At 46.7% G+C, this 262130-nt stretch overlaps 8 protein-coding genes and 2 non-coding genes across 20 annotated transcripts; 5 read left to right on the plus strand and 5 right to left on the minus strand.

The window, feature by feature from the left end:
• Window positions 1-21288: 21288 nt before the first annotated feature.
• TNFSF14 (TNF superfamily member 14) lies at window positions 21289-25553 on the minus strand. 4 transcript variants are annotated; one of them, XM_064479808.1, is made up of 4 exons: window positions 25181-25550; window positions 23848-23884; window positions 23554-23742; window positions 21289-22816 (listed from the first exon to the last, which is right to left on the minus strand). In XM_064479808.1, exons 1-4 carry the CDS (start codon window positions 25397-25399, stop codon window positions 22359-22361), a joined length of 903 nt encoding a protein of 300 aa, XP_064335878.1. In that variant the 5' UTR covers window positions 25400-25550; the 3' UTR covers window positions 21289-22358. The 4 variants fall into 4 exon arrangements, with proteins under 4 accessions (XP_064335878.1, XP_064335879.1, XP_010996576.2 ...); XM_064479809.1 differs by having other exon boundaries at window positions 23554-23595; window positions 25181-25547; XM_010998274.3 differs by having other exon boundaries at window positions 22382-22956; window positions 25181-25553.
• Window positions 25554-30464: 4911 nt separating this feature from the next.
• C3 (complement C3) lies at window positions 30465-60796 on the minus strand. The gene is made up of 41 exons (XM_031437068.2): window positions 60636-60796; window positions 59858-60050; window positions 59041-59200; window positions 58874-58944; window positions 57046-57140; window positions 56860-56942; window positions 56684-56774; window positions 56405-56507; window positions 56152-56290; window positions 55771-55886; window positions 55521-55667; window positions 54964-55173; window positions 54626-54832; window positions 53328-53486; window positions 52866-52995; window positions 52529-52600; window positions 52131-52328; window positions 48768-48876; window positions 48410-48495; window positions 45261-45403; window positions 44955-45167; window positions 42577-42643; window positions 42394-42480; window positions 41467-41670; window positions 40940-41015; window positions 40503-40662; window positions 39418-39516; window positions 38024-38180; window positions 37199-37362; window positions 36106-36264; window positions 35898-35957; window positions 35699-35789; window positions 35546-35597; window positions 33950-34037; window positions 33741-33830; window positions 31933-32038; window positions 31575-31664; window positions 31346-31429; window positions 30959-31042; window positions 30731-30866; window positions 30465-30649 (listed from the first exon to the last, which is right to left on the minus strand). Exons 1-41 carry the CDS (start codon window positions 60707-60709, stop codon window positions 30508-30510), a joined length of 4995 nt encoding a protein of 1664 aa, XP_031292928.2. The 5' UTR covers window positions 60710-60796; the 3' UTR covers window positions 30465-30507.
• A 5268-nt stretch (window positions 60797-66064) lies between these two features.
• GPR108 (G protein-coupled receptor 108) lies at window positions 66065-72637 on the minus strand. Its single transcript, XM_010998271.3, has 18 exons — window positions 72478-72637; window positions 71628-71747; window positions 70748-70798; window positions 70454-70536; window positions 69609-69733; window positions 69437-69498; window positions 69277-69345; window positions 69076-69180; window positions 68735-68868; window positions 68569-68644; window positions 67995-68068; window positions 67797-67914; window positions 67579-67709; window positions 67449-67492; window positions 67130-67179; window positions 66834-66917; window positions 66616-66740; window positions 66065-66401 (listed from the first exon to the last, which is right to left on the minus strand). Exons 1-18 carry the CDS (start codon window positions 72595-72597, stop codon window positions 66329-66331), a joined length of 1644 nt encoding a protein of 547 aa, XP_010996573.2. The 5' UTR covers window positions 72598-72637; the 3' UTR covers window positions 66065-66328.
• Window positions 72638-74747: 2110 nt separating this feature from the next.
• On the plus strand, window positions 74748-83334 carry TRIP10 (thyroid hormone receptor interactor 10). 2 transcript variants are annotated; one of them, XM_031437071.2, is made up of 15 exons: window positions 74748-74862; window positions 76035-76150; window positions 76235-76291; window positions 77153-77300; window positions 77376-77438; window positions 77657-77761; window positions 77848-77976; window positions 78540-78686; window positions 78799-78993; window positions 80043-80210; window positions 80473-80582; window positions 82116-82248; window positions 82471-82619; window positions 82703-82824; window positions 82925-83334. In XM_031437071.2, exons 1-15 carry the CDS (start codon window positions 74839-74841, stop codon window positions 83071-83073), a joined length of 1815 nt encoding a protein of 604 aa, XP_031292931.1. In that variant the 5' UTR covers window positions 74748-74838; the 3' UTR covers window positions 83074-83334. The 2 variants fall into 2 exon arrangements, with proteins under 2 accessions (XP_031292931.1, XP_010996572.1); XM_010998270.3 differs by lacking the exon at window positions 80043-80210.
• Window positions 83335-83727: 393 nt separating this feature from the next.
• On the minus strand, window positions 83728-94247 carry SH2D3A (SH2 domain containing 3A). 3 transcript variants are annotated; one of them, XM_031437069.2, is made up of 10 exons: window positions 94120-94239; window positions 90841-90916; window positions 89168-89517; window positions 88722-88795; window positions 86614-87101; window positions 86367-86482; window positions 86023-86197; window positions 85818-85929; window positions 85088-85273; window positions 83728-84226 (listed from the first exon to the last, which is right to left on the minus strand). In XM_031437069.2, exons 2-10 carry the CDS (start codon window positions 90907-90909, stop codon window positions 84066-84068), a joined length of 1731 nt encoding a protein of 576 aa, XP_031292929.2. In that variant the 5' UTR covers window positions 90910-90916; window positions 94120-94239; the 3' UTR covers window positions 83728-84065. The 3 variants fall into 3 exon arrangements, 2 of the variants coding, with proteins under 2 accessions (XP_031292929.2, XP_064335880.1); XR_004131870.2 differs by having other exon boundaries at window positions 84089-84226; window positions 85088-85319; window positions 94120-94246; XM_064479810.1 differs by lacking the exon at window positions 83728-84226 and having other exon boundaries at window positions 85195-85612; window positions 94120-94247.
• A 2589-nt stretch (window positions 94248-96836) lies between these two features.
• VAV1 (vav guanine nucleotide exchange factor 1) lies at window positions 96837-144550 on the plus strand. Its single transcript, XM_031437074.2, has 27 exons — window positions 96837-97103; window positions 120851-120967; window positions 121450-121508; window positions 121627-121695; window positions 121818-121926; window positions 122013-122108; window positions 123057-123125; window positions 123297-123400; window positions 123979-124078; window positions 124759-124854; window positions 125082-125150; window positions 125449-125535; window positions 125640-125725; window positions 126068-126200; window positions 126504-126613; window positions 127317-127418; window positions 127660-127757; window positions 127844-127866; window positions 128033-128078; window positions 130156-130292; window positions 130636-130701; window positions 133074-133105; window positions 137262-137378; window positions 139007-139094; window positions 141015-141129; window positions 142540-142691; window positions 144249-144550. Exons 1-27 carry the CDS (start codon window positions 96900-96902, stop codon window positions 144300-144302), a joined length of 2538 nt encoding a protein of 845 aa, XP_031292934.1. The 5' UTR covers window positions 96837-96899; the 3' UTR covers window positions 144303-144550.
• Window positions 144551-148054: 3504 nt separating this feature from the next.
• TRNAD-AUC (transfer RNA aspartic acid (anticodon AUC)) lies at window positions 148055-148127 on the plus strand. Its single transcript has one exon. It is a non-coding gene; the product is annotated as a tRNA-Asp (tRNA).
• A 9775-nt stretch (window positions 148128-157902) lies between these two features.
• On the plus strand, window positions 157903-194667 carry ADGRE1 (adhesion G protein-coupled receptor E1). 4 transcript variants are annotated; one of them, XM_010978228.3, is made up of 20 exons: window positions 157903-158055; window positions 159136-159198; window positions 164094-164240; window positions 166012-166167; window positions 166949-167095; window positions 171828-171968; window positions 172156-172302; window positions 173437-173525; window positions 174835-174918; window positions 178128-178305; window positions 179646-179765; window positions 181174-181373; window positions 181825-181995; window positions 184182-184376; window positions 185670-185905; window positions 186413-186479; window positions 188418-188509; window positions 191143-191311; window positions 191424-191528; window positions 194126-194667. In XM_010978228.3, exons 1-20 carry the CDS (start codon window positions 158007-158009, stop codon window positions 194129-194131), a joined length of 2562 nt encoding a protein of 853 aa, XP_010976530.2. In that variant the 5' UTR covers window positions 157903-158006; the 3' UTR covers window positions 194132-194667. The 4 variants fall into 4 exon arrangements, with proteins under 4 accessions (XP_010976530.2, XP_010976532.2, XP_010976533.2 ...); XM_010978230.3 differs by lacking the exon at window positions 171828-171968; XM_010978231.3 differs by lacking the exon at window positions 166949-167095 and having other exon boundaries at window positions 157904-158055.
• Window positions 194668-198741: 4074 nt separating this feature from the next.
• LOC105087554 (putative adhesion G protein-coupled receptor E4P) lies at window positions 198742-230789 on the plus strand. 2 transcript variants are annotated; one of them, XM_064479814.1, is made up of 17 exons: window positions 198742-201236; window positions 205525-205625; window positions 206481-206531; window positions 208278-208397; window positions 210514-210666; window positions 213373-213413; window positions 214050-214185; window positions 215397-215501; window positions 217149-217333; window positions 217946-218113; window positions 219982-220176; window positions 221948-222183; window positions 224055-224121; window positions 224698-224789; window positions 226002-226182; window positions 228208-228394; window positions 229885-230789. In XM_064479814.1, the coding sequence occupies exons 2-17, from the start codon at window positions 205571-205573 to the stop codon at window positions 229953-229955; spliced, it is 2043 nt and encodes a 680-aa protein (XP_064335884.1). In that variant the 5' UTR covers window positions 198742-201236; window positions 205525-205570; the 3' UTR covers window positions 229956-230789. The 2 variants fall into 2 exon arrangements, with proteins under 2 accessions (XP_064335884.1, XP_010976536.2); XM_010978234.3 differs by having other exon boundaries at window positions 198748-201236; window positions 228208-228303.
• Window positions 209734-209806, minus strand: TRNAA-AGC (transfer RNA alanine (anticodon AGC)). The gene has a single exon. It is a non-coding gene; the product is annotated as a tRNA-Ala (tRNA).
• Window positions 230790-262130: the final 31341 nt, after the last annotated feature.

The following is a 262130-nucleotide window of genomic DNA, read 5'->3' on the forward strand; positions in this document are numbered from 1 at the left end:
AAAGCACAAGCCAGTCGGTAGCATCCAAGCAGTCAGAATGCGCTGGGGAGAGCTGAGCTGCCGGGTGTCGAAGGAGCCCATTAACATGGCTCAAAACGAAAGTTACCATCAAGTTCTGAATTACGTAATGTGATATAAAAACAGGTCAAGAAGCAGCCAACACTGACCTCCCCCGTTCTAATTTCCCCAGTGACCGTAAGCTGGTTGAGAGTCATCTGGAATAGCACAGATGTGGGGGTCATCTCACAGCTGGGGAACCCTAAACAAAAGGTTTGTCCCTTTTATGGGCCCAGGATCTGGGGGAGGGAGAAGGGAAGGAACAGAAGTGGCGAAGTACAATTATTGAGCCAGAGCGGAGAAGTGTCTTCAAGATTTCCCCCACTCCCTGATACATGGATGACTCTCCATCCTTACCAGGAGTCATTGTCAAGCCTCGTTACAAGGAGGTCACCAATGAAGGTCCCTGGACTAGGAGTGCAGCCATGCATAAGAACATGGCGATCCAAGAGTCTCTTGACTGCAACGCCCTTCAAAGCCTGCGATGCATTGGCTGTGCACCAGAGTCACTTCTACCCCCATACTTTTGTTCAGCTACGTTTCTTTGAAATCTGCCCACACTGGTGTGGACAGTTCTGATTCCTCCTTCTGCGTGCTGTGTAGGTGTAGATCCCTTCACGTTCTTGTTGCTTTGGTTTCCTTCCAAGTTTCATGCGAACCAAGGATAACCGAATCACTGCATCTTGACTAGAGGCACGTGAACTCCCTGAATAGCTAGTCTGATAAAGAATCTTTGCATGCGAACAATCATTGGCTGCTTCCAAAACCAGTGTCCCAATGTAAGGAGGTGCCCAAAAGTATGTGAATTATATATCAATAAAACCATTAAGAAAGAGAGGGAGAAATCATTGCCAAATCCAATGCCAATATTTTCCTTTCTGTTTTCTTCTAAGAGTTTTGTAGTTTTAACTCTTAAGTTTAGGTCTGTGATCCTTTTTGAGTTAATTTTTGGATATGCTGTAAGTTAAGGGTCCAAATTCATTCTTTTGCACGTGGATACTCAGTTTCTTCAGTGCTGTTGGTTGAAATGGCTGTCCTTTCTCCATTGAATAGCACCTTTGTCTAAAATGATTGATCATGTATGTGGGAGTTCATTTCTTGGTCTATAGGTCTATTCTTCTGCCAGTACCGCACTGCTTTACTTCCTGTAGCTTTGTGGTAAGTTTGGAAATCAGAACTTGTGACTCCTCCAACTTTGTTCTTTTTCAAGATAGTTTTGGCAACTTGGGGTCCCTTGAGATTCCATATGAACTCCAAGTTTCTATGTCTGCAAAAATTGCCACTGGGATTGTGATAGGCATTGCATTGAATACACAGATCTTTGGGTAGTATTGTCACCTTATCAATTTAAAATCTTCCACCCATGAATATGGGATGTCTTTCCATTTATTTAGGTTGTCTTTAATTTCTTTCAGCAGTGTTCTGTAGTTTTCAGTTTTCTTCTCCTTGATTAGATTTATTCCTAAATATTTAATTCCTTTTTTTTATACTACTGTAAATGGAATTGATTTTTAAATTTCCTTTTTGGAGTGTACATTGCTAATGTGTAGAAATACAACCGATTTTTACATGTTGGCTTTGTATCCTGCAATTTTGCTGAATTGATATATTAGCTCTAACATTTTGGGGGGTGGATTTTTAAGGTGTTTCTAAATATAAAAACATGTGTCCTGTAAATGGAGATAGTTTTACTTCCTTTTCAATTTGGATGGCTTTTACTTCATTTTCTTGCTTTATGGCTGTTGAATAGAATTGGCAAAGTAGGCATCCTTGTCTTATTCCTGATCTTACAGGAAAAGCTTTCAGTCTTTCATTAAGTATGATATTAGCTGTGAGTTTTTCATATATAGCCTTTATTATGTTAAGAATGTTCTCTTGTATTCCTTGTTTATTGAGTATTTTTGTCATGAAAGGGTGTTGGATATCGTCAAAAGATTTTTCTGCATCAATTGGGATTATAATATGTTTATTTCCCTTTATTTTATTAATGTGGTGTGTTACACTGGTTGATATCTGTATGTTGCACCATCCTTCCATTCTGGAAATAAATCCCTCTTGGTCATAGCATATAATCCTTTTAATATACTGCTAAATTTGGTTTGCTTGTATTTTGTTTCAGATTTTTGCATCTCTATTCCATAATAGATATTGGTCTGTAGTTTTCTTTTCTTACGGTGCTGTTGTCTGCTTTTGGTGGCAAGGTAAGGCTGTCTTCAGAATGAGTTAGGAAGTGTTTCCTCTTATTCAATTCTTTTGTGGAAGAGTTTGGGAGAGATTGGTGTTAATTCTTCATTAGATGTTTGGTAGAATTCATCATTGAAACCATTTTGTCCTTGGCTTTTCTTTGTTGGGAAGATTTATTAGTGGTTAAATCACCTTACTCACTATAGGTCTATTCAGATTTCTATTTCATCTTGAGTCAGTTTTGGTAGATTATGTATTTCTAAGCATCTGTCCATTTCATCTAGGTTATCTAACTTGTTGGCATAAAACTCTTCATAGTATTCGCTCATAATCTTTTTTATTTTTGTAAAATCAATAGTAGTATCCCCAAATAGTTTCTTATTTTGGTAACTTGAGTTCTCTTCTTGCTATACTGAGTTTACCAATATATAATGCTCTTCTCTGTGTCTTGCAATTTTTTGATTTAAAGTCTATTTTGTTTGAAGATAATATAGCCCCCCTAGTTCTCCTTTGGTACTATTTGGATAAAGTATCTTTTTCATTCCTTTTACTTTCAACCTCTGTGTGTCTTTGTAGCTAAAGCGAGTCTCTTGTAGACAGAAGGTCCATGTTTTTTATCCAATATCCCAACCTCTGCCTTTTAGGATAGTTTGATCTATTTACTTTAAAAAAAAGTGGTTGTATAGTCAGTTTACAATGTTGTGTCAATTTCTGGTGGATAGCATAGTGTTTCAGTCATACACATACGTACATATATTCATTTTCATAATAGGTTACTACAAGATATTGACTATATAGAGAAGAAACTTGTTGCTTATCTATTTTATGCACTGTAGTAGTATCTGCAAATCCCAGACTTCCAATTTATCCCTTCCCACCCCCTTTCCCCCAGTAACTGTAAGTTTGTTTTCTTTGTCTGTGAGTCTGTTTCTGTTTTGTAAATAAGTTCATTTGTGACTTTTTAAAAAATCCATTTACTTTTAAAGCAATTATTGATACAGAAAAATTTCCTTCTGCAATTTGGCTATTTGTTTTCTGTAGGTTTATATGTTTTATTCCTTGAGTTCTTCATTACTGTCTATTTCATTGACTTTTTGTAGTGTATCATTTTGATTGCCCTTTTCCCTCTTTCTTTCTTTCCTTTTCTTAAAAAAAAAACTATCTTAGTTGTTATCCTGGGAATTAAAATTAATATCTAAACATAGAAACCTAGTTCTGATGATACTAACTTGTTTTCAATAGTATACAAATATGTTGCTCCTCTACATCTCTGTCATCCCCCTTTCTATTGTATTGTGACAAGCTGCATTTATACACATTGTATTCCGTCTACTGTAGATTTATGATTATTATTTTGTGTATTTGTCTTTTAAATAAAATAGCAAAAAGGAGGAGTTGCAAACCAAAATTATAACACTGGCTTTTACATTTACCTACGTAGTTGCCCTTACTGGTGATTACTTCTTCTTATGGCTTCCAGTTCCTGTCTAGTGTCCTTTCCTTCAGCCTGAAGAACTTCTTATAGCATTTCTCTTAGGGCAGGTCTTCTGGTAGTGAATTCTCTCAGCTGCTGTTTATCTGGAAATATCTTAATTTCTCCTTCCTCTCTGAAGGCTAGTTTTGCTGGGTAAAGAATTCTTAGTTGGAAGATTTTTTTTCTTTCAGCTGTTAATCTTTTTGAGGCTGCCTTGTACATGATAAATTGCTTCTCTCTTGCTGTTTTCAAAAGTCTGTCTTTGTTTTTAAGCAATTTGACTATAATGTGTCTCAGTGCAGCTCTCTTTGAATCTTTCTTGCTTGGAGTTTGTTGAACTTCTTGGTACTGTGTATTCATGTATTTAATCAGATTTGGGACATTTTTGGCCATTATTTCCCCCAATTGTTTTTAAAGCTCCTTTCTCTCTTCTTGTGGGACTATGTGCATGATGTGTATGTTGCTATGCTTTATGCTTAGACCTGCTAATTTCAGTTGCCTTGTCTTCGAGATTGCTGCTCCTTTCTTCCACCTGTCCAAATCTGTTGTTGAGCCCTTCTGCTAAAATGTTCATTTCAATTTGTACTTTTCAGTTTCAGTTTTTCTTGGTTCATTTTTATAATTTCTATCATTTTATTGATATTCTTATTTTGTTTATATATCATTTTCCTGATTTCCTTTAGTTCTCTGTTTTCCTTTAGCTCACTAAGGATGTCTGAGACAGTCAATTTCTTGTCTCTGACCAGTAACTCCAGTGTGTGGGCTTCCATACGGAGACTTCTATTAATATGTTTTCTTCCTGTGAATAAACCATAGTTTCCTTCTTCTTTGTTTAATTTGATTGCCTATAAAATTTGAAATTAAAAAATACATTACTTAATTACCCCCAAAATAAATCACAGTGGAAATCTGTCATTATTTTAACTGAATGATACTGGAATTGTAATATATCAGCAAATCTGTGTATAGATTCTTTTAGTTTTCTACATACACAATAATGTAATATGCAGATAATGACTTTTATTTCTTTCTTTTCAATCCTTTTGCTTTATTCTTTTGCCTTATTGTACTGGCTAGGACCTTCAGTGCAATATTGATAAGAATTAATGATAGCAATCCCAGAAGGGAGGGCATAGCTCACTGGTACAATGCATACTTACCATGCATGAGGCCCTGGCTTCAATCCCCAGTACCTCCACGAAAGTAAAATAAATAATAAACTTAATTTAATATATAAATTTATATAGCAAATTCTCTGGGTATAAAGTCAAAACACAAAAATCAAGAGTGCTTCTATGTATCAACAACAATTCTAGAAAAAGACATTTGCAAAGTATGCTGTTTGCAATAGCATCAAAAAACATCAACTATCTGTGATTAAATCTCATGAAAGCAATGCAAGAATTCTACATGGAATAAACATAAATACAAATAAATATAAAAAATTATTGAGAAGATTAAATAAAGTCTTAATAAATAGAAGGATATACTATGGTCATGGATCAGAAGACTTAAAATTGTGAAAACATTAATTCTTCTTCAACATCTATTGATCTACATCTATAGATTCAGTGTAATCCCAATCAATATCTTAGTAGGGTGTGCATGTGTGTGTGTGTGTGTGTTGGTGCATGTGTGTATGTTGGTGGGAATACAAAACGTTGCAGCTCCTGTGGAGAACAGCATAGAAGTTCTTCAAAAAGCTAAAATAGAACTACTTTATCATCCGGAATCCTACTTCTGAATATAAACTTAAAATAGTTGAAGTCAGGATCTCAAAGAGAGAGCCTGCATTTCTATGTTCATTGAAGCATTATTTACAATAGCAAAGATATGGAAAAAACTTAAGTGTCCATCGATGAGTGAATGAATAAAGGAAATGTGACATTTACCTACAAGGGAATATTGTTCAGCATGAAAGAAGAAGCAGATTCTTCCATTTGCTATAACATGGATGAACTTAGAGGTCACCATGCTACTTGAAATAAGCCAGACACAAAAGGGCATATATGATATGATTCCACTTATAGGAGGGGTTTAGTAGTCAAATTTATAGAGACAGGACATGGAAGGATGGGTGCCAGGAGCTGGAGGAGGGGGATGGGCAGCTATTGTTTAATAAATAGAGAGTTTCAGTTACACAAGATGAATAATTCCTAAGATATGCCATACAGAATAATGCATATAGTTAAAAATACTGTAATGTATACTTAAACAATTTTTCAGTGGGTAGAACTTATGTTAAATGTTCTTATCACAAGAAAATAAGAAGGAGGAAACTTTTAGAGGTGGTGGCTACGTTTATAACATTGTTTGGGGGATGGTTTTAAGGGTGTTCACTGATCTTCAAACTCACGCAGATGTATACATTAAATATATACAGCTTTTTGCATGTCAATCATATCTCAATTAAAAAATAAGTGTAGACTGTTTAGACAACTTTTGAAAAAGTGAATTTACAATCCTTTGTTACTGTTTGCTTCTTTGTAATACTTGAGTTGGCTTTTGTTCATTTTGATTAGTAAGTTTTATTTTTGAAACAGTATAAAAAGTAATTACTTTTTGGTTATACAGATGTCTTTATGTGAGATTATGCATGATTTTGCATTTTTTACACATTAAAAAATATTTTACCAAAAATCTCACTTTGCTGTGTGGAGAATGTCCTGTAGGGGGCGAGAGTGGATACAGCAGACCATCTCTGAGGCTCGTAGGGATGAAAAAGACTGAATAGCATGAGACTTTGATAGATTACATTTACAAATTAAAATGTCTAAGGAAATGTCCAAAAGAACAGGAATAGAATGTATAATTTCTGAGCTGAGTGGAAGAAAAACCACAATGAGAAAAATCCAAAACAAGGGAAGGAAGGAGAGAAAAAGAAATATAGAGAAGGAGGGATAATCAGAAAGCATGTAATAAATCCAAGTATATTATTAATTGAATTTAATTATTAACTGAAATTAATTATTAATTGAAATTAATGTAGTTGTTCTAAATCTACACTATTTGGCACAGTAGACACAAGACATATCTCACAACTGAGCACTTGAAATGTGGATGGTCTGAATTGACATGTGCTGTTCGTGTGAAATGCACCCCAGAACCTGGAGACTTAGAATAAAAAGAATGAAAAATATTTTGGGTGGAAGGTATAGCTCAGTGGTAGAGCTTAACATGCACAAGGTCCTGGGTTCAATTCCCAGTACCTCCATTAAAAATAAATAAACCTAATTACCTCTCCTCTAAACAAAATGAAACAAAACAAAAAGACTGAAAAATATCTTATTAATAATTTTATATTGATTCTGTTTTGAAATGATAGCATTTTGGATATATTTTTTGCCCTTTTTTTTAAAAAACATTTTTTGTTGAGTTATAGTCATTTTACAATGTTGTGTCAAATTCCAGTGTAGAGCACAATTTTTCAGTTATACACGAACATACATATATTCATTGTCACATTTTTTTTCACTGTGAGCTACCATGAGATCTTGTATATATTTCCCTGTGCTATGCAGTATAACATCCTTATATTTAACATTTTGAAATCCCAGTCTGTCCTTTCTCACCTGCCAACCCCCTTGTCAACCACAAGTTTATATTCTGTCTATGAATCTGTTTCTGTTTTGTATTTACGTTCTTTTTTTTTTAGATTCCACATATGAGCAATTTCATATGGTATTTTTCTTTCTCTTTCTGGCTTACTTCACTTAGAATGACAATCTCCAGGAAAATCCATGTTGCTGCAAATGGTGTTATGTTGTCAGTTTTTATGGCTGAATAATATTCCATTGTATAGATATACCACATCTTCTTTATCCAGTCATCTGTTGATGGACATTTAGGCTGTTTCCATGTTTTGGCTATTGTAAATAGTGCTGCTATGAACATTGGGGTGCAGGTGTCTTTTTTAAGTAGAGTTCCTTCTGGATATATGCCCAGGAGCTGGATTCCTGGGTCATATGGTAAATCTATTCCTAGTCTTTTGAGGAATCTCCATACTGTTTTCCACAGTGGCTGCACCAAACTGCATTCCCACCAGCAGTGTAGGAGAGCTCGCTTTTCTCCACAGCCTCTCCAGCATTTGTCATTTGTGGACTTTTGAATGATGGCCATTCTGACTGGTGTGAGGTGATACCTCATTGTAGTTTTGATTTGCATTTCTCTGATACTTAGTGATATTGAGCATTTTTTCATGTGCCTATTGATCATTTGTATGTCTTCCTTGGAGAATTGCTTGTTTAGGTCTTCTGCCCATTTTTGGATGGGTTTTTTTTTTTTTTTTTCTTATTAAGTCATATGAGTTGCTTATATATTCTGGAGAACAAGCCTCTGTCGGTTTCATTTGCAAACATTTTCTCCCATTCCGTAGGTTGTTGTTTTGTTTTACTTATGGTTTCCTTTCCTGTGCAGAAGCTTTTAAATGTCATTAGGTCCCATTTGTTTATTCTTGCTTTTATTTCTATTGCTTGGGTAGACTGCCCTTGGAGAGCATTTTTGAGATGTATGTCAGATAATGTTTTGCTTATATTTTCTTCTAGGAGGTTTACTGTATCTTATCTTATGTTTAAGTCTTTGATACATTTTGAGTTTATTTTTGTGTATGGTGTAAGGGAGTGTTCTAGCTTCATTGATTTACATGCTGCTGTCCAGTTTTCCCAACACCATTTGCTGAAGAGACTGTCTTTATTCCATTGTAAATTCTTGCCTCCTTTGTCAAAGATTAGTTGATCAAAAGTATGTGGGTTCATTTCTGGGCTCTCTATTCTGTTCCATTGGTCTATATGTCTGTTTTTGTACCAATACCATGCTGTTTTGATTACCGTGGCTCTATAGAATTGTCTGAAGTCTGGGAGAGTTATTCCTCCAGCCTCTTTCTTTTTCTTCAGTAATGTTTTGGCAACTCTAGGTCTTTTGTGGTTCCATATAAATTTTATTATGGTTTGTTCTAGTTCTGTGAAATATGTCCTGGGTAATTTGATAGGGATTGCGTTAAAATCTGTAGATTGCCTTGGGCAGTATGATCATTTTAACAATATTGATTCTTCCAATCCAGGAGCATGGGATATCTTTCCATTTTTTTAAGTCTTCTTTAATTTCCTTAATTAGTGTTTTATAGTTTTCCGTGTATAAGTCTTTCACCTTCTTGGTTAGATTTATTCCTAGGTACTTTATTACTTTGGGTGTTATTTAAAGGGGATTGTTTCTTTACTTTCTTTTTCTGTTGATTCATCATCAGTGTAAAGAAATGTAACTGATTTTTGAATGTTAATCTTGTAACCTGCTACCTTGCTGAATTGTTTGATATTTCTAGTAGTTTTTATGTGGATGGATATGTTTGTAAATGAAATATCTTATTAAAATAAATGTCACCATTTTGTTCATCTTTTGATCATGGCCATAAGTAAATTTTGAATTTCAGAAATAGCAGTGTTTACATTGCTATTGGACATGTTAGTTTAATACTCGAATTAGATTCAGCTTCAAGATAGTGGAATAGAAAGACATGGAGCTCACCCTGTCCCATGAATACATCAAAAATACATCTACATCTGGAACAATTTTTACAGAATACCCACTGAACTTTGGCAGAAGATCTTATACAATTGGAAACACAAGAAAAATCTTCATGAAAACAGATAAACAACAAGGTCCTACTGTATAACACAGGGAACTATATTTAAAATCTTGTAATAGCTTATAATGAAAAAGAATATGAAAAGAATATATATATATGCATATAATTATATATATGTGATATGAAATGGAATATAGATAAATATATATATACATGTAACTGAATCACTATGCTATATACTAGAAATTAACATAACATTGTAAACCTACTGTACTTCAATACAAATAATAAAAATAAAATAAAAAATAAAAAAAGCAAAGCGTATTTTAAAAAATAATACTTGAATTAGAAGACAAATATTGTCATGCTGGATAAGAAAAATTAAAATCCAGTAACACATTGTTTGCTTTTCAACTTAAAAGACACAACAAGTTGCCAGTTAAAAAATGTAATAGCCAGAAAGAAAGTTGATTTAACCCTGTTATTACTGGACAGCATAGACTTTAATGTAGGAAGCCTAACTAGAGATAGCTAAGTCCCTGTCATGAAAATATAACAATTCTAAATGTGTATGCGCTTAATAACACAGTCTCATAATAAATAAAGCAAGAATTGTCAGAACGACTCAAACATGTAGATGATATGAGTTGAGATCTGCTATTGATATAAGAAGCTCTGCAGATTTTGAAGACTTGAAATAGGGGATGGGGAAGGATCTAAAATATCTTATGCTGGATAAGTACACCACCAAAGTGGGAGATTATTAAGGCACCACTCTTAGCGGTTGATAGCTCATGCAGGCAATAAATAAGGATACAGATTTGAACCATACAATGAACAAGCTTGATGTCATTCATGCACAGAGTCACTGAAAAATACACACGAAATGTTTGGGGAGCTGGTTGAAATGTAATATGGTGCAGCCCCAATGGAAAACTGTATGGTGATTCCTCAAAAAATTGAAAAGACCAAGATTTAGTCCTTTGAAAAGAAGAAAAAAGATAAACTTTGGGTGACACTGATCAGGAAAAACAAAGAAAACATGCAGGTTAGAAATATTATCAGTGAGAAAGAGGATATAATTAAAGAGGCTGCAGAGGTGGAAGAGGCACTAAGAAGATGTGAAGAATGGTTTTATTCACCAATATGGTATCTCTTCACCCATCATTGTGAAAGTGTAGGTAAAATATCCACATTTCTAGAAAAATGTAACTGGAAAAACCCCAATCAAGAAGAAATACATGGCATATATCCAGAGAAAACTCTAATTTGAAAAGATACACGCACCTCAATGTTCATAGCAGCCCTATTTACAATAGTCAAGCTACGGAAGCAACATAAATGTTCATTGACAGATGACTGGATAAAGAAGATGTGGTATATATATATACAACAGAACACTACTCAGCCATAAAAGAGAATGAAATAATGCCATTCGCAGCAACATGGCTGGACCTAGAGATTATCATACTAAGTGACATGTCAGACAAAGACAAATGTTAAATGATATGACTTATATGTGGAATCTGAAAAAGTGACACAAATGAACTGATTTACAAAACAGAAACAGTCTCACAGACATAGAAAACAAACTAATGGTTACCAAAGGGGAAAGGGATAGGAGGGATAAATTAGGAATTTGGGACTAGCAGATACAAACTGCTATATACAAAGTAGACAACCAATAAGGTCCTACTGTATAGCATGGGGAACTATATTCAATATCTGGTAATAACCTGTAATAGGAAAGAATCTAAAAAGAATAGACTTATGTATATATGTATAACTGAACCATTTGGCTGTACACCTGAAACTAACATTGCATTGTAAATCAACTATACTTCAACAAAAAAGAAGTCCATAAAAAAGGAGAAATACAAAGTCTGATGAATTCAAAACTCATTAAAACAATTGAAAAATAACTTTAAAACTTTCCCATACACACACCTATACACAAATCTTTTCCACAAATAAGGCACCAGATCCAGAGCTTTTACACATGAGTTTGACTAAATATCTGTCTAGCTAATAATTGTAATCATATACAAGAATTTGGAAAAAAAATATATACAGTTTCTTTTTTAAAAAATTTAAGTATAGTTGATTTACAGTGTTGTGTTAGTTTCTGCTGTACAGCACAGTGATTCATTTATACATATATATGTTCATGTTCAGATTCTTTTCTTTATAGGCTCTTATAAGATATTGAATATAGTCCCCCAAGCTATACAATAGGACCTTGTTGATTATCTAGTTCCTATATAGTAGTTTGTATCTGCTAGTCCCAATTCCTAATTTATCCCTCCTACCTCTTTCCCCTTTGGTAACCATAAGTTTGTTTTCTATGTCTGTGAGTCTGTTTCTGTTTTGTAAATAAGTTCATTTATATCATTTTTTTTAGATTCCACATATAAGCAGTATAATATGACATCTGTCTATCTCTGACTCACTTCACTTAGCATGATAATCTCTAGGTACATCCATGTTGCTACAAATAGCATTAATTCATTCTTTTTTATGGCTGAGCAATATTCCACTGTATATGTATACTACATCTTCTTTATCCAGTCATCTGTTGATGAATATTTAGGTTTCTTCCATGTCTTGGTTATTGTAAATAGTGCTGCTATGAACATTGGGGTGCATGTATCTTTTTGAATTAGACTTTACTCCATTATATACCCAAGAGTAGAATTGTTGGATCTTATGATAACTCTTATTTTTAGTTTTTAAAGGAATCTCCGTACTGTTTTCCATAGTGGCTGCATCAGATTACACTCCTACCAACAGTGTAGGAGAGTTCCCTTTTCTCCACACTCTCTCCAGCATTTATTGTTTCTGGACTTTTCAATGATTGCTACTCTAACTGGTGTGAGGTGATACCTCATTGTAGTTTTTTTAAAGTTTTTTTTTAAGTTGAAACATAATCAATTTACAATGTTGTGTTAATTTCTGGTATACAGCATAGTAATTCATTTATACACACATATATATTCCTTTTCATATTCTTTTTCATTATAGGTCATTACAAGGTATTGAATATAGTTTCCTGTGCTGTACAGTAGGACCTTGTTGTTTATCTATTTTATATATAGTAGTTAGTATTTATAAATCCTGAACTCCTGATTTATCCCTCCCCACCCCCTTCCCCTCAGGTAACCACAAGTTTATTTTCTATGTTTGTGAGTCTGTCTCTGTTTTGTATATATGTTTCTTCTTCTCCTTCTTCTTCTTCCCATCCCCTTCCCCTTCTTCTCCTTCTCCTGATTCCACATATAAATGATACCATGTGGTATTTGTGTTTCTCTTTCTGGCTTACTTCACTTAGTATGACAATCTCCAGGTCCATCCATGTTGCTGCAAATGGCATGATTTCATTCTTTTTTATGGCTGAGTAGTATTCCATTATATATATACACCTCATCTTCTTTATCCATTCATCTGTTGATGGACATTTAGGTTGCTTCCCTGTCTTGGCTGTTGTAAATAGTGCTGCTATGAACGTTGGGGTGCATGTATCTTTGTCTTTTTTGTGTGTGTCATTTTATTTTATTTTTTCCTCTTTTTTATTCTTATTTTTTATTGAAGTGTAGTCAATTTACAATGCTAGTTTCAGGTGCACAGCAAAGTGGTTCATTTATGCACATACATACATGTATATATTTCCAGTTTCTTTCCTATTATGGCTCATTGTAAGAAACTGAATATAGTTCCCTGTGCTATACGGCAGGACTCTTTATTTATCTGTTTTATATACAGTATATGTAGTTTTGATTTGCATTTCTCACAGCCAATTTCTTTCATGAGGCCAGTTTTGCCTTCACACCAAACCGTGATAGGGTTAAGATGAGTCAGAAAAACCACAGACCATCTCTCTTTTGAAACAGATGCAAAAATCCTCCATAAAATATCAGTGCATTGAATCCAGTAATGCATTAGAAATATATCACCATCAAGCCAGATTTTTTCCAGGAATAAAAGGTTGGATTAACACTAGAATGTTGGTGAACATGATTCATCACATTGTCAGTCTGAAGGGGAAAAAGTCATATGATAATGTGAGAGATGCAGAGAAAATAGTTAATAAAATTCAACATTTATTCATGATTAAAACAAATCTCTTAGCAAATTAGGGCTAGAAGGGGACTTCCTTAATCTGATAAGGTAGCCACCTAAAAAACCCTGCAGCAGGCTCTTCGTTTCATTGATGGTGGAACATTAAAAGCGACCACTTGACGATCGGAAACAAGACGAGGATGTCCATTTTAGGGACTTTTTTCAATCTTCTTGTGATGACCACAAATATCTATTGCATTGTGTATACCAGCAACAGATGTTAGAAAATATAAAATTAAAAAAAAAAAAAAAGAGATGACATGTACTATGGCACCAACAAATGTAAAGCATTTAGAAATAAATCAGAAAATGACGCAAAGTATTAATGGAGAAAATCATGAAACATTATTCAGAAGTGTTAAAGAAGGCTTTTGATACAAGGAGAGTTTCTGCGTTCATTGACTGGATAACTCAATGTTATAAAGACATCTCCAATTTGATCTGCAGGTTCAATGCAGTTCTATTAAAAATCTCAGCTGGGTTTTTCACGGAACTTGACAAGCAGAGTAAAGGATCATATATAACCAAGATAATCCTGACGATGAAGAAGAAGAAGGACCCTGTCCTCCCTTCCAGACAGCAGGACTTACTATATTCATTATATTAATGAGGGCAGTGTGGTACTGGTCCAGGTCCAGGCGCATCTGCCAACAGCACAGAGTTCATCATCTGCCTGGCTTCCTCTTGGGAAATGAAAGATGCTCTCAGAGGACTTGCTTACCATCAGGATGACGGGCCCACGACAACTTGTTGCTTCCTCTAGGCTGCATGTAAATCTGGAATACATATTAGCCCTGTTTTGTTTTGCTTCTCAGTTGCACAGATTTTCATCCAAGATTGGGGTACATCCTACAATGGATGCCTACATGATATGAGTGTTTATTTATTTGATGCTGAAATAGGCTGTTACTAAGTTTAGAATTTGATTTGGAATATATGTGTGTATCCATCCATCCATTGTCCATTCTTTTTTTTTGTACATCCATCCATCCACTTGACCATCCACTTACCATCCATCCATCCATCCACCCACCCGTCCACACTGTCACTCATTTACCCACTCATTGATCCATCCCCCTGTCCATTTATCTGTCCGTCCAAATACCTCTCTATTTATTCACCTATTTGTCTCTCTGCCCTTCTGCCTATCTATCAGGATGGTTATAGAAAAGGGCTTGCAAGGTCTATTAGTTACCTACCGATGCATAACAAGGCACCCAAAACTTAGCGGCGTAAAGTAACGTGTTTTATCTGCTTGTGATTCTGTGAGTTGGCCCCACAGGGCTTGGTGGGCCTGGTTAGATCAGCTCTCCGGACAAGGGCAGTTCATCTGGGGTGATGGAACTGTAAAGGCTTTACTCTCACATCATTCGTTCTCCAGGGCCACTCCGTCCACCCGTCCTTCTCACTGGACAGCTGTACTTCCTCTCATGGCCACCGGGGTCTCCGAGAAGGCAAATGTGGAAACTGCTTGGCCTCCTGCGGCCCAGATTCTACACTTCCTCAGTGTCACTTCCATGTAAATTCTACTCATCAAAGTAAGTCACAATCAATTTATTCAGCCAGTATTGTTTGAGATCCTGTCGTGTGTAGGCACTGCTCCGGTAATAAGAGATGGACAAAAGAGACACATTCCCTGCCCACACGGAGCTTGCCTTCTGGTTCCTACGCTTTCTGTAGAGACTCCATATACACTCACACTGAAGCAGGTCGTAGGTCTCCATCCTTCGTGGGTGACTTTTCTCCCCACCCATAATCAGTAGCGTTTTTCTAGACCCCCTTGATCAGATCAGACTACTTTTCCAGGTTTCTGGTTCTGGGCAGGGACCCCAGTTCCCTTTCCTGGGCATCCCACAGACACATTGCTGTCCCTGGGGGCTACCAGACCCCCATTTCTTTGCACTCTAGAGTCTACTTTTGGGACCCCTCCCCTCCATTGCAGCAACAGCTCACCATTGTCACTCTAGTTTTAATCTCTCTCTTCCAAAAAAGCATCTAAGGATTTTTTTCTTTCTTCCTTTCAAGATCATCTACAGGTTATATTTTACTTTATTCAGCATGTCTCTGAGTTTTGAGTAGGAGCAGGGCCTGTCTCTGTCAGCTTTCTCTCTCGAAAGATTGGGTTTCCACGAAAACAGAATCTGCAAGGGAGATTTGCATGCTGGAGGTTAATTGCAAAATGCTGTCAGGTTCAGCACCTGTGAGGGGGTGAGGGCAGCGAGGCCAGGCAGAGGGAGGAGCTGGTTGCGATGCAGTCACACCAGGGGCTTCAGTGGGCGTCACAGGGAGATCTGAAGCTGGGACGGCTCTTCAGAATTATCGCTTCACAGCCCCCAAATGTTGGCCAAACTCTAAAGCTCTTCATTACTTCATGCTTTTGGAGATGGAGGCCAGGAGGAGACTCCTGGGTTATTCCTGCTTACCACCATCTCCCTAGCGAAGGATGGGAGGGATAAATAATAATAACATAGACAACAGTGGCCAAGATTGTTTTAATAGGAAAGACTCATTTTAAAAAAATTATCAAATACCTGATAAAAGCAACACGAAACAGAGGACATTATTTTGGTAAGACACAAGGTCTTTGCTCTCTAGGCAGATTGTTTTAAAGGTAAAGAAAACCTTTTACAGTCTCTTACCAGGAGCAGACCAGTAGTCCAATCAAACTTTGTCCTTTTAGCAGGTGAAAGAAAATACTCAGTTTTACGTAAGTACAGTATTGATAGTAAAGTTTGTTTTTAAAACTCTTATACAAATTAATTAAATCTGATCCAGCTTGATCATGTAAAGTTACATTTCATAAAGCCACACAGACCCGCGGAAGTGCCAGCTGAGGCGGAAGGGAGTTTAGAATGGATAGTGGGGGAGAGGGGTTGCTGAGCACCAGCTGAGGTGGCTAGATTTTTACTTCCATTTTTACTCCCATTTTCTGGTTGGAATAGAGATCAGCCAGACTCCTGCAGTAGCTCTTCCCAACTGCAGCGTGAGCCTCTTTATGAAGCACGCGGATGCGGGTGGGCTGAGAGGCAGACGGTCAGGGGTGCCGCGGGGCACCCCGCTGACCCCCGCTGGCTGACCTTGCTGGTGCTCCTTTAACTAATCACAGCTGACCCTTGAACAACATGGGTTTGAACTCCACAAGTCTGTGTATATGTGGATTTTTTTCAATAAATAGAGTACCTGTATTTTCATGTTACAAATCTTTACATTAACTAAGTAGAGGGGAAAGTTTGTGTTTGAGTAGAGATCACAACGCCTGGAATCAAGAGAACTAGGGTTTGAGTCCTGATTCTGTCCATCCCTGAGTGCATTTCAGCTTCCTGCCCTTGGGTGAGTCATTCGTCAATCCCTTTGTTTTTGAGGCAGAGGTAGGAGTACGTGGATTTTTGACTGGACAGGGGTCAGCTTCCCTAAGCTTTGCCTTGTTCAGGGGTCCACTGTATGGCCAACTTAAAGGCTTAAAACAAGACAAATCTATTATCTTACAGTCTTGGAGGTCAGAATCCAAAATCAGTTTTACTGGGCTAAATTCACGGTGTCAGCTGGGCTGCATTCTTTCTGGAAGTTCTAGGCACCAATCTGTTTCCTTGCCTTTTCCAACTTCTCGAGGTCACCAGCATGCCTTGGCTTGTGGCACCCTTTCCAGTAATCACATTACTCCCACCTCTGCTTCTATTGTGACATCTTCTTCTCTGCCTCTACCTCCTTCATTTGCAAGCCTCCCACCTCCAGTGCCTCTCGCCACCCTCCCAGCTGAGAATAAGGTTACCCAGGGCTGGTGAGAGGGGGAGAGCCGGTGTAAGAATCTGCCTGGGCTGCCTTGGCCAAGGACCACAGACAGGGTGACTTAAACAGAAATGTATTCCCTCACAGCGCTGGAGGCTACAAGTCCAAGATCAAAGTGTCGGCAGGGCTGGTTCCTCTGGGAGCCTCTCCCCTTGGCTTGCAGACAGCTGTCTCTCCCTGTGTCCTCACATGGTCTCCCCTCTGTGTGTGTTTGGGTCTGACCTCTTCTTCTAAGGCCGGCAGTCACATCGGGTTAGGGCCAACTCTAATCGCCTTAATCTTCCTCTGTAAAGGTGCTATCTCCCAATGTAGTCACATCCTGGGGCACTGAGGGTTAGCGCTTTATATTTTGATATAAATTTTGGGAGGGACACAATTCAGCACCCATATTCTTGTGCACTGCTTTTTTGGAAAAAAAGAACGCTGGAAACATGGAAACTTCCCCAGAAGCGATCTAGGGGGGCCGAACACTAGAAGAGCCTTGAGTCTTGTTCTTCATTGCAGAGAGACTGCAGGTCCCCCGAAAGGAAATGACTCAAAGATGTCTCTGGGCAGTTGAAGCCACAGACAACCTCAAAGAATTTCCTGTGCCCAAACCTGGCTAAAAATCGGCCTCATGAGCAAGGCTCGGGAATAGCAGAGAACGCACCACTCTTAGGTCACAAGCACAAAAGTGGCGGGCTGGTGGATCCGCAGTGGGCTGGGCGCACCTGTGGGTGAATTAACACGAAACAGATGGATCCTTTCCTCACCCTTAATGCCTTGGCATTTCCTAAGCTCCCTCGAATTTTGACGGTCTTGGGAAAGGAGCATGTGGGGAAGGATGTCTCCCAACGGGCTGATATCAAGGTCTCAGCATCCTGGTACAAAGGCATCTTTGCATCAGTGAAACTGCATTATGAGTTAAAAGGAAGGTGAGTTATTTTCATTCCTGGTAAGTGGAGATTCACGTTTGCTGCACACATGTCTCAGTTTGGGCTCCCTCAGAGGCAGAGCCTGAGAAAAGGATGTGGGGACAGACCCTTTCTCCAGAAGGAACACAGCCCTGCCAACACCTTGATTTTAGTCCTACAAGTCTCATTTCTGACTTCTGACTTCTAGAACCATAAGATGACACAACTAGTATTGTTTTAAGCAGCAATAGGAGACTAAAACAAATATGAATTCTTGTTCTTCTTGAAATTCATGGTCATCTCAGGCTGTCACATATTTTCTCACCTTTGATGGAGAAGTGGCAACCTCTCTATGCCTAATTTCTCCATTATAACAGTACCCCCTACAGGGTCACTGTGAGAATTAAATGAGTTACTGCGAATTAATGCACTTAGCACAGTGCCTGGCATGCAGTGAGGACCTTGGAAGTGTGACCTGTAATTAATGGTCATTGTTACTTTAAGAAAAACAACAATACAGACATGATGATGAAAGGCAACTGACACTGAGACCACGAGGGGTGGTGGACACTGGGGTGAGCTGGTGCGTGCACGCCCCACCCAAAGGAGGAAGCCCCTTCCCGATCTGGGTGGTTGCCACAGCCTCCAACTTTGCAAGAAAATCCACAAATATGGATTTGTCCACGTGCAAAGTTTTGTAATGTTTAAATATTGGCTACAAATTCCCATTTTAAAAACACACGCAGTGACTAGATGCGGTCTCTGGATGTAAGGCCACCTTGCTGTAACGACTGAAAGTGCACGTGATTACAACTACGCTCGCAGAAAGAACGCCCGCGGATTCATCTAAGGACTCAAGAGCTCACTGTGGGCCAAACTCTGGGAAAATGATCAAAGGCTCAAATCGTTTCATTTCACAAGAACCAGGGTAGGGTAGAAGCCACTGTTCATCCTGTTTTACACATAAGGAAACCCAGGGAAGCCAAGGACAGATCTCAAGATCCCCCGGCTGGGACACGGTGGCGGCGCAGGGGTTTGAACCCGGGTGCTGCGGCTCCAGTGCGAGCCCCGTTCTGCGAGCCCCGTTCTGCTTCTCGGCGCGGACGCGTCCCGGCGTTTGAACGCAGCCGTCTGCAGCGGGGAGGGCCACGGTGTCACCACAGGAAATTAAGAAACAATTTAATCACCATCATTTTTCCTTCTATTACCCCTGCATCTTGGCAAGAGAGGAAGAGAAGGGGGAGAGTTTCCTGCCCGGCGCTGGGGGGAGGGTGAGGAGAGCCGGCTCTGAGTCTCGAAAGAGTTGACCTGGGGGGAGGGGAGGGGGAAATCTGAAAAGACAGCTGAGCGCGGGAGGCGAAAGCGGAAATCAAGTAGATAGACTTCTAAGAAGTTGTAAACTAGGTCAGTGGCCGGGCTGGGGGCCTCCTGCTCCCACTTCGCCTGAAAGCAAGCTGGGGACCAGGGCCCTTGCCGCGCCAGCCTCCGCCTGCCGGGCTCTCTGCCGCCTTCCTCGTGTCCCTGCGCCGTCTTTCCCTCCCTCCCTCTCTTTCCGTCTCCCTCCGACCCTTCTGCATCTCTGCCCACCTCAAGGCTGGGAGGCCCCTCCTGGGAAGGGTCTTCCGACACTGAAACTTAGCGAGAGGTTCCATCCCCTGGCAGATATTAGTGGCTGCTGGTGGCTTTGATAAATTCTCCACACCTTGGTCTGCTCATCAAAGCCACGGAAACAGAAAGACCATGATGAGAATAGAGGAAACTCCAGCGTGGGCTGGGGCGGGCGTGGGGGGCTGTCTCTCCTCCCGCCAGCCCAGCCGAGGCAGAGAGGCATGAAACCGCGTGCCCTCAGTGGGGGCGGAGGGGAGGTGCCACCCCTGCCTCAGCCTCCACATCTGGAATATGGGGGCAACAACAGCTCCTGCCCCTGGATGGAGCTGAGGACGTGACTCACACGAGATGCCTGGCATAGGGAAAGTGCCTGGCAAGTGCTCTTCTTAACATTTCTAAATGGCTTAAGGCACTCACACACAGAAGGGGCTCTCACTGTATGCCAGCACCATATCAAATGGTGCCTCATCAGGTTTCCTCATCTGATTTAATCTTTACAATAAACCCAGGAGGTGAGGACTGTGGCCACCTCCCACTTATAGATGAGGAAACTGAGGCACTTGCTCCAGGGCACACAGCCAGGAAGTGGCAGAGTAGAATTGGAACCCAGGGCCATCTGATTGCCAAGCCATTTCCCTTCACCCCAGTACCAGGCAACAATGTCAACAATAACAATAATAATTTATCCACCTCTGGAGTCTGAGCCTTCATCCCAGGTTCCAGGGAAGTCTTACTTCGTGGGTTCATGCTCATTTGCATAAACCATCTGGTTTGTATGCTTATCATCAGCTGCCCCTCCCCACACTCCTTCATGCTCTGAGTTACTCCAAGCTGGGTAGCCTGCCGGTCTGTGCTGGATGACTGCTGCAAGTGTTCTTGAAAGTACGTGGCCTCTATTTCCTCAGAAATTGTGGATTTGAGGGGAAGGCAGACCTGCATGAGCTCTCTGGCTTCCCCCCTAAGCTTCCTGTATGGAGCTGGGCCAGCTGGCTTTGGTTTCTCATCTGTAAAGTGACCTCTGCTGGTCATTCCATCTATCCCTGTTGCCTCTATGAGCCACCCTTCCCCTGAGAACCCCGTGGCCAAGGGGCCCAGGGACACAGACCAAGTCTGGTCCTCACCCCAGGATGTGTTCATCTTGGCTGGGAGGAACTTCAGGCTGTGTGTATGTGTGTGTGTGTTTGTCATTGTGATGCTGTGTGTGTGTGTAATGGGACTGACCATGCTGTAGCAGGGGGAAGCCTGATTCTTTTCTTTTTTTTAAACTTTTTTAAAGAGTGGAGGTACTGGGGATGGAACCCAGGACCTCATGCATGCTAAGCATTCGCTGTACCACTGAGCTATGACTCTCCCCCACCCAAAGTCTGGTGTGACAAGCATTGCATCCATGTGTCACATGGTGTGGCTGTGTGGGCCGTGTGGGTGACTAAGGTTGTGATGATGATTTGTGTGTGGTTGTGTCATAATTGGTTGTAACGCGGTGTTTGTGCCAGAGGGTTTGCGACGCTGTCTGTGACTTGTGTGAGGTTGTGTGAGAATGTGATGCTTTGTGTGTATGTGTCTGTGGTTGTGAAGGAGTGACTGAGCTCATGGAGATGTGATTCTCCGTGATGCTGGAGCTGTGATGAAGGTTTCTTTCTTTTTTTTTTTTTTTTCCAAGCAATCATTGTTTTATCATAATAGCCAAAAACTGGACACAGATCTGAATGTCCTTCAGTGAGTGAATGTTTAAACAAACTGTGGTATGTGTGCACTAGGAAAGACTGTTCAGCAATTAATAGGAAATAAAGTATTTTAAAAAGACAGCTTTACTAAGATATAAATTCACATATGTGATGGAGGTGGTTTCTTTCTTTTTCTTTGTTTCTCTTTCTTTTCTCTCTCTCTTCCTTCCTCCCTCCCTCCTTTCTCTCTCTCTTTCTTTCTTTCTATATTTCTGTCTTTCTTTCTTTCCTCCCTCACCTTCCCTCCCTCCTTCCTTCCTTTTTTCTCTTTTTCTTTCTGCAGACATTTTCCAAGTGCCTGATGCCAGGATCTGGCTTGGGTGCCGAAATAGCCACGGTGTCCTGGAGGAATCTGAGCGCTTCGCAGTGCCAGCACACAGCCAGCCGGGTGACGATTTACACAGTAGCCAGAAACCAGCCTCCGTGGGACTGTTTGCCTCCTGGATACAGGCAAACACTACAGAACGTCTCCACTCTCGCAAGAGCCAGTCGCAGCACCCCATCAGCCAGCACATCGCGGTGACTGTGTCTCTGAGTGGACCTTTGTGGCCAGGTGGAGACGCGGCCACAGCGCGTGGCTGGGGCTGGGGTATGTGACTGTGACCGTGGGCGGGGCGGGGCGGGGCGGGGCTCCCCACGTGGGTGAGTGTTGATGATAAATCTCCCTCCCGGGCACCACCCCGCCCACACTGAGAGAGTGGGGAGGATGCTGTTTCCTGCCCACTGCCAAGTCCCTGGGCCCCCAAGTCCCGCTGTCCTCTGAGTCGGAAGTATAAATACCCACCCCTCACCCCTTCTTCCTGAATATCAGGCAGATGAGCTTCACCCCTGCCTGGGGGCCAGCAGTCCCCTAAGTCTCCGGGTCGGGGTCTGCAGTGCTGAGCATGGTGGGGTCTGCAGTTCCCTTTGGTTCTCCGGAAGTGCCGGCTGGGTCTTTAACTTCTTAGGTGGCCGGGTTCTTGCCCCCGGTGGTCCCCACTGAGCGCTGCACCTGCTGAGTTTGGGGTTCCCATGGGCACGCTGCAAAATCTCCGCTTGTTGGGTTGCCGGTCTCCCGAGGCACCCTCTGAGGTCTCCCCCGTTCCAGTCACCACCGCGCCTTCCTTCACACCATGAACGCCCCGAAATAGGAGCGCGTGCCGTCGCGGAGCCGGACCAGGCGCTCGTCCGGCAGGCGCACCACCACCTCCTCGCCGGCGTCCAGGTGGACCACTCCGCCCAGGAAGCTGCTGTCCCACCAGACCCGGGAGCTGCTGACCCGCCCGCAGGGGGACCGCCGGCTGACCAGCAGCTCCAGCTCCTCGGGGTAGCGCGCCGTGCGCTTGTAGAGGCCGTGGGTGATGGGCAGGCCGCCGGTCAGGCCCTGCGGGCAGCCCACGCCGCCCAGCTGCACCTTGGAGTAGATGTAATAGTAGCCCGTCTGGGCGATCACCAGGGCGCCGTCCCTGTAGGTGAGGCCCCTCAAGAAGGCCAGACCCAGCTCCGTCTCCCACAGCAGCGGGCCCCCGCTGCCCGTCAGGCTGGAGTTGGCCCCTGCGGAGGGGGACGAAGGCTTGCTGTGTGACCCTGAGCCCGCCGCCACGCCTCTCTGAGACCCATTCCCTCTGTGCTAGGCTGTGTGAGAGCTTTAGACGGACGACCTCACTGTAGCCTCACTTTACAGGTGGGGAGACTGGCAAAATAACTTGCTGATCATGCATCTTATTTTGTTTTTCCTCCCCTTCCAGCAGTCGGGGAAACTGAGGCATGGAGCAATTAAATGACTTGCCCAGAGCGTCAAAACAGGGGCAGAACTGAGGGGTTGAGGCAGAACACGTTCTGGTTTGGCAGCCTCATAACCTCTATGTGCCTCAGTCTCCCTTTCTGTAAAATGGAGAGAACAGTCCCCGCTAAGGATCTAATGAATTAATAACGTATAAAGCACATCACCGTGCGCGACAGGGCAGCGCAGTATAAGGGTCTATTCAATAAATAAAATTAGAAATTAATGGACCTAGGGGGTGCCTGTGTGCTGAGCAACTCTGCATAATCACTGAGTGAAAGAAGGGGTCCTCTGACATGGGGTGTCTGTCTCATGTCCCCAAAACATGCTGACCCCCGCCCCGTGGCAGGGCTCGGGACCCCCCTCACCTGTGAGGTGTGCTGCGGGGTTGGCTTGCTGGGTCCTCCGCTCTGGGGAGAGAGGGTCGGAGGTCAGAGGCGAAGGCAGTGGTGGGGGCAAGGGCCAGCACCCAGAGAGGTCAGCAAGTCCATCTCCCGGTGTCAGCCCTGCCCTTTCCGGAGCGCCCCAAACTTCTGCTTCTCCGCCATCTGTGGGGCCTGGGCCGGTTGTGCAAATCACATTGGGCAATGGGCTGAGGGTGTGGGGGCGGCAGTGTGGGAACCAGCCCGACCCCTTCCCCAGGCACCAGGACCCTGACCCACCTTGCACCAGCTGCTCCCAGGATCCCGCACGTCTGTCCTAAAAATGCAGAGCAGCCCCTGGTGAGGACCTGCGGGCCCCGTGCCCTGGCATCACTCAGACTGGTGGCCGAGAGACACACGCAGGCCGTGGGCACAGACACCACCCTCAGACGTATCCAAGGCCATGTGCACACTGCCCCCTCACCCTGGTTCCTGCCCCACAGCAGACTCATAACCACCCAGTGCCTCAGCTTTCCCCTCCATAAATGGACATGAATAGTGCCTGCTTAGGATTCAGCAAATCTACACGGGAAAAGCATATTACACTGCCTGGCGCGTAGCAAGCACTATGTAAGGGTTTACAAAATCAGTGATATCAGAGACACTCGAATACCCTAATGGCTGGATGCTTGGATGTAAATGCTAACACGTGGGTATGGACACATGACTCAGGGCACAGACCCAGATGCTTACGTGACACACTGACAAGACACACGTGGATGCAGACATGTGGATACACAGTTTGGGGATCCACGTGGGTCCATGCACACAGAGACCCAGACACAAGGACATGCCAACAGTTAACACACGGGCTGTAGCTGGGCAAGGAGGTGGACACGCAGGTACACATATGCAGACTGCAGCAGGGGTCCGCGTGGGCCTGTGGCCATCACATCCAGCCTGGAAGAGGAGGAGAACAGACCTGGAAACAAAAAAGGCCAAGACCACGTGGGCATGGTGTGGGCCAAACAGTCCCACAGGTGTGGCAGACAGACAGAGACGTCCGCAGCCAACAGGGAACTGACACAGATTCTCACAGTAGGTAATGGCGATCAGGGTGTGGCTGATAATAATCTGCAAAGTCAGAATGTGGGTTCTGGGGGTTCCAGACAGCACAACTGTATTAGAAACATTCAGCTTCCTAAGAGACTAGATTTTATTTGTTCCCATCACTCGAGGAAATAACGATGTGACACCAGAGAGGTGTTAGCTAACGCTACGCTGGCAACCCTACTGCAATATAAATGTATCAGATCAACACGTTGTACACCTTAAGCTCACACAACGTTCTATGTCAATTATATCTCAATAATTAAAAACAGAATGTTGGTCCCCACTGGTTGAACGCTTGCCGTGATCCAGCCGGGCACCACCTGGGCTACATCATATTTTGTTCCCTACAGGGTCACTCGTTATCACGCCCATTTCACAGATGAGGAACCTGAGGGTCAGAGAGGTGAATTAATTTGCCCTGGGCTGCTCTTAGTCTGTCATCCATTCTGCACATACACACACAGAGACGCACTGTGACACAGGAGACCCACGGGCTTTGAGCACCCCCAGAGCCACTTACCTGCAGAGGGATGATCACCGCCTCCAGGCGCCAGTGCAGCTGCAGGAGGAACCAGCCCTGCACCGCCAGGCCGGCCGCCAGCAGCAGCAGCAGGAGGCCCAGGCCCAGCCGGGCAGCACTGCAGGGCTGCTTTCGGCGGCTGCGCCCCAGCCTCGTGAACGGGATGTCTGTCTGTCCATCCACCACGAACACCGAGGGCCGCACGGCTGTCTCCTCCATGCCTGAGTGGACGAGGCCCCACGACGCCCCGGGCTGGGCTGGCACGCCTGGCTCCTGCGGGGCCCGGAGGAAACCACAATTGCCCCACCCTCCCAGGCTTTGCACGCTGCAGACAGGCGCCCCTGGGTCCCCGGGCTGCCTTTAGAGCTGGGGCTCAGCCCCTCCCCTTTCCCCACTCGCTCTCCTCTTCTTCCTGTCCGCCCACCCTCGGCCCGGCCCGGCCCATCTTACTCTCACTCATCTGATCTCTCACACTTTCCAGAGGCTTCTGAAGATGTGACTCACGTGGGGATGGGAGAGGGAAGGGCCCAGCTTTCCTTTTTGGCCTCGTCGTTCACCAGATTGCCAAATATTTATTGAGCACCACCTGTGTGCCAGGCACTGTTCTAGGTTTGGGGGTGCAGCCATGAGCAAGAGAGACAGAAGTCTCGATCTTGTGGCTCCCTGATTCTAGTGGGCTGAGAAAGACAATGAGCCTAATAAATGAGAAAACACTATACAGTGTTGGAGATGGTGATAAAAGCAGTGCAAAACACTAGAGTGGCTTGTGTGTGTGCTGTTTATATATATAGTGTGGGCATGCAGGTGTGCACAGGTGCCAGCATGCATGTATGTGTGCAGGTGCACACACAGTGTGGGCATGCAGGTGTCTGCACGTGTGTACATGTGCTTGCATGGCTGTATGCACATGTGTGTGCATGCATGCAAGTTTTCATCAGAACTCACAGTCGAACGGTGGAGCCACTGTCCACTCAGTTAACTAAACCCAAGGCCTGGGAATCATCCTGGACCCCTCCCTTCGTCCTGTCACTACATCTCACCCCCAGCAAGCCCTGTCGGTTCAACCTCCAAAACAGACCTGAATCCAGCCACCTGTTTCCATCCGCACACTGGTTAAGTCCTATGGACTGAACGATTGTGTCCTCTCTCCCCCTAAATTGGTATGTTGATGCCCTAACCCCCAGTGTGATGGGCTTTGGTGGTGGAGACTTTGGGAGGTGCTAGGGCAGAAGGGTGGGGCCCTCCTGAATTGCATTAGTGCCCTTATAAGATGAGACATGAGGGATATGCTCTCACTCCCTCTCTGCCGTGGGAGGACACAGAGAAGGAGGCCATGTACAAGCCAGGAAGAGGGCTCTCAGTGGAACCCAACCACACAGGCACCCTGATCTCAAATTTCTAGCCTCTAGACCTGCAAGAAATAAATGTCTGTTGTTCAAGCCACTCAGTCTAGGGTATCTAAGACACTGAGGCATCCATCATTTTTTGCCTGGACTGTTACAGTAGCTTCCCACCCGGACCTCCTGCTATACCACTTGTCATCTTATAATTCATTCTCTATCCTTGAATTAGGGTGACCTTGCTCATTTATTTCCGATTTTATTTTATTGGGGTAAATTCACATAACATAAAACAAACCATTTGGAAGAAGCAACTCAGTGTCATTTAGCACATTTACAATGTTGTGCAACTCTTATCTCGTTCCCAAGAATTTCAGTGCCTCAAAAGTTAACCTGATAACCATTAAGCAGTCATTTCCCATCCCCAATTCTCCCCCAAAACCTGGCAACCGCTAGTCTGCTTTCCTACTCTATGCATTTACCTGTTTCAGACACTCAAAAAAAAAAAAAAAAAAAAAAAGGAAATACACCGTATGTGGTCTTTTGTGTCTCGCTCCTTTCACCAGATATAATGCTTGCAAGGTCCATTTACATTGTAGCATGTGTCAGTGCTTCACTCCTTTTTAAGGCTGAGTAATACTCCAGTATATGGATGAACCACATTTTACTTATCCATTCAACCATTAATGGACATTTAAGTCATTTCTGCCTTTTGGCTCCTGTGAAAATCACTGCTATGAGGAAGTGTGTGCGTGTATTTGTCTGAGTACCAGGTCTCGATTCTTTTGGGAATACACGTAAGATTGGAATTGCTGACATCAGCTTTTTAAACACCTAAGTCAGTTCTCATCTCTTCCCTGTTTAAAATCTTCCAATGGCTTCCCATTGAGCTTACAGGGGTTAGCAAATTACAGCTTGTGGGTCAAATCCAGCCAAGCTCCTGTTCTGTCCAGGCATAGAAGCTGCTCTTGGGAGCTGGCACTTTAGTGTGCTCTGGAGTCCCAGATGGGGCATCCCCCCTGCCCCCTCTTCCCGAGTTTGCTCCCAATACCAGCCTCCCTGGCCAGCGGCCGAAGCTCGCTGCCACCCATGCCTTGTGCTGGTCTCATTGGCTTCCACTGGCATGTTGGAGTGTCCTCTGTTGACAACTGTTGGGCACTGAATGGATGCATCTCATTCTGGGGGTTTGTGACGCAGTCTGTTGCCTCACCTCTGGACAGCAAATCCAGATGAGACAGGTGGGCCTTGGGAAGGAGAGGTTGGCTGGGATCTGGGTATCACTGGAGCAGAGAGAAAAACTGGCCTCAGTGGTCACCCCTCACCTTCTCCACTTGCCTGGACCTCCAAGCAGTGGGTCCACCGCCCTTCATCTAGAGAGTATCTCCAGCAGCCAGGTACAAATCGTGGCCACCATCTTGGATGGCCCATCCCAAGCAAACAGGGCATATGGCAGGATGGAAACTTCCTCTTTTTCATAAGTACCTTCGTAATATCCTCTATTTTATCTCTTGGTCCTCAAAGGCTAAAATATTTAGTATATGGGCCTTTATAGGAAAAGGGCTACCTCTTGAGCTAAGAATAGACAGTAAGTGGTTTTCACCGTCTTGAAGTCCTCGCAGCCTGGTTACTCTGTCCAAGGCACCCGGGCCTTTTGCGTCGCTCTTCCCTGTGTGTGGAGCAGTCTTTTCCAGATCCTCGTGGCTGGCCCCACCTTGTCATTTATTTCTTGACTCTTCACAGAAGCCTTCCTTGACCACTTGTATTATGCAAGGTTTGTCAGAGAGACAGAACTGATGGTTTATCTCTGTCTCTAATCTCTGTCTCTAATTGCTATCTATCTATCTATTATCTATCCATCTACTATTTACCTATCTATTTTTAGAGAGAGAGAGAGAGAGGTTTAAGGAAATAATTCATGAGATTTTGCTGCTTGGCAAATCTGAAATCTGTAGGACAAGCCAGCAGGTTGGAGATTCAGTTAAGAGTTGATGTTGTGGTCTTGAGTCTGAAGATGAGAAACTCAGGTAGAATTTCTATGCCACCATCTGGAATTTTTTCCTCCTCAGGAAACCTATATTTTCTATTCAGCCCTTCAACTGATTGCATAAGGCCCACACACATTATCAAGGGTAATCTGCTTTTAAAGTCAACTGACTGTACGTGTGAATCACATCCTAAAAAATACCTTCATAGCAACATTTAGGCTGGTGTTTGACCAAGCAGCTGGTCACCACAGCCTAGCCAAAGTGACACGTGAAATGAACCATCCCTCAAGCTAAATGACCACTGGTGGCTTCCCCAGGTCACTCTGTTCTCGTTTCCTTTTTGGACGCCCCCACTGTATGAAATCAACTCTATGCTGTCTTTAGAATGTAAGTTTCATAAGACCCTGTCTGTGCTGTTCACAGCCTGGAACCACAGGTGCTCAAACAACACCACGCCGTGAGTTAAAGAAATGAAGAAAGTGAATTCCAGGGCAGAAGAAAGGGGACATGAACAAGAAAAGAAGTGAGAAATCAGTCACAAAGGAGGACGGGGCCCAGCAGATGTCAGCTGGGACACCACGTGGGTGATGAGGATCTCCGAGTCTCCCTTTGACAGGGGTCTCTGGCAGTAGGGGGCTGGAGGGAGGGGTGGGCTGTGAACCGATTTCCCTCATATTCCTGGAGTTGGGAGGTTGAGGATTCCAGGACCTCGGGTCTTAGGGGAAGGGGTCTATGCTGGGATGACTTCCAGGTCCAGGGTTTTTTCTGTAATAACCTGACCCAGAGGCCTAGCCTGGATCTCACCCTCAACGGTCCTCAAGAACCACACGAGGAGTTAGAATAGGCATTTGGGGGTCCCTTGGCAGCCAGGGGTCTCAGTTGCTTGTGGCTGGCACCCCACCATTTGTTTCTGGTGAGTCTGTGACCAGAACAGCCCCCGCACTCCTTCCTCAACTGCTGATTCGCCTCTTCTCCCGGCTTGGTGGCTCCCTCAGGGCTCCAGCCAGAGCTGTCGCCCTGCGTGCCCCTTACTGCCCCCTCCTGGCACAGCCGCCTCACACACTCCTACCGGTCTGTTCAGGCCCATCTAGAAACTGGTGACCGGGAGGGTAGGGTGAACAACATAGAGGACAGCAGATGGAATGCAGCGGAGACAGGAAATGGAGTGAGAGAGCTGTGAGTGAAGGCAAGTGGGGCGCAGATGAGAACAGGTGAGGATGGCAGGCAAGGATGCAGGTGAGCATGGAGGTGGGGAGGCAGAGGGAGACCGCAGGGCTATGATGCTGGCGGGGATGCAGGTCAAGACGCAGGGGGAGGTGCAGGTGGGAAGGCAGGCAGCTACGTAGGTAAGGATGCTGGTAAGAACATAGGAAGAGATCCAGAGAAGGATGTAGGTAAAGATGCAGGTCCTCACCCAGATGAGTATGCAGAGAAAATACAGGTGAGGACGCCAGCGGAAAGACAGGTGAGATTATAGGGAAGAACGCTGGTAAAGATACAGGTAAGTTTATAAAGATATAGGTAGGGGAAGAGGGTGAAGATGCAAAAAATGCAGGTGGATACAGCTGAGCGTGTAGGGGAGAGAGCAGGTAAAGACCCGGATGAGAATATTGGTAAGTGTTCAGGTGAGGACGCAATAGGAGGTAGGTAAGCAAGGGGGTGAGAGCTCAGGTGGAGGGGCAGTGAGCTGCTGGTGAGGATCAAGGTGAGAATTCAGGTGAGGATGGAGCTGAGGTGCGGTGAGATGCGGAGGAAGGTGCAGGCGCGCGTCCAGCTAGGTGCGGACGGCAGGCCCCGTGCTTTAGGTGAGGAAGCCCGGGAGCTCGCAGGTGGCCCGCAGGAGGGATGGGGTGGGACGCAGGCAAGGTCTCAGTAGGATGCAGCAGGGCTGCACATGCAGCCGCTGGGGGTCGCAGCTGCCCCTTTCCCCTCCCAAAGACGTCCAGGCTTTGGGAGATGTGAAATATAACTGAGCTTTATTGGGTGGACAATGGCGGTGGAGTCAGTTGGGGCAGCCGAAGACGACCATGTTCTCAGTGAAGTTGGCCAGGTCCTGGCACAGTTTCTGGTTCTCCTCATCCTGGCATTCGTCATCCTCAGGCCACAGCTCCACCCAGGTGTCCTTCCCAATGATGTAGCTGATGCTGGGGGAAGGGAGACAGGTCAGGAGGCGGAGGGGAGGGAGGGAGGCGGCGGCCACGTGGAGGTACAGGGCGAGCACTCACTTGGGTTTCTCTCCCCACAGGTCGGAGGAGACGCCCCACACGAGGTACTGCTTCCCCTCCTGCAGTCTGAGGGCTTCTCTGCACTTGATGTGGCTGATGAACTTGCGCCTCTGTTTCTCCTTCACCTCATCCGAGCCTGGAGGGGAGGGAGAGGGAAGCCGAGCTGGGGGGAGGGAGGGGCGGGGGGAGGGGGAGGCAGAGAGACAGGAGACAGGGCACAGGGCTGACCTGATTTGATGATCTGATCAATGACCATGGTGTACTCGTCAAAGTCATCGGACAGCTCCTTCTGGAGAAGCGTGGTCTTGTACACTGTCGGGGGGAAGGAGGACAGTGAGGGTGGTCTGTGGGGCACCCCCACCTGCAGGCGCCCCTGGGCATACGGCTCCTCCAAGCAGGTCCTCGCAGGGGTCACAGCCCGGCACGCTGCAGCCTCTGCCACGGCCCCCAGGAGCGGACACCGTCACAGACGGTCGCAGATCCCCCACCTCACCCAGAGTCACGCTCACAGCCAAGCACACGGTTACAGCCGCCCGCGACGACAGTCAGATGCCTGACACCTGCCGTCACGCGGCCTCACGCACACCGCCACAGCCCGCACCCCGCCCCACGCACCGTAGTCCACCCCCGGCTCGCAGGCCTTGTCCAGCCGCTCCTCCAGGGTGATCTCCTCCTCCACGTGGTGCATGAAGCAGTTCTCTGCGGGGTGGGGCGACATGGTCTAAGTCCTGCTCTCCTTGGTCGGGGCCCACCGCCCATGGGTGTGGCCAGCCCCGGGCACATCCCGCCATAAGAGTAGGCGGTCCAGTGGGCGTGGCCACCCTCCTGACTCCTAAGCACCCACCCTCTGCGCAGCGGCACATTTCTTTGTGGCAGAGTTTGCTCAGCATCCCATCCTCCTTCTCCGGGTGGTAGAACCGGGTGCAGGTCTCATCTGCGGGCAGAGGGGATGGGGCGGGATCAGAGGGCTGGGGCTTCCACCCCAGAGAGCACACCTGGGGCCTCAGAGTCCCAGCTCCAGTCCCATGCACCCATAGTGCCGATGTCAGGTCTCCAAACCTGGGGCCCCCAGACCCCTCACTCACAGACCCCTGGGGCCCCAGACCCCTCACTCACAGACCTCTGGGACCTTGGGACCCCCAGACTCCTAACTCCCAGGCCCCTGGGACCCTGAGACCCCAGGCTGTAGGATGGCGGCTCACCCAGGTTGTAGTAGGAGTACACCTTGACCGACCCAGGCTGTATAAGCCCCACGTTGAAGTACTGGTGAATTTTGAAGGATAGACAGTCCTCCTGGGTATGTGAGATCTGGGAAGAAGGAGGAGGTTGGTCAGGGGGTGACATGGAGGAAGTCCAGCACGGGGATCTGGGGGTGGAGCAGTGGTGGGGAAATTGAGGGATCAGGACGAATACTGGTGGGGAAGATAGAGAAGATGGGTGGGGGCAGGAATCTTTGCCAAAAGATGAACGAGTAATTCAACAAATCCATGTTTTTTTTCTTCAAGGCTCGCAGCTAGATCATTCTTCTCCGCCTCTTTGACTTCCACGTGGCTGAGTGATTGAGTTTTGGCCAATGATTGCTATCGATGGCCTTAAAAACATCCCACGGTTAACAGGATTGCACTGGATATTTGAAAGCTGCTGAAAGGGTAAATCTTAGAAGTTCTCACCACACACACACACACACACACACAAGTTATAACTATGTGAGGTGATGGATATGTTAACTGCCTTAGTGTGGTAATTACTTCTCAACATATACACATACCAAATCATTACATTGTACAGCTTGAACATGCACAATGTCGTATGTCAATTAAATCTCAATAAACCTGGAAAAAATAAAGAGAAAGGAAGGAAAGAAGAACGAAAGAAAGAAGAAAACAGATATGTGTGTGTGTGTGTCTATATATATATATAGACACACACACACACATATGTGACAGATGCATACATTTGGAGGAAAATACTAACAATTAGTCAATTTGGGTATATGGTATATGGAACTTCTTTATGCTGCTCTGAAATTTGTAAGGTTGAAATTACATAAAAATATAAAAGTACAAAAATTAAAATGTAAAAAGACATTAAAAAAAAAAAAACCCATCCCATGCACAATCATCTCTTCTAGAGAGAATGGATCCAGCAGAGGACTCCAAAATCCCAGGACTATAGAACCACAAGATGGAAGGTCCTTGAATCCCTGAGCAACCACACGGAGAAGGGTCCCTCCTTATCTCTCATGCCATCTGGACTTTAGCAGGGTGAAAAATACAAGTCTCTGGTGTTGAGACCCCCATATTCTTAGGGGTTTTATCACAGTAGCTGGTGTTCCTTATGCTGACTAATGTGGAGTGAGGGTCCCGGGGGGCACCGGGAGTTAGCAGGGAAGATATGAGGATAGCAGAATGGGAAGGAATAAGCAGGAAAGAGGAGGAAGCCCAAATCACATGAGAGATAATGAGAGCCGGATGGAGAGAAAATAAGAGAAGAGAGAAATGCTAGGGGGTGGGGAGCAAAAGAAGTCCTTTCTCTTCACTGAGCACTTTTTTCTTCTTTTCTTTAAACAAAGTGTTTTTTTTTCCCCAATGGTTGTTTAAGACCCTGATGAGAAGTAGTTGGAGGGAGCAAGTGAAAAATGAGGTTGGAACATCAGTGGTCAGAAGGCATAGAAGGTGGGTTGACCACCTTGTTGACCTGGGTTGACCACCCTGTTGACCTGGGTTGACCACCCTATTGACCTGGGTTTACCATCCTGTTGACCTGGGTTGACCACCTTGTTGACCTGGGTTGACTGCCCTATTGACCTGGGTTGACCACCTTGTTGACCTGGGTTGACCACCCTGTTGACCTGGGTTGACCATCTTGGTTTACACGTCCCTTCTTCCAACACCCAGCAGCACAGACCCTGTCTCCCCTAGCCTGGGGCTGGCCTGACCCAGAGACAAAGGCCAGTGGAGAAGGAAAGGCCAGAGCCAGGTAGGGGCCAAGATCCCAATGAAAGCCTTACCTTGTCCAGGTAGATGATGAGGGTGTTCTTATTGGAGAAGGCTTTGTCCATCTCATACTTAGAGATGTATCTGTCGACGCCAGAGCTCAGCTGGGGAAGGATGGGACTTGTGAAAACCCTTCCTGGGTCCCTTTACCCCCGCTCCAGCCTCTTCCAGACCCTGGGCTCCTTCTCACGGATCCTAGCCCCCAAGCCCAAGACCTTCGTACCAGGTTGAGGTCATCAGTATCAGGAGAGAAGCCAGTCATCATGGCTATGTCCAGAATTGACATGGTGGCGTCCTGGTCTCCCAGGTACCTGGACAGGGCAGGGGAAAAGATGCTGGGCCTCAGAGTGGGGTCAGTGCCTGGACGATGGTGTCATATCAGGGACTGAGGCTTCTAGTTCCCACGTAGCATCATAGAGGGATGCTAGATTTTAGGAAACATTCCCCCAAGGGCAATAAAGAAGGGGAAGCATCGTGGTCAAGAGGACTAATGGCTCAGGTTCTGGAGCACAACTGCCTGGCTTCAAATCCCAGCTCTCTGTAACATCTGATGAGTTTCTTGACCTCTCCATGCCTCAGTTCTCCCAGAAAATGAAGATAAGAATACAGGCAGGTCTCACTTTGTGTGATTCTGTTACCACAGCCTAGTACAGTGGTGCCAGTCCCACAGCACCATGGTTCAGACTTCAGTGCCGCGGTATATTAATCGTAACTGCCTAAGGTACCAGTCTGGTCACCAGCTCTTCACTCCACCAATCACTATGGAGACAACAGATTTGCATCACAGCCAATGACCAATCACATCACTCCTTTCAAAGCCTGTCAGTGCCGGCTGCCTGAGCCCCGGCTGTTCAGCTCACACGCAGACAGCGAAGTGTGTCCTTGTGCTGCTCCTTTACTTCGCAGTGGAAAAACCCACATGAAGTTTTACAAAAATGGGTAATTGACAGAGGAAATTGGCCAACAAAAATGAAAGCAAAGCCATGAAATGAAGAGTGATAACACTGGAGGCAAAATTTGAATAGGACACAAATGGCATTAGAGAAAAAACAGCAGAGCACGGGAATGCTGACCCTGCCGCCATTTGCAAGACTAGTGACATGGCCAGAGGAACTTAGTGAGGCAAACTCAGCGACGTAAATGAGGAAAGCGGCTGTGACCAAAAGAATGTAGGTGTCCCAGAGGAAGTGACACTGGCAAAGAGCGTCACACTAAAGGGACACTTGGCTATCTCATGTCGCTGAAAGCTCGAAGGATGAAATGTTGGAAGTTAGCCCAAACTTAGAGGGGAACATGACAACTCACTAGGGCATGGAAAGATGTTTGCTTTACATCATAAATTACACAAAGAGAATAAAGGAGACGCTGTCCCAACGACAGTGCTTTGGATAAAGGTTTTCCGAAGGGGAAAAAGAAAACCAATTGTTTTCTCAATATTCTAATGTTTTGAATTATGGTGTACTTAACAGATACCCATCTTATTATACTTTCATTTCTCTGTACTTTTATAACTGGCAGGATGATAGTTTGTGATGTTGTGATTAAAGATTTTGAAGGTCATGGAACAATAGGGATTTCACGCATGATTAAGATCAGTTTGCAGACTTGGCTCATGCGGTCACGGTCACTGCTAGTCTCACACTGCCATGCGAAGCGAGGACTGCCTGAGCTGTCCGCCTCCTTGTGGCTGCTTAGCACAGGCCCAGCCGGCAAGACACTCTCAGGAAGCACTAAGTACGACAGTTATTATTTGTAAGAAGTCTTGCTAAAGACAGAGGGATGGCCAAGATGAACCCCAGGGAATAACCCCGTCTCTTACCTGGCACAGATGCTAAGGACCATGGAGCTCTGGGCATCCTGAGGCTTCTTAACTACAAACACAGAAGACAAGGAGGATAGGAGGAGGGTCCCTGGGCTCTGATCCGGGAGTGGGAGGGGAGACAGTGACAGATAGGGTCTGAATTCCTTTTACCTGGTTCAGGGGCTGGTGTTAAGGAAACAGTGAGGTCAAATTTTTTGCAGCTGACTTTGCCTTTGACTTTGGCGTGGTACACAGTCACCACCTGGCAAGATGGGAGGGGAGACAAGGTTTCAACCCACTTGACCTGGGAAGCAGAGGGCGAGCCTAGAGAGGATGGTGGGTCAAGTAGGTGTGGGTCCCCGTTCCTTACCGACAAGGTGCCTTGTCCTTTCCCTTTGGCTGTTAATGTGAAATCCTCATTTTGCTTGGTCTGCAGGGAGCAGGGAGAGAGAAGAGAGGGTGCTGGGAATGCAGCCATCCGCTGGCTGCTGTGGTCATGCACCCTCCCTCCTGCCTTCCGCCAAACCCTGGCTGGCATGGAGGATGAAAGGCGTGAGGGTTTGGCCAGGTGGCTATACCTCTTCTGACCGCAGGAGGCTAGCAGATTCCCAGACGATGCGATGCTTGACCAGAGAGCTGCGGCTGGGCAGGTGGATGGACACGTCCAGATTCAGTTCTTTGTGATCAGGGACATCCTTCTGGTACTGGGCTAAGGCTTGGAACACCATGAAAGTGGCCTATTACCCAGGACAGAGAAAGGGGGTGAATCTGGGTGACAGAGAAAGCGGTTAGAACCCACTGAGGGATGAAGAGACTCAGATCAGAACCGGGGCGCCGAGGCTGTGACCTGGAGCCCGCCAGAGGGTGAGAATAACACTGGGGTTGTTGGATACTGAGGACATTATGTAGAGCTCTCTGAAGGAGAGAGGGTCAGAGCAGAGCTTGCAGACACTGAGAACATGCTTAGAATCCACCAGAAAGTGCAGGCGTAAGACAGAAAGTCTAGCCACACTGAGAATGTGGTGCAGCTCCATCCAGAGGAGCGAGTCTAACACAAGAGTTTGGTGGCACTGAGAATGTGTCTAGAACCCACTCATGGAAAAAGAATAAAGTTGGAGTCTGGGAACACTGAGCATCTGATTAAGAACCCAAAAGTGACACTGAGAATGTGGTTGAGAGCTCACCAGGAAGAAAGGAGATTAAACTGGAGCCTGTGGTTGCTGGAGTTTGCGGTTAGAGAACCCATGGTCTAGAGCCCATCAGAGAGAGACAGAGGCTCGGGTGATGCCCTAGAATAACTGAGAACCTGGTCTAGAACTCATAGTAAGGCATGGCAACAGTGGGAGCCTCATGGAACTGAGAACATGGTCCAGAACCACCGCCCCCGGGGGGAGAGAGAGGCTCACATCTAAACCTGAGCCTTGAGAACATGATCTAGACACCAGGACGGAAAGGGTGGCTCAGAGCACAGTTTGGAGCATCCAGAATGTAGTCTAGAATCCATAGATGGGTTTGCAACTTAAAAAAAAAGATTCCTCAGTTTTTCCCAATCATCCTGGCTCATGGGAGAGAACTGCCTCTCTTGGTCACAGTGTCTTCTCCAGAAGGCGAACGGGAAGCCAGAGGCAGTTGGGACGCAGGTGCCTGGGGTGGGGGTGGGGGGGCACTTGCCTGGGTGGAGCCGTAACCACCGCCGTAGTATCTCTGCTCGTTGAGCCAGCGCACCACAGGGGGCACAGTGTCAAAGTCTTTGAGCACAAGCAGAGCCAAGAGGGCATAGGATGTGGCTTCCACATTGTAGAGCTTCTGGCCAGGCTCCTCCCAGCGGGTCCTTTCTGCAAGGAGAACCCCCGCCCCCAAGGCTTACTGCTTTGTCCAGCCTGGAAATAGCTCAGAGAAAGCTCAGAAAAATGACTCACACTAGACCTCTTGGTGTTCAGGTGTCCTGGCCCACATTCAAGGCCCTCGATCTGCTGGCTTCTGCTTCATTCTCTTCCCTCATCAACTTTCCCTCCTCCATTTGAATTCTGAATTGCAGCCCCACTGATCTGCAGGAAATCCCCTAAGCTTGCCATGCTCATTCTTACCTCTGAGCCTTTGCATATTCTGTTCCCTCTACTCGGAGCACCTTTTCTCCATCTACTCCTGGTTAATTCTTACCCACCCTGCATAATCCAGCTTCAGTGGCACCCCAAAACTGAATGAGGCCCTTCTTCCTCCTGTCTCTCAAGGCATCCTGGGCTTTTCCCATGCCAGCACTATGATGCCTCACTGTCAAAGCAAGTACTTAATGCACAACGTGCAACCCTGTCAAATGAACTATGCACCAAACCTTCTTACGTGGCTTACAATGAAGACTTTTCACACGGTAGAGCCGTCCACCCCAGCTCAAGTTGGAGCTGCCCAGTGCCACTGAGGGCCACACATCCCAGCTCTAGAGGGACCCTCGAACCCCAAACATGCATCACTGTTTACCCCTTTGGGAGTGCTCCTCACCTGTGGCTGTGTTCAGGAATTTGTTGAGGAGGGCACCTTCCAGCTTGTCCAGCTGAGCCAGGGCATAGCCAGTGATGGCCACGGTATACGGTCTTCTCACGTCTAGGTAGTGGTCTGCGAGAAAGTCCCCTGCCTTGTTGATGCTGCGCCCCAGGCTCTGTGAGAGAGAGCATTGGGTCCTTGGGTCAGGTGGGCACTGATGCCACAGAGAACCAGTGAGGGTCACAGAAGCCAGGATGGGAACCAGGCTGGTTTCTGTCTCTGTCTCGGGCCAGCCCATTTTTGAGAGTTTCCTACTGTAGCCGCCTTGTTGCTGAGCGCCTGCTGTGGTCACTCGCATCTTCGCGCCTGATAAATTCTTGGATCCCTAAAATAAATGCCCCATCTATTTTTGCATCATCTAGGTCACATGTGTGACAACTAGGACAACTCAGAGAGTCCTAAAAAATACAACGATTATTATACCCATTTTACAGATGCATACACTGAAGCCAGCAAGGGGAAATGCCCGTGATCGGGATTTGAAGTCAGATCTATCTGACCCCACAGTCCTAGCGCTGTCTCTTTTCTACCATAATTTCTCTTAAATCTTCAAGACTGGAGCCAGGAAGGCCTGGGTACCTCCTGGGCGTAAAGGGTAACGGCCTCCTCCCCTCCATCTCTTTTCTGGGGCCCCGATGAGGGAGGAACAACTGGCTGAAGGTCAGACCCTGAGGTTCCCCAGCAGGGAAACTAAAAGTCAAAGGACCCACCCTCAACACCCAGGGCAAAGCAGGAGGAGCAATTACAGGCTCCCAGGGGCCCATCTTTCTAGGCTTCTCTGCTTCAGAACCAAAACCAGAAGAAAAGGGGACAGCGATGAGCCAAGATTTTTAATCCTTTCCCTTTTGGGGTCATGGACCCCTTTTAAAACCTCCCGAAAGATCCGCCAGACTAAGAAAATAGTCCTGAGGGATTTTTATCTCTGTGCCTTGAGTTGTCTTCAGTATATCTAGGATATAAACGTGTCAGTTGTGTAGGAGTGCTGTGGCAAGCAAGCTGGAGGGGCTTCTGCTGAAACTGGCTACAACGCTCTGAAAACGGTAAAGCAGGCAGAAAGGGTCCGATCTCTGATCTCTTTGTGTCTCAGTTTTCTCTTCTGTAAACTAGGAATAATAAGAGTAGGCTATCTCTTGGGCTGTTACAAGGATTACAGGCTGTAAAAATGGGATGTTCTTAGATGAGCATCTTAGTTAATGGCTCGATGAATGTTGAGTATTATTATGGCTGCTGTGGTGGTTGTATCGCACTGGGAAGACTGGAAATGACCCAAAAGCAGCACCTCACCTTCCAAAGTGGCTGTGTCCTGGAGAGGGGAGGGGAGAGGAGGGAGGGAGTGGGCAGGGGACACTTACATTGACCTGTCCCTCACAAATGTCTTTAGCCTCCTGCAGCGCAATGACAACAAAAGCCGTGAGGGACATATCTTTCTCCTCTGGATTCTTGAAGCCACCCTGGGGGAGAAGGAAGCAGGAAGCAAGAATAGCGTCACCAGTGTGTCCCCACATGCCAATCAACCCACTTGTATGACCAGTGGGTCAAGACAGGGCTGGGTCTCTCCCCAGTGTCTCCCCAGCAGGGCCATGCTCTTTAGTATTCATTCATTCATTTATTCATTTATTCATTCATTCATTCTGCAACTATTGCTGGGGTGAATGAAAACCAGACATGGGCCTCAGCCCTCATGGAGCTCCTTGTCTAGTTGGGGAGACAGACATGAACCAACCAACTCATCCATAGATACATAATTATAAACTGATGAGTGCTGTGCAGGAGAAGTGGATGTGGCAGTGAGACAGCGGGAGTGTGACTCAGTCAAGGAAGTCGGGAAAAGTGCGCCTGAGGGATAAGATGGAACCACAATATGAACAGTGAGTAGGAGTCAATGCTCACAGGAACAGTATGTGCAAAGGCCCTGTGGCTGGTTAGAGCAAGGCTCCTAGCAGTGCAGATGGAGCTTGGAGAGAAGGGGTTAGCTGTGAGGCTGGGAAGCCTGAAAGGTTCCAATTCCTAAGGCAGCAATTCTCCAACTTAAGCACATCTGGTGGTGGTGGTGGGGGGGGCCGGGGGGTTGTTAAAACTCCGATTCTTAGGTGTTGCCCCTAAAGTTTTGATTTAGTGCACCTGGAGTCCAGCCTGAGAACGTGTATTGCTAACAAGTGTGCAGATGGTGCTGATGCTGCTGGCCTGGGACCACACTTTGAGGACCACAGCTCCAGGGAGTTCTGTGTTTATTTTTAGAGACAGGAGGGAGTCAGGGGGCTTTCATTTTGCACCAGATCCTGCGGGTCTAGTGTTTTTGCAGCGGAAGGGTGACACTCTGAGCTCCCTTATATCTCTTTCCCAGCGTGCAGTGAATTGGGCGGTGGGTGGATGGTGGAGTCTTTTTCCAGTCCAGGTGCCCCTCTCCCCCAGCCTGCCCTGAATCCCTGCCTCTTACAATCATTTCTTGGTGTATCACAGGCCCATCCTCCTGGAAGACTCCATCAGGCTTCTGCTTCTCCAAGATCAGCCATTTGACAGCCCCGCAGAGGACCTGAGAGTCGATGGCGATGAGGTTGGCTGCCAGCGCAAAGACCTTGACCACAAAGGCTGTCAGCCTGGGGGTGGACACAGAGCATGAGCCAATTGGCTCTGGGATCCAGAGACTACCATCCCAGATAACCAATGAGCAGAGAGGGGCGGGCCTGTCCTCGTCAGCCTAGCTTCCCTTCCCAAAGCTCAGGACCCAGCGTTGCATAAGGGTCACTCAGCTGGCTGGTGCCTTGAATGCGAGTGAAGGGGTCCCGTCTCACAGGGCTGTGAGGGTGAAGCCCGCCTAGGGCGCTCCAGGCTGGGATCCAGGGAGGAGCAAGGCTGAGGTTGGGCAAGACTCACCAGGTGCTGGCTGGCCGGGCTATGAAGGCCGCATATGCCATGTTGGGTTTTTTGAAGGCCAGCTGCTGGGTGTACCCTGCAGGGAAGGGAGAAATGTCACCAGAGGCTGAGCGGACGGGGTGGCTGGTGTGCGTATGTGAGGAAGGGGCTTAGAAAGGGGATAAGGATGCTGTGAGGGGTGGGACAGGGGTCCACAGAGGCAAGGGGGGCTCTGGGCAGGATGGGGTGTCTGCAGGGGAGAGGAGCTTAAAGGCGGAAGGGACTCAGAGAAGGTGGGAGGAGCAGAGAGAGGAAGGGTAAGGAGTTCTCAGAGAAGAGGGGATTCAGAGACAGGAGGGTGCTCAAAGGGGGGTCTCAGGGGCAAGCAGCCCCCAGTGGGGGAGGGAGCTCAGAGAAGGGCCTCAGAGAGGAGAGAGGGGGCAGTCTCAGAAGGGGGCGGGGCCTCCAGAGGGGCGGGGCCCCAGAGGGGCGGGGTCTCAGGGAGGAGCGGGCTCCGAGGGGCGGGGATGGGGGCCTGGGGCACACACCCTTCTTGATGAGCTCTAAGGCCTCCTGCCGCTTCTCCAGGCCGAACTTCTCCCACTGCTCGGTGTGGTCCAGGTAGTGCACAGCGATGACCGTGGGCGTCATGCCGATCATGTTCTGCTCCCCACAGCCCGACGGGGTCACGATGAGGTGCTTCAGCCGCTCCCCGTCAATGGCGTCTTCTGCCATCTGGGCCACTGGGGTCCCTGCAGCCGGGCAGGAGGATGACACTCAAGTCCGGGGCCAGCCAGGGCCAAAGGGGTCAGGGACAGCTGGGGGCGCGTGAATGACGGAGGAGCTGCACGCCTGGGTGGCTGGAGGGGGCTCTGCGTTTTTAGGGGGTGAAGGTGGCCTTGCGCTTCATGGGGAAACACAGGACCCTGGGTCTTCTTGTTACACCAGTAGTAAACTAATTCCAGTAACAACAGCCATGAATACTGATGTCGGTGCTTAATGCTATTTGCCAGGCTTTGTTCTAAGAGAACACCACATAGTACCTCATTTAACCCTCCAACAACCCTCAGACATTGGCACTATTACTCGCCCCCATCACAGATGAGGAAACCAAGGGTCTCCTCCCCAAACCTTACACCTCTCAGGTTGCGAGCTGCCTTTTCAGCTCCTTCTTGCGTCCCTTCTTGCCCCAGTCATTCTCCTTCCGGGGCAATTAGTTCCAGAATTTCTGCTCTTAAACTATATTGTTTCTCATTTAAACACCTTTATCAGCAAAGGCTATTTGCTGTACTAAATACTGCCTGGAACCTTCTATAAGTCAGATCAAGGTGGGGGTTGTTTTGGCTGAAGAGGACGAGGGAGGCACAGTGGTTATATTTCCCCCAGAGTTAGATGGAACTGGGGTCCCTTCTCACGGATCATGCCCCTCCCGCCCCGTTCTGGGTCCCATGGGGCTGGGGCCAGGGGCATCTCACCTTGCAGGAGGATCCTGGTCTCCGATTCCGTGTCTGGGACTTGGTCACTGAGGTCTGCAGCTTTGATCTCCTCTCGCTGGACTCCATCTGCCAGGCAAATAGGAGACACCGATGGCACCAGCCCCCTCCCACCCACCCTGCGCCACCACCCAGGCCTCGCCCCCTCTCCTGCAGCTGACTCACTTTGGCCCTTTTCTTCTGGATTCAGTGTGCGGACAGCCACAGTTTTGTTCACTCTCCTTCCTTCTGGCTGGACAGCGTTGAGGGGCAGGGGGAGTCATGTGAATGAAAGGACAGAGAGCCGGTCAGCAGGGCACTGTTCTGGGAATCACTGTGGCATATGTGTGATGCCGTCCACCTGGTCTTAGCTGTGTGACTGGAAGTCAGTTACTCACCCTGTCTGTGCCTCAGCATCCTTCCTGATAGGGAGGTAATGTAAACATCTACCTTATAACCATTGTTGTGCAAATGAATAATAAAATTATAAGTTAATAATGAAATAACAAGACCTTCAGAAATTTTCTTATGTGCCTAGGACCTTTCTTTACTGGGGTTAGTTCATTTAATCTTCACAATAACCCAATGGGGTGGGTACTACGATTAACACTCCCATTTTAAAGATGGAGGAACTGGGGAACAGAGAAGTGAAGCAACTTGCCCGAGGTCACACAGCTAGTAGGACAGAACTAGGGTTTGAATCTGGTAGTCTGGCTCCAGAGTCTGTTTTTAACCCAGTGACCTTCAATGGATTAAATAAAAGAAAAATTAAAATTTTAAAATAAAACAAATGATTTAACTTAAAAGTAAAACAAAAGTATAAAAGAAGTAAATAAGAATAGGTAATAAAGAAAAACTAAATGAAAGAATGTGCGTAAGTACTCAACACTGCCTGGCACATAGTAAATGCTCAATTAAAATAGGGGTTATTTTAATTAGGATCAAAGCCCAACTCAAGTGGGGAGGGTATAGCTCAGTCGTAGAGTATGTGCTTAGTGTTCGCAAGATTCTGGGTTCCATCCCCAGTACCTCCATTAAAAATTAAATAAAATAAATAAATAAACCTAATTACTACCCCCAACCAAAACAATCAAACAAAACCAAAAAAAACAAAAAAAAAAACAAAAAAACCCCGAAAACACAAAAAACCCAACTCGAGCTCTCATGTGTTTACAAATAAACCTCCGTAGTGGACAGTGTCTGTGTTTGCCTTCTTAAAATCCAGTCGCCTTTCACCTGGTAGTAATTCCCAGATTTTCCTTTGCAGACTGAGTTTCCCCCAATGGTGCGTTGGCAAATGTGTAACATCCAGCTTTCAAGGAAGATAAGCTCCTGAGCTGCAGTGCTGTCAGTTGCCTTGGTGTAAATATCCCCGCCATGCTGGATTTCAAGCCAACAGCGGCAGCGAGGACGGAATTTGGAGGTGGCGGGCATGCGGGTTCCTGGGAGCTGGGCAATGCAGCCTCCAGCACACTGCTGGTTTTCTTCCCGCCAGTGCCCAAGCTCAGCCATACTGAAACCCAATGCAGGAGAAAAATGTGTGCCCCTAAATATATACTTTTTTGTAATTCTTTAATGGTTAATTTTTGTTCCAGAACATTAAGGTAGTTGAAAAACATATGAGTTTGCTTCCATTAAAGCCAGAAAGGAAAAATTATAATAAATTCCGGTTTGGGTATAAATGAAAGATTTCAATGTAAAATCACTGTCAGTTCTAATACATTTGGTTTTCAATATTTCCATGATTTTTCAACTACTGTAACATTTTGGGAGAAAATTAACTATTAAAAAATGCACACAGACCCATCTACAGGGCAACTCATTTTTCTTTTGCTTCAGGCTCCAGTGTGGCTTGGACTGACACTGGCAGGTCCTGTCTCTAAAATTTTGATATTTTGTTCATTGTGGTGGCTTTGGCATTAATTTTGATTTCTTAAAATACTGTCTTAAAATATTTTATCTTGTTTGCGATCTCACATTTTGCTTTAAAATATTAATAAAAGATGATGAAATAGTCTTGTTTTTATGGATGATTTTATCTCTGATTATATTGGAAAATGTTCAATAGAAACAGAACTGTTAATGTATATTTCGAGGGTAAGACTCGTAGGTAAAAACAGAAAAGTTTCCCATGTTCCTGCATTGTATATTATTGCTTTATAACATTTGTTCTGTGAAATGTTTTCCCAAGATCTTTAAAGTCAAAAGAAAACTCCTACTGAAATGTATTGCAAAATGTCATATTTGAGATAAAAAACAAGGTCCTACTATATAGCACAGGGAACTAAAAAAAGTCATACTTGACATTAAAATATATTTTAATGAAAAAGTATTATTGATCTTTGTTACTGAGCTTTTGGGTGCCTCCTAAAATTCCATGCCCAAGGAGAAAGCTTCACTTGTCTCACCCAAATCCCAGACCTGCTTCCAAATTTCTAGGACCCTCAAATTTCCTAAGGTGTGCGCTGTGTTCTCAGCCTGGGTCTCCAACCTGGGCTGATAGCACAGGGAGAACAGGGGCCTTCCCCGAAGGACAAGGGGCAGCAGGTACCCTGAGGACTCACCACGACCTTCAGAGTCTTCTTGACACCATCACTGATGAAGCGGTTGTACACGGCGGCCTTGACCTCCACCTCCTGGAGGCCGATCTTCAGGGGCACAATGACATAAGGCACGGCCACCGAGGATTTGGCTGGGATGACTAGAGTCTGCTGGTGGCGCTTCTTGGCGGTGGCCAGGCTGCAGAAGGCTGGATTGTAGAGCAATTCCACCCTCACCTGCCGGGCAGAGAGAGTATCAGGTGAGGGGAATGTGCCACGGCTCCTCCCCTGCAAGCCCCTCTTCATGCCTCTGTTGCACCAGGGACCCACCTTGAGATCTTCGGCCTCCCGGTAGTTGTAGAGGACTGCCCGGATCTCCACCTGCTCGTTGCGCACGACAGAGTAGGGCAGGCGCAGGTCGATGAAGAAATCCTGCATCACTGTAACCTCATAGGGCTCAGCCACGCAGATCCCTGCCCGGGTGGAAACAGAACACGGAGTATGAGGCGTAGAGCGTGGGCAGAGAGGACTGGATCCAAGTTCAGGTCCAGGTTCCTGTCCCTGCCAATGTCTCGGTGCTTATCCCTGACCACGGGAGGCATCCCAAGCCCAGCCTGTCTTTGCAGAAGCCTGTAGACGAAACATCATTAATGGTGATAACTTACAGATGGTGGTGGTGGCAGGATGCTGCCACGATTTAGTGATTCCTATTTTCTTTGTAATTTTACTCATAGATAGATGCACAGGAGGAAAGAAGGCGAGCATGACTGAAGGGTCTGTATCTGCGCCCTCCAAAATGGTAGCCCCAAGTGGTCACTGGGCACTTGAAATGTGGCTAGCTCGAGTGAGAACTGGATTCCTGCTTTTAGTTCATTTTATTAACTCAGATTGAAACTTTAAAAATTGTGAATATACTAAAAACCACTGAATTGTACACCTCAAAGGGTGGCTTGCATGATATGTGAATTATATCTCAATTTAAAAAAGGATGCTTGATTCAGTGATTAGGAAACTTCTTAAAGTACGTTTAGAACAACTTGGTGGGCCAGTCTACCTTCTCAACTGTAAATTTTATGAGTCCTAAAATACAGATCAAAAGTGAAAATCTAGCATCCTAGATGAACAACAGTGTCCTAGTGTAGCACAGAGAGCTATACTTAATTGAAGAAAAAAAAGCTAGCATCCTAATTGAGACGTGCTGTAAGTATAAAATATGTGGCAGATTTCGAAGGCTTAGTACAAATAAAAACAAAATATGTCATTCAAAATTTTGAGACACTGATAGGTTATCCTTAAATATGAATAGATTTATTATTGTAGCATTGTTATGTGGTAGTGGTTTTGCAAAATTTTATAAAATTGAAATAATATTTTGGATATATTTGGATTAAATGAAATGGGTTATTAAAATCGACGTCATCTACTCCTTTGTTATGGGGCTATCAGAAAATTTTAAATGACATACACAGATGGCATTATATTTCCAATCAACAGCACTGATCTACTTGTAAAAATTAATAAAAGAAAATCTCAAATAAAACTGGCTTAGGGAAGGCCTGTAGAGGGAGTGCTGATGCCCTACCACCTGTCAATTACCTGCGAACAGGAAGCTGTCAATTACAGATCTTAACAGGAAGAGGCATCAGTTACAGACCCCAACCAGAGGAGATGCACCTTGCACTCCCCATCAGGAAATGCAACTGATTTAGGAGGAAGGAAATTTTTCTTTCTGCCCAGCAACAAGCCCAGCCAATGGAAACACTGCAGCTCAACCAATGAGAAACTATCTCACCCGAACTGCTGCTTTCCTCCAATGAGGAGATTTTTCTCTTGCTGTTGACTTGTTTGTCCCACCTTTCTTTCTATAAAAACCTTCCATTTTTTACAGTTTCTCTTTCTGGCTTTTTTTTTTTTTTTTTTTAAGCAGCATTGGACTATCACATTCATAATAATGTTGCACTAAGAAATCTATTAAGATTTGATCATTTTTCTTTCTTATTCTTCAATGGCAAAAAAATAATCAGAGACTTGAACAAAATCCTTATTTCTCATCACCCTCGGGGTGTCTGCTGTGGTCACTGGTACTATCAAAAACAAGACAAGCAAAGAAGCAGATTTTGAGAATCTTGAAGCCAGGAAAGTAAAATTATAATAAAGTATAATTTATGATAAATTATAACTAAACAAAATTATAGTATATTAAATTCTGGGTTTGGTGTAAATAAAACACACTTAATGTGAGTTTTAATACACCTACCTTTTAATGTTTCAGTATTTTTTCAACTACCTTAATGCTCTGGGAAGAAAAATTAACCTTTGAAAACAGGCATGTGGGACACACATTTTTCCTCTTGCCTCAAATGCCAATATGGCTTGGCACGGCGCTGGTGTCTATTTAAAATTTGGTTATTTTAGCAGATACAAGCTATTATATACAGAAGAGATAAACAACAAAGTCCTACTATATAGTACAGGGAACTATATTCAATACCTTGTAAAAACCTGTAATGAAAAACAATAAATATATGTATAGCTGAATCACTATGCTGTACACCCAAAATGAACACATTGTAAATCAACTATACCTCAATAAAAAATAAATAAAATAAAACAAAATTTGGATATTTTGTACATCACAAATTTCTCTTGCATTCATTTTAATTTAAAAAACTAATGCATGAAAATATGAATTATCTTGATGACTGAGTCTTTTGGCACCTACTTAATTTTGCACTCAAAGTCAGTGCCTCGCTCTCTTTACTCACCCCCAGCCCTGCTGCAAACCATCCGTCTTTGGCTACGGCTCCTTCTCCTCAGGGTTTCACACCCAGCCCTTGGTGGGGGCAGTGGTGGTGGAGGGAGATGGGGGGGCAATGTGGGTAGGGACATACACACCTTTTTTGTCATGTTTCACAATCTAACCACCTATGTTTCAATCACTCCTTTCATCCCGCTTCCTCTTTTTTTTTCTTCATTGCTTTCCCCACTATCATGGCGACATCACCCCCTGAAAAGTTTTTGTTGTTGCCAATTTTTCTGTATGATGCTTCGACGATGGGTATATGTCATTATACATTTGTTCAGACCCACAACATGTACAACACCCAGGAGTGAAGCCTAAGGCCAGCTATGAACTTGCAGTGATAACAATGTATCCATGTAGGTTCATCGATTGTAACAAATGCACTCTGTGGGTGCAGGATGTTGATAGCGAGGGAGGCTGTGTGTGTGGTGGGGAAGGGGGTATATGGGAAATCTCTGCACCTTCCTCTCAATTCTGCTCTGAAATGAAAACTGCACTACAAATAAAATCTGTTTACAAAGAGCACCGTGTTAATCACATTCTAGACTCTAATGCCTCTCCAGGGGGAAGAGTGGGAGCCACCAAGAAATAGAGGGTCTGTTGGGATGGAATGAGTAAATGCCCAAGGGGTCTGGGGTCCCGGCCTCCTGAGGATGGGGTTGCCATCTTCTCTTACCTTTCTTGTCTGATAGGCTCACAGCCAGAATCTCCCAAGTGGTGATGGAGTCTTTTAAAAACACGTACATGAGCTTCGTGGAGATTCTGGATGGGGGAGGAGGGGGAGCGGGGCATTAGGAGAAGACATCTAGCAGGGTGGAGGGGGAGAGCTGTCATGGAGGGGTCCTAAAAGAAGGGTTGGAAGGGGCTGGGATGGGCACGTGTAGGTAGCCCAACTCTCGATTTACTGGGCTGGGTTGTGGGGTTCCACCGTGATTCCAGAAGAGGAGGGATGGAAGTGCATGCAAAGTAAAGGCCCATCCTGGGGTGATGACAGGAGCTGAGGGTGGGGTGGAGCAGGGGCATCCCAGCCTTACCCATTTTTCTCCTGTTCTTTAAGCTCCTCAATGGTCCACAGCCAGCTCTCGGGGAACTGGCTTCGGGAAATGATGTCCTCCTCTGGGATTATTTCATCTTCCAGGTCACCTGCAAGGGGGCGGGGGGACAGTCCCAGTTTAGAACAGACCCACGTTCCCCGCTGTTCCCTTTTAGAGGTTTATCTCTGCAATCCCCTGGAAGGATTCCTAGCAGCAGCACGCCCGTGGCCACAGCAGCGCTTTGGGGGATCCCAGGTCTGTTTGCCCCTGAGGTGTGTGTGTGTGGGGGGTTCTTTCCTCCATAAAAAATATTAACAATCTTATTTTACAGCTGTGTTGGTATAAAGGTGAAAATAATCCAGGCTGTATTATATTCATGTTTCCCTTCTCTGATTTTTCAAGGGAGTGAAAGCAATTTGCATGAGCCTCTGAAACATCGCGGTCTCCAAGCACTGCGCCCACTGAGCCTGATGGTTGAGTACACCCTGAAAGCAATGGGGTGAGTTCAGAGATGCCACAGACTTGATGGAAATTGCGAAGAGGTGGTGGCCTTTACAAGCCACCTTGACACTGTCAGCAAGTACGTGAAGTTGGGTTGGAGTAGGGTCCAACCCTGGCTGGACTTCCCTGAAAAAATGATGAACAGATTATAATTTGACTCTGGGTCTGCCTAACAACAAAGCAGATGGAATTCCACAGTTGCCCAAATCCACACATATTCTGGAATAATCCATCAAAGTGCCTTTGGGGTACTAACTTTTAATCAGCTCTCTGTCTCACTTCCTGTTGGCTAAAGAAATGACACAATGCTAAAAAAAAAAAAAAAAAACAACTATGTGTCAACTATTTCCCCAGTAAATCAGAAGTTTTGTCTAAATTTCCTCTTTGCAAAATAAAGTCTTGGGCGCCTGGAGCAGAGAGCAGCACGTGTAGTTATAATTTGCCAAAAGACTGAGGGTAGACTGTTTTGCTCACACGTGTTGGGAATCTTGAGTCTTTGGGCGGCTGGAGGGATTGCTAGCTTTCTAGCTAAAGGAATTTAGAAAGATTTGACCACATTGGCAATGGCTGCCTTTGAGATGTGGTTGTAAGCAAAGAAAAAAAAAAAGAAAGAAAAGAAAAGAAAAAAAAATACAGTTGTGTACAAAAATCATGTGTTACCATATAAAGAGTCCATACTTGTTTTCTTAAAGGTTAAGTGAATGTTGATTTTTGGGAAAATCTCTCTTGACTTAAATTTTGCTATGATTGGATAGTTACAAAGTTAAAGAAAAACAAAACTAGAAAGCAATAAAGAGGAAATTTACAATGGAGAAATCTGGCAGACACTGCCTTAATCAAGTGATCAGGGTTTTCACAACACCACTAATGGATCAAATCAGTACCACGTGGCTCCTGAGACAAAGGACAGAGAAGGACATGGTATCTCTTCAGTGATGGTCCTGCCAAAAGCTCAAAACTTGAATAGGATCATGAAGAAGCATCAGGCAGACCCAGAGAGTGGGACAATCTACAAAATATCTGGCCTGTGGACTTCAGAGACGTCGAGGGTGTGAAAGTCACAGAAAGAACAGCTGATAGGGGTCGGAAAGATCCAAAGGATGCTGAAGGGACCCAACCAGAAATGCAGCATGAGAGTCCGGACAGGGTCCCTTTTCCTATAAAGCGCCAGAAACAAAAAGAAAACCCAGCAAAACCAAGAAAAAACAAACAAACAAAAACCTGGTGAAGTTTGAATGGTGTTGGAGGACTTGGTGGTGATGAATCAGTGTTAGCGTCCTAATTCTGATGGCTGCACTGTGGTTTTGTGGGAGAATACAGGCGTGCTTCGGTTGAGCTTTGCAGATACTGCGATTTTTTTTTTTCAATCAAAGTTTTGTGTCAACCCTGCATTGTAAGATGATGGTTAACACTTTTTTTTTTTTAGCAATAAAGTATTTTAGAATAAGGTATGTACATTTTTAAGACATCACACAATTGCACACTTAACAGACTATAGCATAGTGTAAATATGACTTTTCTATGCAGTGGGAAACCAAAAAGTTCATATGACTCACAGTGTTGCCATGGTCTGAACAGAACCCACAATATCTCTGAGGTCTCCCTGTATCTTTGTTTCTAGAAAATCCCCACCAAACTATCTAGGGGTGTTGGGGCAAATGGTTCAGGAGGAAAAAAGTTTTTTAGATTTCATTTCCAGTTTTTCTGTAAAGTTTAAGACTATTTAAAGAAAAAAAAAATGAGGATTTTTTTTTGCTTTGCTCTGCCAGCCTGCCACTGAGGAAGTGTCCCCGTCTTCTGTGGCTTTTAAGCAAGAGTATTTTCATCACTTTTTATCTTGTAATTGATAATGTAATTTCCATCAGTTTCAAGTGTCAAGTCACTGACACTTGACTCTGCCCTTGGAACCCAATTTGATCCACGCAAGTCCCAATCCCCTGTGAAAATGACAGGACACACGAAAGAAACGTTCCAATGACTTATAGAACCATCCCCAGAGACATGACAGCTCACCATAAAAATCATTAAAAAGAGAAATTTGGATGGGTTAAAATGGACTGGGGTTTTGCCAAGGTGATCCTCGCAAAAGATACCGAGCTGCCTGGGGTGCAACATCCAAATGTTGTTTCAACAAAGCCCCTCCTGTGAGAAGTCTTTCCCTAATTAGGACGGATTAAAAGATGCTTCAGAAAAGGAGGGATCAGGCCATCCAGGGCTTCTCTGCCTTTCAGAAGATGACAGTGAGGGCCCTTGTCAGTTTTATAAGTGGAGGCGTAGTTATAAGTTGCAATCATATGGAGACAATTTTGGTTTTGCTTTAGTTGGGCTTCTGATAAGAGAAATTTCTCTTGGCTTTGCTTCAAACTTAACTTGGTCTGAGATGGAAAGTTTCAAGTGTGTGAATGTTTCTGGAACACAATGAATGAATGAATGAGTGAGTGAATCTTGTTGGTAGGCAGAAGTTGGACACCTCTCTTTGGAAGGCAACATGAATTTGTTTCTTTGGTAAAGGCATGCTTAGGAACACATGCCAGTCTTGCCACTGGCAACTTGTGCGGCCTGCCCCGTCATCTGGAATGTCACCCCCCTCAGACCACAGATGTCCTGGGCGCTGGCGTTGTCAAACTTCAGAGTGATGGGAATGGGCCAGGGTGATCCTCCCAGGCAGGCAAGGAATCTTCTTCCCCATTAGACTAATTCCTTCTCCTTCCCTCAGACCTGAACCACCTCGCTCTCTATCTGAGGGCTTTCTTACCCCTCCGACAGGGGCTTCATCCTCCCTGCTTCCCCCTCAGACAGGCCCTCCTTCCCCCTTGGGCAGGCACCTCGGCCAGGGGCCGCCTCCTCCCGGGTGAGACTTACTCCGGGCCAGCCCCAGGGGCTGGTCGCGCCTGAGCTTCTGCCGCAGCTGGGTGATGTACTCGCAGCAGTCCAGGAAGGCCTTCACGCAGGCGGCGCCTTGCAGGATGAACTGGGCCCGGCGCCGGCACGGGAACCTCATGGGGTTGTCCCGCATGCCGTCTACACAGCACTTGCGCAGCTCCCTGGGGTACTGACCCGCTGTGGGAGGACAGAGCCCCCCCCGCCGCCCCCCGCATGCCCTCAGTCCTGGCCTCGAAGCAGGAGGAACTCAGGACAGACCCCAGGGAGAGCTTCCCCACCGCCAGGATCTCCCCCCCCCCCCCGCCTTTGGCTGGGGTCCCATCTGGGCGGGTTCTGGGGTGTGGGGAGGTGGGCAAAGGCCCGCGGAGGGTGCCCACCTTTGTCCGCCCTCTTCTCCATGAGCTGCACGGAACGGCGGCGGCGGGTGGCCGGTTTCGGGCACTCAAGATCTGAGAAGGGGGACCAGGAACGAGATGGGTTAGGCACCTCCTCTGTGTCCTTGGTTTCCTCACTGCAGCCCGTGAGGTTGGAGTATTACTGCTCCCACTTGACAGATGGAGACACTGAGGCTCAGAAAGAAGTGATTTGCTAGATGGTGGTGGAGGCAGGACTTGAATATTCCCGATCCCAGACCCCTGCTCTTAACCTGCTATCAGCATCCAGGAGGTGGAGGCCCACCCCGCTCCCCGAACCTACCACTGGCTGCATCCTCACCTGCCCTTTCAGGGGTCTGGAGGCCTTTGTCGGTTTTGAGGGCCAGCCCTGCATCTGTGAAGACGCCAGCATAGTCCTTTCCACTGCCTGGCGTGCAGCCAATGTCTGCCTTCTCCACTGTGTCCCAGATCTGTGCGGAGGAACGGGGAGCCCGGTCTCAGGGTGGGGCGAGGCCAGGCCAGCAGTGCCTCCACCAGCGTGCCGACACATCCATCCAACCCCACCTCCATCGTCATCCTGGTCCCCAGGCCGTCCACGGTGGACCATCCGGAGGTGGACCCAGAGCTATGTCCATTCACATCACCATCCCCAACTTGGACCCTGGTCCACATTCTCATCGTCAACTCAACTTCAACCCATCCCAGTGTCTACATCCACTCCGACCTCTACGTTCAACTCTTGCTTAAACCCATTTGCTCTCCCCAGCCCCATTCCCACCTCAACCCAATGCCATCTCCGTACCTTCCTCTGGGTCAGTTTGTTCTTCTTATTCAGCACGAACACACCCTTGTCCACGGCCACCAGCCCCACTCGGGCCCCCCGGTTGCCCTCTATCTTGAGGGTCATCTGTTGTCCAGGTCGATGCTGCTTCTCCTCCTTATCACCACCTTTCACCACCAGCTGCGGGGAGGTCGGAAGGGTGGGAGGGAGAAGTCAGCCCCGCGAGGAGGCCCCGCCCTCGGGCAGCAGAGGACAGAGGAGGCCCCGGACTGGACAGGGAGGGGAGATGCAGGCAGAACCCGCATCAGGCAGAGAGTCAAGAAAAGAGAGAAAACCAGGAGCAAAAAAGATACTGCGTATAAAGATTCCAGTTACAAAATAAATGAGTCGCGGGGATGCGGTGCACAACGTGGGGAACACAGGCAACAGCTGCCCAGTACCTGCATGCATGGTGACACGTGGTGACACGTGATGACTGACTTACCCTGGTGAACACTTAGACGTGAGGGATTTTGTTTTGTTTTCTAACGTCTTTTTAGGGGGGAGTTAATTAGGTTTATTGATCTATCTTTAGAGGAGGCACTGGGGGTTGAACCCAGGACGTCACGCACGCTAGGCATGCGCTCTGCCACTTGAGCTACACCCTGCCCCTGGTGAACATTTTGAAACATATGGAAATACTGAGTCGCCATGTTGTGTATCAGAGGCTAACATAGTGCTGTGGGTCGATTATACTTCCAAACAGACTCATAGAAACAGAGATCAGATTTGTGGTTACCAGAGATTTGGAGGGGGGGAGGGGGACTGAAGGAAGGTGGTCCAAAGGCACAGACTTCCGGCTGTAAGGTACGTAAGCACCAGGGATGCGTGTACAACATAACAAGCATAGTTAACACTGCTGCGTGTTAGATATGAAAGTCCCTTGAGTAAATCCTCTGTTCTCACTGCAAAGAAAAATTTTTTTCTAATTCTTTAATTTTGTATCTCTTTAAGATTAGGGTTGTTCACTAGACTTGTGGTGATCATTTCATGATGTATGCAAGTCAAATCATTATGCTGTATACCTTAAAAGTACACACAGCACTGCATGTCCGTTACACCTCCATAAAACCGGAAGGGAAAAAAAGAGCCGCTGAGACTGAAAAGAGAGGGAAGAAAGAACAAGATGGAAAAGGAGGAGGAGGTGGGCACCCTGCAAACAGGGGAGAGGAATGGAGCCAGAAAGTTCTAGAGAGGCAGAGCCAGAGACGCAAGACGGGGAAAGCAATGGCCAGGCGGAGAGTCCCCACATGGGCACAGAGAGATGCAGGGGAGCTTACCGTGCCCACACACGTGTCCTTGACATCCACCCACACGGAATCGGCCACCACCTCCCTCTGGCCACTGGTGGTGATCAGCGTGTAATAGGCCACCAGGCGGAAGGAAGGGATGAAGTCCTCAGTGATGGTCAGGGGCATTACCACCAGGTCCTGGCCAGGCTCTCGCACTTGGCGCCCCACCTTCAACAACTTCCCCTTGTTCATTATCTGAAAGGACAGGTCGGCATAAGGGTCGGGAAGGTGAGAGGAAAGATGGAGGGGATCCAGGATGGGGGAAGGCTCCTGGAGGTGGCGCCAAAGTGAGGAAGAGGGACTAGGGGTTCCAGGAAGCCACAGACCAGGTAGGTGTAATAGCGGATTTTGGCTTGCTCTTTGGGGTCCGTTCGCAGGTGGAAGTTGACATTGAGTGTCTCTCCCGGCTTTAGCTCCACACGGGGCACAGAGAGGTGCAGGTAGTTGTTGGAGTTGCCCTGGGTGCTGTAGGGAAGGGCCTGCATGGTCCTGGTCGCCTGTCGCGCCTCTGGGATACCCTCCTTCTTAGTGCGTACCTGGGCAGGGAAAGATGGATGCATGCTGGCCCCCCACGTCCACATCCCTGGGAACTGGGAATATGGTGTTTAACGTGGCAAGAGGGACTTAGCAGATGGGGTTAGGTTAAGGATCCCGAGGGGATGCGGAGGAGACAGGATGACCCAGGTGAGTCCAGGGCCGTCACAAGGTCCTTAGAGGACATCTGAGTGGAGGGAGGGCCCGGCTGTGTGGAGGACAGCCCTTCGGTGCAAATGCACACATCCCTCTCTGGATGGCAAATCCCTTTATACAAATGAAAGGAGCCCTCTACAATATAAAGCCCCCCGTCCCCCGGCGTGGGGCCCCGAGGCTGGCCCAGACGCACGGTGATGGTCAGGGGCTGCCGGCTGTTCTGTGTGTTGATGCTCAGTTTGGCGACACCGTCATCCTGGGTCAAGGACTGCACGTTGGAGCCCTGGGTCACCACTGGGATGTGGCGGGCCGGGGAGCCGTCGGGGTTTGTCACGAACACCTGCGGGTGCAGGGGCAGGTGGAGGGGGTTCAGGTGGACCCAGAGGCGGGGTGGGGCTCAGGAGCGGCTCGGGGGAGGGGCGCAGCCCCGCCCTGGGTCTCACCATGAGGTCGAAGGGCATGGCGGGCTTGAAGAACTTGGGTGTCTTGGTGAAGTGGATCTGGTAGGGGGAGGTCACGATGGGGATCCCGGTGCGCTCCGCCTCCACCATGTCACTGCCTGAGGGGGGCCAGCCGTGAGGGCAGGCTCCTGGGCCACCACTCAGGACCAGGCTTCCCCGCTCAGATTGGACCGCGCCTGCACACTGGATCTCTCTCCTCAGACTGGGTCTCCCCCATAAGTCGGATCCCGCTTTCATTCTAAATGTCCTCCCTCAGATTGAGGCTCCCCCCTCAGACTGGGTTTTGTGCCCCAGACTGGACCTCCCCTGTCAGACTGGACCCCCTCTTCAAGCTGGGCCCCCTCCCTCAGTCCGGGGCCTCACCCGAGTGCAGGATGACCGTGACGGACACGTATATGGACTTCCCCACCAGGATGTTGGCAACGGCGTCGGCTCGGGGGGCCTGTACCCCGTCCAGCAAGACCTTTTGACTCAGTGTGGCCTCCCCAGTACCATCCTCGATCTGGGGGAGAAAACGAGGGCTCAGAGAGGAGGAGGGCTCAGATGGGGGTGCTCCATGGGGGAGAGGAAGGGTGTTCAGGGTGGAGGAGACTCAGTGGGGTCCTCTGGTAGGTACCAAAATACGGGTAAGGGACTTGGCCAATGAAATCCTCTGTTCACCATCCTGGATCCCAAAGATGACGAAAGCTGTTCCATCCACATTCTTCCCATACAAGAACCTGTGAGGTGGGGAGAGTCTCAGATTCTCCCCTGCTGAAAAGATGAGACTTTCCCCCAAACTTCCATCGGCAGTGGCTGAGCCCCGCACTTCCCCTGGTCCTCACCAACTTCTCACCTGGTCCCGCACCTGTCCCCATCACCTTGCCTCTCCCTTGGTCCTCCCCCAGCCCCTCACCTGGCAGTGATGGTGACCTCCAGGCCGTTTGGGTCATCGATGTAGTAGAATTTCTCTGCTGGTTCCACTTGGACTTCAAAACTGGGCAGGACTGGCGGGACAGATGGTGTCAGTGCAGGGTCAGTGTGGGGTTAGCGTTACGCTCCCCCCCCCCCAAGGCTCCTCCCTCCTCTTACCGTATTCCTTCACTTCAAACTCAGCTGAGAAGATCTGCTGCGGGGAATTTTCATAGTGGGCTTGGATCTTCCACTGTCCCATGCTGTGGGGAAGATGGACTAGTGATCTGGCCACACCCAGCAGCCCCTCACCTCTTCTCCTGGGGTAGGGGAAGCCTGAACCCCCGCCTGAGGGGCCTGACATACGTGACCAGCTCTGGGATGTTCCAGGACAAAGGCAAGATGCCAAACTGGTTCTGGGAAGACAGGGAGTCACGCTTGATGAGAACGCCATCGGGGGTCTGTGGGGAGACAGGAAGGAATATGGCTCTTCAGAGACTAGACTTCACCCTTCGGCTCTCCCCTCCCTCTCTGGGTCTGGACGCTCTCTATGAGTCATGCCCACCAGGGAAATGGTTAAGAATGTGCCCCTGAGCCAGTCAGGTAGGGTTCAGATCCCCACTGCGCCACTGACAAGCTGTGTGACCTTGGGCAAGTTACTCAACCTCTCTGTGTGCAATGTGCACATTTAGAAAAAGGAGATACATACTACTCCTCCGTCATTGGCTTGGGACACATCAATACGGGCAAGAACTCATGATCAGTGTCTCTCAGATTACTAATAATAACTAGCATTAATTGAGACTTTTTTGCAGGACCCTGTGCTGAGCATTGGATTTCTATATGCCACTGCCTGCCATCACCTTTCTGAACTACAAGCATAGCCACCTTGTGCGGCTCGACCTGATACACAGATGACTTCGTTCGTTGCCAGCAGTTCAACATCAGGAGACATCACACAGAAATCTGATTTTCTGGCTTCTCTTGGAAATTGAGGTAACTGTGGCTAACGTGCTGCTGTTGGCACAAGGTGACATCTGGTGGGAGCTGGGCAGCGCTGAGGAGGTGTGTGTTCTCTGTTCCGCACAGACCCCATCAGCCTGGTAAGCCAGCCTTCAGAACCTGGCCCCTCTTAGGTTTGTGTGATGTTACTAAATACAAAGATCGCATGAGGAGGACATGCCCTTTCTCTCTCTCCCTTCCTCCTACACTTGCTTTTCCCTCCCAATTGCGCCCTGGTTTTTTCTCCCCATTCCTCCCTCCCTCCCTTCTTCCAGTGAGTTTTTATTAACCCTACAACCTGCACTGTGCAAACAGATAATCTCTTTCTGTATGGTACTTGGATTCAGTAGAAGTTGGGGGAAGGTGCAATGAACAAATGAAGAAATCCAATTTACAGGATGCCAAAAGGAGATGCCAGGAAGGGAGAAAAGAGAGTGGAGTGTGTGTGTGTGTGTGTGGCGGGGCAGTTTGCACTTTTACAGGGAGCTCAGAGAGAGCCTCACTGTAAAATTGGGAGCTTTGCGACATTTGAGCAAAGGCTTAAAGGAGGTGAAGGAGCAAGCTGTGTGGTTATTTGGAGGAAGGGGGTTTTCTAGGTAGGGGGAAGAGTCCGTGCAAAGGTCCTGGGGCAGGACTCTGCCTGAGTTGTTGCAGGAACAGGGTGGCTGGAGCAGAGTTGGGTGGGGGAGGAGGTGAGAATAGGGAGGGGACAGGGTGGGGGCAGGTCGTGAGAGGCCCTGTGGGCCATGAGGAGGAAGTGTGCTTTTACCCCCAGGAAAGTGGGAACCCTGGAGGGCTGTGGGCAGAGAAGGGGCGGGACCTGACTCAGGTGCTCACAGGCGCCCTCTGGCTGCAGTAGGTGGAACAGACTACATTGACTTAGTATCTGTCATTGTCCCAATTTCAGATGAAACTGAGGCTGGGAAACATGAAGTGGCCTGTCCAGAGTCACACAGTGACCAGGGGTGGACCTGGAGTCAGAATCCAGAGGCTCAAGCATCGCTCCACGCGGTATCCTTGGGTCCCCGTCCCTCTCTGGGCCTCTCTCTGCTTGTGCCTCTACGTATTTCTTTGCCTTTGGGTATCTGCTGCCTGTGCCTTTGCCCGTGTTTCTTTCACTGTCTCTCCCCATCTCTTTGTCTCTCCCAGAGTCTCTGCCCCGGGTAGGTCTGGGGTCCCTGTTGGCTGGTACCTCAATGCTGACGATAACCGTCTGGCCCACCGGCAGCAGCTTGTGGTCAAGCGTGAAGATCCGATAGAGGACTATGAGGTGGTGGGAGAGAAAGGGAGAGCTGGGTGAGCCCTGTCCCTCCTCCTGGCCCTACCCCCGGCCCTCTCCAGCCGCCCCCAGCCCCTTACCCGTGGATCCCGGCGTGTAGATGGTCTTGTCCGTCTGGATGAAGAGGTACCCGCTCTGAAGGCTGATCAGTACCACCTTCTCCACCAAGACGTTCCCGAAGGCTGCCTGGACAGTCACGAACTTGTTCCCCACCTCTGGTTTTAACTCTTTGGCCTGGATCTGGGCACAAACCAGGGGATCAGGAGGGGTCTGCTCCAGGGCCTCTTGCCCACCGTCCAGCCTCTTGGCCTTCGGGCGGGGTCCACACCTGCCCCTCTTCACAACAGAGCCCGCCCATCACTTCTGGTCTCCTTAGTTTGCCCAGATTTAGGGAGAGAAGGGGTACTCAGAGAGGGGGCAAGGGCAAGAGAGGGGGTAGGGGGTCAGGGAGAAGGATGGGAAGGGGAAATCAGACGGCGAGGGTGCTCAGAGGACGGAGGGCTCAGAAAGGGAAGAGGGCTCAGAAAGGGGAGGGGCTCTGAAGGAAGAGCGGGCTTAAAGGGGGAGGGACTTGAGAGGAGGGGCCCAGAAATGGGGGGGCTCAGAGATGGCCGGCCTCGGAGGGGGTGCTGAAGGAGAAAAGGGGGCTCCGAAGGTGGAGGCAGCTCAGAGAAGGCACTGGTTGAGAGAGCGGGTGGGGGCTCAGAAAAGTGGGGGCTCAGAAAGGGGAGGAGGAGACTCAGAGAGGGGAGGGGCTCAGAATGGGGAGGATACTCAGACAGAAGGGGCGGGGCTCAGGCAGAGTGGATGCGGCTCAGGGAGAGGAGGGGCTCAGCAGGGGGAGGACTCTAAGAGGGGGCGGGGCGTCAGCAGGGCCGGGCTCCCCTGCACGCCCACCTTGATGTTTACGTGGCCCAGATAGCTGTTGGCTCTGTTCAGCACGGTGTTCTCGCTGGACAGCACTTGCTTCTTGGCTGGGAAGTCATGGACCGTGACTGTGACCTGAATATCCCCTTGCACATCATGGGCTTCCAGCACCACCATCTCCTCGCTCTCCAGACGCAGGATGTTGGGGGTGATCATGGAGTACCTGCCGGAGCGGAGCACCGAGCGTGGAGCTATCACCCCAGGACCGTGAGAGTCCAGCCCTCAGCCGAGGTCAGCGCTCCGCCTCAGCCTCTGGTTCTGGAGGCGCTCCAGTGACCCGCCAACAGCTGGGGGTCCTCGAAGCCCATCAAGTCTTGAACCCCAAATCAGAACCACCAGCTCCTCCAAGACTCTCGACTTCCAAACCCAAATCGAACCCACGTACTCTGGAAGCCCTAACTCCTACATCGTTAAACAACCCAAGTTTCTAAACACCCAAACCCTGGAACACTCCAAATCCTAATCTAAACTTTTGGCACCTCAGATCTATAAACGCAACCAAGTTCACCCCCTCAGCCACGTAAATGCACACCAAATGTCCAAACTCTACAAAGACTGAAAGCTCCTACATCCTGAAACTGCAAACTCCCAGATCATCTGAAATCCAAATCTCTGAGACTTGAAATCACCCCATCCACAGAATCGCTGAACACCACATGTCCCCTAAACCGGCAGGGACCTGTCCCCGCAAATGCCCACTCCCATCTCAGAAGCAGCCTTGTTTGGGGTCTGGGCTGTGACTACTCACATGGGGTCCCCCAGGGCCAGGGGGAGGCTGGCCAGCAGCAGCAGGAACAGGCTGGAACCTGAGTAGCGCCACATGGTGCAGGGGCAGTGGAGGGACAGAGGGGCAAAGGGGCAGAGGGACTGAGGGAGAGGACGGGGAGGAGTGAGTTGGGGCTGCTGGAGGCTGCCTTTTATCTGGCTCCCCCCTTTTCCCCTCCTCAGCCCAGCCCTCCTCTCCCTGCAGCCTCCCCCCTCCCTGGGGCTGCCCCAGATTTCTCAATACGTTTCCTAAATTTTTCAATCTGCAGGGCCAGCAGGGGCCTGGGGTAAGTAACCCAAGGGCATGTCCTCCTGCAACAGGAGAAACACAGCAGCCTCCTGCCCTGGCCTTTTTCAGGGTCAAGGCCAGCTGGAGAATAGGGACCTTTCCCTGTGACACTCATTTTATAGCAGAGGAAAACCGAGGGCAGAGACACCCCCCCAGCCCCACCCAACCCCAAATATCTGGGCCTGGTCTTCAGTCCACTTTTGGCCATGCATTTATTAACCAAATCCTTCCTGTGAGTCCATCTTTATGCTGGTAGCTAGAGTCCCACTTCTAGAACCTTCCATGCTGGAGTTGAGGGTGGGGGACGGAGTCCAGCACTGACACTCGTAGCCCCATGGGGTGGCTTCCTCAGTGGAGAAGAACTCTGTTTCTTAGAGGGTCAGGGAAGGCTTCTTGGAGGAGAGAACATTTTAGCTGGACTTTGAAGTATGTGTAGGAGTTCACTATCCAGCTGAGAAGGTTTTCTAGGGCAAGGAGAGCCTGGATCTCCCTTCATATATTCTTGTCAAGGGGCCCGAGTGACTATGAGGGTTTATCAAAATCATAATTGAGGACGGTCTCATTGCTAGTTTTTGTCTTACATCAATATCGTCTTAGGATAGTGTTATGAAACTTTAGTTTTTTGTGTATGAGTAGGTAATAAAGTTATATGGCTCAACGTCTTAAAGGTAAAAGTAAATACACAGGGAAGAGGTAATCCTTCTCCAGCTCCTATTCTTGTGCATTTACAAGTGTTTGCAAATTAAAAAAAAACCAAGTGCCAGCAAGCTCCACACACTGCCCTGCCTCCTCTCCCCGGGTCACACCTTGCTTGTTCATAAACAAGATACCTTAGAGATTGTTTCCTATCAGTGCACAACTTCCTTGTTCTTACCAGCGACTGTTTCACTGCCTTGTGTGAAAATAACCAGCCACCTACTGATGGACAGACAGACTTCCATTGTTCCAAACCATGCTCCCTCCACGGGGTAATCTTGAACTTGTATTATTTTCCAGTTCTCACTATTATGAGGTGGTAAACTTTGGGCAAGTTACTGATAGCCATCTGAGCCTCAGTTTCCTCCTGTAAAGGGGGGTTTTATCATAGCAGCAGCTTCAAAGAGTTCTTACTGCAAGGAGAAGAGATAACCTGGGATCAAAGTCTGTGCGCAACAGTAATCTTGCTAGATATGTCTCAGTTCCCCTCCAACAGTATAGTGATTTGCATGCTTGCTGGCCCTGCGCAAAATTGCCAATTTCCTCACAGCCTCCCCTCGAGGGCATGTTGGTAAAACCTTTGGATTTTTGCCTCAGTGTCATTTTAATTTAATTCCCAGGAGGCTGAACATCTGGGGCAGGAATATGTGAAGTCCAGGTGAAGGAGGGGATGGTGTGTGGATAGGCAAACCCAGATCCCTGAGGGGCTGGTTTCCAAAGCTCCTTTAAGGGGTTAATGGCGAACTCACTCTGATTTCCTGTAAACCATGCTCTTTTCCTGGCTATACACCATGGCCCGGTCAGGGGGAAGGCCAGCGGGGAGGCGTGGAGAAACAGAACAAACCTGGCTTATGTCTGCTTTGATTGCGACATCCTTTCCTTGGAAGAGGAGGAGGCGGGAGAGGCAAACACCTGCTTACCCTCCAGAATGGGGGTGCCACTTCTGAAACCTGCTACAATCCCCTCATCCCCCAGTGCTTTGTTTTCCTCCTCTGCCCCCCATCAGAAAACCCCCCACTCCTTTTCTTGGTTTCATTATAGCCTTAAGCATTCGGGCTCTGTGGTTTGAGAAGGAATTCCAGCTTACTTCCATTTCCCTGGGAGGCTGGGCTCCTTCCTTGGAACCTCAGTTAGTCCATCTGAACAATGGGACTGATGATAGTTTCTGCTGTTTTGAAAATTAAATGAACTCAGATGCCTCGGAGCCCTGGGCTTGGAGGGAAGGCTCCTGCCCGTGGTGGTGGAGGTCTGGGAAGGGTCCTGGCCCTGACTTCCAGGAAGTGACCAGAGGGATGGAGCGAGGTCTCCTGGGAGGCAAGGCGGTGAGAGTCAGAATCCTTCCCGGCTTTTCCCTGGGGAATGCACGTTTGCACCCAGAAGTCTGGGAGGAGGATGGTGGCCCCTCACCACAAGCCTAGCAGGGGAGGGAGAGAGGAGGCCTTCCTGGCTTGGAGTGGGGGAAAGCGAGGCTGCCTGGGCTGGTCCTATTTAGGGAACCAGGGAAATCTGGAACATTCTTATACCAACCAAGTTATTTGTTGTTTATCTGAAATTCAAATTTAACTGGAAAGCCTGTATTTTTCTGGCAGCCCTAGCTGGGGTGCAGAGAGAATAAAGGGAAAACAATGGGCATGATTTCTGGAGGGGGAGCCCAGGCACCCCCCACCCCCCACGCACCTGCCTGGGTGCGGTTATCTCTTGGCGGCACCCCATACCCACCCTTCCCTCACACAGGTGCGGCCAGGCCTGGGAGCAGCAGGGACCCCCCTTCCCTGCCCCCGCTCCTGGATGTGGTCCTTGCTACACTGCTTTCTGGGAATTTCTCTCCAGGACTCACAGCCAGGCCTCCCCTCCACACCCCCCTCCCCCAGCAGCCTGGGCTTCTCCTTCTCCCCCAACCCATTACTCATTAACTCGTAGTTAACCTTGACCTGGTTGAGCCAGTCCGCCTGCCCTCTGGCTCCTCCCCCTACCCCCCTCATGCTTACCCAGCTGAGGCCCCCTGGGCACCAGGGACCCTCACCCTGGAAGACTCAGGGGCCAGAGATTTTGACTCCAGCTCTGCCTCCTCCCAGCCTTGACGCCTAATCTGTAAATTAGACATTCAGAGCCACAGAACCTCCCTCTGGGTCTTGGGGTTACGGTGCCTACAAGCCGAGGGCTCAGCCCGGTGCCCGGCACATGGCCAGCCCACGACGTGCTTTAGCTGGTTTTTAATTTTTGCTGACACCTGCTTCTCCTCTCTCTTGCCATGTTTCAGTGGCAGTCCCCCCGGGTCTCCGAGCCAGGGTTCCCATGTCCTCCATCTTCCTCGTCCTCCACGACCAGCCCCTGACCCTTAGACCGTCTCTCAGCCAATCCCTTCTCCCTGCCCTTGTGGTCCCTGGCCTTTCTGGCGTAGGCTCATCTCCTCCAGTTCATCTAGTCCATAGCAATGGGAGACTTTTCCCTAAAACACACCTTTGCGTTCCTTTTACAGAATTAAGATGTATAATACAGGCATAGGCGCTCGTGACCGTGAACCGTGAGGCTCAGCGGCAGCGTCAATTTCTCGCATCTTGTTTATTCCAAATGCTTTAGGTGCTATCACTGTCCCCATTTTACAAAGAAACTTGGGGCTTTGGCCACTTGCCCAAGATCCTCTAGCTGGTAAGAACTGGAATTTAAACCCTGGCAGCTGGGCTCTGGCGTTCACGTTCCTAAACTGTATGAGCTTCTGACCGCTGCTGTAACAAACGATTACAACCCTGGGAGCTTAAAACAATACATTTTTAGAATCTTACAGTTCTAGAGGGCAGGAGTTTGAAATTAAGGTGTGAGCAGGGCTGTTTCCTATGGAGGCTCTCGGAAAGAATCTGTTTCTGGCCTTTTCCAGCTTCTAGGGGCTGCCTGCATCCCTTGGCTTGTGGTCCCTTCCTGCATCTTCAAAGCACAAAATTCTAGCCTGTTTCCAGCATCACATCTCATTCTCTGATCCTGACCCCACTGCATCCCTAAAATGATCCTTGTGATGACAATGTGTCCACCAGAGAAACCCAGAATTATCCCGCATTCTGAGATCCTTCATTTAATCATACCTGCAAAGTGGCTCTTGTCATGTAAGGGAACATAATCATGGGTTCTGGGGGTCAGGATGGGGACACGCTGGAGGAGTCATGAGTCTGCCTCTCCCAGCATTCATGTGGAGTAAAACATCCACCCTGTGTGGCCATATCTCTCCATGCTTTAAACTCTTCCTTGGCTCTGTGAGACCCAGCATCCAGTCCAAGTGTGTCTGCCTATCTTCAGGCTGCCGCCGGCTGCCCTTGTCCCTCCACTGGCCCCAGCCAGACCTGCAGCACAACTCGCAAGCTATTCTGGGCATTGCCTTGCTGCATAACTTCCTCAGTCTGCAATGCCTTCCCACTTCCTTCTTTGTCTGGCTGGGCTATATGTTCATCTGGGCCCCAGTTATACATGTTTCCGCTTGCAGGAAACCTTGACCTCAGCCCTGGTTCCCTTCCCCTGTCCCATGACTGTGCCCCCCCCCACACACACACCAAGGAATAGCGCTCAGAGCTCCAAAAGAGGTCTAGTGTTTGAGTTAAAGGATGAAGCATGGCGGGGGAAGAAATGCATCCTGGGAGCCTGACTGCAGGTGTGTGCAGCTGCATCTCTAACCTGCCGTGATCCCTGAAGCTTCAGGGAAATCCAGGAAAGGCCAGGCTGTGTGGGAGGGCACTGTGCTGAGCCACTGACTCCCACTACCACCCGTGACACTCAGCTCTACAGGGTCCCCATTTTACATGCCAGGAAACAGAGAGATTAAGCCGCTTCACAGGGTCACACACCAAATAGGGAGCAAGGTCAAGAGGCTTGGTGGCCGGGAGCCTAGGTGCAGAGGGGCGGTGCACACGGTGGTAAAGGACAGCTCTGGAACCAGACTGCTGGCCATTTGAGTCCTGAGCCTTCCAACAATTTGCTCGCTGTGTCACCTTGGGCAAATTACACAGACTCTCTGTGCTGCCTAAGATTTTGAATCAGTTAAAGACTATGGAGGCCTTAGAATAGGGTGTGGCATATAGCAATCACTTGGCTTCCTGTGGGCCTTTCAACCCCTCCAGCCTCTGCACGTGTCGTCCCCTCCTCTGCATCCTTTCCTCACTTCTCTGTTCACCTCTGATTCCCCAGGCCGGGCCAGGGCCCTGTGATGAAAACGTCCGGCGACACGAGTGCTGGGACTGGGCGGTCTGGGTCGCGGCGCCGCCCGCAGCACCCAGCACGGGACCCAACATGCAGCAGTCACTCCATTAACATTTATTGACTGCAAAGCAGTGGGTGCTGAGCCCTCTCCCGCCCCCCTCACCCCGCCCCCAGCACGCGTCTCCAAACTTCAAACACAGCCTCTCCGTTAGCGCTCACGCCTCAGAGAGGCAAGAACCCGGGGCAGGAAAACAGACTGGTCATCATTGTACAGCTGCAAGTAGGGGGTGGTCCCGGGTGGGGACAGGGCTGCTCAGCACTTGAGGCGGTGGGAGGCTGTCTGTCTTCTTCGGGACAGGCTCCAGGAACTCGGGTCTCGGGGAGCTGGGCGCCGTACGAGCACTGGCCCCCTCCTCCTCCTCCCAGCCGCGCTCTGGGAGATGCTACAGTGAGGAACGTGTGAGGAGAGGACGAAGGAGGACGAAGGACTGTCCGAGGTGGGGACATCATCATAACAGTTCTCGCCCGCTGGCCGTTTTGTTGACCTTGGACAGGCCTTCCCGGAACCCAGAATCTGTCATTCTGGAGGCAGACAGCAAGGGAGTGAGCCAGGAGCTGAGGGGTACCAGGCTCCGTCCACCCACCCCATAGCCTCCTGGCCCAGCCCCAGGCCTCCGCCCTGCCCACCCAGGCCCCCCACACCCACCCCGAAGCCTCTGGGGCCCCGCCCCGCGCCCAGCTGCCCAAGCCCCGCCCCTAGCCCTCCCCCTCCCCCGCCCCCAGCGCCAGGACTCACATTTGCTCCATCTGCACGTCCTCCTCGTCCTCCTGGGGCAGCTGCAGGTACGGGTTATCCCTTGCGGGCTGGAACTTGCAGCCCGTGAGCACGAAGAAGGCGAGAGTGGAGCCCTCCACCAAGAGCTGGGGGCCGGCGGAGGGCAGAGCGGGAGCATCAGGCACGTGCCTCCAGCCTCCACCTCCGCTGTCTGTCTGTCCAGCCCTCCCGGTGCTCACCTGGTACAGCCACTGCCACTGGAAGGGCACGGCCACCCGCAGCAGGATGGCGATGATCCGCGTGAAGTAGATGTAACAGATGACCTGCAGGGACACGGGTGGGCACAGGGGCCGGGGGCCCACCAGGGTGGTGAGACCACCAGGACTACTGGGGATACCTGGGGATGGGTCCTGGGGATTATGGGCAGAGGCGCGGGGCTCAGAGGGACTGCAGATGGAGGGGTTAGGGTGGATGTGCCAATGGGCTGGTTGCCCTCCCTCCAAAGCTCCCTCCCAGTGGGGAACAGGGTTCCTACCATGACGTAGTAATGCCGGAACAGCTTCAGCTTGGCCAGATTCACTGCCACTGAGGGGTGGGCAGAGAGAGCGGCGGTCAAGGGGAGGAGGCTGGGGACAGTTGAAATGGACAGGGGTAGAAGAGGGCTGGGACAGGGAGGACCTTGTGGGGAGGGAGGGTCTCTGGGGCATGGCATGGAGAGGGACGTCCAGGGGATGGTAGAGAGACAGGAGGAGGCAGGCAGCGGATGGAAGGGGCATCCTGGGCTCAGCAGGAGGGGCCGGGAGCTGGATGAGGGCTGCGGGCACAGCAGTCCTCCTGGGGGAGCAGCGCCTCACCCTTCCCGTCAGTGCCAGATGCGTCCTGGAGGTGCCGGATGGACCTGGGCCGGGGTAGGGGACACAGGGAGTGGTCAGCACTGCCTCCGCCCAGGCCGGCAGGGGAGGGGGTCCATCGAGGGAGCCTCACCAGACCACGGGGAAGAGGATGGTGCCGCAGCAGATGAGATCCACCAGGAAGAGGATCTCCTTCCAGACCCTATAGTCGCTGGCGCCCTCCTCTCGGGACTCCATGACGATGTAGGCCACGTTGGCCAGGACCTGCGGGGGCAGGGGGGTGCACAGGTGGGTATGCCTGGCGTGGGCACGCCCTCACCCCTCTCCCACCCCTGGGGCCTCCATCCACACCTGCAGTGGGATCACAATCCCGAAGATCTTCTTCTCCTTGTCAGACAGGACGTACTTGACGAAGGCCCAGCCGGAGCCGATCAAGGCGATGGTGATGAAGAGGAGGGCGCCCTTCAGCCTGGGGCAGGAGGTGTGGTGAGACTGCAGAGCCCGGCCCTCCCCTGCCCGCCACCCAGCCCCGCAGAGGGGGGCACTCACAGATGCGTGATGTAGTGCATGACAGCGAGGCCTTCGATGGGGTGGCCCTGACTGTTGATGAAGTAGTAGTTGATCTGGAGGTGGATGGACAGATGGACAGTCAGATAGATGAAAGGAGCGGGCGGGAGGGGGTGGTTACAACTGGGTGGATGGCAGGGACGTCGGATGGGTGGCCAGGAAGTTGACTGAACTGACGGTTATGATCGGGGTGGCAGGCGGGCTCAGAAACGGACAGTCACCGTCCGAACGATGGTCAGACAGGTGACTGGACAGAGGGATGGACAATCACACTTGGGACAATGGAGGGAAGGTCAGATGGATGGACAGTGAGACCATCAGCCAAGTGGACAGTCACAGCTGGGCCAACGGTCAGACTGAAAGGTGGGCCATCACGGCTAGACAAAAGGACCGGAGGGACAGCTGGCCACCATGATAAAAATGGATAGACACGTGGATGGCCAATTAGAGCGCCCAGCCCAGGGTCTGCAGAGGTCTGGGGAATGGCCTGTAGAGATGTTTCCTGGCCCTGGAGACCCCAGCCCAGCCCCTCCTGCTCCCGGCCCAGGGCTCTCACACTGTGGAAGAGGAGGGAGATGCTCTTGGTGAAAGCCAGGGCGGCCATGAGCCAGTGGATCTTGAAGACATTGTACCTGGTGACGGGTTGGGGACAGAGGGAGTGGTAGGGCATCGGTTAGGGTGTGATGAGGGAGGTGGGGGACCCCCAGGGGCAGGGGCATTACGTGTTCTTGCAGAGGACGGACACCCAGAAGATGCCGGCAGCCAGGAAGCAGGCGGACATGATCATGTAGAGCTTGAAGAGGGGGATTTCCGCAGCCGACAGGAAGCCCTCGGGGTTCTTCTCCCGGATCATTACCTGGGTGGGGCGGGCAGTGGTGGTGGGGGGAGGGTTGCACACTAGCTCTGGGCTTGCAGGGCCACGAGTGTGAGTCACCAGCTCTCCCTCTCTCTCGCCGGCCGACTCCCCATTTCTCAGCCTCAGTCTTCCTGTCTTCCAAATGGGCATGGTGTACCTGGCCCGGCATCAGTGCTCCGTGAACCCGCTACCCGCCCCTGCTCTCACCGTGATGTCGAACGGCTGCTCCCGTCCGGGCACGGAGTTGTAGCAGTTGTGGAAGTTGAGGTTGTACTGGCCTTCCTCGGCCCTGGAGCCGATCACCACGTGGAACTGGGGAGGGGGTGCGGACAGAGGGGAGAGGAGGCTTCAGCTTGGGAGTCTCCACTCCGGGGAGGGGTGGAGCTGCAGGCACTCACAGACACTCACACTGAAGTTGTAGGAGTTATTGAGATGGCCCAGGCCCAACACCAGCTCCTGGTCTTTCCTACTGACGCCCTGGGGGGCGGAGGGGGACAGAACATCTCCATCACCATCAGCTGCTCCCAGGGGGCCGGCTTTCCTCCCTCCCGCCCTGGCTTCCCCAAACCTGTTGGTCTCCTTGTGACATTGTGGGTTTCAACTTGGCCTTGTTGGGGGCAGTGGTGGTCCCTGTGGGGGACAGGTGGATGAGTTTAGAGGACAGACGGCAGACGGATTGGGGGGCGGAGCATGGAGCGGCCACGCCCCCCCCCCCCCCCCGCCCCGTTAACCGGACTCACCGCTGTCCACCTTGGGGGTGATCGCGTGCTCTGACTTCGGGAGCCCCAGTTCGGAGGGCTCTTGGGGGAGGAGCCCAGGAGAGATGAAGAGCTTCTTCTGCTCCCCATACTTTCGCACCTGGACCCTGGGGGAGGAGGCCGGGAGCCTGAAGGCTGGGGTGAGGCAACACCAGCTGTGCGGAGGGACTCAGTGGCTCCTCTGGGTCTCCTCTCTGGGGGCCAGCGTTGGGCCCAATCAGTGGTCACCAAGTTTCAGCATTTGGCCACCACCCATCAGATGGCTGCCGCATCCCTATGCTGACCACACCAGCGATTATTTGTTGTTTCCTGTGATTTTGAGTCACTCATTCTACTGAAGTCCATTGTTTAAAAAGAAAATGCTGTATTTACAAAAATGCCAGTTATACAGAGAGGCATCAGGGTATCACTGGACCCTGGTGTCAGGCTGTTTGGCTTCAAATCCCAGCTTTTGGGCCTCAGTTTTTTCATTAGAATGGGGATAACAATGGTACAAGGAATCAATGAGTTAACACCTGTAAAGCTCGCAGGACACTGCCTGGTGCATAAGGAGCAGGCAACAAGTATGAATGACTCTTCTTAATTCTCACAACACCCCTCTGGGGCGGACTTCTGCCCTGAGACGCCAATACTCCCCGGACACCCCTCCCTTCTCTCTGTCCCATAATCAGAAGGCTTGAAGGCAAAATTAAAAAGCCGGTGGCTTTCTTCCCAAGGGAGTCAAGATTCTCTCTGGCTGGCTTCATTCCTGAACAGCTCATGTGGGTATTACAACCAGGGAAACACAAATGATGGATCTTTAGGGGATCCACCCCCCCCCAACTCACTGCAGATCCTTGGTGTTGATGAGGAAGAGAACCAGGGAGTTGCTACTGTTCTTCCAGAGAGGACAGTCGTGGGAGTCCTGGCTCTGGAGAGTGGGCAGCAGGGAGGCTTGGTTACCCACTCCCACTGGCCCAGCCTCACCCTGCCTCCCTCCCCATCCACTGGGACAAGGGTCTCTTCCTGCTCCCTCCTCTGGGAAAGAACAGGGGCCTCTGGTTTCCAGAGGACAGACAGCCCTCCCCTCCCACTGCCCCAGTCTCTCCTCCTTCCCTCCCCACCAGACTCCCTCCACTCACTGAGTAGGAGCGAATGCTGCCAGATCGAACGCGGGTCAGACTGAACCCCACCTGGCAGGTGGAAAGAAGAGGGGACAATGAGAGGGACGCTAGCAGGGGCCTCCAAGCCACCTTTCAGTGGCAATAGATCCATAACCTCAACTTTCCTGGATACCTACTACATTCAAATCGGGTACTCACTGACTGACTTTTCCAACAACCCCTCAGCACCCCCAACCCTCTTCCTTTAACTGCTAACCATCCGTGCCTCTCGACTGGGATGTCACTTCCCCAGGGAGACCCTTGCTGGTCCTCTGGACCTGGCCCACCCTGATCCCCCCATCCCATTTAAAATGCTGATGTGAAAAATAAATTAAATAGAATGTTCATGGCTTCCTGCTTTGGGCTCTGAAATCCAGCACACTTGGATCTACACCCCGGTTCTGGGACTCTGAGCAATTCACATACCTCAGAGTCTGTGTAAACACCTGTAAAATTGGGTTTACAGGTGTAACATTTTCACAGCATCCCTGAGAGGTGCCTGTGATGGATCAGACCCATGGAAATTGATCTGCATGGTACCTGGTACATGGTACCCAGGGGCTGTTCAGTAAATACTACCTACTCATTTTAACTTTAGGAACTGGGGCTGTCTTGTTCACTGGTATGCTCCCTTCCCCGCCCCCAGCTCAGTGCCTAGCACATACTGCATAGATTTTATTATTCCCATGTTACAGATGAGGAAACAGAGGGCTCAGAGAGGCCAAGGGATTTGCCCAAGATCACATGGGTGAGAGGCAGAGCTAGAATGTGAATCCAGAACCAGATGAGGGAATGAGGGGGGTAGTTCAGGAACTTGTGCACCTCTCCCTCTTCCAGCAAACTCCTCAAAGCTCCTCACCAGCGGGGCTTTCTCTTCTGTCTCCGGGAGGCCCAGCCGCAGGAGGCTCAGGTCCACCTCCAGGGAGCCGTTGGTGTAGAAGCCGAAACTGTTCAGCTGAATGTCTGCTCGCTTCTCCCCCTGCCGGAGGAGGAGGCAGAGGCAGTTCAGACTTCCCACCAGCCCAGCCCCCGGGCTCTGGTATAAGGTTCCCCCAAGGGCCTTGGTCCCCTCCTGGTATCCCTATATTTAGGACAGGTCCAAAGGGTGACAGAAGAGGCAGAGAAGGCCACCCCGGAGGCTGTGACCCCAGACCAATCCCAGGCAGGGACAGGGTGGCTCTGGATTCTCTGGCCACTGTTCGGAGAGTCCAGGAAGAGAAAACCTGGGACACCTGTAAGTCCCCTCACTGAGTGAGCACCACGTGGAGAGCAGAGTTAGGCATCGTGGTACGCCTGGCCCTCATCTCCGGGAAAATTTTTAGATTACAACTGAACCCCCAAGACCCCAGTGAGTACCTAGAGGACCCCATTCTAGAACCCCGAGGGACTTTTCTGGGCGGCGTCAAGGGTCCCTAACGCCCCCAAAGCGATCCCAAGAATTTACAGGGCTCGGAGTCTCGGGTCGCAGGAGATGAAGCCCCACCCTCGGTGGGCGGGGCACGACCCTAGCGTGGCTGGCCAGGCCACTCCAACAGGAGGACTGAGGGGGATTCCTCGGACGAGACCACTCCGGGCTTGGAAGCGGGGTCCCCAGATCGCTCCATTCCGCGTAAGGAGCGGGGGAGGGAGGACGAGACCACTCCAAGCCAGGGGCTTCTCCGGGACAAAGCTGCGCACCCCACCCCAGACCGCCTCGCGGCGGGACTCACTGTCAGCGTTAGCCGGTGGATGCGCCCAGAGCAGCCGCCCAACAGCAGCAGCAGAAGTAGCCGGTGTCCCCACTCCGCGGGGCTGCGGAGGGCGAGCCCCCTCCTCTCGCTCACTGCCATCTCTGGAGCCACCTCCTCCCCTGACACCGCCTCTGGCGCCTCCGGGCCCGCCTACCGGTGAGCCAATCGCTGCACGGTGGGGGCCGACCTAACAGCGTTTTCGGCCCGCTCAACCAGTCAGCGCTCTTTTCCTCGCAAGCCCTCCCTATACGACACCAAATGGACAACAGCGGCTCCGAATGGGAGTGAGGATTTCGCTTAATCCCGCCTCCACCGTCACCAATCATTAGAAAGATTGTCCCGGATATAATCTGATAAACAGTCCATCCAACCAATTGTGGTAGATCTAATATCCGGTCCCCGGAGGGGAATTCCTCCACCCACTCGTAACTGACAGACTGGTTCAGAACTACAGTACCCGGAATGCAGTGGGAGCCGATAGCTCAATAGGGCATTTAATAAACTACATTTCCCAGTATCCCTAAGGACGGACTTCCTCTTTCTTACCCTGGGGATGTGGCTCCCAGCCAAAGCTCAGGGTTTTGGTAAACACACGCATTTGCTAAAGCCTGTCCTGTTCTCCTAATCTTCCTGATCCACTGAGAGGCCAAAACCTACCCCCAAGCTAAACCTTAACCCTAGGATGACCTGTGATCTCAGGCTGAATCCCCAGCCTTAGATGAATCCTATTCTGGAGTGAGGCGCAGGAGGCCCACCCCCAGATCCCAGGCTGGTCTTGACTCAGGCTGAACCCCGGCCCAAGACTGAGCTCCCTACCTGCAGCTGAACCCCGACCTGAGCCTGAAACCCAGACTCCCCCGTCTCCTTCTACCCTTAACCTATACTGACCCTTAATCTCTGGCTGAGCTCCCACTGGGACTGAGTCCTGACCTCAGATTAGGACTGGACCCTGGACCTTAGTTTGAGTCCCAGGCCTTCAACTGGGTGGCTGACCCCTCTGCTAAGCCTCCGATCTCAGTCAAACTCCATCCTAACTGTGATCCCCTCCTGGGATAAATCCCAATTTCAGTTAGATCTGAGACCCTACCCCCAGGCTGAACTACCGAATCCCAGACCCCGGGCTGAGCTCCTGACTATTCTGATCCTTCAACCTCTGGAGCACAAGTCTACTCTGCAATTTGAGGTGTTCTAACTCAGAAGCCACCAGCAGGTGGGGCCAGGTCCCCGCAGAGCCATCGGTCCCAGTGTGGGCTCCTGGAGCTATCTTCCTGGGCTCCCCGGTCTTTGTACTGGGAGACCGGAGCCTCGGTGCCTAACTTGTCCCCATGGGGCCCGGAACCCCCAGCCCCAGCAGGGCAACTGTCACCTCAGTAGCCAAAGAGAAGCACCAAAGGCGGGAGAAGATGAAGGCAGTTGCTGCCGGGATCTCTCCCCTTTCATCCCAGTGCCTCAAAGGGATTAACAAGATGTGAACAGACTTTTATGAGGGAGGTGACAGACTTCCAAAACACCAGGGCTCGAGTGTGGGAGGAGGGGCGGGGGTCGTTGGGGTCGGAGTCGGAATCCCAGGGTCGGTGCAGACAATTAAACCTGATTTGGCCTTAATGGATGCAACTGGAAAATGGGCAGGTGCAAGCACGAACTGGACGGAAGCCGGGGAAAGGCCTGGGCCCGGCGCCCCAAGGACGGCCTGTCCTCAGTTTCCCAGAGCAGACTTTAGGGAGGGAAGCAGGATGCGGTGGGGGCACTAATGGACCCAGCCTTGGCGGAGGCGCGTCCTGGGCAGGATCGAAGTCCTCCCATCCGCCCTGTGGCCGGAGGGACCAGACCATTAGTGGGACGACCGTAGACGTCTGGAGCCGGGCCGGCCCGCAAGAGCCGGGTGACCTCAGGTTCTCCCTGCGACGGGGTGGGGGAAGGACCTCTTGAGTTGGGATTTTATTGTCTTGGCACTTTAAGGAATAGTTGATAGGAAAGAGGAAAGGAAAAACAGTCCGGGGCGGAGCAGGGGTGGGGAGGACAAGAGGGTTTCAGGGGATTTGGAAAATGGGTGGGGGTCCTTTAAGGAGTCTGTCCAGCGGCGTCGGGTGGCGACGTTTCTTTAAGAGGGGGCGGGGCGTCCGTTGAGCCCCGCCTCTTTGGGGGCCCCACCTTCAGGGGGCTGTGCAGTGACTCCGCGCGGGCGGGGGCGTGGCAGAGTCTATGGGGCGTGACTGAGACTGGAGTGGGCGGGGCCTGAGCGGGGCGGGGCCCGGCTCACCGCCCTGGGCTGAGTCTCCCCTCGGAGGGCGGCGGGCGGCGGGGACCGGGTGCGGCGACGTCTGCATCGGCGGGAGCAGCATGGATTGGGGCACCGAACTGTGGGTGAGTCCTATTGGCCTGGCTCCAAGTTTTTCTCTTCCTGGAGTCTAGACCCCCACTTTGCCCCTGCAGTACCCTAGCGGGGGCTCTTCTCTTTCTCTTCCACCGATCCCCGGAATCCCCGCTCTCCGCCCCCATTCGGAGTTTCCCAGGGCGTTTCGGGACGCCTGGGAGCGGAGGGCGACCTTGCAGGAGTGGAGTAGGGAAACTGAGGTAAGGGGTTCAGAGTGAGGAGGGCAGAAGAAGCCCTGGGATCAGGCCGGGGCGGCCGGGAGAGGTCACCTATTTTGAGCACCCTGGTCTGGGCCGGCGGCTTATCTTACGGCCCCTGGGTCCCTGCCCGCCGTCCGCCTGTCCGGCTGGGGCGGGGGAGGGGACCCTCTGGCTACTTTCAAACCCACGTGGGACCTGGAAGTCCTGACCTCCCTTTCGTCGCCTCTAATCAACAATTAGGGGCTTGGGGACGCTGTAGGGGGGAGGGGGCTGCGGGGCTCGGCCTCAGCCCCCTCCCGCCATCCGCCCCAGGCCCTGGGAGGGGCCGCCACCAGGCCGCCTTTAACCTCTGCTGTGGAAGCCCCAGGAATTCACCTATCCAAACCGGGACCTCTAATTCCTCCTCTTTCTGGGGGGCGGTGACACTCCTGGGTTCCCGGGTGCCCCGGGGTAACTAGATCGCCCCCCACCCCAACTCTGGGATTTCTTTTGGAGGTGCAGTGGAGTCAATGAGCGGATCTGAATGCCCCCTCAGGGGATCCAGGGAAGCATGGCGACCGGGGGAACCTGGTGCCTGCCCTCTGGCCATTCTGGGGCCCCCCAAGCTTCGGGGAACCCTGCCCCTCTGGCCCTGACTCACGCCGGGCCGGCCGGATTTTCCAGAATCTGGGGGGGATTAGGGGAGCTGAGGCAGGGGGTGTGGCCTTGCCCCATTCCACACCCCTCTTGGCCGTCGGGAGAGGGGACCCTGTAGTCCGGCTGGGGCCCCGCCCCTGTTCCCTGGTCCTTCCCGGGAAGGGGAGGGGGTTCCCGCCGGTTTCCTGCCTCCCCCCGCGCCGCTCCGGGGCGGGGCCGGGAAGCCACTCCTTCTTGGAGCTCGGAGCCTTGAGGCTCCCCTGCGCCTGGTCGGCGGGCTGTGGGGTCGCAGGATCTTGACCCTAGTCCTCTCAATCCCCCGCTAGGATCAGTTTGAGGTGCTTGAGCGGCACACGCAATGGGGACTGGACCTGTTGGACAGATACGTGAAGTTCGTGAAAGAGCGGACCGAGGTGGAGCAGGCTTATGCAAAGCAGTTGCGGTGAGACCCTAGGGTGGACGCGCCCTTGGGTTAGGGGGAGCGGTTGGAGGGCTGGGGGCTCAGCCTTCCTGCCTCTCTCTGTAGGAGCCTGGTGAAAAAATATCTGCCCAAGAGACCTACAAAAGATGACCCTGAATCCAAGTAAGAATGAAGGGGCTGCAGGGCTAAATTTGGGAGGGTAGAGGGTGTTGGACCCACTTCCTCTCCCTCAAGCTGGACCACCCAAACCCAAACCGGTCCCCCACCTCTCACCTCAAGTCCACCTAGAGATCTGAGCTTGGATGCAGGAACCGTATTACTTGGGTTGGAGCTTTAAATCCACTACTTTCTAGCCGGACTGCTTTATCCAGTTTACTCAAGCTCTCCGCCTCCATTTTCCTCCCCTATTAAATGGGAGAGGCTCCAGCAGTTACTCAATGAGTGACTCTGGGCAAGTGACGGAGTTTTTGTGCCTCTGTTTTCCTCACCTGTGAATCAGGAATGATGATGATGATGACGGCCTTGTAGGGGCTCATGCGAAGCATAAGATGTGTTACAACAATGCCCAGCCCATTTCACTTTATTCTAGGTCCCCGGTTCCAGCATTCAAAAAGCTCTAGAAATTAAGTTTTTCTGGTAACTTGTTTGGAGGCCCGAACTGACTTAATGTTAATTAATTACAGTTACAGTCTTGCTTTTTTATCCTACTGAGCGTGAATGTCAATACTTCCCACTGCAAAAATACTTAGAGTGTTTGGTTACAAAATGCTGCCGCTGACACCACTAGGGTGATGCATAAAAGATGGTATAAGCATCTTATTCGCTTTTTAAAACCCCCAAAATTCTGAGTTCTGTGTCTCACTCAAAGGTTGGCAATAAGGAGTGTGGACCAGAATGTATCATTGCTTCTGGGGTCAATGTCTTGGGGCTTACCCTTTCTCAAATGGAGGTGGATCCTGGGGCATCTGGCTCCAGGGACCCTGACCCTCAGCCCGTGCCTCCTCCACTCCCCCCACCCCAAAGGTTCAGCCAACAACAGTCCTTCGTGCAGATTCTCCAGGAGGTGAATGATTTTGCTGGTCAGCGGGAGCTGGTGGCTGAGAACCTCAGTGTCCGTGTGTGTCTCGAGCTGGCCAAGTACTCACAGGAGATGAAGCAGGAGAGAAAGATGGTGGGTGATCCCCTCCCTGGGACTTCCCGAGGGCCCCTGCAACTGGGGTGAACCTTATCTGTCCTCTTTCCACAGCACTTCCAAGAAGGCCGTCGGGCCCAGCAGCAGCTGGAAGGTGGCTTCAAACAGCTGGAGAATGTGAGTTTGTGGGTGTGGAGAAGGGTGGCTCTGGTCCTGAGGAGCGGGCTGAGGGTTGCTGATCCACTGAGATACCCTCTTTGTCTGGCCCAGACCCCTCCTCCCCTGTGGGTTTCCAGCCTGCCTGTTGCCCCCACCCCCACTTGCTGGGTGATGTCCCGCCAGTCCCTGAAACCTTGGTTGGCGGCTCCTTCATGCTGGTTCTGTCCCCAACACAGAGTAAGCGGAAGTTTGAGCGGGACTGCCGGGAGGCCGAGAAGGCAGCCCAGACCGCCGAGCGGCTGGACCAGGATATCAACGCCACCAAGGCTGATGTGGAGAAGGTGCTGGTGTGGTCTGAGACAGGCTTGGGGGTCAGGGTTGGGCAGGGCCAAGACCTGGCAGTGACCCCCGCCTCCATATTCCTCAGGCCAAGCAGCAAGCCCACCTTCGGAGTCACATGGCAGAAGAAAGCAAAAATGAGTACGCAGCCCAACTGCAGCGGTTCAACCGAGACCAGGCTCACTTCTACTTTTCCCAGATGCCCCAGATATTTGATGTGAGTGCTTCAAACCTCCAGCCTGACGACACACAGTTAACGAACTCCTACACATTTGTTAAAAACCCCAGCTATAATGCCCTAATCTCTGAATTGAAAGGAAATTAGAAACAAATAATCACGGTGAGCTCTACTTTTACTCAAGCTGTTCTTTTTGCCAGAGGGGTCTTTCTTTTCTTTTGAAACTCCTGTCCTCTCTTTCAGACCTCAGCTCTAACAACCCCTCTTCAAAGGTCTTGAATTTCCCCACTTCTGTTTCAGCTTCTGTCCCAAGCCTGGGACTGGCAGTATCTGTGCGGGGTCTGCTTTTTCTTCCAATCCCTGACTCCATTTTCACCTCCTTTAAGAAGCCTCCCTGGGCAAGAAGGGGAGGTCCTCAAAGTCCCCCCTGAAATGGCCCTGTATGACATTGACCCAGAAATCTCTGTGTTTTCCCCGCCAGCCTGGGCTTGGGGCTGGGGCTGGGGGCCAGAGTGGCTCTCCATCATGCTTGTGGAGTGAATCACTCTGCCACCGCACCCCCACCAGCACCCCTGAGAACTCCCCCGCCCCTGTCCCTATAGAAGCTTCAGGACATGGATGAGCGCCGGGCCACCCACCTGGGGGCTGGGTACGGGCTCCTGTCAGAGGCTGAGCTGCAGGTGGTGCCCATCATTGCCAAGTGTTTGGAGGGCATGAAGGTAGCTGCAGACGCTGTGGATGCCAAGAATGTAGGTGCCTGGTCCCGGGCAAGTGGACCGCTTGGTGGGCAGAAGGAGGAGGAGCCGGAAGGCTGGACACCCAGTCTTGCCCCTGACTGCCCTCTCCCACCCACTCCCACAGGACTCCCAGGTCCTCATTGAACTGCACAAATCTGGCTTCGCCCGCCCGGGCGACGTGGAATTTGAAGACTTCAGCCAGCCCATGAACCGAGCGCCCTCAGATAGCAGCCTGGGCACCCCCTCAGATGGGCGGCCCGAACTCCGAGGCCCGGGCCGCAGCCGTGCTAAGCGCTGGCCCTTCGGCAAGAAGAACAAGGTGGGAGCCGGGGCCCTTGGGGTGGAGGGGATGAACGTGAGTGGGGACAGCAGGGGCCCCCACTGAGTCAGCCCCAGCTGCCGGAACGCTGAGTCCCGGGCAGGAATTTTCCTCTTGGCTGCTGGCCCGGGCTGGAGGGAAGGAAGGCGGCCGGGCGATTGGCCTGGGAGTCCCCCGAGGCTGAGGGGCGGGTGGCGAGGAGGGGGGCCTGTGGCGTCTGTCTGCTGCTTCTCAGGATGCTGGGCGAAGGCCTGCCTGTGGGATTTGGGGCTGGGTGAGGGCTTGGGTCACCAGTCCCAGGGCCTGCCCTGAGTCTCTCCAATCCTCCGATGGGTCTCTGGGCCCCCCAACCTCAGGCTGTTTTTTCCTGGGATTTTTGGCTTTCAACGTCAGTCACATACCTGAACACCCCTGGCTTATACCTTTGAACTACTCTCCTCCCCACTTTGTTTATACCTTTGACTCCTGTTTTATACTTTTGATCCCTCGTGACATATACTTTGATACCTCTTTTCAGTTTATAGATGAAATCCCCCAGCTTAAACCCCAGCTGTGACCCTTCTGGTATTTCATGCCTTTGACTCTTCTCTGAGCTTGTCCTTGACCTTGATGGCCCCATATTTGTCTGAGACCTTGACTCCTGCATGCCTCTCCCTCCACCTTCTAGACTGTGAGCCCAGAAAGCCAGGGGGGAGCAGAAACATGGGCCTCCCTGCGCCCCCAAGCCCCCTGTTCTAAGTACCAGGTATAGGATGCAAGGGACGTGGGAGATCCGTGGGGAGGGAGGGGTCTGGACTTCTGGCTCACAATCTAATGCACTCCTGCCACCACCCAGATTTTTGTGTTGCTCTTTGCATGTATTTTCTGTGTGTGATTGTGCATCTTGAGTTGTGGTTTTCTTACTTTTTTTTTTTTTTTTTTGTCTTTTCTCCATTTGGTTTTTTTGTCCTTTTTCTTTATTGCGTCCACCATTCGTCCGTTCATCCGTCCTTGTTCACTACATCTTCCCCCACTTCCTGACCTGTGCCCTTCCTGGCCCCCGCCGGTAGCCACGCCCCCCACCCCTCTCCCCCCTGGGGGGCCCCCTGCCATCAGCATTACCTAATGGACCCCCGTCCCCCCGCTCCGGCCTCGACCCCTTGGCCATACTGAGTGAGATCAGTAAGTCGGTCAAACCCCGGCTAGCATCCTTCCGCAGCCTTCGAGGCAGCCGTGGGGTAAGTGAGGCCTCTGGGGGGGAGGAGGGGGCGGCCCCAGCCTGCCCAGCCGCCGGGTGGCGGGACCCTGGGCTCGCTTCCTGCCGCTGGCTGGGCCCCCTCCTCCCATTGCCCCACCCGGACCTGCTTTGCTCTGTGCATGGCCTTGCCCCCCAAGAACCTTGGGTGGGAAGGAAGGTGGACTTGGAGTGTCTTAGGAGTGTCTTAGAGCCTGGAAGCTCAGACTCTGTGATCCCAAACTCAGTCCTCTTCCACCTTGCAGACAGTGGTGACTGAGGATTTCAGCCACTTGCCCCCAGAGCAGCAGAGAAAGCGGCTTCAGCAGCAGCTGGAAGAACGGAACCGTGAACTACAGAAGGAAGTCGACCAGAGGTAAGGAGAGGTGGTGGGCAGGTCAGGAACAAAGCAAAAATTACAAATGAATTATGTTGAAATGGTCCTCGAAGATCTCCCCAGTAAGCCCCAGGCCGTGATGGATTTATAGGTGATTCCTACCCCACTTAGGAGAAATAGTTATGTCCCATCTTACACAAGTCATTCCAGCAAACAGAAAAAAGAGTGAGAGCTGCTAGCCTGTTTAGGAGGCAGGTGGAATCTTGATTCCAAAATTGAGCTAGCAAGACTTCAAGAAAGTCAAATGATGGGTTTACTTTCCTTTACTTATGATCTTAGATGCAAAATCCTAGCCAAGCAAGTCCAATGGTGTATTAAAAAATAATATATCACGTGGGTACTAGTGATTGCACAACACAAATTAGTTTAATGCCATGGAACTGTACACTTAAAAATAGCTCAAATGGGAAATTTTATATTATGTATATTTTACCATAAGAAAAAAATAAGAATAAAAGACCAAAACAAACAAACCAAAAAAAACATGATAAGTTGGAGGTTATCGCTGTCATGCAAAGATGGTTCAATATCTAAAAATCTACCAGTCTGATTCAGTATGTTAATCAGCTCAAAGGGGGAAAAAAAAAAGCATATGGTTATTCATTTAATAACTCAAAACACTAACAATAAAAAAAAAAAACCCTGCCAGATTAAAAAAAAGACAATCTTTTACTCACTCTTTCCAAGCAACAAGATTCTCTTCCCAGTCCTCTTACATAATAAGAATGACGGTTGCCACTTGCAGACAGGCAGCCAAATTATATCTTGCCATTTTCACAGAACCTCTTGTACAAAACAGCTTTTATGGATGTAAAGTTCTATTCAGAACTCTAGAGTTCCTGAGTTTTCATGGGGTGTGAGTTATGGATGAGTGCTCTAGAGTTGAGACAGACTGGCTTTGAATTCTAGCTGTTTCCAGACCTCCGTTTTCTCATCTGTACTATGCATGAGGTGTTAGGACTGGAAAGAAACTGAACCCAGGTTTGACGTACTCCAAAGGTCTGTGCTTGTAGCTGTTCCTATCTGTCTATGTAGACACGGAGAAGATCCGGCCTAGGGACGAGTGGCAATAACGCCTAGCATCTACAGAAGGTTATTGTGTGCCAGGCACTATTCCAAACATCTTTCTTGCATCATTAGGATTCCTGTTTTCCTAAGAACTTTTGAGCAGAGGTAGGATCACGATTGACCTGCTAGTACGGTGTCTCTAATGCCTAGAATGGGTTCTTGGCACACAGTAGTCACTCAAGATACATCTGAATAACTAAAGGCACTGTTCTAATCTTTACAACAGCTCCCACGAGATATACAGATATATTCTCATTTTTTAAGGCAAGCATCCTGAGACAAAGTTTCAGTAACTTAACTCAAACTCACACAACTCAGAAATGGCCCACAGTGGGATTGGAAGCCAGGCTAGAAAGCCCTGGCTGAGCTCCTGGGAGCCAAGCCCATGTTTTTTGGCTTGTTAAATCACATGGGATTCTTTCTCCTCTGTCTGCTTTGTCCCAGGGAAGCCCTGAAGAAAATGAAGGATGTATATGAGAAGACACCCCAGATGGGGGACCCAGCCAGCTTGGAACCCCGGATCACAGAAACCCTGAACAACATTGAGCGACTGAAGTTGGAAGTGCAGAAGTATGAGGTCAGGGAAGACCCTGGGGAGGGGTGGGGGCCAGCGGGCCTGGCTGAGTCACTTCCCCGGGGGGGGGGGTAGGGGGGACAGGGAGGTGTTGTGGGGGGACTCCAGCTGTTTCTCATCACAGCCTTGGGTGTGCATGGGTGATCTCAGGAAACCTCCCGGGCCCAGAGCGGGCTGACCCTGGAGCCCTGCCCTGGAACTGACCGTGTGGTCCCCTCCTCTCAGACTTGGCTGGCGGAAGCTGAGAGCCGGGTCCTAAGCAACCGGGGGGACACTCTGGGCCGGCATGCTCGGCCTCCAGACCCCCCAGCCAACGCCCCCCCAGACAGCAGCAGCAGCAGCAGCAACAGCGGATCACAGCGTAACAAGGAGAGGTGAGCAGGGAGGCGAGTCTGAGTCTGCCCAGGGGCCGGGGCGGAGGAGGGCTGTCCTCACCTGTTTTGCCCTCTCCAACCAGCTCTGAAGAACCCCCCTCAGAGGAGGGTCAGGATGCTCCCATCTACACAGAGTTCGATGAGGATTTTGAGGAGGAACCTGCATCCCCCATAGGTCACTGTGTGGCCATCTACCACTTTGAAGGTAAGGACAGCCCACGTGGCACATCAGTGGCTTGGGGGGCCGTCTTTATGGCTAGATTCGCCTAAAGCAGACCTGAGCCCACCACCACCCCATGTCACAGGGTCCAGCGAGGGTACCATCTCCATGGCGGAGGGCGAAGACCTTAGTCTCATGGAAGAGGACAAAGGCGATGGCTGGACCCGGGTCAGGCGGAAACAGGGAGATGAAGGTTACGTGCCCACCTCCTACCTCCGTGTCACGCTCAACTGAACCCTGCCAGAGGCGGGAAGAGGAGGGCTGTTGGCTGCTGCTTCTGGGCCGTGGGGGGCCCCAGGACCTACGCACTTTATTTCTGCCCCCGTGGCTTCGGCTGAGACCTGTGTAACCTGCTGCCCCCCCCCCCCCACTCCTCACCCCGGATGGACCCCGCTGTGCCTTCCACCATCGATGTACATACTCATGTTTCAAATCTTTTCTTCCTGCCTCTTGGCTGGGGCCATTTTGTTTTATATAAAAAAATTATGGAAAGCTCCTGCTGTCTGAGCCTTAATGGGAGATCCGGATATTGGGACTGGATGATCAAACACCACCCTCCTTCTGGGTCACACAGGGGAGGAAGGGGAGGTGAACTTGGGTACACCTTGTACCAACCCTACCTCTTCTCTGATGCCAAAAGGGAGGCGGGTGCCCGATGACATCCCTTTGGTGTTCATCACAGCTTACCGGGAACAGGAAGCACCTTTTGAATACCTACTGTGTGCCAGGCATGCTCCACCCATGATCTCATTCAAGCATGGAGCTTTCATCCCCATGACAACCCCTGGAAAGTACAGTCTCACTTTTTATGTTGAAGGCAGGCACAGAGAGGTCAAGCAATCTGCTGGAAGTCACACAGCTTTTAAAATGTATTTGAACTCCAGTCTCTTATAGATCTTCAAGTTCTCTTTAATATTAAAAGCCACATGTTCACCATTTGGTGGGGGGGGGGGGGATTGCAGGCATAGGGGCTGGGAGAGGGCGTCCAGAATCTCTAGACGTCAGGGGTCTTCCAGCGTTGGGGAGGAGACGTCTGTCCCTGAGGATCCATGTGCATTTTTAGGGCATGGTAGGTTCTTGCAAACCAGGTCCCCTCTCTTCTGTGAGGCAGGATGTATGTCCCCGCTGCATCTGGCCTTGTGAGGAATCTGGGGTGGCTTCGTTGGTCCCTGTTGGGGATCCCCAGAAGCCTGGGTATCCTAGCGTGAAGAAGGGGGTCTGTGCTTTCAATGGTCAGGCTCCAGGCGCTGCGACAGGACACTGAGAACGCGCTGGAACTTCTCCAGACGTGTGGCCCGCGGTGCCTCAGCCCCTCGGCTCCCCCAGAGCAGCCTCCGCAAGAAACTGGTTGTCAGGGCCTCTCTCAGCTCCGGGTTGGGCCGGAATCCTGAAGGAGGGGCCAGGTAGGCTAGGGGCGGGGCCCAGGCCCCTGCCTTGCCCCTTAGGGACTTTGACCCTGCGGGAGCCAGGAGGGACTCTGCCCCAGGTTCTCTGGATAACTGGGCAGGGTTAGCAAGGAGGGGGCCCCAGGGTCTCTGTAGGAGTAGGGGTCCGGGTGCAGGTGGCTGAGGGGCTCCGTGAAAGCGGGCTCTCCTGGGGTGCATGGGGCAGTCTGCTCCAGGTGAAGATCTGGGGGCCCCGCTTTAGGGGTCGTGCCTTTAGATGGAGCCACGGGTGTGTCTGTGTGTGTGTAATGTGGGGTCTGCGCTGCCCTGCGTGGCAAGTTGGCAGGGAGGTGGGGCCACGTTGGAAGGAGAGGAGTGCTAAGGTCACAGACAAAGGCAGGAATGACCCAGGTGGGGGCCTCTGGAGGCTGGGCTGCCCCAGGACCAAGGAGGGAGGTGTGGCTCCGACCCCAGTGGGGTCTCTGTTCTACCAGGTTGAAGGACCGAGTCATTTTGGAGGGAGCTGGTCATTAATTGAGATCCTCTGGGGGCAGAGCCTTCCCAGAGGTGGGAGAGTGCTAGTGGGGCCCCGTGGGCGTGGCTCTGGGGGGCTGGACCGCACTTTCGGGGCGGAGGGCACTCTTACTGTCAGCACCACAGATTGCAGGGTCCTTGAGGTGAGAACCCCCGAGATGGGGTGAGAACCCCCCGGGGTGGGGCCTCCCAGTTCAGGAAGGTCTCTGGGAGGCATGATGGGAGGCTCTAGTCCCTAGCCTGGAGGGGTTTGGGGGCACCCGGTTAGAGCACGCAGGTTGTTTCTAAAGTCGGCATCTCTGGCAGCCAGGTGCAGAGAGGGCGCTCACCTCGCAGGCGCCGGGCCGCTGTCTCGCGAAATCTGGGCGCGTCCTGGGCCATCTGACGCGCCCCGTGCAGGGTGCGCAGCAGCCGCTCGCAGCTCTCATCCAAGGGCCCCGGGAGTTCCTCGCCCTCCAGCACGCGCACCGCGGGTGCCACGTGCGGCAGCGTCACCTCGCCCGGGTCGCAGGGTCCTGTTGGGGGAAGGGTCTGGGCTGGGCTTAGGGCAGAGGGCGGGTCCTAGGGAGAAGACGGTGCGACAAACATTGGGCCGAGAGCACACTAGGACAGAAGCAACGGGTGGGGTTTGGGTCAAATAGAGGCTTGAGCCCAGCCCAGGACGGGAAGGGGGGCAAGGGAGGGGCCTAGGGAAGGGGCGGAGCCCAGGACAGAGTGAGGGCGGGACCTGGGGATTGAGTCCTGGACCCAGTCCCGTACAGAGGGCGAGGGCTAGGGCGAGGAAGGCGGAGCCTTGCTTAAGGGGCGGGGCCTAGGGCCGAAACATCTGGCGGAACGTAGGGCCAAGGTGGAGCCTAGAACAGAAGCAAGGGGAGGGGTTTGGCCAGAGACCCAGAGGCCAGAGCCTAGCACAGAGCTGGATCTGAGTCAGGGCCCCGGCCTAGGGCAAGGGGCGGAGCCTAGGGGAGAAGCAGGGGCGAGGACCCAAGTCCCCGGCAGGGCCTAAGACTGGACTAGGGTTCTGATGAGAGTTACCACTCATCTAAAGATGCCACTCACCGGCTCCCTCATCCAGCGCCCGCAACAGCGGCTTCAGCTCCTGCTCGAAGGCCAGCGCAGCCTCGGTGTGGCTCCTTCGGAGCTGGCGCCACGTGCGTTCCAATCGAGACACCTGGAGGAAGGAACAGACCTGAGAACGCTTCCTCTCCACTCTTCCCCATCACTCAGACTCTGGCTCCTCCTTGTTCTCGGGCTTCCCACGCACCTGGGGCAGGAGCAAGGCGCCCATGACAGCGGCCAGTCCGGGCAGGTCCCCCGCTGCCCCTGGCCGCAGCGCCAGGGCCAGTTCCACCAGGCCTTTTAGGGCGGCCGCGCGTTCCTCCAGAGGCCCTGCGCAGCCCAGCACAGCCAGCGCCCCCGCCAACATCAGCGCCTCGTGCCTGTAGAGGCGGAGGGCAAAGGTCTGGGGGCAGTGGAGAGGTTTGCAAGGTGGGGTGAGAAGGGACAGTGGGTGGCATTGCCCATGCCCCTCCTCCCTGGGTGGGGGGCGTGAATGGTGGTGGTGGTGGTGGTGGTGGGAGGTTTGGGGATCCCAGGTGGCTGGCTCACCTCTCCAGCAGTTCCAACCTCAAACGATGCCCGTGGGGAAGCGTGAGCAGCTCCAGGCCGGAGGCGACCCCCATGGCACGCCGCTGAGCCCTGGTCACTCCCAGGAGGCCTGTCGCCTGGCCATGAGGGGCAGGGGTAAGAGTAGGGAAGGAAAGTGAGCAGGGTGAGTATGTGGGTGTGAGATGGAGTTGGGCCTGGCCCTGGCTTCAGACAGTGCCTGGCAGAGAGAACCCGGTAAGTAACCCACCTGGCAGTCCACCAATAGCAAGTGGAGGGCGGTACTCTCAGAATGGTGCTCCAGGAACAGGCATCGGAGAGTACGCAGGACCTCGGGTTCCAGAGGCCGATTCTGGGGGCCCAGCAGGCAGGAGGGCTTGTCAAGGGGGCTCAAAGAAACCTCAGCCTGTGGTCTTGCAAAACATCCGTTCTCCTCCTCTTCCTCATCCTCCTCAGCCTCCCACCATGGCACCTCTGGCTCTGGGCAGCTGTGGCCAGGGGCTGTTCCCTGGACCTTGGGCACTCGGGGCACCAGCTCACAGTATGTAGGGGGGCGTCCAGAGGCATCAGGCAGCATCAGTGAGGGTGTTCGAGGTGGCTTAGTTGGTCCCTTGGCATGAAGCTGCCCATCGGAGGCCCTGAGGCTGTCAGGAATGGACCCCATGGAAACCGGGGTCTTTAGTAACACGGGGTCACTACCTGTCCGGGGTAGGGCAGATGCGGGCACGGTGGAGGCTCCTGAGGGGTCATACAAGAGGAGGTGAGAGAGGTACACATAGAAGACAGCTGGGTAGAATGGGGGTGCTTCAAGGGCAACCACCACTCATTCAGCCAGTAACCAGTTATCCCAACCCATCTTGGTGTGGCTTTGAACTTGAGTAACTTCATCAACATAAATGCTATGCACTTACCAACGGTTTAAAAATCAGCTTTCTCTGATATGTCTGGAGTTATGTGAATTCTGAATAGTACATTTTATTTATTTTATTATTTATTTTCTTGTGTGTGTGTGGGGGGGTAATTAAATTTCTTTGTTTAGTTGGTTATTTTAATGGAGGTACTGGGGATTGAACCAGGACCTTGTGCATGCTAAGCATGTACTCTAAGCACTGAGCTATACTCTCAAATTTTAAATTTGAATTCTTTGTTTTTGCTCCTCTGATGGAAGATGGGAAGTATTGACCATACACAATTAAAATAAAAAATAAATCATTCAAAATTCATAAAACTATGTAAGCATCAAAGAAATGGAATTTATCATAAACTTTTGAATGGTGACTTTTGTTAAGGTCATGACATATTCACTTCTGAGGTTATTGGAATTTAAAGCTGCACCCAGACTTGGGGTGAGACTCTGTATTTATGACGCATTTAAGTTTACCCTGTTATAGGGGTTTAAAACCTTCCCATGATTCCCAGTTCACCCTGAATAAGAGCCACAAGTCCTCACATTAGCGCCCAAAGCCCTCACCATCTGAGCCTCATCTCTCTGACTTCCCTCTCATTCCCACTGCTGCTGCTACACTCATCTCCTTTTGCTTCAATGAACAGTTCAAACTCTGGTCCTGGCCCCAGGACCTTTGCACTGGCTGTTCCTTCCACCTGGGCCACTCTAACTCCCACTTTTCTAATTGTTCCCTCCCTCACCTCCTTCAAATCTTTCTCCGTGGGGCTTTTCCTAACTACCACTTAAAATTGTAATACTCACTCCCATCCCCACACTCCTTACTCTGTTCTGCTTTTAATTTTACCCCTGAACTTACATAATTGACTTATTTTTGTTGTTCATGGTCCTTCCTTTAACAGGAGGATGTTGGCTCCACTCAAGCAGGAATCTGCCTTTCTTGTTCATTGATGTATCTCAGTACTGAGTACAGTGCCTGGCACACAATGAGGACTCATGTTGAATTGGGGAGGTTGGGCAGGGCAGATAAGGCAGTCAGGGAATGAGGGGACCCTTCCTTTATGTAGATGGTCAAGGTCAGCTGCTTTGAGGAACTTACATTAGATGAGTTGGGAATGGGTTTTCCAATGGTGAGAAGAGCAAGTGCAAAGGCCCTGAGGCAGCAACAAATTTGGAAAGTTCCAGCAACTGAAAGGAAGACTGTGTGATGAGTGAAGAGGGGAAGTGAGAGGAGTTTTTAGAGCAGTCAGCCGTGGCCAGCACAGAGGATCTTGGAATAATCATAAACCCAAATTTTTAAGCATCTCCAAAGTTCTTGTGTGTTTTTAATCACCATGAGAATATTGAAGCATCATCATCCCTTTTTTCAAAAAAGTTAAGTCACCTGCCCAAGGTCGCTTGGGTAGTGCATGGCAGAGCAATCTGAGCTATGTGCTGTCCTGATAGACCCTTACCTGGTCCAGGGTGGTCTTCTGTCCGTCCCACCTGCTCCAAACCTGCAGGCTGACTGTCACTCCACTTCCTAGCCCTGGGGGGATAGAGATGGGGGGGGTGTAGTCCTACTCCAAGCAGAGCAGCCCCCACCAATGCCCAGAAAACCCTACATCCAGTCACTCAGGACCAGTGGATCCCAACCAGGGTATGTGATCCCCCCCAGGGGACACTTGACAACATCAGGAGACATTTTTGGTCATTATAACTGGGAGGTGGGGTAAAGAGGATGCTGCTGGCATCTAGTGGGTGGAGGCCAGGGATGCTGCTCAACATCCTACAAAGCACAGAACAGCCCTTCACAACAAAGAGTAATCTGGCCTCAGATGTCAATAGTGCATAATGCTGAAGGGGAGCACCCTGGGGTGTTTGGTGTCGTCCGGGAGATAGGGAGCCTATGACTGAGTACCTGAGCAGCTCTGTCCGAGCTGGGCTATCTGGAAGGGTGTCCTCACTAAAACTGCGTTGAATAGGTCCTTGCCGTGTCACCAGCCTGGAGGCCACAGCCCCCGTGAGCTGGGACAGTGGACGCTGGCCGGTCACATAGCTGTGAATCAGGGCAGGCAGGCTTGGGAAACGCTCATCCTCCAGCTGAAAGAGGGCTGTGGGCCGGCCTGGCCGGGGACGCAGGGCCACACGGAGCACTTCGAAGTGTAGGACTGAGCCCCGCCAGCGGCAGGAGATCACGGGGTGGCCCCCACGGGACCCAGACGCACGAACTAAGAAGTCACCATCTTGCTGGAGAAGGGCCTCAGCCTTCTGGGGGTAGGAGGTAAGGGGCAGGGGTTTGAAGCATGAGCCCGTATCAGCAGTTAATGGTGACTCCCCATCACCACCCACCCACCCAAGAAAAGCCAACCCAGACACTGAGTAGCTTTGTGGCAAACCATTTCCCCTTTTCTCATGGGCATGCCTCTGGACTACATCTCCCAGGCTCTCTTGCAGTTAGGGTCATCATGCGACAAGATCTGGCTATGGTATGAGAAGTGCTCTGGGGGATGTCCAGACCTGGCTCGTAAAACCCTCCTGCACAATCCTACAGGCTCTATCCCCTATAGGTCTACTGATGTCCCCAGAGCCCTGGAGGATGGCGGAGCCACAAAATGGAAAGGGCTTGGGTCTGACACACTTTGGAGCTTTCCATCCCCACTCCTCAACAACCTTGGACTGTGACATGAACTAGCCCTTAAATGGTGAACGAGTTTGGCCGGTAACATCTTGAGAATGTTTGTTGCAGCCACTAGTTGACACTGACTAATGAGACTTCCAACCTGAGGACGTGCACTGGGCTTGTGATGCAAACGTGGCTTCAAGGAAAGCTATTAGCTGGATCCTTCCAAACAGACTGTGACCTAGAAGTCCGCCTTTATAAAAAGGCTCCAGCAATCTTCTGCCAGCAATGGTGGCTGGTGTGAAAATAGGGGCTGAGGGCCACAGCCTTTATAATATGCCAGACACTGTTTTAGGTGTAAAACATATCAACTCACTTCATCCTTTACCAAGGTTAAGAGGTAGGGCCCATTATGCCCATTTTACAGATGGGCAAACCGAGGTCCAGAGACTTCAAATACTTGCCCTAGTTCATACCCAATGTAAGTCATAGGGCTAGGGTTTGAACCCAGGATGTCTGGCACTAAAGTGTGGGATTTTAACCTCTAAGCTACACTGCTTCTCACGATTTGATTGGATGCTCAGGGTCCTGGGACTCCTGAAGGTGATACCTCAGTTGGATATGAGGGTGAGGAGCCTTGGGTTGAGAGGCAGATGGGGCCCTGGTGGTCACAGGTGCCTGGGATCCAGAGAGAGAGAGGGACTGAGCCACGGGGTGGTTTGAGGGGTCATTAGGACCCTTTTTAATCTCTATCCCCATCCTCAACAGCATCCCAAAGGAAGTGATAACTTAAATATAAGAAGTGACATGCCACACATGTGAAGCTTCAAGAGTCCCCAGCCCCCCAGCTCCCTCTTCCCATAGACTTGGACTGTAAGTCCCTTATCTGGGACCCAGGAGTCCCCAGTAAGTCGAAGGTGGGAGAGACTCCCCATCAGATGGTCCTGAGGCCCTGCAGGGGGCAGCGGTACCTGGCGGGACAGGGGTCCGTGGTACCAGGGTTGGGCAGCAACGTCCTCTCCATCCTGTGGCACCTGCATGGAGCACCTGGGGGCAGAGGGTGCAAGGGCTGTGCTCTGTACTTCCAGAGGGCCTCAGTCTTCCTCATCTGAAAAATGGGAATAATTACTCTTGCTTCCTGAGTGGCTGGGTCAGCCGCCACCATGTTCCTCATAGTTTTTGGTTTGTTTTGTTTTCTTTGCTTGTTTTTGAATGTATGATATCAGTTATTTTTTATTTTTATTTTAAAAAATTTATTGAACTTTAGTCAGTTTACAATGTGGTGTCAATGTTTGGTGTACAACATAATGTTTCAGTCATACATGTACGAAAATATATTCATTTTCATATTCTTTTTCATTATTGATTACTGTAAGATATTGAGTATAGTTCCCTGTGTGCTACAGTAGAAACTCATTGTTTATCTATTTTATATATAATAGTTACTATCTGCAAATCTCGAACTCCCAATTTATCCTTTCCCAATACCTTTCCCCCTGGTAACCAAGAGTTTGTTTTCTGTGTCTGTGAGTCTGTGTCTGTTTTGTAAATAAGTTCATTTGTGTCTTTTTTTTTTGTAAGATTCCACAAATGAGTGACATGATATGGTATTTGCTATTTTTCTTTCTCTTTCTGGCTTACTTCACTTAGAATTACAAACTCCCCTAAACTCCCCTTGTAGTTTTGAAGACAGTAACCGGCACCCTACCAAACCTTAAAATGCAACTCTCTTTGTATATGTATATATACAAATATTTATTTTATTTCATTTATTTTTCACAAATATATATTTTTTAATTAAAGAAATTACTCATAGTCAGAATTTATATATATATATATATATATATATATATATCAGATTAAAATCAGGCTATGAGTAACTTTAATTTAGAATAGGCTGTGATTTCACAGAAACACTTATACATTCACTGGGACTCTTGCAAAAGCTGAAGACCTGCACATTGCTTTCAGTGTGATGCAATTTTTTGGGGGGGAGAGTAATTAGGTTCATTTATTTATTTATTTTTAGAGGAGGCACTGGGGATTGAACACAGGATCTTGTGCATGCTAGGCATGCGCTCTACCACTTGAGCTATATCCCCTCCTTTATTTTTATTTTTAATGGAGTACTGGGGATTGAATCCAGGACCTCATGCATGCTAAGCATGTGCTCTACCACTGAGCTATACCCTCCCTCTGTCAATGTAATGCAATTTGCATGCAGATGATGTATTGCTATGTTTCGGAGAAATTTAATTATTGAATCCACTCAAACCAATATTTATGGGGCTCCCACTGTGTGCCAGGCACCATTCTAGGCACTAAGACCCCGTAGTGAGCAAAACAGACTGGGATCCCTGCCCTTAGGGATGTTCTAGTCGGGGAGACAGTGACTGAGAAAATAAATTAGTAGGTGAGGGAGGATAGGATAGGTCAGAGAGACCTAAGCAGACAAATGGCACCAGGGATGGGATTAGGAAGATCTGAGTGGTGGAGTTAAGATTTTCCATAGGGTGACAATGGGAAGGTCTCAGTCAGTAAAGATTTGGAGGATTTTGAGAAAGCAAGCCAGGTAGTTCTTGGGGTGAAAGGAATTTCTGGCTGGAGGGGGAAGGGTGGGATTTAATTGACTAAAATCTACAGCGTCTTAGCAATCTATGGGCACACTCAAGTATTCTTAGGTGGTATGCAAATCTAACCCATATGTGGCTTCCAAAGTAAAGCCATTTTTTAAGGGCATTCAAAGGTCACATTTTTGTAGGTGTTGGCAAACAGTGAGTAGGCATTTGTAGATCTTTATGTTATGGAGCTGCTACATTTTGTTGTGAATATTATGGTCAAATTTAGGTCTCAGACACTTTAGGACTCCCTTGATCGCCATGCAGTTCTCAGGCACTGGGTGCCTCAAGCGTCTGGCGGGGAAATCTGCCCTGGATTCAAGGGACGCAGGGGTCTGCTGGCCTCCTCCACTCCCAGGCTCTTCTGGACCTGGCTGGTTCTGTAGGGAAATCGCACCAGGATTCCTACAACCTGAGTCAGCTGGCTCAGGCCCTGAAAGGGGCAGGAAGTTTCAGGCTGGCCCCAGGTTGCTGCAGGGGCGGGGAGCGGAGCAGAGTGCTGGCTCCAGGCGCCACATACCTGAACGCCAGGTGTGTCTCCTAGATGCCCGTGCACTTCCTGTTTGTCAGCTGAGCCATGTCTGGCCTCTGTCTAAAGAGTCCCCCAACTCCAGCGTCCTCTGTCTTACGGGCCCCCGAGTGGCTGTGGAGGTGGGTCACTGACAAGGCTCTGGTTAGTTCCAGGGGGAAGGCAGGGAGCTCGGAATGGGCACAGGTCACCCATGACCCATCTAAGTCATCCTCCTGCTTTGCGTCCTTTGCAATCATTTCTGGACATCTGAGCAGGGGAGAGAGGAAGGTGGCAGAGTCAGGAGAGGGGGGTGGGTGAGAAGCCAGCTTGGGGGAAGGAGGGAGGGGATTATTTATGCTCTATCGATGGGGTGCCACCTGCACACAGACACATGGACACAGATGGATACGAGGACTCAAACGTGAGCCAACGCTGACTGGTTGTGCGCCAGGCCCTGTTCTAGACCCTGGAGAAACAGTGATGAATGAGACCAAGGCCTGGCTGGTGGGTGAGACACACAGCACAAGCACACAGTGAATGAAGAAGATAATGTCTAAGGGTAAACAATGAAGGTGATAAAACAGGGAGATGTGATAAAGGCAAGACAATTATGCAAAGATTTGGAGAAAGCACTCCAGGTTGTGGGGTACAGCGAGTGCAAAGGTCTGGGGCTGGCTTTTCACAGTTTACATCATCAGGGAGGCCGAAGTGGCTGGCTCCTGCGAGCAAGGAGCTAAGTGGAGAGCAAGGAGGTCGGCGGGGGTGAGACCAGGCAGAAACTGGTGGATCCCGAATTTTCATCTGAGTGGGCTGGAAGGGCAGCTCCGGAAGGGTTTTAAGTGAGGGAGGGGCACGATCTGGTTTAAAAAGAGCGCTCAGGCAAAAGTGGAAGCAAGCTTTCCGTGTTGCACAGGAAACACGCTTAGAGGTGCAAGTACGCCCAGGTACACGGACACGCGTAATGCATAGCGACCCAATCAGGCGACCCCGTCTACGTTCGCGGACGCGCATGGACAGACACCCAGATCCTCCCCGGGATCTGGTGGCCGCACCTGGGAAAGAGAGAACTCCCTACCTCAATGAACTCTTGGTCCTGAATCCGTCTGGGGTCCCTCACTCACCTAGGCCGGGACCCGCGGAGTTCCCAAGAACCTGGGGCGGGGCGGAAGCCAGAGGCTCTGCGGCTCGCGACGCCTCCCTCCCCGCCCCAGCCAAGTCCAGCGTTTCCCCGCCGCGCCCAGAGGGAACCGAGCCCCATCACCTGGCCCCGCCCCTTCAAGCCCTGCCCCGTCAGGCCTCACCTCTTCTCCAGCTATAACCTCCCGGGCTCGGGGCTCGCCGCCTTGTTCGCGCTTAGTACGGTTAGCACGGGTCTTTGCGCTAACCACGCCCCCTTCAGGTAAAACTCTCTTCCCCATAGACCACGCCCCCTTGGGAACCCCGTTCCTGCTTAGTGGGTTCCGCCCCCTTAGAACCCTGCCCCACCCTCCTCCGATTGACCACGCCCACACATCTCCCCGCCCCTCTTTCAGTCCTGCCGCTTAGAACCGGGTCCCTAGATTCATTCTCATTAGGGTCTCGGGCTGGCCCTAAGCACCCATAGCCTCTTGGGACGGGAGAAAAGATGTTTCTCTCCTAGCCTATCAGTGTTCCCGGCAGGGGCAGGGCGGTCCCTACCGGCTCTCTCCCCCGGCCGGGAGTGGTGGCGGGCTGTGACGTGATGGGGTGAGCTTCCTCCAGACCGCCCCCCTGGGTTTCCGGGAAGGAACCCCATGGGGGTGTCGGGTTTTGTGGAGAGAGATGCGGGAAAACACGACAGCCTCTCCCAGTAACTGAACTTTGGAGTTGAGCTAGGACGTCGTGGGGGTGGTAAACTTTCAGGTAGTTTCCTAGGTGAGGGGAAGGAGGAGAGGGGGCTTCCATCGTGTTGCCTGGAGACAAGCATGAGACAGGTGGTGGTCGGGGCTGGCGGTGGGATCTGGAACCAGAAAGAGGACGCTCAAGCCAAGTTTATTGACGGGGCTCATAACAACAACAGAGTCGAAAGCAGTAGCTGTAACTATCATTCATTAAGCTCTTACTGTATGCCAGGACTATTCTGCTTGCTTGACCTGCCTCCACACGTACCATTTTTACGTAAACCTTGCAGTGAGATGGGTACTATTTTCATCACCTCCACTTTCTAGGGGCAGAATCTGAGGCACGGGGAAGCTAAGCCTTTCCCCCAAGTTAGCAGGCTTGTCAGTGGTCAAGGCGGGATTCAAGCCAGGAGGCCTGGAGAGCTATCCTGTCTTCCTGGCTTTCATCCTTGCAGTCCCACGATCTCTGATCCCTACAATTAATTCTAAACGGTGAAGTTTACTGTCACCTATTTTACGATGAGGAAATTGACTCACAGGGAGCCACGAATGCTTGGGGATGAAAATTTTGGTGCCTGTGGGATCGTAAATATGGGAATTTCCAGCCTGGGAATTTCCCTCCTGTCAACGTGGAAGAGACTTCAAGTTCAGGAGTCTGACAGGTGTGTTTTCCTTGACCCACTCCGGCCTGGTTTTGGTAGAGTAGTGGGTATGACCAGTGAAGGGGTCTAGCGCCCCCAAGTGGCTACAATAATTAAAGAAGAAAATCCAAGGCAGGGGTGCCTTCTGAGGTGGAGGGGGTAGGGAAGACTGTGGGTGGAAGTGGGGAGAGAGAGACCTCCTAGACCAGATGATTTCAGGTAATGATAAGGGCTACGAAGAGAGTAAACATTTGCTAAATTAAAATGACACGATTGAAGTCTATAAGGAAAGAGATGATGGTGGCCAGGGACATGGGGATAAATGAATAGATTTGGGATAAGTGTCAGAGGTAGAGCCAATAGAGCTTTCAACTAGTCATTCATTCACTCATTCATTCATTGATGCAACAAATATTTACGAAGCATGCATATGTGCCAGGTGCTGAGGGTGGAGTCCAACAAAAGAGACACAAATTTCTAAATACACAATAAGGAAATCAGTATAATAAAATAGATTTGTCAGACAGTGATCAGGGCTAGATGTGGGGAAGTTGGGTAGGGTGTGATGGAGTAGGGGAAAAGGCTGTGATTTGAAATGGAAAGTTTTGGGAAGACTTCAGGAGAGCAAAGTCGCAGGAGGTGAGGGAGCTAGCCGAGCGAAGTCGCCTCAGGCGGAGGGAGATAATGTGCAAAGGCCCTGTGGCAGGATTCTAGGGCAGGATTCTGGGGTGACCTGGTGGGCTGGAGAAACACTGAGGGAACCCGTGTGGCCGGAGCAGAGTGAACGAGTGGGAGAGTGGAGGAGGTAAGGGCAGGGATGAGGGCATAACGTACAGAGCCTTGCGGGCTGCAGGGAGGACTTTGACCCCAGTGAGGGGGGCTTTGGAACAAGATGACTTAGGCGTTCACGAGTGCGCTCTGATGGGGGAGTCCAGACTGCGGGGGCTGAGAACAGGAGCGCGGGGACCGACAGCGGAAGGAGACCTACTAGGTCAGGCTAACAAGGATGCGGGGCGGACTAGGGTGGAGGCAGAGGAGGGAGGGGTGGGAAGAAGGCGGATTTTGGGTCTTTTTCGGAGGCGGTACTGCTCTGGGGTTGGATGTAGAGGAAGGCAGCAGGTCTCAGTCTGGTTACACTGACCTCACTCCTGGGTGCCCAGGTGTTCAGTTTTGGGGGAAAGAGAGGCGTGGTCCTGCTTGAAAGGGGCTGGGCGGGGCTGGGCTGCAGGTGCTCCCCCGCCCCCATCCGCCCCCACCCCACGGCTCCTCCTCCTCCACCCCCTCTCAGGGCGACAGTTACAGGCAAAGAAGAGGAAGTGGTAGCTAGCTAGCACAGGCGGACGGGCGGGCGGGCGGAGGAGGCGGCGAGGGTGCGCGGCCCGGCCCGGGAAGGCAGCGGCCATGGAGCTGTGGCGCCAGTGCACCCACTGGCTGATCCGGTGCCGGGTCCTGCCGCCCAGCCACCGCGTGACCTGGGATGGGGCCCAGGTGTGCGAGCTGGCTCAAGCCCTCCGGGATGGCGTCCTGCTCTGCCAGCTGCTCAACAACCTCCTTCCCCACGCCATCAACCTGCGAGAAGTCAACCTGCGTCCCCAGATGTCCCAGGTGAGCCCGCCACAGGCTGGCCGGCCCGAGGGTGGGAGGGGAGAGGCAGACCCCCCCGCCGCCACTCCAAGGTTGGCACCTGGGGGCTGATGCACCGGCGCCTCCAGGCCGGCAGCGTAGAGCGGAATCTGCTCCTGACTCTGGGTCTGACACCAGGTACCGGGAAGCGGCGGCGGTGACACTCAGCGATTCTGGGGTGGCCCACCCGAGGTTAACGGCAACGGGCCAATAGGCTCCCCGTTAGCCACGCTTAGGCTGAGAACGGCAGACTTGAGGCTGACGCTCCCAAACCCCAGGCTGACTCCTCTGGAGACCGAGCCCCCAGACGGGGCTGTGGGGGTTCCTGAGGGGCGCTGGTAACCCCTTGGGTGGCTGGTAGGATACCTGAGGCTTTTGACTCCTTTGACATCTCCCCCCTCCTCCAAGATTCTGGCCCTGGGGGAGGGGCCTCCTCCGACTCCTTCCCCCACATGCATCTCCTCCTCCCGGGGCCTGGGCCCCTTCCTTCCCCTCACATCTTCCCCTTGGCTTCCTGCCTGGGCCTGGGGCAGCATGGGGCGACTGCGGGGCGGGCTGTGGGCTCCGGGCTCCGGGCTCTGTAGCTCCATCCATCCCAGGGGCCGTCTCGAGGCAGGACATGACCCTGAGCCTCAAGAGAGGGTCTTGGGATTTTGGATCCTAAAAATAGCTGCTTTTTCTCTGTAGGGATTTCTGCAAGGGCCTGAGGTTCCAGGGGGAGGTGGATTTGACTGCCGCCGCCCCCAGCTCAGGAAATATATTCAAATTCCTATTTGAATGCGGTTGGGTGGGGGTGGTAAACTGACTGGGTCTCTCCGGGTAGCACCTTCTCTGGTTCCCTATGGCCTCCGGAGTTCTGGGTGGAAGCGATGTCTGCTGATGGCTGGCAGTTAGGGGCGCCTCGCCTGCCCTGGAGGTCCGAAGGCACACTGGCCATCTAGCCCACAGGCTCTACCCCTGGACGAAAGCCTTGTCTGGAAGAGCCGCGGGCTAGTGGGGCATTGCCTTCTCCCTGGTCTGAGGTGCCACGTGCGAATGGGGGGAGGGGAAGTAGCTGCTCAGGGAGGGGTCCCTGAGGGTGTCTCTTGGGGACAGGGCCATGCATAAGAGAGGTGCGTGGCCCATCCTCCCCTAGCTCAGGCAGGCTTCCTGAGAGAATGAGGGAACCCCAGAGGCCCCCTCCCCCCATGGCCAGCTGCTCTGGCCACAGGCCATCCCAAATTCGCCTACATTTTTTTTTGCCTTCTTCTGGCTTCCAGCTTATAAGGAAGTAGCCATCAGACCCTTCAGGTGTCAGACCTGCAAGCAGTCAAGATTCTGTGAGGCTTCAATAGCAGCTAATGGGAAGGTGGATAGACTTAAGGATGAACTTCCATCCCTGCTGGCATCTTCCCTACAGCTGGCTCTCTGATGAAGCGCAAGGGGACCTGGCATTAATCTCTAGGAGGACTGCTGCAGGGATTAATGTGTCTTGATTTTCTGTGCTGGGCAATGCTGAGGACCCTGGCCTGCGTCTGACGCTCAAGATGCTCCCAGACTCGAGGAGACAGATATCCCCCAGCCCCGTGTTGTCAGGCCTGGGGCAGAGGGAGAAACCCCTGGGCGGGGGCCTGGAGCAAAGGCAAGACCTTGCCTGGGGGAGTCAGGCTTTATGACAGAGGGGACATTTATGCTGGGTTTTGATGAGTGAGTAGGAGTTTTCTTGTTGCTCTGGCTTCCGGCACCTAGCTGTATCAGGTCCCACACTAGGCAGGGGTGATCTTCCTCATCTGGGAGCTCTGGATCTTTTGCCCTGTGCATTTTGTCTCCCTTCAAAGCTCAGCCCTGTGCCCCTTCACAGTGGGGCCGTGTGTGGAAAGCTAAAAGGCGGTCACATTGAGCCAGAGGGAGGGTCCACAAGAACAGCTTCTATAGGTTTGAAAGTCCCTATTTGTAAATAGATTTAAGCCTGGACCATGAACCGCTGGGGATGTGGAAGGGTGGGGAAAGAGAAGGGAGGGTGCTCCCATTGGGGGAATGGCATAAATAAGGGTGTGGAGGCTGGACTTGGGGTGCTTCCCAGTTTCTCTCATTTCCTCTTCGGAGTTGCTCTGCTTTTGCTCAGTTATTTCCTGGGTTGAGGGTGGGAAGAGAATGTTCATTCATTCATTCATTCATTCATTCATTCATCAACAGTTACAATGTATACCCGGCCTCTTCTTGGCGCCAAAACAGCGAGAACAAGACACATACAAACCCCTGTGTTAAGGAGGCTGCATTCTAGTGGGAGACACGGACAGTGGGCAAATAAGGAAACATAAATTGTCAGAGATGGTACGTGTTCTGGAGAAAGGGGCTTGGGAGTACGAGGTTGCACTCTTGCACCAGAGGCCTGGTGACATTTGAGCGGAGACTCCGGCAAACTGAGGGAATGAACCATGTGAATCTGAGGAAACTGCACTCCTGGCAAGGGCACTGCCAGTGCCAAGGCCCTGGGAGGAGAACTGGTCAGTTCCCACGTAGTCTGCACCGTGCTGCAGGGGCCTGGCTGGCGGCAATGGGTCATGGGCGAGGTTAGATTGCAGTGAATCTCCAAGCTGGTCAGGCCCTCTGAGATCTGAGACCCAGAGAGACGATGGTATCACCAGAGGTGGCCGCGGTGATGACCAGACACCATCACTCTCTCCTCCACTCTCTCTGGGAGCCCAAATTCTGAGTTGCAGAGATGAAACTTGAAGGCCAAGGGAGTGGAGAGGAAGAAACGAATGTGACAGTCATTGTGGGAAAGATCACCAGGACGGGCGAGCCGATTAGACTTGGGTTGGGAGCGGTCACTGGGGCCAAGAGGATGTCAGGGTCCCCAGCCCATAAAGGCTGGTGCCACTGGCAGAGGTGGGGAAGGGAGAGGGTGGGAGAGTCAGAACAGGATGGGCCATGGCTTGGAGGAGCCAGACCTGGGTTCAAATCCTGGCAGCTCCACTTCCTGGCTTCACCTCTCTGAGCCTGTTTCCCCATCAGTGAAGGGTGGATAAAAATGGCATCTCTCTGGGGAGGACCATTGTAATATTTCAGTACTGCTCAGTGCAGTGTTGACACCCGATAAACCCTTGCTGAAAAGTCTTTTTAGGAAAGATGTGGGATTGTGCGAGGTTTGGCAGCTCAGCACAGCCTGTAGGATTTGGGTTTAGGACAGTGGTTCTCAGCTGGGGTGGTTTTGCTCCCCAGGGGACATTTGGCGATGTCTGGAGATAGTCTGTGTTGTCACATCTGGGAGCTGCTACTGGCATCTAGCGGATAGAGGCCAGGGATGCTGTTCAATATCCTACAATTTCACACACAACCGAGAATTAGCCTGCCCAATGTCAACAGGGCTGAGGTTGAAGAGCCCCATGCTAGGGCACAGACAGCCTGGTAGAAGCTTTAAAATATTTAACTCTTTGGTTAAATGATACACGTGGATCATTCAAAAATTAAAACATAAAAAAGTGCACAGGGTAAAATGTAACTTTTAGCCCTCACCCTCAGATACCCCGTCTTACCCTCCGCCGTAGTAACTACCCATTTTTTTTTTAAGTTGACTGTATATCTTTATGCAAATAGGAATTTAGGTTCTTGCTAACTACACTCTGCCCTTACCAGGAAAGACGGCACGTACCACCCACTGCTTTATACCCTCACTTTAATAACTGTCTTGGGCATCTTTTGAAATCAATACATAGAGATTGCTTGCATTCTTTGGAAAAAAATGACTGCATGATATTTCAGATTGTCCATTGATTTAACAAACTATTTACATTGTGCCCACTGGGTGCGAGGCATTCGTCTAAACTGGGGGCTGGCAACCTACAGCGGGAGGGCCGAATCTGGACCATAGCACATTTTATAAATAAAGTTTTATTGGCACACAGCCACACCCATTCATTTATGCTTTGTCTCTGGCTGATTTCCCATGACAACAGTACAGCTAATTGCCGCGGGGAGTGTTTGGCTGGTGAAGCTGAAGATGCTTACTATCCAGACCTTTGTAGGAAAAGTTCCCCCCACCCCCGGTCCAAAGGCTTTCCACAGACTAACTCGTGCCGTCCTCAGAACAGCCTACGATGTAGGTAGTACCATCAGCGCCGTATTGCACATGGGGAAACTGAGACGCAGGGAAGTTAAGTCACTTGCCCCAGGGCACCTAACTTGAAAGTGACGGAGTTGAATTTGAACCAGGCAGCTTGGTCCCAGGATCTCTATTCCTTTTTTTTTTTTTTTTTTTTTTTTTAATGGTTTACACTTTGCACTTCTTATTTATTCACTTTACTTAGAGGGGAAGTAATTAGGCTTATTTATTTATTTATTTTTAGAAGAGATACTGGGGATGGAACCCAGGACCTTGTGTATGCTAAGCATGCGATCTACTGCTTAAGCTACACCCTCCCCTCTTATTCTTGTTATTTATTTATTTATTTTTGTGTGGGTGGGGGGCAATTAGGTTTGTTTGTTTGTTTGTTTATTTCTTTATTTGATCGGGGCACTGGGGGTTGGACCCAGGACCTGGTGCATGCTGAGCATGACCCTACCACTGAGCTCTGCCCTCACTCCACTCCAGGATCCCTGCTCTTAACAGCTGCTCTGAGCTCTATTCCATCACATGGCTGGGCAAACACTTATTTTACCATTACCCCCACTGATGGGCACTTAGTCTGCGCCAGGCTTTTGTTCTGACAAACTTACTGCAATCAATAACCTTGTCCGTGAACCTTTTTGCAGCTCCTTCACTGTGTGACCTTGGCCATGTTCCTTAACCTCTCTGTGCTTCTGTTTCTTCACCTGTAAAATGGAGATAATAAATCTCCATCTGAAATGAAAGCATTGTGGTGAAGGATAAATGAGTTACTATCAAGAACCTAGGAAAGTGCCTAGCTACATGTAAGTGTTATCACTGTGGCCGTACACATGAGCAAGGATACCCATGCGATAAATTCTCTGAAGGGTTTGCTGGCTCAAAGCGGGTGAGTCTGTGTTTTTGGTAAGTCTTGCCAAATTGTTCTCTGTATGGGATTGTTCCCAGATGACTTGTTCCAATTACACTACCATTAGCAATGTCTGAGAGTGCTTTTTTCACTCCATTGCCTCGCCGGCAGACAGTTCTGTTGTTAAGCTTTTGGATTTATGCCAAATTGATGGGTGATAAAAAGAGCTCATTATGGCTCAGTTTATATTTCTTTTATTCTGAGTGAGGTGGAGCCTCTTTTCTTATGTTGAAGAGCTATTTATATTTTCCCCCTGCAAAATAATAATTGTTCATATCCTTTGCCCATTATTTTTTTCCTTCTGGCACTGTGGGCCTTTTTTTTCTTATTGATTTTTAGGAACTCTTTATATATTAGACTGCTTTGAGTTTCAAGTCAGGTACTTACTAGCACTGTGATCTTGGAAAGGAAAAAAATTACTTAACCCATCTGAGCCCTGGTTATCTTATCTCTAAAATGTAGATATCACAGCACCTTTATCTTGGGGTTGTATGAGGGTTCAACGTGATAAGCTGAGTTAAATTCCTATCATGGTGATTGGCAGATTGAGGTATGATTGATGTACAACAAAAGCTAAATTAATGGGAGTCATTCTTTTTGTTCATTTGATTTCAGTGGTTCTGAGCTGCCTGTAGGGTGTGGTATAGGTCAGGATGCGTCATGTTAGCTGCTGTAACAAACTGCATTGCTTCAGTGACTTTCAAGAGTTTGCTCCTTGCTTATATCACATCCAGTTTGGGTCAGCTGAGGGATTAAGGGGGAAGCCCTCCTTACAAAGTCCCCACAGGACCTGGGCTCATTCCATCCCATAGCACCACCCTCCCTGACGTCCTTGGAGTCCTGTATTCAGCCAGAGGGCGAGGAGGGAGTTGTGAGGGGTGAAACCCTGGGAGGTTTTCATGGCCCAGGCCCAGACATGGCATTATCACCTCTGTTCTGTTGCCCAAAACTCCATCACATGGTTCCATCCAACTGCAAGACAGGCTGGGAATGTAGTTTAGCTGGGCGCCAGAGAGGACAAGGAAATGGGTTGGGTGGATATAGAGAAGGCAGGGCCAAAGGACCCCAGGATAATGCCTCGCTGGCTTCAGAGAAGCAGGTCTGGAGGGAGCTGGCTTGGAGGAAACTTCAGGGGGATGAGGAATGAGGAGGACCTGGACCAAAGCCATGGGGGCAGGATTCAGCTGGGGGCAGGGGGACCTGGGTATAAGCAGAGCTCAGCCAAGTGGGTTGAATTGGGTTGGGTTGGGTGGAAGACTTAATCTCAACATATCCACTAGGGCTGATGGGGACGGAAGCCCAGAGGGTCAACATTTGGCACTGTGTCTTCTTTTCCATGACTTTCTGTTCTGTTCACTGTCACAGAGGATGCTGGAAACCCATGTCCCTCACCTTGCGCCCGGCTGTCCCAGGCTACCCTTGGAGCAAAAGACCAAAATCTTCATCATGACCCAGAAGAGCCTATGTATCTGGCCTCTGCTCACCCCTCGGCCCTCATCTCCTCCCTCTCTCCCCCTCCCTCACGCAACTCCAGCCACATGGGCCTCCTCACTGTTCCTAAACCCACCAGGTGCAATCCAACCCCAGGGCCTTTGCCTGTGATGTTCTTTCTTCGCAGATCCCTCTTCCCCGCCTATCTACACTTTGGCTATTCTCTTATCTTCTTCAGACTTCCTATCAGAGAGATTTCCCCTGGTTTCCATATGTAAAATCGCACCTCCCGCCCCCACTCCGCACACGCACACCTTCCGTTCTCCGCCTTGTTTCACAGTTTTTACTTAGTTACTAATTGTCTCCTCCCTCAACTGGAATATTAGGGCAATGCTTTTTGTCTATTTGGTTCACAACTGTGTCCTTGGTGCCTAGAACAGCACCCGTCACACAGTAGGGGCTCAGTAAATATTCAAATAGTCACTTCACTCATGCAGTCATTTAATAAGGGGTCAGCACACTAGAACTGGGGGCTGACTGCCTCTTTTTGTAAACAAATGTAACTGGCACATGGGCTTGCTGACACGCTGCCCACGGCTGCTTTCTCTCCGTGAGCAGTCACGACAGAGACCCCGTGACCTGCGAAGTCAAAGAAACGTACTGTCTGCCTCCTTACAGCGCTTGCTGGCTCATCTCTGATTCAGTCCGTATTTGCCGAGCGCTCTTTCGTTATGGGCAGGTGGTAGCTGGTGAGCCGAGGTCGAGGTGGAGTGCCTGAGATCACCTGTCTCTACCTGTTCCTAGTCATGTGACTTCGAGCAAGGCTTCTCCCCTTTGGTTTTCTCATCGGTAAAATGGGGCAAATGATGGTCATAATAGCAACAGTAACAATAATGATGATTCTACCACCACCTCGCAGACATTTCTTTGTGCTAGTTCCACGCACTTGGTGATGGAGAACCCGCAGTGAATGAGCCAGAGACCTTCCTGCAGCTCATGGAAATAGATGAGGAAATGGGCAGTTACAGCTCAGAGTAACACATGTGTCTCCTTTGTTAACACTAATGGTGCCAGGAAGTGGGCAGGATCGGAGGGTGTGTTGGGTGGGCATTGTTGGGCTTCTGAAGATCTCACCACATTGCAGAGATGGGCCACGCCTCTTTGATTTCAGGGATGATGTTCTGAGGCCTGGGCTTTAAGAGGAGCATGGGAGTCAGGTCCCTTGGGGAACAGTGGAAGAAATAAAGGATGTTCAGTTGGAGAAGTTTAAGATTTGAGGAAATTCTGAGCTTAGTCTGCAGAAGTTTCAAGCAAGAATCTTAGATCTTGTGACAGAAACCCAACCGAAACCAGCTTGGTCAGAAATAGTATTTATTACCGCACAAAGCTGAAAGATGTAGGAGAAAATGCCTTCAGGTCCAGCTGTATCCAGGAGTTCAGACAATATCTCAGAGGCCCTCCCCTCCTATCCCTGCCTTCTATCTCTTAACTCTGCTTTCGTTGGAATGTTTTCCTCCATTCTCAGTCATTCTTTACCGTCATGGAGGCAGACAAGAGGTCCTAGATGCTCCCAATTTTTGTTCCCACAATTCTGTGTCCAGTGGGAAATGGGAGGGTTAATTACATGGCCTCTAAATTTAAAATCTGTCTTTTATTGGACGTGAGTTTTTTTAGTGGGGAGGTGGGGAAGCATAGCTAATCCTGAACCAACTGCTGTGGCGGGGAGGATACTTGGCCTCCCAGGCCAGGTCTCGTGCCATTTCTGGAGTTGGGGGTGGAGTCGCCTCTACCCAAAGGAACCAGACTGGGGGGAGGTGCTGTTTCAGGGGAAACTGAGGGACTGCTACTGGAAGAAGAGGAATAGATTCAGGAGGCAATCATTGTCCTATGGGCATTAAGTACTAAGTTTAGTCCTGAGTTTCTCAGCATCAGCACTGCTGAAATGTGAGGTTTCATTCTCTGTCCTGAGGGCTTTCCTGTGCCTTGTAGGATGTTGGGCAGCAGCCCTGGCCTCTACCTACTCGATACCAGCAGCATCCCTCCCCCCGGAACAGTGACAATGAAATGTCCCCAGCCACTGCCACATGTCCCCTGGAGGGCAGAAGTGCCCTGGGTGAGAGAACCGCTGTTCTGAAGGGAGTGAGCCTCCTATCTCCGGGGGATGGGGAGGAACCTAAAGAGAAATGAACAATTTCCGGCTGGGATGAAGAAATTAAGAGCATCTTCAAGTCAGACTATTCCTTTATTTTGTTATCAGCAATGGGCGCTGTGCTGAGGCTGGGGTTATGGGGAGGAACATCGCAGATATGGGTTCTGCTCTCCTGGGCACATGGCCTCGTGGGAGGGAAGGCTGCCTGTGTTCTGTTTCCTGTGGCTGCTGTCACACAGTCTCAAAAACTGGTGGCTTGCAACAACGGATATATTGTTTCACAGTTCTGGAGTCAGGGTTGAAACCGAGGTGTTGGCAGTGTCTTTCTCCATCTCCAGGCTGCAGGGGAGAATCTGTCCTGGCCTCTGCCAGCTTCTGCTGGCTCCATGCATTCCTTGGCTTGAGCCTGCCTCACTCCTGCCTCGGCCTCCATCGTCACTTGGCTGTGTCCTCTGTGTCTGTCTCTGTGTGTGTGTCTCACAGTCCAGAATGATCTCCTTATCTTGACATCTTTAGTGATGTCTTTCAAAGTCCTTTTTCCCCCCAAATAATGTCATATTCACTGGTGCCAGAGATCTGATGCGGACATATCTTTTCAGGGACTGCCATTCAACCTGCTACAGACAGGAAACAGGCAAAGCAGTAAAACATTGTAGGAAATGCTGCAGACAGAATAAACCAAGGGTCAGGATGGAGAAGAACAAATGGGACAGGCTTCTGCAGGGTGTTCAAGGAAAGCTGAGAGCTGAAAGATGAGGAACCAGCTCTGGGAAGCATGGGGCAGGGAGAGCAAAGGCTGTGCAAAGGCCCTGTGGCAGCAGGATGGGACTGAAGCATCCACTGGTCAGTGGTGAGGGAGTGAAGGGAGAGTGGAGGGAAATGAGGCTTGAGAGGAAGGTACTTCCTTAGCGTGGCTGTGGGTATGTGTGTGGAACTTAAATGGGATGGGGAGTCCTTGGAAGGTTTTAAGCTGCTCCGTGGGGACCAGACTCTAAGGGCAATAGAGGTGGCAGCAAGGGGACCTGGGAAGAGGAGGCTGATGAAGGTGTCCCAGGGAAGAGTGATGGTGGCTCAGACTAGGGGCTGAGGGCAATAGATCCAGCTCACATTCTGCTGGTTGGGCTGATCAGCCTTGCTGACAGATTGGATGAGGGGGAGGGCTGGGAGTGAATGAAAGGAGGCCAGACAATGTCTAAGTATTTAGCTTAAGGACCTGCGTGAGGGGGGCTATCATTTGCTGAGGTGGGAAGGCTGGGGGAGGAACAGGTTTTGGGGGGTTCCGATTGGCCATGTGATATTAGAGATGGAAGAAAGCCCAGCATGGTGGTCAGCACAGCGGTTCTTAACTGGGGGTGGGGGGAGCAGCTCTGTTCTCCCAGGGGACATTTGGCAATACCTGGAGACGTTTGTCATTGTCACAACTGCAGGGGGTGGTGTGCTCCTGGCATCAAGTGCATAGAGCCCAGGGCTGCTGCTGAGTGTCCTCTCATGCCCAGGATAGCTGCCCAACTATCAGTAGTGCTGAGGCTGAGAAAGGGAACTACATTTCCCAAGTGCCCTTGCAACCTGGCCTCCAGGTAGTTTCAGCCAATGGGAGGCGCAAGAAGCAGACCAGCCGCTGGAGGAAGAGAGAAGCCAGGGTATTTCTCCCTCTCTTGCTCTGCCTCTCCAGTGGCAGATACACCTCCTCGGTGGTCTCGGCTCCCTGAAAACAGCTCTTGCCCAAAGTTCCCCCTGTTTGAGGACCGTGGACTCCAGTTGCCTGGGGGTCTGGGGGCCAGTCATGACCGTGGGATCTTGGATGAGTTGCTAAACCTATCCGTGACTCAATTTCCCCTCTTTCAAATGGAGATAAGGATAGTGCCTACCTTATAGGGCTGTGACAGAATTAAATGAGTTAACAGCCATAACGTTGCGAAGTGCTGCGGACAGTAGCTGTGAGTGATGGGTAAATACCTCCGTGGGCGTGGATGAAATCATTCTGGGAGGGAAGAGAGAAGAAAAGGAGTCTGAGGGTTGGGCCCTAGGGTGCAACAGCTTAGAGAGATTAAGGAGAGGAAAAAGAAACAGCAAAGATTTCAGAAGGAAATCCAGTGACCTGGGAGGAAAGCCAGAAGGGCGTAATGCCAAGAGGCCCAAAGAGGAAAGTGCATCCACATCCAGGTCTTGATACTTTGAAAAGAGCAGTGTTAGTGACACAGGTGGGAATTGATTCAGAGAGCATAATGAATAACAACAGAAAGAGGGCCCATTTATTGAGCACTTCCTACCTGCAAGAGCTGTTCTAAATACTTACTTATGAACTCATTTGATTTTCTCAGCAAATCCATGGAGTAGGTACCTTCGTGTTTTGGTGATCTGTTAACCGTGAAGCAAACCGGCCCCGACTCAGCGATGCAAGATGACCACTGCGTTGTCCTCCTCACAGGTTCTGTGAGTTTGGAATTCAGGCAGGCCACGGTGATGACGGTTTGCCAGCTCCGTGATGAGAAACCTGGAATGTCTGGGGGCTGGAATCACCTGGAGGATTCTTTACTCGCCTGTGGGGTGCCTGGACTGGGATGATTTGAGGCTACTGCCTGGAGCACCAGCCGGGAACCTCTCCATGTGGCTTGGGCTCCCTCCCAACATGGTTACTGGCTTTTGGAGAAGGAGTGTGGAGAGAGAGAAAGAGAGAGCAAGTGTTTCTCAAGAGACCAAAGCAGAAGATGGAGGGTTTTTTCTGACCTACTTAGAAATCATACGGTGCCACCTGACTGCATTCTCAGGGACAAGCAAGTCCCTAAGACCAGCCTAGATTCAAGGGGAGGGGAATCAAACTCAAGGGGTGTAACAAGTCACACTGCAGAAGGGCATCCTGAATAGATAATATTTTTATAGCCATCTTTGGAAAGCCCAACCTATTACCTGATATTATCCTAATTTCACAGATGAGGAAAAAGAAACATGGAAAGTTTAGTAACCCAGTGAATAATGCCTAGTTGAATAAGGAGCTATCCTGGGATTTGAACCCAAGTGGCCAGTCCACAAAACCTATAGGGATATTGCCTCTTTGGGGTAGGCAGGGCATATGAGCTTTTCAAGTGGTTATGAAGATAGTCTTGGATTTAAATTTTTGGTTCCCCTGGTCAGGGTTCAGCCCAGAAAATAGAAATCATCTTAGGTCTTTCAAACAGAGAGAATTTAATTCAGGGAATTGGTTAGCGGATGATGGAGTTGCTGAGAAGACAGCTGGGTGACACTAAGGCTACCCAGAGATTAGCCACTAGGCTGGAGAAACAATAGGAGGAGGTGGTGTGACCAGGGCCCAGGGACCAGAACCATTTAAAGGGAGCTAGATCTCTGGGCAAGCGCTGACTTCTGGGAGCTAAGAACACAGAGCAGTTGTATTTGCTGGCGGAGAGGCGGAGCAGAAGAGGGAGAAGTACCCTGGCTTCTCTCTTTCTCCCGCCCTCTGATCTCCTGCCTGGGCCTCCCATTGGCTGAAACTACCCGGAAGCCAGGGTGCAAAGGCACCTGGGAAATGTAGTTCCCTTAGATACAGAGCAAAGCAAAAGGAGAGGCAGGGAGAGGACCTGAGAGCAAGCAGGCTAATAACCCTCACAGACTTGGAGCAAGTGACTGCCTCTTTGAACTCAGTGTATCATCTCAGTTAAAGAGAGCTGCTGTGACTGCTGTTTGCCTGAGAATTGATGATATGCAATGGTTTTATTTCCCGTGGCAGGGTCCTCCTCAGCTTTAATCGCTCTGCTGGCTTTACCGTTCAGATCAAACCCAGATCTTCTCTTTCTTAGGACCCTCCTTGCCACAGGCCACAGCACACAGCTAATCGTCCTTCCTCCAGACAGCCCGTCAGAGATCTTCTGCCTGTGATTACATCCCTGGCTTCCTCCAAGTCGCCTCTAGTCTAGGCAGAAAACCCGCAGCCCCTTCATAGCTCCTCAAAGAGCAGCTTCCCGACCTCTGCCTTGGGATGGCTGTCTTGGGATGCTTGTCTGCCTGGGGCACCCAGATTGACGCCCAGATAGGTGCAGCATCTGAGCACCCCAAGGCATGTGGGGCTGTTGCCTTCAGTCTGATCTGTGATTGAGCAGAAGACTAGGGGGAGTTGGAAGAAATGCTTTAAAAGGCATCAGTCCTTTGTGCTTCCCTCTCAGGGGCTTGGGGAGATACGACAAATTGGTGGGATGCTCTTGTGAGTGCGCTTGCCCCATGTCGTTCACACAGCCCCCGTTTTGGCAGATCAGCATCTGATACCATCTTTGGTTCACTCCCTGCCACTCCCCCTTTCTCACTCTGCGCTAGCTACACTGACCTCCAGCTTCTTCCGCCAAAGCACCGCAGTGTCCAGCTTCAAGACCTTTGTTTTGCACTGGCTGTTCCCTCTGCCTGGAATGCTTTTCCTTCAGACACCCACCTAGATCATTCCTTCCTTCAAGACTTTACTCAAATGAGCCTTTCCTGACCCTTTCATTTAGTATTGCACTCCCCTGGCACCCCCCATCCCCTAATCTTAATTTTCTTCCTTAATATTTACCACCTTCTAACAAGCTATATTCACATAACACATTTGTTGAATGTCTCTTTCTGTCAGAATGTCAGTTTCACTTGGGTAAAGATGTGAATCTCTTGTTCACGGCTGTATTCACAGCACTTAGACCAGTACCTACAGCATAACAGATGCTCAATAAATATTTTCTGAATCAATGAAGGGATGGCTGAATGACCGGAACCCCCTTGCATGCTGTTCCCTTCACCTGAAGCAACCCCTTCCCCGGCCCCAACACTCTAAAGTTAAAGATTTGTTTGGACAGAAAAATCATATACTTGTCTCTCACTTATTTTGTTTTATCAAAGGTAGGGATGAAAATGCAACAGGATAGTACATTTTGCATTATTGATGAATGGTGGCTTAAAATATTCCTTTTTTCCCACTTTCTCACTCCCTAAAATCTCCCCTAAACCTCCTAGTTTTAGGGGAAAGACACAGCAGGAATCTGGTCTCCCTCTGGCTTTTCAAAAGTTATATTAGCGTACAAGAAATGACATATTTAAAATATACAATTTGATAAATTTGGAATATGTGACCTGTGAAACCAGCCCCACAATCAAGAGAGTGAACAGACATGTCACCTCTAAATTTTCTCCTGCCCTTTTGTAATCCCTCCCTCCTAACCCCTATCTGCCACCCCCAAACAATACCTGATCTGCCTTTGGTCCCTATAGATTTATTTGCATCTGTTACTGAGCCAGATTCGTACTGCTTTCTGCATGACAGGCCAGTAAATCGAGAGAGGAATTGCTGGGGCAAGGAGTAGTGACTGTTTGGAAAGCCAGCAGACTGAGAAGATGGTGGACCAGCGTCCCAAAGAGCCATCTTCCCCTGAGTTAGAATTTAGGCTTCATTTACACTAAAACGGGGAGGAGGTGTGTTTGGTTGTTGCAGACTTCTTGGTGCCAGAATCCTTTGTTCTTGCATCTGTCCATGTAAGTCAGGTCATGATGTCCCCGTAAACCTCCAACAAGACAAAAGTTATTCTCTATTCTGTAACTTTTTATCTGTATATGAATGGGAAAGTGTTATACCTTCAAAGGTCAGAGCCTTGTGAAGGGGCTATTTGTGTGTTTCAGGCTATAGGCAACTTGTGTCAAATGCTTAGGTAAAAGAAACAGACCCAATATGGAGTCAGCTTTGTTCCTCCCTACTAGGTACCTTCTAGAGTTTTATAGAAATGGAAAATGGGGTCTTATGATATGTAGCCTTTGAGGCTGGTTCTTTTACTCAGCATAATTTTTTGTGATTCATCGAACTGTTGCATGTCTTAGTTTTTTTTTTTTTAAACAGACATCCTGTTGTTTTTATTTATTTATTTAATGCAGATACTGGGGATTGAACCCAGGACCTCGTGCATGCCAAGCATGTGCTCTACCATTGAGCTGAGTTCTTTATTCCTTATTATGGCTGAGTAGTATTCCATCACACAGATATACTGCAGTTTGCTTATTCATTCTCCTGTCCTTTTGATGTTTGAGTTGCCTCCACTTTTTGGTTGTCACAGATAAAGCTGCTCTGAACATTCACGTGGACACTTACCTTTATTTCCCTTGAGTGAACGCCTGAGCATGGAATAGGTCATATGGAAGGAGCATGCCTAACTTTTTAAGCAACTGCCAAAGCGTTTTCCCAAAGTGGTTGCGCCATTTGACAGCCCCACTGGCTGCGTGTGAGGGTTTCCCGGAATCCTTCTCTTTGTTCCTCTTTGTCTCTTAGTCTTGGCTTTACCAGACACATCACCTCCTTAACCAGATCCCACAGGGAGCTGGTTTTTCACATAGTCAGTCACCACAGTTATAATCAATCAGTTATTCGTGTGACTCTCTGCTTAGTGTCTGCCTCCTCCCTGGACTGTAAGCTCTGTGGGGACAGGGATATGTCTGTCTTGGTCACTGTCAGGTCCCAGGGCGTGGCACACAGTAGGCACTCAATACATGCTTGCTGATGAATGTACGATCCTGCCTGGTGGGCCACGGGCTAGAGTGATTAGGTTGATATGTTTTAGTCCCACTGTGATGATGAGGAAATAGAGACACCAGGAGGTGCAATGACCCATCCAAGATCCCTCAGCTTGCAGTGGCTGGGCTGGAAGTCAGACCCTGTCTGATCCCCTCGACTGGTGGCGAGCCTGGCAGTGAGATGCTGAGTGCATGCTGGGTGGGAGGTGAGGGGAGAGGATAGAGATGGGCTGGCCCAGGGAGGGCTTTGAAGTCCAGGAAGAGGAGTTTATACTCTGCACCTCTGCTTGCGAGCTTCAAAAAGGGTGCACAGCATGCACACCCTCTCTGGTCTACAAGATGAAGTCTTGCAACGCCAAGGTTAAGGGGCTGCAAGGGCTGAATGCAGAGGGCCCCCTCTTTCTGTGTCTCCCCAGCAGGCACTGGTAACAGGTATTTCCTGTTTCCGGCCAGCTCCCTGGGGCTGAGGTGGGGGTGGGGGAGCTGATTGATGCAGCTCAGTTCTGGGTTCCTTCTCCTGCTCCCACCCCCCCCACACCATCCCCCTCTTTCCGCCACCAAAAAGAGCTTCTGTCCCTGCACGCTGGTTCCCTGAAAGAGGGTGGCAAACTAACCAACCTTTCCAGCTCTTTCTTTGTCTTAGGCAGGGGCTGTGATGATGGGGGACCTGCAGGCAAAGGGGAAGTGTCTGGGTGCTGATTTGCATATGGGCAAGGTGCCAGCCCAACTCTGGTGAAAGGAGGAGGGGAGCTGAGGGGTTGCCTCCCTCCCCCAATAGGGAGGAAATATTCTCACATGCCCCTCCGATATTGTTCAAAAGGCCTCTAGTCCTTTACCATCGCCCACACTTCAGGCTGCCAGGAAGTCCTTCTAGTGGTCTAACCCCAGTCACTACTGCTGTTGGAGGGAGCCCCTTTCTTTAGCCGGCCCTGCTCCAGCCTGGAGGGCTGATGAGTCATACCTCCTGTCCCCTTTTGAGGTGTCACATGACTAGGGGGAAGCAGTCTTAAGGCTCAGCTGATCTCCCTGAGGTCAGCAGGGAACTTCCTCCCTCAGGCCAGATGGGGCCATCTGTTCTGTTGCCCCTGGTGACCTGCAAGCCCTGTCTGGAGTCAGCCTATGATCCCGCAAAGGCTGCTGGGTTGGAGAGTGGTACATGTGGTTCCTGTCACGTGCTCAGTTCCCCATTATGCCTCCCGCAATGTGGCACCATGAGGCAGCCTGGCATGGTTTGAAGAGGTAGTGGGGTGCAGAGGTTAGGAGCACGGCCTCTGGGTCCAGAGCTGGTATCTGGCTCCCCATTCCTACCTGGGTAGCCTCAGAAGGGGCTAGCTCCTTTCTGAACTTCAGTTGTCCCATCTGTCAAATGGGGATTCATTCATAAGCTCAAAACTTATACAGTGCTACTTCCGCTGCATTCTCTTGGCCAAAGCAAGCCACAAGCCCAGCCCAGACACAGAAGGTGGGGAAACAGACTGCAATTCTAGATGGTAGGAGTTGAAAAATATTTGTAATCACCACAAGGGGCATTCAGGCAGAGGGGATAACATGGACAAGGCGTAGAGGCAAGAAAACGTAAAATATGTTGCATTTAGGGTGTGGCAACCATTTTTACCTGATTGGGGCTGAGGGAGGGGAGGTAGAGTGAGACAGTTCTTGCAGAATTATCTCGCAGGCCATGGTGAGGCTGGACTTCATCCTGAGGTTGTTGGGGAACCACGGCAAGGTTTCAAAGGGAGGGTGACATGGTCAGATCTACTGTGTGGCGGTGGGCTGGGAGGGGTGAAACATGAGCCAGGGAGACCACTGAGGGGGCTGTTACAGTCACAAAGGTGACAGATGGTGGTGGCTGCTCTAGGATTTGAGTGGGAATGGTGAGAAGGGCTGGAAGTTGAGACATAGTTTGGATGGTGCATCCAAAGGACCCCCTGATTGCTGGAAGTGAAGGATTAACTGAACGCAAAACACTTAGATGCATTGCTGGTTTGGGGAAAACAATCCGTAAACTTAATCTAACTTGATTATGAAGCCTGGGGTGTGTGAGAATCATCCTGGCTTCCTAAGGAGAGTCACTGGATAGCGATGGAGGAGAGGAGGCTGGTGCGGGAGTGAGTTCAAAGTGACCACGACATCGGCCTTGAACCTGTCCAATTTGAAGTGCCCACTGGTGAATGAAGGAATCTGTTTCCCTGGTTGTAAATGAAGAAGTTGATGGTATTGAAAATGCAGTGTTTCCAGCTGTTGTTCTGAAAACCCGACCCTGGAGCAGGGAAGGGGTCCAGACTCTCCTCCAGTTACCCCCATGTTGTTTATTTATTCAATAAACACTCATTGGGCACTACTGCATGTCACCACATGTCCAGGCTCCAGAGGTGACCCAGACCTGGGCCCTGCTTTCTCCTGGTGGAGGGGACACAGCAGGTCACAGACCTAGCGGTCAGCCCTGGGGCTGGGGAGAGACATTATCCTGGGGTGGGAGAGTGAGACTGAGGACTCCACTTGGGCAAAAAAAATTAAGGGAGGCTTCCTAGAGGTTTTGGGGATGGGACTTGAAGAATGAGTAGGAGTTTACTGGACTGATGTGAGAGGAACTTTTAGCCTGGATTCCAGCCCTTTGTTTATTTCCATGTGTATAATTTGTGGAACAATTGGCAAAGAGAGCTAGAGTAGGCAGTCATGGGGCCTCTGAGGATCAGACATATGGCAGTTGGCTCTGGTCCTTAAGGCTATTGTATTAGGATAACATTAGCTGCTGTAACAGATAAGCCTTTTCAGTGACTTAACACAACAGAAATTTATTTCTTGTTCACATAAGAGTCCGATGTTCCTCCTGGTACCAGGTGGGAGTTTATTCTTCATGGGATGATTCAGGGACTATTTCCATTTGTGGCTTTGCCATCCCTTAGAGTCTCATCATCATTTCTGTCCAGCTTGCAGGTAACAGGGAGAAGGCAATTCCACTTCTTAAGTACGCTGCCCCCCAAATGATGCACAAGGCAAATACTCACATCTCACTGGCTAGTAGAACTAGTCATATGGCCACACCCACTTGCAAGGGATGGAAAATATAGTCCTTGGCTGGGCAGCCACATTTCCAGCACCAGTTCCATATTCTGGAAGAGAAAGCATGCATTCTGCTGGATGGCCAGTGGCCTCTGTCACAGGTAGGCAGCAGGAATAGAACTAAGGCCTGGGAGGTGGTAAGAGATACCCAGTTTGCTTTGTGACTTTGAATAGGTCCTTCTTCTCCCTCTCTGGGTTTTTTTCCTCTCTCTGGGGGATGAACATTGGAGACTGGTTGACATCTGATGTCTTTTCCAGGTCTGAAAATTGATGAATCAGTGAATGCTCTTGGGCTTTCTGGCTGGAACTAAGATAAAGATAGTGATGATGACGACCGTGATAGTGATGGTGATGGTGGTGGTGATGGTGATATTGGTGATTATGATGGTAATAGGGCTGATGATGTTGATGGTGATGAAGATGTTGATGGCGATGAAGTTGTTGATGGTGATGATGATGAAGATAGTGATGATGGTGGTGTTAAGGATGATTATGATGGTAATACTGATGGTGATGATGATGAAGAAGAAGATGATGATGGTGGCGATAATGGTGACTATGAAGGTGATATCGATGATGGTGATGGTGGTGGTGATAATAATAATGATGTGCTAATCATGATGGCAATGATGGTGATAACCATGGGTATGATTATGGTGATAATGGTGTTGTGAATGGTAGTGAGGATGACAGTGATCATTTCCAGATATTGAGGGCTCACACCATGCCAAGCCCTTTCCATGCATTATTCTATTGACTTAAAACAACATGACACAATAGACATTATGATGGTCCATTTTGTAGGTGAGGAAATAAGTTCAGAGAGGAGAGGTGACTTGCCCAAAGACACACAGCAAGTAGGGAGGTCTTCCCATAAACTTCTGGATTAGGAGCACTTTGGGGTTTATTCTCCATCCTGTTCCCTACCTTACCAGCATCCCCCTCCTGGCTCCAGGGGTTGAAGATAGTAGGTTCGAGAGAAAGCTCTGGAGTTTAGTGATGTTCACACTAAAGATGTTCAATAAAAAATCATTTTGGGATTTTAACTGAAATTACGTTGAATGTATCACTCAATTTTGGAGATGGCGGACATTTTAAAAACTCTGAGTCTCTATAATGAGTATATATTTCACTCTATTTACTTAGATCTTCTTTCATATCTTTCCATAAAATTTATAATTTACTCCATAAAAGGTTTGTACTTCTTTTGTTAGAAACATTAGATATTAATCAGCTTTTTTGTTTGTTTTACATTTTTTAAGCTACAGGAAATGCTATCCTTTTAAAATCAAAGTCCAATTTACATACAGGGACATGCTCAGTTCTTCAATTTACCATTCAGTCAGCTCTAGCAAATGTATACACTTGTGCTACGCACCACACCCTCACCAAGACAGAATTTTCCATGACTTGTGGCCTTTCTGAGTCAATCTCCATCACCCTCCCCACCCCAGAAACAACCACTGATTTGATTTCTATCACCATAGGTTAGTTTTGCTTATTCTAAAATCTCCCAAATTTAATCTTAAAAAAAAAAAAAAAAACCGCACACACATTTTTCTGATTGATTGTTGCTGATCTACTGACACACAGTAAACTTTGTACGTTGGTTTTGTTTTCAGTAACAGTACTATTTTATTACTTCCAGTTATCTATTTGTGTATTCTTTTGGGTTTTCTATGTCGACAATCATATCATCTGCAAAAGTGACCATGGTATTTCTTTCATTTCTTTCTTTCCTTTTATTTCTTGGTCTTGTCTTGCAATGCAGGCTAGGGTCTTCAGTACAGTAGTAACAGGGAAGGACAGCAGGCACCCTTGTCTTTGTTCTGATCTCAAAGAAAATCTTTGCAACATTTCACTTTAGAGGATAATGTTTTGCTTTTTCCTTAAAACAAGGTTTAAGGTTTTTTGAAAATCCACTTAGGTTACCGAAGTTCCTTTCCATTTCTGCTTTGTCAAGGATTCTTTTTTCCCCTCTCTTTTTCTTTTGATCACCAGTGGATATTGAATTGCTACTGTGTCTTTTATGCTTCTCTAACTGTTGCTAATCTCTTTTTGACAGAGAGAACAGGCCTTGGGCAGGCAACAGGATCTAACTTGAATGCAACAACACTGTTCACATCATATTTATTTTACATTGGCTGCCATTTACTTAGCACTTGATCCTAGTTTCCTTTGATAGTAGGATGTCAAGTTCTCTTCTTAAATACTGAAATATTTATTTATGTTAGAGTGAACTGAAAGTCCCTGATCCACATAGAATAACCCAGGTAGGCTGTGGACATGGCAATACTTGAAAAGAAGATACAGTCTGAAGATGGCAGTGAGATACACGGATATGATGAACACTGGCTATTGAATTGATTCACAAATGTAGCTGCCGGAGTCCGCATTCCAGCTGTCTCTCCCTGCCTCGGTTTCTTTATCTGTAAAATGATGGTAATAGTAATAACCTTGCAAGATTTTTGTAGGGATTCCATATACATATTATGGAGAGAGAGAGAGAGAGAGAGAGAGGGGGAGAGAGAAACCCATAGAAGTAGTGAGTAGAAAGATGGTCACCAGAGGCTGGGAGTGGTGGTGGGAAGATGGGGAGATGTCGGTTAAAGGGTATAGACTTGCAGCTACGTAAGATGAGTCAGTCTGGAGGTCTAGGATACAGGCATGACGGTGGTACTTAGTGGTACTGTACTGAACACTCTAAAGATGCTGAGAGTAGATTTCATCACACACAGAAACATGACGGCTACGGGAAGGATTGATATGTTAATAAGCTCCTACTGTAGTAATCCTTTCACCATGAGTAAGTATATCAAATCGGCATGCCGTAACCCTAAATATATATACTTTTTCTTTAAAAATATGTACATTAAAAACATATATATATATACGATAGCCAAGACATGGAAACAACCTAAATGTCCATTGACAGGTGACTGGATAAAGGAAATGTTATATATATGTGAACATTAGCCATAAAAAGATTGAAATAATGCCATTTGCAGCAACATGGATGGACCTAGAGATTATCATATTAAGTGAAATAAATCAGACAGAGAAAGACAAATATCATCTGATATTACTTATATGTGGAATCTAAAAAAATGATGCAAATCTTATTCATAAACCAAAAATAGACTCACAGACACACAAAACAAACTATGATTACCAAAGGGGAAAGGGCAGGGGAGGGATAAATTAGGAGTTTGGGATTAACAGATACACACTACTGTATATAAAATAGATAAACAATGAGGTCCTACTGCATAGCACAGGGAACTACATTCAATTTCTTGTAATAATGCTGGCTTTCACTGCGTAAGAGGCAATTAAGTGAAGCTACAGCCAAGAAAGTCAGCTTTAGATTCACAACATCCTGGCTTTAAATTTCAACTCCTCCATGGACTTACTCTTTTTTTTTAAATTGAAATATAGTTGATTTACAATGTTGTGTTAGTTTCGGGTATACAATAAAGTGATTCAGTTATACACACACACATACACATCTGTATATTCTTTTTCAGGTTCTTTTCCATTATAGATTATTACAAGATATTGACTATAGTTCCCTGTGCTCTACAGTAGGTCCTTGTTGCTTGCCTATTTTATATACAATAGTTTGTTTCTGCTAATCCCAAACTCCTAATTTATCCCTCCTCCACCCTTTTCCCTCTGGTGGCCGTAAGTTTGCTTTCTATGCCACAGACTTCACCCTTGCTGCTAATAATCTTGGGCAACTTTCCTTTCCTCTCTGAGCCTGCGTCTTCATAGGTAAAATGGACATTAAAAACTCACAGGGTTATCAAGAGAACGGAATAAGTCTGAATGCCCAACCACGTGTAGGAGGCATCCCCTAAATGCAAATATTGCAATCTGTAGAGTCACAGAGTAGGCGTGAGCAATTACCTGGTCGTCGCCTGGAGAGCTTGTTAAACATGCGGGTTTCCGGGCCCTCGCTGCCATCCATCCATTCAACACGTATCTATGGAGGCTCTGTTCCAGATGCTGGGTATCCACTAAGAAGTGAAGCGATGGCCCTGCCCTCCTGAAACTGACATTCTAAGGGCTGGAGATGGGCCGTAAAGAAAAGAAGTGAAGTGCAGATGGAGGGGATGGAAAATGCCAGAGGAGGAGGGTGGCGTTGAAAATAGGGAGGTCAGAGAGGCATCACGGAGAAGGTGACATTTGAGCAAAGACCTGAAGAAGGTGGCCAGGAGCCTTGTGCACGCTGGGGTGTGTGAGTTTGCCTGGGCTGCCCTGACAAAGCGCCACACACCTGGGGGGCTTAAACAACAGGCATGTGTTCTCATGTAGGTGTGGAGGCTGGAATCTGAGTTGCAGGCGTCAGCAGGGGCTTTCTTCTGAGGCCTCTCTCCTTGGCTTGCAGACGGCGAGCTTCTCCCCGTGTCCCCACGTGGTCTTCGCTCTGTGTGTGTTTGTGTCCTAATCTCTTCTTATAAAGACACCAGTCAGACTGGATGAAAGCTCACCTTTAGGATCTCATTTCAACTTACTTACCTCTTTTAAAGGCCCCATCTCCAAACACACTCATCTCCTGAGGTCCTGGGGTTTAGGATGTCAACACATGTGTTTTGGGGGTGACACAATTCAGATCATAACACAGGAAGATGCATTCCCAGTGGAGGGGACAACGTTGTTTGGCTACACCTCATTTTGTGTATCCAGTATCAATTGATACACATAGATGAATGCATAGAGACAGAAGTCAGACTAGTGGTTGCCAAGGAGAGGAGAGGGGGGTTTCCAAGTGACCACTTAATGGGTGCAGGGCTTCCTCTTGGATCTAGATGGGGTGATGGTGCAAAACATTGTGAATGTATTAAATGCTGCTGAAGGGTATATTCTAAGATGATTAATGGTAAAATTTTAAGATTGTGGAACTGTACATATTTATCATTATATATAAACAAAATAATATAAATATAAATTCCTATGAAAATATATGAATAATATATAAATAAAATAGTATTTGTCATGTTAACTATTTGTAAGTGTACTGTTCCAGTGGCGTTGAATACATTCACAGTGTTGTGTCACCATTACCACTATATCCAAAGCTTGTTCATCATCTCCAACAGAAATTCTGTCCCCATTAAACACTACCTCCCTATTCCCTTCCCCCAGCCCCTGGTATCCACCATCCTACTTTCTGTCTCTATGGATTTGCCTATTCTAGGGACCTCATGTAAGTGGAATCACACAATATTATTCCTTCTGTGTCTGGCTTATTTCACTTAGCATAATGTTTCCAAGGTTTATCCATGTTGTGGCATAAATAAAAATTTCATTCCTTTTGAATGGCTGAGTCATTTCCATTATATGTATATACCACATTTTGTTATTGGTTAATGGTTAACTTTATATCTTATAAATATTTCCTCATTAAAAAAAATTCTTGGGTAGATCTCGCTTCAGGTACAGCTTGATCTTCCTTGAGGAGGGTGCTGTGCCTTCTTTTTCCTCTTCTGTGCCAGTCCCCAAGTCAGACAGCCAAGGGTCAGCTTCTCCCCTGTCCCATTGTATTTCCTCCATCCTCATTTCTCTCTCCACAGTTCCTGTGCCTTAAGAATATCCGTACCTTCTTGTCTACTTGCTGTGAGAAGTTTGGCCTCAAGCGAAGTGAGCTCTTTGAGGCCTTTGACCTCTTCGATGTGCAGGATTTTGGGAAGGTGAGCTGAGACTGAGCTGCCTGAGAGCAGACACCTAGCGCCCAAAGATTGGATTTCAATTCATTTCCATGAATGTCTACTCTGGGCAAGCCAAGGGCTGACAGGGAAGGGCAGATGGGCCAGACCAAACAGGTGCAAAGAGCCTGGCTTAGGACACGTGGAACTGAGTTTGAGTTCCTGCTCCACCACTTGCTGTGTGACCTCAGATATGTGGCTGTGCCTCTCTGAGCCCTAGGTCCCTTGTCTGTAACATGGAAATAAGATCATCCCATCCTCTCTGAGTGGTTATGAGGATTAAATAGAACAAAGGAATCAAGTGGTGGGAACAGTGACATGCTGACGTGGGGGGATGGGAAGGTGGGACTATCCCAAATTAAGCCCCCAAGGGACATGGAATCCAACTTCAAGGTCAGGTGCTTGGAGGCTGTGTTCTGGAGTTGGGGTGGCAAGGGGTTTGCTGAGCAGCCACCGCCTTTTCACAGGTCATCTACACCCTGTCCGCTCTGTCCTGGACCACAATTGCCCAGAAAAAGGGGATCATGTGAGTAGCCATCTGAGCTGACAGCTTCGGACCCATTCAGTCCCAATCCTCCTCCTTGAAGCCCCCTCCCGACCTGGCCCCCCAGGACCTCTGGCTCATACCGTCCTGACTCCCCCAGGCCCTTCCCTACTGAGGAGGAGAGTGTGGGTGATGAAGACATCTACAGTGGCCTGTCCGACCAGATCGAGTGAGTGTCTGGGACCACGACCCTGCCCTGGGGGTCTGAGGGGACACGACCCTGCCCCAGGGGATCTGAGGGGCCCCTGGTCTCGGGGTCCCCCTGGCCCCGCCTGACTCCGCGTCCCGCAGCGACACAGTGGAGGAGGATGAGGACCTGTACGACTGCGTGGAGAACGAGGAGGCCGAGGGCGACGAGATCTATGAGGATCTCATGCGCACGGAGCCGGTGCCCATGCAGGTGTGTAGGGGCGCAGGGCCGGGCCCAGGCAGGGGCGGGGCGCAGCCCGGGGCCCCCCAACACCGGCTTCCCCTTCCCTCTCTCAGCCCAAGATGACGGAGTACGACAAGCGGTGCTGCTGTCTGCGGGAGATCCAGCAGACGGAGGAGAAGTACACGGACACGCTGGGCTCCATCCAGCAGGTGCGGCGCGCCGACCCGGCCGCTGCCAGGCGCATGCGCGGGAGCCGGGCGGGCGGGTGCGCGCCCGCGGAGAGGCGGCGGGTGTCCCAGACGAGCCTGGGGCTTTGGGCTTCTTTGCCCCCGGTTTCCTCTCTCTATCTCCCTTTCTCTCTGCCTCCATCCTCGCTTCTACCCTGTCTTGCATCCTCGTCTCTGTCCGTTTGCTCCATTACTGTCTCTGACTTTCCGGTTCCTCTTCCCTTTGGCCGTCTCCTTTCCGCCAGCGCTGCTGGGAGTGCGTCAGTATCCCGTGCAAGTGCCCCATTTAACAGCCGCAATTTAGTGCTTTTTGAAAGATTCACAAGCGGGTGCAACCATCACCACTGTTTAATTTTAGACCATTTTCATCATTCCCCCCCCCCCCCAAAGAAAGCCTGTGCCCCTCAGACGTCACCTCAAAAGCCCTGGCGCTCCCCCAGCCCCTGGCAACCACTGCTGTCCCTTCTGTCTTTATGGGTTTGCTTATTCTGGACGTTTCACGTAAATGGACTCATACACGCTGTAGTCTCTTGTGTCTGGCTTCTCACGGAGCGTCACGTTTTCAAGGTTCATCCACGTTGTAGCGAGCGTCTGTGCTTTGTTCCTTTTCATGGCCGGACCACATGTTGTTATCCATTCATCCATTGATGGACTTTTGGGTTGTTTCCAGTTTTTGGCTCTTATGAGTAATTCTGCTACGAACAGTCCTGCACAGGTTTCCATGTGGACTTTCTCCACCTCTCTTTTCTTTCCTTTACTGTCCATCTTTGTTTCCTTGCCTCTGTCCTCTTTCTGCACATCTCTCTTTCTCTCTCTCTGTTTCTGTTTGTCTCTTTCCATCTCTCTTCTCCTCCTTGTGTCTCTGGGACTGCACCGAAGGGAGGAGTCTCACCCTCCTTCATCCTTTCCTCTCCCCACCCCCTCCCACAGTACTTTTTGAAGCCCTTGCAACGGTTCCTTAAACCTCAAGACATCGAGATCATCTTCATCAACATTGAGGTGAGCCGGCCCATCCCCAGCCCTCCTGGGCTTCTGTCCAGTGGAGATGGTCTGCCGCCTCACTAGTCCCTGGAGTGTAGGGGTTGGGAGATGAATGGCACAGGGTGGGTGGATGCCCGGCACCCCAAGCACCAGGCTCTGGCCCCATCCCTCACCCCTCCCTCCAAGTAGGACCTGCTTCGTGTGCACACCCACTTCCTAAAGGAGATGAAGGAAGCCCTGGCCAGCCCCAGTGCACCCAACCTCTACCAGGTCTTCATCAAATACAAGGAGAGGTGAGACCCAGCTGACCAGCCCAGACCTCCGGAGGTCATCCTGCCCTGCCCAGACTGGGCATTTGGGAGGCTTTGTCCCCAGAGACTGCTGGACAGAGAGGACTTTCCTTTCTTTGCTCATAGGCAAGGGACTGCCCATCTCTGGTTAAATTCCCAGCTCTTTCTCGTGGGAGCTGTGTGGCATTGGAAAGTCACTCAACCTCTCTGTGCTTCTGTGTTGACATCTGTAAAATCAGTGTGATACAGGAACATACCTCCTAGGGTGTGATGAAGATTGAATAAATTGAATGCATTAGGTGCTTATTACAGGGCCCGGTACACAGCTGGTGCTCAATAAATGCTTACTAAGTAAATGAACATCAAGCAAAGACTATACACTGGGTGCTGTGCTGAGAGCTTTTTATGCATTATCTTATTTCATGCTATGATACCCCATGTGGGAGGTGCCCATTTTACAGACACGGAGACTGAGGCTCAGTGGCACCCAGCCAGGAAGAAGTGGGGCTGGGACTGCCACCCAGATTGGCCTGACCTTGGTGCTGGCCACTATTACCTGGCCACCTGTCCTCTTCCCGCAGGTTCCTCATCTACGGCCGCTACTGCAGCCAGGTGGAGTCGGCCAGCAAGCACCTGGACCACGTGGCCACAGCCCGGGAGGATGTGCAGATGAAGCTGGAGGTGGGCGTGTGCCAGGCTACATCCTGGGTCAGGGGTGGGGGGCTCCCACTCCTTCCCAGGCTCCGGGGGCAGTTGAGAAGAGACTGAGCTGGAGATGGTGTCACTTTCCATTGCAGCCCAGCCAGGGGTCTGCCTGCTGCAGGTTTGGGGAGGCAGGGACTGACCAGCCAAGAGGGGAGCAATGGAGCAGAGGAGATGGACCAGAGTGCTGAGCCCTGATCCCAGCTGAACCCTGACCCTAGGCTGAGGTTCCGACCCTGTCCTGAACTCTGGCTCCAAACTGAACCCCAGCCCTGGCTGTGCCCCAAGTCTGGGCTGAATGCCAACTTCACATGGAGCCCCGATCCCAGCCAAGCCCCGATCCTGGACTGAACCCCAGCCTGAACCCATATGTCTGGCAGAAGCACAGACAGGACAGGGAGGATGAGCCTCTGTTGCACCGTCCATGGTCTCCACGGTGGGGACCCTCTACCTGTCTATCTCCCCTTCTCCAGCCCCACTCAGCTGAGGAATCCTGGGACTTTACTCCAGGCAGCCTTCCAACTGGCTCTTAAATCATCCCTAGCTCTGAGACATTCTTCCTTCCTTATTTCCTGGGGGGAGACCTGATGCTTCAGGTTCTAGAAGAATCCCCATCTGCCTTTACCTCTTCTTGCTCACCCCTTTCTCCGATCCCCCAGGAATGTTCTCAGCGGGCGAACAATGGGAGGTTCACCTTACGAGACCTGCTGATGGTGCCCATGCAGCGGGTACTCAAATACCACCTCCTTCTCCAGGTACACAATGCGGGGTGGTCCAGGCATGGGCTTGGCATGTCTACCTCCCTGCAGGGGCTTCTGGGGACTGGGCTCTGGGACTCTCTGCGAGGAGTCCCTGGGGCCATGCCCCAGCTTGTGGGGATGGCAGAAGGAGGAAGAAGGAGTTGGTGGGCCAGGCTTGTTCAGAAGTCCCCCCAGGAGGGGAGGGCAGGCCTGGGGGATGTGCATCTCTGTGGGTCCCGCAGGAGCTGGTGAAACACACGCAGGATACAGTGGAGAAGGAGAACTTGCGACTGGCCCTGGATGCCATGAGGGTGAGTGGTCACACACAGGGATCATGGTGACACACAGGAACATACACGTTCGAGTCTGTGAGTCCCACCCAGGCACGGTCACATCCACGGGGAACCCCCCGCCACCACCACCTCCGCAGGTGACACCCCTGTATGCCCAGTGAGCGATTCGAAGTACCCCCCTTGGGGACAGTGACATACTGTGGACACCCTCTTTAAGCCTCCTGCCGGCCCCTAGTGGGGCTGACCTCCTGTCCCCAGCTAGACAGGGGATTGGACCACGTTGGGGGACCCAGGCTCACTCCCGTCCCACCCCCAGGATCTGGCGCAGTGCGTGAACGAGGTCAAGCGGGACAACGAGACGCTGCGGCAGATCACCAACTTCCAGCTGTCCATCGAGAACCTGGTGAGGGCGCGGGGTGGGGCGGGCCAGGGGTGTGGCCGCGGGGCGTGGGGGGGGTTAGTCTCCTCCTTGGCAGCCCCTTGCCAGACACCCTGCCTGTTGTGCAGGACCAGTCTCTGGCCCACTACGGCCGGCCCAAGATCGATGGCGAGCTCAAGATCACTTCGGTGGAGCGGCGCTCCAAGATGGACAGGTGGGCGGAGCCAACACGGATCTGGGACGGAGCCTGGCAGGGGCGGGGCTAGATTTCCAGATAGACAGGTGGGTGGGGCCACCCGGCCCAGAGGGTGGAGCCTAGGTGGAAAGGCAGGGCAGAGGCAGCCTGGATGTGTGGCTGGACCCAGAACAACAGCTGACAGGACAGGTGGCACAGATCATATGAGTGAGGTCAAGATGGACAGATAACCAAGCTGACCACCGAGGAGGAAAAGGACAAGTATCCTCGAGGGACGGCAGGGCGGGGCCGGGAAGGTGGAGGGGATCAGGCAGGGAGCTGGCGGGGACTTTGGGAAGAGCCTGACCCAGCTGCTTCCAGGTACGCCTTCCTGCTCGACAAAGCTCTACTCATCTGTAAGCGCCGAGGGGACTCCTACGACCTCAAGGACTTTGTGAACCTTCACAGCTTCCAGGTTCGAGATGACTCCTCTGGAGAGCGGGACAACAAAAAGGTAAGTTTCTGAGGCCATAACTGGGGGACCTCCATGCTGGGAAGCCTCAGTGCAGCCTGAGCTCTCCGCTTGGCTCTTAGGATGCCCGTGTGTGTGCTTGCGTGTGTGTGATTTTAGATTTGTGGGTGTGTATTTGCTTTTCCTGGGCAGCACTTTTCAGGGCGACATGTGCGGGGCTCTCCTGGGAGCAGGCAGCCTGCTGTTGGCTTGACCCTCCTCTCCCTACAGTGGAAGGGTCAGTGGGCATGTGGCCCGTCCCTTTGCAGGGCGGGCACCTTCATTCTGAACCCTGCTTCCCTGCAGTGGACTCACATGTTTCTCCTGATCGAAGACCAAGGTGCCCAGGGCTATGAGCTGTTCTTCAAGACACGAGAACTGAAGAAGAAATGGATGGAGCAGTTTGAGATGGCCATGTGAGACCTCTGTCCCCACCTCCATCTTTCTATCCTCAGAGGATTCGTATCACGAAGATGCAGGGGCTGGGAGGCAATTCTGTGCCCTGGTCTCACCCCTGCCTTGACATACTGTGGGACCACTCTGAACCTCAGTTTTCTCGTCTGGGAAATGGGAGGGACAGGCCTTTAAGACTATCTGCATCCCCAGAATGCCAAGGCTTTGTAAGAGCCAGCCATCATTCTGGAAATCCTTCCTCCTCATTGTTCTCTTCCTCCTCCTTTTTCTCGAGATGAAATTCATCTAACCAAAAACTTAGCCATTTTGAAGCGTTCAGTTCAATGGCATTTGTACATTTACAATGTTGTGCAACCACCATCTCTATCTAGTTCTGGAACATTTTCATCCCCCTGAAAGGAGACCCTGCACCTATGAGGCAGTCACTCTCCCTTCCCCACCTCCCTGCCCTTGGCAACCGCTAATCTGCTTTCTGTCTTTACTATGTTCAAGGCAGCGCTAGTCACAAGAGCCGACAATGTGGCAGCAACCCAAATGTCCATCGGTGGGTGGATGGAGAAACACAACAGGGCAGACCCATGCAGTTGAACAGTATTCAGCCGTAAAAAGGACTGAAGTCTTGCTTTATCCGCATTACAGCGGGTATTGGTACTTTGTTCCTTTTATGGCCAAACACTGTTCCGTTGCTTGGACTTCTCTCTCCAGCTCCAACATCTACCCCGAGAATGCCACAGCCAATGGACACGACTTCCAGATGTTCTCCTTTGAGGAGACCACGTCCTGCAAGGCTTGTCAGATGCTGCTGAGGTGAGGCGCCTCGGAGGATGGACCTGGGTCCTGGGCTGGGTGGGCTCCTGCTCTGTATTCGGGGCCCCTGCGTGCCATCCCTATGAGCTGGGAGGTGGGAGGCTGCCCTCTGATTTTCAGCTTCTCCATCTCTCTCCTGCTCTAAAGAGAACCCACAGGGGCCCCTCACATTATTGGCAAAGCGATTGGCTGTGTCCGTTCAACGTCACCGAATCTCCTTTGTCTCCTCCCTGCATCCTAGAGGCACCTTCTATCAGGGATACCGCTGTCAGCGGTGCCGGGCGCCTGCGCACAAGGAGTGTCTGGGGAGGGTCCCTCCGTGTGGCCGACATGGGCAAGGTACCAGGGACTGAGGGTGGGAGGCGGGCTTGCTTCTGCGCGGGCGATTTTCCACTCTAACTAGTATTTCCTGTATCCTCCGATAGATTTTACAGGAAATATGAAGAAGGTAAGACCCTCCCTCGCCCCCCATGTGTGCGTGGAAAATCATGGCGGGTGGAGGTGGTAAGGAAGGGAGGACCCGGGAGACCCAGGCAGTGGGCGCGCTCCTCCTCTGGGTGCTCAGATGAGGGCTGATGAGCCGCCCTGCTTGTTTTCTTGGTCTCTCCCTCCAGGATAAGCTACATCGTCGTGCTCAGGACAAAAAGAGGAATGAGTTGGGTGAGTCAGCAGGGGGCGCTGTGCGGGGCGGAAAGAAATCTGGTCTTCGCCTCAGTGACGCTGGCCCAGGGACCGATCTCAACAATTCTTAGTGACCACGTAGTGTCCCGCTTATAAAGCATTTGTTCCAGTCCTAGAAACCCGAAAGGAATTTGTAAATAACTGTCTGAAATTCTTTATTTGCTTTGCTCAAGTGCTCCCATTCACGTTGATTATTCACTGCACTCCCCACCCCACCCCCGTTTTTTTTTTTTTTCTTGCTTACAAATTCCTTCTGTAGTCTCAGCTGGCTGGGCACACCTCTGCGAGCTGTCCTCATCCCCTCTCCTGTTGATTCTGTATCACCGAAACTTACCACAATAGGGTGGTCCCTCCGGAGGGCGGTGAGTGGGAGACGCAGTCTGGCCGAGACAGAATTCCTTTTGGCGGGGCGGGGGCGGGGGCTGCTGCGACCTGGGTTCGTCTACGTGTTGATGGAGTCTGTGGGATCACAGCAGCGGTGGGTGGTTTTTATCAGTGCCTCCTATATATATGCTGTCTGGGGCACATGGTGACTGAACAAGGGCTGCTTCTCCTCCCAAAGCGCTCAGGCTGGTAGCAGGAAACAGACTTTGGCTAAGTCGTTACAGTTGGGGTCGGCAAAGTAGAGGGTTTTCCGGAGCATGAAACTTGGGGACCAGATGAATCTGAGTCTTCAGGGAGGGCTTCTCAGAGGAGGAGGCATTAGAGTGGACACTTGAGGGATGAGAAGGAGTTACACAGGTGGAGAAGGCACGAGTGTTCCAGGCAGAGGGAACAGCTCATGCGAAGGCTACGAAGCAAGAGGGCAAGGCATTATTAAAGAAGTGAGAACCTGGCGTGGCCAGGAGACATAAACTCTTTGCTTATAGTCATACAGAATCAGTGCAAAGACTCAGTTTCGTATCTATCCATCTGTCTATCCATCTATCCCCCTATCTGTCTGCCTATCTACGTTGACTTATAGATGGGTGTCTATAGATGTCTGTAGGTAGGTATGGATACACCAGCTTTATCCACAATAGTCAAAAGTTAGAAGCAACTCAAGCATCCTCAATAGCAGGAATATATATATATGATATATATTATTTACATACATAATATCATAATATATGTATAAAATCAGCTGTACACAAAAGTGTATATATTGGCTTTATTTGTCAAAATCCAGAAACAACCCGAATGTCTTCAGTAGGATGAAATACAAATGCGAGTGTGTATATGTGTATATGCCCACTATGTATTTACTTCATATCCAATATATACCTGCTCACATGTCCATTATTTATAGATATATATGCTTTTGATTCAGATGGAAAATACATACCAAAATGTATATGAAATGAGTAAATCTTTTTAAAATTGAAGTAGAGTTGATGTATGAATATTATGTAAGTTACAGGGGTACAATATAATGATTCACAACTTTTAAAGGTCACACTTGTTTGTAGCTATTATAAAAAATGGAATAAATCTTAAGTGTATGGCTCAATAAATTTCTACCCACGTAACCACCACTCAGATCGATGGACAGAACATTTCCATCATCCCGGCAAGTTTTACTGGATGGACCTGCTGGTCATATTCATGGCTAGTCAGCCCTTCTTCCCAGCAGGAACCACTAGCTGAACTCCATCATCATTGATCTGTTTTACTTGTCTTTGAACTTCATACAAATGACATTCTACAGAGCAGTATGGTTGCTTGAAGCAGTACTTTGTTCTTTTTCCTGGCGGTATTGTATTCCATGGTATGGTTATTGCCCGCTGTGTTTGTCCATCTTATGGGGGACATTCAGTTTGTTGCCAATTTTGAGGGCTCTTGTGAATTCCTGCCTGTGACTCTCTGTGGACCTGTGCTGTCATTTCTCTTGGTGATCTATATGGGAATGGAATTAGCTTTCGCGGTTCCTGCAGAGAGTTTTCCCAAGTGGATTCCCACCCTCGCCACCCCTTCGTATAGTCTTTTTAATTTTCGCCATCCTGCTGCGGGGTGAGACTCGGGTTGGAAAGCCCTCTACTGCCAACCACAGTGTCCTGTCTCCTTCCCTTCCCTCCAGGTCTGCCCAAGATGGAGGTGTTCCAGGAGTACTATGGGCTGCCTCCGCCCCCGGGAGCCATTGGACCTTTCCTACGGCTCAACCCTGGAGACATCGTGGAGCTCACCAAGGCTGAGGCTGATCAGAACTGGTGGGAGGTACAGGCTGGGGCCATGGGAGTGATGGAGAAAGACCCGAGTGTGGGGTCAGGGTGTAAGTGACCTTGGGAAGTGGGATCATGGCCCCCTGGACTCTGGCCGTGGAAGGCCACTCTGGGAGGGTGACATTGATGGGGCTTTCTGTGGGTGGCCTGGTCCTCATGAGCTGGTGGTCTTCCCAGGAAGTTGACACTTGCTGGCACCTCTCTGGGTCATCCTGGCTACAGAGAGATAGATCAACAAGCAGAGTGGCCGTTGGGTGAAAGATGGGCAGACACACATACACACACACATCACAGATGCCTGTAACCTCTCTGTCCATCTTTCCCTCCCATCTTTTTAGGGCAGGAATACGTCGACCAACGATGTTGGCTGGTTTCCCTGTAACAGAGTCAAGCCCTACGTGCATGTGAGTGCTTCAGGTCGGATGGAGCGAGGGCAAGGGGGTGTCCAGAGAGGGTCCATAAGGGTGGACAGCACTGGGGAGAAACTCACCTGTGTACTTACCTGTGTGTCTGTGTAGCCACTGATCAATCGTCTGTATATCTAACTAGGTAGCTCTGTATTATCTATCTATCTCCAGAAATGTTCCTGGATTTTTATTTTAAAATTGTCTCAGCCTTGGCCAGTGTGAGCCCCTACAGGCTGGCTTTTCTGCCCTTTTGATGTGTCCGCATTGTTCTCCGAGCCCTTCCTTACTTTCCAGCACGATACCAGACTTATCTAGTGCTTTTTCTGCCGCAGTCTTGGAATCAACCATTTTCCCAAGAAGTCTGGGTCTTTCCAGTGTGGGACATTGGCACTCGAGCACTGGGCACCTCTCCAATTTCTGCCTCCTTATGTAACTACCTCTTTAAAGCTGCACTCATCTCTGCCTCCTTTTCTCCCACTACAATGAAGGCGCTGAGAAAAGATAGGGGGAAAAAAAAGGCAATTCTCCTTTCTATTTGAGGCTTCGCACCCTCCCGGCACCACCCATCTGACAAAGTAACTACTATTATTCATTTCTTATATGTCTCTCTCGAGTTTATTAAGGCAGATGCAAGTAGAGATATGGGTTCTCATTTGCCCCATAGTTTATTCAGAAGGTTCAATATTCACTATTTTGCAGCTGGTCCCCTTCCCCAATATATGTTGGGATTTACATATCCCTGTACATAGAACATTTAATTATTTCCCCCCCCTTTAAAAAACAGAGGTAAAATTTACATAACATAAAATGCACAATTTTAACGTGTATGATTCAGAGGTACCTTAGTACATTTTACAATGATTCCACTGATATGAAATATCTAAAGTAGGTACATCCACAGGGACAGAAAACAAATTGATGGCATCCAGGTGCCGGAAGTGAAGGGCACAGAGAATAACTGCTTAATGGGTAATGGGTACGTGTTTCCTTTTGGGGTGATGTTTTGGAACTAGTTCGAGGTGATGGTTCCTCATTCCTCTCATTATTTTGTAAAATTATGGTAAAATATCTGTAACATAAAATTTACCATTTTTTAAGTGTACAGTTGAGTGTTACTGAGTACCTCTACCTTGTTGTGCAACCATCACCACCACCCACCTCCAGGACTCTTCATCTTGTAGAAGTGACATTCTGTACCTGTGAAACACTGACTCCCCATTCCCGCAATTCGCCAGGCCCTGGTGGCTACCATTCAGCTGCCTGTCTCTATGAGTCTGACTCCTCTAGGGACCTCACATAAGTGGGGTGAGACCGCCTTCGCCCCTCTGTGTCTGGCTTATTTCACTGAGTATCGTGTCCTCAGTGTTCACTCAAGTTGGAGCGTGTGTCCGAAATTCCTTCTTTGTTAAGGCTGAATGAGCTGTCCACTGTGTGTGTTTCCTACTCTTTGTTTATCTGTTAATCTTTTGATGGACGTTTGAGTTGCTTCCACCTTTTGTCTATGTGGTTAGAGCTGTTTGAACACTGAAGTATAAATATCTCCCTGAGTCCCTTTTTTTCTCTCCAATTCATCTGGGTCTATTTCCAGGAGAAGAACTGTTGGATTATTTGATAATTCTATTTTTATTTTTCTGAGGCGCTGTCATCTGTTCTCCGAAGTGGCTGTACCATTTTACATGCCTGCCAGTGATGTAGGAGTGCCAGTAATGAAACTCTTATTAGAGTTTCAGTTTCTCTATATTCTTACCAACAGCTGTTCTTGTCTGTCTGTCTGTTTGTTTGACAACGTTTTTTTTTTTAAACAGTAGCCATCCTGATGGGTGCAAAGTGATGGAAATGAGCACTTTTACATTTATTTGGATCAGGGATTGGCAAACTTTTTCTGTAAATAGACAGATCGTAAATAGTTTCAGCTTCAGGGGATCAGAGACTCCCTTTTGTGGCTACTCAACTCTGCTGCAGCAAAGCGAAAACAGACACAAGTGACCTGTAAATGGGCGGGCATGGCCATGTTCCAACAAAACGGAGCTTACAGACCTGACGTGTGAATTTCATGTCACCTCCTCCTGCCAGGAAGTATACTTCTTGTGATTTTTTGCAACCACTTAAAAATGTAAAAAGCATTCTTAGCTTGAGCGTCATGCTAAAGCAGGCTGTCAGGGCAACCCCTGGCTCGCTTGGTACTGGGTCAGTCTCTCTCCCTGGATTCTGGGACTGTATTTGTAGTGAAGAGTGCAGTGCCGGGCATGTAATAGGCACCCAATAAATGACAATGGAATGAATGAATGAATGAATGAATGAATGAAGTGCCCTGACGCCTGCTGCCTCCCTGAGCCCTTTCCGCTGAGTCTCGGTGTCTGTGTCCCCAGGGTCCCCCTCAGGACCTGTCCGTTCATCTCTGGTGAGTAGAACCACCTTTATTATTTTCAGCTTGGGGTGCTCTGGAGTGAATGGCTGGGCTGGGCACTGGGATGGGGTGGGGGCTACAAACTCATCAGTTATTCATTCTTCAAACCCTGGGCATTGACTGCTGGGTCCAGCCCTATGTCGGGACCTGTGGAGCAGACAAAAGAGGGTCCCTAACTGTGGGAGATTATGGTCTCACTGGAAGGAAAATGATGGTGATGATGAAAATGGGAGCTCCCGCTCCCCATCCTCCTACTTTTTGGAGCACCTACTGCATATAGAGCAGTGGGGGGTGGAGGTTTACAGTGCTGCTTCTGAGCCCACTGACCTGGGTTCAAATCCTGACTCCAACATGTCCCAGCTGTGTGACCTTGAGCCAGTAACTCAACTTCTCTGTGCTTCAGCTTTCATCTCTGGAAAAAGATTCCTGACAATGTCTACCTCGTAGGGCTGTTAAGAGGCTCCCACGAGCCACTCCCTTGTTAAGTGCTTCGTTCTTCGGCACAAGCAGCACTTTATTATCCGTTATTGTCAGCATTAGCTGTTATGACCGCATTTCATCAATTCTAAAATGCACACTTTCCCCCTCCACATTTTACCATCTCTGGCATCGGAATGGCTCTGACACTTAGTGGAGTTTCAACCTTCTGCCTAATTTTATGGGTAATGATTTTTATTTCGTAATGGCCCATGAAAGAACGGTGCATTTTATGACCGTTGGCATCTTAGACTTGACGTCATATGGTGGTGTCTTTATGATGTGTGTCAGCACTTTAAGGAGAACACGCAGTTCTCATAATAACACTTTGAAGTTGGTGCTATTCTTACTCCCTTTCAGAAAAGGAGGAAACTGAGGCTCAGAGAGGGGAAGAGATTTGTTCAGTGTCAAAAAGTGAGGAAGTGATGGAGGTGGGATTCGAACCTAAGTCTCCCTGACTCTGTAGCCTGACCTTCCTGCCCCTTGAAAATTAGAGAAACGCAATGGCCAGAAGAGCACTCCTGTGTCCCGAGTGCATGAGGCGCTTCAACTGCGTTATTGCCGTTTGTCAGAAGTGTCTCTCTGCGGCGGGCAGTTTTATTTCCTCTTTTCAGTGGAGGAAATTGGGACTCAGAGTAGCAAAATCGGTTCCTAAGGTCACAGAGCAACTCAGTGGCAGAGCCAGGATGTAAACCGTGGTCTCTTGAGGCTGCGCCCACTCTGCGCCGCCCAGGTAGATGTGGTCCCCAGGGCCCGAACTGGGGTGAGGAGAGGGAGACACTGACTTTGGGTGCAGAATTTAAGGGGCACCCAAAACTCAGGCATCAAGATCCCTAACATTTTAATGCAACATTTTTTAAAAAATCAAAAGCAAGGCAAAAAAAATCCATGATAAACAAAATACCAAAATTGTCAATAAAGACAGGGTGTGACAGGGCTGGGAGCAGGGAAAGGTGAATTGTGAACCAGGCACCTGCAGAGTCAGATCTTTATTTTTTTTCTTTTTTCTTTTCTTTTTAAATTTTTAAATTTTTAAAAATATTTTATTTATAGAGTCAGATCTCTAAGATTTTGACATTTTGATCATCGTGGATTTTTTAAAAAGATTTAATATTTAACCTTGTTAATAGCTTTAGTTAAAAGAAAATGTATTTCCAGACATCAAGAATTTGAAAACTGTACAAATTAAAATAGTATTGAATTCACACACGAGTAGATAAATTGACCAGTTTTTTTTAATACCATATTTTTCTTCATAGATTTTTTTGAGTTAATTTTTTAAATTGAGGTGAAATTCATATAACATAAAATTAATCATTTAACGTGGCATTTATGTTAATATTTACATAGAAAGTACATATTCACGTTTGTATATTGTATAATTATATATTATATAAGTTAATACATATTCTGTTATATATTTATATTTTAGCATATATCAGATTCACATTTATATATTATCTATATTATATCTATAATTAACATATTATTTGTTACCTATTTACACATGCTCATATTTACATTTATATGTTCTCTATATTATATAGTACACAATTAACATATATTATTTGTTATGTATTTGCTTTTATAGCATAAACATATTCATATGTCATAAATAATTCATATTTATATATCATAAATGTATTATCTATAGTTAGTGTATATTATTTATTTCCTATATGGCATAAGTTATATATATGGTTTAAATTATGTATGTATAATTTAATATATAAAAGTTTCCCTACAGTTACTGTTCTACATTTATTATTTTTAAATATATGACATATTTACTACTTAAATATGAATTCATGGCATTCTGGTCATTTTTTTTAACAGTCCTCTGGGGGAACCCTGTTTATTACTCCAGCAGTTTTGAGTTTGTAGTTTTTGAATTTTTTTGCAGTTTCATGATCAGTTCTTCACTTCCTGATTTTTGTAGATGACTGAAGTTCTCTATGTGGAATAAATAATAATAGAAGTAGTTTTTACCGATAAAAATGTGGAAAAAGAAATACATATAGAATCTACAGATATGATTTACATTTATGGTATAAATATATCCATGTTTACATCTGAAGTCAGGGGCACTTCGTACATCACAGTGACGTGAAACCACCTCTTTCAAGCTCCAAAACATTTCCGTCACCCCAGAAAGAAACCCTGTCTCCATGAACAGTCACCCCCAGCCCCTGACAGCCGGGACCCCGCTGTCTGTGTCTGGGGACTGGCCTGTTCTGGACGTCTCACATCCATGGACTCACACACTGTGTGTCCTTCTGTGTCTGCTTCTCCCCCTGAGCATCACGTTTTCCGTGTTCTTCCTCGTAGCGACTGTCAGAGCTTCACTCCTTTTAACAGCTGCTTTTGCGGTCGTTTTGATTTTTAAAAATATTGCATTAAAATACTACTTCTTTTATTTCTTATCATTTGTCTTAATGACGATTTCAGCTTCCCTTTTACATTTTGAACCCAAAGCTAGTGTCTCACTCTCTTCACCCTGTTTCTGTCCTGGTGACCACAGAGATGGGCAGACCGTGGACACGGAAACTCAAAAAATGCCTGTCCAGGAATTCCAAATTCCAGAGTAAAGGAGAAAAAAGCCAACAGCTGTTTTTCCGTAGTCAGACTCTCAACAGTTCTAAAACCAAGTGTGTGGGTTCTTCTTTTCCCCCACACCAGGTGATTCTCCAGTCACCAGCTGAGTGGCCTACAATTCAACTCCATTCTGACCCTATTTGTCTGGAGTCAGCGTCAGATCCCACAGGCTAAGGGCTCAGTCCCAGAAGACTGTCTCCCACTTCAGAGGCCAGCCCTGAGCTGGGGCCTCTCATCTTTTCTAACCCACTGACTATAAATGGGGTAGGAGGGTTCCCACAACCCTCTCCTTGGGTTCCATCGTTTGCTAACAAATTCACAGAACTCAGAGAAAGAGTTTACTTACTAGATTACCAATTTGTTATAAAAGGACACGACTCAGGGGCAGCCAGGTGGAAGAGGTGTACAGGGCACTGTGTGGGGAAGAGGGTGGAGCTTCCACGCCCTCTCTGGGCATTCCCCTCCGGGTACCTCCCTATGTTCATCAGCCTGGAAGCTCTCCATAACCATCTGGGAGAGGCATCATCACATAGGCAAAACTGATCAGATCACTGGCTATTAGTGATTGACTCAACCTCCAGCCCCTCTTCCTTCCCTAGATGTGGGGTGGGGCTGAATGTTCCAACCCTCTAATCACAGGGTTCGTTCCTCTGGCCACCAGCTCCCATCCTGAGGCTACTGAGGATCCCCTAGCCCCCAGTCATCTCATTAGCATACAAAAGATGCCACTTTGGAGATTCCAAAGATTTTAGGAGTTATATGCCAAGAAAAGTTGGGGGGCGCACAGAGATCAAATATGTATTACTTATTACGTCTCGTGGAGACACAGTCACACCCAAAGAACTGAATTCTCTCCTGTAATCCATGTGCCAAGCCTTGGGTGTGAATCACAGAAGTCTGATTCTACTGCCCACTTCGGGACTCTGGCCACTGCCTCCCCCAGGGTTTACCTTGGTATCTAAGGGCTGCTGGGCCTAGACTGTCATTAACTCTAAAATCACAGGGATTGGGGAAAAAGCAGCCTCAATATGGCAACACGGGGGCTGTGGGAACCTCTCTCCTTGGTGTGTCTTGACAGGTACGCAGGCCCCATGGAGCGTGCTGGGGCGGAAAGCATCCTTACCAACCGCTCGGACGGGACGTTCTTGGTGCGGCAGAGGGTGAAGGACGCTGCAGAATTTGCCATCAGCATTAAGTAATTCCTCCTTCCCTGACCAGTTTTCCCTTGTGACCTGGGCACTGCAGGTGCTTAGGAAGAAGGGAATGTTCAGTCATGAGAGCCACCTTTTACTAAGGTCCTGCAGTGTCCTCAGTGCTTTTTTAAAATCTTTCTTACTTCTTTTAATTGACTCACAGGAAAGAGACATGCTTCCTAGGGAGGCTCTAAGGAGCATTTAGCACACCCTAGGAAGAGGCATGGAATCTAAATCCAAGTCTTGCAGACCCTGGCTCTCCTGCCTCTCAGTTTCTTGGGTGCAGCTTCTTGCCCATGGTGACGTGTTTCCTTGTTGGTTTTGTAACTTTGTCTTGTGATCTTAAGTGGAGCTCTTTCTTTGGGTATCTTTGCTGCCTGGGTCTCCAGAGATTTTGCATTCGCTCCTGTTGGGACTCACCAACAAGTTAATTTCTTTTTCAGGTTAACAAATTTTAGGTTAATTCCTTGGTTTCCCAGACTACACAGGTGGTTTAAGTTTAAACCTTAGACCTATGTGCGGGCAAGACTGAGATTATGAATTCTCAAGGGTGACTTTTCTGTTTTGGGTCTGAGAGAAGCAAGCTTTCACATGGTCCCTGCTGCGCTGACGGGCGGAGCTTCTCCAGACCTGCTCTTGGCAAAGGATGTAGCTATTTGACAGTCGGGGCTTATGGGGTGTTGGGCCGGTCTCAGTGCCAACTCTCCACCCTACAGGGACCCAGTAACTCATCGCATGTTTCTATGTGACCATCAAGACATTTGCCCCTCGGTTTCCCAGATCGGCAAAGCCTGCAGGGCAGCAATCCATGCTTACCAACGAGTTTTTAGTTTCATCCTCATTTTTGACAGCTGGGGTTTTCCCATGCTTTTTTGAGAACTCAGCATTTTTTTTTTTTTTTCTTGGCATTTCTAGGGTTTTTTTGGAGCAGACTTTTTTGGTTACCTAGTTCTTGGTTGGCAGGATCAGTTTTGCTGCTTCACGTCTCTTGTGTGCCCTCACTAGTCTGTGGGCCGCCATGCTGGGGGGGAGGGCCTCTTCCCCCACATCCTTTATTTATTTATTCATTAAAAAATTTTTTTTAGATTTATATATTTTTATTTTTTATATTTTAGTATATTATTTAATTATTTTATTTCGGTTGGGGAGAAGTAATTAGGTTTATTTAGTTCTAGAGGAAGTACTGGGGATTGAACCAAGAGCCTCCTGCATGCCGAGCATGCGCTCTGCCCCTTGAGCTGCACCCTCCCCCTCCCATATCCTCTAGAGTCAGCTGGTCCTCCGCGTTCCTCCAAGTGGAAATGTTGTCCTATCTGTTCTAGAACAGTGCTTTCTTTACAAGGTCTTTTTGACTTCTCAACAACCCTGGGAGTCAAGAGAAGATTGCTATTACACAGAGGAGGACATTAAGGCTGAGAGCAGCCAAGGCCCCGAGGGAGGGACCCTGTTGGGGCGGCCAGAGGCAGGCTCAGACTCTGGGCTCCAGTGGTCGCCCCCTCCCTGAAGTAGCCACGATTGCTTCTTCCACGGTTGAGGGTGGGCAGTCTGGGGCTGAGGCTTGACAGGAGATGGGCCTGAGTTCCCAGGCTCAGGGTCCAACGACCATCTTACTCCTTTCTCCTCCTTCCAGGTATAATGTTGAGGTCAAGCATATTAAAATCATGACAGCAGAAGGTCTGTACAGGATTACAGAGAAGAAGGCTTTCCGGGGTCTTACGGTAAGGGCCATCTGCTCCTAACCCCAGACTTCCAGAATCTAGACGGGACCCTCCCTGAAGCTTCATCTTGGGACCCCGTTTTCCCACATTCAGAACAGCCCCTCCAAGAGCACTATGGAGCAATCGTCTTTAAACTCTTTTTCCTAACAGCCATCAATGAGAATAATAATAATAAAAATAATAGTAGTTGAGCCTTTGCAAGCATGTACTGAGCACCAGGTGAATTATAAATGGGATGCCAGTTAATTCCCTCAACTCACTCTCTGAGTTCCCATTTCACAGGTGGGAGAAGCTGAGACTTAGTTCTTCTCCAGTAACGCAGAATTGCAGAGACCCCATTTTTGTCAGACGTCAAGGCTTAACTCTGCCTAATCTGCTCAATGGCCATTTCATGGAAAATTCAAATGCCTTTCAAGTGTTTTTGCTTCTATTTGGTGCCCTGTAATTTTGAGTTATCTGTTAGACATCTTAAGCCCGTTGGTCTAAGGTCCATGGATCTTACCCATGGTCTGTGGATCCTGGAGACAGTCTGAGTCCTCTGAAAGAAAATCCAGAATTTTGTGCATATCAGCATATCTTGTGGTGGAAGATGTCTCAGACCCTCAAATGGGTCCTTGACTCCGCAAAAGGTTAGGGACTGTTATTTCGTTCCACAAATGTTTTTCTCCCACAAAATTTATTCTGAAAAATTCCCTTCCCCCATTTTTAATTTCTGAAAAGTGACTGAATATTTACTGGATTAGCGTCATGAATGTCTGTGGACCTTTCACCTGGATCTGCTAATTGCTAACATCCTGCCTCTTTTGCTTTCATTCTTCCCCCCTCCATCCCGCCACGCTTATTCCACACAATTTAGGAGTAATTTGCAGGCATCAGGATCCTCCCTATAAATACTTTGGCATGAGTATCCAAAGGGCCAAGAGAGTCTCTTGCCTCATCGAGGTGTCATTACCACAGTCAGGAAGTTGAACATTGATACAAAGTTGTTATCTAATATTCAGCCTGTTTCCCAGGCTCCCTGATTGCCCCAATGTTGTCTTTTGTAGCAATTTTTCCCCCCAGGATTTAATCAGAGGGCTCACATATTGCATTCATCTCCTTAGTGTCTCTTTTAATGTGCGACAGTGCCCCAGTCTTTTGTTTATTCCTTCGGCCTTTCATGATATTGGAACCTTTGAAGTCTAGGACATCCATAAGATGTTTTGTTTTGCCGAATCACCCTTAATTTTAACTTGCCTGACAGCTTCCTTGCCATGAGAATCAGCTTGAGAATTTATGGAAGAAATAGTCATGAATGCAACCCAACTGGGACTTGAATTCAGACCAGTCTTATTAGAGAAGGCAGCTCTATGTTACTGCACTCTGCTCCCCACCCCTCCACACTGTGGGTCCTAATTCCAGATCTGCCCCTTTCCAGCCGTGGGACCCTGGATGAGGCTTCTCTGTGATGCAGTTTTTCCATTTATAAAATAGGGGAATCATCAACGTATTCATCTCCCGTGATTATTAGGAGATTTTGATGATGTGTGGCTGCATGCTGGCCAGCATACAGTAGGTGCTTAATAAACAGTATTTATTATTATTGCACATTATTTGTAAAAATAAGGCTTCTTGACACCCACAGAAGGGTTGGTTTTGGTGAGCTGGTCATCAGGCAAGTCGATTACTTGGTAAATTTTTCATGAAGTGAACTGGCTATTAGGAGAACTGGCTTGAGATGGTGTGATTTCTTCCCCGTAAAATGGTCTTGGCTGACTGGGAAGGGAGTGAGCACCCCATCACGGGGAGCATTCAAGGAGTCTATTGCCAGGAAGGCTGGAAGCGGGGCCTGGCTTCAGTGAGGAGTTCACGTGGCTCCTTACAGCTCTGCCCTCTTCCTGGGCTGGCCGTGAGAGAGCACCTGTCCCACTGTCCTTCCAGGAGCTGGTGGAGTTCTACCAACAGAACTCCCTGAAGGACTGCTTCAAGTCACTGGACACCACCCTGCAGTTCCCTTTCAAGGAGCCTGAGAGGAGAGCCATTAGCAAGCCACCAGGTAGGAGGCCTCCAGCTGGGGGTCTGCAGTGCCAGCTCCTTCTCATCGTGGAGGGAAAGTCTGGGGGGTGCTGTGGGGTTTCGTGCAGTGGGCATGAAGTCCTATCTGTAAAACAGTGTGAACACCATCCTGGTTCCTGTCTGTCCCTTTGCTCATGAGAGGTTTGCATATGCATTTGGATGGAAGGAGGGGCAGGAGTAACTTTCATATTTGGGAAGATAGCCTCACTGCACCTTTTAAGCCTTTATTTTTGTATCAACAGCAGACATTAATTAGTATCTATAACCTTCTCCTCTCAAAAGGCAAGACCTTTAGTGCATCTTACTTCCCTTTTCCTTTGGATTTCTCACTCACCTGGTTTGTTGAAATTATCTGGAATGTTGAATACAGTGTGCTATGAATTAAAACAATCACAACTTATATTTTAGGAATCCTTTCTTAACCATTGCATTTCACTTTGCAAATACAGTATCAAGAATTATTTTGACTCCATTTGTATTTCTTGTTTTCCATGTTTTTTTCTTTATTTTAAAATTCTTTATTCTGATTCAAGTTTCATTTTGCTGGAGTGCGTTCTGGAGTATGTTTTTCAGAAAAGTTCCATGGTGGGTGGACTTTTGGAATTCTTGCATGTCCAAAAAATTTTTAGAGAGGGATCTAAAATTTGATTATTGTTAAAATGTTATAATTTTGGAAAAGCAACACTAACATGACATCAGGTCTCAGATTAAAATTGCTCCTTTTCTCATCATCCAATTAAATAAATATTTCTGTCTGCAAGTTATTTATTAGTCCTGGTGAATATATGAATGTTCAATCTTAGCATATTTGCAGAAATACTACAAATTAATTTAATTTTATTTTTTAATACTATGATTTATTTTATTTATTTATTATTTTTTTAATGGAGGTATGGGAGATTGAACCCAGGACCTCGTGCATGCTAAGCGTGTGCTCTACCACTTACAAATCAATTTTATATTCTACAATATCATTTCACATTGTACTTTGAAAAGTTTTCTGTGTCTTTTCTCCCTTGCTTCTTTTTCTCCCATTCTGTTTTTTTTTCCAACCCTTGGTCCTCCTTAAGATCCTTAATTTTAATAGCCTGGAATGAAAATTTCCCCATATTTCTTCTTTCCTTTTATTATAAATATATACAAATCATTTAAGAAATCATAGATGGTATTATGTTCTAAATCTGGATGCTGTTGGGCTGGAAGGATGATTCTGGGAGTGCAACCGTGTCCCCTCAGAACCCAGGGCACTCAGCCAGCCCTCGGCAGGAAGAAGCACTGAGAGACCCTTCATCCTGGCGTGTCCTCCTGGGAGTATTGCTCTCCCACTGCCCCCGACAGTGGGTGGGTGTCTGCCTCCGACCCCTTTCCCACACTGCTCTCCCCTGCACAGCGGGAAGCACCAAGTACTTCGGCACAGCCAAAGCCCGCTATGACTTCTGCGCCCGGGACCGATCGGAGCTGTCCCTCAAGGAGGGCGACATCATCAAGATCCTTAACAAGAAGGGGCAGCAGGGCTGGTGGCGAGGGGAGATCTACGGCCGGGTGAGTTGGGGCAGAGCTTGGCAGCCCCAGGGAAAGGGTGTGAGGTGGCCTGGCTGTGGTGAAGCTGTACTGGAATGGTGGGGTGGAGACGATGGGCGGTGGCTCACGGGGAGGGTGTCCCCGGTTGGAAGGGAGAAAGGGACAGAGATTTCGTTCATTTGTGCAATTTGCATTTATTTGGTGAGCACTTTCTCTGTGCTGGGCTTTCTGCTGGACGCCCAGGAGACAAAAAGGAGCCCAGCGTAGTTGCTGCCCTTGTGAAACTCCTGGCTTAGTGAGAAGCATAGAGCTGTAACCACGCAGTTACAACAGCGAGTGGTTGAGACTGAGATGGGGAATCCTAAGGCATCATGGGAGCCCCAGGGGAACTCCTGACCCACCCTGGGAGCCGGACCAGAGGGCTTCTGAGAGGCCAAGCTGGTTGCTGGGGGAGGAGTTACATGAACCAGGTAAAAAGGTCACAGAGCGGGATGTGAGGAAGTATGCCAGGCAGAGGGGCCAGCATGTGCAAAGGCCCTGGGGTGAGAGACTGACGGGCGGGTTTGAGGAGCACGAAGGGAAGGATTCGCCTGTCTTGTTCTCTGCAGTATCACCAGTGCCTGGAACAGTGACTGTCACATAGCAGATGCTCAGTACTTACTGACTGCATGCAGAGGCAGGCCGGAGACAAACACTTTTGCCTTTTGAGTTCTTTTCTCTGCCTGAATTTGGGCTTTCAGTAGGGAGTTCAAGTTTCTTCAAAAAGTTTGTTTCTGCCTGGTTCTTAATTTTGTCTCACAAAGGCAGAGTCTTCTTTATTTCATCTGTGGATGAATTCCTAGTCTCGGGAATACTGCCTTGCTTGTAGTGGTTTCTCAAAAGTATTTGTTGAATGAAGGTAAGGGCAGTGGTTAGGAGCTTACATTCTACCAGAGGGAAACATATATGAAAAATGACCTGGAAAATGGCTTAGATGAAGTTTTCAGAACCATGGAGGGTAAATCCAGTGTGTAGTGGAGAACAGTTAGGGTTTGAGGGAGCCTTTTAGAGTGTTGAGGAAGGTCTGGGCTGTAAAGAATTTATCCATCTATCATTCTATCCATCCATCCATCCATCATTCCATTCATCCATTCATTCATCTTTTCAACAAATATTTATTATCTACTGTGTTCCAGGAACTATTCTAGGCTCTTGGATTCAGTGATGAATAAGACAACAGAAATTCCTGCCCTGTCATAGTGAAGGGAGGTGGAAGAGACAACAAGCCCATAAATAAGTAACATATATAATCAATTAGATAGTGCAATTGTTATGGAAAAGCAGGAAATGGGGATAAGCGGTGGTGTGGTGGGAGCTGTAATTTTAAATAGGATGTTTAGGTGATAAGGTGACACGTAAGTAGAAGACTATAGGAGGTGGAGGTGTTCAGCTGAGGCTATATCTGAGGGAGATACTTTCTGGGGTAGAAAGTATAGCAGGTGCAAAGGCCCTGTGGTAGAAAGGAGTCTGCCTGGTGTTTCAGGGAACAATGGGAGAACCTGCAGAAGCTGCCCTGACTACTTCCTTGTCTCTTTCCAGGTTGGCTGGTTCCCCTCCAACTATGTGGAAGAGGATTATTCCGAATACTGCTGAGCTTTGGCATATTGGCAGAGAGATGAGAATCTCCAGGCTCTGAGCCCAGGATGAACGGGCAGTAGGGCCAGGGGCTGTGACAGATCCTGGCGGGCTGAGTGTCTCGGATGGACTGCGGAGGGCCAGCATCCAGCTGGCAGGGCTCCTGGGTGGATGCCCTGTCATGGTTAATTTATATCACACTGATTTCCTCTTGGGTCCCCTTGAGAAGGTGGGGCTCAAGGTAACCGAATAAAATGGTGAATGGATGTACTGGTGTCGTTCAGAAAGACCTGGAAGAGGAAAGATGGGAAAGGGCACTGGGACGCAGACAAAAGCCCCCTCGCCAGTTCCTGCCACCAGCTCTCACACCTTTCTCTGCCACTCAAAGAAGGAAATGGGACCCTGTGTAACAGGAAAGAATTTTACACTCACAGATTCTGGATCAGGAAAATGTAACTCTCATTTGTTTTTTTATGTGATAGAATGTAATTACCGTTTGGAGCCCCTCCAGTTCTGCTAAGCGGTAGAAACTTTATCGCAGTTGAGTCTGGGTCTCCTGAGTCAGTTCTCTCCAAGATCATGTTTAAATCCCAGAGGCTTTGGCACTGGAATGCTGGAGAGACTGGTACTGGGTGGCTATCGTCCATCACACTGCCCCTGCTGAGATGTCACTGCTTCTCCTTCATCTTTGGCGCCTCTGTATCTTCCACACCCCTTTTGGCACATGTGAGGCCAGGCACCTGGCAGTTTCCCTGTAAATGTTGACTAGAATGACTGTACATCCTGTTTGCCCCAGGACGATCCTGGCTATTGCCCTGGTGTGGTTATTAATCACGATCCTCTTCATTCTCCAGAGCGTCCTGGTTTGAATGATAAATTACGTGGTCACTGTCTCAGGTTGAGCTGCTGTAGGAGCAGAGCCTGAGACAAGGATTTGGGGGTGCAAAGTCTATCTGGGTGGTGATCCAAGGAAGCAGCTGGGAGAGAGTGGAGAAGAGAGACAGAACGGGGGAAGATGTCGCAGGGAGCATCGATGAGCAGGTGAAAGCTGTGGGCAGTGGGGACCCCTTCTTATTGGGGACCCCGGCAGTCAGTGCAGAGCAACTTTTGGAGTTGAGGGGCGAGGGAGCTGGGGTATTTATTCACCAGCTTCCACCGGTAATTGCTTGGGAGCTACTTGCATGTTGGCACTACGTGCTCTGGTAGCCCGAGAACCACAGTCGTATTTGGAGCCACTGACCTGTGTGGACCTTGCCAGTGCTGGGGAGCTATGCCTGCTTCGAGGATGCTGTCTCGTGCGAGATGTGGGGGGAGCTCTGTAGAGCCTATGTCTTGGGGTCCGGGGGCTCTGGGGAACCTTTTTCCCTCTCTCATACCCCCCTGAAGCCACATAGACGGGGACTAGGCCAGTGGGGTACAGAGATGCATCGCTGGATTCATCTCTGAGTTGAACTATCTTCTTTCCCACCCAGCCCTTCCCGTCTGCTTTGGGGAACCGGGATCAAGTTTGTTGCAGGAAAAGGTGACTCAGCCTGATGAATGCTCTTCCACATAGAGAGCCAGGCTTTCTTCCTACCTCACAGAATTTATGATTTTTTTCAATTGTGGCAAAATACACATAACATAAAAATTGACCATCCTAACCAGTTTCACGTGTCCGGTTAGGTGGCGGAATGTATATTCACACTGTTGTGAGACCAGTCTCCAGAAATTTTCATCTTGCAGAAGGAAGTTCTCCTCATTGAGCTGTCCTCCCAAATGTAAGTGTCGAAAGCCTCGCCCCCGGAGACCTCAGAATGTGAGTGAGTCTGGAGCAAGGGTCTTTAAAGAGGTAACTAAGTTAAATGAAGTCATCAGGGAGGGCCCTAATCCAACGTGACTGGTGTCCTTATAAAATCGAGACACAGACATTCACGGACCATGTGAGGACACAGGGGGAAGGTGGCATCTACTTAAACTAAGGAACGAAGTCTCAGCAGAAACCAGCCCTACTGATGCCTTGCTCTCTAACTTCTGGCCTCCAGAACCGTGAAACCATAAGTGTCTGCTGTTTAAGTGACTTTATTACAGCAGCCCAAGCAAACTAGCACCGCAGCTTTGTGCCATGTGAACAGGCAGAGACGTGCCTGCCAAGTCCACACACTCTAACTGGGGACTTGACCTGTCCCCTCGGTGATCATAATTTGGGAGTGATGTTTCAGAATGAGGGAAGCAAGGATGAGAGACAGATCTAACCTGGTCTTGGGTTGGGAGGGTGGTCAAGGAGGGCTTCCTGGAGGAGGACACATCTAAGGTGGTACCTGAACAATGAGCTGGAGTTATTTAAGAAAAGTGGCGGGGCGGGGTGGGTTTAGGGGAAAGTGAGTTCCGGAAACTGCAAGTGGTTCACGTTGCTTAGAGGGGGAGGGAGAGTGGGGGGTTGAAAAAATGTTGGACGTGCCTTCTTATGTGTCCCCCAGGAAGACACCTTCTGGAGGAGGCCGCCTCTCCCAGGCTGGTGGAGATGACGAGGGACCTCAGGTGTGCCCTGGCGTGGCTTGCCTGATGGTTGGAGAGCTGGATTCGAGGGAACAGCTGTCACTCAAATACACTGGCACAGAGAGGTTCAGGGGGACACACAGCAGCTCCAGGAGGCCCTAACTCGGAAGTTCTTTGGTGCTGGCTGGCAGTCACATCCGGCAGCCTGGGGGCACATGGGCGCGCGTGCGTGCGCGCTCGCTCGCACACACATGCACACACACACACACACACACTGTATTAGCTTGCTCAGGCTGCTGAAACAAAGCACCACAAACTAAGTGGCTTAAATAAAGAACAGAAACTTATCACCTGACAGTTCTGGAGGCCGGAAGTCCAGGATCAAGCTGTCATTGGTGGGGCCACGCTCCCTCTGAAGACGCCAGAGAAGAATCCGTTCCAGGCATTTCTCACACCTCCTGGGAGTTTCTTGGCTTGCCGGCTTGTGGTAGCAAAACGCCAGTGTTCACCCAGCATCCTCCCTGTGTCCAAATTTCTCCCTCTTATAAGGACCCCCGTGCTGCTGGATGAAGGGCTCACCCTACTCCAGCATCACCCAAGACCCAGTTTCCAAATAAGGTCACATTCTGAGGTCCTGGGGATTTTGGACTCCAACATGTGATCTCGGGGAGGGTGCAGTTTAACCCACAACACATGTAATGCATACGAAAGCCGTTATGCAGATCCCCCTGCACAAGTGGCCAAGCAGATGTGCAGACGACCACGAAGAAACACAGCCCCCCAAATACACAGACGGTCAAATACAGCAGGTAGAGACTGACAAGCAGACAAGCAGATGGACAGACAGACGGGCCGACACAGAGTATCTGCCCAAATACAACAGCAAGCAGGCAGCTCTAGAGATGCATAGACCCAGAGACACTTCCCCCATCACAACAGGCAAAAGACCCCAGACCCAAACACTCTCCTTTCCAAACACCAGAACAGACGGAACTAAGAACAGAAACACACAGACAGATGCAAAAATACTGACATCCTCTTCAACAGGTAATTCACACATACGCTTGTAAAGCTGATTTATATAGACACGGAGACATAGATGGACTCAGCCAGGCACAGAAACACACCCCAAACACCCACCTCTGTGCACAGCAGATGGTCCCCGACAGACAGGCAGACACCCTCACATACACTCACTCATACGCCCCACTCGGGACCTTGCTAACTCATCCACAGGTGAAATCTGTGAATAGACCAAACCCGGTCAGCTTGGGGCACGGAAGCGGGGGCAGGGAGGGACTAGCTCAGTGGTAGAGTGTGTGCTTATCATGCACGAGGTCCTGGGTTCAATCCCCAGTACCTCCATTAAAATAAGTAAATAGGTAAACTTAACCTCCCCCCTCAAAAAGCTAAAAGAGAATTTAAGGTTCAAACCCAGTCAGGCAGATATCCATTGAATCAAACAGGACACTTATAAACATCACAAAGATACACACACAGACAAACGCGCGCGCGCGCACACACACAGACACACACACACACACACACACACACACACACACACGAGCATAAGGCAGATAGCTGCAAAGTCAAGTCAAGCTTGCCCTCTGGTGGACAGTAGCAGTAGTGCCCCAACCTCTTGATTAACCTGGGTCCCTGCTTGGGGAAGGGAGCAGAGAGAGCAGAGGAAGGGGTGTGGTGTACGTAGGGGTGTGTGAGCGCGCGCGCGCGCGTGCATGTGCACAAGCCTGTCTATACGAGCCCGTGGGCACCAGAAAGAACTCCTGGTGTTTTTGGCTCTGCAGCTGGTCAGCATCCTCACACCGCCCCGTGGTACCCCCCCTACTCACACACCCCAAAGCCCAGGGAAGGACCTACCTGGAGAGACCCACTGAGGTCTCATTCCAGAGTCCTGCTGGGTCAGCCAGTCGCAGCCTCATGTGGCCAGGATGGAGCAAGAGGGAGAAACACAGAGTTGGAGGAGCCTAGAAGGATGAGAGATTTCCTGCAAGGTGAGGTTGGATCTGGGTCTTTGAAAGATAAGCATGTGTTTATACTGTTGAGACGGCAAAGGAACATACTGTAGGTGGAGTGGGCTCTACCTAGAGACTTTGGCTGTAATCCGAAGGCTTGTCCTAACTCTTTAATCCCTTCCAGGGCTCAGGTTTGGTTTTTGAGTTCGTACCCTGTATTTCCAGAAGAGAAATGGAGCCATCCAAATAAATGACTCTAATGATGGAATGCCAATGGAGTCAGGCACAGGGCAGATTTTCTTTCTTTCTTTTGAAAACCAGTTTAATTAGGTATGATTAGCATATAAAAATATGCATTGAGTATATGCATTGCAATGAGTTTGGGGGTACATATCCACCTGTGAACCCATCACCACCATCAAGGCCTTAAGCATACCACCACCTGATGTCTACTCCTGCGGTGGATTGCCATGCTGGGACTTCGTCACATTTCAGGGGGGCTACTGATGCCACGATAACCCTGCACTCAGAGACCCAGCATGCTCTGTTTCCCTGGAGTTTGAGACAGGGCGGGGGAGGCTCAGGTCCCATGAAATCTTTCCCCACTTCTACCCTAGTGCACCAATTTGAAGCTGTGTGCTGCCCTCTAGTGGTCTTTGCTGATTTGGACCACGTTTTGTGTATCCATTCATCTGTCCGTGGAATTTTGGGTTGTTTCCACGTCTTGGCTACTGAGAACAGTGCTTCTGCGAATGGTTTTTTTTTTTTACAATTTTAAATGGTTGAAGAAAATTAAGGAAGAATACTATTTCATGACATGTGACAAGTATATGAGATTTGAGTTTCAGAGTCCACAGATAAAATTTTCTTGGCACGTGGTTACATTCATTCCTGTACCTTCTACGACTGCTCTCACGCTGCTGTGACACAGTTAAAGCAGGGACCCAATGGCTTCCAAAGTGGGAAATATTTACTGTCTGGACCCTTACAGAAAAAGCTACTGACCTTGAGCTAAGAGATCACAAATGCTGGTTTTTCGGCATCTCATTTGCCAGCCCTGTTTTGATGATATAATAAAGCCCTTTTATTGCTTTTTATGTTCTTCCACATTTGGGGGCTGCAGTCTAACTGAGAGAGAGCTACACCGTAATAGCCTATGAAGATACTTCAGTACTTGGAGTGTGTGTATGTCGTGTATTGTATTAGTGATGCTAATTGACTTATGTGTGCTGTGTACTTGATACTCTGAGTGCTTTTTTTAAGCTTTTTTTTGGAGGGGGGCTGTAATTAGGTTAATTTATTAATTAAAATTTTTTTCTAATGGAGGTATTGGAGACTGAACCCAGGACCTTATGCATTCTAAGCACACACAGTCTACCACTGGGCCACACCCTTCTTCTTTTCTTCTAGGTGATTTTGAGATGTTGCTTCATTCAGTCTTCATGATAACTATTTGAAGTAGACATATGTTTTAGTAGATGAGAAACTGAGGGTCAGAGAGGCTCTCTCACTTTAAGGTTACACGTTACGTGGTTGGAGCTGGAATGTAAGTGTGATAGGCTGAGCGGTGTCCCCTCCTCCCCACTCATATGCTGAAATCCTCACCCCCAGGACCTCAGAATGTGACTGTATTTGGGGATGGGGGTCTTTACAGAGCTGCTTAAGTGAAATGAGGTCATTAGTGTGGGCCCTGATCCAGGAGGACTGTGTTCCTGTAAGAGGAGATTAGGACTCAGATATATAGGGGAGACCAAGTGAGGGCGCGGGAGAAGACAGCCGTCTGCAAGCCGAGGGAAGAGTCCTCAGAGGGAACGAGCCCTGCGGACACCTTGATGGTGGACTTCCAGCCTCCAGAACGTGAGGAAATAAATACCTACTGGTTAAGTTCCCCAGACTGCGGAAGTTTGTCATGGGGGCTTTAGCAAACGAATAGAGCTGAACTGATTCTATCTACCAGAAAACAGTCACTTCTTGAAGCTCACAGAACACACTGTCCCTCGTTCAGGCTGTCTCCTTCTGAGGTCTCTCTCCTTCCAGAATCTTCCTCCCTCTCAGAGGCTCAGACCTGGAGACCCACATTCTTTCTTCTTACATCCTTGGGGATCTACTTCCCCCCAATTCTGGCCCCTAGTTGCCTGAGCTTTGGGGAGCGAGTATGATGAATTATTTTTTTCTCCAAACTTCTGCACTGCCCTATCCTCTTTTGGTTCTGTCCAAATGAGGTTTGTTTACAGTTTGTCTAGCTGTTTCTTCTGTCTCTGGTGAGATGGAATTATTTTAACTTTTTGTGGGGGGGGGGGACGAGGTTTCATTTCATTTTCTTTAATGAGGATACTGGAAATTGAACCCAGGACCTCGTGCATGCTAAGCACGCACTCTACCACTGAGATACACACTTCCCCAATGATAACTATAAAAACATTTGGGGAACTGAGTTTCTGCTGAAATTTTGCAGAGAGAGAGAGTGTGTGGACAGCAATGCTTGCAAACACCGGTGACCCACTGGAAGAGGGAAGGAAATGTGAATTATTACATATTCACACATTAGCCCACTTATGTAGGTTCAAGGGTGTGACCGAGCTCCGAACATTGATGGGGAAGAATTTCCAAGAAACATTTCTTATCAGTCAAAGTGCGGTTAGGAAAAATGAACTGTACTAGATTTTATTGTTTCATTTGAATTTTAAAAGAAGTATGGATTTTGATAGTTTCTATGCTTTCTAAGGTCGAATGTATTTATCAGCGTGAAATGAGATCAGCTCTCCATTTAAACAAATGTTAACATGAAAGGAGGCCACACTTCCCTGGAGAAACCCGAAACGCATGTCTTTTCGTCCCTGTAAATAGCATGAAATAATTTGTTCCCTTTATATAATGTGCACAATAAAATAATTTGGCAGAATTGTGGGTATTCTTTATTTTGAAGGCAGTCTTATCAGCTTTATCAAGGGAGTGATTTATGTACGACAAACTGCTTCCTTTCACAGTGTAAAATCTGATGAGTTTTGACAACCTCTGCCACAGTCAAGATACAGAACATTTCCATCATCTCCCTAGATTTTCTTGAGCCCTTTTATAATCCCTTCCCCTCTGCACTCCTGGCCCTAGGCAACCCTGGAAGCTTGTATCTGATTTCCTCTGGATTTCAACCCTTTCTCCCTCTGGGGTTTGTGGTTTTTTTTATGAGTTAGATATTTTATTAAAATTAATTACCTGTTTTTTCACTTTTAAAATATGGTTTCTGGAATTTTTTTAAATTCTTATATTTTATTGAAGTGTATTCAATTTACAATGTTAATTCCAGGCATACAGTAAAGCCGTTCAGTTATATATACACATAAATATATTTTTCTTCAGTTTCTTTTCTATTACGGCTCATTAGAAGAAACTGAATATAGTTCCCTGTGCTATGCAGTAAGTCCTTGTTGCTTATTTTATATATAGCAGTGTGTATCTGTTAATCCCAAGCTACTGATCTATCCCTTCCCTGCCTTTCCCCACCCTGGTAACCAGTTTGTTTTCTATGTCCGTGAGTTTATTTCTGGCTTGTAAATAAAATTTGTATTTTTTTTTAAGATTCCACATACAAGAGACATCATATGGTATTTGTCTTTCTCTGACTTCCTTCACTTAATATGATCATTGGTAGGTCCATCCATGTTGCTGCAAATGGCATTATTCCATTCCTTTTTATGGCTGAGTAGTATTCCATTGTGTATATATACACCACAACTTCTTTATTCAGTTATCTGTTGATGGACATTTAGGTTGTTTCCATGCCTTGGCTATTGTCAATCATGCTGCTGTGAACACTGGGGTGCATGTATCTTTTTGAATTATAATTTTCTCTGGGTATATGCCCAGGAGTGGGATTGCTGGATCATATGGTAACTCTATTTTTAATTTTTTAAGGAACCTCCATCCTGTCCTCCATAGAGGTTGCACCAAACTACATTCCCACCAACAGTGTAATCCCTTTTCTCTTTGTTGATTTGCTTTGTATTTTTGCATGGTAATAAAGCAGAGCCATGAGGATGACTATATACCGGGTTCTGTGAGCCATCCCAGGGAATCATTGAACCGGACTGTGGTTCTGGGGCACCATCGAAAAACCACCTCTACTTACCAGGGGTCTTAGGTGCCCTGGGTAACTGAATCCTTCTGAAAAAGTGGGGGCTCTGCCTCCATCAGCTGCTTCCCTCCCAGGACTCTTATTCCTTTCATCCCGCAGGAGGGCAGCTACTGCTCACTGTCCACCCACTCAAATCTCTGATTTTCTCCCTGGGGGAAGAGCAGGGTCAGGAGATTTCCCGGTTCCTCTTTCTTTCTTCTTCCTCATTTGAGTCTTCATTTTCTGGGATACAGCAGCCAACGAAATTCCTTCCCTGCCCCAAGGATGTTCCCAGTCTTTGGAGGGAAACAGACATTCAAACAAACATAGATCATACTGAGTGCCAGGATTTGGGGAACACAGAGGAGATCCCTAACACTGAAGTAGAGGTCAGGGAGGGCTTCCTGGAGAAGGTGGTATTTCCATGGGAAGACTTCCTGGGTGGGGGATGATATTTATACTAGAAGGCTTCATGGGAGGAGGTGATATTTACATGGAAGGCTTCCTGGAGGAGGTGATATTTACATGGGAAGATGCATAGGATATGGGGTGAGGGACCCATGTCAACCTGGGGCTAAAAGACAGCTTACTGTTTAATGGCTTGGAGGGATTCTTAAGTTCCCCCTGGAAGCACATTCTGCCATGAGGATTCTTGTTCATGGGGTTCACTGAGGGAGGGTGTTTAGCAGAGGACGAGTCAGGGGAGCAGCATAGGTTGGAGGAAACTGTTGAGCAAGGAGGTGGTCTCAGCTGGAGTCCAGCCTCCACCTGATCCCATAGGGATCCCCAGAACCCAAGTAACACCACTGAATTGATCTCGCCTTGGACTGAGGGCTGGCTTTTGACCTCTGTGACCGTCAGTTATTGGCTGTGGGCTCTGCAGGCTTTGAACTGAAGAGCAGTTCTCCAGAGAAGGGGAAGCTGTAAGCTGTTAGCCAACAACACTCACACAGCTGGGGAATGAGTGCTCTAGCTGCCCAAGGGTGGCTGGACATGCCATCAGCAGTGTCCACCAAAGGAGACTTCCGTTAATTTAGGATGACTGCAGCTTCGGGGGAACCAATGAAGCCAGAGGGGGACCGGTGTAATAGGACTAGGCAGGGTCTTGAGTGCCCTCATGAGTCTGGACTTCATTCTGAAGGTAATAAGGAAGGTTTAGAGTACAGGGGGAACATGATCAAGTTTGGTAGGGCTGCCTTGAAGTCACCCCTCCCCCTTAAGACGCCTGCGTTAAGGCTGAGGATAAGTGATGTCTCCAAGGCAGATTTCTTCAGTCTTGAGTGTCCCTCAATTTCCTCTTTGCCGGGAAAGTGATTAGGGGTTAAGCTTCTGCAAGCCACGTGGCTAGAATTGTGCGTTTCCTTCCCTTTCTTCTCCCCTTACCCCTGCCCTCGTCCCTGGAAGCTCTCTGCCGTCCAAATTTTGTAGTCATCTCTTTTGGGTTTGAAGGTGGCTGGTGTTTTGTGTCCTCAGTCACTCACCAGGACCCCAGACCACCTCCATAGTAGGTAAAATAATGAGGCTCCCCCAGACCCCCACCAGGTTGTCCACATCCTAGTTGCCGGAGGCTGTGAATACATGACCTTACACGGCAAAAGGGACTTCACGAGTGTGATGGAGTTAAAAGGATCTGGAGACAGGAAGACTGTTCTGTATTGTCTGTGTAGATCTAGTGTAATCACAAGGTCCTTTTAAGAGGGGAAAGGGAGAGAAGAGAGAAAGGGAGGGGGAGGGAGGGGTGAGATTGAGGACAGAAAGAATGAGAGAAATCTATCTATCTATCTATCTATCTATCTATCTATCTATCTATCTATCTATCTATCTACCTACCTACCCACCTACCTAACTATTTATCTATCTATCCGTGGAGTGAGTGTGTGTATGAGAGAGAGAGGGAAAGAGAGAGAGAGAGATTTGGAGATATCGTGCTACTGGCTTTAAAGTTGGAGGAAGGGGCTTGGAGCCAAGGGATGAGGACAGCCTCCAGAAGCTCAGAAAAACAGGGAATGGACTCCCTGCTAGAGCCTCCAGAAGGAACACAGCCCCACTGGCATCTTGATTTCAACCCTTGTAAGACTCATTTGAGACTCTGACCTTCAGACCTTTAATGGGATAAATTTGTGTTGTTTCAAAACACTAAGTTTGTGGCGATTTGTTTTGGCAGCAGTGGGAAACTCATCTACCACCTCATCCCTGTGTGGAATGTGAGCTTGGTCAGAAAACCCTCTGACTCTGAAGCCCACCCTCCAAATTCCTCCTTCTGCCTCAGACTCTGCACCCCCATGTCCAGAAAGTCCTCCCATTCTCTTGTTCCTGCTTCATGAATTCCTCTTCATCTCCACCGGAACCATGCCATCACTCTTCTCCCTATGTCCCCACTCATGACCACATCCTGTCTTAACACCCATGCTACACAACACAAGTGTAAATACCTATGTGACCATTACTCCCTTGCTGAAATCCCCTCTGTTGCCCTGTGGAGAAGGTCTAGTCTAAGCTCTTTTACCCAAGTTAGGAGGTCCTACATGAAATGAACTTGCTGATGTCTCCAGTCCAGTCATTGCTGGCACTACGTCTCCGATGAGCAGCTGTGTCCATTTAGCACAGTGGGATAATGATGTTGACCATAATAACTGATGTCATTGAGCATTCTTTTTGCCAGGCAGAATCTTAGGGTTTTATCACATTAAACCTCTAACCCTATGATATTATCATATTCTTTTTTTTTTGCAAATGGGGAAAATTGTTTCTAAGTGTATGGTTACCTCTTGCTGTGTAACAAATTATTCCTCCCAAGACTTCCCAGCTTAAAACAACAAACTTTTATTTTTCTATGGTTTCTGAGGGCTGGGAATCTGGACGCGGCTTAGTTGGGTGGAACTGGATCAGGGTGTCTCATGAGGTCACAGTCGAATTGTTGGCTGTAATCTCAGTTCCTCCTCACATGGGCTTCTCCTTCCTGCTGCTCAAGCATCCTCACAACATAACTGGCTCCCCCACAGTGAATGACCCTGGAAAGAAAGACCCAGGGTGTCTCAGATGCCACATAATGTCAAATCTTCCTTTTTGTTTTTCTTAGAAACAAGTCACTAAATCTAGCTCATACTCAAAGAGAGGAAAATTAGGCTATCGAAGAGTCTGTGGACATATATTAAGACCACTGCATTGGTCTGCTGCCTCTAGGGGCCACACTCCTGAATGCACTGAACAAAGGTTGTAGAAGACAGTGTAGGCCCTGGCAGTCCCTCCCCACTGGCAGCACCACCCCACATCACTGCCTCCCCTTCGCAGTGCTCTTTTGGCATAGAGGCCATTGTTATCTTCATTTTCCAGATGAAGAAACTGAGGCCCTGAGAGGCAAGTCACCTCCCAAGGTAACCTTAGGGATACCTTGCAGAGTAAGGATTTGACCCCAACTCCTATTACTGTAAATAGCCAAGCCCTGGAGCTTTTCCTTTGTGCCAGGCTTCATTCTAAGCATGTCACATCAGCCCCATGAAAGAGATCCTACTGTCATGGGGCCCATTTTACAGATGGGAGTGTTGAGGCATAGAGAACTTGAGAACTTGCCCAGGACCACACATGACTAGCAAGTGGTGGGGATGGGATTTGAACCCCTGGTGATCTGGTGCCTGAGTCTGTGTTTATTATCCAGTGCTTCCCCCAGACATAACACAGCTCTGTTTATCGTTCTTCTTGGCAGACTTTGCTGTGTTTTCATGCTGGCTCCTAACAGCAGCCTCACCAGCTAGGGTCTCTGGATGCACAGGTGGAACCATTAATGAATCTTCTTCAGTGACCGTAACCCCAAGGTGGATGTTTTACCTTGCATGGAACAAAAAGCAGAATACAGAAACAAGTGCGGCTCTTCATCCCAAGAACTCGGGCTGGCCTTTGCACCTCACTTTTAGCTTCTAGGGGATGCCTTTGGTACCTGCCCACAGCTGTGACCCTCAACCCCTCACGGCACACTAGACCGACATTTGCCAGCCGTTGTGTTTTGTTATCAACAGGATTACTATCTGGAGTTCATTCTACCTGCTTGGAAGCCGAGCCTGAGGTGTCTTGGGTTGGCACAAGCCTCGTCAGTGACTGACAGTAGCTGGTGGATAAATACCTGAGCTCCCTCAGCCCTGAGTTTGGTTAACTCTAAAGTGTGTGCTCTTCCAAAAGTGCCTAACCAGGTTAAGTTTCAGTTTTGTATTGGGTAACTTGCTTGATAACACATTTACTGTGGGGGTCTCTCTCCTTCCCACTCTCACTTCCTCCAACCCTGGCTGGAGTTTCTTTGGGTCATTTCCCTGATGAACTACCTTACTAGAATCCTTGTCTCAGCATCTGCATCTGGGAGACCCTAACTAAGACATTCCTAGACCACCATATTTGTGAGATGGAGCATGCTCGTGTATGTGTGTGTATGTGTGTGTGTGTGTGTGTGTGTGTGTGTGTGTGATGCGTTGGGGGTGAGTGCTGGAAATGAGGGGGTGTCACTGTCCAGTGATGAGATATAGTGGAGAGCTGAAGGTAAGTAAAATAATGAGAGCTCTAGATCTTGGAGGCAAAGGGTCCTGGATTCAAATCTCAAGTCCAGGCAATCTTGGACAAGTCACATGTCCTCTGCAAGCCTCAGTTTCCTTTTTTTATTGTATTTAAAAAAAAACATAATGGGTGGGGGTAGGAATCCTTACTTTATTGACATAATTAAATTAAATTTTATTGGAAACATGTCTAGCTTGGTGCCTGGTACTTGAAGGCTACGGTGGTTATTTTTATGGGACAGGCTGGGAAGGCACCCATGAGTTTGGGGCTCGCTTCATTGGGGATGGGTAGCAGAAACCCCTCTATTACTGGGTGGAGTGGAATAAGGTGATGAAAGACGGGAGATAGATGTTGGTGGGGAAAGAAAAAAGTGAGCAGGAAGGCAGAAGAGAGGGAGGTAGGAACACCCACACAGGGACCCACCAGCCGGAACAACTTCCCTTCACTGCGTAGAAAGGGGAAAGTGAGGGGTTTACCACACTGTCTTTCTGAGCGGTGGCCACTCAGCAAAAAGCCGTGGTGCTCTGGCTGGGTTGTGCAATTCTGGGTCTGTCCTTCCCCTCTCTGCACACCCTCTGTTATTGAAAACCCTGGGAACAGAGAGAAGGTTCTCCACTCTGAATGACAGAACACAGCGTGATGCGGGGCTTCAGGTTCCTCCTCTTTTGGGGTGAGTGTGAGGCCGAGTGGGGGATCTGGGAGAAACCTGCACCGGAAACAGATTGTAGGGGAAAAGGAGGGCCTCAGACTGTCCAGCTAGGAGATCATAATTCTATGCTGGACACTGCAAACGCTTTCATGGGGGAACCTTTGACAAAAATCATTCAGTTCAGGGACTTTACCTGTCAAGGCAGAATTTCATCATAGTCATTGGTTTGATGTGGGTTTCCCGAGCACCTACTATGTGACGGCGCTGTTGTAGGTACTGAAGATAGAGTGGTGAACAAACAGACGTGGTTCCTGCCCTTGCGAGGCTGGCTTACTGGTAAGATGAGGCAGGCAGAAAGGAAGCCGCTAGTGTAACAGCCTCTGCCCACTTAGCACCGTCCTAAGTTCCTCAAACAGAGAACGTATTCAGTCTTCACTAAATCCCTCTGATGCTGGGTCATTAGCAGCTCATTTTACAAAGGAAAAAATGAGGTGAAAGGCATTAAGGACCACTTAGCTAGCAAGGAGGAGAGCCCGGGGTTAAGCCCAGGCAATCGCAGCTTTATCTACAAAGCAGAAACAGACTCACAGACACAGAGAAAAACTTACGGCTACCAGGGGTTAAAGGTGGTGGGGGGGAGGGATAAACTTGGGTTTTGAAAATTGCACCTCTTGGGGGAGTGATGGAAAGGTTAGCCACCTTGATTGTGGTGGTGGTTTCGTGGGTGTAGGCACCTATCAGAATTCATCAGATTGTACACCTGAAATATGTGTAGTTTACTGTACAGGAATCGTGCCACAATAAAGGTGTTTAGAAAAATAAATAAGTGTATTTTTGAGAATTAGCTGGAATTCTTTCTATTTGAAAAGAAAATGAAGATAATACGAACAAAACGAGAAAGAAAAAAAAAAAGCTTAGAGCAGGAAAGCAGGAAAGGTTGCTGTGAAGACTGTATAAAGTACCTTAGGTTTGTCACTCAGTTGGGGTTTTGTAGGCTCATCAAAGCTGATCCTTTGAGGCCACACCAGGCATAATTGTTCAGGTTGAGTCCAAGGAGCTTCCTGATGGGTTATGGTGTTTTTTCCTTTTCTTTCTTCATAGGGTATTGTGGCGTGTGCAGCTGGGGAATGTCCACGTTATCCCCACTGGAATCCGTGACATGGGGTAAGTCGGACAAAGAGAATTCACATGCCCAGCGTGGTGGGGAGGAGACCCTTCTCTCCTAGGAGGCTGAGCCGCAGCTGGACGCTTGCTAGGAGCTAGTCGGTGGCCGAGCAAGGGATAACATCCAGGTCTCCTGGCTCCCACCCAGGCTCTTTCCTTTGTGCCTTAAACTGGCTGTGTGACCTTAGGCAAGTCGCACAACCTCTCTGATCTTCAGTTTCCTCAGCTGTGAAATACAGGTAACAAGAGATCTATCTCACTGGGGTGTTGTGAAGCTTAAAAATCAAAAGAGGCCATTTTGTAAACTATCTAGTATGCATGATAAGATAAATGCCGGTGAGGTGGGAATGGGGTTGGAATGACTCAAACTACAGCTCAGTGTGAGAAAAGTTGTATTTTTTAGTGTTCTGTTAAGTATTCTCACCTTTCACATAAGCTCCTGCTGGACCCAGGAGGAGAAACCTTGTCGGTTCTCAGCGTTCTCAGTGCCTCAGTTTCCGGGCTCAGTCTCGCTTGGGAAACTGTCTACATTGAGTAAAGAGTTGCTCTTTCAAACTGTCTACTCTTGTCCCTCCCAAGATGGCGTGTGGGTGTTGGCACAGGGGCAGCTTGCAAGTTGGGATCTCGGGGCTGTGGAGTGTGGACTCAATGAGGTGTTTTGTCCTGGTGGGGCCATGGTCCCATCTCATTTGTCCAGCAATCCTCTTGGAAGCTTTTTATCTCCCAGGGTCCATGTAGGAGCTCCTGGTTTCCATGTTCAGGCTACAGCAAACCGGACAGGTTTTCTTGGGCCACCTGCTAGCTATCTCCTTCTGCTGGTTCTAACCCTTGGCTCACGCATGATGTTGGATGCAGCAATAGCAGGAAGCAAGATTCTGTTGGAAGAGGTTGGCCCCTAGCCTTGACATTCCTAAATGTATCCATTTCTATCTAGAAGTTTCTGAGGTGACCCATCTCATCTGACATTTAACCCTGGGGCGAGGTGGCAGAAGATGAGGAAGTCCTCCTCCTTCTAACTCTCCATCAGCTCCCCGCAGCTTTCTTCCTTCCTATATTACAGGCATTTCCCTTACAGCTCGCCCCGAGTCTGCTCTGCACCACAGCTCAATGCAAACTCTATCTTCCACTCCTTCAATCCTGGCAGCTGAAAAAAAATTTTTTTATTGAGATATAATCAAGATACAACATTGTGCAAACTTAAGATGTACACTGTGTTGATTGGATACACATGTTTTGCAAAATGATTACCACCATAGCATTAGCTAATATCTTCATCATATCATATAATTACTGTTCTTTTTTTTTGTGTGGTGAGAACTTTTAAGATCTACTCTCTTAGCAAATTTCAAGTATATCATACAGTATTGTTAGCTATACTCACGATGCTGTATGTTAGACCCCCAAAACTGATTCATCTTATTTTAAAATTTTTATTGTTATTTATTTTTGTTGTTGTTGTTAATGGAGGTTCTGGGGATTGAACCCAAGACCTTGTGCGTGCTAAGCCTGCACCCTACCACTGAGCTCTATCCCCAACCCCTGATTCATTTATACAGCTTTGCTTTCAAGACTATTCTCTTGCTGGGAATGCAACATCCAGTTTGGTAATTAAAACCTGAACAATACTGTTTTGCTCTCATTTTGTGTCTGCTGCTAAGACTTCTTTTTTTTTTTGTTTGACAACACAACATGATTATATTTCAATACACAACCAAAATATAAAACACTATTGTAAACTGATGGTAAAAAACATGGTTGCTAAGACATCTTAATTTTTCCAGAGTGAGAGGAAATCTTTTGGCAGAATGGGCTTGGGGAGGGGGCTCACATCCATATAAGTGGAAAACAGAAGTCACATCAATGTATTTCCAAAGAAATATATGTGTTTTAAATCAAGTCATCCTTGATTTAAAAAAAAACTATCATTATTATCACATTTTTTCTGCTGTAAGCTACCACAAGATCTTGTATATATTTCCCTGTGCTACACAGTATAGTCTTTATGTATTCTACATATGCCTGTCAGTATCTACAAAGTTTGAACTCCCAGTCTATCTCTTCCCATCCTCCACCCCCTTGGCAACCACAAGTTTGTATTCTATGTCTATGAGTCTGTTTCTGGTTTGTATTTATGTTCTTTTTTTTTTTTTTTTTTTTTAGATTCCACATATGAGCGATCTCATATGGTATTTTTCTTTCTCTTTCTGGCTTACTTCACTTAGAATGACAATCTCCAGGAGCATCCATGTTGCTGCAAATGGAGTTATGCTGTCGTTTTTATGGCTGAATAGTATTCCTATATATATATATATATATATATATATATATATATATATATATATATATATATATATACCACAACTTCTTTATCCAGTCATCTGTTGATGGGCATTAAGTTACTTCCATGTCTTGGCTATTGTAAATAGTGCTGCAATGAACATTGGGGTGCATGTATCTTTTCAAATTATAGTTTTCTCCAGGTATATGCTCAGGAGTGAGATTGCTGGATCATAGAGTAAGTTTATGTTTAGTTTTTAAAGGAATCCCCATACTGTTTTCCACAATGGCTGTACCAAACTACAGTCGCGCCCTTTTCTCCACACCCTCTCCAGCATTTATTGATTGTAGGCTTTTTCCCCCCAATCTGCAACCTCAATTCCCCCATCCCTGTAATGTAACATATTCACTGGTGCCAGGGGTTAGGACGTGGTCATCTTTGGTGCAGGGTAGGGGGCATTGTTCTGCCAACCATAGGAATGATAGTACTGGATGAATCTCTTCCCAGCTATGGCTTTGCCCTCTTTCAGCTCATAGTAGGGTGAAGATGATCACTGAAAAGTTAATCACTCAAATAATTGATCAATTATAATTGTGATAAGTTTCATAAAGAAGGGACACAGGGAGCTATGGGGGAGTCAGGGATGTCTTCTTAGAGGAAGTGACATTTAAGCAAGACCTGAAGAACAAGTAGGAGCTGGTCAAGCAAAGCAGTGGCAAAGGGAACAGCATGTGCAAAGGCCCTGTGGTGGGAAGGCTAGAAATGGAGTGAAGGGAGACACAAGATGGGGCATAAGGATGTGGTTGGGTCTGGTCGCTGGGGACTTTGTGGGTCATGTTGGATTTTAATGCTAAGTGCATCAGAGAGTATCATAGGCAGTGGTGGAGGGTAGATGATCACATTTGCATTCAGAGATGATTGCAGGGGACAATGGGGGATGTAGGGATGTGGGATCTAGAAGAAGATCTGTACCAAGCATTGGTGTGGAGATGGAGAGAAGTGGGTAGATATCAAGCAATATTTGGGGGAGATCATCAGGCCTTGGGGACCAACTGGATGTGAGGGTGAGAGCTAAACAGGTAAATGGAGGTACAGAAAGGTGAGATCACATGCCCCAGGGCTGGACTGGATAGGATGTAGTTTTAACTGTTTCTGTAGAAACCGAATACTAACATCTGAGAAGTGTATTTCTTAGAAGTTTATTTCTCTCCCTCTGATAAATCTCCAACTCATAGATGAGATGAGTTGACAGGGCAACCCTGCCTAAGAGATCATCCTGGCTCCCAGGTGTCTTCTGACACATTACCTCTCCATCCTTTGGAGTTTTAACAAGTCATCACTCCCGTGGTTAAAGGATAGACCCCCTCACTCTATCCTGTCCCAGTCCAGGTGAAAGGGGAAAGAGGAAAGGGGAGGTGGGGAACATGCTCTTCCTTTGTACAAAAGGTGCTCGAGCCCCTTCTGCTTATTTCTGTTGGCCAGAATTTAGCCACATGTTCCCAGCTAGCTGCAAGAGAAGCTCAGACTACAGTCTAACAGGATGGTCATGCTATTAAAAAGAAGAGGGGGAGATGTGTCTGCGGGGGTAGCCATCAATCTCTGCTTTGAGTTTTACTGTTGGTAAAACAGGGCTAACCCAGGTCACTCTTGCTCCAAAGGCTGCAGTTTGGACTCTCATAGTCTTCTGTCTAGAGCTCTGATGCTAATGGCATCGTCCAAGGACCAGTGTCCTCAACATCATTCAGGGGCTTGTTAAAATTGCAGGATCCCTCCCCAGACCTTCTGAATCAGCATCTGATTTCCCATGATCTCCTGGGGGTTCCCGGTGAAGCAGATGCTCCTGGTCTGTGGATCCCGCCTGGAATAGCAAGTGTTCAGGACAGTGATCCTCACACTTTCATATGCACAAAAGTCACCTGAGATGTTGCTAAAACACAGGTTCTGATTTAGTAGACCTGGGGTGGGGCCTGAGATTTTGCATTTCCATCAAACACCCAGGCGATGCTGATGCTACCGGCCCATGGACCACACTTGGAGCAGCAAGGGTCTGGGGTCTACAACGTTTTTCACTGAGCATGCATAGTCACTGCGTCAATTTCCCAGGGCTGCTGAAATAAATGACCACAAACCAGGCGGCTTACAACAACAGAAAGGTGTTCTCTCACAGTTCTGGAGGCCAGAAGTCTGAGATCAAGGTGCTTTCTCTGAAGGTTCTAGGGGAGAATCTGTTCCGAGGTCTCCAAGTGTCTCTCCGGTGTTGCCTGTAATCCTTGGCTGTAGAAGCATAGAAGCAGCCCTCCCATCCCTGCCTCCGTCTGCACGGGGTGATCTCCCTGTCTCTGAGCCTCTTCTCTTCTTGTAAAGACATCAGTCATATCAGATTAAGGGGCCATCCTACTCCAGCATAAACGCATCTTAACTTACATCTTAATTGCATCCACAAAGGCCCTATTTCCAAATTAGGTCACAGTCTCAGGGATCAGGAGTTAGGATGTCAGCATGTCTTTTGAGGGGGACACAATTCAACCCACAGCAGTCACCTTCCTCTTCTCACGCTGGCTTCCCTTGCAGCCCCGCTCAGTGCTCTAACCCCACATCTTTCTTCTACGCCGCCTAGATCCGAATGGGTGCAGAGATACCACCGTGTGCCCAGCGTACGCAACCTGCACCACCACTTCAGATAGTTACTACTGCTCTTGCAAAAACGGCTTCCTGGCCAGCAATGGACAGAAGCAGTTCAGGGGCCCAGGAGTGGAATGCAAAGGTGAGTTCCTGCCTCCTCCACAACGCTCCCCTCCCCCACACCGCTCCCCCTCCCCCACGCCGCATTGGGTAGGAAAATCAGGTGGAAGCTGGCTAAGCTGCAGATACAGGTACTTTTTCTTTTTTCTTCCTTCCTTCCTCCCTTGTCTGTCTTGTCTCTCTTTCTTAATTTCTTTCTAGTATAAAATGATCCCTGGTCTGTAAAAATTCCAATGCTAGAGATTAGCAATAGAATAAAAATAAAATTGTGCTATTTGTCAATATCCAGAAATAACCACCAAATTTTTTTTTCTGGTCGCCTCTCCATGCAAATAAGAATTTTCTACTGTTTCTGGAGTGTCAGGGCCCCAGGGAAGGGCTTTATGTGCATTTTCACATAAAACGGAGTGTAGACATTGTGACGGTCTCCACTAAACGGATGAGGAGATGGAGCCTTGGAGAGCCTTTATGATACAGAAATGAATGGAGGTGGCTGTGTTCCAATAAAACTTTATGTATACAAACAGGCAGTGGGCTGGATTTGACTCAAGGGCTGTAGTTTGCTGAGTTCTGAATAACGTAATTTATTTATATTATTACAGTTCCCAGGCTGCCCCAAACTTTTTTTTTTTTTTTAATCTTTGGATTACACTTGATGGGTTATTCAGTAAACACAGTAGTGTTGTTGGCCACTGGCTTTAAAACATAGGGTGGGGTGGAAACAACATTCTCCATCTAGAAAATGATGGATACTCCAGCACAGATTTTGTCCTCTCTGTGTCCTTGACCCCTAGTATAGTGCCTAACACATTGTGAGTATTGAAGATGAAAGAACGTGCCACCTTGTGCTTTATGTCAACTCCAGATTCAATTACCCTGTACCTGACGGACACTTAGGTCTTTCTGATGTTTTGTTACTTCAAACAAAGGTGGAATGAACATTCCTGTGATCTTATCTTGATGTATAGTGGCCGATGGATCCAGATTTCTCTCTAGCAGAGGAGTAGTTTGCTGGGAGGGCATTACAGCAGATTTGCCTTGAAGTTGTATTTGCATGGCAAGTGTTTCTTTAGGGTGACTTGCAGAGTAGGGCTGAAGGATATTTGGGAAGGACCTCCCCGTGGTACCCTGATTGCACAATTTAATGGGTGCTTCGATGAGCAAATTCCTAGAGGATGGTTTGCAAAGTGTTCTGATTGTCCGCTGCTGGGTAACAGCAAACTTAGTGCATTAAAACGCAAGCAATTGTTTATTTTTGCTCATGAATGAATCTGCTTTTGGGGCTGAGTTTGGTAAGGAAAACTTTTTTCCACATAGCATCAGTTGAGTTGGCCCAACCAGGGACTAGAGGACCCACTTTGAAGGGGGCTCACTGATGTGGCTGGTAAGCAGGTGCTGGCTGCTGGCCGGCTGTCCCACCAAGGCCGTGGGCTGGAGGTCTCAGTTCTTCTGCGTGTGAACTGCTTTTTCATGGCTGGTTGAGCTTCCTCACAATATGGCAACCGAGTCAAGCATGAACATCTCAAGAGAACAAGGTGGAAGTGTAAGATATTTTTGTGACTTAACACGGTATTTTTATGACCTAGTGTCGCCACCACCATAGTCACAAAGATGCTCAGATTCCAGGGGAGGAAATATAGACACCCCTGCTTGATGGAAGGAGTACCAATTGAAGGGCATTGAACGAAGGGCATATGGAATGGTAGTCATTGTTTCAACCATCTTTGGGAAGTACAACCTGCTACACAAGATGAGGCAAATTTGTAACTCTGTAACTCTCTTTTTCTGTTCAGACATAGATGAATGTTCTCAAAGCCCCTCACCATGTGGTCCTAACTCAGTCTGCAAAAACCTGCGAGGGAGGTACAAGTGTAGCTGTTTGCCTGGTTTCTCTTCTCCCACCGGAAATAACTGGTCCCCAGAAAAGCCTGGTCATTTCGCCTGCACAGGTAACGCTCTCGGGGTCTCGGCACGGGGCTCTGTTGGACAGCTCCCGCTGGGTTGGGTGCATGTATTTCTAACCTTAGACACTCAGGCTTTTACCTGCTCACTCTCCTCTGCTGCTCGTCAGACAGTAACAAATGCCTCTACAGCTGGGTCTGCCCAGAGCGTTCTAAGTGTACTAGCTCTTTTGGAAGCCACAGTTGCAGTTGACAAGTTGGACTCATCTCTAACAACTCCATCTGTGAAGGTATAGCGGACCTGGTCTTCTTTATTTACCTACTCGATTTGTTAAGAATTACCTCATTTGATGATCCTATGTGATAGGGATTATGATCCTTGTTTCAGGAATGGTAAAATTGAGGCTCAGAGAGACAAAGTCACTTGCCCGAGGGTACACAGCTATTAAGTAGAAGAACCTGGCTTTGAACTCCTGTTGAGAGTCTACTATGAGTTAAGAAGTGGGTCCTGCAGTATAGAGTAACAGGGAGCTCTCTCCCTAGAGTGATTCCCCTCTCCCAGGTGGGGATATTAGCAATGTCTGGAGACACTGGTGTTGAGGTTGTTTGTGTGCTGCTGTCAACTGGTGGGCAGAGACCAGAGATCCTGCTAAAAATCCTATCCTACAGAATTTATCGCTGTGGCCAAGCCTAACTGCAAAGGAGGTTAGGAAGAAGGGGAAACATGGGTGCTGGGGGCATCAGTACTGGTGCCATGGGCAAGAACGGGTGGTCTCCTGTCCTCACTGCATCCTCTGCCTTGACCCGGGGTTCCATTTACTCTCACCAGATAAGAATGAATGTGCCAATCCCAGAACTTGCCCAGTGCATGCGACTTGCCACAACAGTTTAGGGAGCTATTCTTGTGTTTGCAACCAAGGATTTGGATCCAGCAATGGAAAAATGAGTTTTCAGGGCCCAGGAGAGACATGTGAAGGTAGGTGCAGGGGTCTGTTGGGCAATCAAGTCCTATCTGCTTGCAAAGACAGCAGTGGTGGGGGAGGAGTTGAGGAGGGTCTCAGCCGAGTTCAAAGCCCTCATCTGCAAAGCTGAGGCCAGTGATCATTCAGTCATGCACTCATTCAACATACACTTCTTGAGTACCAGGCACTATTCTATGGATGGAGGATACAGCAGTGAGTAACACAGACAAAATATTTGTTCTCCTGGAGCTTATTATCTAGTGTTGGTGGAGACAGATAACAAACAAAATAACTGCAGGAACATACTGTGTGTCAGGGACAGTTAAGACAGATGAAGGCAAAGAAGGCAGGAAAGGTGGGTAGGGAGTGCTGGGGGTGCGGGTCCCCTCGTAAGAGAGTGGCAGGGAAAGGCTGTGCTCAGAAGCTGGTATTTGAGAGAAGATCTGAAGGGAGTGAGATATTGGGTATCAGGGGACCGAAGTTCCAGGAGCGGGGAACAGCAGGCACAAGGGCCTGGAGGTAGGATCCCAGGCATGGCACTGAGCTCTTCCGTATGTAGCTCATGAGTTCTCCCAAAAGCTTGATGCTACCAGTGATATTTTGTTATACCCATTTTACAGATGGGGAAACTGAGCCTCCACTGCGGTGGAGTCACCTCTCCAAGGTCAGATAGGAAACAGGACAGTCAGGATTGAACCGTGCCTAGTGTGACTTCCGACCCCAGACTCCCAACCACCATGCTCTTCTGCCTCTGAATGGGGCTGAAGCCCCTGGTAACTCAGGGTGGACTTGTGCAGGGCAGATATCAATGTAATCATCAAATTCTCAGACTCTGAGACTTCAGATAGTCTGGAAATCTGTCCTCTAAAAGTTCCAGAGACAAGTGGAACCTGTATTTAAATCCTGGTTGTGCCTTTCATAAGCTATGTGACTGCACAATTTTTTCCCATTTTTGACTTGGCACAGTTTTGAAGCCTCACTTTCCTTCTCTGAAAAATTGAAAACATTAGTTTGCACCTCAAAGGGCTACAATGAGCATTTGTTGAGTGGATACATGTAAAGGGTCTTCCTCATCGCCCGCCATAAAAAAAGTGCAACCTGTTTGCAGTTAAGTATTTTAAAATTTAGTTAAGAAATACTTACGTGGCTCTTGTCACATCCCAGGTTCTGTTCTGAGTGTTTACAGGTACTGTGTCATCTTACTTAATCCTCTCAACAGCCCTGTGAGGGGGGTTCTATTATTATTTCCGTTTCCCAGATGAGGAAGTGGGGACTCACAGAGATGAATTCTCTTGTCCAGTGTATTATTCAGCTCAGGCTGCTGTAACAAAGCACCATAGCCTGGGTGGCTTAAAACAACAGAAATTTATTATCTCACAGTCCTGGGGGCTGGGAGTCTGAGTCAGGGTGCCAGCACGGCAGGGTTCTGGAAGGAGCTGTCTTCCTGGCTCGCAGACAGCTGCCTTCTTGCTGTGTCCTCACACGGCAGAGAGAGCTCCTGTGTTTCTTCCCCTTCTTGTAAGGACACTCATCTCATCATAAGGGCCCCACCCTCACGACCTCATCTAAACCTAAAGATCTTCCAAAGATTCTGTATCCAAACGCCATCCCATTGTGCGGTAGAGCTTCAGCATGTGACCCTAGGGGGAGGTACTTCCCTTCACGGCACCCGGCAACACACAGCTCACAAGGCGGCAGAGCCGGGCTTTGAGCTCATGACGCCCATGCTGTCCACCCCTCCGGTCTGATACAGCGATTCCTTGGAGAGGAATTGAGATTCATCAATGTAAGTGGGGAGCAATGAGCTTGAGGCTGAGGGAACCCAAGGAATCTGGACCATGAATTACGAAGGACTTAGAAGCAAAAGATGAGCTCAGCTGGGAACAGACCCTCAGGGTCTCATATGTTCTAATGAGGAGTGTGCACTTAATCCTGGGCCATGAGGAGCCTCATCAGGAAGTTGGCATAAACATGCCCCTGGATGCTTCCTTTTCCTAGTGATGAAATGTGTTTAAGAAGGAAACCCATTGGCTTTAGTCAGTGCTGGGGCTCTGAATGGCTGCTGTAGCCTCGCATCCTTCATCCTTTTGATTTTCTGCTTCGATGTGGATGAATTTTCCAGGAACTCAACTCTCTGTGGCCCCAGTGCTGTCTGCACTAACATCCTGGGAACATACAGTTGCTCCTGCTTGCCTGGGTTCTTTGCACCTGTGTTTTGGAGCCCTCAGAAACCTGCGGCTTTCAAATGTACAAGTAATTCTTCCAGCCATTTTGGGGACTTCTCAGTGGATGTCAAACTACCCTGAAACAAAGTGGTTTACAACAATCATTGGTTCTTGCCCTTGAGTCTGTGGGTTGACCACCTGGTTTCTCTGGGGCACTGGGATGGTGGGCGGGTCCAAAACGGCCTTGCTTACATGGCTGTCGTTGGCACTTGTCTCTGGCCCCTCAGTTTTCTTTATGGACTTTTCCTCATGGCTGCTTGGGCTTCTCAGAGCATGGTAGCGGGTTTTTAAGAAGCAAAAGCTCCAAGAGGAAGAAAACAGAAACTGCCAGTCCTCAGAAGGCCTGGGCTTGGAAGTCCCTGAAGATTTTTTCTATCACACTGTGTTGATCAAGGGTCAGCCTAGATCCGGAGGCAGGGGGTGTAAACCCCCCAGCTCACTGGGGGGATACCATGCATGTAGAAAGCGGAAGGATTGATGGGTCCATCTTTGGAGTATCCTCTGTATTGCAGAACACAATTAATATTCTTGAACCCCCAGAGGAAATGCATGCTTCTTCCCATTTAAAACATTATATTTCTTCTTATCTGTTGCTTTGCACAAGCTGCTGACATTGTTAGTAGCAAAACAATGGAGGGGCCAAGCTGAAAGGGCGCCTTAGAGAGATTACTCCGTCTCTGAGGGCTCCTGGGAGCCAGTTCAGAATCCCCATCATGGGCAAGAAAGCAGGGCTAAGGACTTCCACCTCTCCTTCAGTCAAATGCTTCACCCACGCAGGTTTTACTCATACAGACTTCCTTGGCCAAAAATGTTTTGGAAGCTATGCACCTAGTCCAGATCCAAGTGCAGAAAATGAATTCCATCTTTGCTCTCTCTGACAAGAGCTCACCCAGTAGATGCTTCACTGGTTGTGGATGTGGGGAGCTTACTGTTAGATGAAGTCCACTCCTTGGTTAGAGGTGTTTTCTGTGATACTAAGAGAAAACCACTTCCCCATATCTTCCAGCTATGATCATTCTTGTGTCCTTTGAAGCCTCCAAATTAGTCTGCATTCATATCACAAAGACTTCTCATCCCAGCTCTCCATGGTAATGGCCAGTGCAATATACCATATACCTGCGTAGGCTGCTAGAGCGGGTGTTGCCTATTTATTCTTCGTGTTTTGTGAGTTGACATAGAAATTTGAAAAATTGTGTACTTACCTCCCTCTAATCATTTTTCCCCTAGGACGTTGTATTTCATATATCCTCTATAAGCTCAGAAACCCTCGGAGGGAGAGGTAACTATGTTGCCACAGTGACCTGACATCACGCTGTATTGTTAGAGCAGGGTTTCTCAGCTTCAGCACTAGTGACTTTTTTTTTTAAATTGAAGTATGGTTGATTTACAATGTTGTGTTAGTTTCTGGTGTACAGTATAGTGATTCAGTTACACACACACACATATATATGTGTGAATATATATATATATTCATATATATATATATAATTTTCATTATAGGTTATTACAAGATATTGATTGTAGTTTCCTGTGCTATACATTAGAACCTTGCTGTTTATGTATTTTATATATAGTAGTTTGTATCTGCTAATCCCCAAATCCTAATTTTTACCTTCCGCCAACACCTTCCCCTTTGGTAACCAGCTTGTTTTCTGTCTGTGAGTCTCTTTCTGCTTAGTAAATAAGTTCATTTGTATCATTTTTTTAGATTCCACATATAAATGGTATCATATGATATCTGTCTTTCTCTGCCTGACTTACTCCGGTTAGTATGATAAACTCTAGGTCCATCCATGTTGCTGCAAGTGGCATTTCATTCTTTTTTTTGGCTGAGTAGTATTCCATTGGCTATATATACCATATCTGCTCTATCTAATTATCTGTCGATGGACATTTAGGTTGCATCCATGTCTTGACTATCATGAATTGGCACTATTGACTTTTGGGGCTGGTTAGCTTTATTGTGGGGATGCGGAGCTGTCCTGTACATTATAGGATCTTTGACAGCATTTTTGGGCTCTACCCATTGGATCCCAGGGACCATCAAAAATATCTCCAGACATTGCCCAAGATCCTCTGTGGGGCAATTCTCCCTCAGTTGAAAATCACTAGCTAAACATAATAGAAATTTCTTACTCTCATAATAATTCAATATGGGTATACTTGGCCAAAGGGCAGCTTTCCTCCACAAGGTATGTAGAGATCCAGTCTCCTTGTATCTTTTGGTTCTTCTGTCCCTTAGGACATTGGAATTCCTGGTTCCAGCCAGCAGTGGGGAAAGAGGGAGAAGGCACACCCACTTCTTAGCCACCTTGGCTCAGAAGTGACATATGTCACCCTCCCTCACATCCCATAAGTGAAAGCTAGTCACATGGTCCCACCTGGATGCAGAGGATTCTGGGAAATGTAGTCCCTGGTTGGGTTGCCATGTTTTAGTGACAACTCTATGCTTTGGAAGGGGAAGCATGACTTTTGTTGGATTGGTGGCCCACTCTGCCCCGTGCCTAATTCTGCTCCGCAGATATTGATGAGTGCCGTGATAGATGCCTTTTCAATGCAACGTGCACCAATACCCCAGGGAGCTACTACTGTACCTGCAACCCTGGCTTTGCAGCAAACAATGGAAAGCTCAATTTCATAGGCCAAGAAGCAGACTGTACAGGTGAGCAGAGGATTTGCTGGACATCCCTGGGAAGAAGGGTCTACATGTTCCTCTGGATTGTTTGATATTCTTGAATTCTTTGCAGGTATTGATAAGTGCTTCCAAGATCCATCACCAAGTGTCCCAAATTCTGTCTGCACCAATGCCCTGGGCTCCTATTTGTTTGACATTCTTGAGTTCTTTTCAGATATTGATGAGTGCCTCCAGGATCCATCACCATGTGGCCCAAATGCTGACTGCACCAATACCCTGGGCTCCTACAGCTGTAGCTGTGCTGCGGGCTTTCATCCCAATCCACAAGGCTCCTGGAAACACGGCAACTTCAGCTGCAAAAGTAATAATCTCCTTGCATGTCTTGGCAATGGAATCTGGGTCTTGCTTTGGGTGTAGAATCTTCACTTTACCCAGCCTCTGGATCTTCCTCTTCCTTTCCCCTCATCCAATATTCTCTTTTCCCCCCTATTCACTTATTCATTAATTCACTCATTTGATAGATCATTTTTGGAGCATCAGTTAATTAATTAATCAAACAGTCCTCCACACTAGGTACTAAAGATTTAATCGTGGATATGATGAACATGATAGTTGCCGTCGTGTAGCTTATAGTCCAAGGAAGGAGGCAGAGAGCACATGCATAATTATTTAATAACCACAATGAGTATGACAATCGAAAAATCGCAGTGCACTTTGGAGTGACTAATAGGATATTTAATATGCTCTGGGGAAGGACAGTTAAGCCAAAGCTTGAAGAGTAAGGATTATCCAAATGAAGAGTGGAGATCAGTGTTCCAGATTATAGCATGTGCAAAGGCCCTGAGGCTAATGCAGAGTGAGGGCATGGAGGAAGGGCATTAGCTGCATCTGAGGAGTGGGGCAGAGGTCAGATTCTGCAGGACCTTGTGTGCTGGATAAAGAATTTTTGAGTCTTTTTGCTGGGAAATAAGAAAGTTTAAAATTTTTTAAATTATGGATTTTTTGACACATTAAACACATAGGTAACTTATATGAAGTTGGTGAAGTATAATAATGAGTATATCTGAGGCTCTTGCCAACATTAGAACTAGAATATCATCAATGCCATTGATTTCCTGCAAGCTTCTTTTCTATTTCGTATCCCTGACTCCTCCCCAGAGGGAAACACTTGGAATGTTGTGTTTGCAATTCCTCTACTTGAAATATTTTCCCCCTAAACTGTCCTTGCTTGGTTTAGTTTGCTTTGAAGCTTTATAAAAATGGTATTATACTACCATTTTTATACATATAGTATTTTCTGATTTTCTCTTTTCACTCAATACCACGCTTTTCAGAGTTGCTGGTTTTATAGTGTGTAGCTGTAGTTTGTTCTTTTCCACTGTTTTGTAATATGACAATGGATGGATTTCGAGCAGAGGGTGATGAAATCAGACTTGCCTTTAATCACATCTTGCTGTGGTTAAATTTGGTGTAGTTAATTTTGTCTTCTCCATAGGGGCTCCCTTCAAGTGTAGAGAAGATGTGATACCCAACAATGAGTGGGTCCAGCTATGCCAAGTGGGAGCAGCGGTGGAGGCTGAATTCGTAAGTATTTTTCAAGGTTCCTAGCTCTTGAGGTTTTCCCAGAAGGCACTTAGGTAGGATGTTGTTTTGCAGCTTTAACAGAGACAAAAATAACAGTATCCTATACCAGATAGAAGTTCATTTCTCTCTTTGTAACAGTCTGAGTGTAGGCTGATGAGAGCTGTTATGATGGCTCCAGAATACTCTGCCATCATCAACACAAGACTCCCTTGCTATGGTCCAAGATGGCTGCTCCAGCTTCTGCCATCAAGCCTGCATTCCAGCTGGTAGGCAGGGGCAAAGGGGGAAGTGAAAGGCACAGTACTTTCCTTTTAGAGTTTGACCCACTATCATGTCTGCTTATACCTAACTTCAAGGAAGGCTGAAAAAGAAGGATATTTTCCTATCTAAAGCTTGGGGATTCATTTACTAAAACAGGAAAAGATGTTGCAGTCTCACTATTAGTGAAGCTTTATGTGCTGCATCTGTGTGATATGGAATGGGTGATACACAGCCTCCAGGTCAGGAAAAGATGAATCTGGATGTCTTGATCCTCTAATGAAGTCATTCTCTTGAGTAAAGACTCCATTAGCATCTTCAGGAATTGATGTCACTGTTTTAAATCTGAGCTTGTAAATTAGCTTTGGAATTCCCATGCACTTTGGACTGCTTTTAAAAAATTGTGAAATACACATAAAAATTCACCATTTAAACCATTTTGAAGTGTATGATTCGGTGGCATTTAGTACACTCACAGTGGCCTGCAACCACAGCTTTGATTTCCAAAATGTTTTCGTCCCCAAAGAAACACCCCCAAGAGAAACCCTGTGCCCATTATCAGTTACCCTTCATTCCCTTCTGGCCTTAGCCCTTGGTAAATGGTAATCTACTATTATCTCCATAGACTGACCTATTCCGGATATTTCATATAAATGGAATCACACACTATGTGTTCTTTTGTGCCTGGTTCTCTTGTTGAGCCTCATGTTTTCAAGGTCCATCCAAGTTGTAGCGAGTGTCAGTGCTTCCCTCCTTTTTATGGCTGAACAATATTCCACTTGGACCACTGGTCTTTTCACACATTCCCCCATCTTTTTTACCCAACTAAATAGTTCTGCTATTTGTTTATATTTCCATTTCTTATTCATGGAAGAAAATGGTGCTGTGGTTCCAATTCTGGTCAAAGGGTGAGTTTTCATTTTCCTGAGAGTTCTAGAGACTTGTGACAGCTCAGGAACTCGGGACCACCCTGAATGGTGGGCTTGATGGACCAGTTTGTACATTTTATGCTTGATCAACGCTCACAAATGCTCTTCTCTCTGGGATACAGATTTCCTTTTGTTCACTAATGAATGCCACCTTCAATGTTCTGGATGATGTCTGTAAAAAGGAAACCACCGTTGTTTCTCTGAAGGTAACGATAAAGTCTTTGTAATCTTTGTTGAGTTTCAAACATCTTGGGGGTACAACTTGGATGCAGGAAGTCCTCTTTATAATTAATGAGTGTGAGTTAACATTTAACCTATTCCGATTGTAAGGTTTGAAAAATTAACATGCGGTAAAACTGTCCTTTTCTGTACAGTTTGGCGAGTTTTATTACCCAAATAGATTTGTGTAACTACCACCAAAATCAGATAAAGACCAGTTCCATTCCCCCATCTTCCCCCAGCTCCCTCAGGCTTCATCTTTATAGTCAGATACTCCCTCCACCACTGGCTCCTGTAAATCTCTGATCTGTTCTCTGTCGTCATGGCTTTGTCTTTTTGAGAATGTTATATAAATGGAATCACAGTATGTGGCCTTTTGAGGCTGGCTTCTTTCACTGAGCACAATGCCTTTGAGATTTCATCAAAATTATGTTTACCAACAGTCCTATTGCATTTTTGCTCTTTTTTGAGTAACCATTGGTGACGATTAATGCATTCACAATGTTGTGCAACCATCACCACTGTCCTGTTCCAGATCATGTTCATCACCCCAAAAGGAAACTCCCTACCCGTAAATAGCTGTTTCTCATCCCTCCCCCCTCAGCTTCCTGCAACCACTGTTCTAATTTCTATCTCTGTAGATTTGCTATTCTGGGCATTTTATGTAAATGGAATTGTGCAGTATGTGGTCTTCTGCATCCAGCTTCTTTCACTGAATGTCATGTTTCCAAGCTTCACCCACACTGTGGCGTGTGCTAGTGTTCCAGTCCTTTTCGTGGCTGAGTAGTATTCCACTTTATGGATGCCCCACCGTTAATTTATCCATTCATCTTTGAAGGATATTTGGGTTGTTTGCGCTTGACCAAGATCTCTTCATTCTCCCATCCCCACCCCAACTTTTGGCGATTGCCAATAGAGCTGCTATAAACATTCATGTACAATATGTATGTATGTGTGTGTGAACCTGAATTCTCATTTCTCAAGGGTAAATACCTAGGACTGGGATCACTAGGTCATTACAATTGCATATTTTAGGGTGAGGGAGGGTACAGCTCAAGTGGTAGAGTGAGTGCCTAGCATACATGAGGTCTTGGGTTCAATCCCCAGTACTTCCACTTAATAAATAAATAAATAAATAACCTAATTACCCCTGCAACAACAACAACAAAAATTTTAAAAAAGATAAAATTAAAAGAGAATAACATTTTGCTTGTATTTTGATTAATTTTAAGTTGATTTATTAGTATAACATGTTTATTCATGAAATGTACACATTCATAGGGTTTTCAGACTAAATTTCTATAAATAATAACAAATTTATTTAAATTTTGACAAATTTATTTAAATTCCCTCAAACGTTTTCTACCATTTACAAATATTCTCATTTCCCTCTAAATTTCAAATACCTAATAGGCACGATTTAAAACCTAAAAGGCAAGGTCGCTATGCCCTTAAGGGATTCATAAATCGAATCAATCAAATGTATGAATATAATAATTCAGAGTTTTTAAAATGTTCTATACAGTATATATACAACCACCTTCTCTTAAACTGTTTGTATTGAAATCACAGGTCTAATTGCTTTTTGCAATGAGATCATGAGGTTAACTGGTTCACTTCTCTAATGTGTCAAATTGTTCCAACCCTTTAAACAACAGGTTTATAAATTATTCCAAAGATTACAGAACCTTCTAAAATTAATGCAGAAGTGTTACCACTACGGAGTTTTAGCTTGCCTATGCTCTTTTCTTTCCTGAGGATATAAAATAACCTTCCCAGCTAAGGAGAATAGATTTAACACATCAAAGAGGGTTTTAATGGGATTTCAACACCATAAAATTCAGGGCCGCTTTTTTCCAGGGTGATTCTAGCTGAGAGTTTTCCACTGTGTTGGTGGGAAGGGACCCCAAAATTACGCCGTTCAGTTGGGATGTGGTTACAGAACTCAGCATCCTGTTTTTCCTGGACAAACCTTTCTCAAGTTTCACCCTGACTCAGTTCTTCTTGAAATTCTTTTCATCTTCTTATGATCAAATTTGGATAGATAGAAATGTACCTCTGCCAAATTTCAGTTAATTTCCTTCACCAGTGGGCTGGATTCAAACCAGATCCTCAGAAATAACCAATGTTAACATTTCAATGTGTGTCTTTCCACATCTTTTTACTTTGTGAATGCATGTATAACACACACACACAGACATTGAACCCATTTATTGAGTACCCACTGTAAGGGCTTTAGAGCAGTGATTTAGGATTCCCCTCTGAAGCCAGACTTCCAAGTTTCAAATCTTGGTTCCACCATCTACCAGGTATGTATCCTTGTTTCCCCAACCAAACTGGAAATAATAGCCTCTATTTCATAGGTATCTTCATAAAGTTAAATAAGTTAATATATATGACACTTCATACTTGGCTCACTAGAGGAATTAATTACATTTATCTTAAAATCTCAATTAGTGCCAGAAACATAAATACCATAAATATAAAATTTTAAATGAAAGTGCTTATTCTTTAAAATTCAATATCTTGTAATAACTTTAATGCAAAAGAATATGAAAATGAATATATGTACATATATGCATGACTGGGGATATTATGCGTACACCAGAAATTGACACAATGTAACTGAATATATTTCAATTAAAAAAAAAACCTAAATGAGGCAGCATATACACGATATTCTGTAATTTGCTTTACTTGACAATAGCTCATGGACATGCCGGCTTGTTGATACATACAGATACTCTACATCAGTCTTTTATTAACAGCTGCGTGCTACCCCATGATTTGATTTTATCATAATGTATTTAACCAACCTGTTGGACATTTGGGCTTTCTGAATTCTTGCTATCACCAGCCACACTGAAGTGAATATTGTTAGACAAGACTCTTGCACAATTTTTAAGCATTTCTGGGAGGATTGATTCCTGGAAGGGAAATTGCTGAGTCAAAAGGGTACGTGCAATTTGTGCTGTGACAAGTGCTGACTCTCTGCCCGCCTGTCATAAAGGTTATAAAGGTTACACCAATTTTCATTCCCGGTGGGGCTTCTTCAATCAGGAGAAGGCAGCTAAGTGAATGTCCTTTTGATTCCTTGTTTTCCTAAACTGTCAATCCATTCTCTTGATGAGAGAGAGGGGACAACTGCTGTTTCATTGATGGGAGAGAGAGAGGGCAAGCACATCTTTCCTTGCAGAGTACCGCTGAGAGCTTCGCCTCTGTGATTGAACAAACATCCACATGGTCCAACTTCACTAAAGAGAAGACATCCATCCTGGCCACAGTCCTGCTGGAGAGCGTGGAGAGCACCACACTGGCAGCTCTTCTGAAACCCTCGGAGAACAGCAGTCAAAGTATTCAGACGGAATACTTGGGTAGGATATTTACTTCATGACAAGGTCACACTTGGGCACTGCCTTAGAGGGGTGACTTTGGCAGTGTGAGTCTCCATATACCATTTCCCCAACTGTTTCTAACCACTGAAATCACAGCAAAGCAAGTCTAATCATCTTAACAACACCTTCCTTTTATCAAGTGCCTGGCATTGTGTTAAGTGTGTATTACTGAAAAAAAAAAGTGTATTACCAGGCACTGCTTGCAGTGTGTCATTAGTTCATTCAACAAATATGTGTTGACTGCCTGCGATGTGCCAGGTGTTCAGGTATGATCGCTATTTTCCAAGTTCAGATATTCCCAGCTCCCTCTTCCCCTGCAGGACTGTACTTTCTGGCTTGGGTTTAGGTGGGGGTCGTGACTAGTTCAGGCCAATTCGTTGTGACTGCAGTTGTTGCTGGCGTGAGACCATGAAGGGCTTTCTTCCCTCTGCCCTAGGGACTGGCCGTGCTTCAGATCAGTTTGTCCATCTGCCTGGGTCTCAGGGTAAAGCTAACACAGAACACAGCCCCAAGTCAGTGCATTAATGGGAAATAATTGTTATTTTTAATCCACTAAAACTTGGGGATGTTTGTCACTGCTGCTTGCCTGACCCTCTGCTGACTGGCACAGGCATGGCTTCACTGCCCTGAACATGCTTGATGGGGACTGCTTGCGAGTACTGGGGGCTATGCCTCCTTCACGGCAGCAGCCAGCTCCTGGTACTGCTTCCAGTATCAGTCACATAACCCTAGGAAGTTCCGTCCTAACAGGTGCCCAGGAGGCCAGGGTGGAAAAAAAACATTTGGTGGACTGCCACCAGGAGTGAACAAAACTGGCCCCATGCGTCTTACAGTTTAGTAAGCTGAGTCAGGCAATAGACAAACAAACGGCTGGTTTACCCGGCAGAGCGTGCGCGCTTGGGAAAAATCCAGCAGGGCGCTGGATTAGGAGGAGGCTGGCCCCTTGTCCGCTGCGCTGTGCTTGCTCCAGACCTTTCTGATTTCCTTTGGCTTTTGGAAAACTTGTCTAAATGTGGAGTAGCCCGAGGGTCATAACTCCGCTGCCCTGCATCGCTGCTGACTTCTCCCCCGCCTTTCCCCCGGGCGCCCTCGAGACGTGAACACTCACTCCTGATGTTCCTGCTGCGTTTCTCGTTTGTTTGCTGCTCCCATCCTCCTGTCCTTCATCCAGGGGCTCAAGACCGTTCCCGCGGCGAGCGGCCCTTTCCATTCTTTGCAAGAAAGCTACACTGGGGGTGTGTGCCTTTCCTGGCCAGAGACCACATTCAGGATCCACTTTCTTGGGTGACTCCGGGCAAATTCTCCCTTTCTCCTTTCAGATATTGAGAGCAGAGTTATCAGTGAGGAATGCTCTGAAGAGAGCGAGACCTTTATCTTGAAAGCAAAAGGGGATGAGATGAAGATCTGGTGTTCCACCATCAAAGAATCTGAATCCGCAGGTACAGGGCCACTCCTGACAACAGGGGAGGGCGGCTGTGGTGTGTTCAGTCAGCGGATACGGACTGATGCCCTGCTAGGTGACAAGCCCCGTGCCAGGTGGTGAGGGAGTCAGCAGTGACGGGGCCAGAAGGAGCCCGTGCCCTCTGGGGGTTTCCATCTGTGAGGGGAGTCGGACATTGGACAGATTGTCTCACAACGCTGGGGCGCCAAGACATTCGACTGTCCAGTACGGCAGCCACTGGCCACGCTTTGTCACTGAGCCCTTGAAGTGTGGCCAGGCTGCGAGTCTAACACACATGCCAGATTTCAAAGGCTTGGTACAAAAAAAAAAAAAAAAAAATGAAGGATGTAAAATATTTCATTAATAATTTTTATACTGGCTACATGTTGAAATGATAATATTTTGCAGGTATTGAGTTAATATGTAATTAAAATTACCTGTTTTTTTTTTCACTGATCTAAAAAGTGGCTACCATACATTACTGTATACAAAACAGGTAAAATCAGGGACCTCTTGTAGAGCACAGGGAACTATATTTAATTTCTTGTAATAACATATACTGGAAAAGAATCTGAAAAAAAATATATCTATGTAGATGTATAATTGAATTCCTTGGCTGTATACCTGAAACTAATATTGTAAATCAACTACATTTCAGTAATAAAATTAAACACACACACACACAAATATAATGTGGCTACTAGAAAATTTAAAATTACACCTGTGGCTCATAGTGTATTTCTAGCAGTCAGCACTAATCTGTATCGGGGATTGGCAAGCTTTTCCTGCAGAGGGCGGTTAGTACGTATTTTAGGCATTTTGGACAACACAACCTGTTGCAACTATTCATCTCTGCTGTCGTAGTGCAAAAGCTTTCACAGGTGACATGTAAATGAATGGGTAAGGTTGTGTTGCAATGAAACTCTTATTGACAAGAAGAGCCAATGGCCAGGTTGGCCTGAAACTCTTGTTTGTCACCTCCTGGTCTACATGCTGTCTTGAGGGCCCAGGCAGCAAGGTGAGGACACATCTCTGGGGACCACCGACATTGAAAGGGGAAGCCCACCAAGGAGATTGAACAAGAATAACCGTAAACGTGGGCAGGAAACTAATTTCCCACTGCAGAGCTGAATTGTTCCTTAAAAATGCAAATTTGAATTTGTTTTTAAATGTAGCCAAGATTTCTCCAGGTAAATAGCACCTCAAGATTTTTTTTTTTTATGGTTCTGGTGAAGGTCACCCACCTGGAAGTCTGCTGGTGTTTCAATCCTCAGAGAAGGCCAGTGATGGCATAGAGATAAATGGGATATTAAAATGTGGCTGAGTGTGGATGTATTGGGTCGTCTGTAGTAACTACTAAGCAAATGATCTCCTTTTTTCTTCTTTGCATTTGGGGGAAATTGCAGATGTCAACGGGGTGGCCTTTGTCTCCTATGTGGGTATGGAGGCTGTTTTAGATGAGAGTTACTTCCAAAACCCTCAGACTCCCTTCGCCAACTCCCAGGAGAAGCTGAAGATGAATTCTCGTGTCACTGGGGGCATCATAACAGGAGAGAAGAAAGATGGGTTCTCTAAACCTGTCATCTACACCCTGGAGAACACTGAGGTCTGTGAAGAAGTTTCCACTGGGCCCCCAACTAACTATTGGGAACTTCCCATCTTCTAATGGACTTAACTCTCATTTTTGACAGGGACTCATTAAGACATCAAGTGTCCGCAATTTCTAGCAATTTAAGCCGATCCTCAAAAACCCACCACTAGAAGGATTAGTTCTCCTGCTTCTGTGTGGCGCTTTCCCATTCATCAGTGGACAAGGTTTAGGTTAGATTAAGTAATACCGATGCAGGAACATTTACACAGACTTTATTTACACGAGCTATGACTAAGTCAGTGGTAGAGACAGGTCTGGCACCCAAGATGTTTCTTTTCATCACTGCATGTAGAGACAGCAGCATTTTCCCCATTCCTTGTAGGACATACCCTCATCTTCTTGAGGTTGGTCAGATTGAATCCATTCAAGAGGGATTCTCAGGTAACCAAAGCCTTTGAATTTTCAGCGAAAGAAGAATTTTGAGAGACCTTTCTGTGTTTCCTGGAGCACAGATGTGGAGAGAGGTAGATGGACAACTTCTGGCTGTGAGTTGCTGGAAGCTTCTGAGATGCATACCGTCTGCAGCTGTAATCGAATGGTGAATCTGGCCATCATCATGGCTTCTGGGGATCTCACGGTCAGTACTGATGCTCTGGCTTTGACTCCTCAAATCCGATGGCTAATATTGACTAAACATTCACTGGGCGCCTCTCATGGCATTGGGTGTTGTGGGAGGGGGCCATGGCGGACAGACAGGGTGTGTGCCACACCTTTGCTCTGGGAGAATTCACGGTCTGGTTGGGAAGCCATGACACGCATATATTGAAGTGAGGAATGACCCTAAACAAGTGTGGGCACAAGAACAATTACGACCCCATTACTGAACCTACTCTATGCTGGACTTTTTAAGTTAGATGTTTTCAGACCCATTTTACAGCACTGAAGCTCCGTAGCCTGTCTCACCATGAAACTAGTGATCGGTGGAGATGGGGTTTGAACCCAGGATGGTCTGGGTCCAGAGGGCTCTTCCTGCAAAATCGCCCACAGGCAAACCTTGCTTCATTGCACTTGGCTTTATTGCACTTCGCATATACTGCGTTTTGTGTGTGTGACAAACTGAAGGTCTGTGGCAGCCCTGTGTGCACCAAGCAGGTCGACCAGCATCATTTTCCCAATAGCATGTGCTCGCTTCATGTCTCTGTGTCACATTTTGGTAATTCTTACAATATTTCAAACCCTCCACCAGCAAAAAGATTATGACTCAGTGATGGTAGCATTTTTTTTTTAGCAATAAAACATCTTTAAATTAAAGTCTACATTTTTTAGACATATGCTATTACACACTTAGTAGAGTAGGGTGCAGTGTAAACACGCGCTTTACATGCACTGGGAGAGAAACAGTGGTGTGGCTCACTTTACTGCCAATATTCGCTTTATTGCAGCGGTCTGGAATTGAGCCTTAATATCTCCGAGGTATGCATGTCAGTGGTGCAACAGGTTGTACCACAGGAATTAGAGTTACGCAGTGAGAACTGGGGATAGATTGGGGCGAGATGGGACCTGAAATGAGCCCTGGTGAGTGACTAGATTTGGTAGAGAGGAAGGACCTGCTCATCAGTGCTGTGGTGAGCATCCTTGCCTCTCACGCCAGATCTGAGGTTCAGTTCTCTGCCAGGGAGGTCCTGAATGTATTTAGAGGAATGTGAGACTTAGGACTTAAGAGATTTGGATTCAGTGCAAGACTGACTTAGTTTCAAGTCTCATCTCGATCACTTTCTAGCTGTGTTTCCTAGGGCAAGTCACTCAACCTCTCTGAGCTGTGCCCAGGTCTCTCATCTCAAAAATGAGCACAACAGAAAAATAATGATGAACACTAATGTTTATAGAGGGCATAATATGCTTCCTGCTCTGCTGTGAGTACTTTCGGTATTTTCTTTGAAGTCTCCTGGAACAGTCCTGTAAGGTAGCTACTGTTAGCAGCTATCCTCTTTTTGACAGATGAGGAAACTGAGGCACACAGCAGTTAAGTGTCTTGCCCAAACTCATACAGCTAGAAACTGGCAGAACCGTAGTCATCCTGAGACCATAGAGAAGAGGTAGTGAGATGGTGCCTGGCATATCTTTAGCACACAGAAAGCACCCAAATAAATTTAAAATTTATGATTAATGATGGCATAGGGGGAGGACTCAACTGGTCATGTCCACTCTCAGAAGCTGGGGCATCTCTGAATGGCTATAATCGGTCCTGGTCCAGTTCAGGAAACAGGAACCACTCTAGGTATTTCAAACAGAAAAGGATTTAATACAGGGAACTAAATGCTCAAAGAATCGTGGAAGGGAAGGAGGAGGCTGCCACTTCGATTTTGGCTTCAAGATCACCCCTCTGCAGCTGTAATCCAGAGGTCAGAAATTACTGCAGACAGGTCACCCCACAACCACATAATTAAAGACTGGACAGTTGGAATGTGGAGTCCAGCCACAGCTCATTCCTGTCTGCAGAAAACTGGTATCTGCTTCCATTCGGCCTTTCAAAACTTTCATGTGTGCATCTCACTGGAAAATCTAAATGACATGCAGAACCTTAGCCCCAGGAGGTTATGGGAAATGTGGTTTGTAGACACCTGTCCTACAGGGAAGGGGCACAGGGCAGGGGTGAGGATGGGCGCTGATGGATGCCAAAGGACGACGGTGACCAATATCTAGTTCACTCTGAGTATCAGATGGAGACAAGATCCCCAAGCCAGGAACCTGGATAATTCTTTTTTCTGCCTGGGGGAATATTAGTCCCTCTCTGAGGCCAACAGTATGTCTCTTTCCTGACAGATGGAGTTTGCCTTGTATGTCATCAGCCATGTGGGCCTCATCATCTCCCTGGTGTGTCTCGCCATGGCCATCATCACCTTCCTGCTGTGTCGCACCATCCACAACCAAAACACCTACCTCCACCTGCACCTCTGTGTGTGCCTCTTCTTGGCCAAGCTTCTCTTCCTCACCGGTGCAGACAAGACTGACGGAAAGGTCTCACAGCCCTCAGACTGTGTCCCCATTCAGCCCCATCATCCCCACATCTGCCTCTGCTCATCCCTCCCTAACTCCTCTATGCTTGCTTCCACCTCAGGACCTTTGCACATGCTGTGCCCGCTTTCGTTACTCATTCCCCAGCTTCTCACCTAGTTGACTCCTCTGAGTGATAGGTCTCAGCTGAAAATAATTTTCCTGATCATGTTATGTATTGTGATGGCCCGTCCTATTATTCTTTAAGCCGTTGGTTCTCACCCAGGATGATTCTGCCCCCTTGGGGACACTGGGAATATCTGGAGATATTGTTAGTTGTCCACACTGGGAGAGGACGCTGCTGGCATGTAGTGGGTGGAGGCCTGGGATGCGGCTAAACATTCTGCAGTGCACAGGACAGCATCCCTCCCCAGGACAGAAAAGAATCTGGCAATAGTGTTACAAATAGTGGTGCTGCCGCAGAGAAGTTCTACTGCTTCTCATTCTAATTTGCTTCCTTTACAAGCACTGATTTGAAACTATGTTGATTCTTTGTTTCACTTGTGTATCTACTTCCCCCAGTAGCCTATGTGCAGGAAAGCAAGAGCATTACCCAATTTGCCCCCAATAACTGCCAGAGACAGTAAACTCAGCGTTTTTCCAAAGGAAGCACTACCAGCATTTGGGGCGGTGCGATCATCCTTCCTGCAGAGCTCCCCCTCTCACTGCGGGATGTTTTTCTCTCCAGGCCCCTTGAACTCTAAATGCTAGTTGTGCGCCCCACTCCCATCATGTGACCAAAAGTGGGCAAACTTCTTCTGTTAAGAGGCCAATATAAATATTTTGGGCTTTACAGATCCTATGTTCTCTGTCAAGACTATTCAGCGCCACTGTTTCACTGCGAAAGCAGTCATAGAGGATGCATACATGGGGGTAGCTGTGTGACAACGAAATATCATTCACAAAACAAGCAGCCAGCTTAAGGCTGTAGTTTGGGGACCCCTCCCCTCCCCCCCATATCATCAAACATTCCCTAAAGTCGGGCGATCAACTATCCATTTTCCCCCAGGCTCTCCCAGTGTTAGCACTGAAAGTTACACGTCCTGAGAAAGCCCAGTTCCAGGCAAACCAGGATGACTGGTCCCCCTACCAAAGGGATGGAACCACCTGTGGTGAAGAATTCTCTCTAAATATTTGTGGGATGAATGAAGGGACCGTTCTGGGGAGCTCCAATCAAAGCAGCCCCTGCTCTGCCCTCTTACTCTGAGCCCACCGCCTGGCCCCGGGGAGCCTGAAGGTGCGGCCTCTCCCCTGTAGGTGGGCTGCGCCGTCATCGCCGGCTTCCTGCACTACCTTTTCCTTGCGTGCTTCTCCTGGATGCTGGTGGAAGCCGTGATGCTCTTCCTCATGGTCAGGAATCTGAAAGTGGTGAATTACTTCAGCTCTCGAAACATCAAGATGCTGTATCTCTGTGCCTTTGGCTACGGGCTCCCAGGGCTGGTGGTGGCCGTCTCTGCCAGCATGCACCCACGCGGTTACGGGACGTATAATCGGTAAGTGACATCCTTCTATCTCCCCGAAAATTCTCCCCCTCCTTCTGCAGCTCATAGTCTAGAAGGGGAAGATGGACAGTTTACAAATAACTGAACAAGGTAATTTATGATACTGATATTAGATGTTATTATTATTATGTTATTAGATGTTATTATTATTATTATTTTTAAAGCAGCAAGTTCTGCTAGGGAAGGACCAGGGGTAATGGCTTTTCAGAGGAGGTGACATTTGAGCTGAGATTTGAATGACAAAGTGTTTCAGTGGAGGGGGATTATAAAGGTGATGAAGTGAGAAATGAGCTCTACCCAAGGCATTAAGTGAATATTTCAGGAACATTCACCCAGGAAGAAGGTCTGAAAGAGGAAAGCTGAAATCTGGCCCATCATGAAAATGTTCATCTCAGTCTTACCTCCTAATATTCTCTTCCATGAGTGCATTTGACAGGGCGTGAGTAATTTTTGGGTCGGGACTCTGAGACAAGCACTGACTCCTGTTTCTCTCCGTAGCTGCTGGCTGAATACAGACAGAGGGTTCACCTGGAGTTTCCTGGGGCCCGTTTGTACAATTATTGTGGTAAGCCAGTTGCTCGGTGTAGTGTGTTCTGGAGAGGCAGCCGGGAGACCCGAGGGATCAGGAAGTGCCAGTGAGAACTGCAAAGCTCTGGTCACTTATTTCTCTCAAACGTTCTCCTTTTGGACCCTTGATTCCTGAGATTTCCAAGTTAGAGTGTAATTTCTTTGATTTGTGATTTTTTTTTTTTACATCAACTGCAAATCCCCTGGGAGGGAACACTTCTTATCTGTACGTCGTGTTTCAGTAAAAATGAGTCTATAAATCTCTTTTGAGTAAAGGTCTTGAATAAAAGAAGAGGCAGGAAGAAATTGAGAACAGTTCGTTGGTGGGTGGTGTTGAAGGGAGGTAAATGTGGGGTGGCGGCCAAAGGACGCCTGGAGATTCTTTTTTCAGCTTTATGAAAGTTTAATTGACAAAAATTGTATATATTTAAGGTGTATAATTTGATATTTTGACATATGTATACATTGTGAAATGATTGCCACAATCAAGGTAATTAACAGATCCATCACCTCACATAGCTGCCATTTTTCTTTCTCTTTTTATTTTCTTTCTTTGTTTCTTTGTTTGTTTCTTTTTTGGGAGGTGGTGGTGAGAACTACCCTTTCAGCAAATTTCAAGTAAATAATACAGTGTTGCTAACTGTGGTCACTATCCTGCACATTAGACTCCAGAATTTACTCATCTTGCATAACTGAAACTTTGTTTCCTTGAAACTTAGACCAATGTCTTCCGATTTCCTCCTTCCCCAAGCCCCTGGCAGCTCCATTCTACTCTCTGGAAAGCCTGGGGATGCTGGGCACCATCTCCTTGCTTCCTTGCCTCCAATCTAGGTTCTCCAGTCCTGCAAGATGAGAATCTTCTGACTCTCACTCATGGTGGCTTGTTTCTTTGTCACTTGTAATTGTTAAATTGCGAGCTCGTATTTGACTGATCTAAATTTTGGGAAGTCTTGAGGTTTTATTCCTTCAGAGGGGTTTTGCTCTTATTTCTTTCAGGTTTGGGGGGTCCATGTATCACAAAGTGGGTAGCTTAGAACAACAGAATTGACTCACAGTTCTGACGGCTTAAAGTCTGAAGTCAAGGAGTCAGCAAGCCACGCTCTGTCTGAAGGCTCTAGGAAAGTGTCTCTTTCCGTTCTGTCCAGCTTCTGGTAGCCGCAGGCCTTTCTTGGCTTGTAGAAGTCTGTCTCCTCCCTGAATCTCTTCGCATTGTCTTCCCTCTGTGCATGTCTGTCTCTGTGTCCAAAATGCCCTGTTTTACAAAGACATCAGCCATATTGGATTAGGGCCCACCCTAAAGGCCTCATTTAAGTTTGATCACCTCTGGAAAGACTGTATCTCCATAAAAGGCTGCATTCCGAGGTGTGAGGGTTAGGGCTTCTACATACCTTTTTGTTGGGAAGGGGAACAGCCCCATGACAAGGAACTAACTGGTCTTGATTCTAACTTCCTAGATGCATCCAATGAAAATAAAGGAAGATCATTCAAGAACAAAGAAAGGCTGTTTATTAGGAGGTTGCTATAGTAGGGGAGTCAGTCTCCATCAGCACTTGTCAGAGACTCAAAAGCAGGCAGAGGAGTAGGAACGCACCATAGAGGGAAAAAGGGACAGCTTCAGGTGTGCCCTGATTGGAGGCTTAAGGTAGGCATGGGACGCTATAGGTAGGCTATCAAAAAGCGGGGCGTCCCATGTGTTTCGTTAGGGGTCCATGATTGCTTTCTCCGTTTGGTCTTGCATCGGAAGCAAGGGCAGAAATTAAGGAAGCTGTCGATTACTAGTCAAGTTCTGGTCTTTTTTGGGTCAGTTGCTACACGAGTTAATATTCGGCTTCCTGGAATGGTTACCACAGACTGTGGGTCAGAGTTCTGCTTTTACAGGTGGTCTGGTCATTGTCCATTTCTATATCTTCTTGACTCCTTCTGCTTGACTTTGTAGGTCAATTCCTTCCTCCTGACTTGGACATTGTGGATCCTGAGGCAGAAGCTTTCTAGCGTCAATGCTGAAGTCTCGACACTTAAAGACACCAGGTTTAGTCCCTCCTTCCTTTTCCTCTCCTCTTCTAGTCTCCTTTCCTTCTTTCCTCAAATGTTTATTGAATACCTTTTGTAAGCCTGGTCCTATGTCCAAAATGGAATAGCACAGTGTTAGATCAGGGGCTCTCAAACCTCAGTTCTGCCATTTAAAACTGTGTGACCTTAGGCAAGTTACATAACCTTCCTGAAACTCAGTTTCCTCATCTGTAGAATGGGGATATTAATACCACCTACTTCATGTGGCTTATGAAGCATTTAGCCCAGTTACTAGGAGGAGTGAGTGTTTCATATATTAAAACTATTAATAATTTTTCTAATTCTCCTGATACTCATGTGTACATATTTACAAAGTCAGACTCATACTATCTTATTTTCATAGCCATTTCCCTCTTAATAACATATTTCTGGGAAAACGTTTCCATTTACAGTAGTGTTTTTTTATCTGCAGCTTTGCCAACACTAGGATTTATCATTTTTGTTTTTTGCTGATTTAATAGATGACATTTACAATCTCATTATTTTATTTTCATTTTTTTAATCTTATGGGTATAGAACTTTTCCGTATTCCTGTAGACCATTTGCTTTCTTAACTTCTTCATTCAACTAAGGGTCACTTGAGGAACCAGCTAAACCCACACGGTGTCCAGGTTTTATTGTCAGGAACCTGATGGTGTCCTTTGCTTGATTTCCTATCAGTGTCTAATTCCTCACCTTTCTTGAGTGCTTGTTTCTAAAAGCTATTTTTTAAAAGTTAATCAGAAAGTTAAAATGTGCGATGGTAAGAAAAATTAAGTAGTAAAAAAGTACTATGAAGTCATTCCCTGAGCCCCTGGGTCCCCAGATCCCTCCTGTCCTAAGCAACCATTATCATGCTATTTAAGCTTCCTTCTAGAATATTCCATACTTACAAGTCCGTCTTCTATTACATAAGTGGTAGGATACTGTACCTATTATTCTGCACCTTGGCTTTTTTCCACGTGATATGTAGCTTACTTCATATCAATACTTAAGGTTAAAAACAGCTAACAAAAATATTTATTTTGTGCCGGATCCTGTTCTAAACATCCTTAGGGTCTTCCCATCTCATAATTTAATCTGAAGAACAAGAAGGCCGGTGTGTAGGTGTTGTATTAGTATTGCTGTGTCTGTTTGAGGAAACTGAGGCACAGTGAGCTAAAGTAACTTCCTAGGGCCACAGAGTTCATGAATGGATTAGTTACAATTTATTTATAGGCAGTCTGACCCAGAGCCTGGACCCTTGCCCACTCCAGGACACTGTCACTCTCATCTCATTTAAAAAATGTTTTTAGAGGAGGGCAGAGCTCGGTGGTAGGGTGCCTGCTTAACATGCACAAAGTCCTGGGTTCAATCCCCAGCAACCTCCATTAAAAAAATAAACAATGAACCTAAAATTAAACCCAATTACTTCCCCCCCAAAATTTTTTTAAAAATAAAAATAAAAAAATGTTTCTATAATCTACTCCCTATCTCTGTAGATTTGCCTATTCTGGACACTTCATGTAAATTGAATCATGCACTATGTGACCTCTTGTGACTGGTTTTTCTCACTGAGCATCACGTGGTCAAGGTTTATCCATGTTGTAGTGCATGCCAGGGCTTCATTCCTTTTTATGACCAAATAATATTCCACTGTAAGGATGGATCACATTTTGTTTACCTGTTCATCTACTGATGGACATCTGGGTTGTTTTAGTTGGCAGAGAATGGAATGGAGGGTTGCTTAACAGGTACATAGTTTGTTAGGGGGGCTGATGAAAATGTCTTGGAATTGGAAAATGGTGCTATTTGTATATTGTGAACGTGCTAAATGCCACCAAATCACACACTTTAAATGGCTAAGATGGTTAGTCTTATGTTATGTGTCACCTCAATAAAGAGGAAGACTTCGTAGTATTTCATGCGATGGCTTCACCATTCACTTAATGTGTCCCAAATTCTTGGACCAGTAGGTCCTTCTAGCCCTTTTTTTTTTCCATTTTTTATTTTTATTAGGTAAAGTTGATATAATTTGACTGCACATATGCAATGTACTGCATGTAAGTACATATATACAATGTACTGCACATATTTAAAAAATTTACATGTATGTACTGTTCATTGTTTCTAAGGACAGTTTAGAGCTTTAGCTTTTTAAACTTACATAGTCATCAAGGAATAAAGCCACCCACAAAGTGGGAATCAACAGAATGCAGTAATCCAATCATAAAGGACCGTCAAATGTGCTCACACATATTTAAAAATCAATCATCTAAGTTAGAAATAATAAATAGTTCATTTGTGTCCATTTTTTTAAGATTCGACATATAAGTGATATCATATGACATTTTTCTTTCTCTTTCTGGCTTACTTCACTTAGAATAACAATCTCCAGGTCCATCCATGTTGCTGAAAATGACATTATTTTATTCTTTTTTATGGCTGAGTGGTATTCCACTGTGTGTGTGTGTGTGTGTGTGTGTGTGTGTGTGTGTGTGTGTGTACCACTTCTTTATCCAGCCGTCTGTTGATGGACATTTGGGTTGTTTCCATGTCTTGGCTATTGTAAATAGTGCCGCTATGAACACTGAGGTGCATGAACCTTATCTGCCTCAAATCGTCCCTGCCAGGTTACTGACATTCAAAGCCTTTGCCCAGATTTTTATCTTGGGGTGCTCCTGGGTGCTGGGCATCTTCCAGTTTGGACCCATGGCCAATATCATGGCCTACCTGTTCACCATCATCAACAGCCTGCAGGGAGCCTTCATCTTCCTCATTCATTGTCTGCTCAGCCGCCAGGTACGTAGCTGCTTCCCCCTAGACCCTCTCCTTCCAGGGGACACGCCTCTGCCCACACACTTCCCTGCAGCTAAGAGTGATTCATCTCCCCCTAATGTGCCTCCACCTTCAGGTACGGGAAGAATGCAGGAGATGGGTCACCAGGAAACCCAAACCCAGCTCCCAGTCCATCACCTCAGGGATCTTACTGTCATCCATACCCTCCACTTCCAAAACGGTGAGAGACTGTGTGTTTCACTCAAGTTCTGGTCAGATGGAGTGTCTGCTTCTGAGCAATGCTAGACACCACCATACACTGAGTACCTATCAAGAGCTGACCACATCCCCTGTGTATTAGCTCATTTGATAAAGTACAGGACCTAAGGGTAGGGATTTAAGAGCCAGGCTGCCTGGGTTTAAATCCCAGCTCTACCCCTCAGTAGCTATGCAAACTAAAAAGATAAAATCATGACTCATAAGGATATAAAAAAAGCGTACGTTAAGGATTTTATCCTGCTCATTAATCAGTGAGGGAAACAGCAGATGTTATAATTGGCTCAAAAGAGAACCCAGAGGACAGACATACATATGTCTTACATCATACATATAATGCATGCAGTGTGTATAATGTATGCATAACACATAGCACACATATAACGTATACAATGTACACAATGTTTGTAATGTATACACAACACATAGTACACATATGACGTATACAATCTATACAATGTTCATAATGTATACATAATACACAAGATATACAAATGGTCTTTGTGTTCTCTTTTGAACCAATTATAACAGCTGCCTGGTTCCCACATTGATAATTATGTATAACTACATGTTATATACATATAATTATATGTTATATAAATATATATAAATATATTATATAATTATACATAAATATATGATATTATATAATTATACATATACATGTATTATATATTATATAATTATTAACTATATATAAAATTCATATAGTATATGTAAATTATATACATAATTTCAAGAATATTGAAATGAATGTGCAAGTAGAGGCAAAACTGATTTTTCCATGAAATTGTTTTCCATCCTTGTCAGTTATTTAAAATTTACAGCATTGTAAAATAACTCCACTGTAGGTCAGACTCGAGTAACCTGGAGGGGTATCCTTTGACAATTGCATCATTTTTCCACCGAAGCACACACTTCTCTCTACACAGTGGATCTCATCCAATCTCATGGCTACAAACATCATCTGTTAGCAGTGACCCCCCCAAGTTTTAAATAATGTGCAGTCCAGTCCCCTCTCCCGAATTCTAGACTCATACAACCTACCACATACCAAACATTCCTGCTTAGACATCTAATGGATGTCGCAGACATGACATGTTCCAAAGGGAGCTTCTGACCCCCCACCTTGCATTTCTGTGAGGGTCTTCTATTTTTCTGTTCAAGGCGAAGCCATGACGTTAACCTGCCTCTGCTTTCCTTCTCACCCTCCCCCATCTCTGATCCATTAGCAAATCCTGCTGACTCTTCCTCAAAATGGATCCAGAATCTGGTCGCTTCTCTTTCCCTTCATTCCTTCCACTGTGGTCCACGTCCTATTGTCTCTACCAGGATTATGGAAACAGCCTCATAAAGGGGGTCTTGCCTTTTCCTTGCCACATCTTTGGCCTGTTCTCCCTGCAGCAGCCAGAGGGCGCTCGTGAACACCTGACTCAGATCATATCCCTTCTCTGCCTGCAACACTCTATGGCTCCTACCTTCCTCGGGGTAAAAGCCTGTGTCCTCCTGTGGCCCACAAGGCCTTGTCTGATCTGACTCTCTTTTCCTTCCTGACCTTGTCTTCTATTAGTTGAGCCCTCACTTCACTGGTCCACCCACACTGGCCAGATCAAGATTCTTCAAATGCACCAAATACTCAAGGAACCTTGAATGGGATGCCCACTCCACCTTGAATGTTGTTGCCCTGACACCCACATGGCCAACTCTCTCACTTCCCTCACCTCCTTCAAATCTTTGTTCCAGTCATTTCTTATTAATGAGATTTCCTCCAACAACTCATTTTGTAGTTTCCTACTCTCCCACCCTGATATTAATGCCTCTTCTGCTTCCTTATCTTCATTCTCTTTTCATAGTGCTTTCCAGTTTCTAACATACTATAACCTTTTTATTTATTTCATTTATGGTCTTCCATCCCCTACCAGAATGTTTTATTTTCTCACTGATGTATTCCAAGCAAAGGTAACTAAGCTCCAGTGGCTTAATTAAATAGGAAATTATTTTTCTTGCAAGAAGAGAAGCCAGAGTTAGGTGTTGCTGGATTGGTTCTATCCCTTAGTGTTGTTCTTAAGGATCTAGGCTCTCCTTAGATTTCCATTCCACTGACAGTATATTGGCTTCTCATCAATTATTTTCATGATTGCAAGGTGGCTGCCATAGCTCCAGACATCAAGACCATATTCAAGGCAAGAAGAAGAGGGTTGGGGCAGAGTGGCAAACTCTCCTTCCAATCCTCTCCCTTTGACAGGAAACAAAACCTTCCCAGAAGCGCCTTAGCGATTTCCCTTTCACCGAATTGGTCAGCACAGCATCACATGACCACTCATAGTGACAAAAGAATTTGACACAGCAAGTGTCTGGCTTTCCAGCTTGGAGAGTGGGAATACCAACGGTGAAAAGGTTGAGGGATAATCCCTGCTAACATTTTGATGTTTATCCTTCTCATTTTTGTTGCCATATTCACCTCCCTCTGTATTTATAAGACCCATGTCCATATAGATATGACCCCTGAACTTGCATTTATAGTAAGCCTGCCACTGATTCAGATTCTGATTTCTCTCACAGGGTTAAAATCCTTTCTTGCTTTCAAATATGCAGTGGAACAACATTTCAGGAAAGCAGGTGCCTGCAGGAACCTACTCGGAAACCTCCTCTTCTCAGCTTACTGTGGAAACGCAGGATCCTGCCAGCGCCACAGCGCTCTGGGCAGCTCGGAGTGCGGATGCGTGGGGCAGCCTTCCCAGGGCTTCACACCCTGGTGAGAAACAGGAGTTTTTGTTCCAGGTCACCATTCTACTTTCTGTGTTCTGCAGCTCCTTGACTTTGGTGGGTTTTGGGAAGATAATAGAGCGCAGGGCAATAATAGTATTACCAAGGACTTCTGGCTGCCGAAGCTTGCTGATGCCTGGCTCCAAGCAATGCCTCTCCGGCACCTGTTACGTGCTTAACACACAGGGTAGCCCTCAATACGTGACTTGTCTTATGACTGGCTGGCTTACTTTCAACAAAGAACCCTCCAGCTTTTAAAGAAATGGTCAGTAAAATTGTCTTGAGAGCCCCAGGGGGGTAAATAAAGCTCGTGGGCTTAGAGGGCGCTTTGGCAGAAACACTTGAAAGTGTCGTGTCGGTAAGTAGAAGTGGTCGGTGAAGCAGACTTCCAGCGTTTCACAGAAAGCTGAGCCACTTGATGACAATAGCCTTTGGAAAATGTTTTGGTTTCCTGAAACCTTGCAAGGAACCATCTCCTCCCACCCTTCCAGGAACATTCTTATAACTTGGTGACGATTGACACTGCTCACAAAGTTACTGCCATCCCATCTTGCCCCCCCCCCGTTCCCCCTCCCCAAAACCTTGAGTCCCAGGGAAAGAAAAAGGGAATTAAGAGGTACAAACGACTAGGTGTAAAATAAGTAAGGTTCACGAATGTAATGTTCAGCACAGGGAATATGGTCAATGTTTTATAACAACTTTATATGGAGTATAATTTATGAGAATATTAAATGACTATGCTGTGCCCCTGAAACTAATGTCATATTGAGAATCAACTACACGTCAGTTGAAAGAAAAAGGAGATGAAAATTTAACATGTTGATGTCCTCCCTTCCGTGGCCAGGAGCATTAATACCTCCCTCCCTGCTCAAAGTGGGCTCCGTGAGCCAGGAGCATCGGCGTCACCTTGCCAGAAAAGCAGGATTCCAGGCCCCACCCCAGATCCGCTGGACCAGCGCCTGCGATTTAACCCGACCCACCGAGGACTTGTGTTCACTCATGAATGTTCTAGCATATTCTAGAATATTCGGTTTGCCATGCTGATAGTCCTGCTTGTCTTTAAAACCAGAAAGGAAACATTGACTTGGAGATTTTACACCTGCCAGTCCTTCTTCCTATGACACCTTTTCTCAAAATCTTACTCCCTTTGAGTGTCAGCTGAGTCATCACTTCCACCAGGAAGCATTCTTTGAATCTCTCTCTCTCTTTTTTTAAGTTAAAATATAGTTGATTTACAATATTATATTATTCTTTAAACCTCTTGAAGTAGGATTAGCTGTCATGTCTGTGTGTCTACTGAGGCTTTGTTGAGCTGAAGCAAGTAGACCGCCAGATATTTCTCTAGCGAAGATGAGTTTACTCAGAATCAGTGGAGAATTGCAGTTCAGGGTCTGCAGCTGTGGTGAGCCATGTGCGAGTTCTTGAACGGCAAGGGAAAGAGAACAGTTTTGCAGAGGGGAAAAGGAAGTTGGGAGAGCTATAGTGAAAAAAGAGCCCAAGGCTCTTCACTGGCTGCGTCCTTGCCAGGAAAGAAGAGGAGACGTCTTCTTCTTGGGGACTGCTGTCATCACAGGATGTGAGAGCTTCCCTTTCTGGTCTTCTGACTGTATTTACTTGAGGTTTCTGTTTATTAATTTTTTTTTTACATCTTCGTGCTTTTAGCGTGTGTTATAATTTCTCATTTTCTTGGGTGTCTCCAACTTAAACTTTGAGCTCCATCAGTACAGGGAATTGTAATTAGTAGGTTCTCCACAAATACGTTGAATGAATCAGTGAATGAATGATTTCTCTCTATTTTGAAGAGGAGGAATGTGAGGACCAGAGAGGTTAAGTAATTTTCTCAGCATCACACAGCTGTAGGTGGCTGAGCTGGGTTTTGAGCTCCTGACTGCAGAGTTCCTCTTGCAGACCTTTAGACCCTCTCCTTCTTTTCCTTTGACCCCAGGAATCCTTGGGGATACAGAGAAGAGACTAAATATTTGCTTTGAATCAACTTCCCACTTGGGATTCAGTTAGCTCAGTAATGCTCATGATTGGGACAACTTGATAACAACATTAAACCTGGTTGGCAGAGGCTGGGCTTTTGCTCTTTGTGACAGCTACAACTTGGGAGGGGGCTGAGACGTGTTTACAGACAGGAGCGTCGTTTATGAGACTGGGCCGGTCTAAAGTACCCCATACGGAGGTGGCAATTCTAAGGGACATTGAAACAGGAGACCGCGCAGCGCTTACCAGAGCCAGCTGCGATAGATCAGTTGCATCGGTGGCCTCAAGAAGGGTCTCTGTGTCCCCACACCCCTTCCTTGTAACTTCGTCACCCCTTCCTGCTCTGGCTCTGGCTTGGTCTTGAGACTGGCTTTGGCCAATGGGCTTCAGCCACTGTGGCTCCAACGGAGGCTCCTAAAGTGAGTCTGTAATCCTTTTTGTCCTTTTTGTGATTAGTCTTGCTTCCTCTTGCATCCCTGCCCCAACTGTGAGAATATGCCCAGGATAACCTGCTGGAAGGCTGTGAGAAACATACGGAGGAAAGTTTAGACATCCTCTCATACGCCTGGGGCTCTCCCTAATCGGCCACTCAGCCAGCTTGTAACTGACTACAGTTACCTGAGTGAACCCAGCCACGATCAGCGGAACTTCCCAGCCAAACCACAGACTCAGGAGCAACAATCTAGCCTCCTTGCTTTAAGGCACTCAGTTTCAGGAATGCTTTTCTAGGAAGCATTATTTGGGGGCAATTGCTAATTGATACAGTAGCCAATGGATTATCAACATTTTGCGATTGATTGCAATAACTTGGAATATAAAAAGAGAAGGGTTTGGATTTTCATTTCCTCTTAGTCATCAGGGTCTATAAATCTGTGATGCTTGAATTAAAGTTCTCTCTGAGGAAGACCTGCACAGGGCTTTATCTGTGTCTGCAACAGTGTTACATGTTGGTCTAATACAGTTGCCTTCAGGAATCACATATTTCTAAGGTAGACGGATAAAGTTGTGACCTCTACAGCAGGACTTTTTCTTACTGTAAACAGCAAGCCATACTTGGTGTTCCTTCACCCCCATGGTCTCATATACCACTAGAGGGAGAAAAAAGACTTAGAATAAAATATGCATGGTTCTTAAATCCTATAAAGTGAAATAACTTTGTCCCCTGACAATCTAAATAACTTATGGTTTCCCCCCCATACAGATCCATTCATTTCAAGGAATGTTTTTGGTCACCTACAACGTGACTTTTCTCCTCAGAACACTGTAGTTGAAAAAAATTGAAAAGTTGAAAAGAAAAGATATTAGAATGTAAAACATTTTAAGTTTAAATATTTTATTTATCCCTAAACAGAATGTATGAAATTTTCTTGGTTTTCATAGGAGCAAACTCATCAGTAATATTTTCAAAATCAAGTTCTAGGAAAAATTAACCATTACGAAGCACGTTAAGGGGGAGAGGGATAAATTAGGAGTTGGGGATTAGCAGATGCAAACTACTGTATATAAAATAGATAAACAACAAGGTCCTACTGTTTAGCACAGGGAACTATATTCGATACTTTGTAATAACCTATAAAGAAAAAGAATATATATACAGTGGAAAATATTTTTATTTCTTGTTTTTTAATTGAAGTACAGTCAGTTTACAAAGTTGTGTCAATTTCTGGTGTACAGCATGATGTTTTAGTCACACATATGCATACAATATATATATGTTTTTGATGCCCCCTTAAATTTTGTGCCTGAGGCAGGTGCTTCTCTCCCCCCACCCTGGTGGTGGCCCTGGTCATGGGCTTTAGGGGGCAGATTTATAGCTGTTTTTTAAGGAAACAGGATAACATCCCTGTCACCCCTTGTTTAAAAACACTTGATTATTAAAGAATGAAATAATACCATTTGCAGCAACATGGATGGACCTAGAGATGATCATACTAAGTGAAGTCAGTCAGACAGAGAAAGACAAATATTGTATGACATCACTTGTATGTGGAATCTAAAAAATGACACAAATGAACTTACTTACAGAACAAAAACAGACTCACAGACATAGGAAACAAACTTATGGTTACCAGAGAGGAAGCGTGGGAGGGGTAAATTAAGAGTTTGAGAGTAACAGATACAAATTGCTATATACAGGATGGATAAACAACAAGGTCCTACTGTAGAGCACAGGGAACTATATTCAATAGCTTGTAATAGCCTATAATGAAAAAGAATATCTAGACATTTACAACTGAATCACTTTGCTGTACACCAGAAATTAACACAACATTGTAAATCAAGTACACTTTAATTTAAAAACACCCGATTATTAATAATATTCCATTAGTGACACTTTCCTGCACGTACAGGGAGAACTATGAACTATATTCAGTATCTTGTAACCTACGGTGAAAAATAAGAGAACGAACGTATGTTTAAAAAAATTTTAATGTAAAAGTCACGTAACATAAAATTCACCATTTTAGACAATACAGCTCAGGGATAGAGCATGTGCTTAGCATGTACGAGATCCTGGGTTCAGTCCGCAATACCTCACCATTTAAACTATTTTAAAGTGCAGAATTAAGTGTCTTACAGAAAAGTCAAAATGTGCAATCATTACCTTGTGGGGTCATTTAAAAAAAGTAACCTTGGGTTCCAAGCATACTTGGCACAAGAGGTTTGCAGTGGTCTATTCTAAGGGCAAGCTTCAGTTGACTTCCAGTGAGCCAGGCAAAAAAAAAAAAAAGAACATTTGTGTCAGTCACTAACCAGGACTGTATGGCATCAAATCTAAGCTGCCCTTCTGATAAGACACATACTGGGCTCTACTTGATTCTCGTGTCCTACAGGGTGTCCCCCAGGGTGAACCACCATCACCCTAATTCCAGCCAATTCCCACACCAGACCCCACCATTTCAAGCTGTGGGAAGTTTGCTGAGAAACCATCGTTTTTAGGTGACTGGCAAAGGAGGAAGTGGCATTTGTGTTTTATGCTTCAGGTCTACGTGTTGCTAAAAGGATAATATTTCCTCCTTCTCTTGAAACGTGGCTTCCTCTTCTGTGACAGTGAGGAGGGTTTAGCATTTGTCAGAGTGGGTAGAGCTGATTACAGCGCCGGGGTGTGTGTTAGCTGACGACTTGGCGAGCAGCAGCTGGCGCGGTCAGATGGATTAAATGAAGAGGGTTTCATGAAGAGACCATCTAAGTGTGGGCAGGTAAAAGTGGTTCCGGACCCAATTCCAATGTGTGTGGCTTTCACAAAACAATTCTCTGACACCAACAGGGTGTCCAACAATTCAACTCAGTTGTGACACTCTCCACCCAGAGGTAGCACCACAGGTTAGAGGCTTGGTCCCACAAGACTGCCTCTCAGCCCCTGACCAGCTTCAGATGCCAATCACAAGCCCCAGTGTCCCCTGTGCGTCTGTCCCACTGGCTGTAGACCAGAGGTTCCAACTTCTCTCTCCTCGAGTTCCATTAGTTTGCTCGAGCTGCTCACAGAACTCAAGACAACATTTTACTTACTAGAGTACCAGCTTATTATAAAAGGATACAACTGAGCAACAGTGAGATGGAAGAGATGCGTGGCTCAGAGTATGAGGAAGCAGCATGGAGTCGCTGTGCCCTCTCCAGGCACGCCGCTCTCCCCAGATCTCCGGTGCTCACCAACCCGGAAGCTCTCTGACCCCTATCCTTTTGGGTTCTCATAGAGGCTTCAATACACAGACACGACAATTAGATCATTGGCCATTGGTGATTGATCTGACCTCCAGCCCCTCCCCCTTCCCTGGAAATCAGGGGGTGGGGCTGAAAGTTGCAACCCTTTAATTACGTGGTTGGCCCCCTGGCAACCAGCCCCCATCCTTAGGTGCTTTCCAAAAGTCACCTCTTTAACATAAACCCAGTTGTGTTTATGGAAACCCATGGAAAGGGGCTTGTTATGAATAGCAAGACACCGGTTCACCTCTATGGCTCTGAAGTGGTTTCAGGAACCGAAGACAAGATGTTTTAACACAAGACGGTTTCCTCACTCATCACTCAGGAAATCCATGGGTTTTTTTTGGAACTCTGTGCCAGAAATAAGGTGAAGCCCAAATACATATTTCTTACTATAAAACACAATATCCCCAGCAGGTTTAAGGGAAACCAGTAAACAAGTTTTGGCCATTCCTGAAAAAACCTTTCTTGCTGGTAAAATGATTGGCAGTTTTATTTGAAGGTGTGCAGGGTGATAAGGCTATCTTCACCAAGGTATAGAAGCAAGCCAAGGGGCCAGTCACTAGGTGTGTGTCTGGACTTGTCAAGCCAGGAGGTGTTTGCCGTGTTTGTGCTGGACCTTATAAAAGAGTCTTTTAACGTGGGTGAGAAGGCAATTTCAGGACCCCTCGCTAATGGGACCAGTCAAGAATTTTACCAGCCAAGTAGATGAATGTAATTGTATTGGGTGACCCTGTCTCAAAGATCAGGAATTATTTTCCCAAGGTGGTGAGCCGAGAAGTGATAGGGTCATAGGGAACTGGGTAAATACAGGATTGATCGCACTCTGGACTTCAACCCTCTCCCTAACAAGTTCATCACGTTAAAGGAGCCTTCTCAAAACTGGATCCACCTTCTTGACATAGATGGTGGTTGGCACTCGCCGTTACCAGGTTTTCCCCACTGGCCACCATCAACATCTCCAAATTCATTTTTGAGGTGCTTTAATACGCTCCACACTGGTGATGTACTATTTAAATGGCTCAAATGAAAAGAGAACAAATGGACCCTGCATTGTGCAAACTCTCCAACCAATGCCCCCAGCCGTCACATCCACCCACAAGACTCCTTGAGAAACTTGAGTTCAAGATAAGAAGCCGTGCACTTCCTTTTTCTGGTTGTTGTTCACTCTGAGGAGCTGCCAGACGGGGTGACAAGCCAAGGGCTTTTCGTCTTGTGGGTAAGGAGGAACTGGTTTTGTGTCTTTCCACGGAAAATAGAAAATGTTTTGCTTGTGACCTTGGGTCTAGAAAAATATCCTGGCTCTGGAAAGGTTTTCAAGGCTACCTTGTTACATGTACAAGGCTGCTTTGTTTCTTGAAAGCTTCTCTAGGGGCATCTGCCTCATGTTCATTTTCCCATCTCCGCTTGGGCAAGGGCTGTGTGTGTTGCATGGCGGGGTAGAACATACTGGGATGCTTAGGCGCACTCAAAAGAGGTGGTGAATTGAATTGTAAGGGGTTTGAAGAGAACTGAAACAGGAAAGTTTCAAGAACAGAGTCTGAAGCAAATGCTGGTTTGTGAAGCTTGGTTCATTCTTCTCTCTGTCTCTCTCTGTCTCTGTGATGTAAAATGTATTTCTTCCAGTGGGTCATGGTAAAAAAAAAAAAAAAAGAAGACCCCCAAATCAGCATTGCTAGATGTACGAAATAAATCAGGCACAAGGACAAATGCTATAGGATCTCACTCATGTGGAAGCTACACTAATCAAAGGCACAGAAGCGGAGAGCAGAATGGTGGATTCCAGGGACTGGGGAGAAAGGAACAGAGGAAGTGAGGTCAAAGGGTTATGAAGTTTCAGTTACACAAAACGGATCGGTTCTGGAGATGTGTGATACAGAAGTGCCTGCAGCTAACAATACTGTATTGTGTGCTTAAAATTCCCTAAGAGTGTGGATCTTCTGTTAACACACACACACACACACACACACACACACACACACACACACACACACACACACACACACACACACCATACAGGGGCAGGAGGAAGTCCTGAGAGGTGATGGATATGTTCATGGTCTTGATGCAGTGATGGCTTCATGAGTATATAGCTCTTCCCAAACTCAACGGGTTGTATACACAAAATATATACAGATTTTTCCACGCCACCCATAGCTCAGTAAAGTGGTCCAAAAAACCAAAAAACCTAACTCAGCATTGCCAGGGGTCTCAGCTGTGCTGAAAACATTATCACTTCTTTTACATAAAATACTCACTTCAGTTAAACTGGTTTCAAATGAGTCCTCAAAAAAATTACCCCTATTTAGACTGGGTTTCTTTATGTTGGGAGATTGCACAGTGCATTTTAGAGTAGGTTTTTGGAAGGGAGGATCAGTGCGAATGAAAAAGGGAAATGAATTCTGGGGGAAGAGAAAGCATCAGGAAATAGCCAAGTGTAACTCCTCAGAGATTCCAACACACAGGACTGAATTTTCAATCAGGCAAATCCTGTCTGCTGCAGAGATTGCAAGCAGTCTTTGTGGCCCGCTGGCTCTGCATTTAGGGGAAAAGTGGATCTGAATGTCTTCAGGCGAAGCCCAGGGTCTCCACATCTCCACTGTCTCCTGACTCGCCTCAAATTCCCCGGTGGCCTCCCTTACTTATATTACAAGTTTAGATCTAGGGGGCAGTGGGGTTTGGGATCTTGGTGCAGGAGTTATGTGTGGTCTTTGGACTCAGACTGACTTTTTCCAAGTCTTAGCTTTGCATTTTATGAGTAACACCACTTTGAGCCAGTGGTATAACTGAGCCCTTATGTCTTCATCTGAAAAATGGGAGGATAATTATAAGATCTACATCATAGGGTGGCTGTGAGCTTTCAATGAGATAGTACTGTCAAGGCATTTAGTTGGGTGCTTGACACACCATAGAAGTTCCGTAAGTGTTTTTAGGAACTGATAATAGAAAGGTTGAGAGAACTGTCTGCAGCAAAATTTGATCTACATACTAGATACCAGTGTGTGAGTCACAAATGTGTGACTAGCCCATTGAGGGCCATCAGAAATAAGAGACTTTTTCTGGGATGGGACTTCTCAGACCACTGCTTTGTTCCTGTGGGGGCTTCATGGGGCTCTTACTAATTCTCATCACCACTGGGTAATGGATATGTCCTTAGCAAGCAGAGGCCTGGTTATACATAACGGGAGTCACGGAAGAGGCATGAGAGCTCTCCATGACCACCATCATCACTGCTACCTCCACCACCACCATCACTACCACCACCATCCCCATCACCACCACCATCACCACAACCACCATCATGACCGTGACTACCACCACCATCACCGTTACTATCGCATCCACCATAATTACCACCATCACCATCATCAAAACCATTCCCTTTGCTGTCACTACTTCCAAGTACATTACTTTCACCATTACCACCATCATCATCTTTATCCCCATGATTAATATCACCACCACCACCACCACCATTACCGCCATCATCTTATCCTGTTCTCATCGGTTAACTTTATTCAGCACCTGCCCCGGGCCAGGCAGGTGTTGCATGATCTGAAAGGTTATTTCACTGAGTCAGCACAATTCTGTGAAGTATACGCTCTTCCTTTGCTCCAGTTTGCAGATGAGAAAAACTGAGGCTCAGAGGCATGGTCCTTACACCAGAGTCACTGAACTAGTAACTGAAGATTTGCAATTCAAACTCGGGGTTTCCTGGGCACAAGTTATGTCATCTAACTGTGCATGGCCAGCATCTAACTGTGGATGAGGCATTGAGAGAGAACTGCTCCACAGTCTGGCCTTAAAGGATTCCAAACGAAGAGATCAAAGCAGAATGGAGATATAAAAACAGCAGAGAAAAGGCAAGGAGCTGCCAGAGAGAAGCCAATTTTTAAAGCCATTTTGTTTTCCCTTCGATTAAAATATTTTGATTAAAATTTTATCATTGTTTTCTTATTGCTAAAGTAATGTATAAAATTTAGAATTACAGTTAAATAAAAAAGAAATTTAAAATCACTCACAATGCCATTTCCTATTCACATTTATAGTTCCTTTAAATGTAATATTATATATTTTGCTCTACTACCTGCTTTTATCTTCGTGCCGTATCACAGTCACTTTCCATGTTATTTTAATAGCCTCCTGCAGCGTCATTTTTTAGTATAATATTGAATTATTTGCATTACACATTGTTAAATACTGTCTTTCTTCTTACTTACATTTTATGAACTATTTTCTTCAAATTCTTTAGATATATCTTCCCAATTGATGCCTTTATCATCCTTTGAGCATTATGTACTGTCTTTCTTTGTCTCTTGTAATAGTCTTTATTTTATGATCTATTTTATATGATATAAGTATTGCTACTCCAGCTTTTTGTTTGTTTGTTTTTGGTTTCCATTTGCATGGAATATCTTTTTCCATCCCCTACTTTCAGCCTGCATGTGTCTCCAGCCCTGAAGTGTGTCTCTTGTAAACAGCATATATATGGGTCTTGTTTTTGTATCCATTCAGCCAGTCTATGTCTTTTGGTTGGAGCGTTTAATCCATTTACATTGAAGGTAATTATTGATACATATGTTCTTATTGCCATTTTGTTAATTGTTTTGGGTTTGTTTTTGTAAGTCTTTTTTCCCCTCTCTTTCTTCTTTTTGCTCTCTTTTCTTGTGGTTTGAAGACTAGAGAAGTTCCTTTAACATTTATTGAAAGCTGGTTTGGTGGTGCTGAATTCTTTTAGCTTTTGTTCATCTGCAGAGCTTTTAATTTCTCCATCAAATCTGAATGAGAGCCTTGCTGGATAGAATATTCTTGGTTGTAAGTTTTTCCCTTTCATCACTTTAAATATATCGTGCCACTCCCTTCTGGCCTGTAGAGGTTCTGCTGAAAAATCAGCTGATACCTTATGGGAGGTCCGTTGCATGTTATTTGTTGCTTTTCTCTTGCTTATTTTAATATTTTCTCCTTATCCTTAATTTTTTGTCACTTTGATCACTACGTGCCTTAGTGTGTTCCTCTTTGGGTTGATCGTGTGTGGAACTCGCTGCGGGTAACTTTGTCATCACTGGCACCACTTTTTGAGTGGTTTAACAGAGCATATTACAGAGTACATTGTGTTTGCTAATATGCACTGGAAGTTCTTACACAGTGTTGTTTTTTGTTGTTGTTGTTGTTGTTGTTGTTACTGGAAGAAACTGGATAGTTTGTCCTGTGGAGTTTCTTACCGTCTGGATCTTGCTGATTCTAATAGTCCAGGATTTCAAATTCTAGCAGAATATTCCATCGGAGGCATGTACTCTTTCCCACTTGTTGGGTGGTAACACTTTCTTCCTATAAGCCACCTGCTCTGATCATCCTTGCCGAATCTTTCCTTGAGATAATTTCCCAGAAGTGGAATCATTGAGTCAACAGATGGGCAGAAATGGAAGAGTTTTGGTAAACACCAGTCACCTGGCTTCTCAACTTTGTGGCCATCAGAAATTGATTCTCATGGGGCTGATTCATTCCAGGAGCACTTGCCACACCTTGCGTGAGAACATTTCTCAGATCCAGCTCATGGTTCCTGGAATCTCAACTGCTATGGGAAACAGGTGCCTGTCCCTGCTCTTAGGTGAGTGGAACCAAGAATTCCCCTCTCTTCTCCCTGTGCCCTGGATATCCAATTCCGGCTTTGGTTGCTCTCTCAAATTTGGCACTTTCTCCAGATAGTACTGTGCACACATATCCTATGAGAAACTCTTATATTGAGTCTCTAAGTTGCTCTCTCTCAAGGCAGAATGGAGACAAAGACTTGGGTGTAAGTAACTTACTGGGGAGGGAGAGGGGGATGTCAAAGAGGGAAGGGAGAAGAGTGAATGAAAGGAGGGCTAATGAGGGGTTACCACTGTCTGTAACTGGCACTCAAATCCTACTGGGGACCCTTCCGATATGTGAGGTGACTTAGAAGGGCAAGGAGCCCTGATCCTGGACCACTTGACCTTGTCACAGGCTGCAGGAAAATGCCATTTTCTAGAGTAAAGCAGTGAGTTATCTGAATGCATAGGAAAGCTCTCTGGGATAGGCTCAGGGGACACGTCAACCGTCTGCTATGCTGACTGACCACCAAGTGGGTCCATGCCACGGCTTAGTACATTACAGTGACCTGGACCTACCCATCCTTCTGCTCTGGGCTTGAGGGTCCTCAAGGTCATAAAAATACCCTCAGAGGACTTGAACACAGACTAGAAGTCTTGTCAGGAGTTGGGTGCAGAACCTCTTATAGCTGTAATCAGATGCAGCTCACGTTCCAATAGTGTAAGATGCCCTCCTGTGACTCTAGTGTTTCTAGCCTGCCAGGAGGAACCCACAGTGAAGCCAGCACACGGATGACTTGGCAGGAGACAAAGCCCCCAACTCACTCAGGTTTCAGCCAAGCAGAGCCTCAGGGCATCCCCCATCTGCACCATCCCCCCTCTCTCTGTTCCAGGTCTCAGTGTCCTGCTGGCTCTGTCAGGATCAGAAGCAAAGAATTCCGGAGGTGAGTTTACTCGTTGTGAGTTGGGATGTGGAACCTGCCTCCAGGGGAGAGCAGGAGCCCTTCTGGAGAGAACACCCAACCTCTGCTACTCTCTGCCAATTCCTTGGGGCGCCCAAGCACTGTTACCCTTTCTTCATCATCAATGTCACCACCCCCATTTATTAGCTCTTGCATTGCACTGGGATCAGTGCTGAGCAAATTACATGCACCATTGCATTAAATCGTACTGACGTTCCTTCAAAGGAGGTTCTGACGTTAACCCCGCTGGACCAATGGCCCTGTAGAGAAGTAGCTGGTTCAAGGTCATAAGGCTGGTGGACATTGGACTATCCCCTTTCCTTCCCCAAAGCCCACCTTTCAACTCATGTTGGGAGGTACCTTTGCCTTTATCCCATTTCATGGGTTGGGTCTCCCCAGAAGCAGATTCTGAGATCAGGACGTGAGAACAAGTCATTTACCTGGAAGGCAATTCCCAGGAAGCACCAGCTCGGAGGGGAAAATTACAGGCAGAGGTGGGGCGTCAATGCAGGACCCGCTGTCAAGCAAGTGGCACGTGGTGACCGGAGCTCGCTGCCCTGGAGACTGCTGGACAGACCAAGGACAGTGCAGCTCAGTGGATAAGGAGGCTGTTTTCTTACTGTTTATTTTTTAAAATGGCTGTACAAGACACATCACACAAAATTTGCCATTTTAACCACTTTAGGTGAGCGTGAAGCACATTCACATGGCTGTGTAACCACCACCGTCGTCCATCCACAGAACCTTCCTCCTCTTGCCAGACGTAAACGCTGCGCCCATTAAATAATGAATCCCCATTCCTCCTCCCAACAGCCCCCAAACCTACCATTCTGCTTTCTGTCTCTATGAATGTGGCTGCTCTAGGTACCTCATATAAGTGGAATCACACAGCAGTTGTCTTTAGTGATGAGCTGATTCACTTATAAAAACGTCTTCAAGGTTCGCCCATATTGTAACATGTCAGAATCTCCTTCCTTGTTAAGCCTGGATAGTGTCCCATTGTGTGAATGGACCACATTTTATTTACCCATTCCTCCACTGATGGAAACTTTGGTTGCTTCTGCCTTTTCGGCTTTTGTAAGTAGTCCTGCTGTGAACATAGGTAAATATCTGTCTTCAAGACCCTGCTTTCAATTTCTTGGACTATGTACCAGGAGTGGAACTGCTGGATCCCATGGTAATTCTAATTTAAAAAAATTTGGTTTACAAATTGCCACACAGGTTTCCACAACAGTTGCACCATTTTACATCACTACCAGCAGTGCACTAGTACAATTTCTGTACATCCTGCCAACACGTATTATTCTCTGTCTATTTTTGATAATAAGAAAGATGTTTTTTTTTCAATCCACTGTCATTTAATACATCCAGTCAGTCATTGATCGAGGGAGCTGCTCCTGGGGGAAGAAGGCATTGCTAACCTGCCATGTGGTGAGCAAAGAGGATGCTGGCGGCCAGAGAAAACCCTCGGTAGAGAAACACAGGTGCCGGCAGTTGGAAGTTGTACTGTCAGGCAAATGCGGTGTTGGTGGCAGAGGTGGGATAAGGGTGGGGCACTGCGAGCATCTGTGTTCAGCAGTAAGATGGGTGCGAAAGGGGTGCCAACAGAGCTATTCCCAGGAGGACGTTGTTCCAACCACAGCATAAGGAACATCATAGGTGTTCAATGAATATTTCTTGAATGAATGAATGAGCAAATGAACAAATGGATCCCATGTTCAATTGCAGCTTTCTGTCCGCCGTGCCCAGAAAATGCCGACTGCTACAACAGCACCCACTGTACATGCAAAGGTGGATTTCAGTCCACTTCTGGGAGGAGATACTTCAAGCCCAATGAGAAATGTGAAGGTAAAAAGCAGTCCACACTCACCTTGGAGTTTGGAAAGGGTCAGGGACATCCTTCCTGGCCCCAAATACTGTGTTTCATAGGGGTGCTGGTATTGTAAAGATGCAAAAATATTACAAGATGAAAAAGTCAGGGCTGCCTCAGTGGCCTTAGGGAAGTCCCTAGCCCTTGTCTCCTTCTCACTCTCATCTTAGTACTGGCTTGATGATCCCTGATACTGGCTTGGTTTTTCTTGAGAGGAAAGCGGAGTTCCCAGGACCCTGGGCTCTTGAAGGCTGAAGCGCTGATTTTTTGTTTTTTGTTTGTTTGCTTGTCTGGGAATTCCACAAGGGCAGGGATCTTATCTGTTTTGTTTATTGCTGTACGCCTAAGACAGAGAATCATGTCACAGAGCAGATACCCTACAAATGTGTGTTCACCAAGAGAAAAAAATGAATAAATTATCTTGGCACTCCATGTCCTCCATGATCTGGTCCCACTTTTCACTACTCCCATCTGCTTGAGCCAAAATCCTTTTTCATCTCCAAAATTCTAAAGGTCTATTTGAATACCAAGGGAAGTACCACTCCTGAGCATCTAATTGCTGGAACTGGGTATCTGATTGATGGAGTTGTAGTGTCAGTTCAGAAGGTGAAGCAGAAAAGAGTAAAGCATTTAGGATTTATTTTATTTCATTTCACTTCATTGTTTTTTTAGTTTTTGTGGGGGGAGGGTAGGAAATCAGATTGATTGATTGATTGATTGATTGATTGATTGATTGATTGATTTTTAGAGGAGGCACTGGAGGTTGAACCCAGGACCCTGTGCATGCTAAGCACACACTCTGCCACTGAGCTACACCCTCCCCCTCAGTTCATTTTTATTGTGACAAAATATACATAACTTACAGTTTACCATTTTAGCCATTTTTAGGTGTGTCTTTCAGTGGTACTAAGTACATTCCCATTGCTGTGCAACCATCGTCACCATCCATCCACAGAATTTTTTCATTATCCTAAACTGAAACTGTATTCATCAGGGACTAACTCCTCCCAGTCCTTAGCAACCACCATTCCTGCCTCTGTTAATATGACTCCCATAGGGACCTCCTATAAGCAGAGTCATACAATACTACATTTATTTATTTAAAAATTTTTTAATTGTAAAATATGCATAACATAAAATTTACCATTATAACCATTTCTAAGTGAACCATTCATTATTATGAGGTACATTTACTCATTTTTATGCCATTATCACCACCATCCATCTCCAGAACTTTTCTATTTCCTTTTTTTTTCCCCCGCTGGGGGAAGTAGTTAGGTTTATTTATTTACTTTTTTTTTTTTTTTTTTTTGATGGAGGTACTGGGGATTGAACCCAGGACCTCATGCATGCTAGGCATGTGCTCTACCACTGAGCTACACCCTCCTGCCTTCCAGAACTTTTCTCATCTTGCAAAACTGAAACTCTGTCCCCATTCAACATTCACTTCCCACTGCCCTTCCCCCAGCCCCTGGTACCCACCACCCTACTTTCCATCTCTGTTAGTTTGACTGTTCCAGAGACTGCATATAAGTGGAATCATGCAATGTTGGTTGTATTTATTTTTTTAACTTTTTGTTTTGAACTGTGTTTTTTAATTGATTTAATAAACTGTGTGATTCAAGCATTAAAAAAAACCAAGCCTCTATCCTTACTGCAGTGTTTTGACTTGCCACCATTGTTGTATTCCAAAGCCCCACGTATACGCGGGTGGGTCTACTTCTGGATTAGTTGGTCTGTTCCACAAGTCTATTCATGCACCAGCAACTCATAGTTTTATTGAAGTTTTATAGTGTGATTTAATGTTTGGTAAGGTCAGTCCTCATCTGGTAGTTTTTCTGATTATTCGTGTATGATAATATCAAGGCATCTCTCTCCATAAAATACATGTAGAAATTTTTTTTTGTCGGGTCGTATTGGCTTTATCAATTAACTTAAGGAGAACCCACATCTTTATAATACCGAGTCATCTTAACCAAGAAGAGACATCCTGGGTACGTCTCTGGCTGATGTTGGATAGTAGAGACGTCACAGGCAAGGGAAGGTGGTATGGTTTTATGAGAATAGAAAATGACATTTTCTCTTGATTCACAGATATTGATGAGTGTGAGACTGGACTGGCAAAGTGCCAACAGAAGGCATATTGCAGAAATCAAATTGGAAGTTACTACTGCAGCTGTGTTCCAGATTTTCCCATCTTCAACTGGGTGGCTAGCATCGTTAAACTGAATCATGACAAATGTTATGGTAAGAACCTCCGAATACTCTCGCCGCCATGAAGAGGGAGGCAGGGGGAGAGCTTTTGAGAGTTCTGCCAATTTCAGGTCAGGGTAAGAGAGCAGAGATCTGCCCTGGCTTCTGTCACCCTTCAAGCCACTGTTGTCCTTGGTAATCTTTTCCTGAGAGATCTCATTCAAGCCCATGGCACCGACACCCATCTCCATGTAGATGCCTTACAAATTTCTGTCTCCTGCCCGGACCTCTTTCCTGGCCTTCCTAAACGACACTTCTAATTTTCTGCTGGGCTTCTCTACATGTTCCTCTCTGACTCTCGTTAAGTTCAGTTTCTGCGTCTGCCTGCCTGCCTGCATACTAACACCTGTGACTTCCTGCCGGGACCTCTGCTTCCAATCCAATGCCAAGGGTTGATCTAGTGTTCCTCTTTCCTTATTTGTAGCTCCTTTCTCCAACACTGAGAAACCTGGTTCTCACTGTCCAACCTGTGTATTAATTTGCTCATTCCTAGTATAATTCCAAGTTTTGAGTTAGATGGATTGGATTTAATTTTTGGCCCTACCACCTACCAGCTGCATTTTGGGCGATGACTTAACTTCTGTATGCTCCATCTGTAAGTGAGAATGCTAACAGTGTCTGCTGTATTGGTTATGGGTTGTGATGTAACAAATTACCCTGGCGCCAGTGGCTTTAAACAACATACAGTTGAATCTTGAACAATGTAGGGGTTGGGGCACTGGCTTTCTGCACAGTTGAAAAATCTGTGTGTAACTTGACAGTTAGCACTCCTATCCATGGTTCCACATCTGCAGATTCAAACAACCATGGATTGTGTAGGTCTTCCATACATATTTGTTGAAAAAAGTCTGTGTTTAAGTGAACCCATGTGGTTTAAACCCGTGTTGTTCAAGGGTCAACTGTATATTTGACCTGCATATTTTACAGAGTCTCACAGCTTCTGTAGACCAGGAAACGAGGTATGGCTTACCTGGGTTCAGGGTTTCTCACAGCTGCAAAGTGTTGGCTGGGGATGCAGTCTGATCTGAAGGCTTGATGTGGGGGCAGATCTACTTCCAAGCTCACTCACATGGTTGCTGGCAGGATTATGTTCTTTGAAAGCTATTGGCCTAAAGACCTCAGCCCCTTTCTGGCGGTTGGTGAGAGGCTGCTCTCGAGTTCTTACACAGGTGGGCTTCTCTAGTTTGCTGTATTACAGCTAGCGCAAGAGAATAGCCACACAGAGACTGTAAGCAAAACAGAAGTCAGTTTTTTTTTAACCTAGTCTTGGAAGTCACATCCTCTCACTTTTGCTGCATTCCGTTCATTGGAAATGAATCACTGGGTCCAGTTAGGAGGGGAAGATTACACAAGGGTGTGAATAAAAGGGTGTGAGGTAGGGATTGTTGAGACTCATTTCAGAAACCTGCTCATCTCAGGCTGTAATGGGTGGAACGTCACCCCCTGGCCCGATTCCTGTCCACCTGGAGCAGGTGAACGAGGTCCTATTTGGTGACAGAGTCTTTGCAGACAGAGCCAAATCAAGACGAGGTCATGCTGGATGCAGTTGAACCGAGCCCAGTAAGCCTGATGTCCTTATGTGAAGGGGAAATGTGGGCATCGAGACATAGAAAGACGTGCTGAGCCAAAAGCAGAGGCTGGAGTTACAGCGCTGTCAGCCAGGGACACTGGAGACGGCTGGCAAGCCCCTGAAGCCGAAAGAAACAGAGAAGGGTCTTCCCCAGAGGTGGCGGGGGGACCACAGCCGTGCTGACATCTCGATCTTGGACTTTCAGCCTCCAGAATCTTGAAAGAACCCACTTCTGTTTTTTTAAGCCACCCGGTCTGTGATACTTTGTCTCTGCAGTCCTGGGAAGCGAATACACCCCACTTGCGATGATTAAGGCAGGCAGGAGAATTAGCACAGTGCCGGGAACCTAGGGGAGCGCGATAAATATTAGCTATTATGCTATGCATATCTTGGTTCTAGAATCTTCTGTGTTCCTTTAAATGAGATAGCGGATAAGAAGGCACTTTAAATACCATGCTGTTGAGGGGAGCGTTTAGATCAATGGTAGAGCGCATGCTTAGCACGCACGAGGTCCTGGGTTCAATCCCCGGTACCTCTGTTAATAAACAAAAATCAAACAGACAAACCTAATTACCTCCTCCCCCAAAATAAATAAAATCAGAAGTTGGAAAAAATAAGTACCATGCTGTGCAGACAACAGCAGGCATTATTGCTGCCTGTATCTTATTATGTCAGTTAACACTCATTCCTTTGGGACACCTTCTCTGTGCCCCCAGTGTGACCCTTTTCAGTATGTTCCCAACTCATCTCATCCTATTTATTAAGAACATGTTGACTCTTGCAATAACTTAATTATTTATTTGTCATTATTTGCTTGGTGACTTTCCCACCTGACCGCAAACTCCACAAGGAAACACCTTTTGTCTCTTTATTAACTTACATCCATAAGATTTAGCCTGGCTTTTGTAGGTGCTCCATAAATACTATCAACTGAATTGTTTAGTTGGAAACTCCATCCTAATTCCTTTTAAACTTCTACTGTGGAAGGCATTTGGGCCTTCCTAAAGGGGAGTTAGGAGACGGTGTGGACACCTCGGGGAAACAGCCAACGCGAGGATGGTTGGAAGAAGGATGTGTATCCGGGCGTGTTGTCTGTTATAGTCCGTTGAACTGCTGATTTTCTTTCCCAGAGGATGCTGGTGAGCAGCCACCGCTACCAGGGAAGGTTTGGGTGAGTAAGGTGTCGCCTAGGTTTGGAAAACAGCCGATCAGTCTTACTATGTCATTCTCCTGCTGAAATACTACCATGGCCCCCTCTGGCTTACAGCACACAGCACTCCTCACCCAGGAGTGATCTTGTCCTCTATCCCAGGGGACAAATGGCAATGTCTGGGGATATTTTGAGTTGTCACAACTAGGGTGCTACTGGTATCTAGTGTGTAGAGACCAAGGATGCTGTTAAACATCCTACAATGCGCTGGGCAGGCTCCCGTGACCATTATCTGGTCTCAGATGTCAGTAGAGAAACCCTGGGGAAGGGTTTAAATGCCTCAGCTGTCATTCAAACACCGGTATCTAGAGCTGTGTTCCACCCCCTCTCTCCATCACCACTTCCAACGCACTCTTTGCAGGTTCCAGACAGCTCACCCTTTAAGCCTTCCTGTTCTCATAAACACAATGGACTGGTGATACACCCTTATGGGCTGTGTGTCATAGACGAGAAAGTACATATCCGCTTGATAGCACAGAGCCCAGCGGCACCTTAATACATGCTATTGCCTTCTGGGCTCACCCAGCCACGTTTAATGTGTCTTCCTGCTTTCTTTAGTTTCAACGAGTCTGCTTAATTAGCTTTTTTCTTTGAAAGGAAATTCTAAGGAACAATGGCAGCAAAAAACACATTGCAGAAAAGGCTACCCAACTTCTTCAACAAATAGAATTGCTCATATGGAATAAGAGTTTTGTTTCTCCCGGAAAGCATGAAAATGCTACGCTTGACATAGGTAAGAAACAGTCAGCATCTTCCTTATGCCCCGAAAAGTGTTTGAGGGTGATCTTCCATCAGACCTTGTGTTTATATATTTATATGACATGGAGAGAGTTCACCCAGGGGATTCTTCCCAAATGCAGATCTGCTTCTAAGTGATGATTTCCTTGGAAAACTTCTATTTTTTATTTTTAAATTAAAAAATTTGAAATGTAGTGGATTTACAATATTGTGTTAGTTTCAGGTGTACAGTGTAGTGACGGGTTTTTTTTTTTGGCAGATTATATTCTGTTATAGGTTATTACAAGATATTGGGGGTAATTCCGTGTGCTATGCAGTAAATCCTTGTTGCTTATTTATTTTATGTATAGTAATTTGTTAATCCCATATTCCTGATCTGCCCCTCCCTGTCCCTTTGGTAACCATAAGTTTATGTTCTGTGTCTGTGAGTCTGTTTCTGCTTTGTATTCAGATTCATGTGTATTAATTTTTAGATTTCACATATAAGTAATATTATATAGTATTTGTTTTTCTCTGTCTGACTGATTTTACTAAGCATTATATTCCCTAGGTCCATCCATGTTGCTGCAAATGACAAATTTCATTCTTTTCATGGCTGAGTAATATGCCACTGTATACCACATCTTAAGCCAATTGTCTGTTGATGGGCACTTGGGTTGTTTCCATGTCTTGGCTATTGTAAATAGTGCTGCTGCAAACATTGGGCTGTATGTGCCTTTTCAAAGTAGAGTCTTTTTTCCAGATGTATACCCAGGGGTGGAATTACTGGGTCATATGGTAGCTCCACTGCTAGTATTTTAAGGAAATTTCATACTGTTTCTGGGACACCTTTAAATGCTTAGCTTTTCTTTCTTAAAAATTAAGTTCTCCCCTCCCCAGACACTCCATTACACATTATTTTTTTTTTAATTTTTGCCCTTTAAATATTCTATGGTAAAGGCTGAGTTTGCCTACCCTAGCTCCAGCTCTGGGAAGCCTGGCCATCTCCTCTCTCCCCCTGAGCTGTGTGGCCAGTGCAGGATACTCATATCATGTTAACCACTTCATCTCCCTTGGCCAGAAAGGAGAGAGTAGTACCATCTGGTCTACCTTGCCTGCAGTAAATGAAATCACCAGTAGGGGGTCTTCCAAAGAAGGGTGATCTTCAGCAAGTTTCTTAGGCAGGAGATGTGCCCGAAGCAGGACTCACTTTCTTACCGTTTTCAGTCTATGAAACCAAGAGGTGCAACGAGACAAGTGAGACTATTCTGGAGGCTGGAAATAACACGATGAATATCGACTGTTCTGCCGCCTTCAAAGGAGCCACAAGAGGTACTGTGTCTAAGACGGACTCTCTTGACCTCCAAATTCTAGGCACTGCTGTGTCATTTCTGGGTGGCTGGGCCAAGAGATGGGGCTTCTAAAGGTTTCAAGGTAAGGAGATGCTGTGTGGTGGAATTAAAAGGTCTACCTTGACCAGTAACCAGGCAATTTGGAGGACACACTTGTGACAAACACACAGGTTCAGACAGAGATCCCTTGATATGCTTCCTTAAAAGGGAGGGGCTGGTGCATGCTGTTTCCACGTGATGATCCAAAAAAACTCCCTCTTGATGGTGGCAGATGACTGTCGCCTTAAACACTCTTTCCCTGGGGAAGCATTTTATGATCCCTCTATTTAAAATAGCCATCCAGTCTTCCTCTATCCTGCAGGTTGGCAAACTTCTTTTTGTAAAAGGACTAGGTAATAAATATTTTTGATTTTTCGGCCAGATGCTTTTTATTATACCTACTCCACTCCGACATTATAGTGTGAAAGCAGCCATAGATGACACATAAATGAAGGGACCCGGCTACGCGCCAATAAAACTTGATGTGCAAGAACACGTGGTAGGCGGGATTTGACCCCCAGGCCATAGTTTGCCACCCCTGCTGTATTCCATCACTTTATTTAAGTCTCTGCATCACATCCACACTATGCGATCTTTTTCTAATTCATTTATTTGCTTGTCCATCTCTCCCACTACAACATCGGCTCTCTGATACAGGGACTCTTTTTTCCCCTGTCATGTTACAAAGTCTGGCACATGGTAGTTGCTCAGCAAATATTTGATGAATAAATAAATTAATTCATGCATGAAAAATATTTTAAAGAGAAAGACCCAGTTGCCTTGAGAGTGTCTTCACTACCACTGCAGTTCCTCTGGAAACATTCCTGGCTACTGATTGATCTTCACTCTTTACTGTGAGCTTTAGAATATCAGAGGGGGAAGGAAAAGATCTTAAAAGCAGTTGATTTTTTTTAGCGGAGCAAATAAAAGTGCAGGTGGCAAGTGTCTCTGGGTAAACCTGAGATGGTGGCACATGAGTGACTGCAGCTGAGGAAACACTGCAGCGCGCTGTGCATTGAACTTCTGGGACTTAATTATTCTTGCGTGAAGGAGGGGACGGGAAGAGGATGGGAGGGAGATAGAGGGAGAGAAAAAGAAACAGAGGCAGATAGAGACACAGAGAGGTAGAGGAAGGGAGAGAGGGGAGGAAATTGAGAGAATGAATTAAATAGAGTGAGTCATCCTGCGAAATTTTCCATTAAGTTAGACACCCCAGAGTGAGCTTGAGATGGAAGAAGGGAATGTTTGGTTTCTTCATCCCACCTGAGTTTCACCTTCTGAGGATGAACATCTTGCCTCATGATTCTAATTTTGATGTCGAGGGCTCATATACATTTTTACCACACATCAATGGGATATTTTGAGTATAAATCCCTTATAATGTGTGGTGCATTATAATACATATTACACAGGCAAAACGCTACTCCCCAAGCCACATGTGATAGGTGAATTAGGCAGTGGAAGGGATTTCCAAGGAAGATTTTGGCTATACCTAACGTTTGCCGTATGACCCTCACACAAAACACTAGCGTACCCATTCCGCAAATTCTAGACACCCTATAAAATGATTTTTCTTCCATTTTCTCAGATAGCAATGTTGTTGCACTGATCACTTACCGGTCTCTTGGGAATATTCTAAATGGATCCTATTTTGGCAATAGAAGAGGGGCAAAGGGAGTCAAACTGAACTCTCAAGTGATGAGTGGCTCCATTGGTGTGAAGGAGAAAAAGGATCTATCTAAACCTGTGTTCCTGACCCTCCAACATACTCAGGTGAGCAAAACCTAGGCTAGTTCTGTGGGCATTACTTTGTGTGTGTGTGTGTGTGTGTGTGTGTGTGTGTGCGCGCGCGCATTACTTTAAGGGATGTATCACCACAGTCCTGGTAGGAAACTGAATTCTGTTCTGATCATTCAAAGAGAACCAACGGGAAATGTTGAGGTACTGTGGGAAACTATTATCACATTCAAACTTAAAATTGCAATGGAGGAATGAGCATTGCTGAGCCCAGGGCAGGCTGGAGGCATGGAAGAGGGATTGCCCTGGAGATGGAGGTAGCCTGCAGCAGAAAAGGAGTCTGGAAGAAATACACATTCTGCCTCTCCTATCATCCAATGTTCTCTCACCAGTTCCTCTCATTGGTCCTACCAATGACAAGCAGCGTGAGTCAGGTAGTTCATAAGGGTCAATCCTGGGAGATCTGAGATGACCAGAGATGGGCAGAATAAAGGCAGAATAAACCCCATGGTCAACATGTGCTATGAAACTCTTCCCCACAAGCATTCCAGAGGAGAGAATTTTCCCAGTCCAGGTTCCAACCCAGTGCATCCATGATTAGCCTGTAAAACCAGAAGGAGACCCGCTTTTATGCTATTCTCTTTCCAGCCTGGCGGTAGGAGGAAAAAACATCTCTGTGTCTACTGGAAAGGATCGGAGGAGGGAGGTAGCTGGTCGACAGAGGGATGCTCTCACTGGGGCAGCAACGAGTCTCACACCAAGTGCGCGTGCTCCCACCTCTCCAGCTTTGCTGTCCTCGTGGCTTTTGCTCCCAAGGTACCACGAATCATGGGCGCTTCCCGTGAACGTGTCTGTGTCCAGGAAGCTGTGAGGTCTTCCTCTCCATGTCTTAGAAAAAGACTGTAAGATAAGGAGTCAAGCAGAAGTAGCTTACTTGAGAGGTAATTCCAAGAAGTACCAGTAGGGGGCTGGGGAATGGACGGGAAAAGGACAGAAGCCAACGCAGAGAGCATTGCCAAGGCAGTTACCGCTTTGGGTAACCGAAGGTTACTTCCCTCTGGGGGATTCTTGGAGTCCACGCAGGAGACACACCTCAGACTCATCCTAACTGAACAGTGAGAAAGCTGAGGTATTTACACACCACCTCCCCTTCAGCCCTTTGCTGAAAGCTGCATCCAGGGGCTGTCCATTCTCCGACAGCTCATTCAGAGTGGCCAGAACGAGCTCAAGCTGACAGAGGAAGCCCTCAGACATTGAAAAGCGGGGTTGTCAGCTCCGACAGTGGGAAAGTTCAAGGTGATCTGAGATCAAAAACGCCTGTTACTCTGCTAGAGAGAGTTAGAGAAAGCCCCTCCGTAGAGAAGACGACTGACTATCATCAATGCAAGAGCCTAGCCCCCCGATCTTCCCAGATCCCAACCGTGTCTCAGATAACTCAGGATTAAAGAAATCTACCTAACTTCTTTCCCCATTTCCTTTTAGCACCCATTTATTGAGCATTTACTATAAGTCAACCATCATATTGCATATTTAAATGCACGGCTTCATTTTATTCATTCAACAAATTAATGAGTACCTACTATATCAGATGCCACCCTAGGCACTGTAGATACAGCAGAGAACAAGACAGATAAAGAAATCCCAGCCTTCATGAGATGACTTTTGAGTGCCGTTGCCCAAAAGGACCACCGGTCACATGTGGCTATTGAACACTTGAAATGTGACATGTGGGACTGAAGAACAAAACTAAATTTTACTTAATTGTAACTTATTTAAATTAAGAAGCAGTGCAAAATATTTTTGCATTAAACTCAACTTTACTGTTTGACCACGTTTTACTTTAACCATTGAAAGCAGAGCATCTGAGCTGAGAAGCACTCAGTGTAAAATATACACTGAATTTCTAAGGCTTAATATGGAAAAAAAAGGATATCAAATATCTCATTAATAATTATTTTGCATTTAACAACAAGGTCTCACTGTATAGCACAGGGAACTATATTTAATGGTTTGTAGTAACCTTGAATGAAAAAGAAAAAAAATATATATATATAACTAAATTGCTATGTTGTACACCAGAAATTAATACAGCATTGTAAATCAACTATACTTCAGTTTAAAAAAATAATTGTTTTACATTGACTGTAGTTTGAACTGATTATACTTTGTTATATTATTATATTAATTATATTACATTCAACACATTGAACTCAGTCTTTTGAACATATACTATTAAATTAATTTGGCATGTTTCTTTTTACATTTTCAAAAATATGGCTACCAGAAAATTTAAAATTGTGCATGTGGCTCACCTATTTCTTTTCTTTTAAAAAATATTTATTTATTTAGTTTTTTGGGGGGTTGTTACTAGGTTTATTTATTTATTTAATGGAAGCAGTGGAGATTGAACCCAGGGCCTCGTGCATGCTAAGCATGTGCTCCACCACTTGAGCTCTGCCCATGTGGCTCACCTACTTCTATTGGACACTGCTGGCTTTAGTTTTTAAACAGCCCTGTGTGATAAATGCTATCGCTGCCCCTATTTTGAAGAAGGGATCACCAGATCTCAGTGAGATTAAGCCACTTGTTTGGGAGACTGAACTGGGAAGCCCATCTGATGCTTCATCAGAATCATGACAATAGAACTGGAAATTATAATGGATTCCTCCTTTGGTGGCTCATAGGAAGATCCTGTGCTGACTGTGATCACCTATGTGGGGCTGAGCCTCTCTTTGCTGTGCCTCCTCCTGGCAGCCCTCACCTTCCTCCTGTGCCGGCCCATCCAGAACACCAGCACCTCCCTGCACCTGCACCTCTCCATCTGCCTCTTCCTGGCCCACCTCCTCTTCCTCACAGGGATTAACCAAACTGAGCCTGAGGTAGGTGATTTAACCAAATTGCCTTGTTGTCATAATCCAATCTAGCCATCTTGATTTGAGGAAAGATGGGGAGAGAGGCAATGATCAGCAGTGATGGTGTAGGGGGAAAAAACAAGCATTTCCATTTCAACTCTCCTCCTATATAACTTTGAACAAGACCTGTACTTTCTGAAGAGCCATTTAGCAAAGTGACTGAGCGTCAGACTGATGGTGTTAGATAGTGTTACAACAGCTGCTGTAACAAATAAACTCCAAAATCCCAGTAGTTTATCAAAAGAGTAGTTAATTTTTTCCATATGGATCAGTAGAGGGTAAACAAACAGGTTTGAAGGGTGTCTCTCCTCCAACTTCAGGCCAGTGGAGGCTCTTTTATCTTCCATGCACAGCTTCCAAGGTCATCCTGGGGTCCTTTCCATCTTGGCCAACTGGCCAAAGAGAAAAAACACGGTGGAGTCCTAGGAGAGAGATTTATATGGACCACCTCAGGAAGTGGTGCATGTCACTTCCTCTTAAATTCCACTGGCTAGAATTCAGTCACATGGTCACACCTAACTGCAAGGCATGCTGGAAAATGTAGTCTCTGGCTGGGAAGGCATGCCCTAGTGACAAATCTATATTCTAGAATTGGGGCTGGAAGGAGGCTTGAATTTTTGGTGGACGGTGGCTTTGCCACACTAATCTACCCGTGAATCTCAACTCTTCATCCTACTTGCTCTATGTTGTTGTTAAAGTAGTTTTCCCATTGAAAACTTCCTCTCCAAAACAGAAGCATTGTCATAGAGCTTTAGTAAGGACCTAGCAAGATAAAACATTGAAATCATCTGGATTAATCCCTCAGGGAATGTTACCTTTTATCTTCACCATGATCATGATCATCATCACATACAGGAAGATTTGGAACTAGATGTTCTCCAAGGCTCCTTTGAACCCTAAAACACTATCATCCCATAGTCTGAAGGTTATGAAAGCACAATAATTTTTTTGAGAGGCAGTATAGTGCTATGGTTATGAGTAATTATGGTCTCTGGAGATAGTTAGGGTTTCAAATCCATTTTTTTTTTTTTTTTACTAGCTGTGTGACCTTGGGGGAGATTTTAACCTCTCTGGGCCTCAGTTTGTTTATCTGAAAACAGGCAGAGGTTGTCAAACTACAGTGCTCAGACCCAGTCTGGCCCCTACCATCTGTTTTTATAAATAAACATTTACTGGAACCATGACCTCTGATGTCTGAAGGCTGGAGAAGATGGATGTCCCAGCTCAAACAGAGAGAGCAAATTCTCCCCCTCTCTAACTTTTTGTTATATTCAGGCCCTTAAGGATTGGATAATGCCCACCTTTACTGGTGAGGGTGATCTTTCTTAGTCTACTGATTAAAATGCTAATCTCTTCTGGAAACAGCCTCACAGACTTATCCAGAAATAATGTTTTACCAGCTATCTGGACATCCCTTAGCCCAGTCAAGCTGGCCCATAAAATTGACCATCATATCCACCCTAAAGGCTAGGTCAATAGAGTATTTATTTACTACCCTTGCCTATTATGGCTTTGTGAACTGCTTCATTTCTTGGCACTTCTGGCCTGCCCCATGCATGGGAAAAGCACATTTCAATGGCCAGTGAGAGCCCCCAGAAAATGTACTGCCTGTGGGCAAAAAGCCACAGGTGCTAGAACTGAAATCCCAGACCAGCATCCAGGAAATAACAAGTGCCAAGAATATAACCAGGGACAGACCACATCAGCTCCACACCCCTAACTCTTGCCTCTCTTCCAGGTGCTGTGCTCCGTCATTGCAGGTGTGCTGCACTACCTCTACTTGGCCTCCTTCACTTGGATGTTTCTCGAAGGGCTCCACCTCTTCCTCACTGTCAGGAACCTCAAGGTGGCCAACTACACCAGCGCAGGCAGATTCAAGAAGAGGTTCATGTACCCTTTCGGCTACAGGCTCCCAGCTCTGATTGTGGCTGTCTCTGCAATAGCAGGACACAAAAATTACGGAACGTATACTCAGTAAGCAAGATGAATTCATTTATGGTGGAAGTGGTGTCCATGGCCAATACATAATCCGAAACAATTTTTTTAAAAATAGATTTTCCAATTATGAATTATAGTTCCAACTAGTCCTTCCTTAAGCCTGAATTCTATTTTCTCTTGGAAATCCCTAGAGCAATATTTCTCAGCATCTTTGGGTTGGATCCTTTTGAGAATTTTGGTGAAATCCAGAGGCTATCTCCCCAGACAAATGTATGTACACACTAAATGTTGAAATATAACTTTGGGAAATTCAGGGATGAAAAAAGCAAATCCATGACCCCACGTTAAGAACCTGTGAGCTCTATGTTTTGTAGGATTCTGAACGAGTAGGTTGAATAGGTTGAGGTGAATCTCCAAAATATACAGAATAACAAAGTCTTGTGATGCATCAGAGATAGTGCTTCCTGTAGCTAGTGTCTCATCTCATTCTCTTCATTATCTTACAAAGTTGTCACTGTTCATTATCTCATGCACAGGAAATCTAGGGCTTAGTGTAACTATTCAAGCTAAAAAGAGAGTAAGTCAGAATTCCCAAGGCAGCATTCTGCAGGGCAATGTTTTGCTGCTTCACTAAAGAAGTTTTCAAAGCTCCACAAAGTTAGTTGAAGAGGTTAGTATTTTGGTAATGAGGCTTGAGTTCAGAAGCAGGTATGCCTGTGCTAAAACATGTGTGAGAATGTCCCTCTTTAAGTCCAAGAGATGCCCTGTCTCCAGCTTAAGCCCTCTGTCTAGCCAGATGATTCTGGCGATATAACGATGGGGTAGATCAGGGGTTGGCAAACTTTCTATAAAGGGCCAGATGGTAACTATTTTTGTTTTGCAAACCATTTGTGGCAATTACTCAACATTGCCCTTGTAGTGTGAAAGCATCCAAGTCATAGACAATATGTGAATGAATGGGTGTGGCTGTGATTCAGTAAATTTTTATTTACAAAAACAAGGGGTGGACTGGATTTGGCTTGTGGGCCATTGTTTGCAACTCTTGGAATATGTCTAAGTGTGGGAGGTTTTCTGCTGACTAAGTGTTGGCAATTGCTTGTTACTTTTACCAGCTTCATACCACTATGTCCCCTTTCAGAATAAATTATACCACCTTTGCAAACATAAACCATGATAGAATAAGAAATACTTGGTGACTAGAATACTTGGTACATGGACTATGCTTAATTATTAGTGTAGATAGTTTTTTGTAGCTATCGTTTGTTATTTTTACTCTTTTTTATTTTAGCAATCATTTATTATTAAGATACCTGCATTTATTGATCTTAACTCTGCCAGGAACTGTACTCAAAAACTGTATGAACATTATCTCACTTAATCTTTCCAACAAGACCTATATGAGAAAAACTTTGATAAAAGAAATCAAAGAAGATTCAAATAAATGAAGAGATAGTCTATGTTCATGGATAGGAGGACTCAATTTTGTCAAGAAATCAGTTTTTCCCAACTTGATCTATAGATTTAATGTGTTCCAAATCGAAATCCCAGAAAACTATTTTGCAGATATTGACAAACTGATGCTCATGTTTACGTGGAAAGGCAGATGACTCAGAATAGCTAACACAATGTTGAAGGAGAGAAACAGAGTCAGAGACCTGATACTTTCTGACTTAAAGGCTTGGTATATAACCATGGTAATTATTTAATCTTCCCAATACTTCTGGGGAAACTGAGGCTCAAAGCATACAGCTTGTATGAGATGAGGATCTATGTCTAATCCCATGGAAAATCCAAGTCTGAAATAAACAGCTGGACGTACTGCTCAGATATCACTACAGGAGCCTGAATTCAAGTCCTTTGCCGTCTCCTAAGGAGTAAGCAGCTAATGCTTATCTTTCTCTCAACAGCTGCTGGCTCAAGCTTGATAAAGGGTTCATCTGGAGCTTCACGGGGCCAGTGGCCCTCATTATCTTGGTAGGTGACCAGTGATATTTACTGGTGTGTCCAACCTGGGTCAGCCAAGCATAGAGGGTGTTTCTTATCTGTGAAGGTGGAAATGAGACGAAGATAAGGGAATATAGCTTAATGTGATCAACCCCTCTTACTGGAAATACTGTCTTCACATGTCTTTCCTCCTCTTCCCCCAGCCCACTGGTTACTTTGATATAAGATAACCCTCTGCAAGGGATTCTTTCAAAAATCTGGTACTTGTTCATTTAACAAAATTTAGTAATTCTTACTCTACATAGAGTGATGTTGTCCTGTCTGCCGGGAGCTTTCTGATTCCATCTGTTGTCCTGGTGTAAGTATGAATAGCATCCTTTTACTCTCAGGGCGTCCTGGCTTGAATGACAGGTATGTCGTTCTCATCGTCCATCGAGGGCCACAGGTTGTACGCGTGTGCTGTACCCAAGACCAGAGCCTGTGTCCGTATCATCCTTATGAAGCCTGCATCTTTTGGGAAAGGATTCTTAGGTTTACCTAAAGTTGGGTTGCATGACAAGGATTTAAAAGAAAATTCCATGTCAATTTTCCATGCTGTTTCTACAGATAAACTTGGTGTTCTACTTCCAAGTTCTGTGGATTTTGAGAAGCAAACTTTCCTCCCTCAATAAAGAAGTTTCCACCATTCAGGACACCAGGTAAGACGGTACCAGAACCAGTGGCATCCACAAAAATTTTTTTTCCCTACAGGACCACACTGCCTGGGAAAGGAAATCCTATATAAAAATATGATATGAAAGTTCCTAGTACTAGAGAAAGAGTATATGAGGGCCAACTTATCGAGGAAATAAAAACTATAATTTTCAGTTAACTTAATGTACAACATCATCTCTTCAGTCAACAAACCCTGCATTGGGTGCCTCCTCTGTGTCATGTACTCTTCATATGAAATTAATGCCCAGAGCATTGAGAAAATACTTCATACGAAATGCCCAGAGTATTAGCTTTCTCCTTCCGGAGAGTTTACCCCCTTCTGCTCTCCATTCTCCTTGGTTGTAGTAACTCAGTTCTCACCAATCATGATCTAAAGGCTTAAAAATAGTGCTGACAACTAATATGAACTAGGAACTTAGATGCTGGGCATTTATCAATATTATTTCACTGCATGCTCACAGCTCACACCTGTGTGTGGGCACTACTAATATCCTTATTGAGAAGAGGAGCAAACTCTGCACCTTGCTCAAGGGCAGGTAAGACTGTTGCATCAGAGAGTCACATGGACATGACTTAAAGGAATATCTGCTCAATTTCAGACCCTGGCTTCGATCTCATCTACTTAACAGATCAACTTAATGTTAATCTCTTAGCCTCGGGGTCTTCCATCCTGGAGAGAGAGGGCGTCACCTTTCTTCATGTTTCCTCCTCCCTCTGTACATCTGTGGATGAATGCAGGCTCACACACGTGCACGCACACACACTCACACTCACACACACACACGCACCAGCTCTCCCAGTCTCCATCAACAATACCACTCCATTTCACAAAACACATGGTTTTTTTTTTTTGGAAGAAACCCAATACTATATTATATTCTGGTCATGATACTATCATCATCTAAAATTTTCAATAGAAATTTCTAGAAAGCCCTTTCCACGAATATTTTGATAGGTCCAGGCAAAAGGCTTTGCAGAGAAATCATTTCCAAGAGAAGGAGAAAGCATTATTCCCAGAGGCAGGGATTAGAAACATGGGTTCTACTTTCTTCAAGTTGCATGACTTTAAGTCACTTCGCCACATGAGGGTGTGAGGTTTAATGAAGGCAACGTGTGCAAAGCATCTGGCATGGTGCGCAACATGTAGTGACAGTGATAAATGATAGTTATTGTCATTCTTTTTCTTCCCTTCTCAGAGCCATGACATTTAAAGCCATTGCTCAGCTATTTATCCTGGGCTGTTCTTGGGGCCTTGGTTATTTTATGGTTGAAGAAATTGGGAAGACAATGGAATTGGTCATTGCCTACGCCTTCACCGTCATCAATATCCTGCAGGGAGTTCTGCTCTTCGTGGTACACTGTCTCCTTAATCGCCAGGTAAGGCAGATTATTTTTTGTGTCTCACCAGCCTCATCCCAGAGTCTTCGTGACTTCTTGTTCATGTTCTTGCTCTTCTCTGACCTTTTGTATTTGTATTTCTGGTGTTGCCTTGATTCTGGGAAGAGAGTTTAGAAGCACATGCTTGGGTAGGCCATCTGCTCTGAGTCTCATCCATTCAGAATCCTAACATATCTCTTAAGAGCATGCAGTGTCTGCTGGCGCTGCCATAACAAAATACCATAGACCGCCACAGTGGCTCAGACAACAGAAATTTATCTCCTCACAGTTCTGGAGGGTGGACGCCTGAGATCAGGGTGCCAGTGCATTTGGGTTCGGGTGAGGACTCTTCTTTGTAGATGGCCACTTTCTTCATGTATCTTCATGTGGGAATGAGAATGAGAGTGAGCTTTTGTGTCTCTTCTTATAAGGACACTAATCCTGTTGGATCAGAGCTCAACCTTTATGACCTCATTTAACCTCAGTTACTTCCATAAAGGTCGTATCTCCAAACATAGTCAAGTTGAGGGGGTTAGGGCTTTCACATATGAATTTCAGGGGGGACACATTCAGTTCATAGCAGAGCATGTATCAGTCTGGATAAGGTAGATTATGCTGCAGTAACAAACAGCCCCTCCGTCTCTAACTTCAGTAGCATACGACAACAAAGGTTTATTTCTTGCTCATGTTCAGAGCTACGGCTTGATCTATATTGTCTTCACACTGTGATAGAGGCTGAAGGGGCAGCCCCTATTTAGAACATTGGTGTTCTCATAGCGAATGGAAAGGAGATTGTGGCAAAGCACAGCTTAGCTCTCTTTCATTGGCCAAAGCAATTCACGTGGCCATTCCTGGATTCACCAGAGAGAGGCTGAATAATCATCCTGCAGTCAGGTGCGCTATCGGAGGGACACTGGAATATTTGGCATAATCTACTACCAACTCAGAAAGACTTCAGTTCTAATCCCAGTATTTCCACTGACTGGGCTGCTATGTGACTCTACACAGGTTCCTTACTCTCTCTGAGCCTCAGTTTTCTCATCTGCAAATACGGCACTACATACCTTGCAAGATGGAGAATTAAATGAGATAATGTAATATAAATCTCCTAGAAGTTTGTGGTCCACATTAAGTTCTCAGTGAGGGCCATTGTAATTTTGCTCTTTATAAAATAAAGATTGGGAATAGTTTTCCTGGTCCCCCCTCCTCCCCCCTTTGCTGTTGAGTGGAGCTACCGGCAGTTCAGATGCTGGTAACAAAAAGACCATCTTAACACATCATTAATTTCTATTTCACCTTTTAGTTCCTTTTTAATGCTTGGGCCTCCTCACACACAGAAGAAGTAAAATACAACTTAAGTGTCCTGGTGAATTAATGTCGAGTATGAAATATTTAGATGTATTTAAAATAATATGTTAATGAAGTTAAACGGAAGCCATTCATGGAACCAGTGGGTGATCTAGTGTCAGGGCTCTGGGTAAGAATGACAAGGTTTTGCATGCTGGCTATGTGACCTTAGACAAGTCAGTTTACCTCCAAGAACCTCAAATTCTTCATTAATTGGGAGTAAGAAAAGTACCTTTCTCATTGGATTTATGCAAGTGTTAAATGACATATTGGGTATAGAGTGCATCAAACATAGCTAGTGTTCAATAAAGGATGACCTTCATCATTGTCATCACCACCACCACCACCACCAGCATCTTCATTATCATCATCCTTATGACCATAATTCCCTTCATCATTACTGCCACCACCACCACCATCATCAGCACCATCAACATCCTGATTATCGCCATATATAGAATCCTTATAGAGCCTGTCATTTAGTAAACACCTCTTCAACAGCCAAGGAAGTTGAATTTAAATCAAATGAATCAACATGAGCACGGCCAGGATTATGCAGAGAACCAATGGAAAGGCAGTAGAGAGCAGGGCTTGGCCTCTATGCCTTCAGTTTCTTATCTGAGAGTCCTTCCTCCCACACCAAGCTCTGCATGTAACACGAGCCTCTGTATCCCTTAGGTGCGAATGGAATTCCAGAAATGGCTTAGAGGGTTGCGGAAAGAGGCCGAAACTGAAAGCACTGAGGTATCACACGTCGCCACCCACACCAAAACGGTACGATGTGCTCTCCTGCAACGCCGTGCCCCTGTCTCTGCCCAACATCTTGTCTTAGTCTTTAAAGTGTTTTGGTCAATCTCCTCTTCCTGTAAGTTTCATTGTTTTGGCCACTGTTGTTTCCTTTCTGCCTAGATAATGCCCGGCCCATGGAAATTGCTCACTTAATTTGAATATCTAAATTCCTTGCGTAAGGATGGGGAACAGAAGCTGGGAAAGCTCAGGTGGTTTGCTCACAGCTGCTCAGCAGTCAGAGGAATTCAAAGTCAGATCTGTTTTCTTCCAAAAGTTGACAGCTTTCCTTGGTTGCCACCAGTTGTTCATTCCTTCAGATGGTCAACACATTTAGGGACAAGCTGTTCATGGGACACACAGTTTCACACTGAGGATAATTCTGTTTAGTGGCTGCTGACTGTCCTAAAATTTTTCTGTTTTCATGCTAAATGCCACTGGTCACGCCTTGTCTGGAATCACCAATGGTCAAAGGATATGTCAACTCGAACTGTGTAAATGAACTGTCTCAACAACAGTGGTCACCAAAAACATGTCACATGGATTCTGGGGTTCACCAAATCTGAGTTCGAATCTTGGCTCTTTTGTATTCTCCTGGTAGATGCCTAGGAAGCAGCTTAACCTCTCTGAGCCTCAATTCACTTGTCATTGAAATGTCTGATGGGTTGGGGATCAAAATAATATACCTGGGATGTGAGGGCGATCTGGCTGCAACATCTGTCACCCCATGGATCGCCAGGTTTGATTCGGTTGATCTGGCTGGCTAGGCAGGTGTCCCCTTCCTCCCTCGCCGCTCCATGTGCGTGCCTCCTGAAGCTGCCAGCGCTCGGTCAAAGAGGACGACCATCCTCAATAGAGGAGGCCCGTTCTTCTCGGTCAAGGGCACACGAGTAGCTGCCTTCCCCTGCTAGACCCTCCAAACAAGCTCCCAAAATAATGTACCTGGAAACACTTCGCTGTACACTGAACTGCATCAGCATCACTTTTTATTAATTCCAAGTGATCAAGAGTCAACTATGTAGAAGGTCCTGAGCAATAATCATAATCCTGTATCTTTGGGCAACACTTTACATTCTGAAAAGCATGTAGTCAATTTTATGGTTCTCATTAATCCTCCGTAGTGTTTCAGTGATCCATCACTGTTGTGTTTAAATGGAACCCAAGTGCCCAGGTTCCAATCCCAACTCCACCACCTCCAGGCTGTGTGACTTTGCACATGCCACTTAGCATCTCTGAGCCTCAGTTTCTCCATCTGTAAAATGGGAATAATCATGGTATCTTTCTCATCATGAGAATTAAATGAGGTTATATATGTTAAGTGCTTAGAAGGCTGTCTGCCACACAGCAAAGACAGGAAAGGTTTGTGAAAAGGTAAAGTAATATAAAATTTTAAAAACCCCATCATAGTTGGTGTTTGAGGGGTGGAGGGGAGGCTGTAGAGTCAGATATTAGGGCCTCATTCCTGAGCTTAGAGAAATTCTGACTTATCTCTAGGCATGCTAGAATTTTTGGTTAATTTCTGAGGTGTTCATTTCTCTTCAACGTTTTCTGCATTTTGTTTTCCCCAAGCAAGAAAAACTGGACAAGTCATCGGAGCTCTTCTGTGGGAGAGACCCTGCGTCTGTCCAGCCGCAGCCTAGAGCTCAACTTGTGACTATTTATTGGCAAAAAACAGAAAGTTGAGCGGCGCGTGGACGACACCCCCTCGTGGTCACACATGGATTGGACAAATGGCACCGTCTACCTACCATTCCCGTGAAAATGACTCCTTCCCCTATTTTGGCTTCTGTCTCCATAGAGAGAGGGCACATAGGAGAATTCTTAGATCCAGAATCTGTATTGTACATCACGTGCAATTAAATGCTCAAGGAATCGTTCTTAACGATGAGGGAAAAATAAGTGGATTTTCTTCTTCCAGCCATTATTACCACTTAGTGGAAGACGAATTGGCTGACATCTGGATTCAGCTTACAGATCCCTCTCTGGCCTCTCTGTTGCATTCTGTGCTCCCAAAGATCTTGCATCACTTGACATTTGCATAATGCAATAATTTCCATAGGGATTCATATTTAAAATGGGGTTGCAGTCTTGCAATGCAAAAATATACCACCATCCCCACTTAGGGGTGAATTGTCACCAGGAAGGATTTTGTGGTCAGGTCACCAGACCTTTCCTGTTTTCTTTGCCTGATAACTGTTTTGAACCTACCGGAGAATTTTGTTTTCTTAGTGTCGTCTCCAACATGTCCTAGTATAAATGTTCCCAAATCAAAGCAGTGTGGCACGTCACAGCAGTGATTTGATCTCATTTGTTTTGTTTCTATCTGAAATGTTCCTATTTTACTATTATTTTTAACCCCCTTCATTTACTAACACTGAGATGCATGTCCTAATATTTAATATCCTGTTCTATGGCTTTGATTCAGTTTATTTTTAAGTTTATTTATTTTTCTTTTCTCTCCCTGGCTTTTCTTGATTGACAAATAAAAATAATGTATATATTTAAGGTGTTCAATGTGATGATTTAAGGTGCACTCTATACATACATATACATGCTATATATATACACACATATATAGTACACTTATATATATAGTAAAATAACCATCATAGTCAAGCCATGATGATCATAGTCAAGCTAAATACCTATCCCCTTAAATAGTTAGCATTTTTTATTCTTGATGAGAACAATTAAGATCTACTCTCTTAGCAAGTTTCAAGTATACAACACAGTATTGTTAACTATAGTCCCCATACGGTACGTTACACCTCTCAAATTCATTCACCTTGCATTAAAAAATTAAAACTTTATATCCTTTGACCAACATCTCTCCCCACCTCTCAGCCCCTGGCAACCACCACCCTACTCCCTGTTTCTGTGATTCAACTGTTTTAGATTCCACGTGTAGGTGAGATCACGCCATGTTCGTCTGTGTCTGGTTTATTTCACTTAGCGTAACGTCCTCTAGACTCTTCAATTTGTCATAAATGACAAGAGTTCCTTTTTTAAGGCTGAATCACATTCTCTTGTATATGTATTACAGCACATTTTCTTTATCCATTCACCCAGGGATGGGCACTTAGGTTATATCCATATCTTGGCTATTGTGACTAATGCTGCAATGAAAATGGGAGTGTAGATAGATATTTTTTGAATTGCCAAGCATGCAGTGTTGGCATAGTAGTTGCTGGCTTGGCTCCTTAGCACCCTAAATTTGTCAACAGCCTACCTGCCTAATCCTTATCTCTGGATTCATTGAGTGGCTTAGGTGATCAGAGAATTCTGCAAAGGAAAGGATGTAGAAGCTGATGGCTTACAGATCTTGCACTCACGACCCTGACTTTCATTTGACTTCTCGTTGACCCATGAATATTACACCAACGAAGACTGCCCTTCTTGAAACCCCCAAGACTCTTTAAGAAATAGGAAATAAGGCTTCGTAGTTCCCCCTCTGTTATCAGTTAGAAGCTGGGGGAGCCATGGCCAAGAGTACAAACGTTTTCCTGTGTGGTGAGTATTAAACATTTTATTTTCTTTGGTTCTAAGACAGTTACATTGTATTATTCAAGTAGAGATGGTGCAAAGAGTTCAGATGGAGTTGACTTGTGCTCAACCGCAACTCTGTAATTAAATAGCTGTGTAACTCTGGGGAAATTGCTTTAATCTTCAAAGTCGGACGTGGATGGATATTCATAGACCCTCCTTCCCTGTGGCTCCCATTCGTCCTTCGCTAACACCTCGTTGGGACAATGCAGGTCGCTTTGCCCTGGAGATTTTTCTCCCATGGCGTCTGTGCAGTGGAAGCAATGTCTTTAGCATCCGATGTATCACTTCGGAAGTTCTGTGGGTCTCTTCTCTGGGCTCCATGGGACTGGGAATCTTCACACAAGCCCTTCACCCAAACGCCCATAATGTTAACAACTTAGGGAACTGTCAGTGAAAATAATCAATAAACAGCCTATAATAGGAATAGAAAAGAGTTTTACCTGAGCCAAACTGAGGACTACAGCCTGAGAGGCAGCCTCTCAGAGAACTCTGAGGAACTGCTCCAGAGAAGAATGGTTTTCAGCACAGTTTTATGTTTTGCCAGAACAAGGAACATCAGACAAGTCAAGGATACATTACTTCAAGGTTTCAAAAAAAACCAGGTCAGTATGTACACAGGGGGTCAGTATGGCCTTGGTACCTGGGAAGGGAGTCGTATCATCCAGAGTACCAGCCTTGGTGCTTCAGGAAGGGAAGCACTTAATCTTCAATTTTAACGTGGACGGTCTTGACTTCTGGTCAATGCACCTTTTTTCTTTAATAATAGAAGCAGATGTACATTGTATGTTTGATAGGTCACAAACAAGCTATTCTAGAAAGCATAAAATTCAAGTTAACTCATGTGTGAGCCTGGATGACTTCCCCATACCTTAATATGTGAAGATCTCTTTGATCAGAATCCTAGTACAACTCTTAAAACAGGAAATGAACACTGATACAATGAAAGCTATATTTCAAAATCTCTAAATACCATATGATATCACTTCTATGGGGAATCTTAAAAAAAAAAGAGACAAAGGAAATTATTTACAAAACAGAAACAGACTTACAGACGTAGAAAACAAACTTGTGGTTACCATGGGGAAAGGGAGGGGTGGAGGGACAAACTGAGGGTTTGAGATTTGCAGATACTAACTGCTACATATAAAATAGATAAACAACAAGTTGCTACTGTACAGCACAGGGAACTGTATTCAATACCTTGTAATAGCCTATAATGAAAAAGCATATGAAAAGGAATATATTCATGTATGTTTGTATAACTGAATCACTATGCTGTACATCAGAAATTAATGTAACATTGTAAACTGACTATACTTCAATTTAAAAAGGGGAAAAATTCTTAATAAAGGCCCAGTGACAGCCTTCCCAGCTACTTACTTATATCCCCATTTTTGACTTTTAGAATGTAGGATCCTGCAAAGATTGTGGAGACAGAGCTCTTCTAATTAAAGTAGCAAAGCACTTTCTTTCCTGTGATGAGTCTGTGTCATTAATCTGCCTCATCCCTTTTCTGTCCTAGAAATCAGAAGTAATAACTGCCTTAAACTTGGCCAGAGGGATGCATTTTGACAAAACTGTGAGAATCAGGTAAGCATCACAACTTGATGAATTTGCATCTGCTTGGATAAAAGGCACACGGAAGGAAGATACTGTCAGAATGGAGTGGGGTACTGTTGAGTGGGCTTTTTTTCCATGGTGCCCATGTGTATTCGTCATATATTGCTGCATAACAAGTTAACCCAGAACTTACTGGCTTAAACAGCAATCATTACCCTCCAGTTTCTATGGATCAAGAATCCAGGGGGTACTCAGCAGGGTGCCCTGGTGCAGGGTATCTAAGAAGGCCGTAATCAAGGAGCGATGATGACATGGAGAAACTGGAACCCTCATCCACTGCTCGTGGGAAAGAAAAATTATACAGCTCCTCTGGTAAACAGCCTGGCAATTCCTCAAACGTTTAAATATGGAATTACCATATGATCCAGCAATTCCACTCCTAGGTACACACTCCAGAAAATTGAAAATGTAGCTCCACACAAAAACTTGTACATAAGTGTTCATAGGGACATTATTCACAATAGCCAGAAAGTGGAAATAACCAACACATGCATTAATTCATGAATGGATAAAAGAAATGTGGCCTATCCATATCATGGACTATTACTCAGCCATGAAAATGAGTGAAGCCCTGACTTGCACTACAACATGGATAAGCCTTGAAAACATGATGCTCAGTGAAAGAAGCCAGACACAAAAGGCCACCTATTATATGATGCAACTTATATGAACTGTTCAGAATTGGCAAATGCCAAAGACCCCAAGAGTAGACTGGCGGTTGCCTCAAGACTTGGGGGTAGGTGGGTGGAAAGGCTGAGGAATGATAGCTGGGGAATGCACGGTTCTTTGGGGAGTGATTAAATTGCTCTAAAATTGATGGTGGTGTTGGTTGTACAGATTTGTGTATATACTAAAAACCCATTGAACTGTACACTTCAAATGGATTAATCACATGGTATGAGAGTTATATCTCAATAGTACTGTTAAAGGAAAGAAAAGACATTGGCTGGAATTGGCCAATGTGCATGGTTGGTCCCCCTAGTATCATCCAAGATTTTAGAGCCTGAAGATACAATCAAGACCATCCATTCTACCCCTTGTGTTTTCAGATGGGGAAACCGATGCCCAGAGAGATTTAAATGACTTTTTCAAGGTCACACTGCTGGATGGTGGCAAAGCTGTGTCTTGGTTGCATGTTTCAAGGTGTGCGTTTGGAGCTCGTCCGCAAAAACGACTAGACGGACAGTACAGCTGATGAAAAATAAAAAAAATAAAAAGGAAAAATAAATCACCTTCTTCTCTCTTAGTTAAAGGAGACCAATTCTCAGAACAACAGCAGAGAGACTTGCACCCGTTTGTCAAGGCTGTCCCATGACTATGGAGCTGGGAAGACTGTCCTTACAGGTCTGAGGTTCCTCGGCTCTGGTCTCAGACGGACAGTTTTTCCCCCCTACCCTTTGAAGTAGACTCTATGTTTCAGAGCAGTGGTAGGTTCACAGCAAAACTGAGCAGAAAGCACAGAGAGTTCTCATGTGCCTTCTGCCCCGACATGCACGCATCCAGCACCAGATGGTACTTCTGTGAACCAACATTGACGTATCAGTATCACTCCAAGTCTGCAGTTTATGCTGGGGTTCAACTCTTGGTGTTGTATATTCTGTGGGTTTTGTCAAATGTACCATGACATATATGCATCGTTACAGCATCATACAGAGTAATTTCACTGTCCTAAAAATCTTCTGAAAAAGCCACCTATATATATATATATTTAATGGAGGTACTGGAGATTAAAATTGGGACCTCATTCGTGCTAAGCACGTGATCTACCACTGAACTATTACCCTCCCTCCTCACATAAGTTTTAAGAAATGTCTTTGAATGACCATTTTACCTATCTCAGGAGTACGACGCGGCATTTTGATACACATATACATAATGAAATGATTAATTAGCATGACAACAGTCAAGCTAATTAACATATCCATTTCTTCACACATTTACCTTTTTTGTGTGTGTGGTGAGATGCCCTGAAATCTACTCTTAGCAAATCTTCAGTATATGATACAATATTCTTTTTTTTTTAAATATGGTATTCTTAACCATTTTCATCGTGCCGTTCCTTAGATCTCAAGACTCCTGCATCCTGCCTAACTGCAACTTTGGACCCTTTGACCAATGCACAGGGATATTTTTAACAAAACAAATACTATAGGTCTGAAAAGTGTTGGAAGACTCGCTGGGGGATCGTCTACTGAGACAAAGTTTAGCACACGAGTCCTGTAAAAGTTCTCAGAATGGGTCATGACACAGGGTTTGCACATTCGGGGCAATCTCATCTCAGAGAGGTACCTTGGAGTTTATGTGTAGAGGTGGGTGGGGTTGTTCAGGCAGAACTTTGAGCCCCCTCAAATCTCCATCAATGAGCATAGATGCCTCTTCTTTTTACACTTTAAAATTTTATTTTTTAAATAAATCCTGTGGCAAAATGTCAAGGAAGTGTCCTGCAAAACAAAATCTTCTCCCTCCCCAGACCAGAAAGGCGCTCTACAAAAGTAGAAGAGAAAGAAATCAGTTTTATTATGGAATTAGTAGGCTGGAGGGGTGGGGGCTATTGGTGGATTTGTTTGGGTAAAACTCAAGTTCAGATTTATTTGAGTAAAGAATCTGGACCTCACAAAGCCTCCTGTTCTTATAAGCAACCTTGTTTCTAACAGGGGATAAAGGACTCGTATCCGATCCTCACAAACCTCACTTCCCAGCTAACCGCTGGGAAGCAAAAAGAGAAAGCTCTGCTGGTGATGCTGTACCTGCAAAGGGTGGAGGAGGCTGTCTTTACAGCTGCATCCGGAGATGGGAAAGGCAGGCAGAAGGTGGAAGGGCAGTTTATGGGTAAGGAATCGCAACGCTGGTGAGTGCAGCTCCGGTTGTGTGTCGCCGGGCTGTGTCCTGGCCAGTTGGTGCCTCACCTCACAAAATCCCCCCAGCAGTGCTGGGACACAGGAGTGGTCACCTCCTCCACTTCACAAGGAGTCTGAGGTCTAGAAAAAGGGCATGAGTTCCTGGCTTCCTAAATGGCAGAAGAGCCAGGGATTGGACCTTCCAACCAGGTCTGAGCACAGACTCTTCTCTGAACCAGCACACGGACCGCCAGCGTTCACTGTCGGGGACCATTTTGGATTTCATCTCTTTGATTTTTTTCTGCAGGGACCCACCGTCAAGAGTTTGGAAGTAGCTCATTTCATTAGGCACTAAAAATGCTGCAGGGAGTGAAGAGGAGGTGGCTTTAATTTTGGAGTGGGGAGATCTCTTTAGTTCTTATTGTAAATAATTGAGGAAGCACAGATGGCTATTGTCAAAAGACAGAAATAACAAGTGTTGACAAGGATGCAGAGAAACCAGAACATTTATGCACTGCTGGTGGGGATGTAAAATGGTGCAGCCTCTAAGGAAAACAGGATGGTGGGTCCTCAAAATTTTAAACTTAGAGTAATCACAAGATCCGACAATTCCACTTCTGACTATATACCCCCGAAGAACTGAGAGCAGTGTCTTGAGATGTTTGTACATTGATGTTCCATATTTGTAATAGCCAAGAAGTAGAAACAACCCAAGTGCCCATCAACAGATGACTGGATAAACACACTGTGGTCCATCCACACAATGGAATGCTCTTCAACTTTAAAAAAGAAGGAAATGCTGACACCTGCTACAACATGGTTGAATCGTGAGGACATGATGCTCAGTGAAATAAGCCCATTACAAAAGGGCAAATACTGTCTGTTCCACTCATAGGAAGTCCCTAGAGGACTCAAAATCATAGAGACGGAAAGTAGGATGGTGGAAGCCAGGGGCTTGGGGAGGGGCTGGGGAGTCAGTGTTGTCCTGGATAGAGTTGCGGTTTGGGAAGATGAGAAAGTTCTGGAGATGGAGGGTGGGGACGGCTGCACAGCAGCATGAATGTGCTTAATGCCACTGAGCTGTGCACTTAGACATGATTTATATTATGTGTTAGTCCCTAGTTCACTGTTTGAACTTGGCCAAACTCTCACTGGGTTTGAACTCCGTTTCTCCAGAATAATCAGGAGGCAGACTTCGCTCTCCTGTCCCGAGCTGAGTGTGATCACACTGGAGCAGGTGGGTAAGTGGATGCTGGTGTCGACCACACGTGCTCTGTTTTTTTAGCCATTGAAACGCTGAAGGTTAAGCAGAGCTGCTCACCGGAGAAGACATTCAGGCTGAGAGCAGAAAATCAGACGGTGACCATTCACTGCGCCACCATCGCGGAGGGGCGCGTGGGAGGTAGCGCAGACGGGGCCCCGGGACTTACAAGAAACAGCCCGACAGCTTCCCCAGTGAACTTCCATGTTGCTCCTTTATAACACATTCCCGGAATCCGTTCATTGTCACCTAAGTTCCACGCTTTTGTAAAGCCGCCAGGATCTAAGTCCACATGCAGCCCTCACAGCCAGGAAAAAAAAAAAAAGATAATAAAGCAATTTCCTATTTCGTTTATTTGCAATGTTTCACAGTAGGAATAGAATGCTGGGTTTCTTAATGACTTCCTCTGTCTGTTCTTTGCGTTAACTCGCCTTTAACCTTCACGATGCTACAGGGTAATGTCCTTAAAACACATGTGTTGGGAAGGGGGGTATAGCTCAGTGGTAGAGTGTGTTCTTAGCATGCACGAGGTCCTGGGTTCAATCCCCAGTACTTCCAGTAAAAAAAAGGAAAAAAAAACAAACTCCCCCCCAAAAACAAAACAACAACAAAAAACACATGTGTCATTCCCCTGCACATGAGCAGTGAATGGTTTCTCATTGCCTACAGGAAAACCCCAGAAAAACTAGCCTTTTAGCTCATTTTTTAAAGTCCTATCTTTGTAGCAACATGGATGGACCTAGAGATGGTCATACTAAGTGAAGTAAGTCAGACAGAGAAAGGCAAGAATCATGTCACTTATGTGTGGAATCTAAAAAAGTAATACAAATGAACGTATTTATGGGACAGAAACAGATTTACAGGCATAGAAAACAAATTTATGGTGACCAAAGGGGAAGGAGGGGGAACCTGTAAATTAGGAGTTTGGGATTAGCAGATACACACTACTATATACAAAACAGACAAACAGCTAGGTCCCAGTATATAGCACAGAGAACTATATTCAGCATCTTGTAACAACCTATAATGGAAAAGAATCTTAAAAAAAAAATATATATATATATATTTGTATAACAGAATCACTTTGCTGTACACCCTGAAACCAACACAACACTGGAAGTCAACTGCACTTCAGTAAAAAAATGATAATGCAAAAAAATCCTAACAATTTTAGTATTTATTATTTATTGACTTATTTATGCTTTGTTTTTAATTTAAACATTTTAAATTGAGGTGTAACTGACTATTAGTTTCAAGTGTGCAACATAATTATTTGATATTTGTCTGACTCATTTTTATTAAAAAAAATTTTTTTTAGTGAAGGATAGTTGATTTACCCTGTTGTGTTAGTTTCAGGTGTACAGCAAAGTGATTCCATTTAAAAAATATATATATATTTTTTTCAGATTCTTTTCCATTTTAGGTTATTACAAGATATTGAATACAGTGCCCTGTGTTGTACAGAGGTCTTTGTTGTTAATGTCTTTGACCTTCATTTTCCCCGAATTATAAAACTAAACTGTGATTATTTATGTGAGTGACTCACTCAGAACGCTGTCCCAGAGCAGAGGCTCAACAAATGGGAACGAAAATTATTTTTTCCAATGGCCTGGCATCCCATTCACAAGTGAGATTTAACATGATGATCCCTTAAATTGTTGACCTGGCCACCAAGTGGGCATCACTGAAACCCAGTGGGGCCTTCTTCTTTATCTCAGGTGCTGTTGCATTTATATCCTATGCTTCGATTGGCTCCATCATCAATGAGAACTTTGTGTCTGAGGAGAACCTAAGGATGAAGGAAAAGCTGCATAATTTCTACCTGGACTCCAAGATAGTGAGCGGTACCATGGGATCCAGGAAGAATGCCTCGCTCTCCAGGTCTATTAATTTCACGTTTCAGCATGAACAGGTGTGTTGAAACCAGGTAACTTTATTATTACATCTGCAGGGGTTTTGTCATTAAATGGGAGTGTTTCCGTGTTGATAATTTCACGGGTAGAAAGTCTTTAAAAACAAGTTGGGTTCTCATATCTCTAAGAGAGTTTGGAACATGGTGTTGAAAAGTCCAAAATGAGCCAGAAGTATGATGTGGCTGTCTGGAAAATTTGCATACCCTTGAGGCGGATTTTCAGAAGAAGCCTCTCAAGGGTCCACCAAGGCTCTGGACTGGTCACACCCAATCTGGAGCAAAAGACTCAGTCCTGGGGCCACACAATTTTAAGAAGAAACAAACATGGACCAGCATATGGGATGAACGATAGTCATTAAATTTTTTGAAGTGCTTACTGAGTGCCACACCAAGGCATCATACCAACGACGTTTCAGTAGAAGAGCATCTTAGGTTTCAGGACAATGTCTAAATTTAAAAATGATTCCATCTTCTTCAAGGGGGTTATATTTGCTGTGTCACAATGACCTCAGAACTCGGTGACTGAAGGCAATAAACATGTATTAGCTCATTCAGATTCTGGGGGTCAGGAGTCTTGCAGTGGCTTAGTTGGGGTGGTTCTGGCTCAAGGTTTCTCGTAAGTAAGTGCTGTAGTAAATGCTGACCTGCCTCCAGTCACCTGAGGGCTTGACAGGGGCAGAAGCATCTGTTTTCAAGACGGCGCCCTCACATGGCTGGTGGCAGGCGGTCTCAGCTTCCTGCCGCGCGGGGCTTGCCAAAGGGCTGCTTCAGTGTCCTCACCGCATGGCAGCTGGCTTCCCCCCGAGTGAGTAATCCATGAGCACGAAGGTACGAGGAGGAAGTCTCCTTGTGCCTTTTATGACAGTCTCAAAAGTCACACTCTGTCACATCTGCATTCTAGTCATTACAAGTGGCTCGCAAAGTGCAGCCCACACTGACAGGGAGAGGAGTTAGGCGGGACACTTTGGAGGGAGTGTCAAAGAATTTATGGACAGGTTTTAAACCACCACAGGGATAGTATAGTGTCTGGAACTGAACAGTCTGTGTTCAAATCTCAGCTCCCTTCCTGCTCACCCATTAGGCAAGTTATCCAAACGTCGGTGCCGTGCTCAGCCTGGCAAGCGGAGGTTCTGCTTCTGATAATTGCCATGTGTCTTGTTGACACATGGGTTAAATGAGTTAATGTATATAAAGTGCTTAAAATCATACTTGCCAACAACAAAGGATGTTGAGAAGACTGGATATCTCCTGCAAAAGAGTCAAGTTGGACCCTCACACCAAATACAACATTAACACAAAATGGATCAAAGACATAAATGTGAGACCTAAACCTGTAAAACTCTAAGGAGAAAACATAGTGGAAAAGCTTCATTACATTGCATCTGACAAGAGTTTCCAGGGTATGACACCAAAAAAAAAAAAAAAAAAAAAAGGCAATGAAGTAGAAATAGACAAATTGGACTGTATCAAGCTAAAAGCATCTGTACATCAAAGGACACAAACCATGGAGTGAAAAGGCAACCAACGGAAGAGTAGGAAATATTTACAATTCATGTATCTGATAAGGAGTTAGTATCCAGAATACATAAAGAACTACTACAGCCCAACAGCAACAACAATGAATAAATTAATTTTTTTTAAAAAATACGCAAAGGACCTAAATAGACATCTCTCAATATACAGATGGCCAAGAAGCACATGAGAAGATGCTCAGTATTACAAATCATAGGAAACTGTCCATCAGAACCACAGTGAGATCTTACCCCACCCCCATCAGGATGGCTACTATTTAAAAAAAAAAAAAGCATGCAACAGAAAATGATAAGAAAGGAAAGTTGCTTTTAATCAGAATGCCTGCAGTCTGGGGAGATGGCGGACTCAGTGTCTCTCAAAGGCCATCTCCCCAGATTCTGCTCATCCATGAAAGTTTTAAAGGGAAAAGGGGAAGTAATCTCAGTTAATCACTGAGACAGGAGGTCAGAGCTGTCTCCACCCCCACTGCCTGCAGGCTCGTCAATGTCTCTCGTGATCTTTCCTTGAGATGCTGTTTTGTTCACGACAGTCTTTCCCCGAGATCACTGGAGGCAGGGCTCAGGATGAGATCTGGTCATCTGTTAATGCCTTAGTCTCCGTTCCTCCTTCTTTGATCTGGGAAAGAACCAACACATTAGGCAAGGTAGGGTGATCAAAAGATTTGAAAAGTGTGCTTGGGCTGGAGGTGGGTAGACCATGCGGGCACCTAGTTCAAGATTAGTGACCAGATAACAGGGACCTCCTGCAGAAAGCTCTTTCCCACAAAGAGCTCTTTCCTGCCAAAAGCTGCTGACAAGAGGCGGTGTGATTGTTCTCCAGGGGAAGAAGGAAAGCGAATGGGCTCTCTGCGTTTACTGGCGTCGGTCATCTTGGTCTACAGAGGGCTGCCAGGTCATTTCTTCAGACGAAAATCAAACCCTTTGCAGCTGCAACCACCTCTCCAGCTTTGCTGTACTCGTGGCATCAACTGAACTGAAGGTAATCTCTGCTTTGGGTAAACAAAATGACCTTTCATTGACATAGAACATTATCAAGTTTCATAAAGAAGAGGATTGATTGCATTCTAACACTGAAAGGAGATGAGGTTTTCTTTTGAACACTTTAATTTTTTTTTTTTTTGCTTTGTTTTGGGGGATAAGGGGGCAGTAATTAGGTTTATTTATTTATTCATTTTAATGGATAAATTAGGTAATTAGGTTTCTTTATTTATTCATTGTAACAGAGCTACTGGAGATTGAACCCAGGACCTCGTGCATGCTAAGCACACGCTCTACCACTGAGCTATACCCTCCCCTCCCAACAGATAAATAGGACAGATAAATAACAAAGACCTGCTGTGTAGCACAGGGAACTATATTCAATTTCTTGTAATGACATATCATGGAAAAGAATCTGAAATATATACATATGTATGTGTATGTATAACTGAATTGCTTTGCTGTACACCTGAAACTAACATTATAAATCAACTACACTTAAATAAAAAATAAAATTAAAAAAAGAAAAGGAACATATACACATATGTGTAAGTGAATCACCATGCTGTACGCTGGAAATTAACACAACATTGTAAACCAACTGTACTTCAGTTTTAAAAAATGAAATTAATCCTCTGAGCAGATTTCAAGTGTACAATGCAGTACCGTCACCACGCTGCACCTTAGGGCTCCAGGACTCATTCATCTCGCATACCTGAAACTTTGTACCCTCTGACCACATCACCTCCTTTTCCCCTCCCCCAGCCCCTGGCAACTACTATTCTGCTCTCTGCTTCTGTGAGTTTAACTGCCTTAGATTCTACATACAATTGATATTATGCTATGTTTGTCTTTCTGTATCTGGCTTGTTTCAGGGGTTTTTTTTGTTGTCTTTTCAGCATTTTTTAATTACAAAAGAGTTGTCAGCAACTGGGTATATCCCCCAAAGAGTTGAAAGCAAGATCTCAAAGAAATATTTGCATGCAAGCATATCCACGACAGCTAAAAGGTCAACCGGTAAACAAAATGTGGTCCATCCACACAACAGAACACACTCAGCCTTAAGAAGGAAGGGGATTCTGACACCCGCCACCAGGGGGATGAACCTTGAGGACTTGATGCTCAGTGGAACAATCCAGTCACAAAAAGACAATACCATGTGATTCCACTTCTGTGAGGTCCCTGGGGTCATCAAAACTTCAGAGACAGAAAGTAGAATTGTAGTTGCCTCTAGGGAGGGCGGAGGGGGATTTGTCGGTTAATGAGTGTGGAGTTTCAGTTTTACGAGATGAAAAGAGTTCTGGAGATGGCTGCCGGTGAGGGTCACAAAACAATATGAACAGACTAAACATTCCTGGACTGTCCCCTCAAAAATGAGTAAGGTGGTAAAATTTGCATTATGTATATTTTACCACAAATTAATAATATAGTCCCCAGCATTTAAAAATTGAGAGATTTTGCACAGCCATCCTGATTTCCAGCTTTTTTGAAAGGATGAAAGTGATGGCCATTTGGGGCTCAATAGAAACAGTCGCTTTTTTAAAAAAATTGAAGTATAGTTGGTTACAATGTGTCAATTTCTGATGTACAGACCAATGTCCCAGTTATGCATATACATACATATATTCGTTTTCATATTCTTTTTCATTAAAGGTTATTACAAGATATTGAATAGTTCCCTGTGCTATACAGAAGAAATTTGTTTTTTAAATCTATTTTTATATACAGAGGCTAACATTTGTAAATCTCAAACTCCCAAATTTATCCCTTCCCACTCCCAGCAACCATAAGATTGTTTACTATGTCTGCAAGTCTGTTTCAACAACAGTTGCTTTTGATACAGGAAAAACGGGGAGAGAGAGGACGGCCAGGTCCCCGGTCCCTGGTCCCTGGCGAGTCCCTGGAATGTGCCCCGTCAAGCGAGGGTCCTTGGCTTCACGCAGGAAAGGATTCAGGAGCAAACCATAGTTGAGAAAAGGTAGATTTATTCAGAGAGATGCACATTCCATAGACAGAACACAGATCTTCTCTAAAGGCAGAGAGAGAGAGAAAGGGGGGGGGTGGCTCTGGGATGCGGGATTAGAAGCTTTTATGGGTCAGTAGCTTCATATGCTAACAAATGGGAGGTTTATTCAACTACCTTGGGGAAGGGCTGTCGCCCACTTTTTGACCTTTTTTGGCCATCCCTGAAGCTGTCCTGGCTTCTGTGGGGGGACCCTTTATCAGCTTTGTATTTCAACGAGTGTATATTAAAGTTCAAGGTCTACCGGGAGTTGAATATTCCGCTGTCTTGGTGCTAATTGCTCTGTCATTCTTTTAATGGCTGTGCCCTGCCCCCTTCCCTCCTGTCTCACTTTTAAGAAGGGTCATGGAGCACAGTTTCAAACAGTGCCTATCCCCTAAATCTAGTCTGCTTCTCAAATATATTCCGCCTCCCTGACCCTCTGTGAGTATTTGAGGTTGAAACCTGCAGGCTGACTCTAAGAAGTGCAAGAACTCAATCTAAGCATGTTGCTCTGGACCAATATGTTCTACGGACCTTGTATCCCATTTGCCCAAAGAATGGTGGGCATTACTCTCCACGTCCCCCTCAAACGCCCCTCCCCTCCAGGTGCTGTGCTCCGTCACTGCAGGTGGGCTGCACCACCTCTGCTTGGCCTCCTTCACTGGATGCTCCTCGAAGGGCTCCACCTCTTCCTCACCGTCAGGAACCTCACGGTGGCCAACTACACCAGCGCGGGGAAGTTCAAGAAGAGGTTCCTGTACCCTTTCGGCTATGGGACCCCAGCGGTGATTGCAGCTGTGGCTGTCGGTGTGGGACACGAACTCAGTAAGCACGATGACTTTGTAATGAGGAAGTGATCATCTCCGTATGAATTCATATGTATCAAAATTCTGCCACCAGCATCGTTCAAGGTGCTGTGGGTGCCCCAGGAAGCAAAACGGACAATAATCAAATAGACATGCCCTATAACGTTAGGTACCATTGAAGAGAAGCAAACAAAGAAATGAGAATAGCAGTGGGGTGGTATTTTAAGTAGTGTGGTCGGGGGCGCCACTGAGAGGTAAACTTTCAATGTCACACGTTACTTCATTTTTGTATGTCTTACTGTACTAGTTTCCTATTGCTGTGCTAAGAAATTAGCTCAAACTTGGTGGCTTAGGACGGTGCAAACTGATGCCCTTAGAGTTCTGTAGATCAGAAGTCCAACATCGATCTCACTGGGCTAAAAATCAAAAGTGCATTCCTTCTGGGGGCTCGAGGGGGAAAGTCCATTTCTTCTTTGTATGAAAGGCTTTTCCAGCTTCCGAAGGCTGCCGGCGTCCCTTGGCTGGTGTCCCCCTCCCTCTGTCTTCAAAGCCAAACCATTGCATCTCTGTGCCCATCCTTCACATCTCCTTCTGCCTCCCTTTCCACTTCTAAGAAAATCTGTGATTACATTGGATCCACTCAGGTAATCCAGGATAACCTCTCCATGTCAAGGTCTGGAAATTCAATCACACCTGCAGGGTTCCTTTGGCTGCATAGGGCAACATAGTCACAAATTCTGGGGATTTGTTCGTGGACATCCTTGGGGTGGGGAGAGGGTCATGCTATTCTGTCTACCACACCTGCAAATTTACTTCTTTCCTAATTTCTTTTAATTTGAAAGATTACATTTAGTAACAACTGAGCACTCCTGGGTTGAGGGTTGAGGTAACATTCGGAAAACACACAATGTACAAAAGACTATCCACTGAAGCAAGCAATCAGCAATTTATTTTTGAAGTCCCAACTGGAGAAAAAGCACACTGTCGTTTATGGATGAAAGTCAGAGTTAAATCTAAATATTACTGTTAGTAAAAACCTGTTAGTGGTCTATCCCAGTGGTTCTCAGCGAGGGGTGATTTTATCCCTCACCGGGGATATGTGGCAGTGTCCAGAGACATTTTTGGTTGCCACAACTTGGGAGGGGGGTTGGCCAGAGAGGCTGCTAAACGTTTTGTAAGGCAGAGGGCAGCCTGACCATGAAGAACCATCAGCCAAGGTTGAGGGACTATGGTCTATTCAAAACCACTGCTCTGATTGCCATTGAATTCTATAATATAATGACATTGCAACTCTCAGTGGATCTTATATGCTTAATCGAATGGCTTGGTCCACAACGCCTAGAACATAATATGTCTTCAGTGAACGTTAATCACTAACTTTTCCTTAGTGTTACTGTTGCTACTATTATTATTATTATTTCTTCCTCCCTGACCCAGTTCCTGTGCCAATGTTTCTTCGTAAGTTTCAGTTTAGGAAAGCTTTTTTCTTTTTCACTGAAGTACAGTCAGTTGCAGTGTGTCAGTTTCTGGTGTCCAGCACAATGTCCCAGTCACACATATACGTACATATATTCGTCTTCATAGTTTTTTAGGAAAGCATTATTTTGAAGTTTCATTGCATTTGCTTCTTCTTATGAGGAGATGGGAAATTGTTGATCTATTTTTCCTTTCAGCTGCTGGCTTAACTTCCACAGAAGTTCTCTCTGGAGTTTTATGGGACCAGTTTTTGTTATTATTTTGGTAGGTTTCTAATTTTCCTTTTACTTTGGATATAAAAAATACCAAATTTAGTTGATGTGGTAGAGGGATACTTTGAAAAAGACCTATTTAAACTTCCTGGTGCATTCTTGGACTTCTTAAGACAGCACATGCCAAGGAATTATAAACCTTTTTATTTGTGGAAAGAATCCCACAGAACCCGACTGAATCAAAACTGAGATGTTCCATGAATTGAAGTTTCTGACATTTACCTTCCTTACATCACTGATGCTTTGATTTAAAAAAAAAAAAGATTTTAGGCCAAGGCCAATCAGCTTTTTAAAAATTTTTGGTGAGACCATTTAACAGGAGATCTACCCTTTTAACAAAAATGTAAGTGTACAATACACTGTTGCTAACTGTAGGGGGTGGGGAGGTAACTAGGGTTATTTATTTATTTATTTATTTATTTATTTATTTATTTATTTATTATTTACTTTTTAGTGGAGGTGCTGGGGATCGAACCCAGGACGTCGGACATGCTAAGCACATGCTCTGCCCCTGACTGGACCCTCCTCAATATTATTAACTTTAGACGTGACCACAGATCTCTAGGAGTTACTAATTTGCATAACTGAAACCTTTTACTTATTGAAATACAGATCCCCAATTCACCCTCCCCCCAGCCCCAGACAAACACCATTCTACTCTCTGCTTCTGTGAATTTAATTTCTGTTTGACTATCTTAGATACCTTGTATAAGTGGACTCAGACAGTATCTGTCTTTCTGTGACTGGCTTATTTCACTGAGCATCATGTCCTCAAGGCTTGTCTCTGTTGTCACATACTGAAGGATCTCTGTCTTTTACAATGCTGCATAGTATTCCATTGTGTGTGTGTCTGTCTGTCTACTATCATCTATCTCAGTCCATATCACATTTTCTTAATCCATTCATCTGTTAATCCACATTGAGATTATTTCCACTTCTTGGCTATTGTGAATAGTGCTGCAGTAAACATGGGACTGCAAATATGTCTTCGAGATTCTGATTTCAGTTCTTTAGGCTAAATACCCAAAAGTGGTTGTGGCGGAAGCATAGGGCAATTCTATTTTTAATTTTTTGAGGAACCTCCACTCTGTCTCCCATAGCAGCTGCACCAGTTTGCATTCCTACCAACAGTTTACAAGGTTTCCAATTTTCCACATCTTTGCTAACACTTGTTGTTTTTTTCATTTTTCAAATAATTTAAGACTCACAAGAAGTTGCAAAAACAGTACAGAAAGTGCCAGGTACCCTTCCCCCAGCTTCCTCCAGTGGTAACATTTTGCATAACCGTGGCACAGTATCAAAACCAGGAAAATGATTTTGGTACAATAATACTGACTGGACTCCAGACCTTATTCAAATTTCATCTATGATTTAACAGAATGTGTTTTGCAGACAGAATTTGATCATCGATCTTGGGGGTTTTTAATGGTCATGCAAAAATGTTTAGTACATAATTAAAACATTTTAGTATGTAAAAGGAATAACAATGACAAAAAGAAAAATTGAAAAGATAAACACCAAAATGAAAATAGTGTTTCTCTCTGTGTATGGAAGGACAGATAAGTTCTGTATGTTTTTCTGCATTTTTCTGACTTTTGATAATGACCATGTATTACTTCTCTGATCAGGAATAAAAAAGAAAGAAAGAAAGAAAAGGAAGCGAGTTTAAAGAATCACTGTGTACATCCAGGGAGTTTCAGAAATCTTAAGCACATGTTGTATGTTTCTGGAATAAATTTCTATATCGTTTCTTATTGAAGCATTGGGTATCAGCCTACGCTAAGCTCCATCCTTCATGTCACTTCTACAGATCATCTTGTCCTTCTGTCTAACCACCCTGTGGATTTTAAGATACCATCTTGGTTCTCTTAATAGTGAAGTTTCCAGAATGCAGAACACAAGGTAAGTAGGCATAGAGCCAGAAAATGCAAAGGAAGGAAGGGGTTTTTTGTTTGTTTGTTTGTTTGTTTGTTTCTTAGAAATTTTCACTGTACAAATTTAGGGCAGTGAAAAGTTAGGGCAATTTTCTGGGGATATTTTTGGTTGCCCTGACGCGAGATGGGGGATGAAGGGATGGGTGCTACTGACATCTAGTGGAGGGAAGCCAGGTTTGCTGCTAAACATCCTATAAGGCACAGGACAGCTCCTCCCCCTACCCAACGTCAATAACACTGAGGTTGAGAAACCCTGAATTAGGGGAATAATGCCTGTGCTGTTTGCCCCATTTTTATGATTTGGGAAACTGTCGACTGAGAAAAAAGAAAGTACAACCTAAAAGTTGAGAATTATGTTTTATAGAGAGGACAAAACTGAGGACATGAGCCCAGAAGGCAGTCTCTCAGACCAGATCACTCTGAGGGACTGCTCTGAAGAGGTAAGGGAGGAGACAGGATGTACAGGAGTTTTCTCAACAAGGATCAAGTAGTCAGAACACCAAAAGATTTAGCGCTTTTCTATGAATGGGAAGATGCAAGAGTCTGTGAGCACTGAAATCGTTCCTTTGACGTGCACCTCAGCTAGCTGGGGCCAGCATCCTGTTCTCTCCCACCCTGAGACCCCTCAGGGTGCGCTGTTAGGGGCGGCTGCAGTGGCTGCGGGCTTGGCAGTGGGCAGCTCCTTTGTCTCCATCCTGAGTTCCCTTGGGGCTCACCCTCAGGGCGGCTGCAGTGGCTGCTGGCTTGATGACCACAGTGTCCTTTGTTTGCTGATATGGCAGGAAACTTCTTTCATTCACAGAACTGTATGGTCCATGGGAAAACTATCTGAACCTCCGAGGATGTATTTCCACAGTACTTAATATTATGAAATATACATTGTAATTAATATGATTGTGTTAACTTATTGCTGTATACAGATGTTTATTAAGTACAGTAAGGACAACCGATCAGGAGATGGTTGCACTGAAAAGATAGCTTGTTATACTCACAGATCCCAAGAGGAAGGGCGTGCTATGCTGGGAGGACCTGGGGAAGCACCAGAGTCTGTTAGGAGGCGAGGGAGAAGGAGAAATTGTGGACAAGAGCCTTTACTGTGGTGTCTGCGGGAAGGGACGGACAAGGAAGGGGAAGCAGGTGTAGCACTGGCTGGTTAGAATCATTGCAGCAGGCTGTGGGGTGCAGGGGCTGAACTGAGTTGTCTGGTGCCCGGCTCTGGGACGATCAGGGCAGCAGGACAGTGCCTGGGACTGCGGGAGCCGGACAAAGGAGGTGGGTGAGGCCGAGGTCTCTGGACTGGTTTATTTGCATTTGAAAGGCATGCAAGTGGCTGAGCTGTTTGTTCTCTCTGCATTGACTAAGCCCCAGGAGGGAAGAGCAGCCCCTCGAGGGCAGACCCGCTGTTAAAGCAACAGAGTATAAACTTTAAAAATAATAAAATAGAAATAAAAGACATAGTTAGTACACTTATAGTATATAATTATAATACAAAGCCATTGTGTTAATATTATGAACACTAGAACAGAAGCGACTTCATTATACCCAACACAAATATGTATGTCTCTGCATGTACGTATAACCTTCTGAAAATGCGTACTCGACATATATTATCCATTATATGCCAGCATGACGTACCAGTTAATCTCTTTAATATTCCTGCCAATAGTAATCATCTTTAACAGTCTGACATTCTAAGGCAACCCAAGCCTCGAAGCAAGTGGAAAAGCATCGTATCGTGTGATGCGGGTACTGAGATGAAGCTCGGAGTTGTGATGGATGACACCCTTCCGTCTTGGTTTTGGCAGGATGCTGACGTCTAAAGCCATTGCTCAGCTCTTCATTTTGGGCTGTTCTTGGGGCCTTGGCTTCTTTCTGGTTGAAGAAATCATAGACCCCATCAGAACAGTGATTGCCTATTCTTTCACCATCATCAATGTTCTCCAGGGCGTCTCCATCTTCCTGGTCTACTGCCTTCTCAATCGCAAGGTAAACCCATCTGCCTGTCTAGACATTTGATTGCCTCTGGGTGTCTCACTTTTTACCAGTATTTTCTTTTCTCTTGGGTTTTTCCATTTCTTGGGGGATGGGTGGGGGCTCTTTCTTCCATACTTTATAATTGTCCTGGGTACCACTTGTTTCTTGCTTCTGAGACAGGAGGGAAGGCGGCAGGGCACATCTATTAGGGGAATAACACAGCAATTAGTACCAAGGTGGCGGAAGATTCCACTCCCAGTAGACCTTGAGACCCAAGATGGCGGGAGAGTTGACTTCCAGTAGACCCTGAGCTTCATTATATGCTCGTTGTAATATATTAACAAGGTAAATGACACACCACAACTGCCATGACAGTTCTGAGGCTGACCATAAAAGGTCAAAAGCGGGTGGTGGCCCGATGCCTGGGAATCCCCGTCCATTCCCTAAAATAGTTGGAGTAATCCTCCCACTTGTTAGCATATGAAGTTACCCAGCCCCAAATCTAACAGCCCTGCACCTTGTAGTCACTCTCTCTGGCCTTCTACGGTCCACACTCTGTCTATGGAGTATGTATCTCTGAATAAATCTACCTTCACTCTACTATGTCTCACCCTTGAATTCTTTCCTGTGAGAAGCCAAGGACCCTCACTTGTTGGGACGTGTCCTAGGGACTCTCCTAGGGCCTGGGACATAGCCATCCTATCCTATCATCCCATTTTTCCTGTATCACTTCCAGTCATTTGAATCTGCACCAAAATAGCAGAAACTAACTAGAGCCACATAAAGTCCACATTATCTGACAAGAAAAGAATAAAAAATGGGGACAACTTAGTAAATACTAAAAAAAAAAGCCTTTTACTTGGAAAATACTGAAAAAGACTTTATCATGGGGGAAAAAACCCTACACTCTGAAATAAGTTTGGGTTGTTAAATTTGAAAACTGAGTTTAAATCTGAGCTAATTCTTAAGATGAAAAGGGAATTAATTGAATGCTGATTTCGGAGGGGTGTAAATTTATGCAATGATGTGGGAGTAATGATACAATCTTTTTAATGTGATGCTCAACTTTTGCAAACTGCGGTTTTGCATAAGTATTTTGGGATTTATTAATTTTTCAATGGTCTCTGAATCCTTTGATAGTCTTTAACTTTTTGTTTAGCATGTCTATCTTGTCATGATTCTTTTTAGAATTTCACTTCTTAAATGATCTGGTGTAATTTGCCAGATTCTTATTTGCTTCTAAGAAGGGTTGACAAGTGCTTCTTAAAGGATCAGATAGTAAATATTTTTGACTTTCCAGGCAATGAGACTTCTGTGAGAGCTCTTTCTGAGTCCATTCTTCTCTTGCAGCATGAAAGTTGCCATAGGCAATATATCAATGAACAGGCAAGGCTGTGCCAATAAAACTTTATTTGCAAAAACAAGTGGTGGCGTGCATTGAGCCTGGGTGTGTAAGTTGCTGACCCCTGATCTATTGTGTCTTAAGCAACTCTCCGAGATCACAGTCAATGACTTCATGAGCTTGTGCGTGCTTTTTTATAAAAATTTCCATTTCTCTTTGCAATCAATTTGCATTGGGATTCATGGATTAGATGTTTTACTGTGCGGTGGGATTATGGGTGTAAAGAACCAAAATAAGCACTGCATGGGAGGGAGGGTGTAGCTCAAGCAGTAGAGCGCATGCCTGGCATGCGCGAGGTCCTGGGTTCAACCCCCAGTGCCTCCTCTAAAAATAAATAAATAAATAAACCTAATTATCTTCCCCTGCCCCCACCCCCATTTTTTTTTTAATTTTTAAAAAGCACTACTTGGAATGCAGTTAATGCTCAATTATTAAACATATCTACCTAGTAATCAAATTGAAGTAAATTAATTTTCCTCATTTCATTACAATTTAAATTTAAAATACAACTACAAATTGAAGGCAATTAAACTGTTAGAAACCATGAAAAATAAAACAGCAGGCAAAATGCACACAAATACAACTATTACAAAACTTGTTAAGTTTAAATGTGTTTTAAAACACTAACACCAATGTTCAGTTATGCTTTTGAATAACCCTAGACCTGGTCTTTAGTTTCCAAAGGCTATGGTAATGTTACACTGTACTTATCTTGATAACTTCCTAGCATTATGGTAATTTTATGAGATCCAAAAGGATAAAAAATACTCGGTCCTAAAAGGGAATCCTCCTACGCTGCCGGTGGGATTGTAAATTGGTACATCCACTATGGAAAGCAGTATGAGGTTCCCTGAAAAACTAAAAATAGAGTTACCAAATGATCCAGCAATCCCACTCCTGGGCATATATCTGGAGAAAAGTCTAATTTGAAAAGATATATGCACCCCAATGTTCACAGCAACATTGTGTACAATAGCGAAGACACGGAAGCAACCTAGGTGTCCATCACCAATGGGTGAATAAAGAAGATGTGGTGTATATATATAATGCACTGTGTGTGTAGACACACAATGGAATATTACTCAGCCTCATAAAAGGATGAAATACTGCCATTTGCAACAACACAGATGGACCTAGAGATGATCATATTAAGTGAAGTAAGTCAGAGAAAGACAAATGGAGTCTAAAATATGACACAAATGAACGTATTTATGAAACAGAAAGAGGCTCTTAGACATAGAAAACAAACCTATGGTTACCAAAGGAGAACGAGGTGGGGGAGGGATAAATTAGGAGTTTGGTATTAGCGGACACAAATTACAAAAAAAAAAATAGATAAACAAGTCTTAATGTATGGCCCAGGGAACTACATTCAATATTTTGTAATGACCTATAATGGAAAAGAATCTGAAAAGGAATATATATATATGTATGTGTGTTTGTGTGTGTGTATATATATATATCACTTTGCTGTACTCCTGAAACTAACACAACAGTGTAAATCAACTATACTTCAATTTAAAAATAAAAAAGAAAGAAAGAAAACCAATTTTGAAAGATTAAAAAAAAAAGTGGGGGGAGGGTATAGCTCAGTGGTAGAGCGCATGCTTAGCATGCACGAGGTCCTGGGTTCAACCCCCAGTACCTCCATTAAAAATAAGTAACTAAATAAACCTGATTACCTCCCCTCAAAAAAAAAAAAATTAAAAATGAGAGAAGTTACAAGAGGCTGTGGGAGTGGAGTTGGGAATTTATTGCTTAATGGTTACAGGAGTTATGAAACATTTTGGAAGTAGATAATGATGACAGTTGCCCAATATTGTGAATGTAATTAATGTCACTGAATTGTGCACTCAAACATGGTTGCAATGGCAAATTGTGTGTTATGTATATTTTACCACAGTAAAACTATAGGAAAAAAAAAAGAAAAAGGAGTTGACAATAAAATGCATTTTAGAAAACATTTATGGGAGGGCCATTATGGCCAGTGAAGGAGATTGCAAAGGTGACCTAAGGAACTTTTGAGAGAGGGGAGGCAGGAACGCACGTCTCCGAGCTGCTGCTTTATAGCTCTCATCTCTAACTCACACTCCCAGAAGCGATGCCCACCTCTATGTGCTTGCGTGCTCGGGTTCGAGGAGAATACAGAAAATGGTTCAAGCAGATGGAGGAGAGGACAGAAACTGATAGCTACGACTTGCTTGGCTCCACCACCCGCAGCAGGACGGTAGGATTCTCCCTCCTCTCATCTCCCACCGCCTCCCGTGTCTGCCCCTTGTGATTTCATTCATTTGAGCATCTTGGTCCTTGCTTTTCAAGAAAGAAGTGGTCTTCACAGACCAGTACCATCAGCCAAGGATAAATCTTTCCAGAATCACTTGTGCAAAACTCTGCTTTCCTATTTCATGTCATTGTGAGCTGTTCTGGGGGCCAGAACATGGAATTTTTCTCTTTACGTCCCGATGACCTAGAGCTGGTCTGGTTCACAAAAGCAGACACCCGAGGGCCATGAGCAACAGAAACATTAAAGAAAAATCTCTTATTTAAGTGCAATTTCTTCGCAAGTTCAGGATGGTTACTAACCTTGATGGATTCAAATAAAATTGATCTGTAAATTTTCTTAAAAAGAGAGATTGGGTCTCAAGACAGCAGCCATGGAAGGGACATAACATAGATGCCATTCCTGGTCCCTCGATATTTTACTATGAAAAAATTCAAACGCAGAGAAAGTTTTAATAATTCCACCATGAACACCCATATATACACCACTTAAAGTTCATAACAGTTTAATATAGTGGCTTTATCTCATATCTGTTCATCGACCCCTCCCTAATCAAAGCGTTAACCTTTATTTTTACATCATCTGTATTTTAATTATTCAATCTGTAGCCTTCAGAAAGTGGAATCTGTTGCTTTGGTTCCTTTGAGGCAAATTATCCAAGAACACATAAATAAATCAGATATATATATAAAATAGCCATGCATTGTGCTCAATCCTGGGGAGTCAAAAATTTCCCTGAAGATTAAAATCTTCCAATGAAATGACTTAACACTAGGAAAGCAGGTGGAGTATCGCTGGCACACCGTAGGAGCCGTGTAAGTCTTTGTTAGATAAAAGCAACAAAAATAACAAAAGTTGGGTAAAACTGCAGTCTCCGCAGTGAGGCTATGGGCAGTGACGGCGTGTGCGCCCCGCTCGGTATTTCTGTCCCCGGCTCTCTCATAAAGCCGAGGAGGCTGGGATGCCTGAAACCCACGCGTGCGAGTTTGTTTCTACACGAGGTACATTTTTATCTTTTGACCCTGAGTCCTTCAACGATTGGCCAAGCATTTCTCCCACTTTTGCTGTTTCAGGCTTTGAAAAAGGTCAGTGAGGAGTAAATGGTGTCAATCAGAGGCTAAGAATGAATGCATTGCTATCTATGTGCACAAGCTAGAGCAGCAAACTGGGAACGGTGCGGTTTAGGGGACAGCAGAGTGCAGGCGAAGTCGCATACGGAGAGAGGACTCCAACGGGAGGTCCTTCCGCTGAGAATGAGAAAAGAATGGATCTCACCAGCCGGAAGCTGTTGCAAGTGAAATGCTTCTAGTTCAGCCCAGCAAGCCTGCCTTTCCCTGACCTTGAGCAGGTGTTTCAGCTCCGGGGTCCTCGGTGCCGTCTGTCCAGTGAAGAGGCTGAAAGCATTTGATCTGGTAACAAGTACTCAGGGACAGCCTTCTCTGTGCGAGGCATCGTCCTGAGCCTTGAGAGGACAGTGATGAGGGGCAGAGGCTGTTCTTGCCTTCAGAGAGCTCAGAATGCGTGAAAAGATGGAAACGGAGTAATTCCCACACAAGCAAGGGCCCCATGGGTTATCACTGTAGCAGCCAAATTCCTTGCAACCTGCTGCAGATTATCGTTTGATGCAATAACTTCTATGGCTCTTAGATTTTAATCTGGCAAACACCGGCTCACTTCTTATTTCATTTATAATTTTCACACTTGTGACGTGTTTTCTTTCCCTTCTGTCAATATCCCAAGTGAAGATGGTGAAAATGGTGGACTTTCCTGGGAAGAGCAGCAATGGATCCTCATAACGTAACTTAACAAATGCTCCGGATTCATCACCTGGCTTCCCTGGTGGTAAAAAGGAAGACTGAGTATCAAGCAACTTGTTAAAATGTGTTTGGAGAACTTTGCATCACACACTGGCTGTGTGGACAGAAATTATGTTTTCGTTCTCTAACGTGGCTTGTGAAACTTCGTCATAAAATCTTGACTCAGACTCTCACACTTGTTACATATTTAGCTTATTTTTTTGTGGGAGCAAACTGTTTTCTTCCTTTTTAAAAAAGATTAAGGCTCTCTGCCCACAGATTCTCCCAACATGCTTGTCTGGTTTAGCACGAGTTTCAGCTCCTCGGTGTATTTTTCTGTTCTCCCTTATTGCTTGTAAATTAGATATTCTGATCCTTTGAAGAAGGGTGGGTCTTTGATGCTGGAGACTCAAGAGGAAAATATAAGGGAGAGAATTTTTTTAAAAAGCACTGGTTGATTGGCTGACTTGCACAGTGTTTTCTTTTTTTAATTGAAGTATATATAGTCAGTTTACAATGTTGTGTTAATTTTTGGTGTACAGCATAGTGATTCATTTATATATATTTCTTTTCATATTCTTTTTCATTATAAGCCAATACAAGGTATTGAATCTAGTTCCCTGTGCTGTACAGTAGGACCTTGTGATTTGCACAGTTTTGAGGAACTGGGAAATACCGAATACTGACATCATTGCTACTCCTAGCAAAGAGTGTCTCCAATTACTTTTACATTTTACTCGCATAATATTAGAACTTGAAGTTATCCACAGTGTGAAATTTACACATCTGTGGCACGTCACTGAGGTATTTGACGTGAATTTTTCCCATTACTCAGGACAATGCAGTTCTCCAGAATTAACACAACGTTGTAAATTGACTATCCTTCAATTAAAAAAAAAAAAACCTTTAAGATTGGGATTAAAAACAAACAAAACAGCTTTAAGATTGGGATTAAAAAATGTAGTTCTTTTTTTTTAAAAAACAGTTTATAATAAGAACTGAATGACGTATAGTTTTTCTGTAGCCACTTGCTCACGTAGTCTGGACGTGCTCTCCTGTTCTTAACTCTATTTACAATCTAAATTTGTCTTCTTTTATCAAAGCCTCACAGAATTGCTGTGTGTGTGTGTGTGTGTGTGTGTGTGTGTGTGTGTGTGTTAAATTTGCCTCTCTTACAGTGCTAAAAAGTGTAGCACCAGCTGTCGAAAACCATCTTGCAAGTTATCATCATGGCCAGGGTGATGACCCTAATGTATATGCTGATAAAGGCTGATGTGACTTGAGTAGGGTGTGTGTCTGTAATCAGAACTGATGAGGTTCGTTCTTTCACGCACTCATTGCTAAAAGAAATACTGTTTCTTATGTTCCTATTCTACGTTTTTCCCACATACAATGTTTAGGAGGGTGGACAGAATATATAATAAAACTATACTAATCTACAAAAATCAGTGTATTATTTCTACCATTCTACGGCTATGGGTCACTTTTTTTTTTTAAGTGTTTTTTTAGAGCAGTTTTAGGCGTGCAGAAAAATTAAGAGGAAGGTACAGAGATTTTCTCATGTGCCCTCTGTCTGCACACACGCATAGCCTCCCCTGTAATAAACATCCCCCACCAGAGTGGTACTTTTGTGACAACTGATGAACCAAGATGGAGACATCTGTCACCTCCAAAAGTTTCCTTGGATCCCTTTGGGGTTTTTTTTTTTTTTTTTTCCTCTGTGATAAGACCACTTAACAATCTACCCTCTTAGAAATGTTTTGGGCGTACAAAACAGTGCTGTTAATTACAGGCACCAGGCTTATACAGCTGCTCTCTGGAACACATTGACCTTGTAGAATTGCAACTTTATACCCACTGAATGATTTCCCGTTTCTCCCTCCCCCAGCCCCTGGCGACCACCATTTCATTTCTGCTTCTCTAAATAGGACTGTCGTTACGCCCTTATCAATGGAATCATGAATTACTTGTCCTGCTGGGACTGACTTTTTTCACTTTGTCTTTTGGGTCCCTCCATGCTGTTTGCAAATGATAGGATTTCCTTTATTTTTTTCAGGCAGAATAATATTCAATTGTATGAGCTCCCAAATAGAAGATTTGTTTCCTTTTTGTTACGATCACTGTTTATTTTTTAGATTCCATATACAAGTGGCAAGTATTTGTCTTTCTCTCTGTGACTTACTTCACTTAGCATGGTAGCCTCCAAGCCCATCCACGTTGTTGCAAATGGCAAAATTTCATTCTTTTTTAAAAAAAAATTCTTAAAGTATGTTGATTTATGATGTTAGTTTCGGGTGTACAGAAAAGTGATTCAGTTATACATTTACATATAATACATATATATATTCTTTTCAGATTCTTTTCCATTATCTGGTGTTACAAAAAATTGAATACAGTTCCCTGTGCTATACGGTAGGTCCTTGTTGTTTGTCTAGTTTATATACAGTGTGTGTGTGTTACTCCCCAGCCCCTAATTTACCCCTCCCTGCTCTTTCCCCTTTGGTAAGTGTAATTTGTTTTCTATGTCCATGAGTCTGTTCTGGGTTTGTAAATAGAATCTGTATCATTTTTTTTTTAGATTCCACCCATAAGTGATATCATATGATACTTGTCTTTGTCTGTCTGACTTATTCCAGTCAATATGATCATCTCTAGGTCCATCCATGTTTGCTTCAAATGGCGTTATTTCATTCTTTTTGTGGCTGAGTAGTATTCCATTGTATAAATATTCCACATCTTCTTTGTCCAATCATCTGTTGATGGACATTTAGGTTGCTTCCATATCTGTTTTGGGTTTGTTTGGTTTTTTTTTCCGATTCTATACCCAGGAGTGGAATTGCTGGGTCAGATGATAGTTTTCAAATGGAAGACCTTTATTTCAAAAGTTATCCAGGTGACCTGGGATATAACATAATACCACTCAGAGTCAGTTCTCCTCTGCCTCCACCCCAAGACCAGATAAAGATTCTACAGAAGGAGAGGAAGTCTTTGAGGAAGTTAGACCATGAGACATTCGTGGGGCTCTTGTCCACAACCACTGCCTGGGGGTTGTAGCACATGTGCAGAGCAATCTCTATGTAATTTGGGAGATGCAGGAGCAGGAGGAATCTGTTCCGGAATTAACTGGCCACTGCCATCCCAAACAGGGTCCCCTGTAACCAGGATGTATAGGAGTTTTACCACCAAGACCAGGTAATCCGAACATTGAAAGATTACTGTTAGCTAAAGAAAATCAGACATCTCAAGAAAGAATTTAGCGCTTTTCTATGTATGGAAAGGAGCAAAGGTCTGGGCTCATTGAAATCATTCCTTTGACAAGCACCTGGCTCTCTAGGGCCAGTATCCTGTCCTTTCACATTCTGAGTTCCCTCAGGGGGCACCGTTGGGGGTGGCTGCCTGCTTGTCTGCATCCTGAGCTCACTGTCAGGGGTGGTGGCAGCAGCTGACGACTTGATGGCTTCAGCATCCTTTGTTCACTGATGGGTCCTGCAGTATTTTTTGTTACATAAGCACTTGTTAAGAGCTCCATCAATGTTTGAGAAATGACGAAAGAAGAGAGAGCATGAGGAGGAAAGGAAGAGGAGAGAGAAGCAGCTGAATGATATTTATGAAATCTCGATCTTTGGTCTCTCACTATGTTGGGAGTTTGAGATTTGCAAATGTTAACCACTATATATAAAGATAGACAAAAAACAAATGTCTTCTGTATAGCACAGGGAACTATATTCAACATCTTGTAATAACCTTTAATGAAAAAGAATATAAAAATGAATATATGTATATGTATGCATGACTGGGACATTATGCTGTATGCCAGAAATTGACACATTATAACTGACTATACTTCAATTTAAAAAAAAAGAAAGAAAGAAAAGGAAAGAGAATAACATTTTACAATTAGAGCAGCTCCTTCTAACTCCCCAACCCTGAGTTCCATTTCTCTTCTTTCCCTTCCTCCAAGCAGGCAACTATCATTATTTATGTAGCGTACACCCTTCCCTTCTGAATTTCACATGTATATGCATTATATACATCTAAACACGTATGCATCTAAACATATATTCATGCATAAAACATCCATATTCATGAACAATATGTAGCATTGTTTTATGCACTTACATTTTCACCTGTACATACCTACACATGTGTAATGAATGGATTTATTTATTTTTCCTTTTTCATTTTCTTTGTCATTATAAGTTATTACAAGATATTGAATGTAGCTCCCTTCTAATGAGTGTATCAACATTTCATCCTGTTCTTTTTAACTGAAGTGCAGTCAGTTACAGTGTGTCAATTTCTGGTGTACAGCACAATGTCCCAGTCATGTATATTAATACATATATTCATTTTCATATTCTTTTTCATTAAAGGTTATTACAAGATATTGAATATAGTTCCCTCTGCTATACAGAAGAAAACTTGTTTTCATCCTATTTTTTTTAATTAAACTAGTTTTTAAAGATGACTTCTGTGGAAATGGGACTTTCATGCCCTGTATTATAATGAACACAGACACGTATTCATGACTGGTTTGCACCCAGTACCCACAGGAAGAGAATGGGGGAAGTGGGTTTTTGCAAGAGCATGCATTGAGGCTCCACCCTTACAGAGCTAAACAATGTAGTCTGGGAGGTAACCCCTGTCGGTGTCCAGGAAACAAGGTTAGCAACCAGATAACACAAAATTAAAGCACCACTTTTTTGCAGGAGTCGCAGATCATTTAAGAAATGTGGGAAAAGACTGAGTGTTGGTATGAAAACTTTGAGAAATTATTTGGCTCCATCTACTATATCTCTATGGTTTCTCTCTGTCTATTTGTAATCATCTCTACCTCTGTCTCCACCTATCTATGTATATTTTGTGCTCTCTTTCTGTATATATATACATATATATGTGTGTGTGTGCACGCTCATGTGCATGCAAATTCATTCCTGGGCACAACCCCAAGAGAAGTGCGTACCCATCTACACCTTTATATATGTATGAATATTCACAGATAAATAGATGATGGCATAATCATGCGATGGAATACCACACATCAATGAAAAAGGACAAAGCACAGCTACATGCACCAGCACAAATAAATCTCACAAACAATGATTAGCAAAAGAAGGCAGATCAAAAGGACAACAGAGTTGGGGGAAGGGTATAGCTCAGTGGTAGAGGGCATGCTTAGCAAGCATGAGGTCCTGGGTTCAGTCCTCAGTACCTCCATTAAAATAAATAAATAAACCTAATTACCTCCCCACTAAAAATTTTTTTTTACTTTGAAAAAAAGGTCAACGGATGGTATGAGTCTCTTTATGTGAAGAACAGACAAAAATAATCTCTGGTGGTGGAAGTCAGGAGAGTGGTTAATTCCAGGGTTGGGGGGATGGGACTGACCCATAGACTCGGTGCCTGTGGGGAGAGGGGCAGGAGCTGCTGCAGAAGTACCATCGAGGCCAGGGGAGTGCAGTGGAGGAGGCCTCCAGCCAGCTCTGGTTTTGCAGACCTCGTCTCTGGCCCGGACCTGGCACTAGTTGGCCACACGTGGAAGCTAAGCATGAATGCCAAGAAGAACCCAGGGGTCTTCTGGCCACGGGTGGCAGTCTTTCCCCCGAGACTCCACAGCCCCCATGGCACTGGGACAACTGGTGGCAAACATCTCCTGTCCCCTCCCCTTCTGGGTCATGAGCCCAGGCCTCTGGCCTCCCTCCTGCCCTTGTGCCACCCACAGACTGGCCTCTCCCTCCCAGATCCGTCCCCCTGGCAGCCCACAGACAGGCTGTAACAGGGAAGAACAAATCTGACTCCGTAATGACTCGATTCCTTTAGCTCTAAGCTTTGTGCTCTGCTGCCTGTGCTTAGCCGTGGTAGCTCTGCACCTCCACGGACGAGTGTTGCCTCGAGCCTGAAATATATAGAAGAGCCCATTCTCCAGGCTCTGACCTTTAAAGGTATAACACTTTTCCATTAAAAAGTTGCAGAAGTGAGAATAGCATTCATCTTGTTGGAGGTTTACAAGGACATCGTGACCTGACCTGCATGGCTAGCTGCAAGAACAAAAGATTCTGAAACCAAGAAGTTTGCAACAACCAGCCACATGCCCTCCCCTTTTAGTATAGAAGCCTGAGCTCTAACTCAGGGGAGATGGTTCTTTGGGACACCAGTCCACCATCTTCTCTGTCTGCTGGCTTT

Source organism: Camelus dromedarius, chromosome 27, assembly GCF_036321535.1.
Source record: "Camelus dromedarius isolate mCamDro1 chromosome 27, mCamDro1.pat, whole genome shotgun sequence".
NCBI lineage: Eukaryota > Metazoa > Chordata > Mammalia > Artiodactyla > Camelidae > Camelus > Camelus dromedarius.

Coding starts and splice junctions, on each gene's coding strand:
- TNFSF14 (XM_064479808.1), bottom strand. CDS start 25,399: ATGGAGGAGACAGCCGTGCGGCCCTCGGTGTTCGTGGTGGATGGACAG. Junction 23,885..25,180: donor CGGTGATCATCCCTCTGCAG/GTAAGTGGCTCT, acceptor CTGCATTTTTAG/GACAGACGTGCGGGATCCTG. Junction 23,743..23,847: donor CTGGGAGCAGCTGGTGCAAG/GTGGGTCAGGGT, acceptor CAACCGGCCCAG/GCCCCACAGATGGCGGAGAA.
- C3 (XM_031437068.2), bottom strand. CDS start 60,709: ATGTGGCGCTACTCAGGTTCCAGCCTGTTCCTGCTGCTGCTGGCCAGC. Junction 59,201..59,857: donor TGGGCCACGTAAACATCAAG/GTGGGCGTGCAG, acceptor GTTTGTGCCCAG/ATCCAGGCCAAAGAGTTAAA. Junction 58,945..59,040: donor CTACACGCCGGGATCCACGG/GTAAGGGGCTGG, acceptor ACCACCTCATAG/TCCTCTATCGGATCTTCACG.
- GPR108 (XM_010998271.3), bottom strand. CDS start 72,597: ATGGCAGTGAGCGAGAGGAGGGGGCTCGCCCTCCGCAGCCCCGCGGAG. Junction 69,346..69,436: donor TGTCACAAGGAGACCAACAG/GTTTGGGGAAGC, acceptor TCCGCCCCCCAG/GGCGTCAGTAGGAAAGACCA. Junction 66,741..66,833: donor AGTGGCAGTGGCTGTACCAG/GTGAGCACCGGG, acceptor GCCGGCCCCCAG/CTCTTGGTGGAGGGCTCCAC.
- TRIP10 (XM_031437071.2), top strand. CDS start 74,839: ATGGATTGGGGCACCGAACTGTGG. Junction 77,301..77,375: donor TGAAGCAGGAGAGAAAGATG/GTGGGTGATCCC, acceptor CTCTTTCCACAG/CACTTCCAAGAAGGCCGTCG. Junction 77,762..77,847: donor CCAAGGCTGATGTGGAGAAG/GTGCTGGTGTGG, acceptor CATATTCCTCAG/GCCAAGCAGCAAGCCCACCT.
- SH2D3A (XM_031437069.2), bottom strand. CDS start 90,909: ATGCAGGTGCCACAGGATGGAGAGGACGTTGCTGCCCAACCCTGGTAC. Junction 86,483..86,613: donor TGCTATTGGTGGACTGCCAG/GTGGGTTACTTA, acceptor CCTCATGGCCAG/GCGACAGGCCTCCTGGGAGT. Junction 86,198..86,366: donor AGGTTGGAACTGCTGGAGAG/GTGAGCCAGCCA, acceptor CCGCCTCTACAG/GCACGAGGCGCTGATGTTGG.
- VAV1 (XM_031437074.2), top strand. CDS start 96,900: ATGGAGCTGTGGCGCCAGTGCACCCACTGGCTGATCCGGTGCCGGGTC. Junction 127,758..127,843: donor GTGTGGCCGACATGGGCAAG/GTACCAGGGACT, acceptor ATCCTCCGATAG/ATTTTACAGGAAATATGAAG. Junction 130,293..130,635: donor CTGATCAGAACTGGTGGGAG/GTACAGGCTGGG, acceptor CCATCTTTTTAG/GGCAGGAATACGTCGACCAA.
- ADGRE1 (XM_010978228.3), top strand. CDS start 158,007: ATGACAGAACACAGCGTGATGCGGGGCTTCAGGTTCCTCCTCTTTTGG. Junction 166,168..166,948: donor TGGTCATTTCGCCTGCACAG/GTAACGCTCTCG, acceptor TACTCTCACCAG/ATAAGAATGAATGTGCCAAT. Junction 172,303..173,436: donor CGGCAACTTCAGCTGCAAAA/GTAATAATCTCC, acceptor TCTTCTCCATAG/GGGCTCCCTTCAAGTGTAGA.
- LOC105087554 (XM_064479814.1), top strand. CDS start 205,571: ATGGTTCCTGGAATCTCAACTGCTATGGGAAACAGGTGCCTGTCCCTG. Junction 215,502..217,148: donor CTTCAAAGGAGCCACAAGAG/GTACTGTGTCTA, acceptor CCATTTTCTCAG/ATAGCAATGTTGTTGCACTG. Junction 222,184..224,054: donor AATTACGGAACGTATACTCA/GTAAGCAAGATG, acceptor TTCTCTCAACAG/CTGCTGGCTCAAGCTTGATA.